The sequence below is a fragment of the Boleophthalmus pectinirostris genome, unplaced genomic scaffold (assembly GCF_026225935.1).
Source record: "Boleophthalmus pectinirostris isolate CB_2022bp ecotype Guang Dong unplaced genomic scaffold, ASM2622593v1 HiC_scaffold_6, whole genome shotgun sequence".
NCBI classification, from domain to species: domain Eukaryota; kingdom Metazoa; phylum Chordata; class Actinopteri; order Gobiiformes; family Gobiidae; genus Boleophthalmus; species Boleophthalmus pectinirostris.
Window position 1 is genome coordinate 29,940,736 of NW_026571447.1, and position 283,429 is coordinate 30,224,164.

The window sequence follows — 283,429 nt, forward strand, 5'->3', positions numbered from 1 at the left end:
TTGTGTTTTGTTTCATTCACACATGTTTATCACAAATGCTGCATATTTAGGCTGAGTTATTCTCTCAAACAGAAAATAAAACACTTTCTGATATCATGTGGTAATGCAGGAAAAGCTTCATTATGTTTTTAAACTCCATACACCTTCACTAGAATCATATGGATAATTTCAGCCCTGGAATTACCAATCTACAAAAGGTAAAAGATAGAACAGAACACTTTAAACACTAATAATAAAGTGTGAATGAAACAAAACACAACTCCAGGTATTTTTGTGATGACATTATAACATGGATTAAAGCTCAGCAAGATTTAATTTGTGTGATATAGGGCCTTTAAATGTAAATGATCATGCTCACTGTCATTTCAGGCGACCGTTGTTGAATCTGGTTTCTGGTCTGGGGCTGTATTGTGTGCTCCACTGACCTCTGGCTAAGTGGCATTTGGCTTTGACAGAGGCTGACTCTACACTCCACTTTATGAAGGCTCTTTTTTTTTTTTTTTTTACAGCGCTCTGTTTGTCCTGCCCCGCGGTGACCCCTCTGTCAGCAGCACGTCATACCCAGACAACCTCACATGACCACAGCCAAAACACACACGCACTGGAAACATGTTCAGATGGCCTTTAGTGAAATAACTCCGTTTCAGATCATTACACTGAACTGAGGAATTTGATCGTTTTAGTTCTTTTGAATGCAGCATTCATTTATTTATTTTTAGCATTATTTAGAAGCTTTTTCCTGTTATTTCTGACTTATTACAAGAAAATTTTGATGGATTTTGAATTTTCATAAAATGCCATGGATTTTTAGTCTGCGTGTCGGCTTCCTCCAGGGTGCTCTAAAAACATTTACAGTATGGTTCTCTGAAAAAGAGATTCTCAGCAGGAGTATCCTGGTTAAATAAAGGTTAAAAGAAAAAAGAAAAAATTATAAAGGCAACGTATTGAGACAAGTAGGAAAATGTAAACAAATTAAATGGGTTGGTTAAATAAATACATCTAATCTCATCTAGTGCGGCTACACTGCGACATAACTAAGTTTTGATACTGTTCTAGTCTTGGTTTAGTCCTGACGTAGACTTGGTTTGGTCTCGTTTTAGTCCTGGTTTAGTCCAGGTTTAGTTCTGGATTCAGCTCTAATTTTATGTAGTATGCAAGTATTAATGAAGTCAGGTTTGGGCCTGGTTTAGTCCTAATGTAGACTTTTGGTTTGGTCCTGTTCAAGATCTGGTTTAGTCCTGGTTTAGACCTGGTTTAGTTTTGGTTAAGTCCTGGTTTAGTCCTGGTTTAACCCTGGTCTAGTTCAGATTTCTTTCTGAGTTTAGTTCCAATTTGTATTTGGTGTCTGGTTTAGTCCTGATGTAGACTTGGTTTGTACTAGTCCTGGTTTAGTCATGGTCTAGTCCTGGTCTAGTCCTGGTTTAGTCCTGTTCTAGTCCTGGTCTGGTCCTGAATTAGTCCTGGTTTAGTCCTGGTTTAGTCCTGGTTTAACCCCGGTTTAGTTCATATTTCTTTCTGGGTTTAGTTCCAATTTGTATGTGGTGTCTGTTGTGCAAGTTTGAATGAAATCAGGTTTAGACCTATTTGTCCAGACATGGTTTGGTCCTGTACTAGTCCTGGTTTAGTCCTGGTCTAGTTTTGGTCTAGTCCTGATTTAGTACTAGTTTATTCCTGGTTTATTCCTAGTTTAAACCTGGTCTAGTTCAGATTTCTTTCGGGGTTTAGTTCAAATTTGTATGTGGTGTCCATTGTGCAAGTGTGAATGAAGTCAGGTTTAGTCCTGATTTGTCCAGACATGGTTTGATCCTGTACTAGTCCTGGTTTAGTCCTGGTTTAGTCCCTGTCTAGTCTCGGTTTAGTCCAGGTTTAGTTCTGGATTCAGCTCTAATTTTATATAGTATGCAAGTGTGAATGAAGTTAGGTTTGGGCCTGATGAAGACTTTTGGTTTGGTCCTGTTCTACTCCTGGTTTAGTCCTGATTTAGTCCTGGTTTAGTCCTGGTTTAATCCTGGTTTAAACCTGGTCTAGTTCATATTTCTGGGTTTAGTTCCAATTTGAATGTGGTGTGAATGAAGTCAGGTTTTGGCCTGATGTAGACTTGTTTTGGTCCTGTACTAGTCCTGGTTTAGTCTTGGTCTAACCCTGGTCTAGTCCTGGTTTAGTCCCTGTTAAGTCCTGCTTTTTGTATAGTGTATGCAAGTGTGAACGCTGTGAGACTTTGTGGAGAAATATGGTAGAAGCAAAATGAATCTCCCCACACACATACACTTACATACATTTCACTTTAGGCAACATCATTAGAATAATAAGGCAGGAGGAGCTTGTTAGCGGCCGCAGGTATCACTGAAATGTTGTGCTTTTGGTTTTTAATGACGCTCTTTGGTCATTGATTAGACGTAATTAAAAGTCCAACTCAATGGGGTAGTTCAATACATGGAACATAATAGTAGCAACGCCATTAAAACCTGATTTGAACAAGAGAAGCGTACTCGGAAATGCAGCGCGGTGTTATCTCACGCGGCAGCTGGACATTGCGGGCACAAATCTGTCTGAATGCCCACTGGTCCTTCTTGTAGTTTTTCTTTCAGCTGGCTGTTTATTTTAAAGCCAGAGAGAGAGTGAGGAGACATTATTGCTCTGCTGAGAAAAGCACAATCCAAATAAGTCTGTGTAAATGGTCCGCTGCCGAAACAGTGGTTTGCGAACAGGGGTCAAAGTTCACGACGGGTAGACAGTAAAATAAAGTGGAGCGTGTAATGAGCTGCTGATCAAGATGTCCACGCAGAAGGATCGCTCTCGGGCACGGTGTAATACAAGGGAAAGGCACTTAAAGGTGTAACTTTTTTTTTTGTCTCCGTGGAAATGTTTTTGCTTGTCAAGGATGTTCACACACAACCCACGCTCAGTAATAATCATGTTTTTTTTCCTAATTTATTTGGACAAATGCAAGATATTTATGGCTATACACATTTGAACCCAATGTGTATGCCTATGTGTGGGCGGGGATAGGGGGTAGGTGCAATTGACTTCGATTTTCTGAGCAATAAAGCCTCAAATGTGTAATACAGGAATACTCAAACACTGGAAGCCATTATAACATGGTTAAAAAAATCATGTATCATTTGTTCATTTGCTTTTTCAAAATAAAAACAAAAATAAGAAAATTAAATAACAACTATTTTCTTCATTATTTGTCTCCAAAACCAAAATGAAAAAAACGGATAATGGTATGTTTTTTCAGTTTTCAATTTTGTGTTTAAATGAATAATGGAAAAAACGGATAACGGACGTTTCCTTTTTCTGTGACTGGACTTTTGCGCCACATACGGACTGAACCGGGACTAAACCCAGACTAAACCCGGACTGAGTGGTGGGACGGGCCTGGAGGAGTGCCTGCGTAGACTGATGGGTGATCAGGGCCAGACCGGGACCAGACTGGGACTGAGGTCGGGACTGAGTTCAGGACTGAGCCCGGGACTGAGACAGGGACTAAGACCTGGACCAGGACCAGAACTGAGACTGGGACCAGACCAGGACTGAGACCAGGACCAGACTGGGACCAGGACCAGGACTGAGACTGGGACTGAGGCTGGGACAAGACCGGGACCAGACCCGGACCAGACTGGGACCAGACCAGGACTGAGATCAGGAATGAGACCAGGACTGAAACTGGGACCAGACCAGGACTGAGATCAGGGCAAGCCCAGGACCAGACTGGGACTGAGACAGGACCAGACCAGGACTGAGACCAGGACTGAGGACTGAGACTAGGACTGAGACTAGGACTGGTTCCGGAATCATTATCCGTTATCCATTTTTTTATTTTGGTTTTGGAGACAAATAATGAAGAAAATAGTTATTATAGTTATTTTGTTTTCTTATTTTTGGTTTTATTTTGATACACAGATTTTAAAAGCTTATTTATGTAAATTTTGTATAAAAGGCCCATATTATGCTACTTTCTTATCTATGTTATTATCTTGTTTCCTCATCAAAAACAGACCTGGAGTTGTGTTTTGCTTCATTCACACACATTCACACCCTACATATTTAGGCTGCATTTTTATCTCAGACAGAAATCACTCCACCTTGTGATGTCATGCAGCAATATAGTGCTTCACTATGTTTTTAAAGTCCATGTACCTTCATTAGAATCATTTGGATGATTTCAGCCTTGGAATTATCTCTCTGTTGAACAAAAGGTAAAAGAAGTTGTTAACATGAACACTGGCTCAGAGCATTTTGAGTTTTGGAGATTAAGGGCCAATCCCAGTTCTAATTTCTACCTCTACCCCTGAAAGTAGTAGTCTCTGCCAGATTTTACGTAAGAAGACGCAACAAGCTTTTGCCAGAAATCCAACATGCTGTCTACAGTTTGTGAACTTCTTTGGTCTCTGTGTTCGAGGTAGCAGCCATAGCAGGCATTCTGGGAAATTGCTCATACCCCTCGGTTTGGAGTGTGCCTCTGCCATAACGGCAACTGGGACACCCCTACCAATACACGTGAAAGCGCAAAACGAAGGGGTAGGGGAAAGCGGTATGACCAAAATGGGCTTACTCAAATGTGTGTGAATGAAACGAATCACAACTCCAGTTATGTTTTTCAGAAGACAACATTCGAACATGGCTTAAAACTCACAATAATTGCATGTAACATAAATAATTTAAACTAAACTGATATGTGTAAGTATCATATCTGTTCTACTGATGCTTTATGAAGTTTAATGAAGTTTATTACTGATAGCATCATAACTACAGGGACACATACGATCAAAGCATTTTACACACAAAAAGGTGCATGTTAACATTTATGGATGGATATTTCTATTGCAAAAACTAATCATTTCCGTAGTTAAAAAATAAAGTTATGCATACACAGATTCAGTTCACAAAGAGTGGTGAAGAGTGGTGAATCATTTCTTTTTTCTTTTTTTTTCATTACACTGATGTATGACCCTCGTGGCTACATTAACTCATTACTTTAGAATATTGCATAATGTCACATAATTAATTCCCAATCGAATTAAAAGCTTTAACTCTCTCTGTACATTTGGTATGTGTAAAACCAATCTGTGAATATGAGTTTGAAATGAGCAGTGGAAGAGTTTGGTTTTCCATTAGGCCGATATTCTAATTGATGTCATAGTCTGTCATAAAAGTCCATAAGGTTTTTTTTTTTTAATCATGATGTGTGTGTTCTCCAGTGGATGTGGTTCATGTATCTGCTCTTTGGGTCAGAGTCTATAGAGAATCAATACATTATCATTACGGAGAGATCAATAAGATGAATTTATTTATAATGTGATATGACAAATGAAATAAAGTGGCTCATTTGATTTTGTTCCGTTTTACTCTGCATCCCTCTCTTTCTTTCTCTCTCTCTGTCTCTCTCTCTCAAACACACACTAGCCCTCTTCCCTTTCTCTTTCTTTTTGCCCCCTCTCTATCTCTTTCTCTCCCTCCTCCCTATCTCTCGTTCTCTCTCTCTCTCTTCTCTGTCTCACCTCTCCCTGTCTCCCTCCTGCCAATCTCTCTTTTTGCCCCCCTTCCTATCTCTCTTTCCCCCTCCTCCCTGTCTCTCTCTTCCTCTTCTCTCTCTCCTCCCTATCTCGCTCTCTGCCCCCTCTCTCTCTTTTTCCCTCCTCCCTGTCTCTCTTTCTTCCCCTTCTCTCCCTCACTCTCTCTCTTCTCGCTCCTTCCTTTCTCTCTCTTCTTCTTCTTCTCTCCCTCTCTCTCTCCCTCTTCCCTGTCTCTCTCTTTCTCCCTCCTCCTTGTCTCTCTCTTCCTCTTCTCTCCCTCCCTCTCTCTCTTTCTCCCTCCTGCTTGTCTCTCTCCCTCCCTCCTTCTCTCTCTCACTCTCTTTCTCTCTCCCTCCTCCCTGTCTCTCTCTCTGTCTCGTCTTTCACTCTGTCTTTCTCCCTCTCTCCTCCCTATCTCTCTCTCTTTCTCCCTCCTCCCTATTGCTCTCTCTCTCTCCTTCCTCCCTATCTCTCTCTCTGTCTGTTCTCTCCCTCACTCTTTCTCTCTCCCTCCTCCCTATCTTTCGCTCACTCTCGCTCCTCCCTGTCTCTTTTTGCCCCCCCCCCATCTCTCACTCTCTTTCTCCCCACCTCCTCTTCCTCCTTTTCTCTCTCTCTCTCTACTTCTTTGGATCTCCTTTCCTCTAGCACCCCCTCTGTCTTTTTCTCTTCCCTTCTTCCATCTCTCCCGTCTCCTACACAATCTATACTGTTTTCTTTTTAACCCCCCCCCCCCTCTCTCTTCTTCCCTCCCTCCCTCCCTCCCTCCATCTCTCCGTCTTGCGCACACAGACACAGAGACACAGTGAAGTTGCTGACCTGTGTACACGGGGCTGGACTTGTCGAAGCAGCAGAAGTATCCCTCTTTACCATTTCTATTCACTCGCCGCCTTCTTTGTGCACACGGCAAAAAATGTACATCCACCTTTGATTAAAAACACTTTTCACACAAGACTGTTCAGAATTTAATCTGGATTTGAGATTTTTTTTTTCAGCATCTACGAGTGAATTTTATAGGACATAGAACAACGTATTTCTTGACACTTCTGACTGATGAGATAATAATTTTGATAATTTCGTTTAAAAATAAGTGAGCCAAATGGGTAATTTCATTTTTCCTATACTCCATTGGCAAAAAAAATATAATGTAGGTTGATCAAGTAAAAACGTTAATTAGTCAAAGCGCCTCAAATTAGTTAATATCCTGTTTTCAGTTCATAATCTAGATGGATGTTCCTTCTTTTACCTGACATGCCCTCCTTCCTCCCTCCTTCCCTCTTTCTCTCTCCCTAGCTCTCTCTTTCTCCTCGCTTCTCTGTCCTCATCCCTGTCCTTTTCTTCGGCAAACTTTCTCTCCCCTTCATTCCATCCCCCACTTCTCTCCTCCTCTCCCTCATTACTACTCCCCCTTTCATTCTCTCTCTGTCTCTCCCTCCCCTCCTCCCTCTGTCCTTCTATCCTATTCATTCTCTATCTCTCCCTCCCTCTCTTCCTCCCTCTTTCTCCACCCTCTCCCTCCATCCCTGCCTCTTCTCGCTTCTCTTCTCCCCTCTCTTCCTCCCTCTTTCTCCACCCTCTCCTTCCATGCCTGCCTTTTCTGTCTTGTCTTCCCCTGGCTCTCTCCCTCCCTCTCCCTCTTTCTCCACCCTCTCCCTCCATCCCTTCCTCCTCTCTCTTCTCTTCTCCCCTTTCTCTCCCTGCCTCTTTCTTCACCCTCTCCCTCCCTCCCTCCATCCCTGCCTCTTCTCTTCCCCTCCCTCTCTTCGTCTCTCTTCCCCTCCCTCTTTTTCCACCCTCTCCCTCATCCCTGCCTCTTCTCTCTTCTCTTCCCTCTCTCTCCCTCCCTCTTTTTCCACTCCCTCCTTCCATCCCTGCCTCTTCTCTTCCCACCTCTCTCCCTCCCTCTTTCTCCACCCTCTAACTGCATACCTGCCTCTTCTCTCTTCTCTTCCCCTCCCTCTTTCTCAACCCTCTCCCTCCATCCCTACCTCTTCTCTTCTCTTCCCCTCCCTCTCACAATCTCCCTCCACCTTCTTTTCCCTCCCTCTCTTACTTCTCTCTCTCCAAACCTCTTCCGCTCTCCCTCCTTCACTATTTACACACTTTTTACCTCTAACTCCAACCCCTCCTTCCCGCACTCTCTCCACCCTTTCCTCTTCTTCTCTTCTCTCCCTCCTCCCTCTACCCCTCTGTCTCCCACCCTCCCTCTGTCCTCCCTTTCTCTCCCTCTCTACCCTCTCCTCTGTCTCCCACCCTCCCTCTCTCCTCCCTTTCTCTCCCCTTCTCTCGACCCCCTCCGTCGCTTCATGGTGGGACTAATATCCCTACAGAGATCTGAGTAGAACACGTTGACCTTCACATTAAAATCTCATCAGTTCCTCCCCGTGCTCCTGTCTTCTCTTCTGCTCCACATCTGGCCCTCGTCTCTTCCACGGGCCTGTCCTCTCATCTCTGCTCTAAAAAGACTCTGCTCCACTTTCCGTGCATCAAAAAGACACTTTGCTAATGTTGAAATCATCTTTTGAGAGCTTCTTTTGGGCCAAAGAACTATATTGGTTGTGTTCAGATGCTACCGTGTCCCCAATATCCCTCTCGCTCTCATGTGGGACGGCGCTCGGTATTTCAGTGTTTCAGAATCTATAATGTGATGACGTCCTGCTCCCAGATGGGGGCAAGAGACCTATTCCTACTGATTACATCGCACTTGACCATGAACTATCCAAAAGGTAAACGCACAAATGTTGAACCTGTTCATTTTTATTCCTGATTAAATTCAAGAACACGCTGTCTTTCAGCAAAAACTTCCATTTTAACAATATTCATTTCATCTGCCTCTCACTGGATTCAATATTTTTGGCCTATAGTCTGTTCAAAAGTAATGTGAAACCCATCTGTAACTCTTATATTGTACTTTATGTTGTACTTTACGTTAAAGCTCAGTGACATTGTGGTAACAGGATTAACACAGTTTCATTTGGATAATGAGAGATGATACATGTAATTTTCACCCTTGTTTCCACAGTATTCCCAAGAGTACTGCATGTGTACTTGTGATGTACAGTCTGCATACTATAGATTTTAGTTAATTATATCAACGTGAAATTAAGTCCAATGACGGCTCCTTCATTAAGTGAGTGGTATGTTTTTACTGTTTTGTGCTATAGTCCAGTAAGGTTCATTTGGTCTTCTGATAATTTATGTTTTTAGGTTCTTTTTTTCAGACCCAGAGTTTGTTTTAATACCTGACAATATCGACTGCTCACTTGCGGTCTTCCTCAGAGTGGTCTCGTAATAGTCTGATTCATCAGACAGTTTCACTTTGTAGAAACCGTCTGACCTCGCAGTGTTAGAATTCGTTCGCTCAACAGTAGGCAGGTACTTTTTATCATTTAACCAATCGCTGCTATTTGGTAATCACGTATGTAATGTGCCGCTAACGGGGATAACTGGTATATTAAGCTTTTCCCAAATCCCGTAGGAAGAAGGGGAATAACATCTTCCCCCTTGATGCAATTCACCAAACATTCTCTTTGTTCCGGCTTTAAATCCTCGATCTCGGGAATCGTTGACAAAACTGAATATATGGCTCTTTGCTGATTGGCTGGTGCTCAAACTTGCACTTCTGGGTTTTTGCGAACTGTCTAGTGTATTTCGAGGACCTAGGTGTCTTCCTCAGAGTGGTCTCGTGATGTTGCTGTGGCATTTCCAGTCAGCTGATTTATACAGGTTTTGGTGCTGTCACTGCTCGGAGGAAGACTTCTGTGAGCAGTCAAAACTGTCAGGTATGAAAACAAAGTCTTGGTCTGAAAAAAAGAACCTAATAACATAAATTATCAGAAGACCAAATGAGCCTTATTGGACTATAGCACAGAATAGTAAAAACATACTACTCAGTTACTCAAGGAGCCGTCATTGGACTTAATTTCATGTTAATATGATGAACTAAAATCTATAATATGTAGACTGTAAAACATATTCTGTGTTGTATATTACAACAGAAATGTTAAATGTTGAACCCTTTTCCCAACCTCAGGATACATTACATAAATTAGATAAAATAATTTGCCCTTCCTCATCATAAAGCTGCTCTATGTAACTTTTCTGGTGGAGAGTCCAACACCTGATTGTCTCCTTGGAAATGTTCATATTTATCTTCACGGGAACAGGTATTTTATCAAGAAAAACTGTACTGGAATGATGATGTGAGCTAATATTGTGGAACTTTTTATGCAAAGCAGCAACATCTCCATGGAGACAAGCAGACCCTGTCCTAGTAAATGTACATCATTAACAATATTATTCTATGTTGTCATGTGGCTAATGAACTCTTTGAAACACTACACTGTCATTATGTTTTCAAAATACTCTCACAAAACGCCCCCAATTATTTGAGCTGGTGTCATTTTTACGTTATAATGAGTTTAATATTGCACCGTGTCGTGACGAATTTTAATAAGAGTCCAATCTCTCCGACACACAGTGAGGTAATAGGCACTTTACTCCTCTGACATTTGGGCGCCATGGGAACTTGTCTTTTTTATGAGTCTACTTTTACTCAAGTTGTTTTAGAGGTAGAGTCTTAAAGGTGAGGAGTTCTTCTCTTACTTTCACTCAAGTACATTACGTTTTGTGACTACTGTATAAAATTTTACTTTTCAGACACCATGTTTATACTATAGTGATATATTTTGCAGTGTAATAGTACTTCAACTTAACTTTTGGGTACATTTCTGACTGTCTGACTGTGAGTTGGACCACATGAAAATTGGGACTAATCCCTGAACAAAACCTAGACTAGACCTGGACTTAAACCAGGACTTAACAGGACCAAACCAAGTCTAGATCAGGACTAAACTGGAGCTCATAACCAGGGCGAGTGAGTACACGTCCTCACAAGTGACAAAAGCTTCAAGTTGACAATATGAGATGATTTGAACATTTGAAAATACCAGATTTTGTGTATTTTATTTTTTGTTTTTACAAATATATAAACGTCAAATTATACCTCAGATCTTACATCTAATTTCTTTATAATTCCTCTTACTTGTGCCACAGTAACGATCATTTCTGGGACCACAACTTCTTTCCTCTAGAACCTACTTTAAAGTGCCCATACGCCAAAGGTGGAACCAAGTCGTTGTTTTGCAAGTCTCAATTCTTTGACCTCAAGTCCAAGTCAAGTCCCAAGTCAAATACAGCCAAGTCCAAGTCGAGTCTCAAGTCACTGACCCATAAGTCCAAGTCAAGTCCAAGTCGTCTGCTTTGAACTTCAAGTCTTTAAACCAAAGTAACAAATATAGCTTAGATTTTTGCAATTTATGTCTATTAAGATAAATTGTACTTTAAAAATCATAGGATATTTGTATTTACAGTATTTATAGAGTATAGAAGAGTTGTAGAAATGCATTTTTTTTTTTTTTTTTTAATGTCTTGACAAGATCTTAGAGTGAATCATTACGGTCAGAATAAAAAGAATTCAGATTTTCAAGTGCTTCTCAAGTCTTCTCAAATCACAGGCTTCAAGTCCGAGCCAAGTCCCATGTCACTGACCTTCAAGTTCAAGTCGAGTCCCAAGTCCTAGTCCATTTTATCAAGTCAAGTCTCAAGTCCTAAATATAGTGATTCAAGTCTGACTCGAGTTCAAGTCATGACTCGCAAGTCCCCATCTCTGCCATATGCTATTTTCACATTTATATTATAATGATGTTTCCTTGTTAAAAACATACTCAGAGTTGTGTGTAATTCTAGTCACACATGATTACCACACAAATCCTGCATATCCTGACGTCTCCTCTCAAACAGAAAACACTTTTTGATGCCATGTAGAAATAGAAAAAGTACTCCGGTATGTTTTTAAACTCCGTACACCATTACTAGAATCATTTCAGCGCTAAAATTGCCCATCTCTATTAAACAAAAGGTAAAAGGAGCTGTTAACTTGAAAACTACTGCCTCATGACATCACAAGGTGGAACAGAGCATTTTGAGCTTTGGACAGACTAATAATAAAGATTTACTCAAATGTGTGTGAATGAAATAAAGCACAACTCTGGGTATATTTTTCATGAGGTAACAGCATTATAACACACCTAAAGGCTCACAATAGCACAATACGGGACCTTTAACACTCTGCTGTTATTTTAGTACTTTTACTTATGTATCGTCAATTTGGGGCTATTCTGTACCCATCTCTGCTCATAACCTTTAGTGCAACCTTGACGCTATCTGGCAGTGTGTAACTAAGCCTGCATTGGTCCCGTGCGGAGCTGACAGCCTGTCTATCAAACCACTGAGACGTGATGCGATCCTTATCCTCCATATTGGTCCCATAGGTCTGTAACCTCCTTCCACTTTGCTAATATCTCTATCTGCGCTCAGTGCCTCGGGTCAAAGTGTGCTCTATTGATATGGTTACTAAAATTATAGGATTTCTCTACCAGCGGAGGACTAAAAATAGCGGCTGGGACACGGACCACAGGGGACAGAAGAGGGGAGAGGAGGGGAGAGATGGAAGAGAGGAGAGATGGAAATAGTCTTTCTACCTGTACAGTTACATCATCCATCAGTGACAGGCACCATTCACTTTAACACTATGTTATAACGTTAAATCCAAAAACTACAACTCCTAGTATTCAAGATTTCTTTTTTTACTTTTCTTCATAATTCTCTGGTTATGTTTGACTTGTATGTGTATATGTTTTCAAGTTTATATCAAAACAATTTATCACTCTAGGCGAAGGTTAAAGGTAGCCAGGCTGGTGCCACCTAGTGCCTTCGCTCGATTTCATTTCTCTTCAGCAACTCGGTCATTAATCGGAATACACCAGAAGGTTTACAAGAACCCTGGATGTTGTAGAAGCGCACTGGCCAGTCAGTGAAGAGCTGTACCAACACGAGTTGCCTTTGAATTTCCTTTGTCAAATTCAAATTTAGCATTTTTTCTTGCACTTTTAATTCGCAAGTTCATCTCACAGAAACGACAATGATCATTGAGAGACATGTTCACTCTCTGCTTTGTTTGCTGTTGTGCCAGTAATTACTTGGGCACCACTGAGCATTCCGGTGCATTACATACGTCACAACCAAATAGCAGCGATTGGTTAAATTAAAAAGTACCCGCCTACTGTCGAACGAACGAATCCTAATGCTGCGAGGTAAGACGGTTTCCATGAAGTGAAACCGGCTGATGAAACAGGCAAGGTTAAAGGTGCACTAGGTAACTTTCCCGTTTGGGGTCCCTTACCTTCTTGTTTCTATTGATATGCTGTTGCTCTGCTTCGAATGTTCCACAGTATGACATTAAACAGATTTACCTTAAATTTATTCAATTACAGATGGTTTTACTGCTTAAAAATGCTAAAAAAAAAAAAATAAAAAATAAACGGGAATTCTGATTGTGAACGAGGTCGCCTTTCTATAGATCTGACCAGTAACTTGGCCTCCATGTCAATAGAAAGGTAATGCCATACTGTGAAAGATTCCAAACAAAGCAATAACATCTAGAAGAATCTAAGAAGAAGGCAGAGAAGTTACACAATGAATATTTAAGACGGAAACAGGATAGAAACAGCTGGCTAATATGGTATCTGAATCTGTAATCTGTTTTATTATTTTAACTTATTTGGAAACAAAAAGTGACTATACAATTTAAGCAATAGGTCTATAATTTTGCCTTTATAGTCAGCTCAAAAAGTAAGATTATACTGTAGATTTGCAAATAACTAAACTGTGGTGAAAGAATAACACCTAACCAGCGTGTTAAGAGAAAAAATATTGTTACGTATGACTGGATTTAAGACAACACTGCGAACGCCTGCAGCCTACACATTCAAATGAGTCCGCTGCGTTAAGTGTAGAAAAGTGCTCCGTTTTGTTCGCCGTCACAAACAAAGGCCTACGTCTACCGCACGCGAGCTGCATTATTGAGCAAACAGCTTGTAAAATGATCCGCGATGTGATGTGGTGGTCGTGCTCCCCTACACCCCACCCCTTCTCTCTCTCTCTTCTCTCTCTTTCTCCCTCCCTCTCTCCCTCTCTCTCTCTCCACCGCTCACGTCTCTTTTGAAGCCAGAGTAGCAGAAGTGATCCACCGCATTGCCAGGGACGCACTGTCAGAGCGATAGACAGCGAGGATGACCACTACTTTACTCACAGCATTTAAGTCTAAACGAGACAGATAAACAAAAAAAGAGGAGAGGAAAACGGGCGGAAGAAACGTTTTACCACTGTGAGCGTTTTGGCGCTTTTGGCACCGACGTGAGCGCACGACTCCCGGGGCAGGGTAAGTACTTCTGCTGTGGTTTGAGTTGTGCTGTGGGGTTGCGTGGCGTATTTTAAGCCACGGGAAATCTCGCTATGAATTCGTGATGAATGAAGCAGGCTACAGCGGCTCGTCTTCGCGTTGCGTTCTCGTGCGTATTAAAGCGCACGTTTACTTGGCGTCAGACCAGCACCAGCACGAGCGCAGCGTTTCTCCTGACCCTTGTGTTTATTCTCCAAAGTCCGCACGTGCACAGCAGAGGGGGTTTCCGATGCCCCCGTGAGGGCAACACACAAACCAAGCCAAACTTTTAAACGCAGTGTTAAATTCTTGTCTTTTTTGCGGTTCTTTCTCTCTCGACGTGATCCGTGGGGCTTTGCTCTCTTGGACTGTCAAGGGTGGGTAGTTATAACAGGTGTGGGCGCGTCCCTCTGTCCCGCGCGGTCACGCTGGGTACCCCCCTCACATTTTGGGGCAAAGGACCTTCCCTGTGTCAGCCCATATAGTCTTTTTTTTTTTTTTTTCTCCAGTTCTTTTGCTCCGTTCACCGCGAGCGTTCGAGGTGTCAGTCTGAGATGGTGACAGATTAGACCAAATTAAACCTTTTGTGCCCCCGTGGCTGCGCTATCTAACCAATTCAACCGCCTCATTGCTTTCTGGGTACGGGTGCCTGAAGGGGCCTGTCTCTCTGTGTTAAATGGGATCGTTATCGCAAATCACAGGAGACGGGTTCCCTGTCCGTGCAAGTCCTCAATGTGTGATGATAAATGATTCCACAAAAGTGTCTGGGAAGCACAAAAAACTGTTTACATCCGGGACGTTTCTCAGGTTGGGCGCGTGGAGGCCGAGAGGAGCTGTCCATGGTGCTGAACACGTCTGAAACCAGTTTACTGCAGTGAAGCAATACAGCCATTGATCGCTCCTCACTCCAAAGCACATGGGCCCATCACGCTGCTGCCAAACCACGAGCCGGACCTTACATCACCAATTCTCATTTACATTTCATACTGTGTTAATGTTTGCACTGTTTTGCAGTTACAAAAGTGAAAACTGAAATATGAATTAACTCATTTTCCACCGTTAACAAAGCTTCACAATCCTTTGCATAACCTACAGGAGTGGTTCTGCACCTATTTTGTCTTTTAAGTGTCAGTTTCTCGCACTTTCAGTACATTTTATATCACATATTGGTGTTTCTTTAATCATTATACATCTGAAACCTAGTATACTGCTATTTTTAACCATTGTATTTAATTAGTTTTAATGACAAAATGAACATACAGACATTATCAAGGAAGTAAAATGTAGTAAGAACATTTTATACTGAAATACTGTTTATTTTTAGTCCTATTTTGGTCATACTTTAGCTCAGGTTTAGTCCTAGTCCAGATTTTGTCCAAATTTTGATATTTGTGCAAGTGTGAAAGTCTCCTTAAAGGTCCTATATTACACAAAGTCGACTTTTGTGAGCTTTAAGCCATGTTAGAACGTTGTTACCTCCTCAAAAACAGACCTGGAGTTGTGTTTTGTTTCAGTTCCATTCATTTTTGAGAGACAAACTCAGCTTAAATATGTAGGATTTGTGTGTTAAACATGTGTGAATGAAACAAAACACAACTCCAGGTAGGTTTTTGTTGAAGAAAACATCATAACATAGATCAGAAAATAGTGTCTCTTTAATATATCACACATAACAAATCAACAAACTGAAAGGAGCAATCTGTCAACACTGCCACGTTTATTTTTACTATTTTATTTCTCATTATTCAGTGGTAATAGTTCTGTCAAATCTGAAAGTGTTTATATTTTAAGTCCAGGCAAAGCAAATGTATTTGTTGATTACAATTTGAAGAACAAGATGCATCATTATTTCTATAATTTGAACAGGGACCATGTGCAAAAATGTATTACACAAAAAATAAAAGCTTTAACTGAGCTTCTCTCTGCTGTTCCTCGAGACAGAAGATTGAAAAGAGGCGAGTTTGTCTTTATAACATGTCCGTAATGCAGTGTAGATAATAATTTGATACTTCCTGATGCTGATATGTGAACGTGAAAGGAAAAACACTTATGAAACAGCGTGTGTGAGAGCGAGCCGGGTGTAGTGCAGAGCGATGATCGTGGTGCAACAGACAGTGGTGTGGCACAAATCAACACAATGAGTTAATTATAGTAAACAGTGGAGAGTTTGGACACAGGCCCAGGGTGCACACAGCAGGGGGTGGGGCTTTTTGTTCCACAGACACATGAATGAACCCTACACAGAGGAGAAACGGAAAGAAAAGAGAGAGAGAGATATGGAAAAAGGGATAGAGGAGATTTTTTGGTTTTTAACAGATCTTTATTGTGTCCGTCAAAACATTTTGTATCGAATTCCATCCACACTTCGGGCAGTTGAAATAAAAGAAGGAGAAGTGGGTATAGGGATGGAGAGACGGAGAGGGAAAGAGACAAAGAGAAGGAGAGGGAAAGAAAGGAAGTAGAAAGAGAACGAGAGGGAGAGCTGGAGAGGGTGAGGCAGAGAGAGAAAGAAATAGAGAGAGAAAGAGAGAGGAGAGGAGACAGATGGGTAAAGAGATGGAGAGATAGAGACAGAGAGAAAGAAAGAAACAGGAGAGGGACAGAGATAAAGAAAAGGGGAAAGAGCCATAGAGAGAGGAAGAAGAGAGAGAAAGGAAGAGAGGGAGAGGGGGTAGAGAGCAAGAGATGGAAAGAAGAGAGAGAAGATAGAGAGAAAGATGGAGAGGGCAAGGTAGAGAGAGATAGGGATAGAGAGAAAGAGAGGAGAAGGAGAGATGGGTAAAGAGACAGAAATGGAGAGCGAAAGGGAGAGAAAGAGACAGAGGGGAGGCAGAGAGAAAAAGAAAAGGAGAAAGAGATAGGGAGGAAGAAGAGAGAGAAATAAAGAGAGGGAGAGGGGTGTAGAGAGCAAGAGGGGGAAAGAAGAGTGAGAGAGGAGAGAATGAGAGGGAGAGCTGGAGAGGGCAAAGCAGAGAGAGTAATAAGAGAGAAAAAGGAAGAGAGAGGAGAGGAAGAGAGAGGAGAGGGAGAAAAGGACAGAGAGAAAGAGAGAGGAGAAGGACAGATGGGTAAAGAGACAGAGAGATGGAGAGGGAAAGAAAAGAAGAGGGGAGAGAGTGAGAGGGGTGGGAGAGAGCAAAAGAGGGAAAGAAGAGAGGAGAGGGAGAGAGAGAGAATGAGAGGGAGAGCTGGGTAAAGAGATGGAGAAGGAAAGAGAGTCAGAAGACTGGGTGAGAGAAAAAGGAAAGGAGAAAGAGACAGAGAGAGAGAGAGGAAGAAGAGAGAGAAAGGAAGAGAGAAAGAGAGGGAGAGATAGAGAAGGCAAGGTAGAGAAAGAATAAAACAGAGAGGAGATGGAGAGATGGGTAAAGAGACAGAGAGGGAAAGAGAGAAAGAAAGAGACAAAGTAGAGGGAGAGAGTAAAAGAAAACGGAGAATGAGACATAGAAAGGAAGAAGAGAGAGAAAGGAAGAGAGTAAGAGGGAAGGAAGAGACAGAGAGAGAGAGAAGGGTGAGTCATCCGCACCTCTGTCATCTGTTTCTTAATCAGGGCAAAGATGAATAGAATAAAAGAGTGAGAGTCTTAAGACGAGACTTAAAACAGTTCACCGCGGGGGGCTGTTTGGAGGTTTGACCGACTCAGTTCACGGTGACCTCCTTTTTATGGACAAAAAACAGGTCTTCATGAAAAAAACAACAACAACTTAATATTCGATTAACAACGTGATTTAAAAGACCCACTTTTTTCTTTTTAAATGTAAAAATGTTGAACAGAAGCGTACAAAAACATGCATCTTTACTCTACGCACGCTTGCATCTCCGCAAATCGGACTTGGTCTTCACGAAGGCAGAAAACTCATCTATCTCCATGAAGAATGTTCCACAGTATAGTTGTAATTTTAAAGTACCAAATCCAGAAAGTGACTCAGTGTTGCTTTAATATATAGTTTACAAAAGGTTAATGTTTTTTGTTTTGTTTTTTCCACAGAGAAGTTGCTTTGATGAACTATAACAGGGGTCTTCAACCTTTTTCCTCCGATGAACTTTTACTAAACGAAAATGCCAGAGAGCCGCTCATTTTAGCAGTTGCAAGAAATTGAGACGATTATAAGAAAGATGGCGAGCTTTGGGGTACAATTACATGCCTGTAAAACACAAACCACTGTCCATTTATTAGCTCAGAAAGTTGGGCTTCAAAATATTTACAACTTTTTTTGTTATTCAGCACAATGTTATAATTCTGAAATCCCTTAGTGAGCTACTCAGAAGGAGGTGGAGAGCTACAGGTTGGAGATCCAGGACTATAGTGTGTTTGTAAAGATTATTATTATAAATCTGATCACTTTGCATATCTTTGAGCTCACGTTTTTAGTTCTGCGTTGTTGCTTTAAGTTAAAATATGGTCTACAAAAAAGGTTAATGTTTGAGAAAGTCCGGTCTCAGGTGGTTTAAAATCTTGCATAGAGAAGCTAATATATTTGTAAAGCAACATTATATTTCAGTCATTATTATAAACCAGATTTTTATTTGCATATCCTTTTGGTCACCTCCTAAGTTAAAATATGGGCTACAAAAGGTTAATGTTTGTTAGAGATCACAGAGAAAACTCGGTCTTACATGGCTTAAAAATCTTTAACTGAGAGGCTTGTAAAACATTATGTTTCAATCGTTATAAACCTGATTTTTATTTGCATTTCCTTTAGGTCAACTTCTAAATTTAGACATTGTTGCTTTAAGTTAAAATATGGGCTACAAAAGGTTAATGTTTGTTTAGAGATCACAGAGAAACAGCAGTCCCAGGTGGCTTAAACTCTTTCACTGAGAGGCAAGAGGCTAGAATATTTGTAAAGCACATTATATTTCAATCATTATAAACCTGATTTTTATTTGCATATCCTTTAGGTCACCTTCTAAAGTTACACATTGTTGCTTTAAGTTAAAATATGGGCTACAAAAAGGTTAATGTTTGTTTAAAGACACAGAGAAAGCTCAGTCCTACATGGCTTAAAATCTTTCACTGAGAGGCTAGTATTTTTGTAAAACATTATATTTCGGTCGTTATAAACCTCATTTTTATTTGCACATCCTTTAGGTGACCTCCTAAAGTTACACATTGTTGCTTTAAGTTAAAATACAGGCTACAAAAGTTTAAGAGATCACAGAAATGACTTGAACCCAGGTAGTTTTAAATCTTGCTTTGAGACACGTTATATTTCAGTCGGTATAAATCAGATTTCCTTTGGCTCACCTCTTGTCTTATCTCGTATGGTTCCAGATGAGTTCGTGCAGTAGCCGTGCCCTCACCATCCTGTCCACGGTGTTCGGGGCGTGCGGGCTGCTGCTGGTGGGCGTGGCCGTCTCCACCGACTACTGGCTCATCATGGTGGAGGGCATCATCCTGCAGCAGAACCAGAGCATGGAGGTGAAGATGGCGCTGCACTCGGGCCTGTGGAGGGTCTGCTTTGTGGCCGGTACGGAGCAGCCGAGCGCACAACCACTGTTCCACGGGTGTAAGCCTCCGGGCAGAGACAGATGTTCGCCAAGATGTACACAGAGCAGAGGTCAGGGGTCACGGAAGAGCGGAAAGTGGTTTGAAACGCTCCACAAGGAATCGTGCAAATGTAAAACTAACCTGCATAGAAAATGGACTCATAATAATTCATAAGATAGTCGGGAGAGAACTCAGAGTACCACAATGTCACAGTGTTTCTCTGTGGAAACTGATGCTGTGTCCTTAAGCAAGGCACTTCATTCACTTTAATATGAATATGTAATAGTAAAGATTGGCAGTCTCGCTTCTGTCAGTCAGTCCCAGGGCAGCTGTGGCTACAATAGGAGCTTACCACCACTGGAAAGAATGAAAAATGCACTCTAAACTGTGAGCGCCTCAAAATATAAATCCAAAGCATTATTATTATTAAAGAATTAAGGAATAACTAAAGACTGTCTCTAAAATAAATTACATTGAATCTCAACTTTACTTTCAGATCTTTAGTTTTTTTTTATTACACTACTGGTCAAAAGTTTTAGAACACCACGCTTTTTCCATTTTTTTTTACTGTTTACTGTTGACCAAAACGCATTCTAAACTTTTGATTCATGAAAGTGTCCACCTTTGGCAGATATAACAGCTGAACACACTCGTGGCTCGTTCTTTTTACAATAGAAATCAAATATTCTTCAGAAAGTTCTTCCCAAGTCTGTTGCAGAAGTTTCCATAAATGTGTGGCACTTGTAGGTTTCTTGGCTTTCACTCTTCTGTCCAGTTCATCCCAAAACCAGCTCGATGGGGTTTAAGTCTGGAGACTGTGCTGGACACTCCAGGATTTTCAAGCTTTACCATCTTGTTCTTTTTTCCTGAGGTAGTTTTGGCAGAGCTTGGACTTGTGTTTTGTTATCTTTTATCTATTTTTTAAACCTCTGGCTGTTCAGTTCTTACCTTTATACCATTTCAAGCTCCTCATTGGAATTCGGTATTGTAAAACTTTTGACTGGTAGTGTATTTTTTTTTATTTCACATTGTTCCAACATCAGCGTTTACAAAAACATGCTTGATTCTTTTTGCTATTTCTGATAAAAGTGGAATACTTGCACAATATTCTTGCGTCATGCCTCATCACACAATTGCCACTATTCACTGTAACTGTTTTTTTTTTTTTTTGTTTTTGTTTCCAAACAGGATCAGAAAACGGACGGTGTGTAGCGTCTGAATATTTCACCGAACCAGACATTGAAATCACCACAGAAAACACTGCAAATATTCTGAGTAGGTATATTTTAAAGTTTGCATTATGTAACGTTTCTGGTGGAGGACATGTTATTGCTTTGTTCAAAATATTCCACAGTGTGACTAAACTTAAACTTGTCTATTTCTTATCTCTTTATGGAGACAAGCAGGTGCAAAATCGTCCAAAACAAATGTCATATAGTAAATTTTTAATAAAGGGAGATCAAAATATCCCTTTCTCTATTTCACTGTAGGTGAAATAAACCTCTGTGTACTTGTCAGAATATAAAATGTTGACGTAAATGCCCCTTATATATTAGAAAGAGTAGTAGTAGTAGTAGTAGCAGTAGTAGCAGTAGCAGTAGTAGCAGCAGCAATAGTAGTAGCAGTATTTCTTGCTGACTTGCCCCTTTGTGCTCCTCAGAAATGGTGCGCACAGCCACTCCTTTCCCCATGGTGTCTCTGCTCTTCGTCTTCACTGCCTTTGTCATCAGTAACATCGGACACATCCGGCCACAGCGCACCATCCTGGCCTTCGTCTCCGGCATCTTCTTCATCCTCTCAGGTCACGACACTACAGTGCAACACGTTTACACCTTCAGTAACGATCACAATACACTGCAAATATGATTACTACTGAAATCTACTGGCAACTTTTCACACTTATATTTGTTATTCTAAAGCATGAACATACCTATAGTCCCTTTTTTTTTGCTTTATATATATTTACTTTTTATTCTACTTGCATGTTTTTATCCTGTGTATTGAGTATGTCTATATTTGTGAAACTATTCTTCGCACAGTGGTGAATTATTAGTAAGTTTGGTAGTTTCAATTACTTTCATTAATCATATTTTTGTTTTATTTTGCATATTTTTAAAGCTTATACAGGCCTGTTGCTTCTGTGCTGCCCAGTTCACAATTGGAGTGACCTTGCTGTTTAAATTTGTGCATTAATCTTGAATTTGACACACATTTTAACCTTGGAACAAATTAGAATGATGTATTTTAATTGCTCGATCTATAATTCATCAAGGTTTTATTATCAAGGAGCATGAGCAGAAAATTAAGCCTTCATCTCAATACATCACTGACCAATGTCAAGGCTGAATTCCTGTTTTATTTGAGTGTAGTAATTCTATGTGGGCACAGTTGCAGTTCGTGTTTGTGAACAGCAGATGGCTCTCTCCGCTTCTCTTCTCGCCTCGCCGGTGCAGCGCTGATAGTGGGGAGCTAAATTGACATTGGAGTTATAATAAAGGAGCGATCCCGTGACTCGTTTAAGAAAGTGTCTGCTCTGCGTTATGCACTCTGCGCTGTGGACAGGCTTTGACGCACCGTAGCACTGACACACGCTCAAGCGGAGTCCTCCTGGCGCTTACGTAACGCCATTATGTAACGTTTACGGCCAGTGTCGCAGCCTTTAATTTGATGAGCTGTGCTGTGGTATAATGATCCCATCTTACTAAAGCCAGCTATTGTCTAATCTTTCTTTTTGGGTTGACAGTTTAATTCAGTGTGGGCTAATTAATTATCCAGTTTAGTCTTAAGAGAAGCTGAATTAGTAAATATGGGGAAGAATTTTTGATCATTTGTCCAGATTTATGGAAAATATTAATTGTACATTTGTCAAAAAAGTAAATATTTAATACAAATACAAGTTTACACATTTTTAAATTGGTGATATATATTGAATCACTAGTTTCTTTGCTTAAATGCATGGTTTTATAGTAGCAACAGCTTATAAATATAGGAAACTTCATATCCCATGATTCATTTCAGCACAGACAGCATGAAGAAATATGTTTTTTACTTGAATTCTTAGGATTATGATGAAAATAATTCACACCAAAATCGTGTCAAGGTATTTTAAAAGCAAAAAAGTGTTTTATCTACAATTACATCAGTCTCTTCGAAATATTGCTACAAATATTGTATCATGAGATGCATATCGTGATGATATCGTGCCGTGAGATTTGGATATCTTTACATCCCTAGTAGCTATAGTTGCGATCTAATCACATTAAATTAGCTACTTATGCTCACCTTTTATTTACCTTTCTTCACGTCTTCACTGCAAAGTAGCCTATTTTATTATGAATATGTTAAGTCACTTTGGAGGAATGATTACTTCTAAGTACTAGACTTTACTTGTCATGTATTTAAAGTTAGAATTCTCACTTTTGTTATGTCCTGCTGTATATCCTTTACATCAATATTAATTTTCCACTAAAGTTTTCACACACACATACACACACATACTCAATTTTTTTTAAGTAAAAGTACAGATACGGGTGCAAATAATACTTACGTAAAAGTTAAAGTTTCATTAAAAATTTACTTAGGTAAAAGTATTAAAGTGCCCATTTAGAAATGTACTTAAAGATTTAAAAAGTAACAGTATTTCCCACAGATTTAGATTTTTCTCCTAAACTTTTTTCTTTGTATATTTGTGTTCAAACTATGTTAAAAATAAACCCCAGAGTTTTTAGCAACTTAGTAAAAAGAAATACTTACTCTCAAATGTAGTGAAGCCAACATAAAAAGTACCCACTTTCAAATCTACTTAAGTAAATGTATAGATACATAAAACTCATACTTAAAGGTGCATTCTGTAACTTTTCTGGAGGAGGGTCCATCTAATGTTTCACAGTACAGTATTAAACCTTTCTATCTTCATGGAGACCAAACCAAAAACAAGTTATAGGTCAGATCTGTGGAGAGGCAACCCTGCTCACAATCAGAATGCATGTTTTTCTAGGTATTTTTGAGCTATATAACCCCCTCTAATTTTATAAATGTAAAGTAAAGCTGGTTAATGTCAAAGTGTGGAACATTTCAGGCAGGGTAATGACATATCCATGGAAACAAGCAGGTGACGGACCCCCACCACTGCATTCAACATCACTTGACATGAATGGGAAGAAGTTTCTTATAGTAGGTTCAAGTAGGTCCAAAGCAAAAGAAAATTAAATTGTGTCAACTGGACAAAACTTTACTAAAAACACTATTATAGTTCATATGTTCAAAAATGTCAACTTCAAATTGGAAACACTGATACTGCTGAACACTGAGACTCTCACACGGTTCATTTTAGTGTAAAGACTTGACTAGCACTTCCAAAAAACATACCACTATCTCTTCTCTAAACACTTTTCTGTTTTCAATCCCATTTCTCCCCCTAACCCATGTTCTTTTTTTGACATGTTCTTGCGCTGACTCAAAGACAAATATGCTCGTGTACCTCTGCTCTTCCTCATTTATTTAAAGACCCACGTCGCGTTTGACAGGAGCATGATTTGTGCATTTCCTCATGTTTCTGACTTGGCTCTGGTGCCTTTTAACCCGCTGTGCTCCAGTGTGTAGCATTTAAATGTGCCATGGTCTATAAATACCTCCATAGGCACTGGCTACATCAGCTTTTGTTCAATATTGATTCTTTGATGTTGACCATATGTCGAAACTCATGCATTAAACATAGTGAAGACTGGATAAAGAGGTGGGACTTTAATCTTGTATGCTTTCCTTAAGGCTTTGGAGGCAATGCGGATGTATGGCCAATCATTTCATCAGGTTTAAGTGAATAGTGCAGTATTTATGTGTTCAGAGAAAGCTTTTGTGACCTTGTGTTGTTCTGGAAATGTTTCTTTGATGTGCTCCAACTGATTAAAAATCCATTACAGCCATATATTGTGAGCAAAAACCTGAGTTGGTTTAAGATGAAGCTGGCATCCACAGAGTGATATTCATTCAGCTTTCTGTTTGGATGATTAGTTTGAGTACATAAAAAACATTAAAAACTTTTGCTTTGTATAAAAATGGGAATAAATCAACAAAACTTTATAAAAAAATTATTTATAACTACCAGCTAAGAGCAAACGCAAACTGATATGCTTGCACCTTTGCACCTTTTTTGTGTTGTACGTCATTAAGGGACTGGTATGGTATGGTCTGTCTGTGTACCCCTGGTGGGTTTTGCTCAAGTTTTATTGTATATGTGCAGTAGTTAGTAGTTGATAGTAGTTTTACTTTTATCATATTGTTATATTTTATTATAATTTGCTGAGTGCACTTTGAAGGAGCAGCTCTGTATCTCATTACACTGTGTATAATGACAATAAAGGCTTTCTGTTGTACTGGTGATTCTCAGGTAGCCAGGCTGGCGCCACCTAGTGCCTCTGTTCAATTTCATTTCCCTCCAGCGACTAGGTTACGAGTCGGAATACACTAGATGATTCGCTAAAACCCTGGAAGTGCGAGTTCAGACACCAGCCAATCAGCAAAAAGCTATACATTTTGTGTTGTCAACGATTCCCGAAATCGAGGATTTAAAGTTGGAACAAAGCGAATGTTTGGTGAATTTTATCAAGGGGAAAGACGTTATTGTCCTTCATCCTACGGGATTTGGGAAAAGCTTAATATACCAGTTAGCCCCGTTAGCGGCGCATTACATACGCCCTGACCAAAAAGCAGCGACTGGTTAAATAAAAAAAACTACTCGCCTACCGTCAAGCGAATGAATTCTAACACTGCGAGGTCAGATGGTTTCTACAAAGTGAAACCAGCTGATGAATCAGGCTAGTTCTCAGAGCTCTCCTACTTAAATATATTACACCAAATTAACTTGTGAGCTTTAAACCATGTTAAAATATTGTTACCTCATCGAAAATATACATGGAGTTGTGTTTTGTTTCATTCACACGTTTGAGTAATCCTGCTTTAGTAGTCTGTCTACATTTCCAAAGCTCAAAATGCTCTATTTCATTTTTCAAGTTAATTTTACTTTTTGTTCAGTAGAGATGGGCAGTTTCAGGACTTAACTCAAATGATTCTAGTGAAGGTGTGTGGAGTTTAAAAGCACAGTGGAGCACATGACATCACAAGGTAAAATAGTTTTTTTCTGTTTGAGAGAAGAACACGTGTGAATGAAGCAAAACACAACTCCAGTTATGTCTCTGATGAGAAAACAGCATTATAAGATAGATAAAAAATGTCCAATATGCGCTCTTTCAAGGCACATTATGTAATTTTAAAGGGGGAGGGTTCACTACCTGGATGATTTCACATTATGGCTTTAAACTTATTCATCGTGCATATATGTAATTACAGATATTTTCTAAATACACCTGCATTCATTTTGTAGATCTAACTTATAACTTGGTCCATGTCCATGTAGCGTCTGCCTGTCTCCATGGAGAAAGATTAGTTTAAAACCACAACAATACTATGGAATATTTGAGACAAAATAATAATATCTTCATGAAACCAAGCAGGTGGCGTACCCTCCACACGAAAATGTACATCATGCACCTTTAATTAGCAAAATAAATGAACAAGCCCTGAAACAAGATTATATTTCTGAGCTAGATTTAGTGTGAAACCTTCGAGAATCACTGGTCTAAATGATTAATGACTTTGAATTAATTTCCTGTTCTTATCTTATAGTCAAATTAAATGAATGTTCATGCCATTATAATGAGAGTATGTGTCTTTATTAGTGTTAGCACGTGTGGAGCTGGTGATTTTAAATGATCGCCTACATTATGTCCCTGTGTGTGTGTCTTACAGGCCTGAGTCTGGTGGTGGGTCTGGTCCTGTACATCTCCAGTATAAACGATGAGGTGATGAATCGACCCCGGGAGCCAGAGCAGTTCTTCAACTACCACTATGGCTGGTCTTTCGCCTTCGCCGCGTCCTCCTTCCTGCTCAAGGAGGTCAGAATATGATTGTAGTAGTTCACTTCACAGTCTTAGGGGTTACAGAAGAACAGAAAAAGACACATTCTGACTAGGAATAAAACTTGTGGAATTTCACTTTGAGTTTTTAATTTGTATCCAATGCTGTAGCCACAAAGGTGATGGCACTGGTCTATAAATGATTAGAATGTAACAATAACCAAAATATCTTAATATTGTATCATCAAAAGTCTCACAATAGTATCACAATATATAAAATTACAAGTCTCTTTGCTTAAATTCATTGTTATGGTGCAGCAACAGCTAAAAAACAGACAGAACTACACAGACCATGATCCTTTGCTCTGTTTTAGTCCAGTCTACATGATAAAACAACTGTTATTAAGCACGTTTAAATCTTAATTTGGATTTGGATTATGACAGAAAAGTAGAATATTTTGTTCTTCCACAAAATATCGCAATAAATATCATATTGAGAGATTTGGATATCGTTACATCCCTATAAATTATCAAAATCAAAATACTGATAATACTGAAAGTGTTTTCTACAGTAAATAGCTATTTTTTTTATTGCAAAAAGTTGATTATAGGTCCTACATTACGCAAAATTGAGTTGTGAGCTTTAAGTTATGTTATAATGTTGTTACCTTGTAAAAAGCAGACCCCAAGTTGTGTTGTTTGATTCCCATTCATGTTTGAGTAACTTTTTATTATTTGTCTCTATCTCAATGCTCTGTTCCTTCTTATGATGTCATGTGTCAAGTGGTAGATTTAAAGTTAACTACAATTCCTAGACTTATATTATCCAAATGATTCTAGTGAAGGTGCATGGAGTGTGAAAACACAATGGAGCACTTCCTGTATTACCATATGATATCACAAAGTAGAACAGAGACAAGAATTTTGAGTAAATATGCAGGGTTTGTGCATTTGTGAAAGAAATATAACACAACTCCAGGTCTGTTTTGATGAGGAAACATAATAACATAGATCAGAAAACAGTGTATTTTGGGGCCTTTAAAGCGTAAACATAAGTAAGCCTGCAGAGTAATATATATGGTATAAAATTATATGCTGAATGTTTTAATTTTAAACTGTCGTTCACTCTTTTTTTGTAAAATTCTTCAGTAAACCTATCACATCTTATTGTTATTAGGATAATTTTTCATCAACTAATTGTATACTCCTTTATTGTATAATTGTGGTATCTTTGATCATTTGCGTTTCTGTCCCTCTCTGCAGTCTTGACGTAAATCTCTTGGATTATTGATGCTAGTTCTTGTTTCTTGTCACATCTGATCTCAAACCGCTTTTACTTTAAACTGTGTGTCGCGGAGCTGAGATAAATTAGGCTTAATTAAACTCAGATCGTTTCCAAGAATAACTGCCCCAACTGGTGCTGTTTCAAAAGCATAGATAGAGCAGACGCCAAGCATGTGTGAAAAAGAAGTATCTAATTTAGTTAAAATGGCTTGAATTCTGAATATCAATCTTCATTTGAGTAGTTTCTATGTACACTGCAAAAAGGCTTAGTCAAATTTAAGATATAAACACTTAAATCTATCAGAAAATGACTTAAAAGTAGTGAAATTATCTGTCCATGCAGCAAGTTATCTTAAAATAAACTACCTCTAGACTAGAATTAAGCATCTCAGAACTAGTAAGTAGATATTAAAAGTTGAAAACAAGATAAATAACCTGATATAAGTTTTGAAATCTTGGCCAGATGAGCGAAATTTGCACTGTACTCACTTTATTTATTCTTTATTCGAAGATCCTATATTACCTACAGTATATTGTGATCTGGCAATGTCAAAAACCTGAGCAGAGTTGTGTTTAATTTACACATTACAGAAATCCTTTATTAGTCTGTCTACATCTCCAAACAGTGGCAGAGTTAGCAATTTTAGGGCTCTAAGTGAACTTGAATTTGGGGCCCACACTATGATGCACAATTTTTTGTTTAGATTTTTAAATATATTTATTGTCTGTTTTTCCCCATTCTTCTTGAGACATGCACATCTCTTTTTATTTGAATTATGGTGGATTGGAAACTTGTCTTATTAGTTTGGTTGCCTACTAAATAACCAGAACTGAAAGTAGTTTTATTTTTTTGCATGTACAATAAAATTTTTGTTTACACCCATTACATATGATTATTATTACTTTTATTATGCTTATTGTTTAAAGGTAAACTACTCTCATTTGATGTCATATTGAGAGAAAATCTAATTGCTCTGAGGCTTCATCTAATCTGTTGGGGGCCCCTCCAGGTTTGGGGGCCCTAGGCAGCCACCTACTTTTGCCAAATGATAGCACCGCCTCTATTTCCAAAGCTCAAAATGCTCTGTTCCACCTTGTGTTGTCATCAAGGTGTAGTTTTCATAACAGCTACCTTTTACCTTTTATTCAGTAGAGATTGACAGTTTCAGGGCTGAAATTATCCAAATGATTCTAGTGAAGGTGTATGGAGTTTAAAAACACAGTGGAGCACTTCCTGTTTTACCATATGGCATTGCATGGTGGTATCTGTTTGAGAAATCAGCCTAAATATGCAGAATTTGTGTGTTAAACATGTGTGAATGAAACCAAATAAAACCCCAGGTATATTTTTGATGAGGAAACAACATAACATAGATCAGAATATAGTGTAAAATGGGCCCTTTAACCTTTATTTAAAATGCATTATTGTATACAGTAATGATGTCATCTTTGATCATTTGAGCTCTACTCTCCCGTCTTGGTTTATTGATGCTAGTTTCTTGTTCTTGTCTCATCTAATCTGCAACAGCTCTTACTTTAAACCTGATGTCTGTGTGTCTCAGGGGGCTGGGGTTCTGTCCGTCTACCTCTTCATGAAGCGCTACGCAGAGGAGGAGATGTACCGCCCCCACCCAGCCCTCTACCGCCCCCGCATGTCCGAGAGCAGCGACTACAGCGGCCAGTACCTGCACCCGGAGACCACCTGGCCCCCTCCCCACCCAAAGAGAGGCAGGAGCACGTCGGAAGGGTCCAGTGACATCTCCATCCAGCTCAACCAGACCCCCCCATCTGCGGGCAAAGCCAACCTGCAACAGTCCAGAGGGGGGCAGGGGTCAGCAGCCACGGGGAGTCCACCCTCTGCGTCATCTTCGGCTGGGAGTTATAACATGCCCGCTCAGTCTGGAGGCTACACGGGCACGCACACACTGCCCAGGGGCTCTCACGCCCAAGGCCAGGCTCTACCCCTGGCCGTGCCCCCCTCTCCGGTACCACCCCCGCACTACCACGCACACATCCACATGGGAGCTTCACCGTGCTAAGACTGCAGACAGAAAGAGGGACACTGGATTTCATTTTCATCTATACAGAACTGATTTGGTGAATGGGACTGCACAGAAGAAAGGAGAATTATGTGAACTTGAGTATATTTTCTGAAACCTTAAGAGTGACAGTGAAGATGAGGAGAGAGGAGGATAGAGATGGGAGAGGGAGGGTGAGTGAGAGAGGGGGAGAGAGAGAGGGGGGGGGGGGGGGGGGGGTTTGGGGTCTGCAGCAGAATACCAACATGCTGCAGTGCTGCGGGAAAACAGTGTGCACTTGGAAATGTACAAAGCAAAAAGATTAAAGTTTAATATTTCACAGTTTTCTATGACAGCAGATGTTACAGATATTTGTGCTACACTCCTCTCATTTTTATATCATATTTTCATCAACTCTATGGCTATAATGAAGATCACACAGCGGGGGGGCAGCACAAGTGAGTGGTGAAACAGTTATGCAAAATGGACAGAGAAATAGCAGAACTTATTTTTGTTGAAGCTACAGACCTGTACAGAGATGCAACACGACAGTTTGTTTCACTGCAGTAAATCATGAATGAAACTCTGCACTGTGACTGATGCTGGTCTGACACAGGCACACCCTCTGGACTCTGTGAGTGACACTCCGGACTCTGACAGCAGTCTGACGCCCTCTGCTGGCCGTGGCCCTGCACTGACCCTGCACCAGCCCCAGGCCTGAGTGAGCAGAACATTCAGTGGACTGGAGAAACTCACTGATTATGAAGCACAGAACACAATGAGCTGGGTAATGATGTATATTGAAGACAGATTTAAACAAATACAAAGAGGTTATTTTGTAAACCTTGTTATAGGACATGTAGAGAAAATCAGCTCATGAAATGCTGGACATCAACATACAGGATTTATTATACTTATAAGTATTTAGTCATTGATTTGCTATTCAATAGCTAAATAATACATAGTGCAAGATTTTATAGTGAGATTTACAAAAGACAGCGCTGCATATCATGAGTGTAACAGTGTGTATGTATATGTATGACTCTGATGAACACCACTGTGCCCCAGAGAACAGGGTAGGTTTATTATCACTGTGAGGCTGTTAAGATATGGACTACGGGGAATATGGAATATCATATTTTACATCGATGCAATGTTTAGTTTATGTAAGGTTCATATAAGACTTTAGTGAAGCAATGCTGCTTTATAAAAGAAATAACTTTGCAATTGTTTTGGCTATTTTAAGTAGTGCCTTGCTCAATGGCACCTCCACATAAGCTGAATAGATTTAAACCTATAGTTGTAAAATGACACCCTCACACCCTTAGGTTATTGTAGCATGGCTTGTGCCATCATAGAGTTAGCCTGCACTGCAGTTCCATGCCAATAGAGACACCATGAGCTTTGAGTCACACAGGGCTGTGGCTCTGCTTCAGCAGAACTGTTTTTGTACATGGTTCTTTGTACGAATGCTTCAATACAATTAAAGCTTTTAGTGCAAACCACACATGCTTCATCTCATGAGAGAGTTTATGCTGAGCTCCACACTTTTCCTGTCACTCGTATCTGTCTTCTGAGAGTAATCGTCTTCTGTTATAATGACCAGTATACTCATGACTCAGACTAGCCTCCGTGCACCTCTGTGGTTCATGTGGAGAGCTCTGCACTGCAGAGGCTCTGGTGCTTCCTCCTCAGTGTGTGCAAAAAGCCTCAGGCTGCAATTGATCACTGCTGTATGTTAGAGCATGTGAGCGGACATGTGTCAGCCACTCTGTCACTGTTTAGAGACATGGGAATGAAAAACACACTGAACATGTGGTGCATATGCTACACCAGCCTGATAATGTACATTTGTAATTCAAGCTTTGCACAAACACGATTGTGAAGATGTAGCCTTTAAACACATTTGAATAGTCTAGTCAAGGTCAGGCCATGTTAAATAACTGTGACAGTGTGAAAGTGCTAATGTTACATTAGGATGTGAGAGCTCCACATGTCATCCACACATCAATACCAGCACACAGAGCCCTGTTCTGATGGTGCAGGGATCATAATGAACATGACAGCTCAGAAACAGCTCCAACAGAGACTGCCTTTGTGGTCACAAGCCTCTTTTAAAATACCATTTATCTTTTTATGTATTAGCCTATTAGGAGCTCATTGTCCACATGTGATTTTAGCGCCTGCCTGTGTCTATAATGTATGTGTGTGTGTGTGTGTGTGTGTGTATGTCTGTGTGTGTGTGTGTGTGTGCATGTGTGTGTGTGTCTCTCTGTGTGTGTGTGTGGCAGTGAGGGCTGAGTGGATTTCTCTTTCACATCACCATTACCGCATGAAAGAGCCGTCAGTCTGCATTAGCTCTGCCTGTGTGTGTGTAAGAGGCACAGGCCCACTCTAAAGCTACTGAAGGTCATTGTCCGCTCACTTTGTGCATCTCGCCGTATGGATCCATGACATAACTTCATAAATTCACTACTGAGACATAATTGGCTGGGAGAGTCCATTATAAGCTCTATTTGCTTTGACATATTGATCAGCAAATACTACACCTGTTAGATACTTTGGTGTGCGTTTCCCAGAGGTACAAGCGTCCATCAGCAGCACAGAGGGAGGACGGTCCCAGTGGAGTAGCTCTGCATGGGGAAAAAGATGTCAATAACTGCCATAACCTGGTCAGGGCTAATAGTCTACTTACTGAGGCACAGGGGGCTGTAGTGAGCACGCTGCACACGCTCCAATAAGCACAAGCAGGCCAATATGATGGAGGAAGGGCTAACGCGTTAGCCTCGCGCTTAGGTTTGGGTCTGTGTCGGATGGGGCGTTACCTCACTGTCCTTTTTCTGGGGGTCTATGCGACAAGTTGCCTGCGTCGGGGAACGTGGAAGAATTAGAAAGAGGAGCAGATTCTCGGGCAGGCGGGAAGAAGATCGCAGGAGCCAAGGCACGGACCAATCAGCGCGCAGGGGGAGACGCATTCCCCCCAGTGCACGGCTGAGACTGGACAAACCACTGCTCAGTGACGTGTGCTCTGCTTTATGCACGTTCAAGCCTTTTCCGTCACGGTCATTTATTACCTCACAACTCCTAAGCGAGCGCCTGATACATGTTTATCCTCATTTTCTTTGCATCATTTTCCTCCACTACAGACTTGTCATTTAGAGCCTTATTTCCGTTCAGTTCCCGCGTTCCCTGGGAGAGCGACGCGCTGCAGAATAGTTGAATAATAAGCTAAGCCTTCAGGTAAGACCTGCCTTCTTCCCTCACTTTAATTACTGTGTGTCTTCTGGCTACTCCATAATCTCCTGGACCCAGTTCATTCGTTAACGTGGTTAATTGATTTGTCTCACGTTGTGTTCAACTCACACATCACCATTTAACAAATGACACATTCGGAATCTGCAGCAACACTCTGTGGCTTAGTTAGTGGACGGACCTCCATGTTTTATAAGAAAACTGCGTCTTTTTACACGGGCCTATAATTACCTTCATCCGCGTTCCATGCAGGATGAGCACAGTAATAGACTGATAATTGATTAGGATGCCTCTTGCCTCTGCATAGGAGATAATGGGGCGCTTTAACCGTGTCAGCTCGGAGTTACATGTGCGTCTTTACGCGATGATGCTCCAGTCTCTGGAGATGTGCCTTTTGATGTTAGGCGTCCATTTTCCTCCGTGGAGCTAATGTATGCAGCTGATGTGTAGCTTTCCCTCTTAATGAATGCACCAGCGTCCGCATCTCTCCCGGAGCGTCGCGCGCTCTGAGCCTCGAGTGTTTTACACTGAAGCTGTAGGTCCATGGGCTGGAGGCGTGTAATGCTTTGCTCTCATCCTCAGCACATCTGAGGCTCACGCTGGACGCGGGCCACGTCATGTCAGCGTGTGCTTTATGAAATGGCTTTTCATTTGAGCCCATTTTCTCCTCACGAGGGCCAGACCTGTGCTGCCTGTGCGCGCGCTCATCCAAACTGTCTGCGGGAAACATCTGGTGCCATATCAATCATTGATCGGAGCTCAGATCAGTTCGCTGCTCCAGGTGTAATGCTGAGGCTGAATGCTAAAGAGTGTGCAATGCAGCAGAGAGCAAAGAGAAGGGACAGCTAACAGCGTCCTAGAGGACAGGACTTCTGCTCAGATCCTCACAGGGCGGAAATGCTGATACTTTTCTTATGGCTGTGCGCACATTGATGATCTCTGATCATCTATGTCTTAAAAACTATTCTCAAAAAGGATGTGTTCTTGCCAAAGAAGCAGGAGATGAGAAATCTCTGAAGTAGGAAAACAGATTTGGAATCAGACTGTAAAATAGGCATCATGAACATTTCATGTCCCAGATTGATCCTTGACAGAGACACATGTCAGAACAACTTGACAAAACCTGAACAAAGTGATCACCAGAGTTAACAGCACCACCAATGTGATTAGAATCACAAGGTGAACAGTAAAATCCAATGAAACAACCTCTTTCCATCTATATCTAGTTAATGTATTATCTACCTAATCTTAAATCTATTACTGGACAAGTAACAGTTCTAATAATTATTTTGGATGATTACACTTTACATTACATTGTCTAACTATTTACAGAATTGCCAATATATCCCTGTAATTAAAAATTAAAATGACTATATAACTGACTGTAATAATCTTGTTATGTACTGTTGGCTCTTCTCTTTATTTGCAGAGAGCAGTGCCTCACAGGAACTGTTGACTTGATAAAAATAAATAATCAAGCTGCAAAATAAGTTGCAGTCAAATAAAAATTGCAGTTACGTGTTGATGCAGTTACTTAGTTACTAGAATGTTGATTACAAAAAATAAAATGTATTTTCTCCAAACACGTATACATGAGATTAAGGCAATACTTATATTAGTTCATAAGTGAATGCAGATGCTGTTTTAAAATGTGCACTCTGAACACAATCCTGAGAACAGAACTGCAAATCTAATGCACTAATTTAAAAAAAAATAAAAATATTGCAAGTGGACTTTTCTCTTCCTACATTCCCAACAAACACTGAAACTGAGGATTACTTTTAAAGTTGGTTGTGTAACTTCTCTAGTGGAGGGTCCGGCACCTGGAGATGGGCCTAGAATGTTCCACAGTATGGCCATAAACTTAAGAATCTCCATGGAGTCTTGCAAGCCAAATTACAGGTTAGCTTTGTGAGTTTTGAGCAATAAATAACACTTTTAGTTAAATAAATGCAAGACAGATTAGTTTAATACCAGACTGTGCACAATTTAAAACAAAGCATTAACATCTCCATGGAGACAAACAGGTTATGGACCCTCTCCAGAAAAGTTACACAGTGCACCTTTAAAAATTGACCACAAAAGTTACAGCCTGTCCCTGCACCTCTGGCTTCGTGTCTCAAATCCTACTCCTTTGGCAAATCTCATTGCCGTTCATAGCACTAAACAAAACAGGACTTAAGGATTTAGGGGAAAAAATTAAACTGCAAAGCATTGCAATAACGATTCGATTTTCAATTTATGTTTCAATAATTGGATTTTATTAAAGTTTACATTTAAAACGTGTCCAGAAGAAAAGACTGAAACATGAACCTAATACAAGAATCACATGTCAGATTGTACAGCTGCAGTGGTGAAACGTAACAAAGTAAAAGTAGTGAAGTACTGCAGTTATGCATACATATTAACATATTAAAAATCTTGGTGCAATACTTGTACTTTTTACTCTTTAAATACTTTTTTAAACAGGTACTTTAATACATTTACTTAAGGTGATTTTTTCATGTGATACTTTTACTTTTTTGCTCTTGTAAATGTACTTTTACTTAAGTAACAAAACTGATTCAGGGTACTACATTTTTATGAGATTTTGTTGGAGGAAATTATGGTGCTTCACAAACTGCTGCCTTTGCGATTTCATAATTGCGATTAAACTTCTAACGACCTAACATCACCCCATTGTCCTTTGTTGCTTCATCCCATTACAATTCATGGCGCAAAATGAAACCGGGGCTAATTTACGACAATATTGTGGCCTTTTAACCCCCATCAGTGGTCATTGGAGCTTTTATTGACAGGCAGTGGTACATGTGAAGTGTCCCCGCCCCTTCAGTCCCTCTCACTGTCTGGGCCGTGCATGTGTCTGCTACTACAGCCTCTGCTGCGCTTGGATTACTATCAAAACGCCTGGCAAGATCAGCTGTTTACTCTGGGAGATGACTCACTGCAGTCAATAGTAGTGCAATAGTAGCAGCTCATTCAGGCTGTTGTAGCTTTAATAGGAAGCTGCAATTCATTGTGTTTTAATCTAGATCCTGTCATTTGTAATCGGCAGTGATCAGCCTGGGTCATTTTAGGTTCACAGCTAATTCTCTGTCAGTGAAAGCGTGTGGTTTGAAGCAGAGTTCAGACTTTGGAGGAAGAAATTTGACTTTTTTTACTTAAATGGCAAAGTCTTGTTCGAGAAATTAATATTGAATGCAATTTGTATTTTTTATAAGACTAAATAGCAAGAAACAACCGCTTATAGTCACAGGGAGAGCATGCAAACTCCACACAGAAATACCTCACTCACCGCGGAATCGAACTTAGGACCTTGAAGTGACATGAGAACCACTCAACCAACGAGTCATTGGTTAAAATCTCAGCTAGATTTCAGCAGCTAGTATTAATTTGCACAAAACATATTTTATTTACAGGAAATACTGAAGCAAAAACTCCAGGAATGTTAAAAAAGAAACTGGATTCACAAACTCTCTCATTGTATTAATCATGAGGCTTGAAACTGTACTATGTAACTATTCAAGTGGAAGATTTGCCCCTTACTTTTCTCCAGGGAGATGGTATTGCTTTACCTGAAATGTTCCACAGTATGGCATTAAATATTTATATGCGTTTACTCAAGTACAGGTGTTATGTTATTGCTAAACACAGCTTATCTCGATGGAGGTGGACATGTTTCATACTGTGGAACATTCCAGACGATGTAAAAACATCTTTCTGTAGACATGCAGGTAGTGAAGAGCCTGATTCATCAGCTGGTTTCACTCCGTAGAAACCGTATGACCTCACAGCGTTCGCTCGACGGTAGGCGGGTACTTTTTTGATTTAACCAATCACTGCTATTTGGTCGTGACATATGTAATGCGCCACTAACTGGGCTAACTGGTATATTAAGATTTTCCCAAATCCCGTAGGAAGAAGAGCAATAACGTCTTTCCCCTTGATAAAATTCACCAAACATTCTCTTTGTTCTGGCTTTAAATCCTCGATCTTGGGAATCATTGTCAACACAGAATATATGGCTCTACACTGATTGGCTCGTGCCTGAACTCGCACTTCTGTGATTCTTGCAAACCGTCTAGAGTGTTCTGATTCCTGACCAAGTCGCTGGAGAGAAATGAAATTGAGCGGAGGCACTAGGTGGCGCCAGCCTGGCTAGGTAGCGAACCCTCCACCAGAAAAGTTCCGTAGTGTACCTTTAAATTCTGCCTGATTCATGTGTATAGGCCCAGTAATTACAGAGGCATTAACCATAAACCAGGTCAAAACATTTTCATTTTAACACAGAAAATTCCACCGTAGAATCCTGACTTGTCATCCAGCTCAATGTTAAACGCTGTGCTCTTTAGAAAAACATAAAGTGAACTCCACCTTCACCTACACGACCGGATAATGGATATATGTTTCTAAGTTGCCCGTGCTTGGGTCTGTGTTGCTTTTCTGTTGGTGTTCAGATTTAATGGTGCGACTCTTGTTTGTTTTGTTGCTTCTCTCTCTGGAAAAGCAATTCTGCCGCGATCATCACATCTGTCATGTAGCTGTATTTCAACAGATCAGCCTTTTACGGCCTCCTTCTCCACCGCAAGGCTCCTGCTCCATTACAAACACTGTAATACCAGCAGAGGCAGGAGGATTAAGAGCAGGTTTATCTCGCCATACTTTTTACTTGAGTATTAAGTATCTTTTGAAGTAACAGTATTCTTGAGCATGTACGTTTTGGCTACACTCTTCTCTCTCTAGTCTATGTGTTATTTTCACAATATTAAATGATTTAAACATTTGTGGTTCCTGTGTCGAGATAAGATAGATAAGAGTTGAGTATCTTATCTGTAAATACTCATGTTTGTTCATTATTTTAGGTTTTGTTGCTCAGATTAAGGGTGAGTGATGTTGACCAAAACATTTTTAAATTATTATTATTATCCCAGTGATTTCATGTTAACATATGATAGTATTTAAAGTACAAAACATGAATGGACTAAAATTACGTAGCCGAACTTGTAAGTACAGGAATATTACTTCATATATTTTTACAGGATTAAACTGTTTAATTTCTATCTTTACTTAGCTCTTTTACAGATACAGGAGAAAAAACTGACGTAGTACATTTACTTCAAAGTAAAAGTGTCACTAGCCAGGCTGGCTCCACCTAGTGCCTCCGCTCAATTTCATTTTTTCTCCAGCGACTAGGTCAGGAATCAGAATACACTCGAAGGTTTGCAAGAAGCCCGGAAGCTGTAGACTATGCACCGGCCAATCAGTGAAGAACTGAACCAACACGAGTTGCAATTTCATCTCGGGAGAAACGACAGTGATCGTTGATAGACATGTTCTCTCTCTGCTTTGTTTGTTGTTGTGCCGGCAATTACTTGGACACCAATGAGCGTTCTGGGGCATTACACACGTCACAGCCAATAGCAGTGATTGGTTAAATAACAAAAGTACCCACCTACTGTCAAGTGAACGAAATCTACTGCTGCAAGGTCAGACGATTTCCACAAAGTGAAACCGGCTGATGAATCAGGCTAAAGTGTCACATCAACCTAAGTGAACGTACTGATTCTTTTAAAACTGTAGCTTATTTTATAGTAATAAATTAAATGTATTTCACACAGGTTTCAAATGAGCAGGTCAAATGTAGAATTCATTTTACTACAGTTGTTTAATTTTTCTAGTCATTTTTGTTTCATGATAACGCCATTTCAGCTGGTGTCAAACCAAAAGGAAAATTATATTATTTTTAAAAGTAAAAGTAAATGTATCTGCTATAAAATGAACCTAAAGAGTACAAATACAGTAGATTTACTTTAGTACTTTCCTCCCCTGCTCTTTGGCTACTCTTGTCACCTCTGAGTGTTTATTGGGGTGGTATTTATAACTTTGTAATGTGACTCCTGTTGTCGTGAGCCTTTGTACTTGCAGTTGTTGAAGCTAGCCTTGGATTGAACTGTGTAAGTGATCTGTTCTGGTGTGTGCAGAGGCATGTAGTGTGAACATACACGGGCCTGGTGGTGTCAGCCTGGTGGTGGTCTGGTGGTGGTGGTGGTAGTCTGGTGGTGGTAGCACGTCTCTGCTCCATGCTCAGTGGACTGGATCCTCACAACATGCTACCTGTGACCACTGCACACTCACATCTGTTACAGGAGAAGCACAGAGCACACTACACATTAGATTATAACTAAGGAGATTATAATATCTAGTTTTACTGTTTGGATTATTGAGAAAGGAAACATCACAATTACTGATCATCATGACAACAAAATAGTGATATAACAATAACTCAAATATGATATTGTTTGGAAAAGTCTCGCAATAATATCAAATTGCAGTGATGCTTAAATGCATTATTCTGTTGCAGCTAAAACTACATAGAAACTACATAAATCATGATCCTTTGCTCTATTTCAGTGCAGACAGCATGAGAATAGATGATTGTTAATAATCACTTAGTTCAGACACCGAGGTAAGAAATTTAAAATTAAAGTTAAATATTACGTGAAGAAATCTACTTAAGTAACAGTATTACAGTACCCGTTTAAAAAGTGTAGTAGAATGTACTTCTTCCTCTTTTACTTTTTCTTAAGTACAGTAATTTACTTTTACTTCATTACATAGAATATCGTAATAAATATCGTCCCTTGACATTCGAAATGGTTTCATCCCTACAAAAAACAAACTGTGAAATCCTTTATTTATTTTATTCACATTGTCTCACTCATTATTCCTCAAACATGTGTGACCAGCTTTATCAGACTTTATAATGACTTATGAGGAGGATAAAACAGATTTAAGTCATTTTGTACTTTTTAAGCAAGCATTTATTGAATCAAATTGACTTGTTTTTGCTTCTAAATGTCACAAATATTATTGTCATAGTTCTTTTATATATTTTGACCTGAATAACAGAAATGTTGATTATGTATGTCATCTTGCCCATAGGGTAAAAATCTGCAGTAGTTGTTGTTGATCTAGAAGCATTCGTGTTAGTCATTTATAAAAATGCAAAAACCTGTTAATGCTTTTAATTAGGCCAGCGTTGGCACAGTACTTCTTAGATTTGAAACATATTGTGTGTGGGCTGATTTTAAGTGCTGCTTTTGCAAGATTCTCTATTGGGAAAAACAACGAAATGTAATGCAGATTTTGAAGATATAAGACACTCACTTTCAAATCTCTGTTGGATAGAAAACATAATTGCAATCCATTGGTTTTATTCTATTAAACAAAATCAATAGTCTTGTTCTGTACTCCGCAGCACTATTTAATAGTAAATGACTTTTTTCAATATTTTAGCGGATGATGAATAATGACAGTACTTAGTGGCCTATAGATCTGAACAGCCTTTGGACGTGCTCTCAGTCGCTCTGTGGTTGGCTGTTCCACTGAGTCTGTCCCGAACACATCCACAGATTTGACTTTAGAGTCACTTAGGGCGAGGTGCTGCTGTCTCAGGCCTCCTCTGCTCCGACAATAGAAAGGTTTGGTGCATTTCTACAGCTTTTATACGAGTGCACTCAGTTCTGTGGCTGTGTGTGTCACCTTTTGTACAGCTGCAAGATGAATCGAAATAGAAATCAAGCCGTTTCAATTTAGTGGCAATTATCAAAGTGCAAAGGCATGCTACTGAACAATACAGTGTCTTCTGCAAACCTCTGCAAACAAAAATGCTGTCTCCACGAGGTCCCTGTAGTTTAACCCTCTACAATAAGCTGTATGATATTAAAAAAGAAAACGTACTCGGCGCAGTCTTATACAGGCTGCTTGTGTTTAATGCAGTGGCTCAAACATTGGTCCTACTGGTCAGACTTAGACTCTGTCCTTGTCAAAATGTATGAATTGTGATCAAATGTGAATCCAGGTCGTGATCTTTGTGGTATTATTTTTTTGTTGTATCACCCCAGCCCCCTTCTTATTATTCTTGCATAGTTAAGCAAATCATATGTCAGTCTTCTCCCTCATAAAGCTCCTGGACATGTTGAAAATGTGCATTGAAATCTTCATTTTAAAACACATTTTGCAAATCTAATCACGTCAATATCCGATACATCTCTCACTATTTTGTCTTGGTGATTTTTAGGTGTGTCTGCTTTGAACACATCCATTCTTTTCCTGTTTTAATTCCTTTGAGGTCATATTTTGTTAGTGTGTCAAAGCCCACAAAGCCTGGACAGGTGCACTTTTACTCCGACTGTTTACATTTTTACACATTTATGAGCTTCTAAAAAAATCTGTTTCTGACACTATGTACACACTTAACATGTTTTTGTCCTCTCGTCTGCTCGTCTTTAGTTCAAAAATAAAACAATTGTTGGAAAACACGCTGAACAGATGGTGTACGGTTATTTTTAGAGCTATTTGAACTTGCAGTGATATCTCTTTACCCCAGAAATAATTGATGCAATGGAGAAATAAGTGGACTTATCATAGTCAAAGTATTAAAAATTTATCTTTTTTTTTGTCTCGATTACTGAATTTGTCACATTCAAAACCAATGCATCAAATGAGTAAAAATACTATTAGAGATGTCATTACTTATTGAACAAGCAGTTGATATGCAATGAATATCTAATGGGCCCAGCTGCTGCAAGAGTTCTGTCAAATCTTCTATGTAATTTAAGGTTGTGATCTTAATCCGTTTAGCTTTAATGCCTTATTTATATTTAACACATGCAAAATGCTGATAAATCCTCTCACTGTAAAAGAGTTTATTGGTTTTTATTTATTCAGTTGACTTCTTAAAGGTGCATTACGTAACTTTCTGGCGAAGGGTCCATCTATTATTGCTTTAAGGTTTATCCATAGGGAAATATGTCCTCTGCATTTGACCCATCCTTCAATGCAGTGGGTCCCACAGTGCAGCCCATCTCTAGATCTTGAGATGGCCTCGGTCAGCTTTACCTTAGCTGGAGGATTTTACTTATTGTGCATAATTTGGGTTGATAAAACAGAAGTGCCCGGAGGAAATCTATGCAGACACAGGAGGAAACATGTGAGTCAAACCTAGAACCTTCTTGCTCTGAGGCACAAGTGCTTCGCCTGATTCATTAGCCAGTCTCGCTTCGTGGAAACCCTCTGACCTCGCAGCATTAGGATTCGTTCACTCGACGGTAGACAGTGGTTTAATTTAACCAATCGCTGCTGTTTGTCGTTGTGACGTATGTAATGTGACAAATCCATTAGGCAGAAGGGCAATAACATCTTTCCCCTTGATAAAATTCACCAAACATTCTCTTTGTTCTGGCTTTAAATCCTCGATCTGGGAACTCGTTGCCAACACAGAATGTCTGTCTTCGTCTACATCCATCTCAGCCGCTTTGTTTACTGTTGTGCTGTTCCACAAAAGGGACCCAGACAGGCGCTTGAGTTTGACACATGACTTCACAGCTCTTCGCTGATTGGCCAGTGTGCGGTCTACAACTTCTGGGGTTCTTGCAAACCGTCTAGTGTATTCCGATTCCTGACCTAGTCGCTGGAGAGAAATGAAACTGAGTGAAGGCACTAGGCTTGGCTAACAAGTGCCAACCTCTCAGCCACAATGCTGTGTTTTGCCTGGAATGTTTCATCGTATGGCATTGAACTTGTCTCCACAGAGACGAGCAGGTGATGTCACTAGTCCAAGTCTTGCTATACTGTGGAACATTCGAGGCAAAGTGATAGTGATGTGCGACTATCTCCATGGAGCAGGTGGCCAGCCCTCCTCTAGAATAGTTACATACTGTGCCTTTAACCAATATTCATCTCCCTCTTCATATTTTTGTGCATTTATTTTATACTAAACTCTGCTATTTGAATGTGCTCTCCCCTTTTTTCTATTCTCACCGTCCCTGTTCCCCTCCATCTTAATTATGAGCGAAAAAAGATGAGCAATAATTAAATGGCAATTATCACTTAGTCCTCCGGGGAGGTTTTCCTCAGAGGCAGAGTTTAAGGTCATTGAAGTCAGCGCTCTTTTATAATGCCACATTGTGTGGTCTACAGATACACCAGTCCTTTTTAAACAATGTGCTGACTGTTCATGTGGCAAGGTCAGGAGACAGAAAGAGGAGAACTTACATGTTTTACTGCCAAGCATGTGTTCATAAACTGTTATTTTTCTACATCTATAATCAGAATTAGTGATTAAAAGTCCTGTATTACACAAAATTGATTCTTTAAATGTTCGAATGTTGTTGTCTCATTAAAAACACACGCAGAGTTGTGTTTAGTTTCATTCACACATAGGGATGTAACAATATCCAAATCTCTCAATACAATATTTTCACGACATACATCTCACGGTACGATATTTAAGGCTAACAAAATTGTGTATATGCTGCTTTTTCCTTTTAAAATGCCTTGACAAGGCTTAATCCAAAGAACTAAGATTTAAAAGTGTTTAGAACTGTTATTTCTTCATGTAGTTTACACCAAAATGGAGCAAAGGATCATGGTCAATGCAGTTCCCTCTGTTTTTTGAGCTATTGCTGCACCATAACTACGAATTTAAGCAATTTAAGAAACATGTGATTCGATATATTGTGATGGTCCACGATATTATTGAGAGACTGACGATTCTGGCGATCACAATATTTTGGTTACTGTTACACCCCTGTTCACACATGTTGGAGTAATTCTGCCTTATTAGATGTCACCAAAGCTCAAAATGCTCTGTTACACCTTGCAGTGGTCATTTTCAAGTCAACAGTTTCATGTACAATTCCGGGTCTGAAATAATCCAAATGAAGCTAGTGAAGGTGTGTGATTCTAGTGAGCACTTGCTGTATTACCACATGACATCACAAGGTGGAACAGAGCGTTTTCTGTTCCTAAATATGCAGAGTTTGTGTGTTAAACCTGTGTGAATGAAATAAAACACGATATTATAACATAGATCAGACAACAGTGTAATATGCGCCTTTTAATCTTGATTATGAATACAGCTCCAGAGTAGTTTGGCAGTTCACACTAGAGCTGAACGATAATATGAATTTTCTATAATTTTGACAGGCTTTTTATATTCTAGTAGCAGGATTCTACTCAAAGTTCACATTTTAATCACTCCCAGAAGTACTAACAAAAAGACTGAAATATAAACTGACCAACTAATACAAGAATTACATTTCAGAACATGTTTGTAAAGATGTCAACTTCAGGGTTATCATCTGTGCAGAATAAAGCAAGATACTTTACGTTTCAGCCTTTACATCCATTCAAAATTGTGCTTTCAAGTCGATTGCAATTAATCTGAGCTCTGATTTTAAGATTTTAATTAACACAAGAGTTTTTAGATTCTGAATGTGATGTGTTTTGGATTCACTTAAGAGGAAATGCGTTCAAACTCCCCTCCTCTGTCTACGAGCCTCACAATGCAAACAGGATGTAACCTATTTTAATCACTTGCCATATTGTCTCATCAAATATTAACAGACCTGCCTGCTCTGGGTTACAATGTGCTAAATAATTATACTCACTAAATAATATGCCACACTCAGCGGGGAGAGTCATCGCAAACACAAAGAAATCGCAATTTTGAATGTTTGCAAATAGTTGGACTTCGAAATTAATCCCAAGCAAATCGAAATCGCAGTTTGAATGGTCGTAACACTGCACTTTTTGAAGTACCATAATTTCCATCAAAAACAACAAAATAACAACAAAATCCTTTTATTCTGCATAAAAGCGGCTAACCCTGTTGTTTAGATCTGTACAAACATGTTCTGAAATGTGATTCTTATATTCATTTGTTTGATATTTCAGTCTTTTTGTCAATTCTTTAGCAGTTCCTAAGTCTTCAAATATTAACACTCTTGGATGAGTTTGGAATGCACTTTGCAAACTAAAGCTATTGCATCTAACCACAATCAAATAGCACAAATTTGAATTAGTTTTATAATTTGTTCAGCTCTTTATTGTAAGGATGTCACAATAACTGAAATATCGTGGTATCGTATCGTCAAAGTTCTCACAATAATATCGTGGACCATCACAATATATCGAATTACAAGTCTCTTCACTTAAATTAAGAGTTATGGTGCAGCAATTGTTAAAAAAAAAAAAGAAAAAAGGCAGAGGGAACTACATAGACCATGATCCTTTGCCCCATTTCAGTGTAGACTACATGAAGAAATAACAGTTCTAAGCATTTTTAAGTCTTAAGTCGTTCTTTGGATTAACTCTTGTCAAGGCATTTTAAGAGGAAAAAGTAGTATATTAACAGTTTTGTTTGTAAGCCTCCACAAAATATCGCAATAAATATCGTACCATGAGATGTATATCGTGAAAATATCGTACCGAGAGATTTGGATATTGTTACATATTGTTAATCGTGAGCCTTCCCACGATATCGCAATAAATATTGTACCGTGAGGTTCATACTGTGATGAACTCGTATCGTGAGACTTGGATATCGTTACATCCTACTGTTTATTATATATTAAAGGGCCCATATTACATTATTTTCTGATCTGTGTTATAACATTGTTTCCTCATCAAAACACACACACCCTGAGTTGTGTTTTGTTTTATTTCATTCACACGTTTAACACACAAACTCTGCATATTTAGGCTGATTTCTTCTCTCAAACTAAAAAACACTTCCACCTTGTGATGTCATGTGGTAATACTTCCTATATTACACATGCTCCACTGCGTTTTTAAGCTCCAAACACCTTCACTAGAAACATTCGGGTGATTTCAGCCCTGGAATTGCTAATCAACTGAACTATAATGCTCTGTAAAGTGTCTTTGAGTGTTCAGAAAAACTCTATATAAAACTGATGCATTATTATTATTATTATTAAAGGTAAAAGGAGCTTGAAAACTACAACTTCATGATATCGCGAGGTGAAACAGCATTTTGAACTTTGGAAATGTAGACAGAATAATAAACTACGGTTACTCAAACGTGTGAATTAAATGTTTTTGAAGAGGTTAAATGGCTTAAATCTCAAAATATAAGATGTTTAAACCTGCTAAGCATGCAGTTTAAACCTCGACCAACGTGCTTGAAATGCATGTGAGTCTTGAGGGATGAAAAATAAACAGCGTTGCCATGGCAATTAACAATTCAACACAAAATATCCTATCTCCTGAATGGTCCAAAGTCCTCAAAATGGTGCGCGTAAACAGGAAACCCATAAAGTGAATAGAAATCCTCCATTTACACTGTTCGTTCTCTTATAATCTTTTGCCACAGCTGCAGTTTACTTCTCTGTCTTTGAAAATCGTTCAATAATCAGATGAAATTAGCCGTGATGGCTCTCTTCCCCTCTCTGCTCGTATCCCTCGCCAGCCCCTCTCCTTTTCCCCTCTCGCTCAATGCCGATGATCCAGACTTTGGAATTCAATGTTGCTATGGTAACAGTGTCGGGCTGGTCCTCCCTGCCTCCCCTCCTTGCTCTCTTATTCAGTACAACTTGCAGCCTGCCCCTCTGCATCATTGGTGACATTATTATGCACAGTTAACGTTGCACATTTTCAAACGTCACATTAAACTGTGATAATGGGAAATATGTCATTGGAATTTCACCGACAGCTTTGCAATAGATTTGAGAAGATCTATTTATCCTATCGTTTTTTTACCTTGCATTTTTTATGCATTTATTCTGCAACACTGAAATTTGCCCATAGGCTCTGTACAAATATAGGTTCTCTTATCTCATCTTATCTTGTTTGAGTCTTTAAAGATTTTTGATATGAACTATTAATACAGGAATTAAATGCATTTCACATTTGTTTGAAGAATTTTAAACTGTAGAATTAGCAAGTTTATAACATAAATAATATTACATGCCTTTCAACAGATCTGACCAGTAAGTGTCACATGCTTGTCTCCCTTTGAAGATAAACAAGTTTAATGTGGAATCTGTGGGATATTACAAACTGAAAAGCAACAAAACATCAATTTATTTATTTGAATGGTACAGTGAATATTAAAGGTTCTATATTTTGTGAAAAATTGTGAACTTTAAGCCATGTTATAATGCTGTTACCTCCTCAAAAACACACAATTATTTTTTTTGTTTGTTTTTTGTTTTTGTTTACATCATGGAAGTTCTTCCAGCAATTCCAGGACTGAAATTATCCAAATTATTTTAGTGAAGGTGTATGGAATTTAAAAACATAGTGGAGCACCTGTATTATCACATGACATCACAAAATGGAACAGAGTGTTTTCTGTTTGAGAGACAAACTCAGCCTAAATATGAATGTGTGATAAGGCCGCCACACACTACAGGATTTTTTTTATCTTAAACAATTTTTAAATATGCGACAAAAAGCACACACCACAGACACAAGGATATTTTAAATCTCTGATCGCAGAAACTGCAGCTGGATATACCTGCGTACTACAAGATACACAGTTTTGCTACATCTCATCAGATGTTTTCTGTCTACAGTAAAACCACTCACTTTGTGACTCTTAAGTGTTCAAAAGATCTGATCCGGCACTGTGTGGACGCTGATGTAGGTCTATGCACTGCAAAGTAATTCACCACCAAAACGCTAAGAAGCTAGAATATATGTCCATTCATATATACAGTCTATATGTGTATCTGCAGATGTATAATCTCTGAAAATATATACATATTAATATGAACCATCTCCAACACGACAGAAGCACAGAACAGACTCACTCATTAGCCATGTGGTTTTAAGTTTCGTTTCTGTAAAACGTAAACAAAGTTGTGTGGATAGGGAAGGCTTGCGGACACAGAATCGACGTGTCTGGACACAGATTGTTTAAAATTCGGTGATATGATGATACATTTCAGTGTAAACGTAACGAAAGCCCACAGGAAGTAAGAGTCACTGTCGCAAATCTGCAGCTTCACCACAGTCCGAGCGCTGTGTGGATGTAAACAGACACACGTGAGGAACTACTCTCACCTTTTTACTTTAAAGAACTCTTTCAACTGAATTAACAGTGCTGTTTTGTGGACTGGATGTTATTATTTGTGAAGGACAAATTCTATGGATAATATGGATGAAAGGCTGCTTCACAAGAGGTGGCCTAACTGTTTTTGCTGTTTACTATTTTATTTACTTCACTGTTTATGTTGTGTCTTTGTGTTCGTCACTATGTCTGCCCTGACGCTCTGTTTTATTGACTGTTTCTGTAGTGTTGCTGATGTTTGGTGGTTACAATCTGACAGAGCAGCTCAGAGTCACACTGATACCACACACACACATGGAGACAGAAAGTCGGGTCACGTTTCTCCGAATTCGGGGAGACGCAATTTTCAGCCAAAATCGGGCAAATTCCCCTGTAGTGTGTGGCGGCCTTTAGACATGTGTGAATGAAACCAAACACAACTAGAGGTATGTTTCTGATGAGGGAACAACATTATAACACAGATCAGAAAATCGTGTAATATGGGCCCTTTGATGAACATCTACAACTATAGTGTTATTATGCCAGATTTTAGCAAAGATAAAGAAAAGCTACATAGTGCAACTTTAACTAACACAAACCATTTTTTCTGTTCTCTGTTGCAGTGTGAAGACCATGGATTCTCCTGTGGAAGTCTTGTGGTAGCAGTGAACGAGTGGCACAGTTATCCACGCCACTGCCTCCTATAAGACCAGTCGGAGAGAGCGGGAGAGAGAGAGAGAGGGTTAGCGGCAAAAAGACGAAGAGGACAAAGCGACAGAAGAGTGAACGGAAAGGAGAGGGGGAGCAGGTGAACACAGTCGATGGATGCTGTCCGGCTTGAGGGGACAGCACGTTTCTCATTGACGAGGAAAAGAAAGATTTCAAAATTGAGTCGAAGGATAGAAACTCGCCGTCAGGTAAGTTGGGACGTTTTTGGAGCCGTTTCGTTGTACAGTATGTGTCACCGGTCTAAAATAGGAGCTCGGCATGCTGGGAGAAGTTGGCGAAAACTTCACATAACAACAGATGGTCAGATAGAAAAGTAGAGAGTGGATGCAATGGGCAGAATCTAATATTTTATGTCATTATTTCTGATGGAGGGCAAGGACCATTATAACTCTATGGGCAATTCACAGTTTATGAAGAGCTCAAATGTTTATGTAGTCATTATATTTACATTATCATTTACAGATACAGATTAGTTCTACAAATTTGCAATATTAATCTTAGTGAATACAATGATTTAATCTTATTAACATTTTTACTTTATGTTTTAGAATAAATGCAAATTATTCAAGTTTGACTTTTAGTGTCGGAAAAACTTGAAAAACAGAACAACATTTTGAGCATTTTGCAGTGGTCCATAGTTATTTCATTTTATTTGGTTTTTGTCACCTTCAGAAGCCAGAGTGGAGTTTTGTCACTTCCAACTAGCATGCTAATGAGCATTTCCTGGCTTGTGGAGATAAAAACACTTTATAATTTAATGCAGACAGCACACAGCAGTCTCATTTTTACAATATATCTGTGCTACGGCATATCACATTTATTACATGAAACAAACCTGGTACATTCCCTTTAAATGCAAAATCAATAACATCTCCTCGGAGACAAGCTGGTGACGTACAATCCACTAGAAAAAAGTTGCATAGTGTCGTTTTAAAGACAGGTTTTACCATAGAATTGTGACATGCCCTCCAGCTCAGTATTAAACCACAGGCAGTTTAAGTTATTGTGATGTCATGTGACCCTGCGGAGTCGGTAAGTGCAGGAGAGGCAAGGTGCGCCCCTGTCACATCCTGTCTGCCCCGTGCCCTCATTGTAAGGCAGAAGAGGTGTCGGTTCAGGTCATGAATATGGAGCAGAGCCGGACTTGAAGCCTGACGTGTTGTGTTTGGGATCAGTTGTGTCTTGTTAGCGCCGTCTGCAGAGTCACCGCTCTCTCCTCTAAGCTCCATCAGCTCAAAGAAGCACTGCAGCTTCCCTCACTAAGGCCTAAGCTCTGGAGCACATGCACCTGTCTGATACCTCGCCGTGTTTTTAGGTCATTTCCATTTATTTGGTAAAGTCTCATATCACAGCAACTGTCGCTTCACGGGGCTTTACAAAACTTTTGATTTGGACTCTGTCTGCTGAAACCTGCATAACAAGCACTCACACCTCGCAGCAAGGTGGTTACCGGTTCGATCCCTGGGTAAATCCTCCAGCTATGGTTGTCCTGACCAAGCCTAGATAAAGTGTGGACAATATGCCTAAAAATGTCTATCAAAATTATCTATAACCTATGTGATGATTTCAATTGGGTCATGTTTTATGTACATTTATCATCTTTATGTTGTAGGTAACTAAAGCTTTCTGCATCTTGTGAGTTTCATACTTAACTGTGATTGGTTAAATCCACCTGTCACTCAGAGCATAATGGAGGTTGGCCAATAGAGTGCAAGGGAAAACGTGTATTTGAGCATTAAGCTGTAGTAAACAGAGAAGCACTCAATCACGGCATTCACCAAAATAGCAGATGTCAGATCATGTAACGATTTCCATCCTCCTATCGCCCAACCCTCAATTAAAATGTGAAAACAAAGTATGACAGTCTAAATAGACCTGTCATGATAATTACTGTATCGACTTATCATTCAGTTTATGATAGATAGATGTTTCATTTTGCTACTGCAGTTCATGGTCATTCACAATACTGTACATATAGTGTCCTGCTTTAGGGTTACTGTGTCAGTGGAATAATAGCAATCAGTATTTCGTTATGGTTTATATTTTCATCAGTAAGGTATTGTGCTTCAAAAAGTGTTATCGTGACAGGCCTAAGTCTAAACAGGTGAGTCTTTATCTGTCTCTCAGGCATGGTGTGTGAGAAGGGGATCCAGATCCTCCTCACCACCGTGGGGGCCTTCGCTGCCTTCGGCCTGATGACGGTGGCCATAGGGACGGACTACTGGCTGTACTCCCGTGCCCTCATCTGCAACACCACCGCCAACGTGTCCCAGGACGACCCACACAACAAGGACAAGAAGGACCCCGGGGCCCTCACCCACTCCGGCCTCTGGAGGATCTGCTGCCTGGAAGGTACACCGCATCACACAAGGGGTTATGGGAAATATATCGGCCTGTACTAGTGTGCATCATATCTTAGTGTAACATGCTAAAACTTTTTTTCTGTCAGAGTCATTAGTGACTAGTTTGATGGTGGAGATGGTGAAAGAGATCTCCCTCCTTTCTCTCTTTTCTGAAGCCAAATGGCAGAAGCCGCAGAAACTGGCTGTGACCATCACAGAAATACAAGCTGCTAGTTCTTATCCATTACACAGTACACAGACTGGCTGACACTCAAGTGTAAAGGGCCAAACTGTGCTGTGACTTCACTCCATTCAAACAGATGCAGCTCCAGTTTGAGGAAGCCTCTTGGCTCGGTTTAAAAAGCCTGTGCCGTCCTGGGCTTGGTCATTGTACAAAGCTAATTTGTCCTCATCTTTAAGCTTCCTGATAGCAGCAGCCAATTAGAGATAAGCTGGAGCCTTGCAGCACTGCAGTGCACCCCCACCCCTCTCTGTGTGCTTTGGCTGCATTCACTGAACACCCCGCTCTCTCCTCATAGATATTCTCTTCCTGCCTCCTTGTGCTCTCGGGGTGGGTGCACTAAAGCTGCTGGTTAGACCAGGCTTTGGGTTAGGCTCATGCGGGCCGGAGGTCTGCAGAGGCCGCACACTTGTGCAGTGATGCAGTGAGGTGTAGCACAGAGCAAACACTGGACAAACCCCTTTAAAAGATTCATGTTCCTGTGGGTGGCAGAGGATAGAGATGTCCTGCTCTCTCCTCTGCAGCTTCAGCCTGATGGGGCTCAGCTCCATGTGGCATTATTTTAGTACAAGTCATAATCTGAAACAAACATCACAGCTCATACAGTTCATGTATTTGATGTCACTAAAAATGTGCTGTTTCAAAAGTGTATTTTTCTGCTGTCTGAGTGAGCATATGTCTGATGATTTGTCGGAGCCTTGATTTGTCCCTCTGTGCTCCACCTGCTTCTTCACAGAGAAACATCTGGAAACATCTGTGTCCTCCTCATCCCATCTCATCCTTTTCATTCTCCATCAGAGCCGTCCGCCCCTCTGTCTGTCCACTCTTGTATGTATACTCGTACTGACGTTTGTGTAGGACTGCTCCGTCTATAAAGGTTATATTGGCTTCTTGGGTTCTTTTTAAAGACAATGCAGTAAAGTGTGTTGACCTTGTTGACATGTTTCGGCTGCTAGCTGCAAGCCATCTTCAGAACTGTCACCGGTGTTGGTGGTGACGTGTCGTATATCAGCTGTTGTTACTTTCTGTAGGCGTGGTCAGCCTGATGGACCTGGCAGGTCGCTCAGACTGACCACGCCTCCCGTCGCCCGGTGTTCTCTGGAGGAGGGTGTCCCAGGTGTGTGAAAGGAGGAACGTGCGCTCAAACAATGTCAGTATCCCAGCTGGGCCATAACAAAGGCAGACAACAAGTTATCAATAAAACCAACAAACCCCGGAAAAAAACACAACAATCCAACACAGGGCAGCAGGACAAAAACATAGTCACACTGCCGAACATCAGAGGCATAACCGAACCCATCCAGAGAGCCATGAAAAAACACAACATTAGCACTGTAGTAAAACCATACACAAAACTCCGTCAACAGCTCGTACACCCCAAGGACAAAATCCCACAAGAACAAAAATGCAATGTCATCTACGAAATTCAATGCAAATCATGCAATAAATCATACATAGGGGAAACAGGCCGGGCATTTCACATCCGAAAAAAGGAACACCAAAAGGAATGCGAGAAGGAAACGTCAGGGAGACTCACCAGAACACAAAAAGACAAAGCAGAACAGGAAAACCTAAAATCCGCCATATCAGACCACTGTAAAAGGAACAACCACATTATGGATCGGGACGGGGCTCGGGTCATTGGATCGGAAAACAACAAGTTCAAACGCTGGATCAAGGAGGACATTGAAATCAGAAAGCGAGGCACGGACAGCATTAACCGTGATGACGGCGCGTTCCTCCTTTCACACACCTGGGACACCCTCCTCCAGAGACACCGGGCGACGGGAGGCGTGGTCAGTCTGAGCGACCTGCCAGGTCCATCAGGCTGACCACGCCTACAGGAAGTAACAACAGCTGATATACGACACGTCACCACCAACACCGGTGACAGTTCTGAAGATGGCTTGCAGCTAGCAGCCGAAACATGTCAACAAGGTAAACACACTTTACTGCATTGTCTTTAAAAAGAACCCAAGAAGTTAAAGTATATAAGAAGACAAAATGAACATCTTTTGCTTAAGGTTATATTGGGGTTAGATTTGTAAAGATTTGTAAAGATGTATTGTAGCTTTTTTTTTTCTGACAGTGCTTGCAAATCACCCTGAGATCCAGTCCACAGTGCACTTTGTAAACCTGTCTATTTTGTATTTGAAAGAAGAATATAAATACCTCTTAAACTAGTAATCACTACAGGAATCACATGCATTTTTAAACATGTTTGTATAAACTAATGGACCAGTAGATGTTAAACACTCAAGCATAGGATCATTTAATTACAAAGGACATCACAGACTTTTTGATCTGCTAATTGCGCCCCTTAAATTTTTTGCATCTCTTTGATAACTCTTGCAGCTCTAGATTTAATTACATAAAATAATTATTATGACTTATTATTATGACTTATGACTTCTTTAAGACTTATTTTATTTCTTAAATTTTAATTAATCTTATTTTCCTTTTTACAGGGGTGAAAAGAGGAGAATGCTCTCAAATTAACCACTTCCCAGAAGATGCAGACTTTGACCACGATGGGGCCGAGTATGTCCTGCGTAAGTCACTGCCTCCTTTGTTTATTGCACTGGAAAAAAAAACAATAGTGATTTGAGACATTTTGACAAGTTACATTGTGTGCATGACATAGACTGTTTAACGTGTTTGCGTGTGTTTCTGACTGGTTTTGAAATTATTAAAACATTTTTTAAAAAGATCATGAATCAGGCAGTGGGGTAAGTGATTTTCTTACTCAACTGGCAAAACCATGGCTTGAAAAAAGATGAAATGTTTTGAAACAAGTAAAATAAAATAATTTACTTCAAACTACTTATACCTTTTCCTAGTTTGGTCCTGATTTGATCCTGGTTTAGTCCTTTTGTAGATTCCTATTCTATTCCTGGTTTAGTCCTGATATAATCCAGGTTGAGTTGCATCTTTAGGCCTAATTTTGATATGTGTGCAAGTGAGTCTAATTGCAGCCTCACGATTTATATTCTTAATTAAAGCAGACCTATTTTGCAAAATCGACTTTTCAGAGCTTTAACAATGTTAGTGTTGTTTCTCCTTCTCATTTACCCTCTCGAAGTGGTATTAGGACTGATTCGTGCATGTCTGAGCAATATTGAATCGCTTATTTTCAAGACACGTATTGCCTATCAATGTTTTCACCACCACCAGTACTTGCCCACTGCTCTCTACTGACTTTGTTGTCCATTTTTATTTTCTGAAACAGCCATACACGTAGGATTCGACAGTGTGGTAGTTATTTTGGTATGGTAAAAATGCACAACTTGCTCGTGTGGTGTGCAGTTGTGATGCCGACAGCTGCACGGCGATGATGTTTATGTCAGCTTCCACTGGGCACCATATATTCGAATGTGGAAGTATGTATTGAATATTGCGATTTTAAATGCGCAAACTATGACATAATGATCCAATGGTGTCATAAAAAATAGCTATATAGCAGACACAAGCACAATAGATCTTCTTTAAATAGATTTTATAGGTGTGCTATGTAACTCTTCTGGTCTAATATTATGAATATCGAATCTGACATGTGCTTTAAATAAAATGCATGTGTTTTTATTGCAGTCCCCAGTAACACAAATGGCAAATCTTCAGCTAGAAATGCTACAGAGTGCACCTTTGACTCATTTTTGCAGTGCAAAGTTTTGAATTGTTTCATTTTATATTTTGTGGTGTGATTCGCACGCCGACGCTGTGAGAGGGGAGTAGAGTGTCCTAGTTCATGCTTCGTGCCCTACAGTGCTTTCGCTGTGCTCTGCTCTGCCTCATGTTTGCCTGGTGAAAACATAAAGAATAGCTGTGTTCTGTTTACAGTGGAGAGGAGGCATTTTGCTGGCATTTAGGTGGCATTTCCCTGCTGTGGCCTACTACATGTCCTAGATGAGAAGACAATGTTAATGCGTATGTGCATATGTGCGTCCCATCCCCCTAAACTTGGAGACAAATGACGTCACAAGAGAAAGGATCTGTTTTATAATGTTTTATTGATCATGTTTTATTGTGTTTTTTATTTATTATTTATTATGCTGCTATTAGTGTTTTCACGATACTAAAATTTCAAGCTTGATCTTGAAATTGATATTGATATTTGTTGGGAAGGTCACTTTTAAAATGTATTCCCCTACAAATTACAGATTACATACCCCAAAATGTAGTTTGTAACGTAATCCATTAAATTGCTTAAAGTGAGTAATGCAATCTAAATACTTTGGATTACTTGATATTGTCATGCTTTTTAAAACTACACGAATGTACCAACCACATCCTGCAAATTCTTGTTTGTTCTCTTCAAATTGGCTGTTGAGCCCAAGTCTCCATGAACAGGTATTTGTTTGCTGTAGAAAAGCAAAGACTACGATATCTTAATATGTTTTGTCTGCTTAAAGACAATAAAAAGCCCAGTCTTTACTTAACTGTATTAAAAATATTATAGATAGAGAAATGATTTTTATATGAGATCACTGGTGCCTTTAATTATGTCCACCCTGCTGTTTGGTGGCATATTGTTTAGACCTAGTTTAGTCCTGATTTAGTCCTGGTTTTAGTCCTAGTTTAGTCCTGATTTAGTCCTGGTTTTAGTCCTAGTTTAGTCCTGGTTTATTCCTGGTTTTAGTCCTGATTTAGTCCTGGTTTTAGTTCTCGTTTTAGTCCTGGTTTTAGTCCTGGTTTAGCCCAAAATGTGAAAACAGGAACATACTACCATGTAATCCATTTATTTCAACAAAGTAACTGTAATCCAATTACCACTCATTGAAACAGTAACTGTAACTGAATACAGTTACTCATAATTTGTACTCTGATAACGTAATGCCGGTATATGTAATCCGTTACTCCCCAACACTGGTAATAATAATGATTCCAATAGCACCATGGTAATAAAAACACTCTTCATTTAGACAATATAATTTTCAACATTAAATCGTATATCTGTGTAATTGCCCAGTTGTAGAGATATGTTCTGTAGTGGTCCATGGCCGTATAAAAGTCGATGTGGTCTTATACTTGTTCTGATACAGCTCAAGATCGATAACTCTAATTTTAGTATTGATTAGTATCTGAACTTTGAGTCATTTGTCAACTCCTATTTTTTTAATCCATAAGAAATTTGTTAAATCTTGCCTGTCAGGAGTGAATGGACTGAAACAGAAATATCACCTTATACCCTAGTTTGATACATAACATCGTAAAATTGTCTTCTTTTTAATATTTATCAACTTAATGCAGCTTTTTGACATTTTTCTAATAACACACAATATATTCAGTTTGTGCATTGAGGACCACAACTATGATATTATCTTAAGGTTTAAAGCATGTTTACACTCCACATTGTTGTAGAATAAATAATAGTAGTCCAAGAGTTGAACAGAAGAGCCATGATGCTGGAGAAGTTTATTCACCGTTTAATGATGAGCCTGAGATATTAAGGACTGAGCTGGCAGTGAGCGTCCTAGATACAGCACCAAAATGGAAGTTCTCTAACACACATCAAAAGTGGGACTAAACCTGGACCAGACACTGACTAAAACAGGACTTGAACTGGGCCAAACCAAGTTGAAACCAGGACTAAACCAGGACTAAACCAAGACTAAACCAAGATCAAACCAGGACTAAACCAGGACCAGGACTAAATTGTCTTCCTTCTTCTTTTCCAGGCGTGGTCCGTGCCTCAAATATTTTCCCAATCCTCAGTGCGATTCTGCTGCTGATGGGCGGAGTCTGCATCGCGGCCAGTCGCTTCTACAAAAGCAAACGAAACATCATCCTGGGAGCGGGGATTCTGTTTGTAGCTGCAGGTAACTCCACTACAACAGAAGTCATACTTTAGTGTAATAATTTATGATCAACTAAACTGAAATTTTAAAAAGTTGCCACACATATTTGAGATGTGGTATTTGAACATTCTCAGGGTTCTTTGTGTCACAGCGGTCGGAACGTGCCTGTGGTCTGGAGTACTTTACATATGTAGTTTTATGTATTGTTTGTACTTGTCCCTGTTGTTTAGGCAGGTCTGGCAGTTAAAGTGCGTACATTCACTCGTCACAGGCCTTGTGTTAAACTTGTGTTTATAGGTCTGTGGCTGATGTATGACTCCTCTGTGTTTCAGGCCTGAGTAATATCATTGGTGTGATTGTGTACATCTCTGCGGCGCTGGGAGATATTTCTCCGAAGAAGGACGAGGATAAGAAGTGGCAGTACTCGTACGGCTGGTCCTTTTATTTCGGGGGACTGTCCTTTATCATGGCCGAAATGGTGGGGGTTTTAGCTGTCAACATTTACATCGAGAAAAACAAAGAGCTGCGCTGCCGCTCACGCACCGACATCTTCAAGAGCACCACCCACGCCATGCTGCGCCTGCCCAGCTATCGCTTCAGACGCCGCTCGCGCTCCTCGTCACGCTCTACAGACCCCTCCCGCTCCAGAGACCCCTCCCCTGTCGGAGGAGGAGGGAAGAATTTTGGTTTGCCACCGTCCGCTCTGTTGTCCCAGGGTCCCATCTCTGTGTCCACACTGCCAAACCCTCATTCGCGCTCACACACGGCTTTGGCCGGAGGAGACATCTCGCTCTACACGCTGTCTCGAGACCCCAAACTGGGCGGGCTGCCCCCCATGTATGGGACAGTGGACAGGGCCACACTGTACCAGCTGCACAACTGTTTCCCTAAAGATGGGGGAGGGGGTGGAGTCATGATGAGCGGCACGCTGCCCTCTCTCAAGTCACACAACCCCGCCAACTCCACCAACTCCAACGCGCCCATGCCCAACTCAGTGGGCTCGGGACCCCCGCCCTTCACAGCGTCCACAGAGCGAGGGATGGGCACACTGGACAGGCTCAAGGGAGACAGGGAGAGTAACTCCAACACACTCAACAGGAAGACCACCCCAGTGTAGACCCCCAGGACAGAGGATCATCCATGTTCACTGATCCACTGGAGTAATAACTGAGCGATAATAACAACAACAACAAACCCTCACAAGAAAACTATTTTGATATTTTAACATGCTAGAAAAGGATTTATTTTGTTAATGATCAAACGTGATGAAGCTTGGGCTACGACAAAGATGTTCACTTACCTTCTGTGCAGTTTCTCATTTACGCTACAGTCATTACTAGTGTAAATTGTTGTTGTGATTATTCTGCGCGTTATTACATGCTAACGATAATGCAAAGTTAGTAGTAAGAAAGTCTTATTTTGATGTTTCTCTTTTCGTTCATGACTTTAACTGTGAATCTCCATGCAGAGCCACTGGAGCTGTTGCGTCTTAAGCATGACTGTACACATGTGGCAGGTGCGTGCGAGCCTGAACTAGTATAATTTTAAACTATATTGCGTACTTTTCATTCATGTCAGATGTGAATATTATGTAAATTGTCTTCCAATACTGAATTTAAACAAATGCAACAATAACGCAAGCAAATGAGACTTTTTCTGAGTTAACCTTTTCTATTTGTTAGTCTAATTTCAATGTTAACAGTAGTATTGTAGCTCTAGTATGTTAAAATGTTTGTTCTTGGGCATTAACACAACTTTGGACTAAAGAAGATGCAGAGAAAACACATTTGTACAGTTAAATCAGGTAAAGGTTGCTGCCTGAAAAGAAAATATTTTTTACGGGTCATTCCCAAACAATGAGATGCAAACCATTTCAGTGGCAAAAATACATATGTGTATAGACAGACTTTGTAATAGAGCTTCTGTAAGTACATTGTCTAGCGTTGTGTTTGGGGACCACTGTTCAAATGGGAAATGGGAGATTTATGTAGCTGATCCTTGTCACACGACCAAATCCTTACCTTTTTCACTGTGCTTCCCTTATGTTGTGACTGAACTCTCTCCATTGATGAGAATGTAACTCGCCCTCCTCTGTCTTCACCGTCTACCGTCCGAAATCCCAATCGTCCGGAGTGACTGCCGACGCACAACAAAAGGAAAAAGAACAAAACAACAAGATGCTTCCAGGATTTTATTTTTCCTTTTCTTTGATTTTGGAAAAAGAATAATAATGTGACACCACTGCGCACAGAGCATTTATGTGGGCAATATACATAGTATGTAGTTAAGAATAGATCTATCTAGGCCAATGACTATGATTTATCTAAATGTGTGATAAACACTGTATTGCACGAAGTTTATAAAAAAAAAAACAATAGCAGACCACAAAGGCTGCTGTCATTCATTCCTCTTTTTTAAGTGATGAAATGTTATTGGTGAAACAAAATGTATGGTCACAAATGGTACATTATTATTATTATATGGTGTTTTTCCACCTTCAAGGCATCAAAGCGCTTTACATCAAGGAACCACTCACTCATTCACACACACATTCACAGTGTATGCAAACACTGGGGGCGAGATGTTTATGTCGAGAGCGCCAACCTCAGATCATTGGACAAACACCAGCTGAGCTACTGTCGCATTAATCGTGTCCATGTTACATTTATTTAATCACAGGTTTGTATCGCTTAAAGAACTGTGAGCAGACTCGCCTCTCCACAGATTTGGCCTTTACCGGAGCCTGATTATGTTACCTGCTTGTAACAATAGAGATAGAGATAGATATGTTTAATGACATACTTATATAACTATAAAGGGTTACTCAAAGATGTGCTGTGAATTAAACAAAACACAATTGCAGGTGTATTTTTGATGAGGTAATGATATTGTAACATGGCTAAAAACTCACAAGTTGCACTACACTTTTGTTTTTCTGGTGGGTGTGCACCTACTTGTCTCCATGTGATTGTTTTAAAGCAATAACAGAGTCAACAATGTTCCACAGTATGGCAGTATGTATCTTGCATTTATTCAGTTATAGGTGTTTTATGGCTGGAATACTGGTTAGACACAGAAAACACTCATGTTTATTGTGAGCAGGGTCGTTTCACCGCGGATCTGATCTGTAACTTGCCCTACACCTGCTTGTCTCTACTGAAAACCTAAAGGCCATATGGAATAATTTCTGCATGGAGACAAGCGGGTGGTGGAGCTCTCGTCTGAACACAGTGCCTCTTTAAATGTAAAAAAGACAAGCCACGTCAGGTTATGTTATTTGAATTAAGTAGGTAGCGGACCCTTCACCAGAAAAGTTACAGAATGTGCTTTTAAATGATACCTGTTCATAGAGCAATGGTATCTTTTTAGGACTTTTTTTACCTGGAATTTTCCACAGAGCAGCTTTAAGATTAGATCTCCCTGGAGACAAAAAGATGACTCCACCTGTTTTTTTGTTTTGTTTTGTTTTGAGGTTTTTTTGGCAATTAAAAAATGTAATCAAGAAATGCAGGATAGAGTTTAATGCCATATTGTGAAACATCTCTTTACCTGTAACTTATTTCAGTGTTATTCCTGATTAGAGTCTTGCTTCTGTGCATCCTGACAGACCAGAGAATGACTATGACCTTCAGAGATTCAGAGAGACACCCCCTGCCGGAGCAGATGGGCTGCCCTGACCGCTGCCCCTGTGACCATCTGTAATGCATAAATATTTATACTAACACTGCATTGAAAGTGAGATTCCATAAACAGTTACTAAAATTGGGGGAGCTTCTTAATGAGAGGCTGTTAAATGCCACGCGCTCTTGGGGATTAGTTATTTGAAGTGCGGCTTCCTGCTATTATCATACCTCGTGTTACTGAGGCGCAGCAGCTCTGGAGACCCCGACATCACCACGACATGCCGACAGGTCAGGACCGACACGCTGATGCTACAAGGACGTTCATAAAGGTGGGTGCCAGGGGTGTAGTGAGCGTGGTACTCGGGGTGAGATATAAAAAAATAACTAATATAAAATAGCTACAACTTAAATGTCAAACTGAAGCTATTGGCAACAGTGAAAACAAACTGCATAGACTCATGAAATATGCAATGCTGTCCTATAAAGACCTGAGACATGAGGGACCAGGACTGAACCAGGACTAAAACAGGACTAAAACGGGACTAAACCAGGGCTGAACCAGAACTGAACCAGGACTGTGTGTCTGACTGACGTAGACTGCTTGGGTGACCGCACACCCTGCTCCATGGGCTCAGGGTTCTCTCTCTCTCAAGCGCAAGATTAGTCCTGTTTTAGTCCTGATTTAGTCCTGGTTTAGACCTGGTTTAGGCCTGGTTTAGTCCTAGTTTAGTCCTGGTTTAGTCCTGGTTCAGTCTTGGTTTAGTCCAGGTTTAGTCCTGGTTTAGACCTGGTTTAGTCCTGGTTTAGTCCTGGTTCAGCTCTGGTTTAGTCCTGGTTTAATCCTGGTTCAGTCCTGGTTTAGTCCTGGTTCAGTCCTGGTTCATTTCTGGTTTAGACCTGGTTTAATCCTGGTCCAGTCCTGGTTTAATCCTGGTTCAGTCCTTATTTAGACCTGGTTTAGTTCTGGTTTAGTCCTGGTTTAATCCTGGTTCAGTCCTGGTTTGGACCTGGTTTAGTCCTAGTTTAATCCTGGTTTAGTCCTGGTTCAGTCTTGGTTTAGTCTTGGTTTAGTCCTGGTTTAGTTCTGGTTTAGACCTGTTGAAATCCTGGTTCCGTCCTGGTTTAGACCTGGTTTAGTCCTGGTTTATTTCTGGTTCACTCCTGGTTTAGACCTGGTTTAATCCTGGTTCAATCCTGGTTTAGACCTGGTTTAGATCTGGTTTAGTCATGGTTGAGTGCTGGTTTAGTACTGGTTTAGTCGTGGTTTAGTCATGGTTTAGACCTGGTTTTGTCCTCTTGGTTCAACCCTGTGTAACCAGAGGGAATAAAAGTTTTGGTTACTCAATCATCCCTTTTTAGATTCTAGTGATAAAGGAACAACTTCATTCTGTCAATTAAACGATTTGAACATTTGTGTTTTTGCAGTGCTCCTTCAGACTTTCCTTCAGGTCAAATTTCGTTTTTCTTGAGCTATTTATGAGGTAGGAAAACTGATTTTGCGCATTAGTCCAATTCATTTTTGGCCTAAATTAAATCAAATGTTACATCCAGTTAGTTTTCTCTTTTCAGACCCACATTTTCTGGCTCCTGTACCTGTCCATTGGTTTATATTCGGGGCCCGTTCTTTGCTATTAGTGGTAACACATGAGGAGGCTGACGCGGTGTTTTTGTGGGCGTGTCTCTTCTGGGAATAATCGCTCAATCGGGATTTTCTCTCGGAATTCTGCGCTGGAGCTCGTGGGCCTGGTTTGCACGCGAGGAGTGATTGTGCTTTGAAGTAGCCTATAGCGTTGGATTAATGCCAGAAATACGCACAGGTGCCTAAATATAAACGTTTTACACAAAGATAGATTTATTCAAGAGAAACCACTGCACTTACGTTGATTTTTTTAGGAAAATTTACCATCAGTTTTGTATTCGATTTGTTTTTATTTCGAGTTTGTACCAAGAGAGAAACAATAATCACATACGTACTACTACATATATCTCGAAAAAGAGTGGGAAGAAAAAAAACAAAAAAACCGTATATAAACCCAACTCTATTCATTACATAGTTTCAAAAAAATCTAAAATGATGTGGTTGCTTCTGTACATTGATGACAAAACTTAACAAATATTTACATATAGCAAAATAAATGACATACTATGCATACGAAATATAATTTTAACCCAATTTCTTTCTTTTTTCTTGTATTGTGCTGTATTATGGTCATAAAAACTACTAATAATGATAAAGAAGGCACAGAAGGTTTTTCGTTTATGTAAGGAATGTAAGGACTTTTTTTTTCTCCTTTATGGTCGTACAAACTACTAAAAATGGACAAACTATTAATAATGTTGCACAAATAAAAGTACAGAAGGTCTATATGTCTATAAGGATACAATAGACTTTTTTTTTTTCCTTTTTTTTCTAACATTTAAAGGGCCCATATTACAGTCTTATGTCATACTCTCTTGTTTCCTCATCAAAAACATACCTGGAGATGTGTTTTGTTTCATTCACACATTTTTTTTTTCTGCATATTTAGGTTGAGTTGTTTTAAACAGAAAACACTCTGTTCCACCTTGTGATGTCATGCGGTAATACAGGACGTGCTCCATTGTGTTTTACATAAACCTTCACTAGAATCATTTGGATTGCTTCAGACCTGGAATTTCTATTCGCTACTGAACAAAAAGTAAAAGGTAGGTGTTAATTTGAAGACTAGCACTTGATGACATCACAGGGTGGAACAGACAAATTATAAAGAGTTACTCAAACATGTGCTGTGAATTAAACAAACATAACTCCAGGCATATTTTGATGAGGTAATGACATTATAACTTGGCTAAAAGCTCATAAGAGTATGTTTTTTTTTTTTTTTTTTTTTTTTTTTGCATGCTACCCGGCTGAGACCTGTCCCATTCATTTGTGTCATTTATAGAGGACATTGAGGTAACCAGTCTGTCTTTTAAGTATCTTGAGATAGACTCTTAATGGGTCTAGGTTCCTCTGCCTAAATAGGGCTGGGGTATTATAGGGTACTATCATGTCCAGGATAAAAAATAAATAAATAAATAAATAAAAACTCAATAGGAGTTAGCTTGTTGCTGCACTATGATACAAAAAAAAAAAAAAAAAAAAAGAAGAAGAAGAAATTAAAAGGGAGTCTAAAAACTTTTTGAGGCAACTGTAAAAGCTTGTCAGAGATGTTGGTCAAGTTGTTTTTGTTAGGTTGTTAACTTAAAATGGATTTAACACCAAAATGTCGCCGGCATCCATTACAAAGGACATGTTACAAATTATAAATAAAAATAAAAATAACAAAATCTAAATGCTAAGGTGTTCATTTACCTCCAAATAGACAGAAAATCACAAAAAAAAATTTATATTGCGAATACCTTTTTTTTCTTTGGGCACCAGGAGGATATAGGACCTTTAAAAGTACACTACACTTTTGTTTTTTTTTCTGCTGGGTGTGCTTGTCTCCGTGTGATTGTTTTAAAGCAGTAACAGAGTCAACAATGTTCCACAGTATGGCATTAAACATATCTATCTTGCATTTATTCATTTACAGGTGTTTTATTGCTGGTTAGACACTGAAAACATCCATGTTTGTTGTGAGCAGGGTCGTTTCACCGCGGATGTGACCTGTAACTTGACCTACACCTGCTTGTCTCTACTGAGAACTTAAACACCATATGGAATAATTTCTGCATGGAGACAAGCAGGTGGTGGAGCTCCCGTCTGAACACGCTGCCTCTTTAAATAAAATAAAATAAAATAAAATAAAAGAGAAGGCATGCCAAACTGTGCTATACAAATTACATAAATCTATTGAATTAGACAGAATAGAAATCTTTCAAAATAGCCATTAATAGGGATGAAATATTAACTGCAACTACATAATTTAGCAAATGTAATGTCTTATTCTGCTGGTAACTTGTATACCTGTAGTTTACATCTATGCAGACATGTTACGAAAGGTGCTTGTATTTTTTTGTTAGTTCATATTTCAGCTTTTTGTCAATTCTTCTGGACACACTTAAAATATAAATAAATTACAAATCTACCTGCAAACACCATGTTTGTTGAAAAACTCACAATTTGATATTTTTCTCAAATCGTGCAGCCGTATTTTATATTCAAATGTGCTATAATGTATGTTGTTTTTCATAGCTTTAAAGTGGAAGAGAGTTTGAGTAGTGGACGGTCACAGTGGATGACGGAAGGCCCATCGGGGGCATAGCTGGAATTCAAGGATAGAGTTTCTCCACCTCTGCACTAAACACACCACGATGAGCTCGAGCCTAATTATAGTGTAGTGCTTTGGACATGGGGGACGGGGCGCAGTGGTCACGTAGTGGAGGGGTGAAAATGGGTGAATGTCAAATTTGAATGCAGACACAGAGACCACAAACAAGCCAGTGATTAATGTGAAAACATTTTATTATTGAGCAAAACAGAGCAGTTTTGTGACACACTACAAAACAATATCAAATGTTCACTTTCGGCATATGTACAAAGATGAGCTTACAAAGTGAGTTCATTCCCAAAGCTATACAAAATGGGATCATTCATTACTTACTTCCATTCATCAAAGAGACTCATTCGCACAATAAACATGCACTATGTACGCCACCTGCTTGTCTCCCTGCAGATGTTACTGCTTTGCCTAGAATGTTCAACAGTATGGCATTAAAACATATCCATCTTGCATTCTATTACAGGTGCTTTTATTCCAAACAAATACGTAAAAAACATCGATTCTTACTGTGGCTCAACTCTCCACAGATCTGACCTGTAACTTGGTCTGGTCGTGTCACCTGCGAGTCTCCATGGAGATGTTTACGTTGAATGTCACACTTTGGAGCATTCCAGGGCAAGCAAGACACAAGATGGTGGACCGGACTTCTACCAGAAAAGTTTCATAGTGCATCTTTAACACACAAGTAATAAATAAAACTAGCTTAGTCAAGTGGCTTATTACTTGTTAAAACTTTATAAAACATAGTATGGTGCTGCGTACATCAACATTTCAGTGAAGCAGGAGGCAACAGCTAAGAGCAGTCAGCATGCCTAGGTCTATTTCAGTCATAAAACACATAGCTCAGTGTTTAGAAAGCAGAGGCGCTCAAAGGACTGCAGGACAGTTAAAATAGTGAGCGTACCACACATCATTGTCCCCTTGTTATGAGAAGCACAACGCTTAATTTTGTACCAATGTAGAATGAAAAGGCTGGGTTCATGTGACATCACATGTTAAACGGTCTGTTTATATGTTGAGGTGAAGGACAGGTCAAAAATCTATGGCAGAATTTGCTTTTGAAATGGTTTTGTCCTGGTTTATGGTTGGTTACTATCTCTTTAATTACTGGACACATATACACTGGCATAAAGTGCAATGTCTTCTCTGTCAGTAATAATTTAAGACATTTTATTCTTCATGTAGTAGCATTATTTCATCACAAAGGTGAGATTCCTGTCAGCTGAAAGGACTTTCATCCATAAGATTAATATGGCAAGTTTGTGGAGCCAATCCCTGTCATATAATTATAAAGTTAAATATGTATGGATCATGGAAGTTTGCATATTTCTTGCAAAAACAGTAAATATCCCATAGACATATATAGACCCCTGCCTTCCATTCAGATCAGACAGTGAAAACAAACCAACTTCTCCAGAGCACCTTTGCAAAAGATATTTACATTGTCCTGAACTGGCAGTGTGTTGTCATTAGTAAACGTCAGGATAGTAAATCAGAACCCATTCAACTTACAGGACTTAAACTGACGTTTCATACAAGACATTCCTCTACTGCTACTCCATTAAGACCTATGACAGTTTTAACATGACATATTGAACACAGAATGAGAAAGTGCACAGTCACATTGCAAAAACCCATATCTAGATAAGTTCAAATTACTTATTATCTTATTTGTTCAATGTTAATTTCAATAGTTTTGAGAACTTCTGATTTATTTATGGCCATGGTTTTCAATACATACATTACAAGCTGGAAGTTTTTATTTTTTTTGCATGACAAGTTCAGAATGATATGTCTCTGTATTTTTTATACAGATGTGTATCAGTCTGGTCCCCATGCCCTGCATTGCGTCTCAAGCCCAGACAAATGTGCAATCAGATTAGTTTTTTCAGTGACGCATGTGAAAGGAGCTCCTTGGTCACCTATAATTTACAAACAAAAAAGTATCTCACCTCAGATGAACAGTTTAGTATTTCACTCATTGATTTGCAGAAATCAGCTACAGACTGACCATGTGTGTCCCTGATTGGCTAATCCACCTGTCAATCACATCTATATGAAAACAGTGAGATTCACTGGTGACCAGGTCTTTGTAAAGTATTGGACAAGTATTGGACAAGTGTGTATTCTGGATCCCAGGCGAGGTGTTTTTCACAGTAGAAATGTTTTCTGACAATTACAAATGTATTTTCTTATTTCAAGATAAATGATCTTGCAGAAATGTATTGAAACCATTGAATTTTTCTACTCCACATAAACAATTAAAATCTAAATTACTGAAATCAAGATTCATATTCTGAATTAAAGTCATTTTAAAGATATCCTATGGAACTTTTCTGGTGGGGTCACCACCTACTTGAGGAGATGGAGATGTTATTATTTTTCAAGTAATATTCCATAGTTTGGCATTAAATTTTTGTGTCTAACTGTATTACTGAGCCAAGTTACAGATCTGTGGAAAGCAGCTCCGCTCACAGTAAGAATGCATGTTTTTCAATTTTTGACATCTGTAATTGACTAGATACAAGTTAGATAAGTTTAATGCCATACTGTGAAGCATTCACAGCTGTAACCTCCACATGCAGGTGATGGATCCTCCCACCAGAAAAATGACATCACCTTTACGTAAAGTTATAGATCTATTTTTGCTGTGCATTTTCTCATTCACTTTTAGACAATACAAAATATGATACTGTTAGTCGCTAAGTTGCACCACCGTCCTTATGAGGGAAACATTTTTGCCAGGGGCTGTAGGGGAGGGAGAGGAGAATGAAGAGGATCCCCCCGAAGATGAGGATGGCTCCAGCCGACCCCACACACGCCACAGACCAGGAGAGCTTGTGGCTGGTGGGAATGGAGTGGTCACTGGCCAGTAAAGCCAAGACGGACTGGTGAAAGATCAGCACTGACAGTAGAACCAGCACCCCTGAGGAAGGAGAGGGTGGTTTTGTCATGATATCCAAACTACATTTCTGTGGTAGAATAAATGAAGTCATTTAAAGAGAGGCAGGAGGCTGGAAACAGAACATGTTTTCACCTCACAGCAAGAAGGTTCTTAGTTCAACTCCTGGACCTTTCTGTGTGGATTTGCATGTTTCTTCCTATGTCTAGGTGGGTTTTTTCTGGGTGTTCCACTTTCCCCCATCAACCCAAGATATGCACAATAGGTAAAATCCTTCAACTAAGGTAGATCTGACCAAGCCTTTCTCCCAAATTTAAATTACAGGCACATTTAAGCATATTTCTGATGCATAAATATAATCTGGTTATTGCAATTATTTAGAGAAAAGTTAAGATATTATTTTTTGTCTACATCACCAATCACTAGTTCAAGTAAAAGTAAAATGTTCATTGAAAAAAAAACAAAAAAACAACAACCTGGAAGCATGTAGTCACAGTCAAATTATCTAGTTCTTGCAAGTAAAAGACTTAAATTTAGCAGAACAATAATGGTTTTTCAAGTCTCTGTAAGCAGAATATATATATATATATATATTTTATATATACATTTTCTGTCCACTCTACCTGAGAGGATGAAGCAGAATGCAGCTGGTTTGAGGAAGAAGGACACCCCTTTGCTGAGGGACATGCCGATACAGATGGAGCCCATCACCATCATGGTCAAACTGAGCAGAGCCAGGACGGCGGCCGCCAGGTTCAGATCTGACACACACAGCACAGGATCTTAAGCTCTTATTCCCTCACTCACACACAGGCAGGGGTCTACTTTCTAAGCATATTATTCTTATACAATCCACTTTATTCTATATACAACATTATTAACAAAGCATTAATATACTATTTGATATTTTACAACAATTTTTTCCACTATACGTTTTTGTTTCAGAAGGCATCAAAACATTCTAGGTGTTATTATCATTCTTGGTTTTTATATCATAATTAGGGGTGTTCAAAAATATCGAAATATCAGTATATTGTATCATTTAATATGACGCTGCTGTATCGATATCATGGGCTGCTGTATCGATATATTGCCAAGAGTATTTTTTGGTATATTTTACCAAACTATTTAGTTACAGCGCTACAGTTTTGTTGCTTGTTTAGAGGAAGGAAACTCGTTTATGCAACACATTTGACATTTTCACTGTTTTGATGATTAAAGTCGGTGCCTTTCATATTAACTTTGCACAAGAAGTGGTTTAACAAAGACTTTTAGTATCACAGCCTTTATTTTTATTGAATCGTATCGAACTGATTTGAAATATATCGTATCAAATCGAAAGCTCACTGTATCGTATCGGCAACTTCTTGATGATACCCAGTCATAATCATAGCAGCTTGATTATTCAGTAAAACTACTATTTCTTGGTCACCACAGCTGCCCTAGGGCAAATTTGTTGAAAACATGACTGCCAATGTGCACCTAAACACTCACATGCATGTCATATTCACAAGTGGGATAAGTGTCTTGCTCAAGGACATTACAAAAATAGACGCTGATCAAAGGTGGTTATTTCCTCAGAATCAATACATCAAAACTGAGTGCTACATCATTACATGCTAAAATCTGAAAGCTATAGATGGATGGAGGATTTTTACAGTTTAGATCTGAGAATAATCGCTGGGTAATTAAAATGTGATCAAACATGATAATGCATGTTTGTTGATTCTGGAAGTTGAAGCCAGACTAACAGAGAAACAGCTGATGTTCGGGGAGCCCCCTCTGGATGCACACATGATGTCCCCATTTATCAAAGAGAGAATTATTGTTGCTCCACCACAGGGGCGGAGCAAAGGGGTAATGGGCCAGAGCGAGCACAAACCTCCCGCATGTGAGCATCATGATTACAGTGTGGTGTGATGGGAATGCACAACAGCTAGTAGAGCTCTGGGCTTTTAGTCACTAGTTTATAATTGGTCTATAGAATCTCAGTAAACCAAAATTTGTCTTAGTCGACTAACTATTTTATTTAGATTAACAGCATAAAAGGGGAAGCAAGTGAGTTATCTGAAGATTTGGCATTTAGATGTAAAAAGGCAGGTTAAATGCATGAATAAAAATGATTCACAAGTTTAATCTGCCTTTGTTTCCTAGTACTTTTTTCTGCATAAATGTTTTTACATGAGCTCTTGTGCAGGTGTAGCCTTGTGAATGCAGATTGGGTCAGAGATATAGAGGTACAAGATAGTTTTGAGAGCTTTTGCCATAAACGACGTTGACCAAATGATCAGCGGGACATGTCTGAAGTCAGCCAAGAGTATCTTCAGTTGACTACAGCCCTAACAGTTTTTTATTAGCTCACTTCTGTTTGTCGTCTTCTTAAAGATGACTGCGTTTTCTCCAGATGTGAAAAACTTGAAATAGGTGCAGTTGGATTCTAAGAAGAAAACAGATCACAAAATGAAATTAGGGCAGAGCAATATTGCGATGTTCAGACAAAGACACTTCCTATTATATTATTATTATTATATACTGTTTCATCAATGCTTGAGTTAGTGACAGATTTAACTCATACAGTGTGAATTTCCAGACCAAATACTGTATATAAAGTTCACTTGATGTGAGAAAATCGAAATCGTGATCTGGCTCCAGGAAAAACATTATATAATTTTTTTTTAAGCATGACTGGAAACTCACCTCTTCTCCCCTGGCATGGTGTATTTTTGTACTTTTCCAATGTATTTTTTGTGAAGTATTTTGGTCTGCTGAAGTTGTTTTAAATGTGCTCTATAAAAACTTGAATTGAATAGACCTGAGACCTGAGGATGGCTACTGGCTATTGTGAAGCTCCTGTGCATCTCTGCTCTCTGTCCTTCCAGGCATCACTCCTATTTATAACCCAGTGTAGAGCTTTAGCTGCAATACCCAGAGACAGGCTGCACATGCACATATGGTGCCCAGCACAGAGCGACAGCACCTCAGCAAGAGAGGCAACAAGCAGAGACGGGCAAAGAGAGAGGGGGAGACGGGGGAGACTTGGGAGCAGAAAAAGGGAGAGAGAGGGTGCGAGGGGGGGGAACGGGGAGAGAGGTGACAAAGTGGGAGTTAGAGAGGAGCGAACAGGTAGAAAGGGACAGAGAGAGGAGCAGTGAGAGGGGGGGAGGGAAAGTGAGAAGGGGGAGAGAAAAGGGAGAATGGAAAAGAGGGGCATAGAGATTGAGAAAGGGGCAGAGAGGGAGAGGGAGGAAAAGAGGAAGAGGGGAGGCAGTAGACATACTAACTGAGGAACATGAGCCAATGCACTGGTACTGATATGGCTGTAGAGTCTCATGTACGGCTATGGGACCCGTTCCAGACTAAACAGACACTTCCAGAGGTGAGTAGAAGTGTGCACTGGGCTCAGCTAATGCAGCATTCGAGCAGCCTCAGTCCCTTCTGTCCCTCATCTACCCTCTCTATATTTAGACAAAAACTGTGAAGTAGTCAGATTCCACTTGGCTTCACAAGCACTCACTGATGACTTCCCCCCACTAAATCTCATGTGGTCCAAGATGGCCTCCTGCTTCATCTCTCTCTGCAGTATGTGAACATGTGTTCATGTGTAGTGTTTCTCTCCTCATCAGGAGACGATGGTGGTGTGGGAAGAACAGGCCGACCACACTGAGCTCAGGACCAGAGCCAGTGAATATGACGAGCCTCTGTGTCCACACTGTGTGGGATGCCAGTGTGGACAGCCTGACAGAGGCGGATAGTAGCACCTCCAACTGAAGCATCCTGCACAAATGTGTGTGTGAGCACAGCAGCGAGAGCGCAGACAGCACAGACAAATTAGTGTGAAAAACAATAGTGATGCATCATTCCACATGATGTGGTCCAGACTGCACTGTGAACACATCTGTGTGTGACTGTGGCACAGGAGCTGACATCAGGCTGTGGGTAAGACTGACTCTGTGTGTTTACCTTCACTTTCTCTACTGTTTATCTGGAAAATGGGCCATAGTCTCACTGAATAGTTGTGGAGAACAGATTCATTCGCCTAAAGAACAGTTTTCACAGATGGAAGTCTCTTCACCTGTCTGTCTTCTGCTCAGCCCAGCGCAGAGGACTTAATGAAGGGAAAACTTGTGCATTAGAAACACTTGATTAAACTTCAGACGCTGTGGAGCGGACGGCGCTGCTAACACTGAGTCGTCTGACGCCACATGGCATATGTCTAAATGATGCATGATGTTATTACTACAGAACAGGATCTGAAACACATGTAGTGTTGTGGTCATTCATAGTTAATGTGGTGTTAATGCCCTGAATATGTTCCTCAGTACAATCTTTCTTTAAAGTCCACACATTATCTGTAGGATGACCTAGATACACAAGGATGCAGCTGCTGCACATCCTCTTTGTACTCCTCTATAATTCCACTTTATAATTCCACAAGTCCTTTAAATATATAAATAAAAAGCTCTGCAGTTACAGAATGCAAATAACACACAGCTGTATGCTGCAACAGTCCAGAGCATACAAAAACCTATCTTTTTTCATTCATTTCTAACTAAATAACCTTGAATAGTCGCATAGTTGCCTCATCACATTGACAGGAGACACACAGAGATAGAGGGGAGGAGGGGATCTCACCTCCGGGCAGCTCAGGGGGCCCACAGCTCGTCCTCTCAGGGTCGATGTCAGATACCCAGAGTGTGCGGATGCAGCCCTTCCACAGGCCATAATGGGCCATCTGACACGTCTGGTTCCCACTCAAAGTCTTTGGCTGGGACAGCTCCGCCCAGAACTCTGTGCCCATGCCCAGCACTGTGAGGGTCACCCCGATGATTGCCACGAAAAAGGCCAGTTTGATCTTTCCCTCCATGCTGTCACTCATCTTGTGGCTCCGCCTCTGTGTCCTGCCACCTTTCATCCCCCCCAAACCTGCCAACCCCCCCGCTGTGCCCGCCCCCGCCACCCCAATGCGCCCATCCTCGTCCTGCTGCACAAAGAAGTTGGACCACATGTCGATCTGCGATGGGCCCCGAGAAGGCCAAGGGCTAGGCACCGGAGAGACTTTGTGCTAAAACAATCAAGTCTCTAAATGTAGAGAAGAATTGAAAAGGACAGCTTATAAAGGGTAATGCTAAATTGGGTTTGTGAGCAGAGCTGACGTCTGTTTCCTGTCCAGATGCCTGAAACAGAGCAGATCAAACACAGATGAAAAGAAAGCTCGAGCTTCAAACACTTTTTTTTTATCAGAACACAACATTTACTTTCTCTGCTGTATCACTGTCTCTGCGTTTCTGCATAAGACTCAACAACATGCTCTTAACAGCACAGATAAGCCACTCTGTATTTTGTTTCCTTGAAAGGGCTTGAGATGAAGAACAACTGCCCAGGCCTGAGGGTTTGTGTGGGGTCAAGGTGACAGAGGAGCCCTATGGACTGCCCGAGACCACCCATCATGTCTGTCCCAGAGGAGCTGACAACAGGGGCAGGTACACTATCTGTGGCTTTAGATACATATCCCTTTTGATCTGAGGGGATAACGGCTCCACAAATACCTCCCTGTGATGCATTACATGTACCGACCGCCACCGGGAAACTCAGGCTCTGCTCGGCTTTTCCAGCTACAGGCACTGGCACTGTGGGCTTATGAAGTCGTTCCAGACATTTCCCAAACGCATGTGAAGGGGCTCAGTACACTGCAAAAGCTCTATATCTGGTTTTAGTCAAAATGACACACATTTTTCTTTGTGTTAAGTTTAAGAGGAAAACACATTTAGTAAAATGTGCAATAATAAGCGTAAGGTTCTTCCCATCCTGGCAAATAATTAAAACTACACATAACATACACAACCTTTATCTCCATGAAGACGTCAAAGCTTAGCCTGTAATGTTCCACAGTATGGCATTAAACGTCTTATAGTCTCTGTGAAGCCAAATGATAGAAGCCCCCAGGTCACTTCAAGTCAGATCTGTGGAGAGGCAACCCTGTATACTGTTTTTTTTGTTTTTGTTTTTTTGCATTAATGTTTATGTAATGTCTGCAATTTATGTTTTTGGCCCTTGGTACTTAGTCTTAGTCTTCTGTCTATCTATCTAATGCTGTACTGTAGAACATTTCTATGTGGGCAAGCAGGTGATGGACTCTTCACCAGTAAATTTACATAAGGCATCTTAAAATGTCAAGAGTTAAAAAGATATTATAATAATAACATTTTAACATTTTAAAACAACTAAAATAATTTAGGTTTACTGTTGAAAAAACAAAATCATATCTGAGTAATGAGAATGTGACAGAAACACAATAAAAGTAATAAAAGTAGATTTAGAAGCACTTATTTTTCAAAGTTTTCAAAAAGTTGCTCTTGAAAATGTAAGTGATTACTTCAAAAACATTTAGTACTGTTACTTAAAATAATAAACGGAAGAATCAGGTAGAAAAGTAAAAGTAAATGTTTTATAAGTTGCTCTTGTTATTGAATACTTCCTAAATCGTCAATCAAGTTACTTAAAATAATAAGAATTAGGTAAGCAAAAGTGTAATCTCTGAAAAGTCTTCTTCTTCTTCTTCCCCATAAGTAAAGAAATGTAATCTTGTCCAAACTACTCAAATTAAGATGATTATACTGAATTAATGTCACTTCATCTAATCTTGATCTTGTTTTCGCAGTGTAAGCATTGAACACCAACACGGGTTTAAATTGGAAGGGTGATAATTTAGGGCTGACCTCTGGGGCTGCAGTAATGAGCCGGGCGATATGCAGGTCACACAGTGGGGTGGGGATAAGACTGTGGTTGGTCCAGGAGGAAAAGTGGCACCAACACAAGACCCACAGCTGAGAGATCTCTTCATTCAGTTTGTGTGTGGTGACAGGACCCTCCTACACCCCCACCCAGCCCTCACCCACCCCCGAACCACGCACCCGAGTCTGTTTGTAGCTACACATGCTACCATAACAACTAGCTTCGCCATTAATTGGATTTGATTGAAACAAGATCCAATCATTTCAAAGAGTCCAACATCGGCTCCGGTGATTTGGAGGTCAGACTTTGCAGGAAGATTTTTATTTATTTTTTTGTCAATTACTGTGGCTGTTAGTTAGTTAATGTCAAGGAAATATGTATTATTTGCCATGCAGTTAGTATTTATGTACAGTCACATGCTTTCTTTGCCAGTTATACACTCTATTTTGACGACTTTGACCATTTAAAATAGAGAGGAAGAATACAATTTGCTTCAAGTTGTAATTAAACTGTTCATCTCTCATTTGCAATAATTATGATCAATCAAATACTTTACTTTTCAACCTCAAGTCTGCTTTCCAGTCTGAAATATGCCATCACATGCTTCCTACTACACATGATACTGTTTGTGTAGTTACTTCCACTAACACTCATATTGTTGCTAGATGATTTCTGCTACAACTACTAATGCTCTTGTAAACTATGAATGCACTTCAATAAGAATGCAAGGTTTCAAAAAGTAGTTCTCTGCAAAGTTTGTAGGTCTTTTTCAACTTAATTCACTACTACTGAAACTTTGCATTGCTCCTGTTAAAGAAGTTATTTGTGCAGAGATGTCCCTCCAGTGAAAATATTAAGTCCAGGATTATATAGAGTTAAAACTGGCCCATTTAGAAGACTTGGACATAATGTTTTTCTTCCAAAATGTAAAATTTGTTGAGTCTTAATAGTCATTTTACTTGAGTGCATGCAGGTCTCAATGCTCCCATCAATGCAAAAGTGCCATATCCAAAATAAAGTTGCATGTTATTAACCAATACTACATTTTCTCTTTGCCAAACAGCTGCTGGGAACTTTTACATAAAATATTTACTGCACTAGCCTGGATGGGTTTAGTACGGGAGTGCTTAATCTAGTCCTGTCAGCGCAGCATTGCACACATTAGTCATATTACACACTTTAACCAATGGATTTGAACAAACTGGTTTAGCTTAGCCAGTCCAGGACAGAGCAGAGCTATGTGCAGCCCGTGCATGTGTGCATGAGTCTGTCCCTGTAGAACTTGATCATACGCACAGTGAATTTGAACAAAACATTTGCTACTGTTTTCCTCATTGTTATAAATAGGAAAGCAAAACAAGGGACAAAACAAGCACTCGTCAATACACTTTTTAAAGCAGAGAAGATAGAACCTGACCTGGATTGGCGTACGGTGCTCAGTTCTGAAGGAAGAGACGCTTGAAACTTAATCAGAAGAAGCGCAGTGACGGGAGAGCGAGCAGGAGAGCGCACAGGGGGAGAGAGAGAGAGAGAGAGAGAGAGAGAGAGAGAGAGAGAGAGAGAGAGAGAGAGAGAGAGAGAGGGGCGTGTGGGGGGAGGGGGGAGGGTGAGAGGGGGAGGAGGGGGTGACAGGGGAGGGGGCTCGCGTCTGGTTGGTCCAAACGGCGCAGACGGAGGAGCGCGTGTGTCTCTCCGGAGCCCATATGATCGGGACGGGACGTGTTTAAAAATCTTGTATAAATCACAGGAGGGTGCTGCAGGGTGCTGCGGGGTGCTGCAGGGTGGCCCTCGCACATGACGCGACGAGCGGCCAACACTATCCCAACCATGTCTGTGTCTGTAACCCTCGCTGCTGTGGGGCTATTTTGGACAGGCACCTGTTAATGACATTAAGTAAGGCAGAAGGAGGAGCGTGTGTGTTTGTGTGTGTGTACTGTGGGAGCAGAAACTGTACACACACTAGGGCTGTCAAAGGTGTCGAAAATCAGATACTAATTGATACTAAAACTAGTATTGAAACTAGATACTAATTTCAACAAGTATTAATACTAAAAAAAGTCACATTCACAAGACAGAAGTGAACCTCTCCTGAACAGTTTTAGAAAGATCTTGAGCTGATTAATTACAAGTATATGAGCACATTTACACTGATATAAGACCCCATGGTAATGTAAAAGAAAGAACTTTTATTTAATGCTGAAAAATCACATTCTATCATCTAAAGAAAGTGTTGTTGTTTTTTTATTAACATTGTGGGATCGGAATTCAAATTGAGATCCCAATATCTATCCTATTCCTTAGTATTAAAATCGAGTTTGAGTATTGTGCCAACACTAATACACAGCCAATACATTGGGACCTGACTCAGTTATGGACACAAAAATCAGTCCTCTTGACTTAAACTTCAATCAAGATCAATACATGATTAAAAGTTCAGTAGTGACAATTTGGTTAAGGTTAAGATCGGTCTCCAGGATGTGTATGTGTGTGTGTGTGTGTGTCAGGGTTCCCACAGTCATGGAAATCCTATAAAAGTTGAAAATGTCATTTTCCAGGCCTGGAAAAGTCATGGAATTTTGTAAATTCACTGAAGGTTTTGAAAAAGTCACAGAATTTTAGTATCTCTTTCACGCAACTATGGCGTTCTGTGAAGTTATTGTTAGGCTATTATGATTATTTCTGTACGTATGCGCTTTTTGTTTAAAAGAGATGACAATAAATGCACTGACAGTATTTTGAATGTTAAAAAACTATAACCCCAAACCATAAGGTGAGTGGAAAGGGTTAACATTTCATATTTAGCCCTAAAAGTTTGATCAGTTCTACACATGTAGGTTCCGTAAAGTAATGGAAAATGCACTTTAGGTCATGCAAAAGTCATGGAAAAGTTTAGAAATTTTGTTACTGAAAAACAGTGGGAACCCTGGTGTGTGTGTGTGTGTGTGTGTGTGTACGTGTATGTGTGTGTGAGCGTGAGAGAGGGTCCAGCTTAAGCTTTGCAGACAGTAGAGAGGAAACTTGCATCAGAGGAGCTGAATGGAAACTATTACAACTGTAAATGAAAAAAAAAGTTGGACCCTGTGTTAAATGGTCTCAGTTTGCACATATCCACTTTGACGTCATGCATTATAAAAAAAAAATAACAGTTGTTTTCTTTTCCATTCACAGGCTCCATTTGGTGAACTTTTGACCATTTACTGTAATATATATCATTTGTTAATTTCTATAGCAACACTTCATCTCTCTGAAACATATGGACCGATAGTGAAGTTTGTAATAATCAAATACTGAAGTCCTCTCAAGTCATTCACAAACAATAAGTGACATTTACTGCAATTGTGCAAATATTCAAATCAAATATACAACAGTACAAGACTGGTTGGCGCAAAAAGAGTGTCTTATTATAAAGATGTAACATGAGAAGGGTCCAATACCCACTTGTCTCTATGGATATCTTTTTTCTTTACCTGGAATGTTTCACAATATGGCATTAAACTAATCTGTCTCCATGCAGTTAAGCAGGTGATGCCACCAGGCCAAGCTACAGGTCAAATCTGTGGAGAGGCAAGCCTGGTAAATGCAAGAATATATGTTTTGCAAGGTATTTTGAGCAATAAAAGTACAAGATTGGCTTTTGTGCTGCTGCAAATATTATGCTTAATGGTCCTATATTACAGAAAATGGACTCTTGTGAGCTTTTAGTCATGTTAGAAAGTTGTTTCCTCATCAGAAACATGCCTAGAGTTGTGTTTTGTTTCATTCACACATGTTTGAGTAATCCTTTATTCACTAGCAAAGACCACGCCACAACAATAGACTACAAGACTCAGGGTGGCAGCTCCGTCTCCAGTCCAAAATGGTCACCCAGCTGATTTGAACCCCCTTACCTTAAAGATGATGGCTTTGAACAGAAGGATGGACAAGAGACACGGGGTGGGAGGAAGGGGGTCGGGAGAGCTGACACAGGCGGTGACGTCGGGATGGCCGTATAAATAGGGCTTTTGGGTAACTGAAGGCGTGGTTGAGATAAGCCGTGGTTGGCTGGAGAGAAGGTTGAGACGAGGTCCAGCTCCTGAATCACAGTTAATCATATTCCCTCCACTTGTGAGTCTGTCTATATCTCCAAAACTCAAAATTCTGTGTTCTATCATTCTGTGTCTTCAAGTTAACAGCTCCTTTTACCTTTTGTTCAGTAGAGATTGCCAGTTTTAGGGCTGAAATCATCCAGACAATTCTAATAAAGGTGTATGGAGTTTATAAACACAATGGAGCACTTTCTGTATTACCATGAGACATCACAAGGTTTGACAAGGTGGTTACGTTTGAGAGAAAAACTCAGCCTAAAATGCAGAATTTGTGCACTTAAATGTGTGAATGAAATAAAACACAACTCCAGGTCTGCTTTTAATGAGGCACAACATAATAACATAGATCAGAATAGCGTAATATAGGCCCTTTATCTCAACAATTGTCTTATTCTAATGTGAACAATATAGTATTAATGTTTAATTGCATAGTGACAATTCATTGCGTTCAGTTTTATTCGCAGCAATTTAACTGTGGTGATAAAAATGATTGTGTTAATTAGGAGTATAAGCTATATCAGGTCAGGCTGCGGTAACCGGTGGGGTGGAGTGTTTCAGTGTCCCTGGGATCTCTATACTTCAGCAGTTTATGTTACATCTGAGCACAGTCCAGGGGGGAGGAGGGGGCAGGATGGGTGAAGGGGTTAGAGGGGGGAGATGTAAACTAAAAGTAAATCAGACTGGGACAGGAGAGAGGGAGGGAGGGGGTTACAGAGGAGAAAGAGTGAGAGAGGGGTGAGAGAGCGAAAATGGAGAGACCGGGCGAAGGAGAAAAAGGGTGTTGCGGCCCCAGACCTCCAGTTCTTTGACTTGTTTTGTGTGTGTTTTAATTTCTTTCTTGTCTCTGTGGATTTCTGTCGTGAGAGCCCTGGTCCCTGGTTGGTGGGGCACTTCTACACCTGGCCAATCCTGCCTCACCTCCAGCCTACGCCCCCTGTTTAAGAGTCTCCACACCTGTCAGTCTGCCATTTTGTGGGTTTCAGAGTGTCTCTTTGGTGTCAGTCACTCGTTTTCGTTTTAGTACACTGACTTTGTGTTCAGACGCTTGTTTAGTTTAGTTCTGTTTTGTTCTGTTTTGTGCCTTTTTGTTTTGTCATTCATCTCTGCTTCTGGGTTTATGTAGTTTTACTTTAGTTTTGTTGTGTCCCTCAGTTTAATGACCTGTTTTTTGGCACAAAACTGTTAATCCTGGTATTTTATTTCTTAGTTTAGGTTATTTTATGTACATATTTTAGCATGTTTTGTTAATTCATCCTTTTACATTCCTGTTAATTAAACATTACTTAATTTATACAGTTTTCCACCTTGTTTTTTTTGTTACTTGGTCTTGTTACGACCTCAGCGAGTTGGGTCGTAACAAGGGTGAAAGAGGTGAGGTGAATTAAAGGAAACTCATAGTAAGGTGTGGTCTTAAAGTCCCCATATTATTCTGTTTCCTGATCTATGGTGTCATATTGCTTCCTCATCAAAAACATAACCGAAGTCGTGTTTTGTTTCATTCACGAATGTTTTAACACACACCCTGCATTTTTAGGCTAAGTTCTTCTCTCAAACAAAAAACACACATACACCTTCACTAGAATAATTTGGATAATATCTCCTGGTAGCTATAAAAGGTAACTGTTAACTTGAAAACTACCATTTGATGACATCTTAAGGTTTAACAAAACACTTTAGAGATGTAAACAGACAAATAATAAAGGCTTACTCAAACATGTGTAAAGGAAACAAAACACAACTCTGAGTATGTTTTTGATGATTTAACAAGATTCTAACATGGTTTACTAATAATAATAATAATACGTCGGACTTATATAGCTCTTTTTTAGACACTCAAAAGACGCTTACGAACAAATAAGAAGTGACACTGTAGAAAACGGGAATCATGGAGGGAATGCCAGATTGATTAGGTGAGTTTTTAGTCATGATTTGAAGTGCTGCAATGAGTTTGAGTTCTTGATGGATTGTGTTAGTGAGAGGGTTTAAAGCTCACAAGAGTCTATATTTTATTGTAAACCTTTTTACTGTTTTTAACCTCATAGTGTGAAATCATATTCTGAATTACATCACCATAAATAAGAACAGAGCGTAGTATTAGGGGCATATATTGCAGTACCATTCTAACCTATCACACTTTCCCCCAACAGTGGATAGTTAAGTGTTTTGTAAAGTAAGATTTGCCAATAGATCAGGTCTTGAAGTGAACCTGTATAAAGAATTAATTTGCTTTAATTAATTTAACTTCTTTACATTTTCTTGCGGGGGATCTGGGAGGGCCAGAGATAGAAAGGTGAGAGAGGAGAGACAGAGAGGGGGGTGTGCGAGACTGAGATGGAGAGGGGGTAAAGAAAACGAGGGAAAGTATTTGTGAAGAGAAGCCACCTGTTGACTCTTTGACAGCGATGATAAATGAAGCCATCCGGAGAAGTGCCATTGCTGCTAAACTAAAGACACCTGTCCGTGATTTTAAATGACTTTGTGTGTAATTATGCCTCTTTTCTGAGCGGCTTCATCTGAGGAGATTGATAGGACGAGTCACCGACAGTCTCAGGCCATCAATAATGTACAGTGTGCTGATGCAAACGGGCCCACATAAGTCACCCACGCGCCTGTCACAGCTCCAGAGCGCACACGTGTTTTTATGGACAGTCCTGTGGCTCACTGTACAGGATAAAAAACAGTAGAGGGCGCTCACAAGTGACTTTTAGTATGGTCAAATAGAAGGAAAAATAGTGCAAGTCCCATTCCTGGATATGGGGCTTGAATTAAAACTAATAACAAATTTAAGAAATGATTAGCCCACTTATAATTCCTATTACCTATTACACAATTTTCTGATCTGTGTTATAATGTTCCTCATCACAAACATACCTGGAGTTTTGTTTGGTTTCATTCACACATTTTAACTCGAAAACCCATATTTTAGGCTGAGTTCTTGTCTCAAACAGAAAACACTCTGTTCCACCTTGTGATATCATGTGTTAATACAGGAAGTGCTCCACTGTGTCTTTAAACTCCATGAACCTTCACTAGAATCTTTTGGATGATTTCAGACCTGGAATTGCCGATCTCTACTGAACTAAAGGTAAAAGGAGCTGTTAACTTGAAAACTATGACCTCGCAAAGCAGAGGTGGGATCAAGTCGTTGTTTTGCGAGTCTCAACTAAGTCCCAAGTCTTTGACCTCAAATCCGAGTCAAGCCCAAATCAAATACAGAGTTACTGGACCCGTAAGTTCAAGTCAAATCCAAGTTGTCTGCTCTGAGCTTCAAGTCATTTCAAGTTTTTAGACTTTTGCAATTTATATGACTTTTAATCTAAATTGTACTTAAAAAGTCATGGTATGTTTATATATGAGTATTTATATAAGAGTTGCAGAAATGTAAATTGTTTCCTTTTTAAATGTCTTGACAGAATCTTAGAGTGACTCATTACGGTAAGAATATAAAGAATTAAGAATTAAAAATCCAGTTATTTTGTCATGTCGTCTACACTGAAATGGAAGGATCATGTTCTATGTAGTTCCCTCTGTTTTACTGCATTGTACTGTATATTACTGTAGTACATTTGAGTATAACAGTCTTTTAGTTACATCCAAAGTACCAACCAGAAGTGGGAGGGACATGATCCAGTTTGTTCCTGTAAAATTAAGCACCACATTTATCCACTGTAAAGAGGAAATAAAAATCTAGAAAAACATACAGGTATTTTTTAGTCTTTTCAAGTCATAGGGCTCAAGTCCAAGTTGAGTCCCAAGTCTTAGTCCATTTTATCAAGTCAAGTCTCAAGTCATAAAAATAGTGACTCAAGTCTGACTCGAGTCCAAGTCCCCACCTCTGTCATAAAGTGGATGAGAGCCTTTTGTGCTTTGGAGATTTTGACAAACTAATAGTCCCGGATTACTCAAACATGTGTGAATGACACAAAACACAACTCAGAGTATGTTTTTGATGAGGTGAACAACAATACAGCATGCATCTTCACTTGAATCTTTTGAATTATTTCAGCCCTGGAATTGCTGATCTCTACTGAACTAAAGGTAAAAGGGGTGTTAACTGTGACCTCACAAAGCAGAGGTGGGGTCAAGTCGTTGTTTTGGCTTAAAGATCACATGAATGAATTTTGTGTAATACAGGACCTTTAAGAAAGATGAAATAAGGTGTAACACAACCCTGATGGTTACATTTCACCTTGGCCAGGCATTTTCCAAAAAAGTCCAAACTAGACAGTATAAATTTTATTGACAGGACAGCATAGTAAACTTCTCCAATAAAGTATTTCATTATAATTAAGTTCTGTAGCATCTTTATATAACAGAACATCATTATTAGGCTCTGTTTTCCCTATAAGTCAGTAGCTTCTCAGTTTGGAGAAGGACAATGGGGCTGGCGGTGCATCAATGGCTAAAATTGGGGTTGCTAGGAGAAGAAGCTCCGTCCTAGGCTTTAAGGGTTCGTTTCGTTTAATTGCTGACTTGACTTTGAATTTGCATATACTTTACCCTGTCGACTTTATACGCACCTTGGGCTCTTCTGCTGCAGTGCACTATCTTTGTGAATGAAATCAATGCAGAGAAGGTGCCCAGAATGACAATGACCATCACCCCAGTCTGAACTCACCACTAGGGGGCATCATGCACTGCAGTATCAGCCCTTGGGAGGGTAAAAGCTCCAAACAGCCGGATCTCCTGCTGTTTCGTAATAATGGAGGCAGGGGTCTGTCACATTTAGCTGATCTAAGGCTCAGGACGACGGCTGTGGCCCTGGGGAGAGAGCCACAGGGTTAATTTGTACTGATTTCACTATTATTAAAGATGCATTGTGTAACTTACTGTATCTGGTGCTTTCTTGCTTGATTTCATGGAGATATTTGCCTGTCATGTTCCACAGATTTTACAGCTAAAAAACTTAATTTAAAAACATGCATTCTTACTCTGAAAAGGGTCCTCATAGATTATTACTGGTTAATGTTATGAAGCTAAAGCTATGGCATTGAGAAACCAAGGGTGGGCAAACTACAGCCTGGGGACCAAATGCAGCCCTTAAATTTTTTTAATTCGGCCCGCCAAACCTGAATAAATTATAATAGTAAAAGTTGTAATGCTTTGTAATGATTTTCAATTGAAATTCAAGCACGTTTTCTACATATCCCATGTTATTTTTTTTTCTCTTATGAAATAGATTACTGAAACACTCCATCCATCTGCTCCCGGTCTGGCCCTTCCGTCAAATTTTAGAACCCTTTGTGGTCCATGAGTCAAAAAGTTTGCCCACCCTTGCATTAAACACATGTAACTTCTTCATGGAAACAGGCACTCTTCACCAGACAAGTTATATAATGCACCTTTAAGTGGCATGTAGCTATAGGCCTACTTTTATTATATCATAACATTGACAAAAACAACAAATATGAGCTATACTGTTTTTGTCAAATAAAAAAGCATATTGTTTTTGCTCAACGAGTTACAGAACCAAAGCAACGCTGCTGAGCTATTACTGTCAAACAACTCCCCCTTATGGTCATAACCACTAACTGCAAAACCTCAAAATTTGCCAGTGAAATTAATTCTCAAAATACAAGAACAAGGAACAGTGAGGTATTAGTCACATGTTTATTTGGTCTTGTAAAAGAAGCGAGACGTTGCACAAGAAACAACCGGGTTCAACAGATCTTACATCTCAGATTGGTTGAGAAATTAGAAAAAAGAAAATTATAACAGCCTAATGCAGAATAAAGCACAACATATTTTGACGTCTCAGCGTGTACAAACGGGGCAAACAAAGGGGCAATCGAAATTTATGTCGTTTGAAATTTCCTCTTTAAATAACTTTAAGGCTTTAGGTATGACAACCTTTAGTACCAATCTTTTACCGTTCGATTTTCCATATTGTGGTTCTCAAATTTACACTGGGCTTAACTGCAGACACAATACTAACAACTTAATATGTTAAAAGCTTCTCAGAAATAGAAAAAAATACAGAAAAAAACAATAGGGTAATAGTAATCAATCAGAGATGCCACTAACAGTATTGAAGTAACAGTTGACATTCAAATATTCAGTCCAATTACGTTTAACATTTCAAATCCATCAGCCTGTGGACAGTAGTCTGACAAAAGCAAAGAAACAAAGAAAATTACTTAAACATAGAAAAAGCCCATGTCTTTGTGATGATGGCAAATGGATATTACAGCTACAGTATCTACATTTGAAGACCAAACAAAATGCCTTCTCCTTTTCAACATTCTCACACATTTCTGTCTCAAATAACCCCTTGTGTTTATTGTTCCCTCTTGTTGCCTCTGTCCAGTTACGGCTTCACACTAAAATACATAAAACAGACTAACTCTGTGGTGATACAAACCTGTAAGTGTGGCACCCTATCCCACCCCAAATGACATCACTGTGCCAAAGTATAAAAATTGTTGACCCCCACCCTCAATTACACACACACACTGCAAAAATCTTTGACGCTCCTGCCCCTACAACTCCAAAAACACTAATTTCGTTCCCAGAATTTCGTGTATTCACTGACTGGATTTCAGCCTTAAATTTTGTTACCAAATCGCTTAAAAGGGCTTGTTTGGAAACGGGCAGTGTGCTCCCTCCCTCCCCTCGTCTGGAGCCTCTTCTACCAGAAGTCTCGGCGGTGATATGCGTCTGGATCGCAGTATTTGGTCACCACCACCCTGTTTGCAAACTTCCTTCCCGTCAGTCCCTGCATGGCCTTCTGGGAGTCGAAAACTGAGGTGAACTCAACAAAGATCTACAAAACAAAGGGATTATTATTATAATATACACCGATCAAGACAGCAGGTAAAGAATTGGAATAATAACATTGATACTGGCATGTCAAAGTTTACAATTTTTGTGCTTAAATGCATTGTTTTGTTGCATGTGAACTACAAAGAACATAATCCTTTGCCGTTTCTGTGCAAGCCAACATTATATTACTGCTATTAAACATCTTTTTAATCCTGTTTTTTCTTTGGAATGTATATATGAGATAATTTCCTTTGGCCATGTAACAGCAAAGAGGGAAAGGTCTAGGTTTAACCCAAACTGTGGAAGATTCACAGCAATGTACCAGAAAGTTTAGCACAAAAATATATATATGACTGACTTTTTAAGAGGAAATTACATGCTAGCTTGCACTTTCACCATAAACAGCAACAACATGACACGATAATATTGTAGTTCCATCTCTAAAAGAAATGCTACAGAGGTGTTGTACCTTGCCAGTCCCAGGTACTTCCAGGCCATCCACAGGTCGAGGGATCTCGATGCTCTTGACTTGGCCGTACTTGCTGCACTCATCCCTCACGTCCTCCACGATCTCTTCATACTCCTCGTCGTCGATCAGCTCTTCAGGGGCCACCATGTTCATCAGACAGAGCACCTCCGTGGGCAGACCTCCCATCTGTGTCACCGAGCTGTTCAGGCCTGGCACCTGCAGTGTGACGGGGGTCTGGTTTATGGTGGTCTAGAGACAGGCACAAGAGCCATGATGGAATTATTAACAATACACCAACAAGAGGCGGGAAATACTAACAGTTAAATATTGATATTGTTATTTGGGATATAAATGCAAACACAATCCCTCAAACTACTCTATATTGGCATTTATCCAGATTTGTGGTTAATTCTATGGTTCAAACACTTTTAGTGCAATATGACATTGATTATCATCATCAGGATAGTTAAAAATTACTGCTTTCAGGTTCAGTGCAACTGGGTCCAAACACAAACAACAGTTCATGATTTCTACTTTTGTCCATCCACTTCAGCTGTAATTGGCTAGCCTTAGTCATGCTGAGTGAGTAACCAATCACAGTGAAACCTCAAAAGAAGCAGGTTAACTACCTCTTCTAAAAAATATATTCACCACTACACTGACAGGTTTCCCCAGTGGCACTGAAGGATTGAACAAATTTTCTTACAAGGACAATAAAGTGTACCTTAACTTAGCCTTAGATTTGTTTTCAGTGTCATCTCTTGACAAAGCACCTGTGGAAGTAAAAGCTTTTGATTTCTAGTCCATTTCACTCACCAAACTGGCATTCTTGGAGCCCACACTGGCTCTCTGCACCAAGAGCTTCTTGTCTCCTAGCTGCATGCCATTCAGCCCAGCAATGGCCTGTGGACGATTTGTACAATTCAAAGAAACACCTTTAGACACTTTGTATTCGGGAGGTACTGGAGTCATGGATGAATGGCTTTGATTTGATGGTTTGAATCCACATTTAACGGGGTTACCTGGTCATTAAGGTTGACGTCAACATATTCACAAAACGCATATCCCTTGGAAAGGCCAGTGGCACTGTCCTTCACAAGATTGAAGGCCTTTAGAGGGCCAAATGAAGTCAATAACTCCTTCACCTAGACAGAATGGGAAGAAACGAACATCTAAAAACAACACTTTTAGGGCACTTCGGGCTCGACACAAACGCCAAAAAGACGCATGAAGTTTTATTTCGGTGTATTCAATTTTATCACTGTATCCAAAGCTCAGATCATAGTTTCTTTGCTGCAGGTCCTATGATCTTCTCTACGGGAACCTACTCCTGGTTTATTGTCAGCTTTTTTGAGAATTCATTTTAACATTGCATTGACAATGTTAAACCTTTTTATATTTATTTAGTAATAGGTTTCAATGGGTTTAACATTAATCGTTTCCACCAAAGCATCCAACACTCTAGGTTGGTGTGTTTATCTGTCTGGGATAACAACAGCATTCCACCAACAAGTGAGCGCTGTGGGAAGAACATTTTCTACTTTTGAATGTGTTTTTTAGGTGATGTCTCTTATCTAATAATTGCAGATACCAAAGATGTGAGTCATACAAAAACCTGCCTCCCTAGGGCAGCTCAGTCCGCAAGATACTAGAGGCACATTTTGGCTCTGGTACCCAGGACAGTTCGCCTTGGCGCACTTATTTGTAATAGCAGAATCCATTTCCATGCTTCAGGGAAGGCTGCAGGTACAGGGGTCTGCTACATCAGCAGCTGACAACACCAAATCTTTTTATTTAGAAAATTGTACCCGATTTATATATACACTATTTTTAATCATAAGGCCGTCATCTCAGCCATTCATAAAAGGACGTTCGGTGAATTCAGGTTTGGAGCGTTATGAGACATGGGTAAAGCTAAAGTAAACCGGAAAGTACCTTGGTTTATTCAGCTTTTTCACTGTAAATGTGGCTTTTTGATGTTTTGTGTTTGCTAGAGTTTGCATTCTCTTGCACAATGTGCAGTGCAATGCTATGCGTAGCTCCTTCTTATCTTAAGTGGACCTGAAGCTGAAAAGGGCTAAACACCTTTGGAAGGTAGTACCTCACATGGGCCATATCAGACCTCTCAAACAGGCCGGTATGGTGCACTTCAAACCTCACGAACCCCTGCAAACCTAGGAAAACGCGGGTAACCCCAAACGAGACCACCCTGTACGACGCTAATGGAAACGATTTTAGGCTTTCGTTTGTTTTCCCGCGCTTTGGGTAAGTATGGATAAAGTACAGTACCACGTGCAGGTACCGACCTGGTCATCATTCAGATAATTGGGCAAACCACCAATGAAGAGCTTGTGGGCTGAGTCCGGAACCACTGTTGACACAACACCTGCCAGACCAATAATTGTGAATTTCTTTGTCATTATTAGGGTAAAACTTAAAAAACCAAAAATGAATCATTATATGATTAGTACCTGGTACATAAACACTGGGGTTTTCACTAACACCAGGCAGCGGCTGGTAGTCATGAGGACGCCGAATCTTCAGACTCTGACCTTGAAAGATGATGCCATCAAACGCCATCGCCTGCGTGGTTTCATCCACTGAACGGAACTGCAAAAATACAAAAAATAGGAAAAAATTTTGAGGAAACCATTATATAGATAAAGCAAAGATAACTTTAATTTTTTAAGTTAACTTAAGTAGAACAAAGGACAGTCTAAACATAATTAAGTGGAATCTTTGTGTTCCACAATATCAAACTCACCTCAAGAAAGGCAAAATTCTTGTCTTGGTTGATCTGTACAGCAAGGACTGGGTTTCCAGGGGCCTGGGTGAGACCACCAAGACGCATCTGGGCATTGAAGAAGTCCATCATAGACTCCTGCAAAAAGTTAAATGTTATATGCAATGAAAATAATTACGGTTGATTTTACAGATAAACTCTCATGTTTACCTCAGTGATGCCAAAAGGGATGTTGCCCACATAAAGACGCCGGGCCTGTCTTGTCATCTGGCTGCCCACGACTGGCACAGGGGTGGGGGCCACAGTCAGCCCGTCCGGAGTCATGGTCGGTAAAAGCGCAGTGGCAGGAATCTGTCCCGCAGCTGAAATAGAACAGAATTGAATGTATATTTATAATTCTAGTACACAGGAGGAATTATATGTAATACATGTATGCAGTATAATGCTGACACAGAAACACAGACTTACCCTGCATGGCTTTGTACTGCATGGGTGTAATGTGTTCAAAACCAGGAGGTGGGACATCCCAGTACTTCTTGATCTTCTTTTTCTTTTCACGATGAGGTGAGCGACTATTAGTGGGGAAAAAAATGAATAAAAAGGAAATACAAATTTATACATAATTCTACTTTAAAACTGAATGTATAAACATGATATTGTCCTTCCTAAATATGACATACCTTTTATATTTTAAATCATCTGTTTAGGTAAAATTCATACATTATGAACATTGCACAATTGTGTTTTCTGGTTGAGATTTCATTGTGCTGTAATCCGATAAAATTACTTTGTATGACGTTACAAACCCAAGTTAATTTGCTGTTATTACCTTCCAGCATTGTCCTGAGGAAAGCTGGATGGTGAGCTGAAATGACATTGGAAGGATTTCACGTTTATCTCAACAAGTAGGGGGTACTGTGCTAAAAATAATAATTTACACTCAATAATTTGTCAAGAGCTGGTCATAGCAAAGCTCTGAATGTTTGGAGCAGTATGAGACGTGCTTATTATGAAATAGTTTTGAGAAACAAACCTGCGTCTGTGTCTGCGCTCTTTGCTGTCCCCTCTGCGGTCCCGGCTGCGTCTGTCCCGGTCTCTGCTTCTCCGTTTCCGGTCTCTGCTGCGGCTGCGGGAGGAGGAACGCCGGTGGTGCCTGTTCTCTTTGTCCCGTTCAGCTGCAAAAGAAAAAGAAAAAAGAAAAAACATGTTTGAGGTATAACTATCACGGCTCATTATTGCAGTCACGTGCTGTGCAGATAGAACAGATTATCACAAACTAGTTTAGCACCGTAACAATGTAAAGGTGATGCCAGAAATCAAAACAATAATGCTCAGAAACAAGAGACACAATTTATACGGCACAATAGCTGGTAAAGATATAATGTGTGGCCCATTCATGGAACGAGCACCTCTCCGCGCGCCGCCACATAAACACAACAGAAGTAGCAGACATAACACAACACAGCCGCTACCACTGCATATGTTTCAGCGTCATAACACTGTTATAAAAACGATTGTGCACATCGCTTACCTTGTTTGTTTTCGGAGAGCTGTCTTTCAAATTCGTCAAACTCCGACATCTCGGCGGCTGCTCCGCTGGCGCTAACTAGCCTAAGCTAGCAACAAAGTGTGCACTTAAAACAGGTCCTTTCGATTTTGAAGTGGCCAAAAAGCTTCGAATATTTGACGCCTTACTTACAGTTTTAAGAAAAGCCCAAACCAGCACAGACTAGTGGGGTGGTACTTTGTTCCAGTAAAAGCGTGTTGGTGTGCAGATAAAGAAACGTGTTCGCCCCGTTAGCTGCTAACTAGCCTGTAGCAAAGTCCAGAGCAGGCCCGAGTCAAAGAGCCGCGAGCAGAGCCGCACAATGAATGAGCGCTTCTGTGCTCACATATGGATCCCCAAATCGCTGGCCGACCAACGATGCATTGAATATTGGAACCAAGAACATGCATCAATTGATGTTTAAAGGATAGAAAATAACAATAAAGAAATCGGTATGCCCGCTTTTTGCTTCGTCTCCCAGATACTCCGTGACACCGGAAGTTGAAGTCGTCTTCCGGCACAGAAAAATCTCTAAAATCATAATGGGTCTTACAAAAATCTAAATACTTTATTTAATATACATCATACAGACAAATTCAAACGCAGCATAGACCACAAAATTAAACATATTTATGTAATTTCGTTTGCGTCCACATTTGATATAAATCTGGCGCCATCTAGTGAGAATAGATCTTATTTATTTTTGTATGTATACGATATTAAGATTTATCTTCAGTTCTGTTTTTACATTTAAAGATGCACTTTGTAACTTTCTGATGGAGGTTCCATCATCTGCTTGTCTCTACAGAGAACCTCAGAAAACATAACTTTTTTGTGTGTGATTACCACTCCACAGATCTGACCTGTAAATTGTCCTAGTGGCACCATGTGCTTCTTTGTCACATTGTGGAACTGTGCAGCAAGGGTATATAATGCACCTTTAACAATGACCAACCAAAAGTGTTTAAAGTAACAGTACTTTCTAAATTGTATTTAACTCCTCTTGTAATTTACTAAATACATAAAAAATGCAATGCCCATACATTTCACAGCGTATTTTAATAATATTTCAGTCTGGAATATTGTAAAAAATAGTTTGATGAGTAAATTTCTTAATCATTTATACACAAATTGTGATGAAAGATACAATTTGTTGGAATAAGGACCAGCAACAACTTTCCACATTACAAGTAACAAACAGTACATGATTTAATGTGCAAGTAAAAATAATATACATTTTCTTCTTAATTATTTGGACAATAAGGTACAGACCACAATATACATATTTTTGCATGCTTTTTGTAATGAACATAACAATAACAACGCCACCATCAGTTCAGTTTTACTACTAAAACTACTTAAAATGTGTTTATACAAATTTAGTAGATGAAATGGTACACTTCAAGTATTACAAAGAACCTACAAATATTGCAAAGAGCTAAATCACTACGTAAGTGACAAAAATAAAACAATGATACAGCAATACAAAATATAAAAAGTTAAAATATACAGGAAGAGTAACAAAACCCTCTAATAGCACTAACCTCAGTTTCTAAACCTGTACGAGATTGGCAGGAGCAGGTTATTCTTCTTCAGGGCCTGTACTCTGCACAATGTCTCCTCGTCCAGAGCAGCATAGCAGCGCCGCGCATAGTCCAATAGCTTCTCTTTGGACGAGTCAAATTCACCCACCTCAGCCAGTTTTTCAGGGGCTACTAGTAGTAGTTCTGCTATTGGGGTAGTGGAAGCCACTGTGTTGCGGTCTACACCATGGATCTCAAAGGCCTTGGTCATATTCTTAAGCCTCTGGTAAGTAAGAAGAATCTTTTTGTAACGAAACAAGACTCCAGCAGCATCTTTCACTATAGAGAACAGAGAAACAGGGTTAAAATAGTGAAGCAGAGTTTGTGATTTGTGCTTTGCTCTTTATTCTAACCTCTCTGTCTTTCTCGTCCACTCCTCATCACTCGTCTTTTCTTCAGCTGCGGTTGGTTAAAGTTGATGTCGTCTGGGATCATGTCTTCCCCTGATATCAGCTCCTCGTCCTCCACAAATGCCTCCTGATCCAGATATTTAGAAGACTCTCCCAAAAGAGAAATGGAATCTGTTGAGACACAAAAAGATATTCTCAGTGACACATATTAAAGGCGTTTATTTGTACAAACTTCATCCACAGAAAGCTTCACCTGTAACATTATTGTGTGCACTGATGGGGGGCCTTGTATTGTTGATGTTTGCACTGCTGCCTCCAGGCGTGACAGCAGAAGTGCTTTGTCCTTGCAGTAGTGCTTGAGATTGTGAGTTGAACAGGGCGTTCATGGAGGCGAGTTGATTAGTTATTTGATTTGCAACATGATTCTTGGACCCCATTAGTGAAGCAGGACCAGGCCTCCGAGGAATAAACTGACGTGTTTGAAAATGCTGTGAGTCTGTCTTCTGTTGCTCTGTAAAGAACAAAATATAAAAAAGATGATCACAACTTAAAGTTTAAATTACACCGAATTGATTAGTTAAATAATAAAAATATAATTCTTACCCATAGGACGCTCATCATTTTTTCTTCCTCTCCAGGTATAGCGCCCGGAGTCATAGCCTACAGAGAAAAAGCATTATTAGAAAGTAATAATTTCACATTTTTACTTTTTTGCACACACCCTTTATGCCTTACCATTACTGTACTGTCTCTGGCTCTGATCTGGCTCTGTATTCTTTGTGGACGAGATGAATCGATCCAACTGGCATCGTAGGAAGTCTCTCTCCTCTTCCAAATCTTCAATACGTTTTTGCAGCCAAGAGTTTTTCTCCAGAGAGATCTGAAGCTGAGTCCGCAAGTTCGTTATTAATATGTAAGAGTTGCTGACTTGAGATGGACCAACTGAGGAAGGAGATTCTGGAAAAACAAAACACAGAAAACAATTAAAATATACTTTAAATGACTTAATTATTAATTTTTTATTCTCAATTTTAATTAGTGCTGCTTGCCTTCAAAACTCTGTTCACTGTCATTGAAAAATCCAGGTTGCTCAAAGTTACCTTCTTCGTAAGGTATGGAAAATGAGGCTTCAATTTTAGGAACTATAAACACAAAAACACAATAAAAAGATGAGTGCAAGTATTACAGAAAACGTAACTTAAAACAGACATAAAGTTGTCATTAGTATTAACCTTGCATGTTGAGTGAGTTTGGATGCTCCTTGGACGTAGATGTAGAATTATCTGTCCTGGTTCCGTTTTCCATCTCAAAGAAACAGAAAAACTCTTACAAAAGCTTGTTACTGTGTTATATTTTACTGTGGAGCCGGAGTAAGACTTCTCCTACAGTTCAGTACATCCCCAAAAAACACGGTACTAACAAAATGAGCAGTAACTCGTTAAAACACAATCGATGCATTTTGCGAAAATCATCATGACCATAAAAAAATCATAAGGTGTTAAAATAAACAAATATAACAAATTACATATTCTTTATAAAATGCATGCTTTAAGAGATCTGAAACACGTCTTATAATATCAAAAGATAACGTTGCAGGTTATTGCGTTTTGTGGCACACGTTTTGATCTCTAAAAATAACAAGTCATTTCAAAGCAGGAGAAAGCGTGTTAGCTGCGTGTGCTAGTAGCATGTGTTAGCCCGAACTGGAGCTAGCGACATTTGTTGAGAGAAAATCTAATTACGATCCCTTTCTGTAAAATGTCTCAGCTTTAACCGACTGCTTTTGTCCATAAAGCAGTTTCTCACATGATCTATAAGGTGTATACAAATCGGTACTTACCACTTTGTGTTTGTAATAACTTATCCACAGACATGTAATAAGGCGTTATTACTCTGTCATAGCTCACTTTCTCGGCTTTATCCTCTGGCCTACAAGCTAACAATAACAATTAGCGTTTTTCTACCAGCAGACACACGTCATTTCCGTGTTTATGCCAAATAAACCCCTAAACATGCACCTATAGTATTCATCTTTACATCAGAACATTTCACTGATACACGTATTGTTATAAGACAGGGCACATTAGGTTTAGTTGTACTGAAATAATCTCTCTACAACACTTATTTTTTTTAATAATAATGATCCATGCAGCTGTAGCGTTAATCGTGTCTCAAACTGTAGTACCTCTAAAATAAACAAACTTTATTGATCCACAAGGGAAATTATTTGGACACAGTTGCTCATTTATTACACTATAATATAATAACAAAGAGTAAAAAATATAAATGGTAATAATAATTGCTAAATAAGACAGGTGTCACATAAGGCATAATTCTTTTTTTTTTTTTTTTTTTTTTTTTTTTTTGTACCTATGTATGTAGATGGATACGTATGTGTATATATGTGTGTGTGTGTCTAGGTATGACGTTCAGGTATAATATGTATTGTTTGGTTGGGGGGTGGGAAGGACAAAGACAACATATTATTCTGCTTTAATAAAAAAAAAAAAGGCATAATTATATAAATTTATATGTGTAAGTCAAAATAAAATAGAAAAATAAGTAATCAAATATAAAATAATAATAATAATGATAATGCATCAGTTTTATATAGCACTTTTATGGACATTCAAAGACGCTTTACATAGCATTATCCATTCCACAGTTGCCCTGGGGCAGACTGACGGAAGCGAGGCTGCCAATCTGCGCCATCGCCCCCTCCGACCACCACCATCACTCACGCACACACCACTTTCATACTAGGCATTGAGGGTGAAGTGCCTTGCCTAAGGACACAACAACAGTCACAACTAAATCTCAGCTGTATACAAGAGGTCAAAGTGCAAGCGCAACAATGATATGATGATTGATGGTAGGACATTTAGAATAATTTTATAATTAGGCAGAAATTCATATGATGAGAACTCAAATATTGACACACTTTTGATGGTTCAGCAATGTCAATAAATATAAACACTAACAATATAATCCGTATTGTAGGGACTGAACTGAACATTAGTAGGTTACTAGAAGGTATGGGGCTGGATAATCGGATTTGAGCAACTGCAGATTGAAATTATTGTAAAGTTATTCTATATTTGTCCAGTTATTCTTCAGCACTGATGCATGTTCGGATGGGTGCACATTTATTTATTTATTTATATTTTTGTATTCATTATTATTATTATTTGTGTGTGTGTCCCATATTTATCATAACATGGTGTCTTAAACCTTCACAAAATAAATAAATAAATAGATAAATAACTAAATAATAAAAAGTCTCTTAGTAGTCTAAAAGTATGTTCTTTGGAGCAGAGTTTTGGCAAGAGACTAAACTATTGCCCAACTAATCATTTAATTTCCTGAGGACTGTGCGTGTTTCTTTAACTCTGCAGGGGCCAAGTCTAGAGTAATTGTGCAGCAACCGCCTGAGAACAATGCAGCACAGGTAAACACAGGACAGGTACACACAGGACAGGTAAAGCAGGTTCAGGTGGGACGGTATCAGGTTTCAATATCGTTATGTTTAACTGATTCAAACGCTGCACCCGCATAACAAATATTCAAGACTAATATACAAGGCTGAGAAAGACCCAACTCGCTTTGGTAAGGTGTTAATTTACTATATTTGCTTTTGTAGAGTTTATTAAAATTGCTGCTTGTTGACTTCCTGAGAACAGGTGTGGCACTTGAAACAGGACTATTCAAAGCAGTGTTCCCTACTAACCGAGTATAAACATATTTTTTGTTCTTTTTGTTATTCCTGTAGTGATGGCACCAAAAAATGATGGTTTATCCCATTGTAAGCTGGCCCTGGTATTTGCTGTGCTCACGGATTTGATTGGAGCCGTCGCTCTTCTCACCGGGGTGTTTGCTCCGCTGGAGATACAAGGACAGGACTTTGGGGATTTGATGGTGTACACGGGAGCTCTGCTGGTGCTCATGTCTCTGGCCGGGTGGGTGATCTGGTACAGCGGGAACATAGAAGGTCTCACCACGCAAAAGGAGCTGGGTGGTCCAGTAGGGGGCGCTGTGGACCGCCTCGCGCGCTCCCTAAGCCGCAGAATACGACTCCCCAGGACCCGCAGCAGCCCCACATGAGAAGAACTACAACTCCTCATCCTCATTATGAAAGAATATTAGAGTACCTCAACCTGTGGACTATTTTCCAACTAACCTAAATAATGTTCTTATTTCAGTGTCTGACTTAAATGTATAGGAACCAGAGGTAGGGACTGTCTTGAGTCAGACTTGTAAGACTTGAGTCACTATTTTTAGGACTTGAGACTTGACTTGATAAAATGGACTAAGACTTGGGACTCGACTTGGACTTGAAGGTCAGTGACTTGGGACTTGACTCGGACTTGAGGCCTGTGACATGAGAAGACTTGATAAACACTCAAATCTGAATTCTTTGTATTCTGACTGTAATGATTCACTTGATCTTGTCAAGACATTTAAGAAGGGAAAAAAATACATTTCTACAACTCTTATATACTCTATAAATGCTCATATATACATTTTATCTTAAAGTCAATAAATTGCACAAATCTAAGCTATATTTGTTACTTTGGTTTAATGACTTGAAGCTCAGAGCAGATGAGTTGGACTTGACTTGGACTTGAGGTCAAAGACTTGAGACTTACTTGAGACTTGTAAAACGATGACCTCTGATAGGGACTTTCAGGATGGGTCACATCGCCTGCCTGATTCTATGGAAATATAAAGTTAAAACCATACATTTTTTTAAAGATTCTCCTCTGATATGCCTGTTTATATAGTTATGTCATACACTGTGGAAGATTATAATTGAAGGGTCATGGTCCTCATCCAGGCCATATAAGAATCAGTTTTGTGGAAGTTCAAGTTTGAGTTAGGATACTTTGTTTTTCTAAGGTTTTCAGTGCAAAAACACAACATGCCTTTTTTAGTCTAATATTCTGGTTTAAAGTGTCTTGTTGCTATTTTAGATCTGGTAGTACCCAAGAAATGTGTCAAAAAAAACAGAAAATGCACACCAAAATTCTTGTAGAGGTGCAAATGCACGGAGTAGCAAGAAAAAAGGCATAGCACTCTCAGATGGCCGATTTTTTATTATTATTTTTTTATTTCAAGAAATTTATTGCAAGAAAAATATATGATGAAGGTGTTTTTTTGCCGAAATGTTATTTTAGAAATAAAAAAGCTTTTGAACATCGGCCATCTGAGTGTGATATGCATTTTTTCACATTTGACCCAAGAAATGTGTGACGTAATTGAATATACAGAAGCACTAGTACAAAGACACAAGTATTAAGTACAATAACTGTAAGTTTGGAAATCCATTGTTAGTATTTAAGCTGTTCTGGGCATTATCCGTAGCTGCAGTTCTCATGCAAAATATTGTAATATACAGAATTTATATTGGCCACATACATTACAACATCCTTAGTCCTGAGTGAGATGACTGTGCCCTTCCCCACCTCCTTTTGTGCTCCTTCACAAAAATAACCTCTGACATATGTAGAGATATACATTTTTATTAGCCTGTATCTGTTTTTCATTGTTGCATTTGATATATTGTAGTCACTTACAAAAATAAAAGGCTAAAGATATTCACTGACAACATTGTTTTTTTTAAAGTTGGGCTTAGAGCCAATATTAATTTAAGACCTTCTTTGCAAGAAGAATAGGACCAGTACAGAGATACATTATAAAGAATTCCTCTTTTTTTTTTACTAGAAACCAAAATCAGACATACATTAAATCAATAGCAGTTGACAACATAAATCACATACTGAGAATACTGCATGCTGGAAAAGAGCTAATAAACAAAAGTTGCACCTGCAGAAAAAAATACCTGAATAATATTTCTGATTGTCTAAATGATCCATGCCCATTCGTTTCACATTCACTGCAACATATACTCTAAAAATCATACTTGGTTTCACAAAATTCCATGATTGAAACCCTAAATAATACACTGGGTTAAAAGGACAAAATAAAATCAATTTAAATAGTGAATACTGACCAGCTCCTTGTTAATTATTCCAAAAAACACCAGATTTTCCAAAGCAAGTGCATCTTATGAGGTAAACAAATAAAATAATATTATTTTTATAAACTGTCTCATGACATGTTTTTATTGTTTAATGACGTCGTCTGGCTCAATGAAGCACCAACTCAGAAGTTCTTGCAGGTTTTGATTTTGTACGTCAGAGGTTAAAGGGCAGGGTTAGGCACTGAGGCAGAGGAAATTTGCCAGATGAACATGTGACTGCGTTCAGCCCGCAGGGGTGAGCTTTGGATCACTTCATCTGATTCCTCATTTGCATCGTCACCTAAATAAAAACAAAAAAAATCAGTAAGCTGAGACAAACAATATGACCTTACAGCTATTGTGTCTTGTATTTAGTTCGTGACTGACCGATTCTGAAGTTGATGTATCCTTCGCCTCCGCTGATAATCAGCTGAGATGGAGTAACAGTGCTGTTGTCAGGAGAGATCATCAAACAAGCTGTGGATATCAAATGAGAGCATATAAGACAAAAAGCAGGAGAGGTAGGAGTAGGGATATCGTATTGTCACAAGTCTCATAATATCGTGGGCTGTCACAATATATCGACTCACAAGTTTCTTTGCTTAAATTCATGGTTTTATAGTAGCAACAGCTTATAAACATAGGAAACTACATATCCCATTATGATGGATTATGATGGAAATAATTCACACCAAAATCTTGTCAGGGTATTTTAAAAGCAAAAAAGTGTCCTGTCTTTAATTATTAGCCTCATCAAAATATTGGAATAAATATGGTACCGTGAGATGCATATTGTGATAATATCGTACTGTGAGATTTGGATATTGTTGCATCCATAGAATATGACAATAAATGTACCAAATGACCGGTCAAGGCATTTTATAATGTCAGTCTTGTAATTATGTATAATATTGTAAAATTGTGAGCCTCCCAACCGTATTGTGAGCTTTCCCATGATATCGCAATAAATATCGTACCGTGAGGTTCATACTGTGACAATATCGTATAGTGAGACTTGAATATCGTTACACCACTATGTAGGAGAATGTCAGAAGGTTTAAAAAATACTGTAGGCATGATTCAAAGCCTTCTCATGGGACTGATGACGAATGCACATTGTTGACATTTAAACACCACCAAATAATAGTGTTACTGTAATCGAAGATATGAATAATTCTATGACTAATGGAAAGAAAAGTGTCAAAGTCTCCAGCCAGTAGGCGTTGAGTTTCAGGTTCATTGAGACAGACCATAACTAATTAAGTCATTTAAGAAATTTCACACTATTTTTAATGGTCAGAAGTACTTGAAATGGCATCAGTATCTCAGTTGGTAAAGCGTTTGTCCACTGATCAGAAGGTTGACGGTTGAATCCTGCTCTCAACATAAACATCATTGGTTGAACGGTCAAATTCACTGACCCACAGACGATGCAATTCCAGCTCCCACACATAAATGAGACACTTAACCCACCTTGCCCCTGGTGTCTGCGTACACTGGTGTATGAGTGAGTGTGTGTGAATGAGTGAGTGGTTCCTTGATGTAAAGCGCTTTGAGCCTTGAAGGTAGAAAAGCGCTGTATAAAAATGTGATCATCTATATCAGGGGTGTCAAACTGAAATTCACAGAGGGCCAAAATTACAAACTGGGACTAAGTTGTGGGCCAAACTAAATATTTATTGAAAAATTTCAACAGCATCTGCATGTCATCTCTTAAGTCTTAAACAATTAATCCAAAACAAGCATAATATAAAATAATAACAAAATTTTAAATAAATAATGTCTCTATAGCCTGTCTGTAGCTCTAATCCAGATTTGATATGATCTCGCTGGCCAAATATAATTATATCGTGGGCCAAATTTGGTCCCTGGGCCTGAGTTTGACATGTCTAATCCTTAAAGCAAGATGCTGAAACCCATAAAGAGAAAACCAGTAGGATAAGGCTTTAAATTAAAACATTATGTACAATTAATTCTAAAGATAGAAACAAATAAAATAGATGCTTACATGGAGCAGGGATGATAAACCTGACGGCTTGCCTGTGTCCATGGGAACAGAGCTGAGTCGAGGCAGTGGAGCAGTACGGAATAGAAACCGCTTCTGATGCTGGAAACGTTATTATAAAAAACAAACTTTTAGTTATTTATAATCATGTAATAGTCATGTATCTAATGACAGCAAACCTACTTATAGACAGGGGTATGGAGATTATAGCGCCACCTCCTGTTCCAATCCAGAGACGACCGCAGATGATGGACAGAGATGAGATTTGAAGAGGTGACAGTGTGAGGAAGGCTTGACCTGAGCAGAAAAACATTGTTTATTTTTTACATTTTTACATTTTGTACAATAGCAAGAACCTACATATATTGATTTATATAGTTAAATAAATGAGATTAACAATATTATTAAGGCTCACGCTTTATCCTGCATTAGGTACCTCGTTTTTGTTCTTTTGTTTTGAATTTTTGGCAGTACTTGAACTTTTGGGATGGCAGGAAGGCAAGGTAGAATAATTAACATATCAATAACTCATTATAGTTACTAAGTGATACTAAGTGTTTCATTTTGCTATTTATTTATTGCATGTTTTGCTCTGTTCACAGTATGGTTTGTTAAGAAATTAGTTGAGAAATCTTGCTAGGATTATCTTTCTTTAGGGTGATTGTGTCAACGGTATAAAACTGTTCTTAATATTAACATTTATTGGATAATTATGTAGCATTTACCACTTAATATGCTAATTACACTCTGGCAAAACTTGGACTTTGCAATAAATCACTCCTAAAAATCGGTTTCTGTGACATGTCACCTAAAAGTAAAAAAGCTATGTATAGAAAACAACATTAAAGGCACCTAGAGTTTTAAGGACCAGGGCAGAAAAGTCCACTTCCTGTAATGGTCGCCCAGTGGTCCAGTCGTAGAGTCGGAGGATTGGGTCGAGTCTGCAGGCGGTCCACACTCCGCTGCCCCCCGCACACAGGAACCGCACCTGCTGCTCACTGCGCTCTGACACGGTAAAAACATGCTGGAAGTGCAAAAAAAGTACAACAATTAAGGGGAAATTGTTACCATAAAAGTCTCTACAAAAACTAGTAACTAAAAACTAGATACACATTTGAGTATTGATATTACAGAAATCACGTGAGTATGACAATGCTGGGCCTTTCCTGAATAACTTTCAAATTAACTTGCTAATATTTGGCATTTTAAATTATTATTGTGGTATTGAAAATTGGTCAAAAAGTACAAAGTCTTTTCCTTGGTACTGAAATGGAGTTTAAAATATTATTATAGCGGCCACAACACTACAAAAAAATTTATCTTTATCAATGTTTTACCTCAGTTTTCCTGTTTTCAATGTCCACCACATGAACTTTGTTCCAGTATCCCACCCATATGCGCCCAGCTTTTGCAAGACAGCATCGAATGGGCTGCAGTGGAGTGGATCCAAGAGACATTACTGCATTAGGTGAGAGGTCCCAGCCACCTTCAAAACATCACAACAACGTTAAAATATTAGGGTATAGAAAGTGGTATGAAACTGTCATGGGAAAACAGAAAGTACTACCTGGTGTGGGTGAAAAAAAAACTAAAGTGCCATCAGCTAAACCTGCAATGACTTGATTCTGTGTAAACCTACAGGAATAGATCAATATAATAAAAGTGTCAAAAGCATTCAAGTTACAAAAGCAGCAGATATATAATGAAAATGTAATTACGTGAGTGAATGTACAGCCTCTGAAAATGAGATGGACTGTAGACAGCGCCTCCTGTTGGACGAGGCTGAGTGCACCAGAACACTGTAACAGAAAAAGACAGATACTTATTTGAGGAATGTGTCAGAAGCGTTTACTAAAAGCTTTATCAGTTGATTTTACCTTCCTTCCTGAGTTCCAATCCACACAGTTCCTGGATTGTTACCTGTCGAAAAACAATGGGAACAATGGAGCGATGTAAAAACACAATTTTTTCCTCAGAATATGTTCATGAATCAAACATTTTAACAAGTCTCCAACCTTTTTTTCCATGTGAACTACTTCAAATCAATAAAAACAACAGGTGATAGCTCTGTATGCTTTGAGGATACTTGTGTTACCAGTAAATCCAGTAACAGTTAATAGCGAGGACATTTCAATATTACTTCCCTCTTAATCCTTTGCTAATAGTGACAAATCGTTTCTGTTCAACATGTTCATAATCATAAACTACACAAAGAAAAAGTCCATAATTAATACAATCATATAACTGATGCCAAGACAGTAATCAAACTGGCATTGGCACAACAAAATCACTTATTGCTCTTGTATCTGTAATAAAAAAATAAATATAACTGTTGATTGTTTGCCACTGATTGTCATCAACATTCACTGGGGGTGTGAAGTGAACTGATAGCCTGACTCTGTTGTAAGTCCTCAAGTTAGACTTAATCTGAGCTTTATTTTAACACAATCTGACCAGAAAAACACGACGTGGTTGAAAGTACAACATGTGAGCTGATTTGAGCTGCTAAACAAGTATTTCAAAAGGTAAAATTACAGCCACAAGCGAGCATTTTCAGTTAATCACTCTCTCCTTTTTGTTGAAAATCAAACACCTAAACAGGGTCATGAAAGCTCGTATTCATCACAGGCTCCTGAAAATTAGTTCTTTCAATCCTTTTTGTATTTTTCAGACTATTTCAAAAAATGGTTTAGTTTGTTTGTGTGTATTGTAACCAACCCCAGCGTGAGATCACTGCAAAGTATTAAACTATCCAAAGAAATATGCAACATTAGACCATGAGTGACAGACAATTATTAATAAAAAAAATGAACAAAATCTATAGGAAACATAACGGAAACGGTGTATACAGTAGATTTAGCAGGAGGACTATGTTAGCACTGACCTATAGGGGGCACAGCACAGATGCAGAGGGCAGGAGATGTGGGAGGGAGTGTGAACTGGTCCAGGACTGTGTTGGGCCGGGCCGGGTCTATCACTGTGATCTCACTGTTAGAGGCCGGTCCAGATATGACCCACACGGAGCACTGATGGCACAGACAGGACCAGAGACGATGTTTTTAAAGATGAAGGACACAAAATAATAAATGACTACCCCTGGCTGAGTTAGTATTTATGTTTATGTTATTAGAGGCTTAGTACAGGTGATGTTTACTGGACATAATTACAAACTTACAGAGGCTTCTCCTGAGACTTCAGGTGGGACTGCCACTGCACAGTTTAGCTACAAAAAGAACATGTAGAAAACAGATCTTATTCAGAATGGCTACAGAAACAAACATAGGCCTAAATAGCAGAATGAACCAATAATTAGCCACAGAAGTAATTTATTCTCCCCTCTACAGCTCATATCTTATTATAGTCCAGTAAAATGGCAAAAAAAAAACCTCCACACTATTGCAAAGAAAATGTACAGACATATACTGAGCCCCAAACATTATATGTTCCAGCTTTCATATATTGAATGATAAGTCAGTATAGTAATTATCATGACAGGCCTATACCAGACCCTGCCGTCTCTTACAATCCTGAAATCTTGAAAGCAGCAGTCATCTCCAATTTAAGTGTTTATCAAATGCAGACCAAATTTCCATTCAAAAATATGAACAGTACAATATCTCTTTGTCTTTCATTATAGCTGCCTAATTCATGCAGTTGCAGAAAAGAAAGGAACAAAGTGCTCCCTTATTTTTATTTATCTTGCAAATCCCATTGACTCCCCATCAACTTTAGTTACAAATATTATTTCAAATGACCTAGTCTTAGTGATTCTTTATCTTAATTTGCAGTTTGCATATCTGTCGTTTGGTGTGTATTAAAGGTCCTATATTACATACAATTGATTCTTGTGTGCTTTAAGCCATGTTCTAACGCTGTTAAATTCTTTAAAAAATACCTGGAGCTGTGTTTTGTTATATTCACATATGTCTGAATAATCCTTTTATTATTAGTCTGTCTACATCTCTAAAGCTCAAAATGCTCTGTTCTACTGTTCTTCTGATGTCATTTAGTGATAGTTTTCAAGTTAACAGCTACCTCTTACCTTTTGTTCAGAAACCTTTTCCACTGTGTAATTAATAAAGTATTCTGTCTTATCTTCTTATCTGTCCTATCTTACTAATGTGCCTGATCAGTAAAATATAATTCTAGTAACTGTGGCCAAATCAACAACCAATGTGTCTTAATTCCCTGATAGTTTCTTTGTCTTTGTCTCATAAAAATTACTTAAACATGCACTATGTAAATTTTTGGTTGGGGGTCTGTAACCTGCTTGTTTCTATGGATGTGTAGTTGCTCTGTCTGGAATGTTCCACAGTATGACATTAAGCAGCTGTACCTTATAGTTATTAAATTACAGGTGGTTTTAGAACTCAAAAACACCTAAAAAAAACCCAGGCATTCTGACTGTGAGCAGGGTCGCCTCTCCACAGATCTGATCTGTAACTTGGTATGTTTGGTCTCCACGAATATAAAAAGGTCTAATGCGATACTGTGAAACATTCCCGGCAAAGCAATAACATCTCAAAGGAAAAGTATTTGGTGGTCCATACATCAAAAAAGTTACACAATGCACCTTTAAAGTCCAGCTAATCAGGATGCAAAATATTCCAACGCACCTTTGCAGTTGAATCCCGCTGATCAAGAAGTCTGAGCTTTACTAAAACAGGGATATCTTTGGGCTCAGGGACAGGCTCCTGTGATTCCTAAAGTTTTGAACATGTAAAAATTGATGAGTAAAAGATTGATATTTGTGCCGAAGACAAATCCAGTGTGCGAGTGGAGCACCTGAGTGTTGGCCAGAGGAACACTCCAGCCGTGAATCTGACGTTTTCCCAGTTTTCCCCAAATGTGAGAACGGATTTCTCTGTAATACTCTCTCCGCCTGACTCGAGGTGATAAAGCTTGAGATGTTGACCTAGACAGAAGGACACTTGGGTCACACAGATACATTTGCAAGTGCAAAAAATACAAACTTACAACAACAATGGCTTACTCTGCCTTGACTGGACTAGCAGCCTGGCGTGGTACAGAAGGGTAGGGGGGGTTTGCTTTAGGATACGCTGAAGATGGAGGTGGAATCAGGGGTTCCTTAGAGAGGCCAAGTAGGCGATTGAATCTAAAAAAGAAAATAAAATTACTTTCATCATTATTTTTAAATCACATGAAAATGTTTTTTTTTTAATAATAATACATTATAATAATTTTTACAATAATAATAATACAAAGGTGTCTAATTCAGAAAATAAACATACTTTTTCCAAACACTTGAGCTTTTATCACCTGTTAACCTCTCCTCTCTTGAAGCTCTAAAAAAAGAAAAAGCAGGTTTTATTCACATCACCAAAATCACAATTGAAATTACAAAAGAATATTTAAGGATACACACAAAATATTGCAGACAATTTATATACCAGTGATTTTGATCTGATATGAAATAATACTGTTGCAAATACAACAATATCAATGATACTGATACCAATGACTTTCGTATTAAAATAGATTTTACCTTGGTGTCTACAGACATTATCTTTGTCATTATCATTTGCAGATAAAATATAATGTAAAAACAAAAAAACAAAAAACCCAAAAATGTTAGTAGGTTAAAAAACACTTATTTTAACCAATATTTTTTGCATGAGAATCTAGACTTTTCGATACCTCACTCACTAGTGATACATTGATATTTTGGCATCCGCCCATCACTTATTTCACCTGACAGCTTGACTTCTCATGGTGTCCTGCAGTTCAACCAGTCGCTGCTTGTACTGATTCTTCTCCATGACAACTCGAGCCATTTCAGAACGAGAGAAGTGACGCACAGATGCCGGCACAGAGGCCTGGAGAGAAAAAACAGGTTTAGTGAGTGAGGAATTATCGGTAGTCATGGGTACTATATGCAGTGTACCAGTGTCTTACATCTGAATCTGAGGACTGAAAAGCTTCCAGGTCCACTTTGAGTCTGTAAAGAGTTCATAGTTTAGAATTGGTCAGAATTCTGTGGTAGATTATGTTTTTTATGCATTAAAAAATGCACATAACTTTGATATCTCTATGATATCTCTGTAATTACTAGGCCTATACAAACAAATCAACTGGCACACAAATAATGCCACTGACAGAATGTACTCTCTGTCAGTGACATCATTATTATTATTATTATTATTATTACCAACAGCCGAAAAGGCTTTATGTCACAAGACCAATAACAAATTTGTAGATGAAAAAATAAAAAATTACCTTTTGATCTCTTCTTCTTTTTCTTTGAGTCGATTGTCTAAACGTGCCACTGTTTCTTGAAGAGAGCTGAGTTCCAGTTGAAGAGTCGAACGGTCATCAGTCAACTCCACCACTCGAGATATTAAAGATTTACGGGCTGCATCTACAAGCTCACTGCAAACATAAATGTATTATTAGACATTATAAATAGTGAAACAAATGGTAACATTGGATAATAACTGCACCTTCATTTGTATTATAAAACATGTACAAAGATTTACTTCTTAATGAACAAATAGTTTATTAATAAGGTTTCAGGCTTAGCGAGTGCTTAATAAATATCCTAACCCTAATCTCCTAACCCTAACCCCTTAAGCAAGTAGTTTATTATGAATTCTCTTTTCATGCATCATTAAGGTTGTGACAGTGTCGTATTTAGTAAGTATAGTGTAGTAATTGTAACCAAACATGTTAATAGAATGAGGCCCACAGTATTTTTTGCTTAAAGACAACTCACTGGGTGACTTTCAGTTCCTCATATTTTGAAAGAATCTCTTCAAACTGGTCTGCACCACCTGTATACAAAGGAGCAGTATTAAACCATAGAGTATGACACATTTTAAACAACTGAAGTGATGGTGATAAAGGGAAGTTCATTTTGATGCTGCAGCCTGGCACTTGCTTGTTATAAATAATTTCTCACAAACAGGAAGCTCTCAAATTATTCATACTACCACCAATTTACTGTGTGTAGTGGACTATGTAGCAAAATGAAATGGGTTCAACCTTTAAATTTGAGCAGTGTTCAGTATATTTGGGGTGGGAAAGTCGATGAATGATATATCAGACATTGAGTGAATATGAACTGCTAAATTATGTGCATTAGAGTTTCGCAACATACTTAGAAGATAGAAATCTAAACTACTACTACTAAGGTTAGCAGGCTTTAAACATAATAAGACCAAATATTTAGTTGATAGCAGAACTGTCTAAAAACAAGTAGAACAAAAATTTACAATACAAAAGATAATTGTAGTATTGTTATAAACATATAGAAGTAACTAATATTTAATCTGAACTAGTGTTTTGTGATTAGTAGGCAATAAGTGACATTTATACTAAAAATTGATTAGATAAAATGCTTCAAACATGAACTGCTTGTGCTACTATAGTTAAGTATAAACCTGTGGGAGTCACTGGGTACAATTACATGGTCAGTAAAAATCTAGACTAGAATAATCAGATAACCTAATAATCAAATCTTTGGTGTGTGTTTACACGCACTAAAGAAATTTAATAATAAAAAACGCCTGGTGACATGTGTAATTTAATCAACAATTAATTTACAAATAACTCTCTGAACTTTTTTCCCACCTTTTTTCTAATTTTCCTTGTCAAAACTCCCATCAGATATAACTGGCTGTGGTTACGACTGCACTTTTTAAATTCTAAGACTATTAAAATGGCTTGTAAAAAGCAGAATCATCCAGTGTTTTTCATGTAATTTAAGCAATCTAAAATGTCCACAAATCAAATAATCAGATGTTTAGTGTGTGTGTATACATATCCAACATAAAATGCATTTATCTTATTGCATTCTTATTGTTTTTGTTTGGTCACCTCTGACACTCGCTCCTTGGTCCACACTCTCCAGATAGTCGCGGCTCAGCTCAGACAGCTCAGAGAAGACAGAGTCAGTGTTTCGCAGCTCAAACTCCAGCTCTTCGTCCTCAGACTCCTCCTCCTCCTCCTCGTCTTCCTCCTTTGTCTCTCTGCTTGATTCCTGCTGCTCTTTGGGATCACTCTCTTCTTCATTCTCTTGCTCTTTCCTGATCTCATCTTCCATACTGGTTTCAAATGTATCGCCTGGTTGTTCTTCAAGACTGACGGGGATGCTGATCCTGATGATGATGGGGAAAGCAAAACAGAAAAATGTTATGGTAAACTTGTACCAATCTTCTACACTGCAAAATAGCCTATCTTGTAGGATGAAACTAAAATTACTTGTCACTTTTAATCATTTATCTATTTATTTATTTATTTATTTGGTGGAATAGGTTTTATTTAATTAATTTAGCAGAAAATCTAGGTATGGATTTTTGGTCTGTTTATCTATTCTTATATATATATATATATATATTTTCAATTATAATATTATTGTCAACATATATTTATTTATTTTTTTATTTCTGAGTTTCCCTTCTAACATATTACTCAGCTGGTACATAACTTTTGTTTAAAATGAATAAAATGTAAAAGTCCTCCAATAACTAAATATTTCAGTTCAAAACAACACTTAACTTGAAATATTCCTTTCTGCAGTGTAATTATCCACATTTAAATATAACTTTATTAGATTACGTTACCTGGACCGCCCGCCTCCCTGTAAATGTGCCAGCTCAGGGGTGGAGGTGATGATGTCATTGATGAACTGGTCTTGGTTTGCGTCAGGTTTCACTGTGGACTTTGCAGGGCTCTGTTCCTCTTTGGGCTTTACCTGCTCCAACATCGGAGGACCGGAGTTTGAATGGGGCCGTCGAACAAGCTGCTGAAAGACATACAGAGATCAAGTAAATATCACCTTGAAAAATCAAACAATATAAATGTAGTAGTAGTGTAGTAATTCCATTGATTATTTTTGGTTAAATCAACAATTATGTGAACCCTGTGAGGTAAATGCTGTTGTTATTTGGGCTAAACTAAAACAAACTGAATTGAAAAAACATGCTTGACTAAAATATTTAAATATACTCTTTATTTATTAAGTTATTAAATAGTTACCTTATCATTGTGATTAGACTCTGAGAGGGGATTGAAGAATGTTTTCTCAGGATTCTTTGGGTGTACATGATTCCTAAAAAGAGGGAACATTTTTAAATATAGATAATAATGTAGTACTGTGTAATTGAAAATATCAATAACATTAAAAACCTTAAAGGAGACTCTCTTTCTGATTCTTTCCTCCTGTCCAGCATTTCTCGGTATGTGCAAGTCAGCTGAAGATAGAAAGAACATTAACTTGCCAAATTCACAACATCTTTCGGCTAAAGAATGTTTTTTAATGGTGTCTGACCTTGGTGTGTGAGTGCCGTAGTGTGCTTAATTCTCTACTGAGATGTGTCTTTTGTTCTTCCAAAGCTACCACTGCGAGAAACAAATGTAACTTCATGATAACATTTGTCACGTCAATATAAATGCATCATTGTTAGAGCAGCAATCACAGATAATTACTGTAAAGCAACCTTTGGACCTTCTTCGAGGTAGTTTAGATTTTAGTCATGGTTTTATGTTTTTAGATACAGTTTTAATTTGCTAGCACCATAATGTCAAACCATGTGATTTTTTCGAGGTGAAAATGCTACTGTGGAATGTTATAAAGAAAAGAACAACATGTACATGGAGACAAAAAGGAGGAGGCGTTCTTCAAGGCCAATAAGAGCCTGGTTTGGTTTGTGGAGATGCAAGCCTGCTCAGAGTAAGGATGATTCTATGTTCTAATCTATCAGTGCAATAAAAATATGTTAAATAAAAAAAAAAAAAAAACATGCTTTTATTTCAGTCTCTTTTTTGGAGTAAAAAGTTACATGGTGCAGTTTTAAAGTTTCAGAGTCACTGGTCCTGATCCATCCAATCAAAATAACCAATTCAGGCTGTACTTTAGTTCCAGTATTAAGTTACTCACACTGATCAGCTTGCTCTCGCGCCTTGCTCTCCAACTGCTTCTCTCTCCTCTCGCGCTCCTTCTCTCTCATCCTCATGGCTCTGCGCTCTTGTTCCATTTGGTCGTCCAGCTCCAGATATCTCTAAAGAAGAAATCATGTTGTTTTATGTTTGCATATTGTTCATTTAAAGTAGCTGTACTAAATTCTCCATGTACTTCATCAAAATTAGTCATGCTACAGGACAGATATATTGTAAAAGCAGCTCTTGAGGTAAAAATGAGATGAGTGGATGCTGAGACCAATTTACTGTGATGTCAAAACTCCGCTCTGGTCTCTGAAAGTTGTGAAAAGTCCTTATAAACTCATGGTGAATAATTACGACACTTGGAATGCTTAAGGTAAGTGATGAAACACTTTAGACCACTTCAGACGTTATAAAATGAACTACTTCTGTTTTTAACCTTTAAATCACAGGAACTGAATGCCTAATCCTTACCTCTTGGCTCTCTTTGCGTAGTGTTTTCTCAGTTTGATATCTCTCGAGTAGGTCCTCCTTTTCAGCCTTTTCCCGATTGGCCTCTTCCTCTCGGTCTCTGAGCTGTGATTTGCAGTTGGCCAAACCCTCCAGGACCCAAACAAAAATGGGCACGAGGGACTCCACCACACTTTCTCCATGGAGCTCAATCACCGTCTTTACAATAAAAATAAAAAAAAATAAAACAGAAATAGCTTAAAATGTTAGACTAATCTACAGGTTGTCTCATTCTACAGTATGAGAATGACCCCTTCCTAATACAGCATACTTTACGCAATCTTTTTATTTTAATTGCCAAATGGAAAAATATTAATGTTAAAGCTGATATTAGTACAAGGCTAATTTTCAAATTATTTTGCACACAGCCTTTTAATCCATTCCTTTAAGTAGAAATTGCTGAACATCATAGAAAAATGTTATTGAATAAATCCGCCATCTTTGTTGCAAGCAGGTACCAACATAGAAACATTAGCCACAAAGATTGGACAAAGTTAAGTACAGCATTTGTTCGAATACTACTGATGAATCCATCTACTACACTGTAGTGTCAGAATACGTTTAAATGCAAAATTCCAGTAATTTGCATATTAAAATTCTAACCTGGTTTTATCTCCAAGATGCGACTCAATCATTGTTATCTCAATCCAAGTTTTCAGAGTGATAAAGAATTAGCTCTGTTGCCATAGCAATTAACAATTCAAAGCAAAATGTTGTATCGTTTGAAAGGTGAAAAGTCACTTTTAACAGAGGAAGCTGAACCCCACATATACAGAACTGCACTTTCCAGCCTACAGAATATTGTGTTGGCATAACAAATTCACAAATAGCTGCAAATGGCAACAAAGTGATGTTTTACCTGCAGTTCTGCATAGAGCTTCCCAGCCTCCTCACTGACGATGTTGGGGTCCAGTTCCACCTCTCCAGACCCACAAAGGACCCTCTCATTATACTCCATCATCTTAGCTTTGAAGAAATATTATTAGTTTGCTTGTACCAGCTTATCCTGTGCAAAGAGGTGTATTTCCAACTAATAAAGCATGTTTGTAGTTATTTTCTGTTGCCTCCGACTTGCAGCCTTGAGTCTTCTTGCATGTATTATCTCATGCAATGCTTTACAGTCCATCCTGTTAAGAGATAAGAAAGAAAATAAGAAAAAAGCACTTGTATTTTCACTTGTATTATTTATGATACAATAGTCTTTATAAAATGTGTGATATACAGAAATACAATTAAATACATAATTTTTCCACATCTGTCACACTAGTTTGCCTTTGTCCAGCAATAATCTGCTAATTGGTCATGTGGCTTTTATTATCTGAGACTATACAGTTTGTGTTAAAAGTTGAGCCAAGTAGTTAAGCTTTAGGCACAGCAATTGCAGAATTATTTACTTATTATATCAGATATTCTAATGATAAGATGATTTAATGGTAACTAGGAATAGTAAAACAACTTTATTTAATGTAAAAGTTAAAGAACCCTGTGTTATCTTAAGGTGTAGAAAGCAACAAGTGAGCAAATCTGACGCTCTTTAACCGCAGTAACTATAATATTCAACCTGTTAAACCGCAAACACTGTAAAACTGGACACAATCGCTTTGACAGCCTGCATAAATAAGTAAAGCTAGCGTTAAATGACTCCTTGAACGTCTAGATAAAAAACTAACCTTTTAAGCACTGACTTAAATGTCCGTGTGATCCGTTAAACGCCATTAAACTCACCTAAATGATTTCCACTTTTGTTGAGTTGCTGTACCGATGAGATTTCTTTATTTTCGCTTTAAAAAAGAACATTTCATTTCCACATAAACGACTTGCTGGAAGAGGGCTGGCTCCACTCGGCTCTGGTTTTGATGGACACAGAAAAGGACCAATCAAAGGCCTTGGGTGACGCTTCCAGCCAATCGGAGCTAAGTGTGGGCGGGACATTAGCAGTTTGTTTTCGGAAGTAGAAAAAAAACTTTGCTGAAACTTGAACAGGGACACGTGACCGGGAGACAGTCAGGTGATCTGTCAGATACCTGTTGAAATGCCTGACATACCTGCGGATAACACTTGACCATAGAGTGTACTTGATCCAGCTGATTTGTACATTTTTCAGTATAACTCCTATAAGTGCTGACTTTGTTCTACTGACTGTATGTTTTGTTGCAAATAAGTTGAGCTGAGTGACAATCATGCAATGCAACAGGTGCTTGTATTTGTATTTGCATTTATTTATTAAAGGGACAATGCATATTAAAAGACAAGATAATACAAGAGACAAACATGTACTTGTTATTAGGCAGGATTGTAGCCGAAGTTAATTTCCATCCTGGTCTAAGGTGGTTTTCAAAATAAAAAACTGGGACATCCCTGCTTTGCGGTGGCTGGTAATAATAAAATTGCGTAATTAAGGAAAACTGTTCTTCACTCGGCCCATTCATGACTAACATGTGTCAGTATAGTCACATTTTCTTGTGTTTCTGTGTTTTGGACAATTTGTGCCTTTCTTTACTGTTATAAATTGGTCAAAATAGGGACACCTGGGACATTTCTTGTATAAAACTGAGACAAATCAATGATTTTGGATAAATCTGCTGGGACAGTGGACAGAGGGCTCAAAAGTGGGACTGTCCCGGGTAAATAGGGATGTCCGGTCACCCTAATCCTTAGTCCCCTGCTGGACCAAGACCAGCCACATCACCCGCATAATTCATAAAACATAACAAAAGTCTACAGTACCCACTCCCACAGACATCCCTCACTTATACACTATAAAACACATTCATCTACAGGTCAGACATATACTCTCACTACTTACACAACATCTATTTACAGGTCTATATACAAATATGATTGCAGTCCCCGGCTCATGTGCAAAAGGTGCTGTTTAAGTTCAGCTGTGTGGACAGATCTGATTGCTGTGATAGCTGAGATTTAAGTTGATCAGAGAGGAGAGAGTGTAGGCAGCTCACGTAAAGTCACTGAGATGTGGTGGTGTTCCAGGTTTGAGAGGCATGGACAAAGAATACAGCCAGTCTAAAGGCACTTTACCTTGATGGTATTATACAATCACCTCTGGAGCTTGCTCCTGTTGATATGTTTGGATTTTTTTTTAAACAAATTTTTGTAGTGGAACAGGGTCAGTTTGAGTGGGTTTATAAAATGTAAAATGTGTCGGTGGATATTTTATGCATGACATTGTGGGGATGATGATGTCCCTAATATCCTGCCCGTGTGTGCATTCGGCACATATCATATCTTTAATTTGACAGTGTTTACTATTCAATTTCTCACCAGCAGAGGGAGACATACCATGAGCCATGTAGTAGTATTCCACCTCTTGGCCTTCCAACAATTTATGCTCGTTACCCTCATAAAAAAGTACAAACGTGATGATGAATGTGCAGACACTGATCTCTCAATGGCAAAAAGAATCAGTCAACCTCTGGTATATATGCATTTCTTGGTGTATTAAGAGTAAAAGTATTTTTTGGACAGCAATCCATCATCAAGTGAGTGATAAAAGTTATTGCTAATTAACTAAATGACTAGCTAGCGACAATATATTAACAAAATCTCTGTGCACTAGCAAAACAAGGCATTTATTAGGATTAATCACTGAGTTAGGGGAAGATTGAAAGTGAATTTAATCAGGAAAAATGTCAAGACGCAAGGTTTTGTGCTAAAATGCAAGACATTTTATTAGAGTCTTACAATAGTTTCGTTTTTAATCAGTCACGATCTAGTTAGAGGGTGAAATACTTTGATTAATGCCAAGAAACATGTTTGTTTACTTGACTCAATCTTGCATTTATTGATTACTGGTGGGTTGATGGTTAAAAAAGTGTTGACACTCCATAGATCTGGCTTGTAACTTGGCCTGATGGCATCTGTTTGTGTGCTCTGAGATAGATACTTCTAATGCAATACTGCAAAGCAATAACATCTCCATGGAGACTAGTAGGTAGCTTGAAAAGTTACATTGTACCTTTAAATATTGCTCACGTTCAAAATTATATAAATTATAGAAAACAAAACATTTCTAAACCGTAACCTTCTTTGTAACAATCCCACTCTCGTCCACCAGCACTTCTTTCCCTTCTCTTTGTTGACATTCCATTCGTTCTCTGTGTTTTTTCAGGAGATAAAACACCACCACACTTCCCACTGTGACGGAGCTGAGAGCCAGGATCACCAGTCCCAGTGCGAGCAGGTGAGACATCCCATCCATGTTGTGGCTTGTCTGATCCCAAACCCCCACAGCGATGCAACTGAAGCTGATGAGGGTCCCCCAAAATCCAAACGCCAACATGCAAGAGCCGCAGGACAGCTCCACCCCTCCAGTCACCACGGTGATGCCTGCCACCGAGACCACACCCTCAGGTAGAGTCACAGTTTCTGCTTTGGGGTTGTAGGTGACAGTCGAGGAGGGAGGATCAGCCTCCAAATAGGCAGGGTTTAGGATCTCCATTAAAACTTATGAGTTGTTATGGATTTTGGTGTTAAGATGTTAAAAGGCTACAGCACCCTCTAGAAAATAAAAAAATATATATATTTAAACATTTAATGAGAACTATACTCTTGTAGAAAAAAAATATATAAATACAGATATCATGCAAACATATAGCACTAGTGAATTGAATATTTTATTGTCTTTGAATCTAAAAGTGTTGTAATATTACTAAAACATGCACAACAGTTGTTTTCATAATCACTTTATTAAAGCCACAGTATGTAACATTTGGGCAAAAAATCTTTTTTTTTTTTCATTATCAATGTTTTTGCACTGAAAAACAGACAAATCAGTTCTTACACAGAGCGGCTCTTGTTTCCATGGGAATGTTGTTCCTTTGGCTATAATATTCCACAGTATGGCATAAAGCTTATCTATCTCCATGGAGAATATTCCGAAATATGGTCTTAACTTTATATTTCCATGTTGGTTTTTCACCTCTGGAAAGTTACATACTATCACTTTAAGGATTATGGTACTATCATGAACACAATAAATATTAACTTTTTACGTTTTATTTTACTAAAAGCAATATTGTGCCATAATATGACTCATGCTATGGATCTGCGTGTTGTTGTAAAATTGATTCCCAGATGTGTGAATTTCTAGAATGTTTTTACCAACTCTTCAGTCTTCACACACACACATTTTACACACAATTTATGATGCTTATTGTTCTCTCAATAGAACATACGACATGCCCAATAAATACTAAAATAAACCAAAAGCTGACATGTGGTGAAAACACAATCCAATACTCTGTCCAAACTCGCAAAACACAGACTTTGTTTTCTGAAGTTGACAATTTGTTTGAACCAGGCTGCTTATTTCTTTATTAAGTTTTCTTTTTAAAATCACAAACTTTATCTGGGAAGTCACATACTTAACATTTTTGTTTATACACACGCTTTATAGATAAGATCCTTAACTTGGTCAGACTGAAGTATCACAAAATGCTCAAATTGTGTTTAGTTACACCACAAATACTAATTAATCAATACACTAACTGTGAAGAAAAAAAAACCCCCAAAAAACCCCCATAAATAACACATGTAACAGAATTGAAAATAATCACTTACCAATACTGTGGAGTGAGGGGCTCTGTTTGTAAAATTGTTTGAGTCCTACAGTACTAAATATTTGCTGTCCCAGTCCTCTGCTTCTCTGTGTTTGAGTGAAGACTGTGCAGTTTTGGGACAATGGGCGTAGATATGGGAGCCCATGCACTGCTGCCATCAGATACGACATGGTTTAGGCCTTCCAAGATGGAAGCCACAATTGTCAAGATTCTGACCAGGGTTTGTTTGTTCCTCTCCTTCCTTGTGTTAAGAAGGATGCTCTCATCTGTCATTAACAACCATTATGAGCCATTACCAGATATTTATCTAAGAACTACTCCCATCCTGTTTGGCTCCCCTTTTCAATGTAAAACACAAACATTACCAGTTTAGGCCTTGTTTTGGTTAAGATTGTGTTTTTCATTCCTCAGATTCTTTCTTGAGTATTTCTTAAGCATTTTGACACTCAAAATGGCTGCAAGATTAATTGCAAATAAACAGAAACAGCAAATGTAGGATGTTGTGTAGTTAATCTGGACTAAACACATGCAAAAAGACCTTTTAGATATTTCGAAATTGTGCACTGTGATATGAGCTGATTCAGTCACAATAATGCAAAAACAAGAAACCTTTTACAACAGCACAAATTAATTTAATAATATATTTTTAATTGTTGTTACATTGTTGTTACATAATCTCTGCCTTTGACCTGTTGAGTGGAGCAGTGAGATCTCTTTCGGTGCTTAAGCGGAAGTATCAAGCAGGTGTAGTTTACCTTTAGATCCAGCCAAATGAGACGCTGCCAGCAAGTGAATAGATAAACAGTAGTTTAGACGTGTTGACTAAACAAAGATTTAACATTCTACTAGAACGGAGTGCTTTTGTAAAGGATCTAATAGCAGTTTTCTGACACGTTAGAGGATTTGATTTGGGATATTTGTTTAAAATTCTGTTTCTGTACTTTGTAACTTTTCTGGTGGAGAGTCTTGACACCTGCTTTTCTACATGGAGATGTTATTGCTTTGCTTAAAATAGAAACAAGTAGGTGACGTTATATATTTCTTTTATTTAGCAAAACTCCCCAAATTAAAAAAAACAACAAAAAACGATAAGTCATACTTAAAATCATTCTAGGTAAACACAGACTGTCTATGAGGCAAACCAATAACATCTGCATGGAGACATTTCAGAACATTTGTAGAGGTCTGAACAGGGTTAGTTTTATACAGAAAGACCCCATGGAGACAATAGACTTTGTTGTTTTGTAGAGAGAAGATTTTAAATAAATGATGCCTTGCAGTAGGACTGTAACAATGAATCGAATTGTAATTGAGATTTAGTCATCTCTAATTGTCAGTGTTATTCTGGTGTAATTTTAATCAAGAGCTAATCAAGAGACCAATCCTGCCAGTAAAAGCATGTGTTTTGGAGACTTAGAGGAAGAAATATGATTATTATAGTAAAACAGAAAGTTAAACGGAACGTGTTAGAAGTTAGTATTGTTTAGGTTTTGTTCGGGCAAGTAATTTTATAAGACAAAATAAAGTCAAAAGTCTAAAACTGAGATTGTTCAATATGGATAAAAAGAAACACAATTTATTTTTTGGCATATTTTTCAGCTCTATACTTTGCTATGGTTTGCCAATTGCACTAACATAACATTAAAGCCATGTGGTAGCCCAATTTCTCTCCCACAATCCGTAATAACTAACAGTCCAAATTGTCCTAGGATAGCCTCCTAAGATCCAGTTGACTCTTCTGCCTGTCTCTAGTGTCCTGAAAACCTAAGTCTGAGAGGGTATAGGTCAGATGTCAGGGATTGTGTAGGTGGAGGGTAATTCTATTGGATGTGGGAGTCACAGGTGGGTAATTGGATGTTGAAGTGGGTGGGACAGGCTGGGCTGGACTAATCCGATGAACGAGGACGGGAGATGTTTATGGAGGTATAGAAGAAAAACACATGATGAAAACATAATCCTCAAACATGTGTAAGATACACAACTGTACTTTCACATGTACTTCATCCAATAATACCTATAATGCTCTTGTTTTTCAAGGCATTTGGCAAACACGCCATATTGACATATTTTACTCTAGTACATTTTGTAGTGATTCAAATCAACAATTAACAATTCAAAAACAAATAACTATATCTTTTAAATTACGAAAGTTCTACAAATGGCACCTGAAACTGAAAGAGGAAACCGATTGAGTAGAGTTGGTAAGGACAGTGCACTGTAACTTTTCTGGTGTAGGGGCTGTCTTTGCTTGGAATGCTAGAACTTATCTCCAGGCCAAGTTACAGGTCAGATCTGTGGATCAGCAGGCCCACTCACAGTCAGAATACAAGACAGTGTTTTGTTGACATCTGTAATTGAACAAATGTGAGATAAATATGTTTAATGACACTCTGTAGACCACTTAATGCAAATTAATACATCTCCATGGAGCAGGTGAAGGCCGTCCTCTCAAAGTTACATAGTGGACCTTTAAGTAGCATCATGTTGTTGTATGTAAACCAATTGTATTCAGACTAATAATGAGCTTAATACAAGGTTGAGAGAGGGGATAGGTGGGTACGTTTGTAGGTCGCTTTGGGTGGGTCGACAAGCCTGAGCAGGTGGTGGTCTAAAATTAGCAGTCGCTGGTCACTAAACCTATTGGAAGGCCGCTACTGCCTAACGCACTGCTGGGGTCAAGTGAGGAAATAGACATATCAAATTAGTTATGTTGATGATGTTGTGGCCATTGGTCACATGGTCAAATTGTCAATCGTATTCTTGCACTGTTATACTTGCAATGCATTAAGGTCAAAGCAATATTTAAAAAAATACAGTAAATAAGATTATTAATAATTAAATAGAGCAGTGGGACTCAAACGTTTCACATGAAGTACCACCTAAGATAATAATAATGCTTTCTGAGTACCTACAGTGAGCTATGATTATGGTAGTTCTAAATAATGATAGATCTCAAGACTGACAAAACCATGAATAGATTTCTAAATAACAGAAGCTTTCTGCGGTAGTCATCTGTTTTTACATGTTTTAATTAAAACAGATTGCTACTGCTTTCATCCATTTTCAATTGATGGTTCTGATTTGAGGCAGTAGGATTTATACTAAATAAGAAGAAAGAAAGAAATACTCCAATGACCCAATGTAACACCAGTGAAAGCCTGTACCACAGTTTTAGAAACACTGACATAGACTTACATTGGAGACAAATCCTAAAACTACCTGAAATTGATTATATAAGTGTGTCCTTGCTCTTCACTACATTGTATGGTGAATGTAAATGTACAGTATACAGGGGTCTGATTGGTAAAATTGTCTAGGTGAATATTTAAGTCAAAGCTCAGCCACCTTAAATCCCGTATTAACAGAATTAACCCCGTTGTTGATGGTTGGTTGGGCAGCTTATACTTACTGTCTTGTCTTGTTGAGGAAGACACTTGATGCACAGCCATTTTCAGCCTACATATTGCACAGGTAAGTTACCACTACAACTGAATCCACATTTTTGAGACCTGTAAAGCAAATTTATGTGTGTTGAAGTCTAAATAGAATCTTTTCTTCTTTTATTTTGTATGTAGGATTACAAGATTATAATTGCAAGGTACAAAGTGACAAACAGGATCTCGTGGCTAAGGAGGGCCAAATTACAGGAAGAAAACCTCAAGTGGGCAAATCCTTGAGTTTTGCTGGAACTAATACAAATCTCATTGAGAAATATAAATAAACAACAATGGGAAATAGCACAAGTAGCGCACTATCAAAGGAGATCCTGGAGGACTTGAAGCTCACCACCAAATTCACTGAAAATGAAATCTGCCAGTGGTACGAAAACTTCCAGAAGCAATGTCCGTCAGGCCGCATTACGCCGGAAGAGTTTGAACAAATCTACTCACGTTTTTTCCCTGAGAGCGACGCCAAAAGCTATGCCCGGCACGTTTTCCGTTCTTTCGACACCAACGATGATGGAACCTTGGATTTCAAAGAGTACATCATCGCTTTGCACATGACCTCCACCGGGAAGACCACGCGCAAACTGGAGTGGGCCTTCTCTCTGTTCGATGTAGACAAAAATGGATACATCAACAAGACTGAAGTCACGGAAATCTGCCAGGTAAATACATAAAGTAGAGAAAATTATTGCAAATATGCTTTTCTGACTTTTAATTCACTGATAAGATACATACATTTCTTCTATTTTCTTAATCATGTTGTGTTGGGGTCAAAAACTAATCTCGACTTCCAGTTTCCTCTTAGGCTGCTTCATATTTTTGTATTTGTTTGGTCCTGGTTTGAACCCAGTCTAATTCTGATACAGATTTGGTTTGATCCTTGGTTCTAGTACTGGTTTAGGCCTGATCTAGTTCAGGTTTAGTTCCAGGTTTAGTCTCAGTTTAGTTTTGACGTAATGTTAGTGTGAATGCATCCTCAGTGTCTTTTTGTGAGATTCTCCAAGACAGAAGGATTGAAAAGGCCTTATTGTTTGTAGTTAAGTAAATTAAGTAAATTAAGCTAAGTCTGTAGTGCTTTTCCTTGCCAAGAGTACAAATTCGCCAACAGTTTGAGAGACAAACGAGTATTACATATGAGAACAGACATGTCTTTTCCTATTCCAGGCTACTCGGGTCCAGCCTGCTAATAAAGTGTACTTAATATCCTGGTTTAATCCTAACTCTAATTTGTTAGGATTAATTAAATGTATGTTTCTCCTTACTCAAACTCTTGTACCAACCTTTAATTTCTTCTGTTTAAGGCAAATGATATAGAATTGTAAGAGGTTTAGACAGATCAGCAGAGAATCCAGCTGGCATTGTAATAGGATTTGATTCCTCGCCAACTGGCTTAAGTCCATATGCGCCATGTTTACGACAACACCATAAAATAGCTACATTTTGAGAGGAAGTATGTTTAAAAGTAGAAAGTGTAAACATCTAAACAATAATTCTACAACAAATACAATATACTTGAAAGTGATATAATATGAAAAGATTAATTAAAGCTTTGAAAATAGAACAATAATCCTGTTTTAGCCATTTATCCGGATGTGTATTTAACTTCCACATAAACCACATCAAAACTAGGACTAAACCAAGACTAGAAGAGGACCAAACAGATCTTGACTGGGCGTTAAAATCAGGACCCAACCAAAACTGATGTGAACTGGGCCTAAAATGAATTAACTTTAAATGTATTGTCTATCATAGAGAAATTTGTCTTCATTTCACCATCGCTTGACCCAACAGTTCTAAGACTTTGGAACAACTGTGGAACTATGCACATAATTAGTTTTATTTTGTATTTTATCATTATTTGTTTACTTTTATTCCTAACAGAGCCATTGCACACACCAGTATATAGTTTATTTCAATCCAGCTCCTAATGTGAGCAGAATCCTGACCCCAACAGGGCCAGAGGAGAGGCTGGGATCTGGGTGTTTGGCCCGGAGCCTGAGTCTTGGCTGTAATCCATGTTAATCTAGGTGACTTAAATGTGCCTCTAAAGTGGGATGCACTTTAACCTGAAATGCTCAGTCATTTACACTTACTGTGAATCCTTCTCCCGTATACACATGCATACACATTATTTATTTTATACAGTTACATTCAAAAAGCTGTAACCTGTTGCTTTGGTGTGAATATTTATTAATAATTACATATTGTAGGATAATTTCAGTACTTGTAATTAATAAAATCAAGTTAAGCAAAGATAAACAAAAGGTGTGATCACATTTATATACACACCACATCAAAACTGAGACTAAGCCAAGAACTAAACCTTTACACCAGGACTAAACCAGGACTAGACTAGACTAAAGACTAGAAAAGTCTAGAAAACTGGCTCTATATGAGGACTAAAGCAAGATCAAACCAGGTCTGAACCAGGGCCAAACTAGGACACCCTAAAATACATACTAATAATATAATATTTCTGATTACTTGATGATTAAGACCACTGTGGCTGTATGTAAATGAATGATATTGTATATAATGTTGACTTATGTTGTGCTCAATCCCATCACAGGCCATCTTTAAGCTTATCCCGAAGGAAGAGCAGAGTAAGCTACCCGAGGATGAGAACACACCAGAAAAGAGGGCTAACAAGCTCTGGGCTTTCTTTGAAAAGAAGGACAATGGTAAGAAGAGGGTAGGGCTGGGAAATGATCCTAGTTTTAGTCAAGATCAAGAGTCAGGCATTTGTAATTGTCATAGATTTTTAATTGAGAGGTCCACAGCTTTTACTGACAGAGGATTCTCTGTCAGTAAAAGCATGTGGTGTGATGAAGAATTCAGACTTACAAGGCAGAAATTTGACTGTTTTTTGTGTAAAATGGCAGTGACTAAAACTCTGTATGGTTTAGTTTCAAGAAATTAATATTGAAAGTAATTTCAATTTGTTTCATAAGACAAAATTTTAATCGCAGTTATAACATAGCTGTATAAGTGAGTCACATATTAGAGTTGTGTTCAGGTGACATACTTCTACCATTAGTTTAACATTCATCTGAAGGGAAATCAGCTGGCATCTCTGGGCATTACTCCTTTCCAAAAACAGGTTATCTCCCATAAAGTTATACAGAACCTGCCTGAAAATATGAATATTATGTTCAATTGTCTGCTAGTCTGGTTATGAAATTGCACTTGAATGTGTGTAGGTCTTTCCCTGTAGGCAGATTCAGAATCTTTTGAATCATGAAAAGTCCTCAAAATGTTTCCTACAACAGGAATTGGAAGCACATTAATAGTGTAAAGTAAACTGTTATATTATTTTAGTCAGAAATGTCTAAATGGGTTAAACGATTCCACCTTCTGCTTTTCTGCCAGGAGAAATGATTGCTTTGCAGAATGTTCCAGAGTATTTGCAGTGTACTTGTACTGTATATCCACGTGCTTCTGACAGATTGCTTTGTTCTTGTTTTCTTCTGATTTATATTAAATGAAGATAAGTGAAATGTAAGCCACTGGTGGTACCTCTGCAGCATCTGTTGGTCCATCCTGTAGATTAATATGTTAGTATCAGATCTGAGGCTTAGCAACAATACAATACCACCCGGTGTTCACTATCTGTTATGTCACGCAGGCTTTGCAGTTCTTTACAATGTTCTGCATAGGAGGACCTTAGGTGACTTGGATTGCATGTTTGAGTATAATACAGGCAGATAAGACAGGATATCTTAGTATTATTAAGTCTTACACATCCTTCTTTAAGACTATAGGGTATGCGTTGTGTTCAAGTTTTAGAATTTGATGATAGAGGGCAGGGGCCTATGAATCTCTACGGGAGACTCACTGTTTTTGGAAGTAATATCCTAAAACATTATTATTTAATAGGTATTTGCTTCACAAACTAGCCATATTAATCATATGACTTTAAGTATATTCAACTGATAACATCTTTTTGGTTGAATAATGGTGCCACTTTCTAAAGCTATTGTGGAGAAAAAAATCACATTTGTTTATTCATACAGAGAAATGATTAAAATTTGTGGAAATTTTCGTTTCATGTGGATAGGCCCAGTAATTACAGAGATATTAACCATAAACCAGGTCAACAAATCTGCAATCTGGCAATTAAACAGCATATTTATAGAACAGAATTACAATATAATTACGGCCTTTTATTACTATCTGTTGTTGTCTATATGTTGTGGAAACCCCCCAGTAAAAATGTTCCATGCTGTGCTTTTTTCCAGAGCGTCTGGCTGAAGGAGAGTTCATCAAAGGAGTAATTGAAAATGAAAATGCGATGCGTCTCATCCACTACGAACCAGTCAAAGAATAGAAGACTTTCTGCTATGGATTTTTTTCCCTTGTTTCCCTCAGCCCACTTCATGTAAATAAACCCTCAATTTCATGTCCTTTTTCAACAATTGTACTGAGTTTGTTAAATATTTGAAATAGAGGCCTAGTTCATGAGTCAAAAAAGGTGATAATGAATAATAATTTGATACAAAAACATTATACAGAATTGTGTTACTGGCATTTATAGGCAAAATTACAAAATATAATTTGTAAATAATTGTTGCAGTGTTTTCTGGTCATGCAATGGTGTCTGTTGTTTAGCTTGGTACTGGTTTTTAATACTATTGAAAGTAATACTATCTTAGTGAATGCAAATACCTCATTATAATTATTGATAATTAAAACGGTTCTATTTGTTCTGTAATTTCACCACTGCTGAGAAATGTAACAAACTTAAATAAAGCCTTTCTTTCAATTAAAATGCATCTTGTCTTTTGAAATTCTTACTGATCTGCTCTTAAAAGTGTGCTGTGTAACTTTTATGTTGATTTTGTCTCCCTGGAGGTGTTAAAGATTTGCCTTGAAGCTTCACAGTATGATTTTAAATCATTAAATCTGTTAAATTCAGTGTTTTTATTGCCAAAAAGAAATAAACATTCTTACTGTGAGTGGGATCTCCTCTGCAGTGACATGGCCTGATTGCTTCACCTGCTTGTCCTTATGGACATAGATACGTTTAATGCCATTCTCTGGAACAGTCATGGCAAATTAATAACATCTCCAAGGAGACAAGTAGATGGCAGGTCTTCACCAGAAAAGCTACATGGTGCACAGTTACTTTAAGTTCTGTTTAGTCAGAACTGAAATAATCACTAATAGAAAATCACAAAAGCTTTAAGTGTTACTTACTTACTTACGATTGCATCCAGCTCCAGATGCAGTGGAGGGTCATGGAGACCACAATGACATTCCTCTGTATGCAAATTACAGAGTGCCATTATTCTGAACTTAGCAAGAAAACATCACATTAAACACTAAGAAAAAAAAGTCAATGTCTTAGGAACAAAAAGATGCCACCTCTTTTAAGGGAAATGAATAACAGGTGTACTAGTGGCAACAATGAGACAACCCCTAAAACAGGACTGGTTTTGCATGTGGAGATCATTTCAATTTTCTCACTTTTGGTCTATTTAGGCAGGTTTTCCAATAGTGTTGTTTTGGCTAGAGTGATTATCACTACTGGGAGTTTGAGACCATTCCTTAACCCTACAGAAATTGCACAGATTATCCAACTTCTCCAGGATGACACATCCGGATGTGCTGTTGCAGGGAGATTTAATGTGTCTCCCAGCACAATCTCCAGAACATGGAGGAGATTTCAGGAGACAGGCAGTTACTCTAGAAGATCTGGACCAGGCCATAGAAGGTCCTCAACCCATCACCAGGACCCATATCTGCTCCTTTGTGCAAGGAGGAACAGGTTGAGTACTGCCTATGCCCTACAGAATGAGCTCCAGCAGGACACTGGTGTGAATGCCTCTACCCAAACATTCAGAATCAGACGTCATGAGGATGGCTTGAGGACACCACGTTCTGTAGTGGGCCTGGTGCTCACCATCCAGCACCATGGAGCTCCACTGGTATTTGCTAAACAACACCAGAATTGACTGGTGCCCTGTGCATTTCACATATGAGAGCAGGTTCAACCTGAGCATCTATGAGAGAGTTTGGAGAAGACAACGAGAATGCTCTGCTGTCTGCAACCTCTTTCAGCATGAGCGGTTTGCTGGTGGGTCAGTGATGGTCTGGAGAGGCATCTCCATGGAGGGATGCACAGACTTTTATCTGCAAGAAAACAGCAGTCAGACTGCCATTAGGTATGAAATCCTTGAACCCACTGTCAGACGCAATGCTGGTGCAGTAAGTCCTGGGTTCCTCCTGATGTACGACAATACCTGGCCTCATGTGGCAAGAGTACTGGAGAACCTGGAGATTTGAATTTGAATGCTCCTCATGATCACCTGACTTAAACCCAACAGAACACCATTGGGACATTATGTTTTGGTCCATCAGACGCCGGCAGGTTACTCCAGGAACTCAGTGATGCCTTTACACAGATCTCATTAGGAGCATGTCACAACATTGTCAAACATGTTTACAAGCATGTGGGGGGCACACAAGATATTGAGAAGCATTTTGAGTCACAGAAATTAAATTTTGTCAAAATGGACTAACCTGCCATATCATTATTTACTTTGATTTTCATGGTGTCTATAAAATTTATTAATTAATCATTGCATTTATATAGCGCCTTTCAAGATACCCAAAGCACTTTACAGTTCATTATTCATTCACTCCACACTCAATGGTGGTAAGCTACTCCTGTAGCCACAGCTGCCCTGGAGCAGACTGATGGAAGCAAGGCTGCCAAACTGCACCATAGGCCCCTCCGACCACTGCCATCATTCACGCACACACCACTTTCATACTAGGCAATGTGGGTGAAGTGTCTTGCCTAAGGACACAATGACAGTTTTTGCCACTGACGCCCCACTGTGACACCTGGAATTCCCAGCGGTCTCCCATTCAAGTACTACCCAGGCCCGGCTCTGCTGAGCTTCTGAGATCTGACGGGATCAGGCTTTGACAAGCCGGTATGGCCACACATTAAGCCATCTGTATACTGACAATGCTATTTCCATTAAAAGAGGTAGCATCCTTTTGTTCGTAAGACCCTGCCCTGTCCATATTTGTATAGATACCCATCATATTTTTCACATTGAGATCTGATTTGTTTTCAATTGTTTCCTTACTTTTTTGAGCAGTGTATGTAAACTGCATTTGTTGCTTTTCCTAAATTTGTATTTTATTTTTTTTTACAACCTTTGGTTTTGGCCGCTCACCCTCTGCCCCTCGGTATCCCCTTCATCTTCACCCAGTCTACGTCTTCTTCAGTCCAACTCAGGATTACACATAATCTTCTGTTCGACATCAGCGTGCAGACTTTTCAAATCTCTGTAATCTTACCATCTCCATGACTCTGGAGCATGTGCACTGTGCGTTTATTGTACACTTTCAGACATACAAAGTGTCTATGGAAGTCATGCAAACACGGTATTGTGTGACATCTGTGACATGACAAAGACAATGTGCTCTAACGGCAACACAGAAATGAAGATTGTTTTTAAAAAATCCTGCAATATACAGTATAATTTTGCATTCAATGTTAAATAAATAGCACAAAGTTGCAATTTTTTTAGTTTAAAATCACGATCATCATCATTTAGTGTTAGAATACTATGATATACTATTACTGACAAATGCACAGGTTTTGGCCTGCTTGTGGCTAATATTTGTAATTATTTGACCTATCTGTTTGTTGTATTTGTAGTACCCTGAGAGTTGAAGTGAAAAAGACATGATACTGGAGTTCTAACGCAGGAAAACTTAACTGAATTTCCTTCGGGATCAATAAAATATTTATTTATCTATCTAGGATAAGTTTAGTAGCCGTCAGTACAGGACCCAGCACTCGGTGAGATAAACCCTCAAGACACCGTGATAGTCTTGGCCATTCCCTTCTAGTGCAAGAAATGGAATTTCTCTTAGCACTGTCTATATGAAATAAAAACCATGTCTTCTTTTCCAATTAATTGTGACGTATCTCCATTGAAATTAGCTTTCCAAAATATCCAGAAATACTCAAAATGGTGTCTATACATTCACTGTTACAAAACAGGATCATACTTGTATATGTTCCACTTCTCCACCACGAGGCACTGAGAAATACCCAGATAACACATGTACTTCATGTCCAGTCTCTGTGGTACATGCATAGGCTTTACATTTGATACTGAAATATTTTGAGGACCAGTTTGTTGCGAACATTCATTTAAAACCGTAAAAAGTTTGCATTAGTCCAGCAGCAGAGTCTTCATATTAGTTATTATATTATTAACAGGGAGAGTCAATTCGCTCCATTGCACCTTCCATTTCGTCCATCTCTCTCTCACAGTCCTCACAGCCTTCAGGTCCACATCCTCCCACTAAGACCAGCGTAGGGACATCACCATTTTCCACTCCCACCGCATTCCCATTGGGCGCCCAGGCCACGTCCATCATCCCATCCGGGCACTGTAAGAGGCCACTGACAGAGTAGAGCCCGCCCCCTGGCACCACTTCGTCGTAGGCCGGGGCACGCGCTGCAGATCGGGCCTCCTCCAAGCGAAGTCTCTGTCGGCGGCGCATTTCGATGATGGTTTTGGTGTAGGAGTTCAGAGTGACCACAGCCGCGCCCATGCAGCAGCTGAAGGACACCCAGGCCAGGCTGTAACAAGAGGACAGGGAGGTGTGGATGGAGGACAATGCATGATACTGAGGAATAGGGCTGCTCAATTTGAATGGAAAAAATCTGTGATGATTCAAATCATGTAATTGTGCAGCCCTGTACTGGGTAAAACTGTATTAGTCACCTACGCAAAGGACCAGCCGTAGTCCCAAGACTGAGGTCTCCAGTCTTTAGGTCCCACAATGACGGTCATCTGAAACACTGTGGTGTACATCATATGAGCCACCATCCCCAGGAGACCTGCAGAGCACCACATAAGAAGGAGCCATCTGAATATCACAATAGTTACTTTAAGAGGCACTTTGTAACTGTTCTGGTGAGAGGTAATGCCACCTGTTGGTTTCCATGGAGAAATTGTTGCTTTACTCTGGCATATTCCACTAGCCTGAGTCATTAGTCGGTTTCACTTCGTGGAAACCGTCTGACCTCGCAGCATTAGGATTTGTTCGCTCGACTGTAGGCGGGTACTTTTTTATTTAACCAATCGCTGCTATTTGGTTGTGACGTTTGTAATGCGCTGCTAACGGGGCTAACTGGTATATTAAGCTTTTCCCAAATCCCGTAGGAAGAAGGGCAATAACGTCTTTCCCCTTGATAATATTCACCAAACATTCTGTTTGTTCTGGCTTTAAATCCTCGATCTCTGGAATCGTTGCCAACACAGACTGTATGGCTCTTCGCTGATTGACTGGTGCCCAGACTTGCACTTCCAGGGTATTTCCGGTGTCTAGTGTATTGCTAACCTGGTCGCTGGAGAGAAATGAAATTGAGAAGAGGCACTGGGTGGCACCGGCCTAGCTAATATTCCACAGTATGGCATTAGACTTACTTTAAACAATACTCAAACTTAATTCTTACTGAGTGGAATTGCTTTTCCACAAATATAACCTGTAAATTGTTGGTGGCGTCACCTGCTTATCTCTTTTGTGATAGCTAAATTAAATGCCATACTGTGGAACATTCCAGGTAAAGCCGATGCAGTCCCTCATTTGGCTTGGTGAAGTACTGTAATAAGATATCCATAAAGACAAGCTGGTGGCATACTTCACATCAGAAAGGTTACATACTGAACCTTTAAAATATTGACATTTCCATTAGCTCACCTGACAACACTGTACAAATTGCAGCAAATGCATTTATTTTGAGTGAGTGCATTTCTTTATGAGAGCACAGGACTTCCAGCCACATCAGTAAGAAACCCATTCCCAAAAGGCCGATGTAGGTGAACTCCGAGACCACAGACAGCCACAGCACACCTGAACCAAACCACAAACATGTGTTATAATAATAATACCAGTTTTATATATAGTGCTTTTCCAGACACCCAAAGCCACTTTACAATTTCATACATTATTCAGGGTTAGGCCTGGTTTGGATGAGAGATCACTGGGAATATCAGGGCCCACAGTGGGGCAACAGTGGCTCTAATGCAAACTGTCTTTGTGCCCTAAGGCAAGACACTTCACTCACAATGCAATATTATTATGAGCGTGTCTCACCTTGTGTATCTCCGGGAGTTAAATCTATAAAACTGCGACATTTTTCTCCTGTCAACAAAAAACACATAATTAATTCATTTCAGTTATTTGTTTAATATTTTTTTGTATAAATACTACTCTTCTTAGCTCTAAATAGCATAAAGAAAGACTTAATTCATAATGAAATAATGAAATAATTATTATAGTAATTAAATATGTTGTATTAAAAAATCAGAACTATTGCTCATTTTAATAGTTTAATAATATTTAATACTGTTCATTTTAAACATATCACAGTGGTCCAAAGTTATTCCTTAAGCATTCCAAGCATCCTAATTATTGACCACAAGGAATATAAGCACTTTCAGAGATCAGAGCAGCACATGCTAACGCGCACTTCCTGATTATTAAACAATAAACCACTTAATAATTAAATGCAAACTGCACACAACAGACTTATTTTTTAACCTCTAAAGCTGCTTATGTCTGTACTGGAGCAAGATCAATTTTGCTCAAATACATGGTAAAAAATTGGGTACTTTAAATAGTTTCTAATCCTTAATTATTCTTAATTAAGTAGTAATAAACAATTTGTCCATTACGAATTAAGTCTTCCTTCATGCTTTGAGGCTAATTAAGGTGTATTTATTATAAAGTGCAACCCAGTCATCTTGTAGTAACTGTTTATGTCCTCACCATCATTGAGTTTCTCGCAGCTCTCCCAGAAGCCCGTGTGGAAGTATCTGAAGGCGTACTTGTCCTCTCCAGTCTCCCAGATGTAGCTCACGGCGTTGGCCAGCTGCCTCTGCTTGATCCGGGCCAGCTCCTCCTTCCGGGCCGGGGACAGGGTGCGGTTGTAGGGGTTCTGGGTTGGACTCTCTGTGTGGTAAAAAACACAAAATAATCTTAACATGCCTCTCGTAAGATATAAGAATGAATTTACTCAGCGGCTCATTCATATTATTCATTAGGACACTGAAGCACTTGATAAAACCCTTTGCAACTATTTAAAGGCTTGTACTGTATAAGCAGCTCTAGAGGTCTAAATACGTTTTTTTTGTTTTGTTTTGTTTTTTTAACATTTTTAAAACCGTAAAAATCAAGTTCAGCATCTTTAACCTGTGTTGTTGTGATTCAGATGATATTTCATCCTATTCATGGGTTTCAGAATGATAAAACATGATGAGCGTTGCCATAGCGAATAACAATTCATAACAAAATATTATATCTTTGCAAATATGCATGTAATCAATATGAAATGGTCTTTTTAATCAGCACATTGTAGAATCTGAGCAGAATTGTGCATAGGCTGGAGCTGCCCTCACCTCCTGCTCTAATCCCAAACCTTAATTGAGTTCACAATTTGGGAAAGGTACGAGCAAAAAGAGATTAAAGAGTTGTTACACTTGGGACATTGAGTTTTTATGACCCAAAAATCAGATCATCCCAGAGATTATTACTTTTTTTTTTGTTATTTGGCATTATAAAACAAGGCCAAAATCCATCACCTTTGGGTGTTCCATTGTATTTTATTAATTTAACTTTGTAGATCAGAGTCAGGTCAGAGCAAGTTGTCTTTTACAAAAACAATCTGGTAGTTCGGCCACAGTGGAGATGATTTTTTTTAGAGTGCATTCACACCAGCACCAAAATTAGAAATTAAAACTGAACTGTGAATATAGCTAAATCTCACTGAGGATTAGACCAGGACCAGAACAGAACCAAACCACAGTCTACATCAAGACTAAACTGGGCTCCATTTTCAATTTACAATTACAATTTTAATGCAATTACAGGAGACAAAACAATGCACAAACTACCACTGTAACAGAAGCATGGGTGGGTTTAAGTCTTGAAAAATTTGCAGTGAGTCCGACTGAGAAAAGGGAAGTGTCACCAGGACAAAACTAAGACTAATTCTGGACTAAACAAGGTCTGAAACAGGTTTCAAACTACCTACACCCCAACATGTAGGTAATTATATCTAGTAAGAAAATGTGAAGACACTTGCATATAGCACATCAAAACTGCCTAAACTATTAATTTAGAGTGTCCAGTTTAGTATTGGTTAAGTCCTGTTCTAGCCCAGATTTAGTTCCAGGTTTAGTCAGTTTAGTCTTAATTTTTGTGTTGTGCAAATGTGAATATACACTAAATATGGCCTACACCAGGATGAGACCAGGACCAAACCAGGACTAAATTTGGACTTAACCGGGACTAAACTCGAACCAAATGTGAAGGTTTGTGAACCTGTAGTGTAAGGCTCGCTGTTGTTCTGTCCACAGTTCTTCATCTTGACGGGCGACAGGCACAGAGGCTTCACCACTTTATGGGTCCCCTCGCACCAGTAGGACGTGCACAGAGCGAGGATGGACAAAGCCAGAGCCAGAGAGGTCAGGGTGAGGGAGAGGAGGGAGCGGGCACGCCGAGACATACGCTCCAACATGGCCAACACACAGGTGAGCAGAGAAGCCACAAATGTACTAATACTACTACTATATATAAGAACTGTATTACTGTCTGTTATGCACTAGTGTATGCTGTTCCTTTTGTATAATTTTATTTAAATAATAGTTATTGTTGATGTCAAATAACAGTATTGTTTAAAATATTACACAAGAAGAAGTAAAATGTAGTGGCCTGAATAATTACATATAATTTAACCATTTTGTATGTAACATTTGGCATTTTGAAACGACTGACCATAAAAACATGAAAAACATTTTTTATATCTGAGTGATGATGACAAAAACACAAATTTTCATGTAGTTAACATAAAGCATTTTTCACTTATTGACTTACTAAAAGTGGCAAATACTTCATGAAGTAAGAATACAAGTAAAAGTATGTAATAACAATAGTCTTAGAAGTACTTATTTTTCAAAGGTTTCAAAAAGTTGCTCTTGAAAATGTGATTACTTCAAAAGTCTTTACTTCAGTAAGAATATAATAAAAGGAAGAATCAGGTAGTATTTTTTTTTGTACTCTTGCAAGTACAAAATCTTTTAGAAGTTGCTCTTGTGGCTGAATACTTCCTAAATTTTTCTCAGGTTACTTAAAATAATAAGAATTAGGTGAGCAAAAATATAGTCTCTGAAAAGTCTTCTAGAAGAACAATTGGATGTCCAATTTGGATATAATTACTCTAGAAAAGTTTATGTTGGCTACCCACCTCTCGCAGCACAAAAACAAGGCCCAGGGGCAAGACAAGAGGGAATAGGTCAAAACTACATGGAGGAGAGAGGAGCAGAGCCACAGATAAAGACAAAAGTATGAGACAGATGTTTCGGGAGGGTTTAGGACCAGATGAGCTACCAGGTTTAAATGAATCGCAGGGGCTATATATGATGTAACAGCAGATAAAACAGTGGGCAAAATTATACTGTCAAGTCAGATTAATTAAAGCAAGAGCGGAGGAAGAGCAGGAGGAAGAGCAGGAGGATAGAGACATTGGGGCACTGCAAAACAGACAGATGGGGGTAAAAAAGTGAACAAGAGCGGATTTAGGCTGAAACCGAGTTGTGCCAAGGGGAAATAGTGGGATTGGAGGGGACTTGTGGTCCGTTGGCCACACAGCTGTAGTGTATGATCTTGTTACTGGACTTTAAATGATGCTGCAATGAATCTAATGTAGGCAAAGGTTTGGAAGAATTTTGAATAAATTTATGAAAAGATCATGAAATATAACGCACCAGTACTAAACATTTTACTTTTTAAATCAAGCTTGCATACTTATTTTATATAAGAAATTTTATTTAAATACAAAAGAACGGTTTAATAGGTCATTTAACATAAGCCTCTTTAGGTTTACGTTTTGCCTCTCCCTAAGATACCTATTTTGTTATGTATTTTAAGAAATGTATTAATAGGAATCAACCAAACTAATGATTAATCTGCATATACTTGCTTGACATATTCAAACAGTAAAACAGTAAAATAATCACTTTTTCTTTTTAAATTTTGCTTATGTTAAAAGTGAAAACACAAAATACTGTGTTATACTATCCACATGTTGACACTAGTATTTTAATAGGACATAAATCTTCTAAGCATTTAAACCTGATCATGCTGCTCATTGTAAACCAGGCAGGCGGGTTTTAATTATCTGGGGTAACGCTGATATTGCTTTTTGATGAAATGATGGCTAAAGCGCATATATAAATGAAAATCTTCTGTGGTAATCCTAGTCACTGTGCTATAATCTGTTTATGTTAGGTGTGTTCTAGTGTGAATTCCTGCAGCTGTCTGTCCATGCTCTCTCAGTGACCACCGCCTCTGCAACACAAAAGCATTAAACACATCACTTTCTCATACAGTGTATAAAATATTACTTGGTTTTAAATGCCCTCACAACATGCTATGAGCTAATAATTTTTAATACAGATGAGGGACATCTGAAATTAATGTTGTTAAAATGCTGATTTTTGTATTACAGTGAGTTCTTGGGTGTAGTCACTAAGAGAAATTATTAGGTTTAACATTTGTGCATTTACCTTTTAGATATTTCATGGCAAAGTACTGCATTATCACAAGGGAAAACTGGATCTTGCTCCCCCATCTGGGTGTCTGACATCATTACATTATAAAATCTGAAACTCGCAAATTGCTACCTATACTATTGGGCTCAGTTAAAGGTAAACTATGGAACGTTTCTTCTGGCAGGTCCACTATTTTCTTATTCCTGTGGAGGATGTTAATGCCTTGCCTGGGGTGTTTCATAGTATGGCATTAAACTTATCTATCTCCATGGAGACAAATAGGCGACAACATCAGACCAAGTTGCCGGGCAGATCTGTAGAAAGACACACAGTAACTCACAGCAGTAATGCATGTCTTTGAGGAATAAAAACATGTGCAATTTAATACATTTAAAATAGATATGTTTAATGCCATACTGAGGAACATTCCAGGGAAACCGATCACATCTCCATGTAGACAAGCAGGTAACAGAGCCTATGGCAGAAATATAGTGTAGTGGGTTTTATATGACATAACAGTAAATGGAAGGAGGTGTAATTATTCCCCATATGCATATTTATTTGTATTTGTACATATATATTTAATTTTGGGCAAGTAGAGATTTACATTCTCATACAATGGAACATATAACATAAGTGAAATCATAATAAAAATGAAAATAATAACATTTTCAGTCCCTCTGCTTTTTACTTTTGGCATTAGAGAAACTGCACTTCACTTCAAATCCAAGTCCTGCCTACATTTGTTCAACATTACATGTTCAAGGTCAATAACACAGTATAGGGGTGAGCAATATATAAAAATATATAATTTTTAAAATGTCCTTATGACTGTATAAATTCCAAAATGTACCAAAATATCTGATATAGTTGTTAGGTGATTTCTTTGCTAGTTTGTCTGATTTTATTTTATTTTATTTTTAAATTAGAGATGATAATTTTTATATCTCCAAAAATGTATTTATTTACTTATTTGTGTGTTACAGATTTGGAGATATGTGGATTTTGCTTTAATTATGAAAATAATAGCCAATCAATGGGGGAAACTACCCGTGTCCCCATAATTTTAAGTATTTAACAGGGTAAAACAAACAAACAAACAAACAAACAAACAAAAAACATGCTTAAATAAAAACTAGGTGCAAATTGTTTACATGCATTTACAAAAGATTACTAAGAAAATAATAAAACTGATGTGAAAGTAATATCAGCAAGACATAGTGAATATTAGGAAGTAACATTCACTTACCATGTTTATGCTCTGTCAAAATTACTGAAGAAAATAAGAATTCTAAAAGCAGTCCATAAAGTACAGCATTCCTACTCAACCACTCTTGATTGGAAAAAGAAAAATCACTAATTCCTTAAATATTTTAGCTCCTCATTGCGCGGTCCTCTGTGTGGTTGGTTGAGCATCAGTGACCTCTGCCTCTGGAGATGCACTTTAAGTTCAAGAGTCGCGAGAGGAGTGGACCCAGCAGCTTCACGCAGCAAACTACCAACCGCCAATACTCTCTTTCTCTCTTTTCTGTCTTCCTTAGGTCGCTAACCCACCCTGAACACTGTAATCCCTCTAAATCCATCTGCATTGCCCCCCCGCTTCTCATGCCAGGCAGTTTTCATGCATAGTTCATACACACTAAAAGCAGAAGTGGTATAGCACTCACACTTACAGTATACTTTTACTCCTGTTTGCGTAATATTTGACAGTGTAACTTACTTGAGTACACATTTTGGTTACGCTTCCCATTTTGAGTAAGTCTACATGTGAAAAACATTTGTGTTTCTTGCACCGCTCCTTCAGATATTTAGTTTTTCGTATGCAGTCTATATCTTTTGAACACACCAGACTTGTGCATTATTTAATATTTTATGCTTCCAGTTACATCAACTTCAAATTACAACGCAGATGTTACATACAGACAGTGATTTGCTCTGTACTTATAGTTGAGTAATATTATTTCAGGGCAATGGTAATCTTATTTAGCACATTTTTTTATTACTTCACCCACTTCTGAGTAAAAATATATGAGGTTTAACACAGTGCCGTAAAGCACTGACTCTTAACGTGTGGTGCGTAGGCTTATTCTGGTGCTACTCAAAGTCTACAGCAGTTTCAGACTCTGTTTTAATTACATGTAATTTCTCTCAAGCTTCGGTCCTGCATTTTGTGGAAGAAATTGTGAAAAAAGGTCAAATCAAAATGTCAATCTTTTCACTTCAAAAAACAATGCAAAAATCAGTTTAAAATAATTTATTTACATAAATCTATATACATAAAAATGTCACGAGGGCTTGTCAAAAACAAATTATAAAGACACAGTGTTATTTAAGAAAAAAGGAAAATTTATAAATAAGAAAATTGCTATCCCCAGGCCTGAGATTTACAATAGTGTAGAACGAGCTTCCCATCACTGCCAAAACACTGCAAGAGAAAGAAATTGTAAGATGAGGAAAGCAGAATATCACACATGTCAAATACAATCAACACACACACACAAATAAAAGGTTTTTTTTATTTAATTCAGTATCTATCTATCTATCTATCTATCTATCTATCCATCTATCAATCAAGTATCAAAAGAAAAAAGACAATTTGTTACATGATAAATATTAGACCAATAATACTACTCACATCAAAAAGGACTCCTACTTCCTGATCCGGCGATGGTGCAAATGATTGGTTAACATAAATCAACTGAAAAACAAAAACAATAGAGTTAAGATTTAATTTACATTATTAATTAGTAAAATTACCTGCTAAAGATTCAAAGGGCCATTAGTTTATGGTTAACATCCCTGGAATTACTAAACTGTCCCATTCATTCATACAACCAAGATCTTCTAATTTTAGAATGTGAACGCAACCCAGTCATTTCCCAATAACGATTACGTGAAAAAATTGTCTTACCAGCTGTTCATTGGCATCGAACTTGAGGAAACGGGCAATAAACTGTGAAAGAGATTGCACTGTCCTTCCTCTGTCCACAGACCATTTCTTTGTTTTCATTATTGGAGTGTCTCCTACGGCTTTCAACAGGACGTCAACTGTGGCAAGAACAGAGACAGGTTAAATTAAAAAGTGGATTATAAATGCACATCCTATTCACTTCTTTCACCTAGTTAGTCCCAAAACAGCTAAATTAGGACTAAACTGGATGTACACCAGATGTAAACTACAAGACCCCATTTTTCAGGACTGAATCAAACGTCAAATTACATAAAATAAGTAAATATTAAACTAAAATCTGAAAAAGCACTACCTTTTTTCCAATCATTTCCATAAGTGATAATGTTTTGGAAAATTAAACAACAATAAAATATACAGTGGGCGAAAATGATTACACTAGATCTGTACATATTAGTCTTTTAGGTGCATTGCTTTATTCCAACATTACTCCAACACGGAAATATAAAATATATAAACAATGTTGGATAAAATTGTGTTAGCATTAGCATTAGCCGGGTTTGACAGCATAGGCGGGACTTAAGTTGTAATATCAAACGCTGATTGGTTAAACAGAATCAGAACAGTATTTTGACTGGCTTAAGTCATTGTCAATCATCTCATTCCCGGAAGTGCCTCGAAATCACATTTAAAAACAACTGTGACGAATCGCTATTAAACATGACGCGGTTGAATTGAAACACATGTACGCACTTTTTTTCTTCTCATCGTTGGTCGCAGCGTCGTTAGCAGCTGGTTGTGCTTCGTCTTTTGGTGTTTCTGGTGGAGATTCCGCATTGTCAGACATCTTCAGGTGACTACGTTGGGGTGAATAATAAACCCACCCACTGTAGCCTTCCAACCAGCACAGCCATTCTCCTATTGGTCCAACAACCCTTCAATCTAAAAATACTGTAATCTCATTGGCTGTGGGCATTGTCGTGGGCAGTGTTTGTTACGGAGTTTGTGAGCCCTGTGTCCTTTTAGCTACACTTCGTATTTTTGGTAAGTTTCATTTTGATTTCTGTGATTTCACTATCGCAGACATATAGTATCCTGTCATTTTTATCACTAAGGATTGAGTTTTTGTCGTATTTTGTTCACTTGCATGCATTTTTAAATAATTAAGAAGTGTATTCATTTGCCTTTTAGATAATATTCAACTTAAATGAACTGATCCGGTTGGCACCTGCTTTTTATCTCTCCAAACAAGACAGCACCAGTGAGTTACGCGTGTCTGTGTTCATGCATTATATTTAGTGTATTTGGCTGACATTTTCTAAAGCTTAATTTAATTTCAAGAAGCACCGTTTTGCGCATAACTTTTTTTGTGTTTTCTTTTGCAGTGGCTACAATTGGTAGACTCTCCACTAAAGATTCAGTGCTCTTCCTTTGTGACATGCAAGAGAAGTTCAGACCAAACATTTTTCAATTTACCAACATTGTCAGTAACGCTGCCAGGTTGCTCCAGGTTGGTGATATTAACAGTCACGTTTGCACTGCCTGAACTCTTTTATGGTGCTTTGGTTAATCTTTAATAATCTCCACGTAGGCCAGTCGGGTATTGGGTATCCCTCCTATTCTGACAGAGCAGTACCCTAAAGGGCTGGGACCCACAGTACCTGAACTTGGAGCGGGGGAATTGACCGCTCATGCCAAGACATCTTTCACCATGATGATCGCAGAAGTGGAGAAGCAGCTGCAGGAACTGGGGAACCCCAAACAGGCCATCCTCTGTGGAATAGAGACTCACGCTTGTATCGCGGTAATTTACAAATAAACACTTTGTTAAATAGCTTTCTTACTATGTTGTGATTATCAGATGGGTGAAACAGGTTGAGTGGGTTGTGTATTTTTTTTGCAACAACCACTGGACCATTGACCTTGCTCTTCAGATTTTAGTCAATATTTAATTATATAATATTTTATCTCTGACTTTATTTTACTATGCATAGCTCCTATTATGATTACTCATGTTTGCACAACAACTCATGTTTGCCAAATTTTGTGAATTTTGGCAACAACAATAATAATGTATATTGACTGCCTTATATTAGTGCACAGCGTATGACCTGCTTGAAAAGGGGATGGAGGTTCACATTGTAGCAGATGCAGTCTCATCCAGAAGGTTTGTGTGTTTAGATGCATTTTCATAATGTGATGAGCTAATACTGTGTTTTTTTATGTTGTAACTAATAATGTTTTCTTCTACAGCCAAACAGATAGACTTTTTGCCCTCTCTCGTCTGAAGCAGAGCGGGGCTTTCCTCACCACGACAGAGGCCGTTCTGCTGCAGCTTGTTCAAGATGCAAAACACCCAAATTTTAAAGAGGTATAAAACCTGTTGTAAAATACTCTATACTCCTCTTACAGGATGTAGAGAGTCTGCCACTTGTCTCCAGAAACGTGTCTTTACTTTGCAAGTTCTATAATATGACATTAAACTTATCTCCATGGACACATACAGGTGACAGCACAAAACTTAGTGAATGCCATGTATTATTTTTAAGAATATAAACACCTGTAATTGAATAAATGCAAGGTAGACAGCCAAGTCAGATGGTGAAACCTTCAAGGAAAAGCAGTCTCCATAGATAAAAGCAGGTGACTGACCCTCTACCAGAAAAGTTATAAAGTGAATACATTTGCACAAACACCACATAAAAACTGAGAGCACACTAGTGGCACTAAAAAAAATAAATAAAATTTATAAACTATCACCGACCCCAGGAAGAATAGTAGCTGTTTTTCAGTAGCTAATAGGGATCTAAATAAAAACAAACTAACTAACTAACCCTAACCTCTAAACCAGGACTAAAACAGGGCCAAACCATGTCTAAATTAGGACTAACCTTCTTTTGGACCAAACCAGGTTCAGTGCATCATTTAAGTAGCACAATGGTCTTAACTGTGTTTGTTTATTGACATAAATATTTTTTCTTTTGTCAGATCCAGAAGCTGATGGCTCATCCCTCTCCTGACACAGGCCTCCTCACTTTCTTTCAGTGGTCTTTAGAAAGTTCATTTTTACTGTAATTAAAAGTAATGAATAAGTGCTTTAATAAATCACAGCTGCTACTTTAACCGTTGGTCTTGTTTTGACTGTATGAGTTTGAAATGGATAATAATTGTTCCTTTCTGTTCTGGTATTGTATAGACTTGTTGTAAGTACTCCATAGTTCTTGGAGAAACCCCATGAGGCGGGAGCAAAGGGTGATGTCACTGGAGGGGAGGAGTGTGTGATGTAATTCTGTATAGGCCGAAAGGGAGGGGAAGGAGAGAGGGAGAGAAAAAGGAAGCAGTTCGATAGGATTTTGTGTTTATTTTTCCAAAGTTATTCAAACATTTTCAAAACTATGGCATGAATGGGATATCTTAGAGCGAAGGAGAGGTTTTAAGAAGCAGGCCAAACACGGCCGTGTGTACTGGTGTGCACAACTAATGACAACATCAAATATTAATACTTTTCAGGCCTGTAGCCTCGACTGACAACTGAGAGGTAAGCAAACGACTTTCCAACCTTTGAAATACAAAATACAGTTCATTTTTGCTCTTAATTTGTTATACTGTATTGATTTTAATGCATGATAATGACAGTTTTGCTTCTATTTTTATGGGCTATACTGTACTATTGGCTCAAAGTTCAGGAGCAGTGACTTTCACTACTACGTTTCACTGTATAGGAATTCCTTTCAATGCACTTAATTTGAGTTTATAATTAACTTTATAATTAACTTTGCCTCTCTTTGGTCTAGATCCTTGGCTGAACCCATATACAATGTCATCAGAATTGGACTCTAGTCTCACCAGCATAGACTGGTTGCCCCAACTGGGAATCAGTAGCCTGCGCTCGGGGAAGGAGAGAGGAGGAGGAGTTGGTGAAGTGAAGAAGAGAGAGAAAGGGCGGGAGGGGAGAGACTTCATACCTCCTGTACCCGATCCTACTCACTCAAACTCCAAAGGGAAACCTCCACATAGTTATGCCACACTTATTGCCATGGCGATTGCCGCAGCCCCCGAGAGGAAGCTGAGTCTGAACGACATCTACACCTGGATCAGTGACACTTTTCCATATTACAACCGAGCAGGACGTGGATGGAAAGTAAGTGTGCACAACACGTGGCTTAGTTTCGTTGATACATAGATCACATCAAAACTAGGAACTAACCTGGACTAGTCAAAACTAACCCAGGTCTAACCCAGGTCTAAACCAGGTCTAAACCAGGTCTAAACCAGGTCTACCATCAGTACTACACTGGGCTCTAACCAGGTTCCAGTGAGGACAAATGTTAATGATTTTTTTTGTTTTGTTTAATGATTACTTCACTACAGTCAATATGTACTCTTTCTAAAAGCATAGATATTTTATTGGTAGGGTAACATTTGTTTTCATGCTTCTTTTCAAAGACACACTTTTAGGCATGTGGTTTTGCTTCAGATTTTGCTTTGCAGACCAAACACTCATATTCTGAACATTAATAATGATCCCTTTTTATTATCAAATAGTGAAATAATTTAAATCAGAATTATACAACCATTTTTACTTAAATAAAAGTGAACTTATGATATAATTTGACACAAAAGCATACAGAAATTTCCAAAGTAATCCTAGGAATAAAGAACGTATCTTAAGGTGAGATGCAAGACATTTCAAGACAGTAAATTAAAATCACATTCAGCGTTTGTCGCTTCAAAATAATTGGTTTAATAAAACAATTCTGAAAATAACTTACTTACTTGGTTACTTGGATGATAGTTTCCTTTGGTTTACCTTTAGTGTTGTGTTCACAGAACTCCATCCGCCATAATCTGTCTCTTAACAAATGCTTCAGGAAAGTTCCTCGGCCACAGAACGACCCTGGAAAGGTACAAGAAAGATCCACAAAAATAAAGCAAATTTTGGAAATAATAGAAAAATAATCATAAATTGTGCCTTAAACAGGGCTCGTACTGGACCATGGATGGACCAGCAGAGATGTCACAGATGAGAGCTCCTAAACGACCTTATCCTGCAGCAGAAGAAGAGGAGGTCTGGTCACATGTTATCACACGTTAACGCAATACAATTTAAAAAAAACTAATTATGATTTTTGTGAAATTTCTTTACAATTAGATTTGCAATTTATGTACAAAAAGTCAGATTCTGTTCACAGTGCAGCCTCTGCGGTTTTATAATCGCACCTAAAATATTGTGCAGCCCAATTACACATTTTACACATTCATTACACAGTTACACATTGTTAATACAGAATGTAGTTACTTATTTTAAAACCATTTAATATGACCTGTTACAGACTGCAGATAACCAATCGGACCATGGACTGTCCCCAAGTCCTCATCAAACCTCATACATGGACCACCACCTTCCCAACACTCCACTGAGCGCAATTCAGCAACAGTCTCCCCGATCGGACACTCTGTCTCCTCCTCCATGCAAGGTAAGACTGAGTACCGTAGCCACATGCATTTATTTAAAGGTGCACTATGTCGCCTAATGTCGCCTTTCTGCTCCGGTTCATGGAGATGTTAGAGCTTTGCAGGGAATGTTCCACAGTATGGCATTTAACTTATCCAACAAGGATGTTCTTGCCCAAAGCCAATTCCCCCACATTGCCTATGAATTTGTTGTGTGAGTGACTGATGGTGGCCAGAGGGGCTGATGGTGCAGATTGACAACCTCACTTCCATCAGTCTGCCCCAGGGCAGCTGTGGCCACAATAGTTACCACCACCGAATATGGAGTAAATGAATTATACACTGTAAAGCATATTTTGAGTGTTCAAAAAAGCGCTATACAAATCAAATGGATTGTTATCTCCTTGGAGAAAGCAGGTGACACCATCAGACCAATGCATCAGTGCAATACTCGTACCAGATATCTGCACTTACAGTGAAAAGTTTGGTGGATCAGATATCAGCCGGTCTTGGTCTATAAATAGTCTCAAGATATTAAACTTGTATTTTTCCAAAGTTGTTCTGTGTAGTTACAAAACACATTTGGATCATTTTTGTACCTAATGGTGTTTATGTCTAAAGAAGATAAATATTATTATATTTTCAGTCTCTAACTTAGAATCAGTTGATATCACGCACTGGCTAAAGTATCGACATTGGTATTGGATGAGATGTTTTTCAAGAGATTTCTGAGCACCTGTAATTAAATAAATGCAAGATAGAACACATTTTATGTCATACTGTGGAACATTCCAGGTATGGCAGTAACATAAATCCCCTTTAAATCAAAATATATTAATGAAATATTTAAGACAACTCTTGCATAATATTACATAAAAGATTTCTATATTGTAAATTGTTTTTATTTTTATTTTTTTTTTTAGCAACCATCGCCCTACATGAGCAGTTCTATTTCAAACGTCACTGTCTCACATCCATCCGTCTCTACTGTGTCCAGTTTTTCTCAGATCCACCTTTCTTCTCCTGTAACTTCTTTTTCCCCTTCTCATCAAACTGCCCCAAACTTCTCCATGACTCCTCTTCAAAACTGTACTGTGGCTCCTGCTCTTTCTACCATCTCTTTTTCTGAACATTCAGTCCCTGTTTCCATCCCCTCTTTCTCTCAGACTGCACCCACCCACCCCGCTGCATCTGTGGCACCCCCTGTGGTGGTGTCTTCAGCTGCGGGGGGTTCATCTACAGTCAGTTTGAACCCCACTGATGTTCCATTGCGTTTTACCTTCGATGAGTTGAACCTCCCGGACTTATACGCATCTTTCAAATCGTTGGTCAAGACGATGAGAGACAGGGGGGGCTCACAATGTAAGTACTTTAATGTTTTATACATTTAATACACTACAGATTCCATTTCTGATTTTCTTTATTTGGGTTGGTCTTGGTTTAGTTTTTTTAAGGTCCTATATTACACACATTTGATTCTTGTGAGCTTTACACCTTGTTGTTACCTCATCAAAAACATATCTGGAGTTGTGTTTTGTTTCATTCACACATGTTGAAGTTATCTGCTATTATTAATCCGTTATAATTAGTCTGTCTACACTACACATGTCAAACTCAGGCCCAGGGGCCAAATTTTGGCCCGCAGTATAATTATCTTTGGCCCGCGAGATCATATCAAATATGTACCTGACCCGCTGGCTACAGAGACATTATTTATTTAACATTTTGTTATTTTTTTATATTATGCTTGTTCTGGATTCAATGTTTAAGCAAAACTATTATTAAACATTTATTTTAATAAGAAGGTTTAACATAACATATCTCGAAAGAAGAGAAAACAAGCAGATGTTGTTGACATTTTTCAATAAATATTTAGTTTTGCCCTCTACGGCCCAGTTTTTTAATTTTAGCCCTCTATGAATTTGAGTTTGACACCCCTGGTTTACACATTTTACCTTTTGTTCAGTTGAGATTAGCACATCCTGGAGTTGAAATTATCTAAATGGTTCTAGTGAAGGTGTATGGAATTAAAAAACACAGTGGAGCTCTTTCTGTAATACCACATGACATCACAAGGTGGAAGAGGGTGTTTTCCATTTGAGAGAGGAACTCAACACAAATGTTTGTGCATTAAACGTGTGAATAAAACATAGAAAATAGTGTAGTATGATATTAAAATATCACAATAATATCAGTATAGCAACAGATAACATAGTTATCTAATATTGCATCTTTTTCTCATATCGCGCAGCCCTAATTGTAATTATATTGATGTCACAATAGCTAATTTTTGTGAGATATTATGATTTCAACTTTTACAATTATTGACACCACATAAGTGAAATGATTACACTTTTCTTCTCCTACTGTCTAATACATACAACTTCAGAATCATAGTGCATCTTTAACTTTAGACTATGTAACTTTTTGGTGGAAGGTGTAGAAGTTACTCTGCTTTGAATGTGCCGCAGTTTGGCACTATACTTATCTGTTTAGCATTTTTGTTGTAAGTGCTTTAGGTGTTCAAATCATCATCAATGAAAATCATTCATAGTTACTTGCTTGTGACTTGGCCTGGTAGACCAGCCGTCTACAAGATAAACTTAATACCATTTTGTGAAACATTTTGTCAAAGCATTAATTAAATGAACACTTAAAGCCCCGCCATGTATGAATCAGCCAAAAACAGACTGAAATAAAGCCATTCAGTTCACTTTGGATGGACTGCAACAGCAATGGTAACTTGTGTCACTATCCCTCTCATCTAACAAACTCTTTACATTCTTTACATTTGCAGCAGATTTTGTGCCCCCGGGCAATGATACGACTCCGCTCCACACTCCGACCCTGCCCCTGTCTCCTCACCCTGTCCCACTGCAGACTGCTCCCACAGGGACCCGGGGCCCTGCGCAAACAGCGCCACCTTCTGAGGGCCGCACACAGTGTAGTAAGTTTAGCCTTATTTTGCAGATTACACACCAGTAGTAATCAAAATATCAAATCAAAATCACAAGTACCAAATTGCATAGGTTGCAGTTATATGGTTAGTAAAATGTAGTGCCACACAATGTACTGCAATCAAATCAAAACGACCACAAGTACCAAATGGCAGAGGTAGCAGTGATTTAGGTAATAAAGTCCTTTGTCCAAGTTTAGCAGTTTATAATTCAGTGAAATTCATGACTTTGTTTACAATGTGTACACTCTGAACAGAATCCTACTTTTAAAAGTTACTGTATATTGCATCTAATTGCATTTTTTTTTTTTTATAGAGAGATTATAAGAGAAACACACTAAAGTTTGACTAAGTCTCACTGTCCCATCTGTTCCAGCAGCAGTGCCCGCAGACTGGTTTAGTAACACTGATTCTCTGAAGGAGAGTTTTCGTATTGCCAGCAGCCTGGACTGGGCCAACATAGACCTCACCGGTCATCCAGGTTTGTCCAATTCAATGCACACTTTTTACATCATTAGATATTCTCAACTGTAAGTACAAAATGGATTGTGGCCTGAAATGTGTATTTTGTTTTTAGACTTGCTGGAGAGTATGCGGCAGGCGGAGCTTTGTGATTGGGCGCTGGACCCCACTCTCTTCACTTCTCTTTGTGACTCTTTAAACCGCTTCTTCACTCAAAAAGGAATGATCAACAGTGGGAGTAACTCTCCTCTGGCGCTGGGTTCAAATGCCTCTCAAGGGCCAACATTTCCCACTCATCCAACCCCCACCTTAGCCAGTCTCACCCACCCCTCTCCCCTCCCCTTCTCCCCTATGGCCCCCAACGGAGCTCAGCCACCCAGGAAGCCCGTGCACCTGCAGCCTCAGCAGAGACCCCAGTTCATAACTCCTGCAAACACAAATCGTACGTTCACATATTCTTGTTAATTTCAGACTGACTTTTGTTTAAGACATGCTTTTGCTTTGTATTACAGCTGGAGTCCAGCCTCAGCCTGTCGGCCCAAGGCCGCGGCCGCCTCTGAAGGGTCTCCATAGCAACAGTGAGGAGATCCAGGATGACTTTGACTGGGACTCACTGATTCTTTGACCCTCTGACCCTGTACTGCCTTTCTGTTCTTGCTCCTCAGCTTCTGAGTTCATGCTTGGGGTGGATGTTCTCAACTGAAGCTGCATTTCACGCTACTGCTGTAGCTACACTTCTTTTTTAAAGTAATTTTAAAGTTACTTCTTTAGCAAATTTGCTTTTGGAATTTGAGTTTGAATTTTTCATGTAAAGTTTTAATGTACACCAACATTACAAAGTACAAAAGCATTAAACCAGTCAAACATATCTTGTGTTTTTTATTTCATAAATTTCTTTTGATTTTTTTTTTTTTTCCATTTTACGTTTTTAAATGTGAATGTTCACAGTCAACACCACAAAAAATTCAACCTTACTCAATAAAAGATTTTCATGTTGATATAAAATAACAAATTTGTCTAAATTAAAAGATCAGCATGGAGCATGTTAAGTCCCTGTTTCTTTTTCTTCCATTCATTGAATAATCTGAAGGAGCTTCATTGGCTCTTCCTGTTACAGGAGATGAAACACAAGGACAGTGGAGACGCCTGAAGCCAGGGCCTAAATGAAATTAGACTAAACCGATGCTTTTGATTAAAGAAAATGGACGATTGGCAGAGAAATGTATGACCCTTATAATACCTCATAATAAATCTCATTTCAATACAAGTGACATTTAAAATAATGGATGTTTTCTCCTCCACTGCAGAAATCAGACACAAAATGAAGACAGATATTGATACATATACACAGAAACAGGCCTTAGCACAGAGCATACTTGCACACTAACAAATGAGCATTCTTTTTTCCATTCATTCAAAGCACACATTCAAAATCCTCAGTCATTTTGTCTTCAGAATCAGACCCGGGATTTCAGGGCTTTCTTTAGTTTATACAATAATCAGGACACAAAAGCATTTGATTTGAATGGCATCACTTGTTAGATTTTCTTCTTGTTCGTTTTTCCCAAAATGGAAAATAAATTACATTTAACATTAAATTAAAAGTGAATTTTATGAAACCATGTGACCATGTTATGCCTATAATGTGTTGAGTCCATAGTATCCGTCTGGCCTGCACTCGGATCAGTGCTCGTCTGTCTCCAGAGGAAGAGTAAGTGCAACAGTTTGTGTTCAGTTTGTTAGTGGCTTTGTCCTCTTCCTCATGTCCCTAAGTGCAGAAATAACGGACAGAATCTGCTGATATCCTTCGCTCTCACAGGCTTACCTTCATAGCGTACTGGACTGAAAAAACTAATTATACAGAAATTAAAACTAAATAAATATTATTTCTCAGTGAAAAATAACAAATAGTGAAATGAAAGGAACAAAATAAATTTGTCTTGAAATTAAATGCTTTTAAAGAAAACTGAAATGACAAAATGTTTCCATTGAAACATAAAGATGAAATTTTTTGGACACATTGTGAGATAGGGACACTAGGGGGCAGCAGGTGTGACAGAGAGGTTCAGGTGAAAGTGGTGACACATCCTCAAAGAAGAAAAGGATTGGTGCTGGCTCCTGCTGTTCCTCCGCCGCCCACAGCCCCTCCTCCGCCCATTACTCCCCCCGCTGCGGGCCCTCCCAAAATCAGCTGTGGCGCCGCTCCAGGGCCGAGCAGACCCGAGCCAGGGGGCGCCATCGGAGACAGGCTGCTGTAAGGCATCCCCAGAGGGCTGGCCTGCATCATGCCCAGCCCCATGCCCGGAGCACCCATTCCCATGGGCCCCATGCCCAGGCCAGGCTGCACCATGCCCAGCATGGGGTTAGGAGGCACAGGGCTGGTGCGGAGCGCGCTCAGGCCGATGGTGGAGGGCTGTGGGGAGATGGAGGTCATTGACGGGGCAACGCCAAAAGGGTTTGAGGAGGCAGGCGTAGGAGACACCCCCCGACTGGAAATGGTACTGCCCGGAGTAACGGCCATCCCAGGAGCCGGAGAGGAGCCTGGAAATGAAGAAGACACAAGAGTAAGGCTTAACTTTTTTATAAAGAATTTTTAAAGGTCAAGCTGTTATTTCACAAACTGCACCTGTGTTCTGGAGGAAGGGGTTGTGTGCTGAGGAGGAGGAGATGGAAGGAGGCGGCGGCTGCTTAGGTTTGGGTTTAGACGACACAAGTGAATCTAGATCCACCAGAGCAGCGTTGGGCCCCAAAAAGGACTCTGGAGTTTTCCGAACAGGAAGTGAAGATCCCAGAGACGAAAGGTCAAATGGCACTGGTGAACCTGTGCTGTCACAGGCAGCTGCTGAGGAGCCCCGCCGCTCAGGATCCCCTGAAGAATATACAGCTTTAAATATATTTAAAATATATGAATATAATAGAGTTAAATACACAAGGTTAAATGGAAAACTAATGAACTACAATACAAAGATCTAATGTGGAACATCTCTTCTTCATGAGTCTAGACCCTGGGAAGAGGAGCACTGGGTGGATGATCATGGAGCGTGTGGATATACCTGTGCCATTAGTGTGTTGGGCAGTGCCACTCCAGAGGTCAGAGGTCACAGGGTCAGAGGTAGGGACAGGCCCGTCTCTTGCCCAGGGGTCTACGGGCCCCCCGGAGGAGGAGGTGCTGGGTGGCACCGAGGGGCCCCATGGGTCAGCACTGGGGGTAGTCACAGCTACAGGGAGGGGGAGACGCAGGGGAGGGTTAACACAACACGTTACAGGTACAATGAATAAAAGGAGGAGTGACCAGGAGGCTTGGGTGGGTTCAACAGTGCTGCTCTCTGTTGTCTCTTAAGTCAGAATTATTCTGAATGAAAAACCTTAAGAGGCAAAAGAGAGGCCATAGAGAAGTTCACTGTCAGACACAAAGACCTGTTTGACCCACAGAGTCCTGGGCAGAAACAAGAGGTTCAAATGTTTGGGTTCAGACACACAAGGAAAGTGACCTGAGCATGCTTTTGTCAACACAAACTGAATGTTTGTGAATGGATGAACTGAATTACACATGTTGTGAAAATGAAACTACAGCGAAGATGATTTTAATGCCTTAATTCGCAGCAGGACAGACTTCTCCTCTTCCCCCAAACACACAGCCCCTGTCAAGCGAACTTACCTGAACCTCCCCACGGGTCCACATTGTTCACTCTGTTGGATGCCTCTCCCCATGGGTCAGGAGGGGGCGCTGCGGCGGGGGCTCCTCCGCCCCAAGGGTCTGTGTTTGTGGGGGAGGTGGGAGAGGCCACAGCCCATGGGTCTGGGGCAGGTGCACCCCAAGGGTTGGAGGCGGCCGGGGGGCAGAGTGATGGGGGAGGGGAGGGACCGGCAGAGCCCACAGGAGCAGCAGCAGCAGCTCCCCACGGGTCCACAGCACTCAGCTCCATCAGCGCACTCTGCACATGAGAACACAGAAGAGGCTCATTTAAGGATATGATGTTTTGTGAGTGATTCTGGTTTCTGCCATGGGACACGTACATCTTCACTCTTGGGCTTTTCCCTCTTGCTCTCTTCAATGGCCATCTGCAGTCTCAGGTCATCTCCTCTGCGCAGACGCTCCTCCTGCCAATCACACGCACCATAAACAAGAACGACCTAACAGGAAACATGTTTCAAGGAATTTCAATCAGAGGATAAACTGTGAACACATCTAATGATCAGTGATAAATTGTATAGAGCAAAGAAAATCTCTTTCATTTTAGTTATGACTAAACCTGGTAATACAACAGACGGAAATACAAACACTGAGTTAGATTCAAACTAAAACTAATACTGCTCGGTCACACACACTGGAATAACACGTCATTTAACACACAGACAAAGAGGAAAAGACAATGAATCATTCAGTTTGACTTAAAACATGCCACTTAAGAGGACACAGAGGGTAAAATACCATTGTGGTTCATTGTAAATATTTGTCATGCAGACTTTGAACTTGTGATTGATTGATTAATGAGAAGAAAATGTTTTTGTTTCCGGGATTCACTTTTGTAACAGTAAATTTGATCTTGATGAAAAAAGACATGACAAATACGGGCTTCTTGATTGTTTTAGAGCTCAAATTGAAGAGACAGGCCTTGGGCACCCCGTCTGCCCCTGACCTGTTGGTGCATCTCTTCGCTGAGGGACATTGCATATCGGAGCTCTGCGTCCTCCAGAGGGTCCGCGCTTGTCTGAGGGAGTTCAGGGTTAAATAACATTAGGTGAAGATAGACTTTTATAAACCCTTCTGGTTTTTGCACATTGAATGCCTTCATTTTAAAGTCTGGTTGAAAGAGGAGCAGGAAGTGAAGATATTCGTTTTTAACCATTTAAACCATTTGCCTGCACCGTCTACAAACATCAAAATTCTTGTTATTATTTTGCAGCCTATTAAATCTAATGAGAGGGTGTTTGTATCAGTATCAGGCAGAGCACAGCAATTTTTAACACTTTTTGGAAAGGTCTGCGCTGGCCTGGACTGTTTTTATTCCCATCTTTTCCACAGAACCTTTGTTGTCACCAAGGCAATTTTACCTCCTCCTCTACTGCCTGTGATGCTGCAAGGTTCCCATTTTAGGTCCCATTTTTTTCTTTATTTATGTTTTTATACGCTCAAATAACATGTATTTCCATTGTTATGCTGGCAACACACAAATATACCTCCTACTGAGACCAAACAGCCCTGGACGTCTGCTGCGTTGGAGAGATTCAATGATGTGAACAGCTGGAGTTCCAAATCTGAAATAATCCTAATTACCCCCCCGAAATCAATCACCCATTTTTTTAAAAGTCCCTCTGCCATCTTTACTCAAATTTCACCACCACCATAACTAGAAACCTCAATGTCACTTTCAAACATGTGAACAGTGTTTGCTTCTCTTGTGAAGCATCAAAATGGCCCAAACATCATTTAAATTCTTATCCCTGTTTATAGTCTTCTCAGTAATCGTCTTTGTTTACCTGCTCTGCTTCTTCTTTACTCATGGCCAAAGCCAACTGCAGCTGTAGGTCCTCCTCCCCAGAGCTTTGGGGCCAGGCCTGTTCTGGATCTGCCCCTCCAGAGTGGGACCCCAACGACAGACTGCCTCCTACACCGGGCGCTGATGGAGCTGAAGAGGCTGGAGCACAAAGAAAGGAAAGTTAACATGACCAAGTTCACTTATGTTATCTTAAAAATGTTGTTACTTTGCTGTGTTTAATACATTCAGTAGAGACCATGGCTCCTAATTTGAATTGATTATTTGAATTTCAGACAAATTATAGGAAGACATTCACAGTTCTAATGCATGTTTTCAAAGTATTTGTTTAGCAATTTAAAAACCTATTATTGAATAATGCAAATTCAATTTTAATGCTATACTGTGCCGTTTTTAAAGGTGAACTATGTAACTATTCTGGCTGGGCTTCAGTCACTGGTATGTCTTAAAAAAGATGTGGTTGCTTTGCCAACATGTTTCACAGTATGGAATTGATCTTATCCATCTTGTATTCAATTTGCAGATGTTTTTATTACTCGAAACTGCCTTAAAAATATTATCACTGAGACATTTTTACAGAGACAAGCAGGTAGCAGAAACTTCACCAGAAATGTTTTACAGTGCATCTTTAAAGTAGAGTGGAGAAAATAATAATTGCCACCATAGAGTCCTGTATGGTTGGGACTGTGTGGGTTATATGTCCGTACCACTCGAGGTTTGTGCCATCTTTTCTTTGGTTTTGAGGGCATGGATTCGCTCTTCTCTTAGTCGCTCTTCATCTTTCAAAAGTGTCACTAGCTGTTTAGCCTTTTCTCTCACGTTTACCCCCTGAAAAAAAAAAGGAAAATAGTACATTATAAGTGAATGTATAAGCATTATGATAGTTCCTAAGTACCAACAGATCTAAATCATGATTTTATCAGGTCTAAAATAGAAACTAAAATGGTCTAAAATGAGACTAAACCATGGATTAGATAATTCAAAACCCAAAGAAGGACAAAACAAATACTCTAACTGCAAAGGAGCTCTGCTTATTGCCGTTTACACTGATATACTTTAGTTTAAAGCACTGCCCTCTGCCTGTCATACAGAGCACAACACATACACATTATTCCAAGTTAATCTACATACAATAAAACCAAAACCTGAGTAACCCAAATTAGTTTGAAAAGCCTAAATAGTGCATAATATAGGACCTTTCAATTAAGACCATACATTCTTTGGTTGTTTAATGTATTTACACACTGGGTCAGAGTGTCCTTGGCTGAGTGAGCCCCTGACTGTTTGCATTCCAGAGCGGATGACTTTTTTTTTCTATAGATTCTGCAGTGGGGTCTAATACCTCTGTCTATGTAGTGAAAGTCTTAGAGGGTCTGCACTCCATGAGGAAAAACCCTCTAAAGAAGGGATAAACCAGGACTAAACCAGGACTAAACCAGGACTAAACCAGGACTAAACCAGGACTAAACCAGGACTAAACCAGAAACTATCAGAACATCTGTTATCTTTCCATCTACATCTATGAACTGAAAACTGAAAACTCCCTCTAAAGAAGGCTAAACCAGGACTAAATGAGGAGAAAAACAAGAGTAAATCAGGACTAAAGTCTGTTACTGTTACTTGACATCTCTATGTACTGAAAGTCTGCACTCCAACTAAAAAAAAGAATTGAACCAGGGCCAAACCAGGGCTAAACCAGAGCCAAACCAGGGCCAAACCAGGGCCAAACCAGAGCTACAGTCAGTTAATTCATCCTTTCTGTCATTTTCACGTCTGTGTAGTGAAAGTCTTTGAGGGTCTGCACTCTACGACTAAACTAAAAGGACTGAACCATGAGTAAACCAGGATTTAAGTCTGTTACCTGGTCCTTGCCGTCTCTGTCTATGTACTGAAAGTCTTTGAGGGTCTGCACTGCGTAGATGTTTTCTCGACACTGTTGTGCGACACGTTCTGAACCTGTCTTGATGAGGTACTCCATGAGGGTCATCGCCTGGAGAAACAAAACAACCAGTGACTAATAATGCAAAAGCCTGTAGCGTCAGCTGTTTCCTGTCTGACACTCGCTTTGAGAAACCCACACTGTTCAAAACATCAGAAGCATTGCACCAACTTAGATGCAAATCAAAACTGTAATTCAAATTTATGACATGTGAAGTGACACAGATAAATGCTTTTAATCCACATGAAGTAGTGTTGTGTTTACTATGGCTGATGCAACAACATATTAGCATTTCAGCTTTGCATTAAAGCTCCAGATCTCTGGTCAAATCCAATGCTTTTAATGCCATTTAAAGCATTTTTTTTTGGTTTCAACATCAACATGCATGAGGATTAAACAGCAGGGGGCTGTCAGTTACAGTTTTAATACACCGATCTATCTGTGTGTCGCATTTGGTTTTGGGCCAAGAATCTAAACTCAACAACACAATAACACAACACTACCTAATTTAGCATTTACACCTTTTGTTGTCTGTTATTTTTCCCTGTATCTCTCTTTTGTCTCTTAAATTTGCTATGAATAAAGTGGATTCAGATTTGGCCCCTCTCACCTTGTAGACGTGTCTCCAGTTCTTGCCGTGGTCATTGAGTCTCTTCCACACCATACTCATGATCTCAGAGAAGGCCACTACATTGTACGTCAGATCTGCAATCTCCGACATCAGAGAGCTGCTCGGGCCCCATGGATCATTCGACGTGGCCTCTCGAACCTGAGGAGCAGCACAAAGAAGGAATAAATTAATTACTTTTACTAGCCTCGTCAGTATTAGGACTGTCACAATAAAGACTAGATCGACTCAATACGTTTTGGGGATCAATCGTGGGTACTCTTTCTTTGTACTATTGGAAAAGTCTTGGTTATTTTTCAGTACTACAGTGAGAATTGAACTGTAGAAGGCTGAATTATTAACTTCTATGACTCATTAAAAATACAAACTAATTACTTACGTGTTGCAATCAGCCATTTATTTTTTGCAGCTCATATTTTTTAACAATATTAATATTAATATTGTTATTGTATACTGTTCATTTAGAATCTGTAAATATGTAAAGATTATAGCCAAAGTAATATCCATCTCCAGGTTGATGCCAAACAGTCTAAAGGACAAGGAAAACTCTACGCCACTGAGATAACAACCCTAAATCAGGATTAATCCAATACACCCTAAATCAATCATATTACAAATAAAACAGCAATAAATAGCCAGGACAATGAAGGTCACTTTACTTCTATGACTCATAAATACAAATTAAATGTTTCAACAGCTCAAATATTATCGGACAACAGAAAAAATGACATTTTAAAACTATTTCAAAATGTATTAACAATTGGAGAAAAGAGCAGATAAAGGACTTCTTCCTAATTTAATCAATACAGACTGATATTTAGACAACAAAATGTCAGTTTCAACATTAAATACTAGTAATTTATTTTATATTACCGTCTGGTCATATATCTGTATAATCCCGCAGTTGTTGAGGTATGTTTATGATCCATGGGCGTTCACTAGTCTATGTGGCTTTTATACTTCTGATACAGCTCAAGATCAGTCTAAAACTATTCAGGAAAGATTCACTTCTGTCCTGTGAATCTGACTTTTTTAGTATCAATACCTGCTGAAATGAATACTGCGTTTTGTTTATTTAGTTTTATCGATAAGTATCTGATTTTCGATACTTTTGACAACCCTGTCCCAAATAAACTAATTAAAAGATATGTTTAGACAGAATAATTTTGAACTATAATTAATATTTGTTAGACTCTGATCCATGTTGCTTTACAAATCAAATTAGTAGAAAAAATTGGAGCCACAACAGAAACAGATAATATGATTAGATTGTCTCAAACGTTATCAGATGACAAAGGTCTGAGGAAAAGGCTGATAAAGAGAATTAGATTATTACGGATTATACTTGGCAATACTGTAAGGGTGTTTAAACCAGGACTAAACCAAGACTAAACCAGGACTAAACCAGGACTAAACCAAGACTAAACCAAGACTAAACCAAGACTAAACCAAGACTAAACCAGGACTAAACCAGGACTAAACCAAGACTACACCAGGACTAAACCAGGACTACACCAGGACTACACCAGGACTACACCAGGACAAGAACAAGACTAAACCAAGACTAAACCAAGACTAAACCAAGACTAAACCAAGACTAAACCAAGACTAAACCAGGACAAGAACAGGATAAGAACAAGAACTAAACCAGGACTAAACCAGGACAAGAACAGGATAAGAACAAGAACTACGCCAGGACTACGCCAGGACTACGCCAGGACTACGCCAGGACTACGCCAGGACTACGCCAGGCCAAGAACCGGAATAAATCAGGACTAAACCAGAACTAAGCCAGAACTAAAACAGGACTAAACCAAGACTAAACCAAGACTAAACCAAGACTAAACCAGGACAAGAACAGGATAAGAACCAGAATAAATCAGGGCTAAATTAGAACTAAACCAGAACTAAACCAGGACAAGAACAGGATAAGAACTAGAATAAACTAGAACTAAACCAGGACTAAAACAGAACAAAAACAGGGCTAAAACTACCAGGCTGAGAAGGACTAAACCAGAACCAAACCAAAATTAAACTTAAACAGAAAAAAAAAACAGAACTAAATAACTGGATTTAGTCCGGAAATACAATATGATACATCAAAACTAAGGATGTTGTGTTCACACCACATTAAAATGGAGACTAAACTGGGACTAAACCAGGAGTAAAGTAGGGCCAAACAAAGTCTACATCAGAACTAAACAGCACTCAAGAGGGAACACATCCTAAATTAAAGGTGACACGACACCTTTAGATTAAAACATTAAAAACATGTCATCACAAATTAAAGTGCTAGTTTTAACCAGTACAACATGAATGAAAAAAATAAAATAACCTTGATTTCTGCCTCTGAATAGTTGTGGACGATGTTCTTTACTTGTCGCCGTAGCGATGAGGTCGACATGGCAACCGTCTGACCGAGGAATCCTTTTGCAATCTAAACAAGAGAAGAGTTAGAAAAGATTTAGGAGTATTAAACATAACACTCAAACGTGACATAAAAAGTAAAACACAAATGTGTTTTTTAAATAATTAGTGTTTTTATAATTCAACATTTTTGGTTCTGATTAATTAAAACATTATTCCTTATGTAGATGTGTCTATAATAAAGACATTACAGGTTGAATGTTCATCCGTTACCAAGGTGACGGACTGCACACATTAGCAAATACTGACAAAAAAGTTTTAAAAATCAAGACAAAAATACAAAATGAATGTAAACAGCACATTTTCAGGAACCTGTGATCCATATAAGCATTCATGGTCCTGTTTAGGTGTTTGAATTTCAAGAAAAAACACAGAGTGAGGGTGACTAACTGGAAAACTGTAGGCTAATGCTGCTCGAAACTGTAATTTTATGAGTAAGAGATTTGTACAAGTGCACGAATCATCTCACCTGTTGTGGTTCCAGTTTCAGCTATGTCAGTTCTTCATGGTCAAATTGTGTTAAAATAAAGATCAGATTTGAATCTAATTTGAGTAAGAGAGTTTCAGACAGAGTAGTGCTTTCTTTTAGCTTCACACCCCCAGGGAACGCTAATGACAACTGCAAAATATCAGCTGACTTTCTCCACTGTGAAATGAGTTCAGTTCCATCTTAGTAATCAGCAAGGAAGGAAAGAAAAGTGAACTTGAGTACAATAAGTAGAGTTGAAAAATTATGAAAAAAGATCTAATTATAATCTCTGACAAATATTATTATTAAATTTGAGATTTTTAAGAGTGACATTGGGAGAACATCGAATATGAACTGCAAAACTAATCAAAAAATCACATACAATTGAGACATGTTTGTAGATAGATCTAAAGTAGTTACAGCTTTAAAGGGCCCATATTACACTATCTTGTGATTTATGATATAATCTTTTTTCCTTATCACAAACTTGGAGGTGTGTTATGTTTCATTCACACATATAAACACACAAAACCCGCACATTTAGGGCTTGTTCTCTAAAATAGTTCCTCATAATGATGCAGTAATACTGTAAGGAATCCCCTGTTTTCAGCCCTGAAATTGTCAATCTCTACTGAACAAAAGTTAAAAGATATCTGTTAACTTGAAAACTGCCTGAACATTTTGAGCTTTGAGGATGCAGTTAGTTACTCAAACATGTGTGAATGAAACAAAACAAAACAAAAAAGTATACTTCTAAGGAGGCAACAACATGTCTCAAAAGAATCCAGTTCATGTAAAGTGTTTTTTATTAACATAATAAACTACTAAACTACTAACAGTTTAAAATGTTAGAGACATTAATCATTATAATTTGAATACTATGAATTTGTACTGTACTTTTATAAAATTGATCTAGACGATAACAATAAAGATACGTTTTTTCTGAACATTCTGGTGAAACAATGGCAATTATCACGATTATACAAAATGCCCCAAAAACAATTATTGTCAAACCTTTTTAATCACGATAAGCAACATTACTGCTTATTGTGCCATCCCTAATCGTGACATCCTTACGTGGCAGAGAGGAGGAAAGTGTCTTATGCACCTGTTACACAACGACTGAGCAGAAGAAGGTTGTGTCCTCTCGGTGTCTCTCAGTTCCTTTTAAAGCACTCATTTATGGACTGGTCGTCTGCTCACGGTGCCCACTTCTTCCTGTGGCAACATCGAGTCCCCAAAACCTCGAGCACAAAATGATAAAAAACTGCACAGAGAAAGAGAATGAAAGATTATGGATAAGTGGACAGAGTAAGCACTGAGTAGAAATCACATGAGCCAGTAATGACTGAACTGCAATGCCAAGTGATTAATATAGACACTGAGTATTTATATTATATTCATTATTTTAATTTTCCGCTGGTTGAGACAGAGATCCGATCATTTCTAAACTTCAATCAGCTTGGGTGTATTTAAATTTAAATTATTAAAAGTGTCTCTTCTTGTACGTTCATTAAATTACTGTGTTTTCTTAATAATAAGATCAGAGTGAGAAAAAAAAAATCTTGATTCATTAAATTTTTATTGTCCTATTTGAGGTACACCTTTTATTTTTTTTCTGTTAAATAGGATAGATCAGCAGTATGCGTTGCCCATGTTTATGTTGAGGAAAATATATGAAAGCTATTTTTAGACAAAATAAAACTGAATCAGAAATGGTGATCAATCTCTAACAGGAGAAAAAAATTTAATTAATTTCTTTGGCAAAATGCCCCAGCTAGAGATAATAACACCCATAATGACATAGACAGCTACATGGTAATGTTATGGGTGACTGAGATAGAATAACACGTTGCACAATTGGGCACCAGGCAAAGGCAATCATTGCAAAAGTCAGTTTAGAAGTCGATGAGCTCTATGCCAAAGTTCATGCAGCCATGATGATAAGAAAGGCACAACATGTAACCTGCATCTTCTAATGATCAGAGAAGAGAAACTTGTTTGCATAACATTGCTCCTGCCATATAACTTATGTCCAAGTTTACGCAGGGACTGGCTTTTGGTTACTCTTCCCACCAAAAGTGGAAACCCCACAGTTACCAAATATTTACTGATAATTAATAAATGGTTCGAACAACTGAGTACAAAGACAACTCAGATATGTTTCAGTATCATTTCGCACTGATAATTTCACTAATGAACCAATTGCTGCAAGATTTTTAATACGTTCAGGTCAGTTAGGTACATAAATGGTGCATATATTGTTTTTATGTATAAATACACCCATAATAAACAGAACAGGGAAACTGCATTTTTAAACAAGCTAAATGTAAACAAAAGAATATTATAACTCAAATATTAAATAAACAGGACATTCCCATTGTTTGATTACATTGTTATAGTCATTTATGTGGTTTGTGATAGTCCAACCAAAATGGTTACAAAATACTGCCTAGCCTTACATCGTTAAACCTAAACCTCCACCCAGTTCAAGCCGATAACAAACCACACACGGAGCAGACAACCATGAGAGATCACACCCAGAAATGCCATAGAGGTTTCAAAGTCAAAAAGACTAGACCAGTAGACCAGACCACTACTTATCGTAGGGACTTTTTCTTTGTACTAGAATGAAACTTGTCATTTCCTTGAAGTACAACAAGATTTCAGCTGCAGTAGATGAGCTATAAATAACTTGTATCTCATTATAGATACATCGAACCGATTCATTCTGGTAGTTACTAATTGCAGCTCATAGTTTTATTAATATTGTAATAGACCTACATTTAGAATAATATTTTTGGGAGAGATTCTTTTAGTGCTTCAATATTATCATTTCACATCTACTTTTTTTTTTTTTTCAGTAAACACTAACAAAATGTGTTATTGTGCCAGGCCTAGTTTACATCAGATGCCAAATTATGAAGCAGCAGGACTAAATCAAGTCTTTACTGCAAAGCAAGCAAACCAGATATAAACTTAAGACATAAGTCAAAAGTTTTAGATAATTTCAGGTCTAACCCAAAGGAAAAAAAAACAGGTCCAAAAGGGGATTAAACCAGGTCTAAAATTGGTATCAAGCAGATGGATTTCAATAGTTCAAAATCTGTGTACGGCCATGTCTGGTCACACCTCACTAAATGACAGCCACAGTAGCCTTGGCCAACAGCAGTGAACGATAGCGCAATGCAAGGATAAACTAACTTACACAGAGGAGAATAAACGTGCAATTAAAAGTTTGTCAAAGCCTAATTTACAATATAACACAAAAATAAGTAAACACGACCAAATAATCATGTAAAGACTAAGTACATCTGCTTGTCAACTCTGCTAGTCCTTCTCGCCACCACCATCCACACCTAGGCTACACATTTTGCTAAGTTAGCACTAAGGAAATCATGCAAAATAAAAAATAAAAAGTATGTGATCGACCACATCGGGTAGCATATTTGTTGAAACCAAAAGCGACACTGATTACCAAATTAATACAGCTCTACTTGGTGATTTATAAGAAATAATTCACTAACTTGTAGCTTCAGGAGCAGGTTAGCTTTGCATTAGCTCGCTACTGCTATTTCGCAAATACCAGAGGCGCTGCGCGACGGAACACGCTTTCAGAAACGCTGGGACTAACTCATAACAATGCGAAATGTACTTTCTAAAATAACAAGCAACTGGGTCAAACTTACGGATAAACAGATCTCTAAATAAATCCAAATGAAGTTGTCACTGACCCTCTGTAGCTTGTGCCGAGGAGATGGCCGAATTTCCGCTTCCGTTCCCAGCACAGGAAAGACCGCACCCCCTGCACTTGTTTTGCTGCGACCAGGAGGAGATGGGCCACATGCGTTTGGGGACAGGACCCATGCAGCTAATAAAAGTCCTATATTACGCAAAAATAATCCCAAGTGAGTTTTAAGCCATGGTAGAATAGTGTTACCTCTTCCAAAACAAACCTGGAGTTGTGTTTTGTTTCATTCACACATGTCTGAGTGACACTTTATTATAAGTCTGTCTACATCTCCAAACCTTAAAATGCTCTGTTCCACATTGTGATGTTATGAAGTGGTAGTTTTCATAGACTTTTTTATCTTTTTTCTTTACAGATTATTCCAATCTAATATCATAGTTGCACTGTGTTCCTATGATCTGTTTTTCAATTTTATTTTGACTTGTACATACACATTAATATAATTATGCACTATTTGACACCGGTCTCTATCTTTTTGCCACTTATTTAGAATTTATTATTACCATTTATATTTTTTACTATTTGTTATTATATTATATTGTGATGAGTGAGCTACTGTGTCCAAATAATTTCCCTTGTGGATCAATAATGTTTGTCTAAGTCTAATTCCAGAGCTGAAATCATCCAAATTATTTTAGTGAAGGTCTGTGGAGTTTAAAAACACAGTGGGGTATTTCCTGTGGCCTATCACATGACATCACAAGGTGGAACAGTGTTTTCAGTTTAACAGAAGAAATATGCAGGGCTTGTATATTGTATATAAACATGTGAATTAAACAAAACACAACTTGGGTATGTTTTGTATGTGGAAACATTATAACATAGATCAGAAAATAGAGTAAAATGGTCTCTTTAAAAGGATATAGGATCTGTCAACCGGGCTAATTCATCCAGAAGAACACAGGGTACAGCTCCATGTTCATCATTCCATCATAATGGTAAACATAATACTCAAAAGTTAATGATGCGCCATGTAACTTTTCTGGTTAACTAGCAATAAACACCTCACACTGTAGGATAATTGAATAACATAATTGACTAGTTGAATACATAAGTTAGTACTGTGGAACATTCTCTGACAAAATATCTCCATGGAGAAAATCAGGAAGCACATCCCCCAATCTGATTTTTATCGCAGATCCCCCACGAGAAAAGTTACATAGTGCACCTTTAACATCCATAAAAGGTTTACTCCCCAGTTGTGGCACCAAAATTTTGGATTCACACTGCTGTTGATTTACTTTTAATTAGATTGTCTTACAACTAGCCTGGTTCTTAAATTAAATGGGTCTATTCACTGTCAGAAAGTCAAAATGTTTTTTTGTTTGTTTGTTAGTTTTTTTTAACCCCTGGTGTGTTACTCTATCTGTGTAATAATTATTCATGTTTTTCAGATTCCTGGGGATTTTTACCCTTTCAAACAACAGACTATTTTAAAGATTCAACCCGCTCTTCAATTGAGTAGCTTTTTTTTTTTTTAATCTATTATTCAAATCCACATGTAGCTGTGCAGCACTCCTTATCCATTTTGTTTTTGATATAGTGTTTAGGGTTTAATTATGAATTTCTATGGGGTTGTGCCATAGTGTTCTCAAATACTAATGTTACTGCTCATTTTGCCCACAGAGAGGCGCCCCTGGTCTGAGCTGAAGTGGTCCTAGCCCAGTGCAGCTCATGGTAAGCCCCTCAGATCAGGACAGAGTGACAGCTGGTATCCATGTGTTGTGTCCATGTGTTGTATCGATGTGTTGTGTGTGTAGACGTGAGTCCCCTCTCTCCTTCACCTCATCCTTTTATCTCCATCTTGTCCAGTGGGAACATACAAAGGAAATCTAACACAGACTTTGTGACACTGCTTTGGAAAATCTAATCTCTAAAAACGCAGGTGATTAACCAGCCATGAAAGTCTATTTTAGAAGGTGCTGCTTATGTCACAGTTAATCTTCATACTTTTTATGATCATTGCTTTGCCTCCATTAAAACATGCCAGTCAAGAGGCCTAACTGATCGACTAACATGCACATATGCAAACACACTGGTAGTATGCAAACACCCACTGTGTTTGCATACTGTCTTCATATAGTAAATTCAAAACCTGTAGTGACCGCTGCATTCAGATTAAAGGGCCCGTATCATGCTATTTTCTGCTCTATGTTATGATGTTGGTTCATCATCGAAAAGGTACCCATTGTTTTGTTTTATTTTGTTTTGTTTTGTTCACACATGTTTAACCACACCCTGCATATTTAAAATGAGTTCTTCTCTCAAACACAGAACACTCTGTTCCTCTTTGTGATGTCATGTGTTAATACAGAAAGTGCTCCACCATGTTTTTAAACCCTATACACCTTCAATAGAATCATTTGGAAAATTTCAGCTGTGGAATTGCCAATCTCTCCTGAACTAAAGGTGTGTAGCAACTTGAAAACTACCACTACTTGAGCATTTTGAGCTGTGGAGATGTGGATAGACTAATAATAAAGGGTTACTCAAAGATGTGTGAGACAAAACACAACTCCAGGTATGTTATTTAGGAGGTAACAACATTAGGTAAGTTTAAGCTCAAAAGAGTCAATTTTGTGTAATATAGGGCTTTTAATATAATGAATGCATACTGTAAAAAAATCAATACATAGTGATACTTAATTAGCTGGTCAGCATCGATATCTCAAGATGATGTATCAATATGTCACCGTGAGCATTTTTTCAACATTTAACAAAAGGTGGCAGCTCTTCAAGTTGGTAGTTTATTTAGAGAAAGAATGAAATAGTGTTATGATACTACACTTTCAAACTCGATTTTGATGCTAAGGAATAGACTCAGTACTCAACACCAAAAAACACTTTAGACAGCAGAATGGAATTTTAACATAAAATCATAGTACTTTCTTTTATATTACCATGTGGCCTCATATCTGTGTAATCCCTCAGTGGTCCAGGTCAGTTTCATAGTGGTCCATGGGTGTATACTACAGTAATGTATGTGCTCTTATACTTGTTCTGATACAATCAAAATCATTCGAAAGATATTTAGAAAAAGTTCTTTTCTGTCCTGTGAATGACACTTTGTTTAGAGTCAATACCTGCTCAGCTGAGTCAGTTGCTCAATTGACTACTGATTAGTATATGATGTTTGATACCTTGACAACCCTAGTATGATACAGTATGGGTATAGTCAATGTTTTGATTATTAAACATTTACTATCAAGAAAAACCTACATTTCTATTGGACTTTAATGAAGTGTAACTAAATAGGCAGATTATGCAAGTGCCCGCATGTCCCGCTGTCATCGGTGCATGTTCGATGTCTCTAAATGCAGACAACATGGATCCAACTGTGCAGAGATTGTCTGTGAGCTTTGTACACATAGTGACATGGCATAGTGTGCGTTTTCATGCATTGAGTGTCGTTCCTCTAGGGACTAGAGGAAGCTGCTTGTGTTGTGGATGTGAGAGCAGGTTGTCACAGCAGAGTCCCCCTGTGGAGCTGTACAAACACGCGGGTCCGCGGGTCACGTCTGGACTCAGGCTCAGCACAGAAACTTGAGTGGGCTGGATGTTGCGATAGCAGCCAGTGTTTGTGTTATGTAACTCACAAAGATCAAGTCAATAATAGAGCCTGTACTCAGGACTCGAGACCAGAGAAAGTGCTCGACGTGCAAAGTGAAGTTTAGATAGTGCGGATAAAAGTGTGTGCCAATATCACAATCATTTTTCCCTCATATTGATCTATCTTGATTATTGATTAAAAAATAAATAAATAAATAAATAAATATGACTTTTTCCCTCTCAAATAACATTACAGTCACAAGCTAGAAGCCTAGTCACCAACAGTTTTTTTTCACTAAGGTACTCTTTTTGTTGAAAATTATATACCTAAACAGGACCATGAATGCTCGTGTTGAATACAGGCTCTTGAAAATGTGTTTAAATCCATTTTGTATTGTTTTCTTAGGTTTCTTTAATAACGTTTTGGTGTTTATTAGATGTGCCATTAGACCAATAGAGATACAGGAGCAAAGTTTCAATACAATTCATGAAAGAAGATGAGGAAAACCATTTAAATAAATAAGCAGTGCAATTACTTAAAATAGTGCAATCCACATGCTTTTACTGACAAAGGATTGGCTGTAGACCTCACTTAAAAATGACTGCATCTCATTGATTAATTGCACTGTATTATAATTATTACTGTATTTATTTATTTATTTATATGTTGTATTTATTTATTTATAAGTTGCCTATATATTTTTAAGAGGGTCCTTTTGGAAAGAATCTGCTCTGTAAAAACTGTTTCCGCTGCTACATGTCTGTCTATAAAAAGAGTCTATAAAATCCTAGAACCAGATCAAGGCAGAAGCTCTTAAAAACATTCTAACCAGGCTCGTTAAAACATGTGATGATCATGGCCCATAATTAACCAAGTAATCAAGTATTATGTCATACAATAATAATGCCTGGTAAAATTATCTATAGTCTGGTAAAATCAGTTTTAATATCTCTATTCAGACATTCACTAGTGAAGGGTGAACACTTTCTTGACCACTGCAAATTGGAGAAGGCCAGTGAAGATACAGCAGTAGTAACAATATATATACAGTATATATATATGTATATTTGATTTAGCAATAGTAATTGGCATTAGTAGTAGGAGGAGGAGGAGGAGGAGGAGGCAAGGCAAGGCAAGTTTATTTGTATAGCACAATTCATACACCAAGTAATTCAAAGTGCTTTACAGAATAAGAAATACATTCCAATCACAATACAAACAAATCAAAAAATAAATAATCATCATAAAATTAAAAAGAGAGAGACATAAATGAGAGAGAGAAAAGTGCAGAGTGAAAACCTTTCAATCATTCACAGTTAGACAGAACTGTTTTGAGCCTGGATTTAAACATTAGTTGTAGTAGTAGTAGTAGCATTAGTAGCAGCAGTAGAGTAGTAGTAGCAGTAGTAGTAGTAGTAGTAGTAGTAGTAGGAGTAGTAGGAGTAGTAGCAATAGTAGTAGAAGGAGGAGGAGGAAGAGTAGCAGCAGTAGCAGAAGCAGCAGTGGTAGAAATGGTGGTGGTAGTAGTAGAAGTAAAAGTAGGAGTAGAAAGTAGAAGTAGTAGTAGGAGGAGGAGGAGCAGCAGCAGCACAGCAGCAGTAGTAGTAGCAGTAGTGGTTGTAGTAGAGTAGTAGCAGTAGTAATAGTAGGAGAAGTAGTAGTAGTAGGAGGAGTAGCAGTAGTAGTAGTAGTAGTAGTAGTAGTAGTAGTAGTAGTAGGAGGAGTAGTAGTAGTAGTAGTAGAAGTGGTAGCAGCAGTAGTAGTAGTGGTAGGTGCAATAGTTGAGTAGCAGTATTAGTAGTAGTAGTAGTAGGAGTAGTAGTTGTCTTTGTAGTGGTAGTTGGAGTTAGAGCAGTAGTAGTAGCAGTAGTAGTAATAATAATAGTAGTAGTAGTAGTAATAGTCGTAATAAGAGTAGTAAGTAGTAGTAGTAAAATTAGTAATAGTAGGAGTAGTAGTAGTAGTAGTAGTAGTAGTAGTATTGGTGGTGGTGGTGGTAGCAGCAGTAGTAGTAGCGGTAGGTGCAATAGTTGAGTAGTAGTATTAGTAGTAGTAGTGGTCGTTGTAGTGGTAGTTGGAGTTAGAGCAGTAGTAGTAGTAGTAGTAGCAGTAGTAGTAGTAGTAATAGTAGTAGTAGTATTAGTAGTAGTAGTAGTAGTAGTAGTAACATTCTTTTTCTGTGTGGTATGTTTAACTGTCCCCTGTAATCCCATTAAGATTCAGGGATCAGGATTATTACTTGTTGGCCGATTCCAGTCATTCCAGCATACCGTCGATTAGAAGAGGAATTTTAGACACTGGGAGGCAGGAATTTGATACACGGAGGTGGAGTAGTGTGATTGACAACTGTGGAGTGACCTGACACAGTAATACGACTCAAACGAATGACAGATTGAAAACGTAAGGACATTATCAGAGCGCGGGAGAGAGGTTTAACATGCCAGTGGAGGGGTGCGCGCATATCTGCCTGCGGCGCACACAAACGCAGACGCACTGATCTGGCATCGAGTTAGGAAAAGAGAGAGAGGGAGTGATGGTCAGAGAGAAAAAGAGAACAGGGGGAGAGAGAGAGCGTGAGAAAGAGTTATAGAGAGAGAAGGAGAGAGAGAGGAGGGACAAGAGAGAGAGGAGAGACCGATAGTAAGGTAGGGAAAGTGAAAGAAGAGAGAGAAAGAGAGACAGAGAGCAGAAGGGAAAGAGGGAGGAAAGAGACAGAGAGAGGGGAGAGCAAGAAAGAGAGTGAAAGAAGAGAGAGAAAGAGAGAGATGAAAGGAAAGAGGGAAGAGAGAGACAGAGAGAGGGGAGTCAGAGAAAGAGAGAGATGGAGAGAGTGATAGTGGGCGAGTTGGAGTGAAAGAAGAGACAGAAAGAGAGACAGAGAGATGAAGGGATAGAAGGAGGAGAGAGACAGAGAGAAGGGAGTGCAAGAAAGAGAGAGTGATAGTGAGCAAGGAGGGGTAAAAGAAGAGAGAGAAAGATGGAGGGAAAGGGGGCGGAGAGAGATGGGGAGAGGGGAGAGAGAGAAAGAGAGAGATGGAGAGAGTGATACTGGGCAACGGGGAGTGAAAGAAGAAACAGAAAGAGAGACAGAGAGATGAAGGGATAGAAGGAGGAGAGTGACAGAGGAGGGGAGGGGAGAGCGAGAAAGAGAGTGATGGAGAGAGTGATAGTAAGAAAGGGGGAGTGAAAGAAGAGAAAGATGAAGGGAAAGAGGGAGGAGAGAGACAGAGAAGGGGGAGAGCTGAGAAAGAGAGAGATGGAGAGAGTGATAGTAAGATAGGGGAAGTGAAAGAAGAGAGAGAAAGGTGAAGAGAAAGAGGGCAGAGAGAGACAAAGAGAAAGGTGAGAGAGGAGAGCAAGAAAGAGAGATGGAGAGAGTGATAGTAAAAGAGGGGGATTGAAAGAAGAGACAAAAAGAGAGACAGAAAGATGAAGGGAAAGAGAGAGGAGAGAGACAGAGAGAGGAGAAAGAGAGAGATGGAGAGAGTGATAGTAAAAGAGGGGGATTGAAAGAAGAGACAAAAAGAGAGACAGAGAGATGAAGAGAAAGAGAGAGATGGAGAGACTGATAGTAAGAGAGGTGAGTGAAAGAAGAGAGAAAGAGTGAGAGAGAGAAAGATGAAGGGAAAGGGGGAGGAGAGAGACATAGAGAGGGGAGAGAGAGAAAGAGAGACAGTGAGATGAAGGGAAAGAGGGAGAGGAAAGAGACAGAGAGAGAGGGGGAGAGAAAGAAGAGAAGGACAGAGAGAGAGGGGGAGCGAGAAAGAGTTATAGTGAGAGAGTGATGGTGAGAGAGAGACAAAAGGACAGAGGGAAAGCGAGGGGACAGAGAGACGGAGTGAAAGATGAGAGAGACGGGGGGGACTGAGTAAGAGAGAGAGGGAGAGAGAAAAGAGAAGGAAAGAAAGTGGACAGAGAGATGGGGTGAAAGATGAGACAGAGAGATGAAGGGAAAGAGGGACAAGAGAGAGAGGAGAGTGAGAAAGAGGACAGAGAGGGAGGGGGAGCGAGAAAGAGCTGTAGTGAGAGAGAGACAGGGAGAGAGGGAGAGGGAAAGAGAGGGCACAGAGAGAGACGGAGTGAAAGACGAGAGAGAGAGGGAGAGTGGTCAGGGTTAGTCTCAGGGGAGAGCCACTCACAACTGAATAACTAGGCCTACAGTAAACATATCTAAGTTGATTCACAGCTGCTCCGCTGCTGCATGGGACCAGACGGTGTCACACAGCGCACAGCAAGACACTTTTACTACCACAACTTTCTTTACATGCAAAGAATCTGAACATGGCAGTAAGTATTTTATTTTACTACAAATCTGTCATTACTTTGCATATTTCTAGAGTTGAAGGATTTATTTGGAGAAATATTGAATTGCAACTTTTCAAAGCAGTTTTGCAAAAATCTTAATGTGAAGTTTCTGTTTAAGTATTAGGATTTACAATTTAAACTCAAGCATGAACATTCACATTTGAGAGAAAAGTAAAATATGAACTAAAGACAAGAATCACATGCATTTCAGAAATTGTTTGCAGAGGTCTAAACTACAGGGTGGTTTTATGCATAATAAGATGGGATATTTTATTGTTGCAGAGTAATTGTGCTATTTTATAACTGCTTTTGAGATTTCCTTTTTTTTGCTTGGATTGCAATTTGCTTTACAATCTATTAATATGCATACAAAATCTGCAGATTAACTATTGCAGGGCATGACTTGACAGTTTTTTCCCACCTTCATGCATTTTGGAGGTGTTCAGTGACTTCTGAATGCTACTGTAATTCTGCACTTTGCAAAGCCTAACCTTGAGTATCATATTTAGTGCTAATACTTTAAATGTGATAATTATTTTAGCCCCTGCTTAAACCATGCACAGATATTTTCATCACTTATTTCTTTGCCAGTGACTATTATCTAATGGGAGTTTATTCATAAGCACCTCAAGTGTCAAACACATTGCTGGTAAGGATGGTCTGGGGATTAAAAGTTGAAATTAATTTTACTCTAACACAAATATAAATCAGGGGGATTAGGTATAAAATGTATATCAAGATACCATGCAATTGCAATTCAATTTTAGGCTCTGTAACTCATCATATCCCATGTCATGTAGCACTGTTTTAATATGTGCAGAGCCTCCACACACTAGAGGCATGGATGCAAAAGTGTGCTTTGTAAAATCATATCTAACCTCATAAATATGTTGATATATACTGCAGTCTGACAGTTTTACTTCCTGTGAACTGCATACAAACACTGGATTTTAATATATGTATTTGTCAGAGTTAATGCACGTAAAACTGACTGAAAAAGACTGAAAATGATTAAAAAGAAGGAAATATGTTTTGTGCAAGCTTTAATAGTTGCTAAAAGTTTGTATTAATTTGTACTTAACTCACTTACGTTACTTGTTTGTAAATTGCATACCACATAAAGTACAATTGTATAGTAATTACACCTTAATTAGCCTCCATAAATCATGATCAAGTCTTAATTCTTTATGAACAAATAGTTTTTAAGAATGATGCACATTTAATGATGAGAGTAGGGTTGTAAAATATTTGTTCTTTCTGAAGCCGATGTTTTACTAAATCTAATTAAAGTGCGATTAAGTGTTCCCTTGCACAATTGCTCATAAGTTTCCACTGCAGATTAGATGGAGGTGAACTTGTGCTGAATACCACAGGTCTCATTGTGATGTAATGACCTTATTGGATCATCATTAAACCTGGCTGTATCTTAAACCCTCTTATGCAACACTGCACGCATAGCCCTCATGTAAAAATATATCTTGCAGCGATCGTATCTTTTGTGTTAAGCTATAGTACAGGCCCCATCCGTGTTGACAGCCCTCCTAATTTTCAGGGATCTTCTTCAAAGACACTGGTTGCACATATGATGAAACCGTCTGAGTGACAGTGACAAATGGGAGGAGATAAGACAATGTGCTAATGCTCCACCATCAGAACTGCCTCAGAGCAGGTTTCATATACGCATATTTATGGATCAATAGTAAGTTAAACCAAAGTTTGTGTCCATGGAGATGTTAGAGCTTTGGCTGGACTGTTCCACACTGCATTAAACTTAGTTACGAGTCAGATCTGTAGAGACCGCATGTCTTTCCATGTATGTTTGAGTAATAGAAACACAAGAAATTGAATAAATGGATCAGTCAGTTTAATTTGATACTGTGGCACATTCCAGATAAAGCAATAACATCTCAAAGCAGACAAGCAGGTGTGGAGCTGTCATCAGAAAAGTTACAAAAGAAAATACAGAAGAAAGTTACAGAAGAAAGTACTAATACTCTTTATTTTGGGGGAAGGAGTAGATTTAAAGACAAAATGTGTTCGCAGTTGAAGCATACATCAGCTTCGGTTGTGCAGGTGTTTGAATTTGAATTTGAATTAGAATTTAATTGTTTGGAGGATAAGCCCCTTGAGATGTGTCATCATCTCGTTTTCAAGGGGTCCTCAGTATTAACCATGACAAAAATCTCTGCAGTTTGATCAGTTCAATTACAGACTCCAACATTTTATAGGAATTCTATCATTAAAAACAATTTCAGACACCTCAAGCTTTGAATTGTTACTGAAAGTTTGACTACGCAGTTATAATTTGTGTGAATGAAAAGGTCAGTCTTCTTTAATCGCAAGTTTTTTATGTTAAATCTTTAATTGATGATCATCTTTTGTCATGGAATTCTAATCATAATGCCTAAACAGTTATTGTTATAAACAGTACTGCATTCATTATTTAAGTGGTTAAACAGTGGTCCTAAAACTTTTCACACCAAGTATCACCTAAAATATGTATGCCTAAATTCAGGCTAAACACGGTTTGCAAAATTTATATATTTTCTTGAAATATTGTGCAGCCCTAGACTAAACTATGTATAAGGGAATTCAATAATGATTAACCCAAAGTGGACAAAAAATACATATAGATTTGTCTCTAATCATAACAAATACTGAAATTACAGATAGACCCGCATACCACAGTTTGAGAAACACTGTCTTAGAAGAATCAAGACTTAATAAAACAGGTATAAAGTGAGACTAAACCACAGATAAGCTTGTTTTATATGATGATTAACCTAAAGAGAACAAAAATGTATAGATTTGTCTGTAATGATAACAAATATTGAAATTACAGATAGGCCTGCATAAGACATTTTGAGAAACACTGGCTTAGAAGAATCAAGACATAAACCAGGTCTAAAATGAGACTAAACCATGAATAAGGTAGTTCTTCGAGGCACCCCATGCACCACAGTTTGAAAAACATTGCTTAAAAGAACAACACCTTCCCTGACAGTATTTAAGGCAACAGGTGTCCTCCAAATGTAGCTCAGATCCTGGCTCCATCCAGTGCGGTTATCATTTACATCAGCGCGCTCTCCATTTGGCCGCTCTGCCCCACTCATCATGTGCACCCATAACACAGTGACACCTCTCATCAATAAGCTCTTTGTCCTCAGGTTACCGAAACCCAGAACCTGTCAGAGAACCACCGAAATATTTCAGATGGCACTATTTTCATGGCACGCACAAATACTGGTATCAGGTGAATGTTTGATTAAGTATCAGTTGCAGGTAGGGATGGGAAGTTCCCCTCTTTAATGGGGTCAAGGAGCAAGAATTGGGGATCTGTTCATTTAAAAGAGAAATACAAAAGACTAGAAAACTTTTAGGAAGCTAATCACCAGCCTAGGAAAAAGGCTAAAATTGGATTAAAACAGACTAGTACTATGTAAAATATTTGAACTGAAGATGGTTTAGTGCTAGCCTGATTCATCAGCCGGTTTCACTTCGTAGAAACCGTCTGACCTCAGTGTTAGAATTCGTTCGCTCGATGGTAGGCTGGTACTTTTTTTCATTTAACCAATCACTGCTATTTGGTCGTGACATATGCATTGTGTGGCTAACAAGGCTAACAGGTATATAAAGGTTTTCCCAAATCCTGTAGGAAGAAGGGCAATAACGTCTTTCCCCTTGATAAAATTCACCAAACATTCTCTTTGTTCCGGCTTTAAATCCTCTATCTCGGGAATCGTTGACAACACATAATATATGGCCCTTCGATGATTTGCTGCCCGAAGTTGCACTTCCAGGGTTTTTGGGAACTGTTTAGTGTATTCCAATTCTTGATCTAGTCACCTGAGAGAAATTAAATTGAGCGGAGGCACTAGGTGGCGCCACCCTGGCTAGTTTAATGCATCATCATCATTAGTTTTTTTATCTGGAATACTTACGCAATACTGTTCTGTCATTGGACAAAACACTTCACCCACCCTACCCATGTGTGGTCTTGGTGTATTATTGATTGATGGTGGTCGACAGCCGCACTTCTGGTCAGCCACAAAGCAGCTGGAGTTTATCAGTAATTGAACAATAAAAATCTAAAGGGCATTTTAATAATAATTTACGGAGACTGTCTGTTTTGTTTAGAAGAATGAGCACAGCAGTGGCATTGTTTTTGACTGATTGTGTGATTTGCCTCACAGGTGGCTGCAGCCCAGGAGTTGGATGAGCTCTGCTACCTCTCAGCTCAGTCCTTACCCAGTCTGAAGGTGTCTGAACACTTCCATGTGATCAAAAAGCTCGGAGAAGGCTCCTACGGCAAAGTGATGCTGGCAGTGCACAAGAAAAGAGGTCAGTGCACAGTGCAAGTTTATCATTTATCAAGTGCATTAAAGGTAACAAGCTTTATTATACCAGTTGTACTACTAAATTATGTGTATCATGTGGATTCTTAACCATGAGAAGCTAAGCCGTGTTGGGCCTGGTTAGAAGTGGGACAGGAGACTCTTGGGAATACCAGATATAGTAGTGGCTTGGCAGTGACTATAGTGCATACTGTTGTTGTGTCCTTGGGCAAGACACTCCAGCCACCTTGCCTCATTATCTGTGTACAGAAAGAACAAAAGACTGAAAGTGAATTCAGAAGAATAATTACAATCTAGCATGTATACTGTTCATTAACATGCACTGTTCCAACCAAAAAAATAACCAAGAAATGTATATATATTGGACACAGACACAGGGAGAAATCAACCCAAAACCTGCAGGTACAATCCCCACGAGTAGATAATCCTGACCAAGCCTAGTGATCATGGTAGTGGGTCCCCAGGCTCACACTGCTTTGAAGGATGGGTTAAATGTAGAAGAGAAATTACAATACAAAGTGCATCTTAACCTTAAAGCCTGCACCTACTTTCTATGCAGTATAACTTTTCGTAACATTTCATTGATCAAAGCTAAACTAAAATTCAAGAATGATTCCAATTACTTTCCACGAAAACTGTCCCTAAGCCATGAGTGCCTGAAAACATGTTTTATATTTATAGACTTGTCATTAGCCTAAACATTATGTCTATATCCTAGGTGTAAAAATGTGCAATATTCAGGCTTCATATTTCTGGCAGATTTTGTCTGTGTGTTAGAAGGAGCAGCCGTATAAAGTGAAGACAGCAGGGTCTTTTAAGAGTGTTCACTTAACCTTTTGCACTTGTGCAGCTCTAATGAAGCGTTGGGGGGATTTAGTTGCCTCGGGGCTGTAACGTAGTAGGTCCAGAGGGGAAGTTATATTTGTTCACAGTGTCAATGATTGAATAGCTCTGACATATTTCCATGAGTTACATAACCATGTATACATTAAATGAAAGCTTAAAAACAGGTATTTTCACTGATAAAATATTACAAAATCATTTCTTGCTTTGAAATGTATGTAGTCTGTGCTCTTATGCTTTAATCATATTTTTTATTGAGCCAAAAGCAGTTTACAGCTTAAATTGCACAAAATCAGTAGAGCTCAATATGTTTTTGTGTGTAAAATATGAAAATAAATAACATAGAACAGAAAACAAACATACTAACAGGTGTGGAGGTACATATATCTGAAATGAATGAAGGAGTTGTTTCTCACATAGACACAGAAAACAGAAATCAATAGACAACACAAATATTTTATTCTCCCCAAATGTAAAGTATAGGCAAGGTCCTGTAGGCAAGGCAAGTTTATTTGTATAGCACAGTTCGTTCACAAAGTAATTCAAAGTGCTTTACAGATTCAGAAAGACATTAAAAACACAATATAAACAAATCAAAACATAAATAATCATCATAAAAGTAACATTAAGATAGAAGAGAGAAGAGTGCAGAATAAACTTACACAAACTTTACTGATCCACAAGGGAAATTACTTGGACACAGTAGCTCACACATCAGAATATATTACAATAACAAAGAGTAAAAATAAAAATGGTAATAAACTTCTAAATAAGTAGCAATAAAATAGCAAGAGACTGATGTCAATAAGACATAAATGATATAAATGTATATACAGTAAGTAAAAACAAATACAGTATATCACAGTTATATACAAGAGGTCGTAAGGAAAGTGCACAGATGATATGATGATTGACAGAAACACAGGCTTATCTGTTATATAAAGGTGTTGTACATCTGTATGGAGTATGAGATAAATGTAGACCTGTATCTCTCACTGTTTGAGCAGAGCTGTAGGAGCCGTTGGAGTAAATATCCATAGCCAAATTTTAGAGATTAGCACTGCTCTTATGTTATGTAAAAAGTTACTAATTCAACCTGGGTTGCTAGTGCCTAAACCTCCAGATATAGTACACAGATATATTTTTCTCAGTATATGGACAGACTCATGTGAAAGCTCAGAACCTGCAGAATTCACTCAGAGGCTGCACTAGCACTGATTCATGATAGGCTGGGGTTTCGATTGTATCTGGGGATAGAGATATGTCATGTTTATGAAATTTAGAATACAAATCTTGCATACAGATTCTTTAAATGAGACATACTTAAAATTCAACTCTTATCTTTCTACCATATCATATCTCATTGTATTCTGGTCGATTTAAGCAATTTAAGACTTTGATCCACAATTGAAATGATTTTGGACACACTATCTCACACATTACAATAAATATAATAACAAAGAGCAAAAATATAAATATAATAAGTGTCAAATAAGGCATAATTATACAAATGTATATGTAAAAGTAACAAATAAAATATGGAAATATAGTAATACAAAATATATCTGTGTATATAATAGAGGTCATAAGGAGAAGCAGTGGTTGACATGACATAAGGTTATCTATTACATAAGAGTGAGTTGATGTAAGGTTGTATGGAGTATGATATGAATGTCCTGATCTGCCTCACTGGAAAAATAAAATAAAATAGAAATCAGACACTAGGGGATACCATTTTTGCTCATTAGCCAGTTTGAAAAGGCAAACTGTGAATTATATGTGGGTAGTGGGTACACAAATAAATACTGGCTTTGCCTCAAAAAAATATTGGCTACATTTTCAACATCAGATGTGTGAAAAGCTGATACTAGAATGATATATCCTTCCCTTCTTCTTCTTCTCAGGATCCCCAATGGCTCTTAAGTTCTTTCCTCAAGAGACCACTACACTGGCATCTTTTCTGCGCGAGTACAACCTGTCCCTGTCTTACTGCACCCACCCGTCCCTCACCCGGGCGCTGGGCATCTTCTTCTCCACCACAGACTACTACGTGTTTGCTCAACAGGCCGGGCTCTACGGTGACCTCTACAGTGTCATCGTGTCAGAGGTCAGTATGTGTGAGGGGGCCGCTAACATCTTCATTTACACTCACTACATGTACTGTGACCTTTCATTTGTATTTATAGAGTTGTTGCTTTGCCTAAAATATTCCACAGTTCTCTCAAGTTTTTGTTCTCTCAAAATAAAAACACTCTGTTCCACCTTGTGATGTCATGTGGTAATACAAGAAGAGCTCTTCTGTGTTTCTAAACTACATAGACCATCACTAAAGTCATTTGGATGATCTCAGACCTGGAACTGTCAATCTCTACTGAGCTAAAGGTAAAAGGCAACTGCAAACTACTGCAAAATGAAATCACAAGGTGGAACAGAGCATTTTGAGCTTTGGAGATGTAGACAGACTAATATTTGAGGGTTACTCAAACATGTGTGAATTAAATAAAACATAACTTTATGTTTGGACACTCAGAATAGCTAAACAAATATCTTGAAACCAGTTAAAATATCCGTCAAAAGGTCAAATTAATAGCAACTACAATTAAAAAAGAAAGAAATATAAATATTCTGAATTCAGTGCATTTTAATTCATTTTTGTCGATAATTAGAGAGATGATTCGATTTTTCAAGACATGGTGTGTAATTGTCATCAGCTGGTTTCACTTCGTGGAAACCGTCTGACCTCGCAGCATTAGGATTTGTTTGTTTGACGGTAGGCGAGTCCTTTTTTTATTTAACGGCAAATCCCGTAGAAAGAAGGGCAATAACGTCTTTCCCATTGAAAAAATTCACAAAACATTCTCTTTGTTCCGGTTTGAAATCCTCGATCTCGGGAATTGTTGCCAACACAGAATGTATGGCCTCATCTACATCCATCTCGACCGCTTTCTTTACTGTTGTGATGTACCACAAAAGGGACCCAGACAGGCACTTGAGTTTGACGTCATGGCTGCACAGCTTTTCGCTGATTGACCAGTGCGCGGTCTACAACTTCCGGGGTTGTTGCAAACCATGTAGTGTGTGACGTGTCCTCTCTAGTGTGATGTCATGATTTACAACCAGAAAGTAAAATTGGAAACCTAAAAAAATTGCTAAATCAGGAAAAACTGCATTTCAGCTCAATCTTAGATGCAACAATCTTAGTCAAATCAGTAGTCTAACCTTTCATAGGCACTTTAAAGGTTGGTAGTACAAATCCGTTGACTGGCTTGGCATTCAGTTGTTGTGTCTTCGTATGCATGATTTATTTATACAGATATGTTGGTATGTATGTCTGAATGTGATGTGTGGTGGTGATCTGAGAGGCAGAGGCCCGAGGTGCAAAATAACTGCCATGTTTTTGTTACTCTGTCCCAGGGCAGCAGGGCAGTGGCTGAGGAGTGAATGTTCAGTATAAGGGACTCTTGAGACTACCAAAGCAACTATAGGAAGCTATTTCAATTTGAACACTTATTTTCTAGTGTGGTTGTTTATCTTTTTTTTTTAGTAATCTCAAGATATTTTGGCAATCCAACAGAAATCGGCTAAATACTTAAAATCAGTATCAGCTGTATGTGTAAAATTATAAACAAAAATACAGAAATATTTTTTTTTTTTTTTACTTAATCATGATATAGCCATTTTTATAAATCATATACTATAATATATAACATTTATAATATAACATTTTTGCTAAACTTCAAAACAGCATTCACAGTGATTTGAATTATTTTAATAATATAATAATGGCTTGGATTTTATATAGTGCTTTTCATGACACAGCACTTTTCATTGCATCATTTATTCACTCCACACATGAAAGCCACTCCTGTAGTCCACAACTGCCCTGGGGAAGACTGCACCATCAGCCCCTTCCACCCCCACCAATCACTCACAAATCAAATTCTATATTTATCAGGCACTTTTACTTGTACGTGACTATCATTTTGCTGTACCAGTAACTTTTACTTTCAACGCGTCCTCCACTGTGCTGCTGCTAAGTCCAGTGGAATATACTGTATCAGCTGATAAGACTGTGCCCTCTCATGTTGAAGTGGAGCTGCCAGTAACTTAAAAGCTGTGCGATAAGCCGCCCTTTTCCCACCGCAGCGAGTGGAGAGAATGTGGGTTAGAGCAGGGACTTCCAGATCAGCTGTTTCTGACGCAGAACATCAGAGCAGATTTACGGGGCTTACACTGGTGTCCTGGTAATTAGCTTCCAGTGTCACTTAAATGAGCCAAACATATCTGACATGTGTCTGTTTTCATGATGATGCACATTTATCCTGGCTCAAAGGCTGCACAAGTTTAGCTCTGACGGGTTTAATAGTCAACAAAGTTCTCTGTGCTAATGAATTGCAGATGTTGTTGCCAATTCAAGAAATAGAAATGTGCATTTCAATCTATAAAGGAACCACAAGGTCAGTGAGGCTTCTATGGAAAAAGTAATTACTATTAATCGCAATTTTTCTGACAAATACGATGAATATGGTTTGTGTTTTTAGTGTACTTTCTAAACTCATCCTGGTGCAATAACGTTTGAGAGAAGATATAAATAAATATGGACAGCCAAACTAACAAATCAATGTCATACTTAACAAAACACATTTGTTGAGGTCTAATCTGCTGATTTAACTCGTTTTAGACATAATAAGACATTGTGGAGACAGGACATAGTATTGCTGTTTCCAGAAAACAGCCCTTTATTGAACAACATTACCCATTTCTGTTGAATATCAAACCCCTAAACTGGACCATGAAAACCCGTATTGATCACAGGCTCCTGAAAATCTGTTTAAATCCATCATGTATTTCTTTTTGAGTTTTCAGACAATCTAAGAACGTATTTAGCTGTGTTTGCAAATGTGTGCATTGCAAAAGAAAGATTCAATTCTGTCAACTGGACAAAAGTTTTAGTTTTGCATGTTTTGGATGAACTACGAAACATCTTCACTCCAGAACTTTTGTCCAGCAGACAGACTTGAATCTTTCTTATCCTATGGATCCTACCTGGAAGACTGAAGGAGTACACACATAAATGCCAACACCCCCCAATATCTTATCGCTGTAAAATACAAATCCCCGCAGCCTTATATATAATCCTACATATTGTGATTAGATTGCAATGAATCTATTTGCTCTAATAATCTAATATGTAAAGTTTTTGTTCTGGTTCACTTTTTATGGCATATTTTGTTGAATATATAAACATGTTTTTGCAGGTTGGTTTGGCGGAGGAGCGTATTCAGGGGGTCATGGCCCAGCTGAGCGGAGCAGTCACTCACCTCCACTCCCTCGGCTTCGTCCACCGCGACATTAAACCTGAAAACATCTTCCTCTGCGACAGCTCATGCAAATGGGTTAAACTAGGTGACTTTGGCCTGGCACGGGCTGTGGGATCCACTGTCCGGGCAGTGTGGTACGAATCCCCGTTCTGCACCCCTGAAGTGGAACCAGCTAAGGAGGCGGAGAAGGAGTTTGAGCGGAGGAAAGCAGAAGGCACGGAAGATGAGATGGAAGACATATGGATCACGGTTGAACCCAGTATTGATAGCTGGGCTTTGGGTGTGCTGACCTACTGCCTGCTAACTGGTTGTTTCCCTTGGGAGGAAAGCACACTTGACGACCGTGGTTATAAAAGATACAAGCAGTGGTTTGAGATGGAGAAAGAGAGAGCTCATGACAAAACAGACTGCTACAAAACCATGGAGCAACATTACAAGAATAACCCACCCCCCTCACAGTTCAGAGGTATCAGTCCTCTCGCTATGGCCCTGTTTAAAGAGCTGCTAACCCCAGACCCCAAAGAGCGCAGTAATCCGGAGGAGATCCTGAGCTACCTGGGCGGTCCCTGGCTCCGAGACAGTGAGAGGGAACAGAGAAGGAGGGCAGAGGAGGCACAGAAAGAGGCGCAGAAGATCAGAGACACTGCGGGTTTGAAGGAGGAGCTGCTCAGGGAGGGCAAAGGAGAGAGATAAATCTATACTGCACTTGTATAAGCTCTTATGTACTGTACACTAAAAAAGGACTTGTTATTGGGAACACTACTGTACAGCCAAAGTGATAAGAGGTTTTGGTTTGGATGAGTAAAATTATCTGCCAATTTAATTGATGTTTTTTCTGATTCTAAAGTGTGATGATATCATACTCCCAGATGGGCAAAGAGCTAGTACAATATATGGATTATATTGTATTTTGTCATGAGATATCCAAAAGGTAAATGCACAAATGTTGAATCTGATTATTTCTAGAGGTAGATAAATGCATATATTTGGACTTTTTACCATATTGGCCTTAAATCTCCAGCACAGGCCGATATTTTGCTGCCTAAAAATACACACAAAGCTTCATTTAAACACTTTAATAAGAAGAGAAAACAACACCAAATATGACTGCACAGTTCCCTTATGGCAGTAGTGTCAAACTCAAATTCACACAGGGCCAAAATTAAAAACTGGGACTAAGTCGCGGGAAAACTAAGATATGTAAAGTTAAATCTTTTCTTATTAAAATAAATGTTTAATAATAGTTTTGCTTAAACATTGAATCCAGAACAAGCATAATATAAAATAATAACACATTTTTTAATAAATAATCTCTAATATAATAATAATAATAATAGTCTCTATAGCCTATCTGTAGTCGGCAGGCCAGCACTAATACATATTTGATATGATCTCGCTGGCCAAATATAATTATATCACAGGAGTTTGACACATCTTCCTTATGGTTTTTGTGAATAAAAAAGGGCTGTAGGTAAGTTTGTAGTCAATTTTAATTGCATAATAAGAAAATAATTAACATTGGCTCTGCATATTGGCTCAAAAAATATCAGCAGAGCTTATTAAAAACGATATCACTCGATCTCTAATCATTTCTATAACTGACTATATATATATATATCATTTAAGCAAATGCTAGAGCTCCCAATGCCATAGTTATTATTCTAACAAGTGTAACAAGATTTATCTGTAATTTTGTTGGAAGATAATTTTACTTGCCAAGTGAAATCTACTCCGGTTAAGTTTTTCTTATATCAAATAATAATTTACTTACCTGAACATTACTTTAAGCGGTGCATTTAGCCCATATTGGCAAATTTACTTTCTAATTTACAGCTAAGCTAATTCAGTCCGAAATCACATCACATTGAAAATACTTTGAAATAATATCCAGAATTTTAGTATTAAGTATTTTAAATTATGTTTGATATAATGTTTTTGTAGTGTAAATGTTTGTATGATTTTGGTGCATAATTTAGGCTGACTTGTTCATAAGGTGCTGCTGTATATTCATGTTTTTATAAGCCTTGTTTATATTGTATTGTATGTATATAAATCCATGTATGTGTGCAAGTGGTTTATTAAAAAGATTGTTAATATTCATAGTGTGAAGTAACTATTAAATACTTCAAATGTCTGTGTAATCGAAACACCCTTTATCAAAATGTTATCCATGCCTTTAAATACAGTTATAGTGAGTGGTTATAGGCGGATCGGAGAGGCATTAAAACTCTATGGTGTCAAAGCAGATCTCATTTCACTGTCGCTGCTGCCACTGCAAGATCTGCTGCACCGCAGTATGGCCCCAATGCAACTCAGTACATCCAAGCAACCACAAAGGCCGCGCACGCTAGCTTTAATTATAAGACTGTATCTTTCTGATCTGTTTATAACTTTGTATTTTAAGCAAACTTTCTGGTTAAGCGTCCGCCACCTGCTTATTTCCAAGGACGTGTTATTGCTTTGCATGGAAAGTTCTTCATGGAAACCAATAGTCGCTACCAGACTAAGTTACAGGTCAGATCTGTGGAGAGGTGGCCCAGCTTGCATTTCAGTTCATATTATTGAGTACAAACAAGTGAGATCAGTTTAATGCTATCCTGTGGAAAATTCTGAGAAAGCAATAACATCTCCATGGAGACAAGCAGGTAACAAACCCCCCACCAGAAAAGTTACATAGTGCACCTTTTAACTTATTTCAACCTGCTTGATTTTTTTCACCTTGTTAGTTAGAATAAAGAAGTGGACTAAGGGAGTGTGATGTCGCCCATAGCGCCTGCTCCAGTCAAATGAAGCTCACAAAGCCAGCAGTTACGTCCTGAATAGGCTCTATTCACGCTTACGTCACAAACCACAAAGATGTTTGGAAACTTCTGGTGTAGTTCCTGACACTGGGCTCACCGAATGATTGTGATCAAATCCACTGAAAAAAATGTCATAGGAGTAAAATGAAGGCTGCATATGTATGTGCTGTTTGGAATCATCTTGAATTTGGCGCCTCATTTCTTCTAATCGCATGTACCCAGTGCACTCAGACTTGTGTGTCAGTGGGAAAATTATGTAAACTAGGGCTGGGTATCATTAAGAAATTGACGATACGATACAGACCTCGATACATAGACCACGATACGATACATATCTCGATACATTCCACTTTCAATTCAGTACGATATATTTCAAATCAATTCGATACCGTTTAATAGAAAATAATGGCTAAATCGTGGCTGTGATACTAAAAGTCTTTGTTAAACCACCTCTTGTGCAAAGTTAGCAGGAAACAGCCATGTTAGTCATCAAAACCGTGAAAATGTCAAATGTGTTGCATGAACAAGTTTACTTTGTCTAAACAAGCAACAAAACTGTAGCACTGTAACAATATAATGTAGTAAAATATACCAAACAAAATATTCTTGGCGATATATCGATACAGCACCCCACAATATCGATACTGTATCATCACATTAAACGATACGATATATCGATATTTCAATATTTTTGCACACCCCTAATGTAAACTGAGATATGGTTGTAATTGTTGATTAGCAAACATAACGGAACGCTACAATGACATGGAGATGAAGAAAACTGGGCCTTTTTCACTTTTTTCCTAGATTTTGTCAGACTACCTCAAACAGAGCACGCCATAAGTTGTCATTGCATGTTTCCACGTCTTCCTGGTTTGTGACGTAAGTGTGAATAGAGCTGATTTGTTGCTGAGTTCTAGATTACGAATAGAAATTGATTTATGGACAAAATAGCAAAATAAAAACATTAGGATCACACAGAGAGGGTTAATACAAACATTTTAAGACCAAAATGACCAAAATGAGGCTCACTGCAGCAGTTACAGAGAGAGGGGTGATGTTTTTCAATGTAAAGTGCGTCGGAGCCAGAGTCCCTGGAGTCTGAAACGCCCCCATGCTCACTTCCTATTTGGAACATTGCGGCTAGCAGGTTATCTATGTTCGTTTATATTTACAGTCTATGGTTACTACAAAATAGTTCTGTAATTGTCAAACAAGCACAAGTACACATGTTGAGGGACCTATAAAAGTACCAAAGGGAAACTCCGGTGAAGCGACAGGTGCAGCATTTCAGAGGAAGGAGATCTAAAAGGGGAATGAACAATTCATCCAGCGCTAGATGTGTTTGACTTCATCTCAATCGGCCTAATCCCTTTAATACAGCCTTATGACATTTACTTCAACACGCATACAGTGGCTCTGAGTGAGAGTCCCACAAAAGAGTCCAGAGGCTATATATGGCTTTGATTTATGCCAGCGCTGAACTGAAACAAAAGCGCAAAGGACATATTTCACTTCTAAACGAGACAATTACCCTACATCTGTCAGACACGTTTAGACGGCTGCAGGATATTTTTGGTTCAGTTTGTTTTTAGATTCTGAAATGTGCCATCACAACATCTAGTAAACTAATTTGTGCATTGCTCAGTCATGGTTTTATTTTTATTTACTCAATATTTTACCATAAAAGTAAATGATCTTGATCAAGTATGAGAGCACATTGACTAGTGGACGTTAGTTACAGTTCAGATCTGTGGAGAGGCGAGCCCACTCACAGTAAAAATTTGTTTTTTTGTTTTTTTTAACCAATAAAAATGGAATAAGGACAAGACAGATACACTGATATAGATATATATAAAACATTATTATTATTAAATGTTCAGTGTGTGACTTTCTAGATGGAAATGGAAAGAAAGTTAAAATTATACTTAGGAATGGACTCCATGGAGATAGATTTTATGTCATATTGTGGAGCTGACAGCTAATTGGAGGTGAATTAAATACAATCAATCAATTAAAATACAGTCCCACTTAATTGTATGCTTTTAACTTTATGTTTTAATAATATTTAACTTGTTTATGTTGTTGTTTGGCAACCTTGAGCATCCAGAAATGCACCTAATAAATAAAATGTATTATTATTATTTATTATTAGAATAGCACATTATTATAGCCGTCAGGTTTGTGGAGATGCAAGCGCCACTCCAAGTAAGGACTGGACTTTTTAAAGAAAGATGCACCATATAACTTTTCTAGTGGAGCGTCTGCCATGGTGCTTTGCCCACAATGTTACTATGACGTAGGTTGACCGTGAGCGGGTTGGGGTTCAGTGAGTAAGGTTAAAAAATCCAGACAAAGACGTGAAGCAGTGGTCCACAATTTACTTTTTTTGTTTTCAATCAGTAGGTGGAAGGCAGCAGTTTCCTCTCCAGCAGCAGAACCCAGAAGGATGTATAGAGACGCCTTTTATCTGGTCTGACTGATTGGATAAAACCACAACAGCTAAAACAGGGATGGTAAAATAATTATTATCTTAAAATCTTGACCTAATACTCTATAAAATAAACCCAAAACCAAATAACAATTAAAACCCCAACTATATACATAAAAACTCTAAAACCATACACCAGTGAAACTTTAAAACCCATAAACCAATAAAACACCAAACCTACTAACCCTGTACAATATTAATACACTTGGTCCTGCCTAAAACCTTAAAAGGGGGAGCTCGTTGCCTGGGGGACTCTTTTGGGACTTGGACAGAAGATAAAATAAAACCACACCATTCATTAAAACACCATAAAATACACTACCACACACATCAACACTTAAAACATTTCAAAACAGATATATTGCACCATATTTATATTGCCCTAACTCAGTTTAAAAAGGTAATTGGTTCATTCTGTCTCCTTTTCCTCCAGGGACCAGCAGCTTTCAATTAAAGTGCAGTACGACATTAAATTTATAAAGCAACAGGCAAAATTTGCAACATGTTCTCATTTGCAACAAGCAGTAAAGCGCTGTTGTGGCTTCAGCTGCCTTGGGGTCGAGACGTGGACGTGAGGCTGCCAATCTGCGCCATTGTTCCCTCTGAGCACCAGTATCGCTCACACACACATACACCACATTCATACTAGGCAAGGTGGGTGAAGTGTCTTGCCAAAGGACACAATGACAGCTTGCACTAGAGCCACTGCTGACCCACTGTGCCACCTGATATTCCTGGCAGTCTCCCATCCCAGTAGTAACCAGTTCCAAGAGCTTTTAGCGTCAGAGATGGGGCACTGACGGGTATGGGCACATGTTTTGCACTATTACATTAGTATATATTGCACAAGGATAATTGCGACAGGCCTAGTTGTCATTTGAAATATAGCAGATAGTGTAACCATAAACCTAAACAGAACATGATCCGGAATACAAGTAATGCAAGTCTCGTTCTGAGCAGAGTGAGTCTTTTACAAGTTTAATCTGGAGAAGCTCCCACTCAGTAGCAAGCTGCTAATGTGCAGTGTGCCCATGTGTCCCTGTCACTGGCTCTGTGCTAACCTGCGCTAAGGGCCACTCTAGATGTGTTTATAAATAGCAGCCAGAGCCATCTATTTACACTGTGCGCCCATCATCACCTCCCTCTGGCTCTCTCTGTGCACAGCCTGTCCACTCGCCCCTGCTTTCTCTGGGACCATCCCTGCATTAGCCTTCTGAACTCTGACCCTCCCTAATGCAGCTCTTATCGTTGCCTCTCATTTGACTAGAGTGGACATGTTCGATTTATCTATCCAATCACGCGTGGTGGTGGATAGATAAAGTGCTAAACATTCCTGCATCACATTAAAAACAGTCCAACTTTGATTCTTGGGCCATTTCTTGTGAGGAGTCTGCATGTTCTTCTTGTGTTTAGGTTTTCACTCCTGTTTTCCCATTAACTTCAAAACATACTGGCAGAGGACACATTTCAAAAGTATGCATGCATCCTGAATTTCAGACTTCCGGTCATCGTGCAATGCATACTAGGAAGGGTCCTCCAAAAAAGTGAGCATCAAATTGCCATGTTTGATTTCCCAGTGCGATGCGTCTATTGTCAAAGCCTTTTCAAGTCTTTTGAACCATATCGTTTTTCTTACTGGTTCTGATGTTGTCATATTTTAGTTATGGGATTTGGACATTGTAAATGTGTGGTTGTTGGATGTCTTAACACTGGGAAATGGGCTTTGGAAGTTTGCGGACTCCATAACTGCAAAAGGGGATGCTCACTTTTTCGAGTGATGACCAGAAGTCCGAAATTCAGAATGCATGTTTTGTCACTCCCCACTGTACACCATGCACCTGGTCAGAACGACATGCTTTAACAAAACTTTACAAAAACAAGTGGATCTGGAGATGTATCCTGTCTCCTCGATTTCAGCGGCACGCCCCTTGGACATTGACAGGTGGATTAACCAATCAGAGAGACGCATGCTGCATTTGAGTCAAAAACAAGCAGGGTGCTTTACACATAAAAGGGGAAAAAACAACATAAAGCAATGAGATACAGTGCAGATTTGTGCAGAATCAACAATTGAAGCACCAAACTATTTCTTATCACGGGTAAAAGAAGTAAATGTTTTGTTCTGAATGGTACAAACATTTTCAAAAAGAGATGTCTTCCACATTTGAGAGACACGTGCTACTAATTAGTGGCTGTGGTTGGATCGTCTCAAGTTTGGACGGAGAATTTTCACCCTCTATGGTCCGGTTCCAGACCCTTCTAGATTCAGAATGTAGAAGGGACTGGCAAACAGATTGGCCCAACGGCACTGGTGGGTCAAAAGCAGAGGACAAATTTCAAAAGTATTGTCTCTCCCCGCTGTAAACACTGGTAAATGATAGCTTGTGTTAGAGTTATATTAAAACATTTGTTTGTGAGAGTTGTGCTAGGAAACAAAGCGCTGGAGTTCTTGGGTGTGGAGTGGATGTGACAAATGGAAAACACATGTTTGAGCCACAGAGACAGAGGAGCAGAGGTGCAAATCTGAGTGTTCATCATGATGAAGAGGAGCTTAGAGTAAAAGAGGACACTCTGGAAACTACGGGAAACTACTGCTACAGCAAAGCTCTTTATGCATATGACAGGGTTTATAATTTTCTACTTTGCTCTTAATTTAGTGGTGTAATACAATTTCACACCTCTTAAGTAGCAGTTTGTAAAGAAAAGTTCAAAAATATGTTAAAAATGACAGAAAGTAAAGAGTTCTAAAATATAACATTGATGACATCGAACTACGAGAGACAGAATTTCTTCCATCCAAATGTTAGGCACAATTAAAATGCATTTTTCAACCCTTAAAACTCTGATTCAACAATAAAGATATATGGTATAATAATAACTCCAGTGTACATTAAAGGTGTTTTGGCCTGTTCCTAGAAGTGATGTAATGACTTAAAATCAGGAAGTAAAATTCTAAACCTAAAACATGTCCAGACTGTTGTGCAATGTGACATGTCTACATGTGTACTAAACATACACCACAAATCTTCCACACAACTGCAGTGACAAACTTTTCATCATGCTGGGGGTGTTCCACATATATCTCTATTGATGGAATGTGCAGCACTTATCATGGTGACACAATGCACACATTAGCAAACAAAGACAAAAAAGTTTAAAGAATTGTTTGGAAACTCAAGAAAAACACACAAGATGGATTTAACCAATGAATTTTCAGGAGCTTGAGATAAATGTGAGCGTTCATGGACATATTTGATTTTTGTTTTGATATTTTTGTTTGCAAGAACCCGGAAGTTGTAGACTACGCACCAGCCAATCAGCGAAGAGTTGTGAAGCCATGATGTCAAATTCAAGCAAATGTCTGTGTCCCTTTTCTGGCACAACACAACAGTAAACAAAGCGGTCGAGATAAATGTAGACGTAGACAGACATTCTGTGTTGGCAACGATTCCCGAGATCGAGGATTTAAAGCCGGAACAAAGAGAATGTTTTGTGAATTTTATCAAGGGGAAAGACGTTATTGCCCTTCTTCTTACAGGATTTGGTGCATTACATACGTCACAACCAAATAGCAGTGATTGGTTCAATAAAAAAGTACCCGCCTACCATCGAGCGAATTAATCCTAATGCTGAGAGGTCAGTTTCCACGAAGTGAAACTGGCTGACAAATCAGACTAGAGGGCCAAACCTTTCAACTGAACAACTGTAATTTTAAGTGTGAGACTTTTTTAAACACACAATTCATCTCACTTGTAGTTCCAACCAAGCTCAGATTAGGTCTAACTTGAGTAACAGAGCTTGTAACAGAGTATTGCTTTCAGTTACACCCTCGGGGAATGTTGATGGCATGACTACCAATAAACAACGCAGGATTTGGGACTGTAAATCTTTTTAAACACATGTGAAGTACAGTAAATCAAAAGTACCAGTGAGTGTCCTGCTGAGTGTTAACAAAGCTTTAATTCAGATCTTTAATTCAGCCTTTAGGCGCAAACCTCGGACCTGGCTTGACCCCAGAGAGCTCCGGTGTTCTGACCCGGGTCAAGTTGAGCTTGCGCAGTGGTCACTTCAGCACTGGTCAGCCCATCTGATAAATGAGGAGATCAATATGTGGAAAAAGAGATTAGACGTAACAGATATTGGACCAGTACATGACAAAATAAGCGGCATGCTGTGAGGAGAGATCAGCATAAGCAGAGCTGGAGCCGATATTAGAGACAGATTAATGACAAAACCAGAGCAATTCACAAGATCATATGACTTGGACACGATAACTTATCCACAGGTCAAGCAGGCCTAAAATTGATTCTACAGACTAGTATTTCCCCATCACCTGGGCGTTCATTCACTTACAGAATCTGCACACGTCATTGCTGAAATACCAAAAATGTGACAGAAGCCGATGGTTTTTTATTGCATTCGTCAAGTTACAGTGGCTTTTTTGACCACTTAACACCTGTAATTGAATAAACACAAGACAGATCCATTTAATGTCACAGTGTGGAACATTTCACACAAAGCAATAATATCTCCATTAAGCACGTGGCAGCCCATGTGGTGCAATCTGTGTCATCATATTTCATTAAAGGTGCATTATGTAACTTTTCTGGTGGAGGGTATGCCATCTTCTTGTTTCTAAGGCTGTGCAATTAATTGTATTTTGATCATGATTTTGATTTGTGTGTCAAACGATCTCCAAACTCATATAATTGAGTTGAAATGATAAAGCTTAACAAAGTTTATTTTGGGATATTGTTTTTATATAAATAAGTATATTTATTTCATTTTTTAAATATAGAGGTTGTAGAACAGCTGGATATATAGTTTATTACCTCCGCCAAGGAGGTTATGTTTTTGCCGGCGTTTGTCTGTTTGTTTGTTTGTTTGTTTGTTTGTTTGTTGTCTGTTAGCAACATAACTCAAAAAGTTATGGACCGATTTTGATGAAATGTTCAGGATTTGTTGGAAATGTGAAAAGGAAGAACTGATTTCATTTTGGGGGTGATCTGGAAGAAATCCTGGATTCTGGATCACTTTGAAATTTTAGTTAACATTGTGGTAAATGGGGCCAAAAATTTTGTTTCTCAATATCTCGGTTAATTATTGACCAAACCCCATGAAATTTGACTCAGGGATGGACAATGGGATCCTCTTTCATATTCCAAAGGCTGATCCAGATCTGATCCAGAAGACTGATGTTATCGCAATTTACATAAAAAATGGGGGTAGTCCTTGGCGGAGGTCCGCGCTCTGTGAGTTCTTTTCTAGTTTTGGATACTTTTATGATTTTCTGTGCCTTATTTCTTGTTCTAACTATATTTTATTCATTTTATGTTTTATGTACATAGTTGTAGCCTATATTTATTTTCAATTAGAATGTTTTTTGTAAATTATCAATAACAAAGTGTTTTTTTGAGAGAGAAATGCTGAATAAATCCATCATGTAACTAAAAAATAATCGTCTGAATAATCGTGATTTCAATATTGACCAAAAATAATCCTGATATAGATTTTTTCCATAATCAAGCAGCTCTAATCTATGGTTATGTCATTGCTCTGTTTACAATGTCCCACAGTATGACATTAAATAGCTCTGCCATATATTTACTACATTTTATAGTTTTATAACTCAAAAATACGTAGAAAAACAGGCATTTTGACTGTGAGCAAGGTCGCCTCTCCACAGATTTGACCTGTAACTTGGTCTGGTTTGGTCTCCATGAAGACAGAAAGACCATCCATCAGAAAGGTTACACAGTGCACCATAAACTTATAGATCTCATAAATTTTACTTGAGCAATAATAAGAGTAACTACTTTTAACAACTACTTGAGGAATATTATATGTAATTCTGTTATATTCTAAATCTTGAATAAACTTTTGGTTACTTTTTCTCCTCTGATTGTGACGTATTTGAACCCTATTTTATCATTTCTGTGCATGGGAAGTCACTTAAATGCACTGAGCAGGAGAGTCTATTTAATGCTGTCATATGAGAGGTTGGCTGTCTGTTTTACATGACTCAAATAAAGAATAAAAATAAATCAGAGGCTTGTAAAACTGAGACGGTCGTAAAAATCAGTTGGACACAAATGCAGGGTCAATGAGAGGGCAGTAGAGGATATGAAGAGGCATGCATCTGCATAACTTTGCACCAATAAACAAGTGGAGAGATTATCATGTGTTTACTATCTGGTATGTTTGCCATAACTATTTGTGACAACTTCGATCCACCATTACACTAAACCTGCTAATAGTGCTCTGTCCTTGTATAACTTTGTTTTTTATTAAGTGTGATGCACTTTTCCAGACTTTTGACAGGGAACTTTAGCCTTTAGCCAGATACACTGTGTCACTTTTCATGTGGTGCACTGTGTACATTTTCTGGTGGGGGGTCTGTCAAACGCTTTTCTCCATGAAGATGTTATTTCTTTGTCTGGAATGTTTCTCAGTATGGCATTAAACTTCAAAGTAGGCCAAGTTACAGGTCAGATCTGTGGAGAGGTAACCTCGCTCACAGTCAAAAGGCCTGTTTTTCTAGGTATTTTTGAACTATAAAACCACCTGTAATTGAAAAAATGTAATTTGGAGTTGTTTATGTCATACTGTGGAACATTCCAGGCAGAGCAGTGACATATCCATAGAAATAAGTAGGTGACAGACCCCCAACCAAAAAGTTACACAGTGCACCTTTAAATTGGCAATAGCATTAAACTATATCTTTGATTAAATATTTTAATTGTTACTGTGAGCTGACTCACTTCTCACAGATCAGATTTGTAACCTGGACTTGGTGGAAACAACTGCTTGTCTTCATGAAGATAGACACGTTTAATGCCATACTGTGGGACATTCAAGGCTGAGCAATAACATCTCCAAGACAAGTGGTGCTCAGGTATTAGAGCAGTCACTTTATATAAAGTCATAAGTCCTCCACAAACCTCTCTAAGAAACTTGTAAAACATGTACATATAAGGCCTACAAATCAATCATTAAAAAATAATAATAATAATGCTGACTATTGAGTAGTATTTGACAATGCAACAGTGCTCTGAGTCACTCTGTTTAACTTTTCTCACTGTGAGTAAGCCTAATAAAATCTTGTTATAAAAAATGTTGGTGATATTAACCTGGATTTGTGTTTTGTTTAATTCACACATGTCTGAGAAATTCTTTATTATTACTCTGTCCACATCTCAAAGTAGAGATTGGAAACCCTTGGGCTGAAATAATCCAAATGATTCTAGTGAAGGTGTAAGGAGTTTAAAAACACAGTAGAGCACATGACACCACAAGGTTGGAAGAGTGTTTTCAGTTTGAGAAAAAACTCTAACCATGTAGGGTTTGTGTGTTAAACATGCGTGAAAGAATTTAAACACAACTCCAGGTCTGTAGAGTTTGTGATGAGGAAACAACATAGATCTGAAAATAGTGAAATAACAACACAATAGAACAAGAATATTGGCTGTATCGCTTGGCTGTTCACCTCGTCTCTTTTGCTTACACGGCTCCCATCAGTCAAGCTGTCAGCAGACTCACCCAGATGACCTTGTTAGGGCCCCGCGCACGCGCCCCCGCCGCACTGCGTTTAGCCTCGATCTGTCAGGAGAGTGATGGGTGTCTCTTCCACCTCCGCATGCCCAGGCCCACCCTAAGGTGAGAGCCAGAGAGAGTTTGGTGTATCCCTGACTCCAAAACTATGCGTGGCAATATTTATATGAGCCAAGAACATGCTGGCTGACTGCTGAAGCGTCAGGTTTCCCTTTACATCAAGCGGCCACTGGAGGGCGACGAGAGGAGAGCATCTGCTGTGGCCTTGCCCTAGAAAGTGTTGGTCAGGTTTCATGCTGTAATAGCCACAGTTAAAAAGTCTTTAACTTTTTACTCACTGTGGCTTGTCTCTTTCAAAATTTAGCCTGCTACAAGTCAGCTGGGGGTTTGACTATCCACATTTTCAGACATCCATCAATAAAATCCTGTATCAGAGCCGTTTCAGTTTTAGGTTTTCTCTTTGATAGACCTGTATTATGCTGGTATTGTGTCATATCTGTAGCCTAAAATGCACTTCTGGTTCTGGCATGAATGAAGATGGATTCTGTGTTTGGGTGTTTGGACAAATTGAACAAAAAAATTGCAACAAGTGATGGTTGGGAAGATCACACATAAAATTCAATGTAGGCTGACCACTTCAAATTGTAGAAATAGAAGTTGTAGTTGTTGAATGGTGGGACACTGAGGACGAACTCGGGAAATTTAAGATCATAAAAAATATCAGCAATTAAACAGCTGTGGTTTTGAGTTTGTATCAATCATAGCGCACAGATTGGACTAGTAATAGGAGCTTACATATTAGGCTATATTACAACTCTGAAAGCCAAAAGGCCTTGTCGAGGACGCGAGAGAAATGCAGGCCTATGTAAATGCCATTTTTTATTATTCATGTGGCATCGATAAGAAAGTGGTACATTCTCGCCTGAAGAAGTAGTGTGGGACAGGAGTCCCACGTGCTGTTCATATTTTTGATAAAAGTATTGAACTCTCAGGGTCCCGAGTGTGACAAGACAAACCAGATTAACTCATGATAATTTTGTATCATTGCAGTTTTTATTGTTATGTTATATTTTTTCACTTGATTTCTAGGTCTGAACGCGCCTGTGTATTTTCTGAATTTATTTGTGCAGTGCGTCCTCTGGTGTAGAGGAAATGTATTACAATTAGCATTTTGGACTCACGTTTAACTAGAAACAGTTAAACAAACAAGGGAATCAGTTTGGAAAAGTATCAATTCAGCATATTTAATTATATTCATAAATCATCGACAGCGCCATCTTGTGGCAGCAGAGTACAATAAGTACAGTAAATACAGTAGTAAGTACAGTGACAGTTTACTCATTTAATATTTTATTATACTCCCCCTCAGAGATCCAAAGAGCAGCTCCATCCTGTAGTGCTGAGACACTGGGAGCTGCAGGAGTCCAAACAGGAATATGTCCTGGCAGAGACGCTCCTGGACATTATCAACACTGTTCAGTCTGATTTTGGATTTTTGGCCAGAGCGCCCCCTTCAGATGTCAGCAGAAGCAGAGCGCAGAGCCGTGGGTCCCTGCCTGAGTGACACCTTCAGAGCAGTGTTGAACACCACACACCACACCTCTGCTCCTCTCTTTAAACTTTTGAGTGCAGAAGTGTGCGCCAACGTCAACTTCAGGCTGAGCTGTGGCCAAACACAGCCAGACCAGGCCATACTGCACATTGCCAGAACTTAGAAATCTCAGAAACACTGCCTTGAGGGAGAGCTGTCAAAAGCTACAGTGCAGTCCACTGACCAATGAACAAAAGTTGTCCCTTGTGGGGCACCAAAATGCCAGAGGAGAGTGAGCACTCAGATGCAGCACCTCTACTCTTTTTCAGGACCTGATTGTCACTGACACAGAGGAGGACATTTATGAGCGGCTGACCAAGGACATGAGCCAGGAGCACAACCAGGAGTTTAGGAGACAGCTCACATGTTCTGTCTCTGACAGCATGAAGTCTCCCAATTGATGCTGCACACAGTCCAATGAGATGGTCAGCTCTACCATCCAGTCCTTCATGGACAACATCTCCAAATGGATACGCCTTTGGCAGCAGCCACAGCAGGACGACTCAGTCAAGACTAGCCTTAGGCAGATACGCAAACTGGCCCAGGTTTCTGAAGACCAGGAGAACTGCAGTGAGTGTCGACAAGAGCCTGAGACTGCTCCAAACCCAGATAGATCTACTACCTTTCCCTCAAAGATGAACTCTGAACCTGAGGAGCAGAATATACCCCCAGTACACGCCCCACAGGAGGTGTTCTGGTGAGACCATGTGTGCTGGAGCTCCTCACTGCAGGTGTCCTCCTGGGTGTTGGGCACAACAGACCAGTGTGACACAGACGAGTTCTCCAAGCTGCTCCTGCAGAAAGATGCACTATGTAACCATGTCTCCATGGTGATGTTCTTGCTTTGTCTGGAATTCTCCACAGTATGGCATTAAACTAATCAATCTTGTTTTTATTCAGTTACACATATTTTTATTGCAAGGAAATTACTTGAAAACATGCATTCTTACTGTGAGTGGAACCTCCTCCACAGATTAACATATGCTTAATGCTACACTGTGGAACATTCTGAGCAGAGCAAAGAAAAGTTGCATATTGCACTTTTAATCTTAGCTTTTCAGTAAAACAATTTGAAAAAATCTGATGTGTGGTATTGTGTTACGAAGAGGGAAAAAAAAACGGATGGGATGGAGAGAGATGGAGGAGGAGCGGAGGAAATGGAAGGAGGAGAGAGAGGTGAAGACAAAGGACTCATGAAAGAAAAGCAGTGGACAACAGCACAAACTGTAAGTATAAATTACAACTAAAACTACTCTCTTCTCCATCTCATCACTGCTAAGGCACAATAGAAAACAATTTAAATGTGAAGTTAAAGCATGCATTGTTGACTGCAAAAGTGAATATCTAACATGGGTTAAAATTACTTGAAAATATTGATCTGAAAAAGTGTATTAGGTTAGATAAAAACAAGTTTATTTTTGAGATTATTTAGTCCAATACATTTTAAACAATATGAATCTTGTTTTTATACAGTGAAATGTGCAGACAACATTGCTGTCTAAATCAAATTAGTAGAAACATGCACTGACAATCCTCCTGGGGGAAAACACAATGCTTAGGAATTAAATCTCTCTATGTTTTTTGTTATCTTTTTTGGTCTGGCTAACTTTTCACCCTGGTTTGTTATAATCAGCATGGAAAAGAAAGGTTTTTAATAAGTTGCATGAATAGAAATCAGCAGAACAATGGGCAAAACACAGGAGAGACACAGGAGGGTGGAGACTGTTTAAATAAGACACCAAAACACATTCTTTAGTGGGAACTCATGTCTTGGACGCAGAAGTTACAATGACATATTATGGGTGGAATGATATGGACTCAGAAGAAAACAAGTTAAAAGATACACGACCAGGCAAAAGTTTGGACACACCTTTTTCCCCTTTATTTTCATTGCAGATTCTCACGGAGCATCAAAACTATCAAACTAACGAACACTTTATGGAATATAGTAAACAAAAAATTGCCTCAGAATCACAGAAAACTTTCAGATTTTAGATTTTGAAAAATAGTCATCCTTTGATCTGTTCTCATTTGTACCTTTGGCATTTCTTGACCATGACAAGGCACAATTGTGAAGTGAAAACTATGACGAATTTGAATTAAAAAAATATTTTGTTTGCATTATGTAACTTTTGTACTTTGCTACATCTTCTATATATCTTGCTTCATATATTTGATATCTTTGGTATGTATCTAAAAATGTAGAAAGTAATACAAAGAAGAAAAAAAACTTTAAATGAGAAGGTGTGTCCAAATTTTTCATTGGTAGTGTATATATTGTTCTTTAACTCATCATTTTACAGTCAAATTGATTTTAAAAATGTGATGAATTACACGTTTACTTTTCTTTTTTTCTTTTTTTTAATAATGATAGGGTTGTTTTTTTTTATGTCAGATGCCCTTCCTGTCTATAAGCATGTACTGTATTTGTTAACAAGAGTGGTCTATACTGATATATTTTCAGTGTATTATTTAATATAATGATCATATTATGCACCAGGGATGTAACAATAATTGAAATATTGTGATATCGTACTGTCAAAAGTCTCACAATAATACCATGGACTGTCACAATATATCGAATTAAAAGTTCCTTTGCTTAAATTCATGGTTTTATAGTAGCAACAGCTTATAAACATCGGAAACTCCATATCCCATGATTCATTTCAGTGCAGACAACATGAAGAAATATGTTTTTTACTTGAATTCTTGGGATTATGATGGAAATAATTCACACCAAAATCTTGTTAAGGTATTTTAAACGCAAAAAAGTGTTCCATCTACAATTATACTAGCCTCTTCAAAATATTGCAATAAATATCGTACCGTGGGATTTGGATATCGTTATATCCCTACCATGCACAGATCACATGAAGTAAATCAAAGCACTATGAAACTTTTTGAGGACTGATCTTTGTGGGCACGCTTTGTCAGTGCCTGATCTCATCTGATTTCTGATGCTAAACAGAGTCCAGTGTGGTTAGTACATCGATGGGAGACCAGTTAGAATACCAGGTGCAGTGGCGGAGTCAGCAATTTGAGGGCCCTAGGCGAATTTGAGTTTGGGGGCCTCTCTATAATGCACCATTTTTCTGTTCTGTCTGTTTTTCCATTGTTCTTGAGACATGCACATCTATATTTATTTGAATTATAGTGCACTGGAAACTTGTCTTATTAGTTAGGTCGCCTACTAAATTACCAGAGCTGAAAGTAGTTTTATTTTTTACTAGTACAATTATATTTTTGTTTACATCCACTACATATGATTAGGATTATTTTTCTTATGATTATTGCTTAAAAGTAAACTACTCTCATTTTATGTTATATTGAGAGAAATTCTAATTGCTCTGAGGCCTCGTCCATTAGTGGCGTTGAGGGCAATTGGTTGGGGGCCCCTCCAAGTTTGGGGGCGCCTACTTTTACTTAATGGTCGTGCTGCCTCTGACCATGTGCAACAGTGGGAAGTGGCTTTAATGCAAACTGTTACTGTGTCCTTAAGCAAGACACTTCACGCACTTTGCCTAGAATAAGTGGAGAGTGTGAGACAGATTTGCAGCCTTATTTTCATCATTCTAAACCAGGGGGACTGTGCCAACAATATTAGTTTACCACCACTAAGGACAGAAGTTTCAATCTGTATCATATTCATACATATAGAACATGAATACATAAAAAAGAAAAACATGTTGGCAAATTGTTTTAACTTTTGACTTCTGCAAAGTTATGAGCAAAGTTGAAAACTCAGGGATTTTTATAAGCGGTGCAATTAATGAAAAGGCAAAGAGTGTGTAAACATGAGGAGAGGATATTGAACAGTTCCTCTCTGTGACTCTCTTCCTCTCTAGACTTCCTCTGGCTCATAAACCTTTGCCCCTCACAAGTCGCGGGAATGGGCGCGCTTCCAGTGGTCCTGCTGCTCTGCGGTTTCCACGGTAACCCCATCCAAACACAAATCATCGGGTTTAATTACGCTCCAGTTGCCGTCTGAATGTTTGTTTTTTAATGTCGTGAACTGCTTTTCCTTTTACATGTGCTTATTGCTCACCAGTGTTCACAGCTGGGGCCCAGAGCGGTAAGACTCCCCCTCCCTCTCACTCTGTCTTTCCTCATGACTCGTATTTTAACATGGCAAAGGCATTAGTTTAACTCACTTCAGCACACAATATTGCTTTGATAAGGCTGGCGAACAGGATGCATGATTAAAGGAACTCTTATGTAGCACTTAAAGCTTTAATAAAGATCCTACGACCACAACTCAATCCGGGTTACCCATGCCTTAACTTTTTATTGATTTTAACAACACAAAAATAATAATTGGTGGTTTTGAGAGTCTACAATGTGAGATAATGAAAAGCCAGATTTCCCTTGTACTTGTGATGAAATATCCAAAAGGTAAATTCACAAATATTGAACCTGGTATTTTAATTGTTGACCAAACCCAAGAACTCACTGTATTACAACATAATTTAGCATTTTAACAATATAAATTTTAGCTGCCCCATCTGTATTAAATAATGTTGTTCCTATAAAATGCTGTGATGTTATCTGAAACACCACAACAGACTAAAAAAAAATAAATAATACAAATAAAATTAAAGGTGCATTGTAACTTTTCTGGTAGAGGGTTGTTTTTTTTTTTTTTTTCCTGAAGATGTTATTGCTTTGTCTGGAATGTCACACAGTATGGCATTTTATTCTTCTATCTTCATTGAGACCAAACCAGATCAAGTTACAGGTCAGATCTGTGGGGAGGCAACATCACTCATAATCAAAATGCTTGTTTTTCTAGGTATTTTTAAGCAGTAAAACCAATTGCAGTTGGATAGATTTAAACATAGAGCTGTTTAATGTCATATTGCGGAACATTTCAGTCAGAGCAGTGGCATATCAATAGAAACACGATGGTGACAGACCCCCAATTAAAAAGTTACATAGTGTACCTTAAAAAAAAAAAAAAAAAAAAAAGAAAACATAAAAATAAACTCACATACCCCAATCCCTCTCTCCACTCAAAATCTATCTCGCCAAAATGTCTTAACCTGCATATGATCCATACCATTTTTTTCTCTATAGACAGGCCTGCCTCATATTAAAGCTCAGAACCTCCAGAATTCACTCCCTGAACTGCAGACGCTGCACTAGCACTGATTCATGATTGACTGCAGGCTCTGGGTTTAGGTAGTGACCATTCAGATCAGAGAGAATCTTTTTAAAACATCTGGTTTTCAGAAACTACATACAGTTCCTTCAATTACAAAATGAACATTCAAAGTTTAACCTGTTTTTTGTTTGACACACAGCACCTACACCTGCTGGAGCTTTATCTTCAGGTAAGTCATGTCTGAACAAAGCGGTTTCATTGTATTCCAAGTATTGATTCTTATCACAGGTCAGTAGAGTAAAGACAATTGCCTATAGTTTTTTGTGGGGTTAAGTTTATAATGTTACAGTTTCACCTCCTGTTTGGACATGGGCAGCAGATATGACAATGTTATGATTAGACCAATAAAAATAAACAATAAAAAAGACAAAAAAACAGCCACTTTATTTTGTTAAATTATGGTTTAAATCACCGGAAAAAATTTTTTGTTTGTCAGTTGTCCTTGGATTTTGAATGGAATTTTCCATGTTGATGGCACAGGAATTTGCTACTTTCTGTATTTTTGTACTTTTCGTTCTTTCTAAAAAAAAAAAAAAAAAAAAAAAGAATCCCACAAACTCGCACCATGACAAATATTTACCACAAGTACCATTCCACCACAAGAAATTATTCGAAAAATGTGAAAATCTGTTTTAAAGAATGTGCATCATCAGTACAAGTAAAGTTTAAATTATATTGCACAAGTAGGATACAAATAAACCATTTGTTACACAGAATAACTATAATAAAACATATAATAAAGAGACTAGTACAAATAACTCATTGCTTTGAACCTTTCCATATTTATTTCTTCTTCTCTGTGTGTGCAGAGTGCAGGGAGGAAATGTATCCCTGCAGCAGAATGTACTCTGTCCATCGGCCGATGAAGAAATGCATCGGAGGCTTTTGTCTCTACAGGTAACGCACCGTTTGACTGAACAGGTAACACACAGTTTGACTGAACAGGTAACACAATATTTGACTGAACAGGTAATACAACATACAAGATACTAATGAACATGCAACAAAACTAAACTAGACTAAAACAGCACGATCTATCTTGTGTTAAAACAAAGCTCAGATTAAAGTATAAGTTGAGTAACAGAGCTTGAAACAGAGCAGTGTTTCCAGTTAGCGTTACATCCTCAGGGCATGTGGGTGACTTCGGCTGTGAAGTATCATCAAACTGTATCTTCCATGTTGCAGAATTTGATGATGTGATAGATTCAGATGGAGCGCAGGGAAAGGTGTAAAACTGTGAGAGATTTTCAGTTTTTGTGTGAAATATCCAAACTTATGATCACAAACGTTGAACCTTATCATTACTTGATTGGCCACACAAACATACCATAGCTAGCTTGAACTTTTGTTTATTGGTGCTGATATAGAAGAACTTAGTGGTTTTGTTTCATGTGAATTTGTCTCTGCAATTTCAGAGATATTAACCATAAACCAGGTCAATAAATCTGCAATCTGACAATCAAACAGCAAATTCCACCACTGATTTCTGGCCTGTCAGTTTTAAACTAAACCATATTCAAGAATATTATGATGTCAACATGAACCCATTTAGGGCATCATTAGGGTATCATTAAGAAGTTAACGATACAATACATACCTTGATACATAGGCCACGATTGATTGATTGATTGATTGATTTGTTTATTATGAGTTTGTGCCAAGAGAGAAACAATAATCAGAAAAGCACATTTCTCGAAAAGGAGTGGGAAGAAGAAAAACTTATATTAACCCACCCCTCTTCTATGATACGATACATATCTCGATACAGTGCACTTTCGATTCAATACAATTAGATATGAAATATTTCCAATCATTTCTAAATCTTGGCTGTGGTGCTTAAAGTCTTTGTTAAACTATTCTTGTGCAAAGTTCATATAAAACACAAACATTTTAATCATCAAAACAGTAAAAATGTCAAATGTGTCACATAAACGAGTTTCCTTCCTCTGAACAAGCAACAAAACTGAAGCTTTAACCAAATAATGTAGTAAAATATATTAAAAAAAGACTCTTGGCGATATATCAATACAGCAGCACACGATATCAGTACTGTACTTTATCATCACTTTAAACAGTATGATATATCTTTTTTGTTTCTTCACACCACTAAACCTGGCGTCGGTAGTGTTGTGTTTTAGTTTTTGTATTTCCTTGAGTGAAGCAAAAAAGAGGGAGCCACTGTCTGTGTGAATGTTCATGTATGTTAGTATATTGTTTTATCTCCACAGCCTCCAGCGCATGTACGTGATCAACAATGAGATCTGCACGAGGACCGTGTGCCCACAGGACGAGTACTTGAAAGGTCAGGCCCTCTCTGCAGTAGCTCTATTGTATCATACTGTGTAAAATAAAAAAAAATAAAAAAAAAAGTGTTGGATTCTGTCAGATGTTTCTTATCTGATACACTGATAAAAAAAAAAAATATTCCAGATAGAATTCAACCTTCTATTGCTATGTAGTGCAGTGATCATAGTTATACTTTATATATATACTTTTATAAATTTTAAACTTGATTTAGATATTAAGGAAGAGGCTCAGTACCTGATGCAGAATTTAGTACCACAGTGAACACCATGATCATAAAAATATAACAATTTAGACTTGATTAAACAGAAATTTAATACATTTTGGCAATTTTAATATTTATTTTCAATTATTTTCAATTATGAATCTCTATGGCAATGGTCAAAATTTTTTCCTTCCTGCAGCTGAACTGTGCAGGGAGCGGTCCGGGTGGCCCAGACGCATCGAGAGGTCGTCCAATCAGAGGAGGCGTTGTCGCAGTCGTCGTGGCAACCCTGACACCTGGGCAAACAAGGTCTAACGGAGCCTCGAGTCGGGCCATAAAATATAATGTGTATAAGTCTATAAAACCCCGTCTTCACACCCCAGGCGTTCCTCTCATATAACACACGCTGTCACTTTTGATTTAATCTGTGTTTATCGATTTCACTTAATTGTCTGTGAACATCACGGAGAGCTGGTTTCATATCTACACAGCTGACAAAGATGGTTTATGATCAGAGATGGGTGCTACTCAGTTACATTTACTCAAGCACACTTTGTACTTACTCATATCATACTTTTACTCCTACTTGAGTTACATATTTCACAGTGCAACAGTACTCTTACTTGAATAAAAGTTACAACCCAGCTGTTTTTCTTTAAAGGTGCATTGTGTAACCTGCTGTGTAAAATGCTTTTCTCCATGGACATGTTATTTCTTTGTCTGAAATGTTTCACAGTATGATATTAAATGTTTTTATCTTCATGGAGACAAAACCAGAGCAAGTTACAGCGCAGATCTGTGGAGAGGCGACCCAGCTCACAGTCAGAATGTCTGTTTGTCTAGGTCAGGGGTCTCCAAACTTTTTCCTTGGTGAGCTACTTTTACAAAATGAAAATGCCAAAGAGTTCCTCATTTTAGTGGTCACATAAAACTGAGTAAATCTAAAAGCCACGGCGTTAGATGGAGTACAGTTATACATTTATTTAGTGGACAAATTTAGTCATGAAAATTATACATTTATGATGGCAATAGCCTTTTAATCAATCCAATTTTAATTATTCAGCATATAATTCTGAAATCTCTTGGCGAGCTCCTAGAAAGGGGGTGGAGAGCTACTGGGATCTCCCGAACTACAGGTTGGAGTCCAGGTCCAGGTATTTCTGAGCAGTAACTGAATAAATGTAAAGTAGAGCTGTTTAATGTCATACTGTGGAACATTCCAGGCAGAGCAGTGACATATCCATAGAAACAAGCAAGCGACGAATCCCCAACCAAAAAGTTACATAGTGTACCTTTAAGTTACTTACTTGAGTAGTAGTTTCTGCACATTTTTTTTTACAGTTACTTGAGTAATTTCCTGAACCATTCCTTTGTACTTTTACTTGAGTAATTTTGTACAAGTGCAAGTTTTGGCAACACAGCTGCTCTGGTCATCATTTTACACAAGATTTATAGAAAGTGTTAAAGGACCACTATGTAACTTTTCTGGTGTGATACCTGCTTGTCTCCATGAAGCTGTTATTGCTTTGCCAAAAAATGATCTAGCTTATCTGTCTCCATGGTGACAAGGTGACTGGTCAAGTGATATCCGTTTTAAAGCCTTACTGTGGAACATTCCAGGCCAAGAAATAACATCACCATGGAGACAAACAGGTGGCAGAAAGTTAAGCTACACACAGAATATATCATGTTACTGTACTTTTGTATGGAATAAAATGCTCAGTTAATCATAAATGTGTTTGGTGTTGCTGTTGTGTGTTGTTTAAACTGAAAGCGTGACTTTTACCTTGTGGAAGAAATGAAAAAGGAAAAAAAAGAGTTTAGTAGTTTTACTTTGTATATTCAGTTCCATTTACAATATGATTTACAAACAGTTATAATCTGAACATCTGGACAAGAAACAAACACTGACAGTAACTTTCTTAGCAGCAGTTAATCTACCCATAATCATTGCACATCTGTCGCAACGTTTCAAATCAGTTTCACAAAACCACAACCATTCTGAACACGTAATCACAACTGAATACTTCATCACAAACAGAAATGCACTGGTCGCACACCTCACATCTGAACATGATTTTTACATTTAGACTTTACAGAGTTTGTACAGAGCAGCTCATATTTAGAGCCCATGCTGTCAGTAGCTGAAAATCACTGATGATGTGTTGTTGTAAGATACTGAAAGATTCAAATCAAATCACAATTTTCAAAGCACAAGGTTACAATTTTGTTTTTATAAGAATTTTGTACACTTAACGGTTCACTATATCATTTTTCTAGTCATGGGCGTGCCACCTGCTTGCCTCCAAGGAGTGGAAAGTTTCATAGTACGGCATTCAACTTGTAGCTTGATTTGAGGTGTTAGGATTCGTTTGCTGGACAGTAGGCAGGTAGTTTTTTATTTAACCAATCGCTATTTGTTCGTGACGTATGTAATGCGCCGCTAACAGGGCTATCTGGTATATTAAGCTTTTCCCAAATCTCATTGGAAGAAGGGCAATAGCGTCTTTCCCCTTGATAAAATTCACCAAACATTCTCTTTGTTCCAGCTTTAAGTCCTCGGGAATCGTTGCGAACACAGAATGTATGGCTCTTCACTGATTGGCTGGTGACCGGACTCGCACTTCCAGGGTTCTTGCAAACCATCTAGTGTATTCCAATTCCTGACCTAGTTGCTGGAGAGAAATGAAATTGAGTGGAGGCACTAGGTGGCCCCAGCCTGGCTATTCAACTTGTGTATATCCATGGAGAAAAGCAGGTGACACCATAAGGCTGTGGAGAGGAGAGTTGAATTGTATTGCCATATCGCCCAAATGTGGTGTGCAACAGAATCCAGAGTCTTTTCTATTAACAGCTTCTTTGTGAAACTTATGGTTTTATTCCATGTCTGTCTTCATTTACTCTATGCATATGTGAACTTGATACTGAGGTCTTTTGATTTTGTTTGTGCTCATGTCTGTGACTAGATTTTGAGCTTTAAGGGCCACTGTACAAGCCTGAGTCCAGTTTTTGCATAATGAGTTCTTATGGTCGTGACTAATGATGCGACTTTTATGAATGACTTGGCTCTTTTGAATGGTTCTTTAACACTTTATTTAGGATTTCATAATTTCAAAGAGTAAACACACTCCTGCTCACCGTTTGAACTATTTTAAACAGATCTGTGCCTTGGTCATTTCTCTTTGTGATTAGTTTGTTGTTAAAATTTGTCCTCACATTGGCTTTTGTCACATAATTAAATATAAAAAAGCCATTCTGAAAGACTTTTTGTCATGAACAGTTCCAAAAGATTCTGATTCCACAAAGGAGCCGAAAGTCCCATTAGTAGTCGTGATCTTAGTGACTCATGGAGCCACAGTTTTATGCCTGTGTTGGGCTCAGATCACACGTTTCACACGTTGGGCTCAGATCACACGTTTTACACATCACCAGAGACTAAGATATATGGTCCATACTTTCTGTCACACCACATCCAGCTGTGAGGAATACTTTCAGGTTCCAAAGCCTAATTATTATCATATTATTCTTCCCATGTATTTTGTCTTCCCCTGGTACTGATATGATGTATGAGCAGCTCTTGTGATAAAATATGTCTGCTGTTCCTGGTCTCTGAGAGTTGCGAGAAGCACTTATAAACTCATTGCAGTGAATAATCTGAATGCTTGGAATGCATAAGGTAAGTGTGAAATTTTGGCCCACCGTTTTAAAATAAACTATTTCTGATTTTTACCTTTTTAAGACCCTAAACATCAGGTACAGTGCCTTTAATCTAACAGCATTTACAGCATTTACAGTGATAGATTTGCTTTTATCAATAGGGCTGCACAGGAATGTAATAATGTCACAATAATGGCTAAAGCAATAATCAATATAGCAAGAAAGGGTCTTTGAGTGTCTAAAAAAGTGCTATATAAGTTCAATGTATTATTAAAATGTAAATACCGCAACAAAATTACATCGAAGTTCAGTTACTTAAGTGAAATCAAACATTTTCATATTTTTAGTTATTCTTAGTTTAGTCTTTAGTCTCTGTTTTTATTTTGACACTTTTCACAAATAATTTTAGGTGAGTAGCAGTAATTTAAGTAATACATTATAATACTGCATTATTGCTATTGCTTTACCAAACATAGCTACTGAATATTGCATCTTTTTAATCGTGCAGCCCTATTTATTTTATACACTACTGTATTTCTAAACTAATCCTACAAGTTCCCATGAGTGCCCACTAGAGGGTGGTAGAGTGCACCATCAGCTTCATGTTAAGCCAGTGCATAGTCAAGCCTCCTGATAAAAAAACAAAAGAACTGCAGCAGTATCTACCTTGTGTTGTATATTCTGTATAATCTCTCTGTACATAAATCAATTTATTTATCACACACATTGTATATTACAGTAAGTTTAGATTGTGTTGTCAAAGGGAAAGGGTTTATTAAAGGTTCACTATGTAATTATTTGGTGTAGGGTCTGCAATTTGCTTGTTTCTGCGTAAATGTTTTCGCTTTGCATTGAAATTTATGTTACACAATATGGCATTAAACTTGTCTAACTTCATGGAGACAAGAACGTGGCACAGGAAATTACAGGTCAGTTCTGTGGAGATACTACTCCCAGCACAGATGCATGTTTTTCATTGTCATCAGTTTTTAAAGAAAACTCCCGCACACTGACTAACTCTTGATTTTTCTTTTATTGGTACGACGTTTCAGTCCCTCAGACCTTCCTCAGGTATTGAGGGACCAAGGAAGATCTGATTCTTTAAAAACGGCTAAGTGCCTCTTCTCCAACGCACCTGTCGCCCAGTCAGGTGTGCAGAGTCTACACAGAATCAATTTCATTTTCAGTAATAAACACATCTGTATCTGAATATATGAATGCTAGTTGAGGTTAATGCCATGCTGTGGGATACTCCAGGCAAAACAAGAACATCTTCATAGAGACCAGCAGGCTGGCAGACCCTCCACCAGAAAAAAAATCATTGTGGACCTTTAAATGAAGCTACATGGGTTAAAACAACAAGGTCAACATTTTGTAGACAAAACAGGGGCTTTCTGACAGCTCAGCAGACGCCTGGGGTAATTAGTGTCAAGTCGACTGAATGCAGAGGGGCAGGACAGCACAGAGCAATGCACATTTGTAGTATCGCGTGTTACCCTGCTTGGCAGAGAAACTCAGGACCCCGAAATGGGGGAAACCATGTTGCATAAGGAAATTCCCAAAAAGAAAAGGGAAAACAGAAAGACTTCCTCACTTGGGAGGTGCAGAGTCAAAATCTCCCCACAGATCTGCAGACGCCGTAGAGGTGGTGTTCGACGGAGCGAATGAATTTGAACTGTTTGAATCTAGATCCAGTAAACAGCCTGATGAGGGAAAAGATTTGTTATTACTTGGTAGACTTAGAATAGCTCAGATGCACAATATAATAGTGTAAAAACGCTTGTAAAAAAGGTATCACACTGACTAGAGTCAAAATGTAATTACAATGAGATATTTAAAGTTAGAAGATTATTAAAATGACATTCTGATCTGATTACTTCCATCTGAATATTGTGGTTTAGATTTAAATATTATTAAAGGTTCACAAATCAGATAATACTCAGATTTTGGTGTGAATGTAACCATAGCCACATTGTGTAAATACTGCACAACCAAATTAAAAACTAAAATTAACATTAAATACAGTCTTTCCATATTGGCTCTTTGTGGCATGATAAAGGTTGTAAAAATGTACCTGTCTCACTTCCTCCTGTGATTGGCTGTGTGTTGTGATTGGTGTTTCTGGAAGATGGGGGCGGGGCAAGTTTTCCTCCAGGTGGGGGTGGGAGCAGCCCCAGACCACCAGAGCTCTGAGGGCGAGATCGCTCTTTCTTTTTTGATTGCTGAAATGATGAATACAAAGCATTAAAAGCCCGGAAAAATATACTTATAATACCAAAGAAATTAAGACCTCACTTTCTTTGAGCTCAAGTCATTATTTTGATTTTATCTTAATTACACTAAGTACCTTTTCATTTCCTTTAAAGCAACATTATCTGATTTTCAAAATGCAAAAGGAGGAACTAGGAAGTAGGTATTTAAATCTATCCAGACATTTCCTACCTCACACAAACCCATGGCACTTATCTAGTATTCAAATGCTTGAATTTTTGGGCACATTAACTTTAGAATAGCTTTTTAAAGACTATAATTAGATTCAAACAGCACATTTTTGTCTCAAAGTTCCACATTTACAATATACTCAGTTCGGAAAAAACAAAATCGACTCATTTACAAGAATAAAGTTGGGTACTACACTTTCAAGCAGTCACTTCAAATTATAAGCTTCTTCTCAAAGTTCACACGTCACTTCAATAGCTAAATTCACCTGTCACTCACTCATGACAAAAGCTGACTGAGGAGGAGTGGGTGGAAAAGGATGACATGTATTCTCATTAAAAGATCCACCCATAGCCTGGTTTTGCCAACTATTAAGTGAGAAATAATTACCCCAATATTTAGAGTAATTGTCTGGCCTTCTTTAAATCCCAAATCTAGTTTAGGAGTTGTATCTGGAGCTTGTGCTTGCTTTGTCAGTTCGATGTCTTGTTTGACCCACCTGCAAAAAGAAGAAATGTTAATATGAATCTAAAAATAAACTTAAAATATCAAAATTAGGACAGCTTTTGAGACACCCACTTAAAATGGTCCTGAAGAGCGACGTTGAAGTCAAATGCATCACCTCTGTCTCCAAAACCAACGCCTATGAATGCACTACGGCCTGGGGAATAGAATTTTTTTTTTTTAAAGAAAGGGGAAAAAATGGCAAAATAAACACATAATATTCACAAACATTAGCATTAGTAATTCTGACCGTTTTCATCTTGGATACGAAGCACAAAGTAGCGGCTAGAGTCACTGACTGTTTCCACAGCGATGCCTGGATATTCATCTATTGGTGCCTGTGCAAATAACTCTCCTGGAAAGAAGAAAATAATAATTTAGATGTAGAGAATACATGGTTCAATACATTTTGTCTCTACTCTGCACTTAGGTCTAAGGAAAGCAAAAAGTCGAGAAAGTTAGTCTCTGGATTTGACCTATTTTTCAATGCTGCTGGGGTAACCTGTCAGGAGCAGAGGGAGTCACAACACAGCACCCAGAGCTCATCCCCAGATTTTAAGAGTCTTTGTCAGTGTTAAGTCTGTGCTGTATTGAGGGCTCTCACTGCCCCCAGTCCTACATCATTGGTGATAATACTCCCTACAACAGAAGTATAGCCAAGACTGGACTGGACAACACAATCAGAGTGTCTTGAGGGTTCATATCTCTGGGTTTTATACTGATGGTAAATAAACTTTTCCTGCATTTGAACTCCAGCATCATGTCCCTTCTTTAAACTCTCAGGCTACTGCAGTTTATTGTGCAAGAGTCAGGATTACCTTAGCTGAAGGAATTTACTTATTGTGCATATTTTGGGTGCCCAGAGGAAACCCACCCTGACATGAGGAGAAACAAGCAAACTCCACAAACAAAGACCTGGGCAGCCTGGGAGAACCAGAACCTGGCGAAACTACTAGCCACTCAGCCCCACTACACCACAAAAATATCATAGCACCCTAAAAGGTCCTGTCTAGTAAAGTGACAGGGGTAAAAATGAATTTAAAAATGAATAATGATATTAGTTTTAAGAAACATTAAATATGCATTTGATTTCACAGCTTATGATTTACTATTTCATATAAAATACTTAAACTGTGTATCACGCACCTATGATAGAAAACAATATATGTTTATTCCGCTGATCTATAACGTGTCTAAAAAGACAAATTGCACCTAAATGTGTCAAAACAACCCTGTCGCGACTTCTTCACCTTGGAACAGATGAGTAAGAGCGAGAGGCCGGAGCAGGAGACTACACACACCGCACCACAGATAAACAGTGGTCAGATGAGTCCTCCGTCTGAGCCGCTCTTACCAGAGATTTTGTCTTCCAGTTTGACATAGGCCACTTTCCCCCTGGCTGTCACACGCATACGCCCCTGCCAGTCCGGGGCATCCAGCTTCCAGTCTGCAGCCCTGGTACAAAGCACAGATGGAGAGAGACAGTGAGCTGAAGGCCAAGAACAGGAAGATAGTTATGGGGTGCACTAGTTTGTGTTATGCATTATATAACAGACAGATACCAGATGCATGTCTGAATGGCTGATATCTAAATAAGTTTCTACAAATGATGGATGAATGTGATTTTGAATGATGAGGCGCATGTACAGTGTGTGTATGAGCCTTGATGAAGGATAAGAAGGGCTAAAGGGCATGGGTAAGAACGCAGGAGCTTATGTGTATGTGTGTATGTTGATTTTAGAATAGCATTTGAATGATGTGACCCTGTAATATCTTTTTAATTTATTTGAGGTCAGTTCGTCTATAAACATTTAATCTGCATTTCCAACATTTACACCAAACTGCACAAGGACTACAGGTGTAATTTAGCTTTCATGCTAAAACCTGGGACCAGCATCTTTCCTATGAGACTTGCCTTGGTTACTGTATTATTGTAGCCAGGCTAGCGCCACCTAGTGCCTCCACTCAATTTCATTTCTCTCCAGCGACTAGGTCAGGAATTGGAATACACTAGACGGTTCGCAAAAACCCCGGAAGTGCAAGTTCAGGCACCAACCAATCAATGAAGAGCCATACATTCAGTGTTGTTAACGATTCCCGAGATCAAGGATTTAAAGCCAGAACAAAGAGAATGTTTGGTGAATTTCATCAAGGGGAAAGACGTTATTGTCCTTCTTCCTACGGGATTTGGGAAAAGCTTAATATACCAGTTAGCCCCGTTAGCGGCACATTACATACATGACTACCAAATAGCAGTGATTGGTTAAATGATAAAAAGTACACGCCTACTGTCGAGCGAACAAATTCTAACACTTTCTACTAACAGTTTCTACGAAGTGAAACCGGCTGATGAATCAGACTAGCATTATTGTGCATTGTCTCTGTACAAATAGTTCAGTAAGTAAATAGTAAATAGTATGAAAGTGATGTGTGGGTGAGTGATGGTGGTGATTGGAGGGGCCGATGGCGCAGATTGGCAGCCTCGCTTCTGTCAGTCTGTCCCAGGGCAGCAGTGGTTACAATAGTAGTTTACCACCACCGGGTATGAAGTGAATGAATAATGCTCTGTAAAGTGTCTGAGTGTCCAAAAAGGCACTATATAAAAATGATGCATTATTATTATTATTACATAAAAGCATACTATACGATACTAGACGGGGTGGACAATATTGACCAAATTAAGATGAGATAAAATTAACTTTATTGTCCCCAAGAGACAGTTTGTTGGCGACTCCAGTACTGTACACAACTGCACAACACATTCTGCTTACAGAATACATACACAAATAAATGAAAAGATTGACTGCCATAGTCCCAGTCAGTCTCTCCTTTTGATTCACTTTGATTTGTAGTTAATAATTTAAAAACAAATCTTGATATTTAGCCAGCAATGAACAAATGAGAATGAATCGTGACCAAGATGTATCACTGATTCCCACTGAGGCTTCAATGGACCTTTATTACATAACCAATCCTCCTCTTGATAGTGGCTTATATGGTCAGCAGTGAGTGGTTAGCCAAATGGGTGTCCTGGGAGTCATATTGTTGAGGTCATATCCACTCTGTTGGTGGGTCAGTAAACATGTTTGAGCTAATGAGTGTCAAATAGCTGTTTAAGTCAATAATAAATCAGCTTATATGCACAATGACACATGCCTCTGGTTTATTTAGTAATCTCAAGCGGTTTCTGTGTTAAAACATCAATAAATTATCACTTAAAATTAAGTTAAACAAACCAAGAATTGCTAGCTGACACCATTATATCATCGTATTTGCTGCAATGTGTCCTTTGAGGATGGTAAACATTGTAAGGTGCAGGCTCCATCTGCAGTATAATACGCTTCCCTGCTCCTTACTTGTTAATTAACGCGTAGATTTAAGCTTTTATGACACATTTGCATGACCTTGTAAATGCACTACGTAAACACAGCTCACAAACTACGGTCTTTACGCACAGCCACGTTACCAGGACTGGACACCGGAGCTGCTGGAGGTCGCACACCCGCGCGGAAGTACGGGGATGGAGACCGGGGGATGCGAGCTGGTGCAGCGGGGGATGCAGCACTCACCTGACCGCCCGGTTGGATGCTCGCGGTGGGATCCGGTAGACGTTCACTTCAGGTTTGACACAGAGCACAGACTCGTACTCAGACTGACCCTCGGACGCCATCTTGACTGTCTTCGGCTGTGGATAAACGAGCGGTGAGGTATTTGCGCGGATGAGCAGTGGATAACGTGACCGTACGAGCCGCTGTTACGCACGGTGTTTTCTGATGACATACGAGTTTACACTACAATATTAAAAGTTGCAGCAATAATGATGGAAAAGCGGTTAAATGTAGCCTTAAATACCCTAGTTTTATGTATATTTTTATATTTATTTACATTTACAATTATAAAAATACCAAAAAGAATATATAGTCTATCAAATTTTGACATATATAGCCATTATACCCCATTTTCTATGTAAATATTATAGATTAAATGAAAATATGTAACAATTTTCAAACCTCAGATAGTCAAAAACATTGACATAATAATCAGCCCTATATAATAAGATTGAGATTTGAGTAGTTTATACAAAAGGTTTTATATTGAGTAAGATTTTCTGCACCAGACAAGCAGTGTATGAAATCAGTGTTTATTTGTGTAAGGTATGTACTGAATAATGCTACAAAAGTGACTTAAATTGGACTGAATAACTAGTATTAGTTCGCTGTTATAGCTTTTCTCAGGTTTCTCATTCTCAGGTGAAGAGTTGGGACTAAGTTGAGCTGAAAACATAATCCAGAAATTGTAGTGGTCTGGTTTTATGTCACAACAGCCCAAGAAGTCTGAAGGCGTCTCTTAAATCCTCAGTCTCGCACGGCTGTAACAGTAGAAGGATCACATTGTCACCTACAGAGTCTTATAACAATAATGATATCTCTAATTTATCACTCATGAAGATGCTTACTTGAAGGATGCGGGTCAGTTTCCTGGTCAGACGTACCGAGTTTTGGTGAAGACCTTCCCAGGCCTTGAAGCCCGTCTGGTTTCGAGCCACAAATGTTTGCCAGCAGTAAAAGTAGTCTGTGAAACAATGATTTTAAAGATATTATCAAACATTAGAATAGCATATTAGGTGAAGTCTTCTCTAGTCCACTGTGTTCACACTCATTTTGGTTTAGTCCTGGTCTTGTCCTATTTTAGCCTTCTAATTTTGTCCTAATGTAGTCCTGGTTTTGTCCAGATGGTCCTGATCTAGTCCTGGTTTAGTTCAAATGCAGTCTTCAACATGCACTACGTAAATTGAGTTGTGAAGATCCTCTACTAGTACTCAATGGAGATATTGTTGTTCCACAGTATGGACACACTATTTAACTTTTTTTTTCAGTTACACATGTTTTTATTGTTCAAAAATACATTGAAAAACATGTGGGGGTGTCCTTCACCTCCACAGATCTGACCTGTAATTTGGCCTGGTGGCATTACCTGCTTGTCTCCAAGGAGATGCATTTACTGCCATATTGTGGAATATTCCAATCTGGACAAAGCAATGACATCTTCATGGAGACAAGGTGGTAACTGTTCCACCACCAGGAAAGTTGCATAGTGGATTTTTAATCATGTTATTGTACCTTTATATTTCATGACTGTTATCTGCACTCCAGCCCTCTTCAGCATCCTCAGACCTTCTCGCTCTCTACTCTCCTCCAGGTCACAGAAGTAAAGCCGTGAGACGAAGATCCTGAGACGCAGGTTTGGAGTTTTTGTGAGGAACTGTGAGAGTTTGATGGAGCAGTTGACACAAGGAGACCAAGAGCAGAACCAGGTGATGGAGTAACTGAGTCTTTTGCTCTCCTCAGAATCTCCTAGGCCCCAAAGACCAGGGCACAGCGCACTCAGGTAACGCAGGAACAGGATCTGAATGAATGGCACAGATTAGAGGAGGACATTTGACTGTTGCAGTTTCTGTAGTTTGAAGTTATGCAAAAAGTGCAAAATTATTGTTGTATAAAAAGAAGTTGTAGGTGATATGCACTTTTGTGGTTTAAGGTGTACTACGTAACTTTTCTATTTTTAGGTTTGTCAGCTGCATGGAGATGTTTCTTGGAATGTTCCACAGCATTAAACAAATCAATCTTGCTCTTCAATAACGTCATAACGTCCTATCTAAGGTCCTATCTTAAACAAAATTGACTATTTTGAGTTTTAGGCCGTGTTAGAACATTGGAACCTCATCAAAAACAGACCTGGAGTTGTGTCTTTTTTTTTTCAGTCATTCAATCCCCATTCAAACTCAAAATGCTCTAATCCACCTTGTGATGTCATGAAGCGCTACTTTTCATGTTAACAGCTATGTTTTATGTTTAGTGCAGTAGAAATAGGCAATTCCAGGGCCGAAATTATTCTAGTGGTGTGTGGAGTTAAAAACACAGTGGAGCACTTCCTGTATTACCACATGACATCAGAAGGTGGAACAGAGTATTTTCCATTTGAGAGAATAACAGCCTAAATATGCAGGGTCTGAGTGTTGAATGAAACAAAACACAACTCCGGGCATGTTTTTAACGAGGAAACAACATTATAACATAGATTGGAAAATAGCGTAATCTGAGCCCTTTAAAATATACCTTGAATACATATTACTGTGAAAAGAGCTCTCTCCGCAGATCTGACCTGTACCTTGGCCTGATGGTGTCACCTGTGTGTCTTCATCAAGATGGATATGTTAAATGCCATACAATGGAACATCCCAGGCAAAGCAATACCAATTCCACGGAGACAAGCTCATGTTACACAGTGCACCTTAAATTAATAGTGTGCAGTATTTGAAGTTCTACCACAACACTGACAGCACATTTAGCACATTTCTGATGGATTACAAAAGTGTTATCTTATTATAATTTTCATGCAATACCAAAAAATATAAAGAAATTCATTATTGTCAATACCGCACCAATAATAATAATAATAATATCTTGTATGATTATTGCAGTTTGTAATTGGAAAACATCTCAAAGTGGTTAAAATCAACTCATGTTTTTAATTCAGTGATCTGAGCAGAGTTTCATACAGACCTCCACGTGGCAGCCATTGCGGTTACGAAGGTGTCCAAAGTCAAAGGACAGAGAGTCTGGCCCCACTCGTCTCTTTATTACAAAGCACAGGTACGTCTCGTGTCGACCCTTCGCCCAGCGCAAGTTCTTATAATGGTAAATAAACTTTTTCTTTGGTAATAGTACACTGGAACAAACACACACATTAGATGATTAGATATTCTGGTTTTGGTTGATTAATTGGCAACTCTAGATTTTATTTATTAAATGGATTCATTCAATCAAGACAAAAACATGAAACAAAAGACAGTGTTATTATTAAGCAAAATTGACTCCTGTGAGCTTAAGCCATGTTATAATGTTGTTACCTCATCAAAATAATATCAGGAGTTGTGTTTTGTTTCATTCACACATTGAGTTAAGTTGAGTAAGAATTTATTATTAGTCTGTCTACATCTCCAAAGCTCAAACTACTGTGTTCCACCTTGTGATGTCATGAAGTAGTAGTAGTTTTCAAGTTAACACCTCCTGTTACCTTTAGTTGAGAAGAGATTTGAAATTCTAGGGCTGAAATCATCCAAATTATTTTAATGAAGGTGTATGGAGTTTAAAAACACAGTGGAGCTCTTCTTGTATTACCACATGAAAGAAAAACTCAAGCCTAAGTATGCAGGGGTTTGTGTTAAACATATGAATGAAACAAAACACAACTCTAGGTCTGCATATGATAAGCAAACAACATTATAACATAGATTTATTTATTTACTTGTTTGTTTATTTATTTCATTCACATAGTATAAAAAGACACCGACAGTGTCACAACATCAAACATACAAGAAATGAATGAAAAGGAGCACAAAGAAGAGTAATTTCATGTTATCTACCCCCCTTTCCCTTTTCCAGACAATACATCAACACCGATGGTTATTCTAGATCTACTATAGATGAGAAAATAGGGTAATATGGGCCCTTTAAAGATGCACTGTGTAACTTTTCTGATGAACTGTCTGCCATCTGCTTATCTAGCTTTTATTGATTCACTTATTGTCAAAAAATTCAATGAAAAAACATGCATTCATGCCTGGAGGTGCCCAATGCGCGTCTGCACGGAGATAGATAGGTTTAAAGCCATACTACGGAACATTCAAAAGTAATGGCATCACTATAGAAGCAAGCAGGTAGCAGATCCTCCACCCAACACCAAGTGAAACTGTGCAACTTTAGGTATTGTATAACTGTATTGTATAAGTTTACAATAGAGTTAATTACTTATTATTAAAGGGACAGTTCCTCTTTAAAAGAACAAACGTGTACGTGAAATATGCAGGACGGGCATTTAACACTTTTAAAATTTAAATCACAATCAGGTCAGTGAGCTCAATATGTAGACACACTTTTTTATGAAGCAGCAAGCAGCTCTAATTTTATCTATTATGTTATTTTTAACTCAGTTGCATCAGTCAGTGTTAATAGTGAGAACTTTTACTATGCATTTCTCACTTTCAGAAGCTGCACTGAAACTATTGTACAGTGGTTTACTTGACCTACTACATGTAAAACCACTATTGAAATCAGTTACACCTTAATGCATGAAAATAAACTTCATAAGCATTGAATAAATTAATATAAATTGTTTAAAATCTGAATTAAAGTGTTGTGCAATGAAACGAATCTGTTGTACTCACCTGTCTAGTTTGGTAATCATTTTGAAAGCAGCGCCGCGGTCTTGTGTTGATTGTCAGGGATAAATGGAGGTAAAAATGAGAAAGAGTGAAAGTATGCGATGAGGGGGAACTGAAAACATATAGCTCACCTCTAAACATAAACATCCGCCTTTAAACAAAGACAACATCTGGTTGGACAAGACAAATTCAAAAGTTGTACTGTCATAAATGAGACAAATGAACCATGCAGCCCCGCTCACATGAATTTCCTATTTTTAGTGTTCAATGTAAACAGTAAGTCTTATTTTTGTAGGATATACTCTATTTCTATGCATGAAATGAGAAACAAATGCAATATTCCATAACTACTGTAACCTACTTTTGTGATATATCTTTATTAGACTTTTGATATATTTTTGGAAATTAAAACAGAGGAAATGTATCAGATAAAAAGTTAAAGGTACACTATGTAACTTTTCTGGTGTAAGGTCTGCTACCTGCTTGTCTCCACAGACATGTTATTACTTTGTTTGGAATGTTCCACAGTATGGCATTAATCATATTCATCTTAAAAAAAAACAAGCAGGTGCCATCAGCAGGCCAAGTTATAAGTCAGGTCTAAGGAGAGGCGACCCAACTCACAGTGGGAATTTACATATATTTTTGAGCAATGAAACATGTGTAATTGAATAAATGATGGTTTAATGCTACACTATGGAACTTTCCAGAAAAAGCAATACCATTTTAATGCAGACAAGTAGGTGATGGACCCGCCACCAGAAATGGGAAGCAGTATAACTATTTCATTTAGATTAATTAAAGAAAAAAAATCATCAAGCTCTGACTTTTTAAAACATCACAACACAAAATAAAAAAAATAAATGTGATTGAGAAATCCAGAACCGCATTTTTTTATAATTTAGTTTCTGGCAAAATACTTTTTATTCCTGCCAATTTTGCAATATCTATAACTGTGGTTGCCAAATATTTGGTTGTTTTGAAAATACAGGCAAAGTGGAGCCAAAGCACCTCCACACATAGTAGTGTGAATGCCACTTTTTGTGTGTCTCAACTTTTCCACCTGGTAAACTCCCTGCATCCTCTGGCCCCAAATTAGCTGGAACCGAAAGCATTACGAATCCTTCAAGGTCCTGACACCTATTTTGTCTCTCATTTGGGTTTTCCCTCTCTGCTGTTTGTAATGGGCCACCGGCGTTCAGCGTCTCTGCCAGACCAGGGTCCAGACTCTGTAGGAACTTGCCTTTGACCACTTTACGCCAATTTATTCATTCATTACTACAGTATTATTACTACTCAGTGACTTGTGTACTGAAAGACACTGTACTACTGTTGTTTCTGGCCACTACTTTATGTTTATTTACATAAAACAAACAATACTTTGTAATTTTATCATAATGTAAATCTGTGCACTATTTGTTTGTCCAATTAACTACCAGCAACTTCACAAGTCAGGTCACAACACAAGTACTGGTAGTAGTTTCACTAAATACTTTCACTCTTACTTGAGTATTTTTGGGTGAGTGCTTTTTCCTGCTATTTTAGTAGTGAGTGATATCATTTTAAAGTAATTTCTTTCTTGAATCTGCTGTTTTTGCTATTCCCTTCTCTGAGGATATAGCCTACTTTTACCTTGCTCTGTTCTGAGGTCTGTTTTGGTCCAGTGGCACAGCAGCAGGGCCCTCCGTTCCCATGATTCCCCTCACCCTCTCGTGCACTCTGCGGTTTGGGGAATTCACCGTTTCCCAGGACGGCTGTTTTTGGAGCTCCTCTGTGATGCATGTGTGTGTGTGCCCTCTGAAGGAGCACGTCATTAACACAGTCTATAGGTTATACATCATCTGGAACTAATTTCTCTAATTTATCCTTTGATTATGTGGTGCCCCAGCCTTTAGACTGTTTCATATGTGTGTGTCTGCATGCACGGAGCACCCTCCCCTCGTATTACATTACTCCGACAGTGCACAAACTTAATGTCTCTGCACATTTCTTCTTATGTGTCTCCTCCACTTCAGGATTGATGCCAAAGTCTATGTAACCACTTCCCACCCAACTCTTTGGTCTGACCACAGCTGACCAAGGTCATCGCTCTGCTTTACATGAGCTCCTCTGTGCTGTCAGTGTGGTGCAGAGGTCCAGCAGGGCCAGACACGGCTGTGCATTTACCCCGAGCTCAGGGGCACAAACCGGGTGTAAGAAACGCCAAGTCATACTTTCCGAAACCCACCCGCCCACGCCCTGCGCAGTGCTCGTATACACACTCACATGCACACATACACACTCACATACACACTCACCATACCGTGCAGACGCACATAACCACAGTCACAAACAGACTGTTTCCAGTGTGTGAACTCACATCTGTTTCCTGACAACAATAATAGGCTCAGATCAAACAGGCATCAGGTGTGACCTGACATTCACCAAGTGTCAGACTAACACCAGCATTTCTATAGTCCTGTAGTGCACGTGCACACTATTGTTTTTATAGTTGTCTTTGATTCATTCTAATTAAATAAAAGCAGTCACATTGAGGTAAAGTCTTACTGTACATCCTGTAGGGTTCTTCTAAACCACAGAGACACTAAGGTGAGGTGGAGGTGTGAGCAGATGTGAGAGAGGTCTGTGAACCTGCACAGGGCTTCTCTAAACTCACTTAATTCTACAAACCACAGTTTCACATCGACACCACATCTTAGATTTTAGATATAATGCACTAGTTATTCAAGTTACATCTGCTGACAAAGCAAAAACAGCAAACACTTTATTCCTTTCTTCAGTTTTAAAAAAGACACTCATTTACAGTACATCTCCAAACACTTTTGTCTCAGGACAGAAATATATGCAGCTATGGCACATTTTCAAAGTAATCACAAAGCGTTTGGCTTAGGGTAAACAGGTTTTACAGAAAGATTTAAGCATATGAATGAAAAAGTTCAAATACTTAAAGAATAATAAATATTGCAAAAACAAAACCACCATAAATATAATAAATAGAAATAAATAAATAATTAACTTAAACATCCTTGAAACTAACTCCTTCATGGGTCCCAGCTTCCTGTTACATGTGACATTTCGAGGGCCATTCAAAAGATAAAATTGTATGAAATTGTTAACTGTTATGGCAATACTCCAACTTTTCCATTATTCTGAAACCCATGGACTTCACTCTTCTCACAGGTCTTTATAGAACACCTTTGTGAGCGGGTATCCCATGAAACCTCTTTCTGGACTTTCTAATTCTACTTCTTTGTCATCGTCCTCCTCTTCGGAATCTCCCAGAATCCGAAAACCCAACTTCCTAAAGAACACCTCTCCCACTTTGGAAGGATATGGGACATGTGCGTAAACTCTGTGAGCTCCAGCATCTCTCTCTTTCTGCTGCAGACTCTGGACCAGCAGTCGACCCAAACCTTCTCGTCTGTACCAGGAGCTGACCACCACTCTGCAGATTCTCCTGATCCCGGGTCTCCTCTCACTCTCTCTGAAGATGCAGCCCTGAATCTCTCCATCGCACTCAGCCACCCACACCTGCCCTGCCGCCTCCGCTCGCTCTGGGCTGATCGTCTCTGTCGAACTGCTCTTCTCTTTGGCTCCTAATCTACGTCTGGGCTGGGAAAAAAAAAAAAAAAAAAAAGATTATTATTAGGTTGATTTTGTTTCCAAAGGTACAACTCAACAGTGTCACTTATATTGTGCTTTCCTTCAATCCAATGGGCATTCAGAGAGCTTTACATTAAGGACTAACCCAGGGGTGGGTAATCATTTTGGAGGGCCAGGACAAAATGCTTAACTCAATTCTGCATTAATATTAATTTTTAAAAAAAGCAGCAAATAGCATTGTATTGACAAGCTGGTAAGACTGGTAAGACTTTATGTTATGACTAAGCGGTGAAAAGGTGAGGCTGCCTTACAAAAATGTCATTAAAGAAAACACCTCCAAAATAAAAGCAATGCAGATTTAGTCCATGCACAAGGTAAAATTATAAAATATGTTTATTTTGTAATTCCAAATGATCTTAAATGGGCTGTCCTATGCACAGGTCTGCACTAACCCTTTCAAACATACACGTTATAAAATAGTGTATGCAATCACATCTTTTTTTTTTTTTACATTTTATGTGAAAGGTCCATCAAAAATAAAATGTAGTTTTACCTTTACCCTTTTTTTATACTATGCTTTTTAAGATAAGTTTATTGTATCATGTATTTTGTAACAATTGCTGTGCAGTGATTAAGGATGTGCAAAAATATCGATATATCGTATTTAATGTGATGACACAGTATCAATATTGGGGACTGCTGTATCGATATATCACCAAGAATATATTTTGGTATACTTTACTAAATTATTTTCTTACAGCGCAACAGTTTTGTTGTTTGTGTAGAGGAAGGAAACTTGTTTATGCAACACATTTGACATTTTCACTGTCTTGATTATTAAAATGTTTGTGTTTCATATGAACTTAGCACAAGAAGTGGTTTCACAAAGACTTTTAGTATCACAGCCACGATTTAGCCTTTATTTTTTATTGAACCATATTTCTTTAAGGGATGCCTCCTCCCTGAGTAAATTTTACTGGATAGTATTATAGGAAAGATCTGAAACAAGGACACCCTGAGATACAAAGAGAGCATGGACTCCACACGAGGGCCACCCAGCTTGGAACATTAACAAAAGTTAATACGGTTAAGATAACATGTGTGCCTATTCAGCAGGAAGTGAGGTCCCAAATCTAAATAATCACAAAAATACTGACCTTTCTTGTTGTAGGCGTCTTTCCACTGATTCGACAGTACGGGTTTGGCAGAGTTTCCTCCTGTGAGTCTCTGTAGGCACTGCCAACATAGTCCCAGGACGGCCGACTGCTGCCCAGAACCCCGACTGACCGCGGCATGGTGATCTTTAGAAAGACAATGAGCAGGAAGACTGGGATAGCAAGAGCCAAGATGAACGAGTGAACCAGACAACGTAAGATGGAGGAGAAAACAGCCAGAATAAACAGGCAGAGCGGTCGTGTCAGAATATGTAGAATCAGACGGTTTTCATTTCCCTCACAGCCCTCCTGTAAACACAGATTCACAATGAATTAATGTAGGGCAGGGAGTTACGCCAAAAAATGAAGATCACAATTTTCTTAGGGCCAGAGAATGATTTCAAATGTATCACAATTCATGTTTTCCTTGTACCTTTTACACATTTTTAAGAGGTAACTAAACCCATCTACTGTTTCTGAAAGTTAACTCTGCACTGTGATTGGTTATATCCACCTGGCACTCGCTCAGAGCATGATGGAGACTGACCAACAGGAGGAGGAGGTGTTGTAAAGTGTCTGTTTTTGACAATATATATGCTACTGGCCAAAAGTTTTAGAAAGGTTTTTAGAACACCGCGCTTTTTCCACTTTTTCCAGTTCATCCCAAACCAGCTCAATGGGGGTTTTAAGTCTGGAGACTGTGCTGGACACTCCATATTTTCAAGCTTTACCATTTTGTTCTTGTTTCCTGAGGTAGTTTTGGCAGAGCTTGAACTTGTGTTTTGTTATCTTTTATCTTTTTTTTTTTTTTTTTTTTTTTTTTTTCAATGTCTGGCTGTTCAGTACTTACATTTGTACCATTTCAGTCTCTTCATTGGACTTGCACGACATGAACTGCAATAAATAACTGGAAAAATTAGTGTGTTCTAAAACTTTTGACTGGTTTCGTACCTGTATTAGACAAAAAAGCATGGAATTACGATATGGTGATTTTGCCAAAATAGCATATCATCACAGGAATGAGATCATGATTTGTTTTGTATCTCCATATTACTCTGCCCTAGATTAAAGGTTGTATAGAGGATTTTCCAAGGAATGAGAAATCCAGCGACTGTCGTTTTTCAAATGTTGCGCATGCGTGAATTGTTTGGTAGACATGCAAATTAGAATACTAAGTATGTTCTAAATATAAAAACTACTAAAATGTTATAAAGCAAACTGATCAAAATAAAAATTAAACTCACTTTAGTCTATTAAAGTGATACATATATATATATATTTTTTTTTACAATTCTTTTACTTAATAGTTGAACCTCAATCAAAAAATGTAAGCATGTTTTAGTAAATGTTTTTGATGGGTTGCCAACTTGCTATGTCATTATCGCCCTACAATAGATATTTTAGTTCCAAAATGAAACAACCTACAGTGCCATAACATAGGTTGTGTTCACATCTGGTTTTATTCTGTCGTGTGTGAACGCAGACGTCATTTACCTTAAGTTAACTCACCTTGATAAGGGCTTTGACCATCTCGATATCTTCCTCCTTCATCCTCCTCATCACCACCTGATCCAACTCCAGTCGAACCATTTTGTTTGTTGAGGTTTGACGACCAAAGAATTTATGGGCTCATCGTAAACACTCTCCCCAAACTGTGGAAAATCTGGAGACAAGAATCTAGTGTTATATCATGAATTCAAGAATAAGTCTAGACATAAATCGTTCTACAGTTACAGTTTAATGACAACTGTGTACCTGTTGGTTTAATACATGATGGTAATTTAACTTAATATGAGTATCCACAACATAGTTGTTTGTACACTTAACTGTACCACATTTGGACACACTGTGCTCTTTGTTAAAGGACAGATTTTTAGTAATAATGTGGACTGATGAGGGTGATGTTCTGGAGTGAATGAAATGAATGATGACTTTGATAAGGATGATGTTTTTAAGAAGCTGAGAGAACTGGGTGTGAATGAGGATACAGAATTGTTATGATGCTCCAGACATTATAAAGACATTCTCTTTGTATGTTTGATTTTACAAACTATAACATCAACCTGCCCAGGGACTATAGGTGGAAATTAGCACTGGCGCTATAACCTGGTACAATGCATCTCTCCTGTTAAGGTTAATCATCTCATTAAATAAATAAACTAAACTAAACTAATATACTGTCCCTGTTAAACACAATAAATTAATAAATGTCTGTATAAACCCTAAGTCTTCTTGGTAGGATAAGTAGCAAAAGAAAAACTCAATTCTGTCAACTGGACAAAAGGGAAAATTGATAAATAAAACACAAATCTTAAACTTCTGCCTTCTACAGACACTTTTAACATCTGAATGGCCCACAAGCTTAAATCTGTGAAATGCGTCAGACCTTGCGATAGAAATGGAGTCCTAAATATAAGACAGTAATGTATTTAAATAGTATATAGTCCAGTTTAGTCCTGTCCCAGATACACTGACCAAACCGTGGGGAAGCGTGTCATTTAATCCTTGGGGGTTGTGTCAACACGCTGTGCGCTATGGCTACATGTTTTAGCACAGTGCCTATTATTCCGCAAATACGCACCTTTTCAAAGCGCCTCTTGTGAATCCATCGTCTTGAACATTTGATTGAATAAATACAGCCCGTTATAGCGCAAATAGGGCACGCAATTCCGCAGGGGAGCGCAGTCTTTTGCAGCTCGGTCTCTGTCGCTGTCTGCTGCACGTTTACGCAATTTACGTAATCAGCACGCGCGCCTACGTAAAGCGCCGAGAATGCGGGAGATACGCACAAACTGCACCTCCGCAAAATAAATAAAATAAAATAAAAATAAACTATTCTATTCAGGTAACCCAATAATATACCAATAATATAATTTTAAAATAACTTTTACTTTTAGTTCGGTCTTTTCCACGTTGGTTTTCTTCTTTTGCATAATTTCCTCGTCAATCGACTTTTCTTCTCTTACTTGAGTTGAGTGGCCCTCTATGGTTTTTTTATTTATTTATTTTTATTTTATTGGCATTATTTATTTATTATATTCTCTGTTTTTTTTTTTTTTTTTTTTTTTTAAATCTTATTTTATTTTACTTGTGTTATTTTTTTTAAGATTAATTATATGTGAGGGTTTATTCTTACTGTGTATTTGTGCAGGACTTTGGAAACCGTTTATGAAATGTACTATATAAATAAACTGGATTGGACTGAAACCTTTTACAGGTATGAACAATTAGTCAGAAATCACATTTTGGCAATCTGATAATGTCAGAAGTAAGATGATTGGATCTTTTGTGTGCAAACATAGCCAGTGTCAGTGTGATTACAAACTAAATCATGATCAAACCTAAAAAAACACGCACCAGGGACTAAGAGTGGAAATTTGTTCTAGTGCTACAACCTGGCACAATGCATCTCTCCTGTTCAGGTTAATGTCTAATGTGCACTGTCCCGGTCTCATGAATAAACTAAATAAATGAATCATAAATCATAAACACATGTGTATTTGTTAGCACTGTATTATTCAGAATCATCAGTATTAATATTTTACATTAACATAGCCTATAACCATGATACAAAGTGTACACTTATTCACAAAAATCAATAATAAACAACCTGCCAATGACAGAATAATTTATAGTAATATATTAATTTTCCTATTACAAAGTCCATGTACAGCCTATGTAAATGTATAACATTTCTATGGTGGCCCATGGCATTTCAACACACAGTCTAATATGATGCATGTTCTTCAGGAGGCCACACACACTGACTAAAGTGCTAAACACAGACCTGGTTCACATGCAGAGTCAGACTGGTCTATTTTGGGTCTTCTAACATCTGTTTTCCTTCATTAACCGTAGACTCTAGTTCCTTTGTATCCATTTTTATATTCTCACATTGGATTTCGTTGTTTGTGATTTTCCCACCTCCTACCGATTCTAGTCTATTTTCCATGCCACTTGTATTCACCTCAATTATAACAATCTCATCTCCTCCTTCTAGCCGAAATATGCCTTCCATTGCTCTTTCATGCTGGTTAACTGTGTGACCCGTAGCCTCACTATCTCCCGCGTCTCTTTCAATCAGTGCTATCATCTGCATCCCCTCTTCTTGCTCTTGTCCTATCTTTGCATCCCCTTCCAGTTCAAACACCACCTCTTGTCTGTCTAGCGATCCCAAATCTTGGTTTGATGTGCAAGTTAGTTTCAAGCTATTACTGGCTTGCTCTTGGTGGAACTGAGCTTCATTTGCTGTTGTGTTCTGGTCCTCAGAGTGAAAATGCAGAACGTATTCTCTTTCGTTTCCTTCAGCTTGCTTATCGCTGCTTTTTTCATCACTCCAGTTTTGCAAAAGCGACATTATTCTACCTTTATCGCCTTTCTTGTCGTCTAAATCTTGATCTGTATTGAATTGCAACAAAAGAGATTTACCTTGTTTACCAATGTCTTCACCTATAGATTGGCCTGACGCTTCCCCCTCGAACTGTAACATGTACGACGCCCCGCCTCCTCCCACGTTCATTGCATCCTTTGTTAAACCTTCATTGTCAAAACATAAAACAAATTCTTTACTTGATACCTGCTCTTGAACTGTCATTTCTGAATTGGTTGGAATAGGTGTTGAAATCGGTGAAATTGTTTTCGTTTCTGTGGACAGCCTCAAGCTCTCTACAGATATCGGTACTTGGGCTGGAATTTCGTTAGGTACTGAGGTTGGAGAAGGCAGTGACGGCTCTGTAGTGATGTTAGTTGCAGTTTTATTTAAAGAATTGTCGGATGAAAAACTCGCAGCTTGTTCTCTCTTCTGTTCTGCAGTTTTGCTTTTACGCCCACGTTTATTCCTAGCAGTCCTCGTGCTTTTTCCCAATATAGGTTTAGAGAATATTGAATTAGGTGGCAGTGTGTGCGTTGGTGCCATTACAGTTTCTTTTGCATTGCTTTTGCTTTTTGTGAGAATGAACTGTTGCGGTGGTTGTAACTGATTCTGAAATTGCGGTATTTGGTTTACAACAGGCTGCAGAGTTTGAATTGTCTGTAGCATTGGCAGGGCTTGCGATTCGGACGCTGTCGGGACAAGAATCAAGTTCGACTGACCGCCATTATTAGAGGGACACTGCAAAAGGAGGTAGTTCTGTGGAGGAGGGGGCGGAGGGGGAGGAGGGGTAGGTGTTGGAGTCGAAAGAGGAATAAGCTGGAGACCATTGACTGTCTGAATCATGAAATAGTTCTGAGACGAATTTGGGGGAATATTCAAGGCTGGTTGCGACACAATCAAACTCCCATTGTTTGCTGAAGTTTCCAAGGTGATAGGGTTAAGAAGGGTTGTGGTTGTGGTAACCCCACCCACGTTAGCTTTCACCGCCACTCCGTCCTTAGCTCCTCCACTGGGTGCAGTGGGGGTATTGGTGTGGGTTCGGATGTGGCGCTGCAGGTAGGATTGCATGACAAACTCTTTGGAACAGTAGGGGCATTTGAAGTCCTTCTGGGTGGAGTGAGTGCGGAGGTGCAGCTGGAGGTTGGATGAGTGAGTGAAGCTTTTGTTGCAGGTCGTGCACTGATAGGGGCGCTCTCCGGAGTGGGTACGCTCATGCTGAGAAGGGAAGAGAAAGAGGAGAGGAGAGACGGAGGGTCGGGTAAAGAGAGGAAGAGGGGAGGAATAAAGGGAGAGATAGAGGGGGAGAGAAGGAAAGACTACATTAAATTCATACAACAGCAATTCTCACACATTTCTGTGACAGATTCAGTCTTTTCAATTATTGTCTCTCAACTATTTGAGTAGAAATGTCACTTGGGGTTGTGGCTGCAACACACATGCTGAGCAATTCGCTGGCCTCAGCACTGTGATAGTGAATCCTGTTCCAACTGTTTGCCTCAAACAAAGCCACAGTGGGTTTCAAAACATCATGAAACATTACGAATCAAATGTTTCTCATGATTTTTTTTTTCTAAAGTTGTGCTACCCGCCCTTCACTTTCACATTTGTCCTGTGCTATAAAGGTTACGGGAAAGAAAAAGACGTATGGGCTATGTTTATCATATTTATCTTATTTAAAAGGCCTGTACCTGATTTTGACCCCATGTATTTGAGCAAAATTACTTTTGAAACAGTACAGATACATTGTTTAAGCAGTCTGTATCTAGTAATTAAATGCTTTCTTTTCTGCCAATCTGGAAATGCGCGGCAAGCATGCTAGTTGTTGTTAGCATGACCATAACAGCAAAAATCCACTCTGGCCTCTGAAAGTTGTGAACAGTGCTTAGAAACTCATCACGGTGAATAATTAGGATGCTCAGAATGCAAATGGTAAGTGAGGAGTAACTTTGGACCCCTGCAAACTCTTTAAAATTAACTAGTTAAAAATCAAGTATATCGCCTTTAATATTTAAGCAGATTGGTAATATAGTGACTTTTTGTTATACCAATTTATTGCATGTATGGTCTAGTACCTGGTAAACACTGCACAGCGTTGTAAGATGAACACAAACCCACCTGTTTGAGATTTGACGTTTGGGAGAATGACTTGGAGCAGATGGGACATGTATGTGGCCTCAGACCTGAGTGCATCTGACTGTGCCTGCGCAGACAGCTGGTGTTTTTGAAGGACTTTCCACACTCCTTACACACGTAGGGCCGCTCTCCTGTGTGCTGCCTCAGGTGGTACTGATAGTGTGAGCTCCATTTGAACGTGAGAGGACAATGGGGACACTGGAACGCCCGGACTCCTGTGTGTACCTAAGGGGGATGAAGACAGGATAAATTACAGGCATTTCGCTTAAGGGCAGGGTTTATGCTTAATTATCTTTATTTTTAAAAAATCAAATACCAATAAATTAAATGTTGATAGACAGGGCCGTGATTTTATTTTTGAGTTAACCGCATAATCGAAAATGTGACAAATCTAAAAGCTACTGGCACTGCTTCTATATAAATGCAATTCTTAATTGCAGTCCCAAATTTAAGATCCATAACGTAACCACAATCAAATTCTTAACCAATTTACATTTACAATTGCAGTTTTAAATGTGCAGACTGAAACTCTCATGAATATAAAGAAGAGGGAACCACTTGTGGCTTAAACTTAGTTATTTTTAAAGTTCACAAGACAAGACCATTCCCTAATTTTTACTTTATTTGTAGCTATAATACCTGTTGTAAATATTATAGTTTTACATACTGACCAAGAATCAGTTTGTGAAGAAAATTTGAAAAATATGTTGAAAATGACAGGACATTCCACATACTATAGTTGTATTATTGTTGTTGTTCAGCACTTCCGTAAGCTTTAGCTGTTTTAAATGTGCTTTATAAATAAACTTTGATTGATCTGATATTTAAGATCACACCAGGGAGAATTCTAAAATCTAGAAATCCAAAAGTTAGGCACAATTTATACTTATTTGTCAAAAAATAATCTCTGTGTACATTAGAGAAGTTTTCTACTATGGTTGCAAGGTAATAGTTTTGGAATTCCCAAGTGTGATGTCATGATTTCCAACCAGGAAATAAAGTCTGAATCCTAAAAAATGTCCAAACTAGGAAAGAACTGTTTTAGTAAAATGTGTAGCCCAACCTGTCAGAGACACTTTAAGAGTCTTTATGATATGGTTACTTTGTTTTTACTCATGTATAATTTAGACCGTTTATAGACTATAGATGTGTGTGACAAGTCCTTACCCTCTGGTGGATGGAGAGCAGAGAGGAACGTTTGAAGCTCTTGCCACACTGCAGCGGTAGGGTCGTTCTCCTGTGTGATCTCTCATGTGGTACTTCAGACCAGAGGAGCCTTTAAAGGCCTTTCCACACTCTGAGCAGCGGTACGGCCTCTCTACACCACCGCAAACACACAGGAAATCATGATTCATCAGTGTTAAATAGAAATACTCTTAGAAAGTCATAGTAAGGCAATACAGTTATTAAAAAGTGTATGTGGTACACTGTTATTATTCCAAATTAATGAAAAAATAAATAAATAAATAAAAGGGCAATTGTTTTCGCAAAAAGTAATTAATAAATGATTCCAACAGTTTCATATAATTGTGATTTAGAGTTACGTAATTGTAATCGCTTTTAAACAGCCACTTTGAATGAGTGCTATGCTAACAAAACGTTAATTTTTGACGATATATTGTTTCACTATCAAGGTAAGGTTAGGGTTGGGATTAGGTTTACGGACAGGTATTTTGTTTATGGTTAGGACTTTGGAACAGTTTAATAACCGGGTCTTGGCGGAACTGTGTTGGGAAAAACTCACAAAATCCTTGTTTGCATAATGTTGTCATCACTACTATCTATTTATTTAGCTGTATAAGACAACTTGGATATTGTAAACGTTACTTTGTTTGCATCTACTTTATGGTCTTCAAATGATGTCCTGGATACCATTTAAAGGGTCCATATTATGGAAAATTGACTCTTATGAGCTTTAATGTCATAATGTTGTTACCTCATCGTAAAGATACCTAGTGTTTTTTGTTTCATTCTCACGTTTGAGTAACACTACACCTCCAAAGCTCTACAAGGTCTGTTCCACCTTATGACGTCATGAAGCAGTAGTTTTATCAGCTACCTTGTAACCTCAGTTCAGCAGAGATTGGCAATTAGATGTCTTAAATTATCCAAATGATTCTAGTGAAGGTGTACGGAGTTTAAAAACACAATTGAGCACTTCCTGTATTACTGCATGACATCACAAGGTGGAACTGAGTGTTTTCTGTATGAGAAACTCCTAAATATGCAGGATTTGTGTGTTAAATGTGTTAATGTCACAAAACACAACTCTAGGTGTTTTTGATGAGTAAACAACATTATAACAGATCAGAAAACAGTAGGGATGTAACGATATCCAAATCTCACGATTCGATATTATCACGATGTACATCTCACGGTACGATATTCATTGCAGTATTTTGAAGAGGCTAATATAATTGTAGATGAGACACTTTTTTTGCTTTCAAAATACCTTGACAAAATTTTGGTGTGACTTATTACCGTCATAATCCCAAGAATTCAAGTAAAAATATATATTTCTCTGTGTTGTTTGCACTGAAATTAATCATGGGATATGTAGTTCCCTATAAGCTGTTGAAACTATAAAACCATGCATTTAAGCAAAGGAACTTGTGATTCGATATTATTGTGAGACTTTTGCCGATACGAGATTTCAGTTATTGTTACATCTCTAGAAAACAGTGTAATATAGGCCTTCTATATTACACTGTGAAGCGCTATTTTATATCTATATTAAATTGGTTTACCTCCAGCCACTGTGCTTTTGCCCCCTGCCTTCTTCAGTGACTTGAGTGGCTTGGATTGCTGTTCTTGCTCTTCACCGACAGTAATGATATCAACACAGATTTCCCTTTGTCCCTCCTGCTGTTTGTCAGTTTGACCAGGAGACGAGGGAAGGGGCAGGGACAGGGACAGTGAAGGGGGACACACGATTTCAGCCTCTGCTTCGGCTAAAAGTCTCTGCTCCGGGGTGTGGGAGTGCTGGTGGGTAAGGAGGGAGGAGAGGAGGGGGAAGGAGCGGTCACAGGCTGAGCAGCTGAACTGACAACGGGACTGTGATGTCAATGTGTGCATCTGAAACACAAGATAATATGTGGAAATTAGAGTGGTCAATCAGGGTTTGGGTGATACCGTAAACAAAATAGATGCAAATATGTAATACTGATATACTTGACAAAATACTTAAAGATGGGGTATTACACTAAATCCACTTTTTTTTTTAAACTTTCTACCATGTTCTAACATTCCCTCATCAAAACACGTCTGAAGTGGTTTTCTGAATCATTCGTGCATGTTTGAGCGATCTTGTGGTCTTTCACGGGCCCTATTCAAACCCTCCTTACGGTTAGCCCTCCCCTTACAGAACAGCAAGACCAGCAAGAGGTAAAATGGTGATCTAGATATGTTACGCGTTAGCAATTAATATAGAAATGTAATACCCCATCTATAAAGTTGGCATTTAGAATAGCTGAACTAACTTGTTTCAGGCTATTTAAGTTATAGAAGAAGTTAGACATTCCCCTCGTGTCCTTTCTCTGTCATTGTTTGTGTTTTTAGTATCAGCAGAGCCTCCACATTCAACACTGGTTAAGCTGCTCCGCTGAAAGCAATAGCAACAGCTGCAATCTATCTGTCTCTCCTCGTAACTGAGAGGATCAGCTGTGGTGCTCTTATTTGCAATGATATTGTAATATTTCAATTTACATATTGCCTCCAAAGCAAGATATTATCATGAGCTATATGATGATGATGGCCCAGCTTTATGATAAACATACAACGTATGCTTTCTTTATACCTGGTTTGATCCCAGTTTTGGTTTAGTCCTAGTCTAGTCCTAGCCTGATTCATCAGCTGGTTTCACTTTGTGGAAACCTTCTGACCTCGCAGCATTAGGATTCGTTCGCTTGACGGTAAGCGGGTACTTTTTTTATTTAACCAATCGCTGCTATTTGGTCGTGACATATGTAATGCACCAGAACGCTCAGTGATGTCCAAGTAATTACCGGCACAACAGCAAAGAAAGCAGAGAGTGAAAATCCTTGATCTCGGGAATTGTTGAGAACACAGAATGTATGGCTTCGTCTACATCCATCTCTACCGCTTTGTTTACTGTTATGCTGTACCACAAAAGAGACCAAGATAGGCGCTGCGTTAGATGTCATGGCTTCACAGCTGTTCGCTGATTGGCCGGTGCGCGGTCTACAACTTCCGGAGTTCTTGGAAACTGTCTAGTGTATTCCGATTCCTGACCTAGTCGCTGGAGAGAAATAAAATTGAGTGGGGACACTAGGTGGCATCAGTCTGGCTAGTCTAGTCCAGGATTAATTCAGAATTTTGTCCAAATTTTGCTTTGGTCTATGTGCAAGTGTGAATGCACTCAGGGATAGGTCCTGTTTTAGTCCACGTTTAGTTCTAGTCTAGGTTTAGTTTCGGATTATGTCCCATTTTAGTTACTTCTGATATTACTCATGTATACTTAGTAGTTTTGCATTGCGTTTTATGGCGCAAAACTAAAGATTTTTTTTTTTACAGTTCACAGTTCACTTCAATGTGATTTGTTATATCCACCTGTCACTCACTCATGCCTGATCAATAGGAGGAGAGTGTGGGGAAAATGTCACTAAAATAGCAGATCATTCCAGGGATCACATCACAATAAAGTTCTATGTTATATTATGTGGTGTACATAGCTGTGTCAATGTTGGCGTTGCAGTGGTAAACTTCTCACCAGGGAGACATGTCTGTTGAGGCCTCCACTGGTTTTGAAGCTCTTATTGCAGTAGCCACATGACAGCCCTGCCCATGTGGTTCTGGGCTCCGGCTGCACCGTCTCTGAGCTCTGAGTCACCGCTGTCAGGCTCTGCAGAAGGTCGAACTGGGTCTGGGTGGCTCCCACATTCTTGGGACAAACAAAGTAATGCACATAAACAAAGGAGAGTAGTATTTATATTCTTGTGTGAATTATTTTATATGCATGATGACATATAACTATATATAACAAATCCCAAAACGTAGTGAATAAAAACATTTCCATAGCACTGTCGGCCTCCCCCATGCCTGTACTTACACTGTTGTTGCTGTCTGTAGTCTCCGTTAGCCCGAGCAGCACTTCTGCAGTTTGTCCGTTTTCAGAGACTGTAGTTGTCTCCACCACTTCTTCAAAGTCTGCAAGCAGGTGCCCGGCCCCCATCAGCCCCTCGCCCACCTCCATACTCCCCGCCGGGCCAGTCTCCACTACGGGTGCAGGCTCTGGGGTCATGTGGATGGACTGATGCTCCTCCAGCTCAGTCCTGGTGCCAAAGGTCTGGCTGCAGCTGCCACAGCTGTACAGCAGCACACTAGCCCCAGTGTCTGTGCTCAGGTGGACCTCTGTCCCTATGGGCCTGGACGAGCGGCCGTCTGCCCCAGACGTGGTGAGGGTGAGCTGGGGCAGAAGCCCAGGGGTCTGGCTGCTGGAGCCAGTGGACAAAAACACCTCCTCCATCCCCACAGCAACTCCTTCTGCTCCTTCTTGGCTCACAAAGCCAACCATATCCGTCAACATGGAGGATGTCACCTCCTCTGGACCTACCACTATCTCAACTACACTATTGCCCTTTTGTGCATCTGGTCGCTTTGTGTCCTTTGCTGCATTACTGGAGTTTGAATGGGAGTTTTTATGCAGTGCGAGGTTGGATGAGTGGGTGAAGCTTCGCCCACACTCACCGCAGACGTAGGGACGCTCTCCGGTGTGGATCCTCATGTGCTGCCTGAGGTTTGTGGACTGAGTGAAGGACTTGTTACAAACAGAGCAGGTGTACGGCTTCAACCCCAGGTGCACGTTCTTATGCCTACGTAGACTGCTGGAGTTTTTAAAGGCCTTGGGGCAGGAGTCACAGGGATAGGGGCACTCGCCTGTGTGCTGGCGCAGGTGATATTGGTAGTGAGAGCTCCATTTGAAGGTCAGGGGACAGTAAGGGCATAGGAAGGTCCGCACTCCAGTATGGACACTCTGGTGGACCTGAAATATTCACAGATGTTAGAATTAAATGAAAACAAAGATATGGTTTAGTAACAAACAATTGTTTACCTGCAACAGAGAGGAACGTTTGAAAGCTTTTCCACAGTCCTGACATTTGTATGGCTTCTCACCTGAATGGGATCTAAAAAAAAAAAAAAAAAAAAAAAAAGACAAATATTTTAAATTGTTTACATTTCTATTCTTTCCCTTAGTTTCATAACAATACTACACTGGCACAAGCTTTTTCCATTGGTATAGTTACAGAGGTTGGTGGTTTAGTTTGATGCCTATGCATATTATTGTTGTGTCCTTGGGCAAGTCATTTCACTAGGGCCCGTGAAGCATCATCTCTGAGTGGAAAAAGTGGGCGCGACTGTGTACAAACAGTCTAGTGCTCTGCATCTGAGCAGGCTGCAGTCCCTCTGGAGATGCATGTTTGTAAGGACTGTAGTGTGTGATTGATTGTCAGCGTTTGGCGGTACAAATTGGTTGCCATGCTTCAATCTGTGACTATAGATCAAGCTTCCCTCCATGATGAAGTATGGAATGAATACGGCATGAACTTTGAGCATCTACAAAAGTGCTCAATAATAACAGTTGAAGCCAAAAGTATCATACCAATGTATTGTTCATCTTATTCTTTATACAACTATGCGGGAGGAAATTGGACACTAAAGTGACTCTACAGTTTTCTTCTGTGTCAGTGGGAAAAGCTGCTATTCAAGGGTTTCAGCTTTCCAATTGTAGATGCAATTTGAGGACTTGACCATTCAAAAGATAAAATATTAAGTTGGATAACTGCTACCTTTGATGATAGAGCAGAGCAGAGGAGCCCTTAAAGGCTTTGGGGCAGAGGTTGCAGCGGTAGGGTCGCTCGTTGTTATGACTTCGCTGGTGATGCGTGAGTCTGGATGACCACCGGAAACTCTTGCCACAGTCCAAGCACTGAAACGGGTGCTCTGCCTGCTCCGTTTGCACTGCCCCCCCTGACGCTGAAGAGGGTGCTACGTCAAGAACCACCTCTCCGCCACTCTCCACACCTGTTTTGTCTTCATCCACCAGGTCTCCTCTCTCCCTCTCGTCCTCCCCCTCTTCCCCTGAACCAAGGAGGGATGGGAACGGGGACTGGGGTGGCAAGAGGTCAGTTTGAACCACTAGTGCCACTGAGTTTGCCATTTTTAAGAACTCAGGCTGTGGCAGAGAGACTAATTTTTGGTTATGTTATTCCAGTGTTACTATTCATTCATCCAATTCCACCACTTTCAATAGACTCCTTTGTGTTTGCCATGTGGGACTCCTCCAGGCGACTTGGGAAAGGCCTGAAATAAAACAAACAAAGTCAAAATGTAATTACTTTGAATCTAGATTTTGTTGCAAGCATTCATTTACATGTAGACTTATAAATTTGCCTTCTCAATTAATTTCAGCTCAAGTTTATCCTGGGATGAACTGTCAAATTTTGAAAACATGCACAACAAGCACTTCTGACCAAGCCTGGCTCAAGATCTAGAGATGGGTCCCTGGGTTCAACTTTGCAAATGCCCACAGTTCCTGACAGATTGTTCCAGAGCTATTGAAGGACAGATTTTTCCAATAACACATATTTTACAGCTGAAAATTACGAGTTTTAGTGTCTTACCTCCATAGATCTGACTTGTAACTTGACCTGTGGAGTCACTAATTTCTAATTTCCATGGAGATAAATCAGTTTAATAACATACTGTGGGGCAGGCCAGGTAAAGGAGTCCCTGGAGACAAGTTAGTTGCAACCTCCACCAGAAAAAGTTGTATCTTTAATGTGCACTGCATGTTATTACCATCTTTGTTTTGCAATATTTTAGAGTAAGTCCCTCTACGGACCTAGTGTTTTGTGCCCATAATGAAGTTTTAACAAATGAAAAACTAGGTGAAACGTATAATATAACTTTAAATGTCCCTCCCTCCTTCCAGTCCTGTGCGCTCTGCTCGCCCTCCTCCCTGCTCCTCTCCCTCTCCTGGCTGTCATTCCCTCTGTGACCATCCCCGCAGTGCAGCAGTAGGCACCACAAACAAACCCATATCTCACATTTTCACAGCATTTCGTGGCGCTCAATCTAACCCCATAACATAAAAGAAGTACATCCAAAAATGGCACAAGTTTTACGCACAGTATAAACAATTCAGTGGCCTGTATTTCAAAGCTAATCGCGACCCATCGAGCAAATAATCGCTGCTAAAACTGCCAGTAAGAATGCAGTTTGCGCACAGAGCCAGCACTTACCGAGCATGTTTAACTTATCTTACACCCATAGCGGTCCTCATTAGAAATTGGACAGGGTTCCGCAGTGCTAATCCACACAACCTTAACAATAAACACAGCGCAAACTAACCAGCAGTCCTCCGCCCGACACCGCCTCCCAAGAACAGCGCCGCGGATTGGCTGTCGTCTGTAGTTAAAGCTTTACAATGATTGGATAGAAAAGTCCATGGCTAGATTGACATTTTATAGTTTTCATCTCCAGAGAGCACAAATATTTAGTACTTATGCTATAAAATAACACATACTTATAATAAAAGTATATAGACCTGTTATTTCATTAGGACAAAAGCAGACTCTTGAATTTCCTGTACTTATAGAAACCATTAGCACATTGGTTTTGAAACTTTACAGACAAAGACGTTTAACATCTAATAAAATATTTAGCCTTGTGAGTACCACACACAAGACTAAACCATGTCTAAAAATAGGACTATAGCATATGTAGGTCTACCACAATTTGAGAAGCACAGCATTAATAAAACATTCCACATTGCTTGAGCACATTCATTTATTTCATTTCAGCAAGGCACATTTCACATTAAGGCCAATCAGTGTGTGGAAGAGGCATTTGATGTTACAATAATAATTTAAACAGGATGGTAGTAAATAAGAATAAAAACTGTATAAAAGTACAAAAGGACAGGAGACTCGCTCCACTGCAGTCAAAATAAATAGCTCCACCAAAGTTCTCAAATAAATAGCAATACTGTAACAAATACTTGGAAAGAATAATCAAAATTATAGTGATAAGAATTCTACAAGATATTGTAGAAAATAACATACTACACAAAGCACTGAATGCAATTTCAATTTTACACTCATGTACATATATGTACAGAACAGTGTCACAATACATAGTATTTTAAGGCTTTGGGTGTACTTAATATTTATCATAAAAATACTTTTTCTACCCCAAAGCACAGGTTAAAAATCAGCCAAAGGCCAATCTCAACAAGTTTGTGCAAAGAATCCAGGTCCATCAGTGCTCAACATCTGGCCACATCATGCAACCTACCACAAAGTTCAGTATTCACTTCTTCATGATGCAGCTCAGTCATAAAATACATTTCAAAATGCATCATCAGGTTATTAAAAATATGGCACAGGGAAAACTAAATAAAATATACATTTTTTATCTTAAAATAGAAATAAAGGAGCTGGGAATTTGCAACAACTACTGGAAAAAAGTAAATTTTTAGAAATGTAATTAACAAGAAAGTAAAGATGTCAACAATATTGTGGGTAACCAAATTCACGTTAATCCAGAAATAAGAGAAACACGATACAATAATATGCAATAAATAACATTAAATAAATTAGATTAAAACATTAAATAAATAAATAAATATATAAATAATATCCCCAAGGCCTCCAGGAACAAGTCTGTGATTAAACTGGCAGTTCGGGTGCGTTTGAGTCTGACTTGGTAGCACAGTGTAGCACATCCATTCGACATTCTTCAATATACAGTACAATTTGGGCCAGTCCTGAGTCCCGTTAGCTGCATTAACTCATTGTGCTATGGACGAGTGGAGGAGGAGTCATCATTGGGACTGTGTGGTATTGGCAGAGAGTTTTGGTTTTAAACTGATAAAGGCTCTGTACGCCCAGTCACAAAACAGTTTAAAGTGTTGGAGCAGCTCGTGGGTGGACTGCAACACGTCAAAATGATACGGCAGGTGAGGGGGGAGAGACGGGGTCGCCGGGGTCAGCCTTGGTGCCTCAACTTTCTGCATCTGTTGTACAAACAAAACAAAACAAAAAACTCATAAATATCACACCACCTTGAGAATCCCCTATCTCATTCGATGTTGGCGGCTAAGCAAGTTTAGGTTAGTTAAACGGGAGACCGCAGGCGTCAGAGTGGGGCATAATGTCCTTGGACAAGACACTTCACACACCTTGCCTAGTATGTGGTGTGTGAATGAGTGATTTGTGGTAATTGGAGGGGCGGATACCTCAGATTGACCACTTTACTTCAGTCTGTCAATACAATAACTACAATACAAACTTACCACCGAGTGTGTAGAGTGAATGAATGATGCGAGGAATAAGAATATACATTTTAAGAACATGTTTGTAGACTAAACCACAGACGTAGCAGGTTTTCTACCCAGTAAAATCTCATGAAAATATGATGAGACTATAATATTACCTAAAAAGTTTAAGGTTTTGCTTTTTTTGCCATTCAAATTATGATTTTGATTTGATAGAAATATGTCGAGTGCACAGGTATAACAGAAAATTGCATGTTTTCTATGATAAATGCACATTGCAGACTATTGGAGGGCCCCTTTCGTGCATTAAACACCTACGCTTTACTCATCCAATTGCCCCTGATCTCCAGCGACTAAGAAAAGCACATTGTAAACATTTCACACAGACTGACCTGTCTATGCAGCAGGTTCATGAGAGATTTCATTTCCCTGATCATCTCCATGAGTTTGGGCAGTGCAGGGTGGTGGTGCTTCTTAGACACTCTGTTGAGCCACTCAAAATGGTGCTCGTACAGCTTCAGGTCGGCGTGCAGCTGAGTGAGGGTTGGCCTTAGCTGGAGACAACAGAAAAGTTTAATATGAGGGAACAGCATTTACAGATAGAAGACAAAAGAACCAGACCTAAAGGTGAACCATATAACTATATTCTGGTGGAGCTTGTCTCTATGGAGGTGCTGCATGGTACATTAAATTTAACTAACTCTATTGAGATAAACAATCGTACTAGGCAGTTACAGGTCAAATCTGTGGAGAGGGGACCCCACTCACAGTAAAAATTCATGTTTTCAAGTTATTTTTCTAGCAACAAAAACATGTATGATTGAATAAAAACAGATAGACAAAGCAATAACATCACCATGAAGCCCCGCAGGTGACAGAAAAGTGCACCTTTCATTTTAACAGACTTAATGGGGGAAACTAATGTGCAATTAATAACATTTTAATTGAGATCAAGATTCTGTTATTTGTAATTGTCAGGCTTTTTAGTTGAAAGGCCAATCCTCTGTCAGTAAAAGCATGTAATTTGAAGCTGAGCAATTTTGTTAAAAGGCCCTAAAAATAAGGTGATATTGTTGTTGTTTTTTTTGTCATATTTTTCAGCCCTAATAAAGGATCTGAGCTTTTTAAAGTGAATTACCTCCAGGTTGGTGAAGTCGTTGGCTGATCTGTTGCTCATTTCGGGCAGAGACCTGAACCGGTGCGGCTCCACCACTGAGTCAAAGGCGTGCTCCCTCTGAAAGAAAACAAGACCATGGGTTACACGGTGTAGCCAATGCACAAAGTATGAGACCAGTCAAGACAGAATACGGACAAGGGGAGTCAAACCAAACACTCAGATACTAATTGATAATATGATTTCAAAACTAGTCCTCAACAAGAAACAATACTAAAGAAACTGCATCAATGGGACCTTTTTCTTATTGTGGACATTGTTTAGTCCTGATTTAATCCTGGTTCACTGCCAAATTTGATGTGATGCATGTGAATGTGTGAACGCACCCATAGTCTGGTTTTGATCTATTTCAGAAGTAGTATACAACATGGTAATATAAAAGAAAGTACTACTATTTTGGGTTGAAATTTAAATTTTAACTATTGAACATTTGTCATTCAGTGTTGTGACTATCCATGTGTTTCAGAATTATGAGAAATTAGGATTGTTGCCATAGCTATTAACACTTTAAAACAAAATAATATCTCTTTTGAATGTGAAAAAGTACTCCAAAAGTTGCATAAAACAGGAAGCTGAAACCCAGTAGTATTCCTGTGTGCTCTTCAAGTATCAGACAGCCACAGTGAAAGGTTAAAGTTCATTCAAAGCATACAGTAAAAGACAGAGTTTATAGAGACAGTAGCTTTGAGTGAGGGCAGAGTGGTTCAAAGGGGTGAGTGTGAGTTCAGCCACATTCTAGCCTCCAAACGTCAACAATAAGCACAAATGAGCTGAAGCCACAGGGTGTTTTCTACTGAGGATAACAACATGTGCAGTGACCAAATCTGCAGTGGGACAGACAACGCAGGACTGGGGAAACTCCAGGGTCACCGCTATAAAAAGATGAGATGACGCAGTGCTGCAGCCTGGGTAGAGAGGAGCTGTGAACTGACGGCTCTAGTCTGTATCTCTTTTCACGAGGGTTGTCAAAAGTATCGAAAATCAGATACTAATTGATATTAAAACTAGTGTCAGAACTAGATACGCGTTTGAACAGGTGTTGATGCTAAAAAAGTCACGTTCACGGGGCAGAAATGAACCTTTCCTGAATAGTTTTAGAACTATCTTGAACTGTATCAGAACAAGTTTAAGACCAAATAAACTCTACCTGGATGACTGAGGGATTACACAGATATAAGACCACGTATTTAATGTTTAAAATCTCATTCAATTGTCTAAAGAAAGGGTGTTTTTTTATTATTATTATCATTGTGATATCAGAATCAGCATTTTATTTTGTATTGAGTCTATCCTTTAGTATCAAAATCAAGTCTGAAATGTTAGTATCGTGATAACACTACTTTGTACTCCTTTATGTTATCTCATGCGATTACAGTGTTATGTTAAGTTATTACATTGCTCAACAAAGCCTCTAAGCAAACTATCTCCCAGCATAAATGTTTAAATATGGATTTGTCATCTTGTTTTTCACTAACTTACGCCTGTATTTTTGCTTTGTAAGGTTTAATTTATTTTAAGATGAATAAAAAAGCTGTCAAGTGAGGACTGAGAGCTGCTGTAGTGCTCATAGCTGCCAGCAGAGGGCGGTACATGTTATGGTGGAAAGTTCAAAAACTCCACCACAACACAATAGCGTCATTGCTGTACCATCTGAGCCCTGTTACGTTGATGAGTGAGTGAGATGGTGAGATAAACTTGTTTGTGTAAATATACTGAGATAGCTTAACCTGTTTATAATGTTGTTTTCGTGGCCACCTCCAGCTGTTTTTGTTGGGAGTGACTTGTGCGATGAATGAGCCACATTGTGTGTTTTGTCTTACTCATGTTTTGGTCTGTTTTGTCTCCGCTGCTTTTGTCCCTTCCATCCTTTTCCTCACCTCATTACACCCATGTTACTTTGGTGCAGCAGAAAAGCACTGAGGCTGTCTGTGCCTGTGATCTCTCCATCTCTTGTGGTTTTAACATTTTTCTCGGCCTGTAATTCAGCCCCTCATACTCCCTTTATTGCTCTCACCATCGTAGATCATGACCTCACTCCCTCCTCCTGAATGCAAATGGTGAAATGTGATAAACGCTTTTGATTTTTATCTAGTCACTTTGCTGTGGCGACCAAAAGAAAACACTAAACACTGCACCTGCACAACCCACCCACAGCCTTATAACAGACTGCAGTGTGTTACAAAAATTACGGTTCTCAAATGTACGTGCCCAGATACTGTTAATTTAATATAAACTGAAAAATGTACACACAAAAATACATCTTTCTATAAATTCCAAACTATCCTATATTAGTAAAATGATAAAAACTAACAAAAATATCACCTTGTATAAACCATGTTGACGGTTGTTTGTTTCTGTACCGAAATAAATTCCATTCTCTTATCTCAAGTTCGTTATCTACGGCCTAGACTAAAGAGTGAATGGGATTATCTAAGATTGTATCACCTGGACAGAACGCTTGTCAAGATTTACATAATGCAAAAATAGAGCCCTGATCAGTCAAGTGTGACTAAAGATCCAGAGATTTTACCTATAACAACTGTTCTTTCACACAGACTCTAGTGTAGGATCATTGGCCTCCATGTTGTCATTGTTGTTATAACAGTCAGAGAAAGTTTGTTTGGCAAGTAGGGTTGTCAAAGTATTGAAAAATCTGATTCTAAAACTATTTTAGGAACTAGATACAGGTATTGATATTAAAAAATGAACTGCTTTAGAATGATCTTGAGCTGTATCGGAGCAAGTCAAGAGCTCATGGAACCCTATGAAACCTACCTGGATGAATGAAGAATTACACAGATATAAGGCCACATGGTAATATAAAAGAAAGTGCTATGATTCAGTGTTGAAAACCACATTCTATTGTGTAAAGAAATAGTGTTTTTTGCAATGACTGTGGTTTCAGAATAGGTATTAAGTATCAAATCTACTCCATAGTATCAAAATCGAGTTTTAAATTGTAGTATCCTGACAATACTACTTCCCACAGACTGGAGTATGGCATAACTCCCCATGTTTCTCCATTATAAGTGAAAGTTTTATGATAAGTCTAAACTCATGTCTGGAAATGTCTAATTTTTCCACCGTCATCCTTTGCTTCCCTGACTCGCCTGTTACACCACTGGTCACGTGAGCAGACAGACCATGAGGCTGCTGCTGCTGCTGAGTCAGACACCTGGTTTAAAAGTGAGATCACTCGTTCAAAGCTGCTTAAAAGTCTGAAGCGAATGTGCGTAATTGCGCTCAACTGGTTTCATCACCACCGTGTGATGTGTACAGTTACCCTCGGGTGAAAGAAATGCAGTCAGAGCTCCAGGTCGCGTATATGGCCCCTGGCGCAATGATAGCATCCCCTTACACCACCCACACACACATACACACACACAAACACACACACACACACACACGCATCTCCAATGTTTTAAAGCCCAATTAACCCATTAACCACTCAGCCAATCACGGCGCGCCACTGCTGAAAACCACGACGCTGTTTTCACTTACCAGCAATTCTTGGGTGAGTTTCATGAGGTTTTTGGTCTGGTTCGAGAGTTTATCCATTTCGCTCGGTCTGCGCTGGGGGACAGGGGACGTGGACGTGAAGACGGGCAGGTGGGCCAATAGCAGCGATAAGAGCAGCGAAGAGGAGGAGTCCAGGAGCACTGCGTAAAACAAAACGGAAGCAATTAGAGCACAGGCGCTGTCATCTCGCTATAATGATAATGACCTCAGCTCCAGGGAAAGATATTGCACCACAATATAAACAATGGCCCCAGACTTGGCACAGCGCCCCCTACGCGCCTCAGTGTCAGAGTCGTGTTTTCACAGGCTGGTTGCAAATCATTAAAAACATTAAAAGGGGCTTTGGCACAGAATATCACCATAGTTACTTAACCAAAAGCAAGGCAATGAATGCAGCTTATTGTCACACCTGCAACTGGATAGGTACGTGAGTCCGTGGTATAAATTATATAGAGACAGCCAAGTCAAGTCTCAAACAGTGCGCTTATTCATTCTTCTCCTTTCAAGTTCAAATACAAGGTAGCTAAGTATTAAAAGGGACCCAGAGCGGTGATGAAATGATGAATGCTTGATAATTACAGGTGAACCACAAGAATTACAGCCAAAATAACACTGCGGCATTTCCTACGTCTTTGAAACTGAGAAGTCATTCAAAAGTTACGCAAAGTCTGTGAACTCTTTGCACCGGTTCAAATATTAAAGCAAAAGTTCAAAACAACAGGATTTCGTGGCTGAACATGCATGCGTAAAAAGACTTACATTTCATATTGATCGGCTCCCAAGTTACAGCCAATCCACGCGGACAAATAAATAACAGATTAATTGAACAAAAAAAGAGCTCCGGAAATTGTCACGTGCTCCGGTGTCTTCTTCGTGTGGAATAAAGTTATCAGGACCAGTGAGGATGGCGAGATGTTGATGCGTGGTGAATTATGATCGCAAGGATGAAAAACAGGTACAAAAATGAAAAATCAAAGTAGTAAAAGTTAGTTTCTGAAGTTAAGTTAGAGCCCCTGTAATCTGTTTTTATAAGTGTTATAAGTTTGGAGAGACGTGCCACAGCGATACGGAGACAGGGATGCGAGTTCCAATTTTTGCGCGCTGTGAAGTGTTTAGGCTTGTTTAAAACTTCCTTTATAAAGACCTCGGGCCCATGACACATCGGCAGTGAGTCACTTCATTCATAAAAACACACATACACAGACACACGCGCGCTCTCTCCTGCCCTCCTACTTTCCTTCTCTCCTCCCTGCTCCCTGTCTCCCCTTTGCGAAACTTAGAAAAAATGTTCCGTTGTTTTCTTTTTTCTTTTTTTCACTGCTCTATCACTTTCTCTTGTCCTGTCCATGCTGCTATCTCTGCCACTTCCTCTGACCGGGAAGCAGCGTCTACCTGCGGCCAATCAGCGCAATCTTTCAGCTCTTTCTATCTCTCCATCTCTCCATCTCTTTCACTCGCTACTGTCACTTCAAAACACTTCGTTGTTTTACGCGTATCAAAGCATCGTGTAACCTTGGATATGTTTTGTTTTTGGTTCAATAACTTAAATTATTTTTTTAATTTCTAATAAAATACTATTATACATTACAAGATGTTTCCCAAACTGTGGTAAGAGTACGACTAGTGGTACGCTGGCTCCTTCTGGTGGTGCTCTGTTTTTATTAGTGTCATTGAATGTCTTCTTTTGGTCCTTGTTTAGAACTACTTTGGGCATTTTTCAGTGCCATTTGAGAGACGCTTTAGTCCTTGTTTAGACCTGGTTTAGTCGTTGTTTAGACCTGGTTTATCCCTTGTTTAGACCTGGTTTAGTCCTTGTTTGGACCTGGTTTAGTCCTTGTTTAGACCTGCTTTAGTCCTGGTTTAGACCTGGTTTAGTCCTTGTTTAGACCTGGTTTTATCCTTATTTAGACCTGGTTCAGTCCTGGTTTAGTCCTTGTTTAGACCTGGTTTAGTCCTTGTTTAGACCTGGTTTTATCCTTATTTAGACCTGGTTCAGTCCTGGTTTAGTCCTTGTTTAGGCCTGCTTTAGTCCTGGTTTAGACCTGGTTTAGTCCTTGTTTAGACCTGGTTTTATCCTTATTTAGACCTGGTTCAGTCCTGGTTTAGTCCTTGTTTAGACCTGCTTTAGTCCTTGTTTAGACCTGGCTTTATCCTTATTTAGACCTGGTTCAGTCCTGGTTTAGTCCTTGTTTAGACCTGCTTTAGCCCTTGTTTAGACCTGCTTTAGTCCTTGTTTAGACCCGCTTTAGTCCTTGTTTAGACCTAGTTTTATCCTTGTTTAGACCTGGTTTTATCCTTGTTTAGACCTAGTTCAGTACTGGTTTAGTCCTGGTTTAGACCTGGATTAATCCTTGTTTAGACCTGGTTTAGTTCTTGTTTAGACCTGGTTTAGTCCTGGTTTAGTCCTTGTTTTAGACCTGGTTTAGCTTGTTTAGACTTGTTTTAGTTCGTTTTTAGACCTGGTTTAACTATGCAGAAAGTCAAATGTCAAATATAATTACAAGTCAAGCATGTCACCAGTCATTTTTCACTGGTTTTGGTTCAGAGCTTGGCTTAGAAATCATTGTATTAGTAGTGTACTGAAGCAGGTAGCCTAATTGCAGTATAGTTTTCATAATTACGCTGTTGCCATGCTGTTTCATTTCTATTATCATGCTATTACTCAGCTGTGAAGTGCTACCAATTTGTTTTACGATGCGTTCACACTTGTCCTGGTTTAGTCCTGATGTACACTTGGTTTGGTCCTGTTCTAGTCTAGGGTTAGTCCCAATTTTGGTGTGTTGTCTGCAACTCTTAGTAAATTTATGAATGATATTTCTCTTCTTCAGAACCTCTTTTGAGACAGCGGCCTGGTGTTTCCACTGCCCCCCCACTCTCTCTCCCTCTCTCCCACCTCCCTCCGTTTTTTCTCTTCCTTCTCCAGGGTGAAGGAAAGAGTGAGGAGTGCGATCGGAGCACGGAGAGGTGTTGTCCAGACCAGAAGGGGCCTCTGAAAGTGTTGCATAGAAACAGTCAGTAGACACACACGCATACACACGCATATATACACCGTACACACCACATTAACCATGAGTGTCCTTAGGGGGCTGGTCGTCAAGGTACAGGGGGACACACGTGCCAAACACTCACAGATGTAGCTCATATTGAGGTATTTGAAAAGCTCTCCTATACAAGATCCATGTCAAATTGGTTTCTATTTTATATTTATGCACACAACTGGAATATAATTTGGAAAACTTTCTGGAAAATGGCTTTCTACCTGCTTGTCTTGCTGTTGAGATGTTTCTGCTTTGACAGGAATGGCCCACAGACTATAACCTTACTTATCTCCACGGAGACAAGCAGGTAACACCACCAGATCAGACCGAGTTATGGGTCAGATCTGTGGCGAGGCGATCCCACTCACAGAAAGAATATCTGTTATCTCTGAGCTAAAAAAAACAGCAGCAATGTATAAATAAGTTTAGCGTCCCACTGTGAAAACATTATAGGTCAGACAATAACAGCGCCATGGAGACAAGCAGGTGACAGACCCACTTACAGAAAAGTTACGCAATGCATCTGTGTCCCTTTTTCCTGTATCACCTACTGGTTGGTAGTTAAAAATGCACTGTGTAATTTTTCTGGTGGGGGTCCACTATTTATATGTTTCCATAAAATGTTGTATGTTACACCGTGGGGCATTAAACTTATCTGTCTTTTATTTATTTAAGTACAGGCGTTTTTATGGCCCATAAAATGCATTCTACGTGTGGGTGTGTGTGGGTGTGAGGGAGGGAGGAGGTTGTCTTTCCATAGATCTGATCTGTAACTCACTATCTGCTTGTCCGTATAGATAAACAATGGCATTTCCATGGAGACAAGGAGGTAGCAGAAAAGTTACATAGTGCACCATTAATGAAAATGTTTTATATATCCATGATAGTCTATAATAGCGCCGGGTATCATTCAGAAGTTGCCGATACGATACATACCTCGATACGTAGGCCACGATATGATACATACCTCGATACGTAGGCCACAGTACAATACATACATTGATACATAGGCCATGATACAATACATATCTCGATACGTAGGCTACGATACGATACATATCTCGATACGTAGGCTACAATACAATACATACATTGATACATAGGCCATGATAAGATACGTATCTCGATACAATGAGCTTACGATTTGATATGATATATTTCAAATCAATTCGATACTGTTCAGTAGAAAATAAAAGTTAAAGCATAGTTATTATACTGCAGTCAGGCTGGCGCCACCTAGTGCCTTCGCTCAATTTCTTTTCTCTCCAGCGACAAGGTCAGGAATCAGAATGCATTAGATGTTTCACAAAAAACCCGAAAATGCGAGTTTGGGCACCAGCCAATCAGCGAAGAGCCATACATTCTGTGTTGGCAACGATTCTTGAGACTGAGGATTTAAAGCCGGAATAAAGAGAATGTTTGGTGAATTTCATCAAGGGGAAAGACATTATTGCCCCTCTTCCTACGGGATTTGGGAAAAGCTTAATATACTATTTATCTATGTTAGAAGCGCAGTACATACATCATGACCAAATAGCAGCGACTGGTTAAATGATAAAAACTAATTCTAACACAGTGAGTTCAGACAGTTCTTACGAAGGGAAACCAGCTGATGAATCAAGCTAGTAAAACAGCAATTCTTAGTTTATCCACCTCTTGTGCAAAGTTCTTATGAAACACGCACATTTTAATCATCAAAACTGACAGTGAAAATGTCAAACGTAAACAAATTTCATTCCTCTACACAAGCAACGAAACTGTAGCTCAGTAACAAAATTATTTTGTAAAATATACCAAAAAATGCTCTTGGCGATATATTGATACAGCAACCTACGATATCGATACTGTATCATCACATTAAACGATACGATATATCGATATTTCATTGTATTTGCACACCCCCGGTCCATAACCATTTTGTTTATTTATTGTTTTATTTTAAGTATTCAAATTACAAAGTTTATTTAAAGCTGATTTAAAACTATTTTGGATAAATGACCTTAAATACTGTCAGGTGTCATAAACCAGTATAATCTCTGTAGCAGTTCCAAGCCCAGACAAACAGGGAAACCTATTAAAACCTATGTTAAATCAATAGCTATGCAGATCCCTGGATGCCAAGAGTCAGAACATTTTTGGCAGCGCGATAGGAAAATGGGAAAGAGCGCAGCAGCAGCACTGGAGAATGCTTCCTTACATACAGAAAATCTTTATTGAGTTACATGACATTTACAAGAGCTTGTGTTTCTTCTTTTCCTACGGGGTCACCACCAGATCAAATCAAGTCCCCCCAAAGCCCCCGTGTTTACCCAGGCAGGGACCAGGAAAACACTGGCACAGGGTGTACAACTGCCAGGACAGAGCGAGGAGAAAATGAAGACTGCACAGGACTAAACCAGGACTAATCAGGACAAAACCAGGACATAACCAGGACTTAACCAGGACTTAACCAGGTTTAAACCAGGACTAAACCTGGACAAACTATGACAAAACTAGGTCTTAACCAGGTGTAAACCAGGACTAAACCAGAACTAAAACAGGAGTAATCCAGGACTAGACCAGGAGTCAACAGGTCTAAACCATGACTAAACCAGGACTCATCCAGGACTCAATCAAGACTAACCAGGACTAAACTTGGACTAATAAGGACTAACCAGGACATAACCAGGATTTAACCAGATCAAAACCAGTTCTAAACCAGGACTAAACCAGAAATAAACTGGACTAAACCATGACTAAACCAGGACTCATCCAGGATTCAACCTAGACTAACCAGGACCTGGACTAATCAGGACAAAACCAGGACTAACCAGGACATAATTAGGACTAAACCAGGAGTAAACCAGGACTAACAAGGACTAAAATAGGGTTAACCCAGGACTAAACTTGGTCTAAATCAGGATTAAACCAGGACTAACCAGAACTAAACCAGGACTAACCAGGTATAAAACCAGACTAAAACTAAAACAGGTTTAAACTAGTACCAGAATAGGTTTATGGGACTATGGGAAGATGAAACCATAACTAAACCAGGACCAACGAAGGACTAAAAAGAAGATTAAACCAGGATTAAAGACAGAACTACACCAGAATTAGATTAAACATAAAACCTATAACTAAAAACAGGTCTTAACTAGTAATATACCAGTTTAATGGGACTACGAGAGGATGAAATTCTAAAAATGTGTGAATGAAAACCTGATTAAATCAGGACTAAACCAAGTGTAAGACTGCATTAACCATGCCTAAACAACTAAACTGGATAAAACCACTCTAGAAGTGAAACAGGTCTGAACTAGCAATAAGCCTAAGAAGATTCTTATGAGACTAAGAATGTGTTCACACTTGGTCTTGGCTTGAGCCCAGTTTTGTCCTGGACCAAACCAGGACTAACTGGACAAAACCTGATCAAACTTATTCTGGACCAGACCAGGTTAAAGTTGGACTAAATCAAGTTTTAACTAAGGGTTCATCACATTAACAACTGTGATTAAACTGGGACAAAAAAAAAGAATTAAACCTGGACTAGACCAAGACTAAACCAGGACCAAACTAAGTCCATAACTGGACTCTAACCAGGATGCACTACTCCAGGACTAAACCAGGTCTAAACTAATGGGTTCATCACGCCAAAATTGGGACTAAACTGGGACCAAGACTAAACCAGGACTAGACCAGGACCAAATCAAGTCTCTGTTGGGAATAAAGGACCCTCATCAGAATCAGTTTTATTGCCACGAACTCAGTGTGAGACTAAACTGCTCCAGACCTAAACCAGCTCTAAACTAACAGCAAAACTGGGACTAAACTTTTACAAAACCCCCAAAACTAGACTGGAACTGAACAAGACCAGGCTTAAACAGGACTAAACCAGGACCAAACCAAGTCTACATCAGGGCAAAACTGGGCTCAAAGCAGAACCATCATCAGAATCACTTTTATTGCCATTTGCAGTGTGAGATTATACTGTTCCAGGACTAAATCAGCTCTAAACTAACATCAAAATTGGGACTAAACTTTTACAAAACTCCAAAACTAGACTGGAACTGAACTAAATCAGGTCTAAACCAGGACCTAACCAAGTCTACATCAGGGCTAAACTGGGCTCAAGCATCAGAATGGCACTTTTATTGCCATTTACAGTGTGAGACTAAACTGCTCCAGGTCTAAACCAGGTCTAAACTAAAATAACACTGCTCCCGAAAAAGGCTGGCACACCGGTGTACAACTTCCTATGGCTCAATCGTGTTTATTTGGTGGAAATGCCCCACACTTTCAATTTGTCTCCTCCACACTTTAGTCATCGCGTCCAGCCTGGGTCCACTACAACACGATTTGTCATACTATCTATTATGTCTCACACTTAGGCTGCGGGGAATGCCTGGAAAAGGTCCGTCAGGTGCAGTTAAGCATAGCCCTACTGTTGCAAAGGGCAAAAATGAGTTTCCAGTAGTCGAGGCAGAGCTAATGCATCATAGTATATCTCATTGTAGTCATAGGCTCTCCAAGACGCACAAGGCAAACCAAGGAAAAGGAAGAAAGCGCTTTTGGAGACTGACTTTGAGATTAGGAGACCCTTTTCAGACGCACACTCATGCTGCGGTTAGAAATAATTAGTGGTGGGCCCTTCGACTCAGAATATAGACAGGGTTGCCAGAGCTGTGGTGACAGGGCTTCACTGCCAAACAAACCAACAGCAGCCAGTGCCCGCAGTGCCCGGTGAGGAGAGGGAGTGGGCGGCTGTTGTCACAAAGGGTCATGCTCCCATAAGTTTGTTTGGCGGAATGATTTTGGAAAGATAATTAGGTCTTTTGATTTTCTTATTTATCTTGATGAATATTTACATTGCTGTTAGATTTGAGCTGTATGGTTTAATAGAAAAACAACCCAAAAATTTTACTCAGCTAAGGTTGATTTCAAATAATATTACTCAAGTACAAATACAAAGAAATTACTCAAGTAAGTCCAAGAAATTACTCAAGTAAGTGTTAAAAGTATTTGAGGTTCTCAAGTAAGAGTAACTGTAAGAGCAGACATGACAGATTATAATTTGTAGTTAATGAAATAAGAAGTACAAAACATTAAACACTGCACAGAATTTGTTATTTTCAAAGGATAGACACAAAAATGAAAAAAAAAAAAAAAATTATGAATGAGAGGTACAAGAAACACAAACATTCAAATCATTTCATTTTGTCAACATAAAGCTTTTGTCACTTGTGGTTTTGTGGTCTCATAACTGGACAACTAACCACCACTTTTACTCAGGGAAAGTACTGTTAGACTGTAAAATGTATTACAAAGGAAGAACAATTTTATTAAAAAGTTATTCAAATAAATGTAATTCAGAAACTGTAGCTAAACACTACCCATCTTTGTTGTAATCGGTTCAAAATCACATTGTAAACACAAAGTCGCCGGCTTTTCAGAACATGTTTGTAGAGGTTTGAACCACAGGAAGGAAATTACTAACCAGACTGATGCCTCTTAGTGCCTCCTCTCAGTTTCATTTCTCTCTAGTGACTAGGTCATGAATCGGAATACACTAGACGATTCGCAAGAACCCCGGAATTTGTAGACCATGCACAGGCCAATTAGCGAACAGCTGAACCAACCCAAGTTGCGATAACAGACTGCCTACGCTATCCTCCTTTGGACAAGTTAACCTCGCAGAAATAACAATGATCATTCACAGATATGTTCACTCTGTTTGTTTCCTGTTGTGCCGGCAATTGCACCACTGAGCATACTCAGGTATTACATACGACACGATCAAATAGCCGCAATTAGTTAAATAAAAAAAGTACCCGCCTACTGTTGAGCGAACTAATCCTAATGCTGTGAGGTCAGATGGTTTCCACAAAGTAAAACCGGCTGATCAATCAATCTAGGAAATTACACTAACAGTGAAAAGCTTGGACTCACCATCAAATCCTCAAATGAGCCACCATTTGCTTTTTCCAAAAATATTTAGTAGAGTTATTTAACCTATATCTTAGTTCATATATTTGATGTCTTCTGATTGTACATAAAAATGCTGAAAGTAGTAAACGTATTGAAACATTGAATGAGAAGGTGTGTCCAGACTTTTGACTTGCAGTGTATATATGACTTCAATAATTGTCTTGACTTTTTACAAATTACTTATTACAACCATTTGCATTTTTATTCACTTGCGATTTTTATTTGGCAGCTCTCCTGTGTTGTTGTAGCTCCCCTGATGGAGGGAGGGAGGGAGCAGAGGCAGTAGGAGGAGCGCAGAGAGATGATTGTGGTTGTATGTTGGGAGATATTGACACACAGCTCTTTTTAAATGGCCACATCAAAGCTGCGTTTGAAGGCACAGCTGGGAGAGAAGAAAAGAAGGAGTCAAGTTAGTCACTCTCCCTCTCGCGCTGGTTTGGGCTCTGTCTGATGATGATGGGGGCTCTTGGGTGGTACTGGGCCCTCCACCAGCGCTGGCCGCCCATAGGGGAGCTTGGCTTTGGCTTTGTTGTGCTGCTACGGGTGCCTGTTTGTTTCAAAATAAATGTTACCATGGTTGTATGCACGAAGTCTCAGGGGGTGGGCGTAGTATGTTTATTGTGTAATGTAAGGACTAGAGCAGGGCCAAACCAAGAATAAAGCAGGATTAAACCACAAATAACCAGGTATAAATTCTAACTAGAACAAAACCAAGTCCAAACTAGCAATGATCTAAGATGTGGCTCAAAGAAGGACTCACCAGAACTAACCATGTAATAACCAAGACTAAACCAAATCTAAACTTGGACTGGTTCAAACAAACCAGAGTTCAACTCCCAGGCTAAATTAAGACTCTAACCAGGTAAAAACCCAGACTAAACCATAGGCTACTAAATCAGGACTAAACTAGGGGTAACCAGGTATGGAATGAAACTAGTCTAGGACTAAAAAAGGACTAAACAGGACTAACCAGGCAAAAACCCAATCTCACGATACAAAACAAGATCTAAATCAACTCTGAACAAGTACTAAAGAAGGACTAAACAGGCCTACTAACAGACCTATAACAAGGACGAAGTCTAAACAGGGCTAAACCAGGTTTACACCCAGATTAAACTAGGACTAAACTCAGTCTAAATTAGGACTAGACTAAGTAAACCCAGATAAAACAGGACTAAGCTGGACTAAACAAGGACTCCCCCAAAGACTAAACTCAGGCTAAACCAGGACTAAACTCAGTCTAAACCAGGACTAAATTCAGACTAAACCAGGACTAAACTCAGTCTAAACCAGGACTAAACTCAGCCTAAACTAGGACTAAACTCAATCTAAACTAGGACAACACAAGGTAAACCCAGATGAAACAGGACTAAGCAGGATTAAACCAGGTCTAAACTCAGACCTGAACCAGAACTTAACCTCACAATGTATACAAACATCATTATAGCCTTTACAAATGGAACGCATGGCCCTGAGTGTGACCTGTGTCCCTGTGTGTTGTTGTGTATTGTTGTGTGTTGTGTGTGTTGTGTGTATTGTTGTGTGTTGTGTGTGTTGTTGTGTGTTGTTGTGTATAGTTGTGTATTGTTGTGTGTTGTGTGTGTTGTTGTGTGTGTTGTTGTTGTGTGTGTGTGTGTGTTGTGTGTGTTGTTGTGTATTATTGTGTATTGTTGTGTGTTGTGTGTGTTGTGTGTGTTGTTGTGTGTTGTTGTGTATAGTTGTGTATTGTTGTGTGTTGTGTGTGTTGTTGTGTGTTGTTGTGTGTTGTTGTGTGTTGTTGTGTATTGTGTGTGTGTGTGTGTGTGTTGTTGTGTGTGTGTGTGTGTTGTGTGTGTATTGTTGTGTGTATTGTTGTGTGTTGTGTGTGTTGTTGTGTGTGTGTGTGTTGTGTTGTGTATTGTGTGTTGTGTGTGTGTGTGTGTTGTTGTGTGTTGTTGTGTGTATTGTTGTGTGTTGTGTGTGTTGTTGTGTGTGTTGTTGTGTATTGTTGTGTGTTGTGTGTGTTGTTGTGTGTTGTTGTGTGTTATTGTATGTTGTTGTGTGAGAGCTGAGGGTTGCTGCTGTTGGAAAAGGGGGAATCCAGGATTTGTGTGTAATTATGGCCGTGCGGTGGTACAGTCGTGTCTGTACTGTGCATGGGCATTGCTTTGTGTGTGTGTGTGTGTATTTGTGTGTGTGTTTGTGTGCGTGTGGCCTTCATATGCTACCCATTACATCACCAAACTGTGTAAAGCGCCACCATCGGAGGAGAGGCTCAAGTGAGACGAACTGAGACATCACACGAGCGGGCAAACCTGTGACGAGGGCTACACTGTAAAAAATAGTTTAAATAAGAAATTAAAAACAACTAACAACGATGCATCAGAATTAGTTAAAGGTTCACTATGTAACTTTTCTGGGGGCAATGTCTCCATGGCGATGTTACTGCTTTGCCTGAAATGCTCCTAGTATGTCATTGTATTTATCTCTCTCCACAGAGACTATAGCAGGTGATCCTGTCAGGTCAGTTCTGTGGAGATGTGACCAGCCTGTTCGTATTTGTAGCAGTATAATGAATGATAGAGGTTTATTGCCATATTCTCATCTCCATGGAGACGAGCAGACAGGATTTGGTTACATTTTTCTACATTACATTAAACTTCTACCTAAACCAGCCTTCCTCAAACTATGAGACAGGTACCGTGGGGTCATCTGCAGTCCTGGATATTTAGAGATACTGTATATTTATTCTGTTTTTGTCTTTATTGTGTTGGCAGTGGTATTGTTCTGGCATGGTCCTTGGGTAGTTGGGTGGTCAAATGTCTTCTTAGAGCGATTAATGAACAAGATTTATCTAAGCTTGAAAAAAATGAACTTTGTTGAATTTTTTTTCCATCCATCCACCCATCCAGTTTTTTACGCTTATCTGGGTTCGGATGGAGGAATTCCCAGACTTCCTCCACCCCAGACACTTCCTCCAGCTCCTCCAGGGGTACCCCAAGGCCTTTCCAGGTCAACTGAGAGACATAGTCCCTCCGGCGTGTCCTGGGTCTTCCCCAGGGCCTTCTACTGGTGGGACATGCCCGGAACACCTCCTGAGGAAGGCGCCCAGGAGGCACCTAGAAAAAATGCCTGAGCCAACTCAGCTGGCTCCTCTCGATGTGGAGGAGCAGCGGCTCTACTCCAAGCTTCTCCCGTCTGACCGAGCTCCTCACCCTATCTCTAAGGGATCGCCCAGCCACCCTGCGGAGGAAACTCATTTTGGCTGCTTGTAGCCACGGTGGCTTGTCCATTCGGTTATTACCCAGAGTTCATGACCACAGGTGAGGGGAGGAACGTAGACAGGGGTAAATTGAGAATTTTGCCTTTCGGCTGAACTCCTTCGTCACCACAACTGTCAAATACAGCGACCGCATCACTGCAGACGCTGCACCGATCCACCTGTCAATCTCATGCTCCATCAAGGGGAGGATCACTCCTAGTATTTTGTTAGTAACTGTAATTTAATTATATGTATTTCTACAGTAAACTGTTACATACTAAGTCACTTAAAATTGCAATCCAATTATAGTGAGTATTTGTAACTCAGTGACACCCAGCACTGATCACTTGTAACTTTTTAGCCAAAAACATTCTTATTATAATTTTTTTTTTTTTTTCTGTTCAGTTTATTGCACTGTATTGACTTTGTGCTGGACTCCCTGGTGTCTCTCGCGTGCAGCTCCTCATGCACTCACACTGTTACACATTCACACTGTTACACATTTGCCAAATCACTCGAATGCATCACTGGACTTTTTCTTTTTTTCTTCACCTTTTGGCAAATTCCACACTGTTGCTCAATTCAGGAAAAAGTGTGCCCGGATTCTAAATTTGTCTTGTGTACAGTAGGAGTGTAGCTGCAAATTATTTCAAAATTGTTGGGTAAAAAACTACCTACGTTCTTCAGTAGTTCAGATTGTTTTAGTCACAGTGGCAGTGCTTGTGTACTTGTACTTTTCCAGTTTACTCAGAGTTAGTAATAGTTTTTGGAGTTGCTCAGGTCAGTTGTCTTAAATCGGATTAGTCAAAAATTAAGTGTTGTGAATCATAATGTGTAAAAAGTTTGTGTAATTTGTAGTTTTGTATGTCAGATGCACTATCAAGAACATCTTCTTATCTATTTCTTTTTATAGAAATGCAAAATTGTAATATCAAGTAAAGCTTTTAAAATTAAAGCCTAATTTTAAAAGGGTGCTTAAACAGAGCAGAAATTGTTTCCTCATCACAACCAGACCTGGAGTTGTGTTTTGTTTCATTCATTCATGTTTAACACACAAACCCTGCATATTTAGACTGAGTTATCTCAAACTGAAAACACTCTGTTCCACCTTGTGATGTCATGTAGTAATACAGGTCCGCTGCGTTTTTAAACACACACCTGACCTTACATAAACACCTTCACTAGAATCATTTGGATGATTTCAGTGCTGGAATTGTCAATCTCTACTGAATAAAAGGTCAAAGGAGCTGTTAACTTGGAACAGAGCATTTTGAGTTTAGGAGATGTAGACAGACTAATAACAAAGAATTACTCAAACACGTGTGAATGAAACAAAACACAACTCCAGGTCTGTTTTTGAGGAGGTAACAACATTATAACATGGCTTAAAGCTCACAAAAGTCAATTATGTGTAATGTCAAACCATAAAACATTCCAGTCCAAGCAATAACATCTCAAGTAGATCGCGGACTCTCCACTAGAAATATTGCGCAGTGCATCTTTAAGAGTTTTTCCTCATACATTTTTACAGCTTCTCATAAATTTTTACGTCCGTGTTGCTTTCATTGAGAGTGTGACGTGATGCAAAGGGTTAATCCTTGTGCTTTCCTCACAGCGTCATCAGTAAACACAGAAATTACTGTGACGCAGCGTTGTAGTTCAATGGCAAAACTCCTCATGAGAAAAGAGATAGTACGAGCATGAATTGTGTGTGCAGTCCCTCATTTCCTTTGGGGATTCCTGCAGAGCCTGGAGAAACAAATAGTGAGATTACGCTCAGAGGAGAGGGGCTGACGGGCGCACTCTGCCTCACTTACGGTTAATATTTACTCTGCTATACTAGACCCATGTTTCCTTATGACCATTTGCTCTCTGTCTCATTCACTGTTTCCCGGCGAGTGTTGTCATGCTACTGCTAAAGGCTGCAGGCTCGTCGATTCATCCGTCAGCGATGTCGTGGGAGTTGGGATGCATTCACACATCCACGTAGACCACATCAAAACTAGGTCTACTGGGACTTAACCTGAAATTTAACCTGGACTAGACCATGATTAAACTAGAACTAAACAAGTGTGAACCTTGGATAAATTTTTCATTGTGATTATGAAAATTTATATGTACTGCAGAAAGGTTTAATATGTTTAATATGTGGGAGTGAATGAGCGTATTCTATTCTGCATACAAAGATAAAGATAGCATAAAGAAGTATAAGTACAGTATAAAGAAGTGGCCTAAGCGAATGAGATATCACCCATAGCCTTCAGCTCCACTCAAATGAACCTATCACTGCTAGCGGTTACATGGGCGATTTTGAAACCAAGCTCCATATTAGGATAAAAGTAAAAAGACCAAATAGTGAAATAAAAACACCAAGATCGTGTAGAGCGGGTTTATATGAACATTTTCAGACCAAAATGACGAGGCTCACAGCAACAGTTACAGAGAGGGGCTGCAATATTCCAGTGTAAGTCAATGAGAGCCAGGGTTAATAGGAGCCGGATAGGCAGGCTGGCGCTACCTAGTGCCTCTGCTCAATTTCATTTCTCTCCAGTGACTAGGTCAGGAATCGGAATACACTAGACGGTTTGCAAGAACCCCAGAAGTTGTAAACAAAGCAGTCGAGATGGATGTAGACGAAGGCATACATTTTGTGTTAGTAACGAGTAGTAAGAGATCGAGGATTAAAGCTAGAACAGAAGAAGGGCAATAATTCCAACGACTGGCAACGATCGAGGATCTCTGGAATCGTTGCCAACACAGAATGTGTGTCTCTTTGCTGATTGGCCAGTGCCCGAACTCACACTTCTGGGATTTTTGCGAACCGTGAAATGTATTCCGATTCCTGACCTAGTCGCTGGAGAGAAGTGAAATTGAATGGATTCACTAGGTGGCGCCAGCCTGGTTACAAGACTATAGCATAGATTATGAACAACCATATTGGAAATCCATCAGAAATAGGGATGTAATGATATCTAAATCTCACAATACGATATTTTGACGATATATACATCTCATGATCCAGTTTTTATTGAGATATTTTGTGGAGGCTAAAATACTTTGGCAAGGCTTAATCCAAAGAACTAAGATTTAAAAGTGCTTAGAACTGTTATTTTTTTAATGTAGTTTTAACGAAAACGGAGCAAAGGATCATGGTCGATGTAGTTCCTTCTGTTTTTTTTAGCTATTGCTGCACCATAATAATGAACTTAAGCAAATAAACTTGTAATTCAATATATTGTGATGATCCACGATATTATTGAGAGACTTTTGACTATACGATACCACGATATTTTGGTTATTGTTACACCCCTAATTAGAAATGTCTTGTCAACATCTTGTAAATGTTGTGGTTCAAGTTCTTTATGGAAAATCTGACTTGCAATAAACTTAATATTCAAATTTTTCATAACTTTAAACCAGTCCCATACCCACACATAATATTTTGTCACAGGGTCGGGTCGCCAAACTTTATGCACCTCCTAAATGTGTGTTTAATAGAACAGCGATTTAACCTCTTCTCTCCCCCTCCTCTCCTCTGTCTGCCTTTCATCCCTGCTGCCTGCCCTCTGCACAGATCACGAGCCAAGTCAGTGAACGAAACCTGCAATAATGATTCTGGTTAATGCCCCCTTTTAATGAGCTAATAAAAAAACCAAAGCAACAGATGCACAACAGCCCTATCTGTGGAGTGGGAAAACAAGGGCTAGTAATGGACAATTTGTAAATGAGTGGACCAGCTAAAAGAGCCTGAGTGGACCATAAATGAAAGAAGGTTGGAGCTTGAGTTTAGGTCGTATATCTGTTTAAATGAAGAGTACTTAAACTAACGAGAAGAGCCATGAACGTCACTTTACAGCCCCATGCGCACTGCCCCCTCCTGTGTGTCACCAGGTCACTCCAAAGCCCCTTCACAGTCACAAATCTTCTCTTACTCTGTGACGTACATGGGCAAGAAACAAGGGAGGTGCCAGGAGTTTATTTAGAAAGTGGGGTTTTCGAAAAGCTAAACTCAGCAGCGATCGCCCATCCCCCGATCCTGGAAGCAAATTTGTCATTCATTTTTCCTGTAGACAAGAACATTAATATAAAAGGTGTGAAAGTTTGCTCAGGCGTAGTCATCATCAATCACGGCGTAATTTACGATGTGGTTATTGATCACGTCAGACTAGGGGAGACATCTGTTAAAAAGTTCACCACAATTTACACCCAACAAAAAAAAATTTCTGATATTTTAAACATTATTTCAACAAAATAAAGGTATGTTCTTAAGTTTTTGTCAGATAATGGATGGATGGTAACAATTATGGAATTCTCTAGGGTGATGTCCTGATTTCCAACCAGGAAGGAAAATTTGAAACCTAAAAAATTGCTATATTTAAAAAAAACATTTTTAGTCTTAGTTTTTTAAAATCTTAAATATAATGATTTCATATGTGATTTAGTAAAATGAGTACTCAAACTTGCTGTGACCTGCCCTTTACTTTACTGTTCAAAAGATGTAATATATTTATTTTAAAATTTTAATTGGCAATGGCAGTGGTTCTAAAAATGTCATCACTCTGAAATCCTTGTATAGACTTGTTAGAATGTAATTACATCACATGGGCCCAAGAGAAAATCTGAAATTTTCAGTCTTTGTGCATGTGCTTAGTCAAACCTAATAAACCTAAAATACAATGTACAGCGTGACTGTACACTGTTCTTTCCAGTTAAATGAAAGTGTCATTCATTTTCATTTAACTGGAAGTGTCAACTTCCAATGAAATGAAGAACTTATAAAACTTACTTTTAACAGACAAAATTATTCCCTCTAGTCACGTAGGCCACTGTCTTCTTTACCTTTGTCAGCTGCAAAAATTACTCTAAATTACTTGAATTGCAATTATTAAAGAGCTGATATTACACTATTTTCTGATTTATGTTATAATGTTGTTTCCTCGTCACAAACGTGGAGTTCTGTTTTATTCACATATTGTACATATTCAGTTCTTCTCTCAGACAGAAAACACTCTGTTCCACCTTGTTCCCCCTCACCTGTCATGTGATAACACAGGAAATGCTCCACTGTGTTTTTAAACTCCACACACCTTCATTAGAATCATTTGGACAATTTCAGCTCTGGAATTTCCATTCTACTGAACAAAAGGTAAAAGGAGCTGTTAACTTGTAAACTACTACTTCACGACATCACAAGGTGGAACAGAGCATTTTGAGCTTTGGACATGTAGACAGACTAATAATAAAGGGTTACTGAAACATGTGTAAATGAAACAAAACACACCTGTGGTTATGTTTTTTTCATGAAGAACCAATATTATGACATGACCCAAAGCTCTCAAGGGTAAATTCTGCGTATTATAGGACCTTTTACTACAATTTCGATAGAGCAAAGAGACTAGCCCAACTTGCCTCATGTTGGAAATTTACTAGTATAACTCAGATTTTCCCATTTTGCAAATTTTAACTTTCTCTCTTCCAAGCTCTCCTATGGGGAATGGATGCTGTAATCTGATTCACTGGGGGCTAGTAACACGCTAGGAATAAGACTGTGGGAATCACTATTGGTTGTGATGTAACAGATGTGATGCAAATTTCATGGGGTTAACAAATGTCAGAAAACAAAAACAAACAAACAAAAAAAAACAACACTAAAATAAAAAAAAATTTGAGTTTTTGCAGTGATCCAAAAGTGATTCTTCACTTTCCAAATGTATTCTGAGCATCGTAATTATTCACCATGATGTGTTTATAAGTGCTTTTCACAGCTCTCAGAGGCTACCACCACTTCTAACAACAACTAGCATGCTAATGACGCACCAGCATTACTTACTAAAAAAAACACTTTATAATTAGATGCAGAATTTCACTGTATTACAAAAAACAAAACAAAAAAAAACCCTTTAAAATATAGATAAATATTTGTGTGTTTCATGATCTTGTGTTGAGGACTTTTCACTATTAAAAATGTATAATATTTGAGTTTAAGTAGTTAATTGCTATGGAAACAGTCCTAGAAGATTTAGATTTTTTATTGAGGGTAAGATTGATTTAACTTGCACGATGTTAGATGATCCTCTATTGTGCAAATATGTGCTGTTTTAGGGTTTTGGCACCAGTCGAGGAGCCAGTGCAGTGAGCGTGAGCATTCTTCTCAGAGCAGGAGCGTTGCCCACGGAGACAAGCTGAGACAGAGCAGTGAGTTACTCCTCAGTCCACAGACACGACTCGTCTCTGCGCCAGTCACTCCACTCTCTCCCTCTCTGTCTCTCTGTCTATCTCTATATTTTGTTATTCTTCGGAAGCCCAGAGATGCTGACAAACTCCAGGGGAAATGGGAGAGGGGAAAGTGGTTTTGAGTGAAAGCGGGGGTCAAAAATCAGAGAGAGAGAAAGAGAGAAAGAAAAAGAGGGATGGGGGAGAGAGAGAAGAGGGAAAAACAGGGAGAGAAAGTGGGAGAGAGAAACAAATGGGGAAAAGAGAGAGAAGGAGAGCGACTCAGGTAAGGAAAAAGAAGAGAGAAAGAAGGAGGGAAGAGAGGAAAGAAGAGTAAGAGAGGAGAGGTGCAAGAGAAAGAAAAAAGGAAAGCAAAAGAGGAAAAAAAAGAGCATGAGATAGGGAGAGAGTGCATAAGAGAGGGAGAGAAGGAAGAGAGAGCTGGTTAGAGAAAGACACAGAGAGAAACAGGAGAGAAGATGAGAGAGGGAGCAACAGAAAGGGAGGGAGACAGATAGAGAGAATACGAGAGAATACGAATTAGAGAAAGAGAGAGGGAGCGAGAGCATGAAATAGTGAGCAGGAGAAGAGAGAGAAAGAGCGAAGAAGGAGGTGGCGGGAGAGAGAGCTGGTTGGAGAAAGACACAGTGAGAAAGAGAAGAGAGAATGAGAGAGCGCAAGAGAATGTATGGGAGACAGATTAGAGAGAATTAGAGAGATAATTAGAGAAAGAGAGAGGGAGTGAGAGCATGAGAGGGAGAAGAGAGAGAAAGAGTGAAGATGAAGAAGGAGGTGGAGGGAGAGAGCTGGTTGGAGAAAGACACAGTGAGAAAGAGAAGAGAGAATGAGAGAGCGCAAGAGAATGTATGGGAGACAGATTAGAGAGAATTAGAGAGATAATTAGAGAAAGAGAGAGGGAGTGAGAGCATGAGAGGGAGAAGAGAGAGAAAGAGTGAAGATGAAGAAGGAGGTGGAGGGAGAGAGCTGGTTGGAGAAAGACACAGAGAGAAAGCGGAGAGAGGATGAGAGCGAGAGAGCAAAAGAAAGGTAGGGAAACAGATAGAGAGAATACGAGGGAGAACGAGAGCGTGCGCTAGTGAGAGGGAGAGAGAGAGAGAGACCATGAGATAGTGTGCAGGAGAAGAGAGAGAGAAAGAGTGAAGAAGAAGGATGTGGAGGGAGAGAGAGTTGGTTAGAGAAAGACACAGAGAGAAACAGGAGAGGGGAGAGCAAAAGAAGGGGAGGGAGATAGATTAGAGAGAATTAGAGAAAGAGAGAGGGGTAGGGAAGAAGAGTAAGAGTGGAGAGGTGCAAGAGAAAGAGAAAAAGCGAAAGAGGAAAAAAAGAGGGAGCATGAGATAGGGAGAGAGCATAAAAGAGGGAAAGAAGGAAGAGAGAGCTTTTTAGAAAAAGACACAGAGAGTGGGAGAAAGTGGAGAGAGGATGAGAGAGAGAGCAAAAGAAAGGAGGGAGACAGATAGCGAGAATACGAGAGCGAATTAGAGAAAGAGAGAGGGAGCGAGACCATGCGATAGTGAGTGGGAGAAGAGAGAGGGAGAAGAGAGAGAGAAAAGAGAGAACGACACAGAGACATAGAGAAAGAGGAGAGAGAATGAGAGAGACACAAGAGAATGGGAGGGAGACAGATTAAAGAGAATTAGAGAGCGAATTAGAGGGGGAGCGAGAGCATGTGATAGTGAGAGGAAGAAGAGAGAGAGAGAAAAAGAGAGGGGGGGAATAAGAGAGGAAAGGTGCAAGAGAGAGAGCATGAGATAGTGAGAGAGAGACAGAATAAGAGAGAAGGAAGAGAGAGCCGGTTAGCGAAAGACAGAGAGAAAGAAGAGAGGGGATGAGAGAGCACAAGAGAAAGGGAGAGAGAGAATTACAGAAAGAGAGAGGGAGCGAGAGTATGCGATAGTGAGAGGGAGAAGAGAGAGAGAAAGAGTAATGAAAAAGGAGGTGGAGGGAGAGAGCTGGTTGGAGAAAGACACAGAGAGAAGAGAGGATGAGAGAGCACAAGAGAAAGAGAGGGAGACAGACTAGAGAGAATTAGAGAAAGAGAGATGAGGAGGGAAGAAGAGTAAGAGAGGAGAGGTGCAAGAGAAAGACAAAAAGCAAAAGAGGAAAAAAGAGAGAGCATGAGATAAAGCGAGAGCATAAGAGAGGGTAAGAAGCAAGAGAGAGCTGGTTAGAGAAAGAAAGAGTGAAGATGAAGAAGGAGGTGGAGGGAGAGCGGCTGGTTAGAGAAAGAAACAGAGAGAGAGAGGAGAGAGGATGAGAGAGAACAAGAGATAGGGAGAGAGAATTAGAGAAAGAGAGAGGGGGAGGGATGAAGAGTAAGAGAGGAGAGGTGCAAGAGAAAGAGAAAAAGAAAGCAAAAGAGGAAAAAAGAGAGAGAGCTTAAGAGAGGGAAAGAAGGAAGAGAAAGACGCAGAGAGAAAGAGGAGAGAAGATGATAGAGAGAGCAAAAGAAAGGGAGGGAGACATAGAGAAAACAAGGGAGAATTAGAGAAAGAGAGAGGGAGCGAGAGCTTGAGATAATGACTGGGAGAAGAGAGAGACCATGAGATAGTGTGCGGGAGAAGAGAAAGAGATGAAGAAGGAGGTGGAGGGAGAGAGAGCTGGTTAGGGAAAGACAGAAAGAAAGAGGAGAGAGGATGAGAGAGCACAAGAGAAAGGGAGGAGGAAGACAGAGAGAATACGAGAGAGAATTAGAGAAAGAGAGGGGCACGAGAGCATGAAATTGTGAGCAGGAGAAGAGAGATAAAGAGCGAAGGAGAAGGAGGTGGAGGGAGAGAGAGCTGATTAGAGAAAGACACAGAGAGAAAGAGAAGAGAGGATGAGAGAGCACTAGAGAAAGGGAGGGAGACAGATTAGAGAGAATAAAAGAGATAATTAGAGAAAGAGAGAGGGAGCATGTTTTAGTGAGAGGGAGAAGAGAGAGAGAGAAAGAGTAATGAAAAAGGAGGTGGAGGGAGAGAGAGCTGGTTGGAGAAAGACACAGAGAGAAAGAGGAAGAGAGAGCGAAAGAGAATGCGAGAATTAGAGAAAGAGAGAGGAAGCGAGAGCATACAATAGTGAGAGGAAGAAGAGAGAGAGAGAGTGAAGAAGAAGGAAGTGGAAGGAGAGAAAGCTGGTTAGAGAAAGACACAGAGAAAAGGAGAGAGGATGAGAGAGCACTAGAGAAAGTGAGGGAGACAGATTAGAGAGAATTAGAGAGATAATGAGAGAAAGAGAGAGAGAGCAAGTGCATGTGATAGTGAGAGGGAGAAAGAGTAATGAAAAAGGAGGTGGAGGGAGAGAGAGCTGGTTAGAGAAAGACAGAAAGAAAGAGGAGAGGGGATGAGAGAGCAGGAGAAAGAGAGAATACAAGAATTAGAGAAAGAGAGAGGAAGCGAGAGCATACAATAGTGAGAGGAAGAAGAGAGAGTGAGTGAAGAAGAAGGTGGAAGGAGAGAAAGCTGGTTAGAGAAAGACACAGAGAAAAGGAGAGAGGATGAGAGAGCACGAGAGAAAGAAAGGGAGACAGAATTAGATAGATAATTAGAGAAAGAGAGGGGAGTGAGAGCATGTGATAGTGAGAGGGAGAAGAGAGGGAGAAAGAATGGAGAAGGTGGTTAGAGAAAGACAGAGAGAAAGAGGAGAGAGGATGAGAGAAAGAGAGGATACGAGAGAAAATTAGAGAGAGGGAGCGAGAAGAAGGGGGCACGAGGGACAGTAGAGAGGGAGATAGACAGCTATGTGAGGTCGGGACAGAGGGGTAAACAGACAAAAGGATGTGGAACGACGTGTGACGCTGCCGCCTGCCCCTCTGACTGACCCGGGCATGGCAGGGGGGCGGGGCCTAATATACAACCACACGCACAAAGGCCAAGACACACACTTATGCTTACGTCTGTTAGCTACTTCACCACTGCCATTTAAAACCATTTATAACCTCCTCAACCCTTCAGCCTGACTTACCCGGGTCACTTCTCCGAGCCGTGACGCACTTTAGGCCCTTCATTTCTGGCCATTCATTAAATTAAGTCTGATTACACAGTGACAATCATAAATCAGGCGAGCGCAACAATAACAGCAGATAACACAACTCCTTATTGATTCTATGGCCGTAACGCGTTCACTTCCTTTGCGTCAAACATACTCCGCGTAAACGTCGTCATAGATGAGAGCAAACATGGTAAAGGAAATTTCATATCCGTAAGTCGTCAGTGTTTATGTTTTGGGCTGATTGAGGAGTTTTGCATAAGAAGACACAGAGTAATAAGGTTTATCTACACGTGTTCTGGTATAAAGCGACATTTGAAGCGTGATATATTGAGAAGTATTGCGATAAACGATATTGAAACTATTTTGTGTCAATGATTATCACAGTAAACCATTTTAAAGTCGCTCTGTTTAACTTACAGGTGTCAAACATAAGGCCTGGGGGCCAGATCCGGCCCTCCAAGACCTTTAATGTGGCCCTTGGGTGATTTTCTACTAAAATATTTTAATTATATTTTCTATTAAAATATTGTTAATTTTCTGTGGTGTTTATCAGAGCAGCGTCTCCAGCGTCTCTGTAATGTCTCTGTCATAATATTATAATATTATAATAAGAAAGAGTTCATCAATTAAAAATTATTTCTGTAATAGATTTGCATTTCTCTGCACAAATATTTGAACTTATTGTTATTTTTGGGGTTTATCTAACATGAGTTTTCTGATCTGGCCCCTTTGGGATCAAAGTAGGTTGGATACGGCCCCCGGACCAAAATGAGTTTGACACCCCTGGTTTAACTTTTAGGTGTTTTTACTGCAACGGGCTTGCATCTCCACAAACCTGACTCGTATTTGACCTGTACCTGATTCTTCCTGTCTTCAAAAACATGAAAAACAAAAAACAAAAACTGGTCACCTTATGCATTCTGAGCATCCTAATTATTATTAACCACAGTGATTTTACAATCAGTATAATATAAACAGTCAAAGATTACAGTTTTGCCATCATGGTTACAACAACTAGCATGCTAACTGTGCACTTTCTGATTCTCTGACAATAAAATGATCAGATGATTATTATCAGATGCAGACAATACACTGTGGACTTTGACCTGAAGCGCTGTCTGCACAATATGCTGAACCTGTAGAAGAGCAAGACAAATTTTACTCAAAAACATGAGAAAAAATTGGTTATATCCAAGTATCCAAGCCCCGGGGCCTAAAAATGGACAGCATCTCCAGATTAGCCAAGCCCAGCGAGGTACATAAGTGCTTTGTGTTGCATTTTTGCATGAAAACTGCTATATAAATAAAGTTTGTTGTTGTTGTTGTACATCCGGTGGATCCCTGCCCACTGAACATGCATAGTAGTGCTCTTTTCTCCCACGGGCACATGTGAATGCACAAGAGCATGCATAAGGAGCACTTTCTTGTGCATCACGTGATCGCTTTGACCAATCGGAGTAAGAGGAGCTAGAGCGGAGCTGGTGTTAACAATTAAAAACCTGTTTTTAAGACACCTGAACAACTCTGAGCTGAGAAAATGTTTAAAATTTCCACAAAATCTGATATTTTTTTAAGTTGTAGGTGCCCCGTCAGCCGAACACGAGCAGTTTGTGATTACATTTCACTCTGTGGGAAAAATCCTTTCTAGGCAGGAGGGATTTTTTCGCCGAAATACCAGTGAGTGGCCACTGTGCCAACTCAAGACAGCTACAAGCAGTAATACCCTATCCAGTTATTTTAGTAGATCCATGGTTATAGTTCATAGACTTCATACAGACATGGACTAAGAGAGTATAACGTCAACCACAGAGTTCATCTCCAGTCAAATGAAGCTGAAGCAGTTACACTGGCGAATTTGGAGCCAAGGTAAATATTAGGAATATGATTTGATTTACAGAAAAAATTGCAAAATAAAAACACCAAGCTTATCAGTTTAATACGAACATTTGGATCATCATCATGGAGCTGGAAGTGTGCCCATTGTCATTTCCTATTTTGCACCCGGCAGCTAGCATTTTACCTAGTATGGTATAGTCACTTACAATGTTACATTTCAGACCAGTCAAGTGTTTATGCTTCACTAATGTTTTGTTCTTGTTGTGAACCTCTTATCTCGAAAATAGGAAGGTGACAAAACCGACTTACATTTTCAGTTTCCTTCTGAATACAAAAACATGTATATTGTTGTTTACGTCGCAGATCCTGAGTGTGCATTCATGTGGGCCTGTTTTTCACTGAAGGTCAGTGAGTAAGGGAAATGACATGGAAGTTATTCTAATCTCTTGTGTTTTGGCCTTCGCGCGTATGTTTGCTTTGACCTCTTGGCTGCTCCCAATTAGCCTCAAAGTGCTAAGTCGGCACTCATTTGAATACTTTGCATTTCACACGTTGCTTCTCTTACCAACAACAGCGTGACTCAGGAACTTACTACAGAACACTATCCAAAAAAGTTTCTATTTTTGGCACGCAGTTCAGAGTTACCAGTCCTCCTTTGGGTCTTTTTATGTCCTCCCCTCCCCTTTCTCCCCGGCTCCTCGTCTCACCATCAATCAGTGTTTGATCATGTAATAATGTTTTTCTGTCTTGTATTTCAAACACCCTTGCATCTGGCAGGACCCTCTGAACAACCAGGAAGTATGCTTGGAATGTAAAGAATGACCCCGGCCACGATAAGAAGGAAATTCCCCGGCACGGATCGGACTGAAAGCTGTAGAAACAACAGGCGAGCTGACAATCACCAGGGAGAGCTGAAAAGGATGACGACAGAGGAGGGCAGGAGGTGAGGCAGAGAAAGCATGGGGGACCATGTTAGCTTTTTGAGACAATAAACACGCAGACAAGGGCTACTGCTAGGAAGCCACAAACAGTGACGGAGGCAGAGGGGTGACATGTGAAATAAAAGGCCAAGAGGGGAATGGGTTGGGAGTGCTGGTAAGAGATACGCAGGGGTGGGTGGTGCAGGCTCAGTGTAAAATATAACGTGAAATATATTTAAGTGCAAGAGTCTGCGTAACTCTTTGGTCTATTCACTGTTTTGGGAAGAAATATCAAAATCCTCTATGTTGAATCAGGTTGTGTGAAATGCAAACAGAACATGGGGATGGGTTGGGAGTGCCGCTAAGAGATACATAGGGGTGGGTGTATAGCTCGGTGCAGACCCGTTTTATATAACAATTTCAGATGGATTGCAAGAGTCTGTATAAGTCTATGGGGAATTCAGTGTTTTTGGAAGAAATGCCTTCCATATTTATTCTGTCCAACTAAATATTATTGCTGGAGTGATTAATTCCAAACTTTTGATATTATTTGAAAGGTGCACCACGTAAATTTTCTGATTGCCACCCGCCATCTCCATGGAGACCGATAAATTTGAAGCCATATCATACCACACCCATACCATATCGACTTTATTTATAAATCATGTTAAAAACTTTACAGCTGGCCAAAGTGCTGTACAAAAAGGACGAGGACAGTCACAGTACAACACAATACACAATACAAACACAATATAACTACTTAAAACATAGAAAACAATAAGATAGTCCACAACAAGAAATGTACACTTGTTAAAAGCGAGTGAAAAAGGTGCGTTCTTGGAGTGATTTAAAAACCCTAATGGCAACTGGTTCCAGAGCCTTGGAGGAGCAACCAAAAAAGCACAGCCCCCACGAAGTCTTTGCGTTTATTTGTTTGGACGGTGAGCTAGAGCTGGTTTGCTGACCAGAGGGTGCGAGAGGGGGCGTAAGGGTGGATCAAGTCAGCGAGGCAGGAGGGCGCTAAGCGTGAAAACACTTAAAAGTAAATAAAATAATTTTAAAATTGACTGTAAAACACACTGGGGTCAGTGGAGAGAGGCTAAAATAGGTGAGACGCTCTAGTGTTTCTGGGTTCCTGTTAAAAGTCGAGCCGCTGAGTTTTGGACTCATTGCAAATGGCAAAGTGCATTTTGGCTGACACCAATATAAAGTTGATTACGATAGTCCAATGTAGTTGTCACAAATGCAGGCATAACAGTTTCAAAGGGTTCTGTTGGCAAAATAGGCTTAATTTTGGCTTAGCTGGTAAAAACTAGATTTTACAACAGCACTAATTTGCTGATCAAATTTTAGATCATGGCCCATTTTGACACCTAAGTTTGAAACAACTCTTCATGAAGACAAGCATGTGCCATAAAAGTTACATAGGGCATTTCAAGTTATTCCACTTTTGTTCATTCATTCTCTGAGAAAAAATCAGACTTGTTGACATGTAAAATCCTCACAACCTAGCAACCCATAACAGAGTAATGTTATCATGACACTAACATTTCAAACTGTATTTCAACATTATCGAATAGACTCGATACTTAATACTGATTCTGATACCACAATGCTAATTAAAAAAAACCCTCTTTTACACATTTACACTGCAAAAACTAAAGTCTAGCAAAGTTAAAATAACTTGAAATAAGAAAGTTTTATCATGATTTGAGTCAATTTCACTTGACAAGTAAAATGATCTGCCAATGGAACAAGACTTTTCATACTTAAAATATGAAAATACATCTTGCTACACAACAACTTTTTTCCACTTGTAATGTTGCTTGAATGAAGAAACACACACTTATTCCATTGGTGGGTAATTGCACTTGTCAAGTTGAATCTATTCAAATAAAGTAAAATGTTCTTAATTTGGGTCATTTTCATTTAGCTAGATATTGTTTTTGCAGTGTATACAATCAAATGACATTTTCAACATTAAATTATAGTACTTTCTTTTTAATTGACATGTTATATCTATGTAAACCCTCAGTCATTCAGATATATGCCACATTTATCCATAGACGTATATTAGTCTATGTGTTCTTAAACAGTGTTGGGAAGGTTACTTTTAAAATGTATTCCCCTACAGATTACAGATTACATACACCAAAATGTAGTTTTTAACGTAATCCATTAAATTACTTAAAGTGAGTAACGTAATCTGAATACTTTGGATTACTTGATTTGCTGTAGAGAAGCAAATACTCGGATATCTTCACAAAGATGTTTTGTCTGATAAAAGAAAATAAATGAAAAGCCCAGACTTTACTGAACCAAATTAAAAATATTATCGATAGAAGACGAGGAAACACGGTCCATGCAGCATGGTTTAGTCCTGTTAAATCCTGTTTTAGTCCTGTTTTAGACCTGGTTTAGATCTAGTTTAGACCTGGTTTAGACCTGGTTTTAGTCCTGGTTTAGATCTGGTTTAGACCTGGTTTTAGCTGTGGTTTAGACCTGGTTTAGACCTGGTTTTAATCCGGGTTTAGATCTGGTTTAGACCTGGTTTTAGCCGTGATTTAGATCTAGTTTAAACCTGGTTTTAGTCATGGTTTAAATTTAGATTAGACCTGGTTTTAGTCCTGGTTTAGATCTAGTTTAGACCTGGTTTTAGCCCTGGTTTAGATCTGGTTTAGACCTGGTTTTAGCCCTGGTTTAGCCCTGGTTTAGACCTGGTTTAGACCTGGTTTTAGTCCTGGTTTAAATCTAGATTAGACCTGGTTTTAGTCCCGGTTTAGATCTAGTTTAGACCTGGTTTTAGTCCTGGTTTAGACCTGGGTTCAGTTCTGGCTCAATCCTGGTTTAGTCCTGGTTTAGTGTCCGGCAATGAGAGGAATTACCAAAAAAACAAAACAAAAACAAAAACAGGGGATATAGCCCAAAATGTGAAAACTCACTGAAACAGTAATTGTAACCGAATACAGTTACTCATAATTTACACTCTGATTACGTAACTCTGGTACATGTAATCTGTTACTCCCCAACACTGCTCTTAAACTTTTAAAATTGATTAGTATGTGATTCTTGATACTTTTGACAACACTATAACAGAGTAACTCTTAACTCAACTTTTAAACACTCAAAATCTAATGTAGCTAAAAAGTTATTCTAATGTTAAGTATCAAATATCTGCACTAAGATAAATTCATAAAAATAACAGAACAGCTGCTGAGCCCTCTGTGGATGTGGGGCCCTCTGCATGTGCACAGTTTACAGTTTAAATCCGGCTCTGGAGATACAGCTGGAGTGTCATGGAGTAAATGAGTCTTGATGGAGTGATGCTGATGGTAAACAGACTGTATATGAGGGTGTTGCTGGGGACAACGTGAGACAGGAACAAGATAGAGACATGACACCGGAAAGGCAGTCCCCTTTAATCAAACTCCCATGGACCAGACTGCACTCTAAAAAGGATCATAGAGTATAGATTTGTTATAACTTTAAAGGGCTCATATTACGCTGTTTTTTTTCTTTATGTTTTAATGTTGTTTCCGCATCAAGAACATACATGGAGCACTGTTTTGTTTCTTTGACACATGTTTAACGCGCAAATCCTGCATAATTAGGAGAGTGTTTACTGTATGTTCGTCTCTCAAACAGAAAACACGCTGTTCAGGAAGTGCTCCACTGTGTTTTTAAACTCCACACACCTTCACTAGAATCATTTGGATAAATTTTGATCTGGAATTACCTGTCTCTACTACACAAAAAGACAAACTAATAATAAAGCGTTACTCAAACATGTGTGAATGAAACAAAATACAACTCAGGGTATGTTTTTGACAAGATAACAATATTATAACATGGCTTAAAATATAAAATATATAGGAGCTTTAACTTGACAATTGCCCTTTTTAAGTAAATTAAAGATAAAAGAGGTATATTTTTCCTTAGCCTGATTCATCAGCCGGTTTCACTTTGTAGAAACCTTCTGACCTGTTAGCATTAGGATTCATTCGGTTGACAGGAGGAGGGTACTTTTTTAATTTAACCAATGGCTGCTATTTGGTCATGACGTATGTAATGCACCAAATCCCGTAGAAAGAAGGGCAATAACGTTTTTTTCCCCTTGATAAAATTCACCAAGCATTCTCTTTGTTCCATCTTTAAATACTCGATCTTGGGAATCGTTGCCAACACAGAATGTATGTCTTCATCTACATCCATCTCGACCACTTTGTTTACTATTGTGCTGTTCCACAAAAGGGACCCTGACAGGCACTTGAGTTTGACGTCATGACTTCACAGCTCTTCGCTGATTGGTCGGTGCTCGGTTTACAACTTCTGGGGCTCTTACAAACCGTCTAGTGTTTTCTGATTCCTGACCTAGTCGTTGGAGAGAAATTAAATTGAGTGGAGGCACAAAGTGGCACCAGCCTGAAAAATTTTTCACTGTTTATATCCCCAGAGATGAAGTGAGCATTAAGTTATTTTATATTGATTTTTACATGTGTAAAAGTGCCTATTAACCAATCAGAACGCAGAATGAGCCCATTATTTGCATTGTAGGACATACACAGTTCTACCACAAAGTAAAACCATTGCATCCAATCTTAGCCTTTATTATTTCTCCAAGTGACTAAAGCTGTTGGATATTGGAATTCTCATATTGGCTTCTTAAAGGTGCATTATGTAACTTTTCCGTGGAAGGTCCATCAAACACTTCTCAATGGAGATGTTATTGCTTTGTCTGGAATGTTTCACAATATGATATTAAGGTTACGTTTACACAGAAATGAATCACTGTATCACCATATCACTGTATCAGAAATTATTTGCTTCCAGACACGTCATTTCTGTGTCCGCAATCAAAGCCTTTCCCGTCACATCGTCACAACGTCACGACGTCACATGGGCGGTAAAAACAAGGAAGTGAAGCACCGTCTCTGAAGTTGCAGCAGCTGATTTCGAGCTGAGGAAGATGGCAAGCATGAAACCAGTCTTTTCGTGGGCTGACAACGAGGTTCAGTTGTTTGTTTAAACTGTTTTCCGCAATAGCATCACATGGCCGTCACATGTCACAAACCTAGGGAATCAGGAAGGTGCAAGTCACAATGACATGGTCCAATAAGGACGGCAACCAGAGCTCCTACGTCAGCGTTTTCACATCAACGTTTCCAGATCATTCCGGTTCTGGCACCGTTTTCCATCAGACTGGTGTGGACAAACACTGCATCCGCAACGAAAAAGACTCAAATACATACTAGTGTTGCAACCCTTTCTATCTTCATGTAGATCAAACCAGACCAAGTTACAAGTCAGATCTGTGGAGAGGCGACCCTGGTCACATTCATTTTGGAGCTATAAAACCACCTGGAATTTATAAATGTAAAGTAGAGCTGTTTAATGTCATATTGTGGAACATTCCAGGCAGAGTAATAACGTTTCCATTGAGGGACCCCTAACCAAAAAGCTACATGGTGCTCCTTTATATATAAATAAATCTAACAAGATATCAGACTCTTGTGAATTGTTCTAGGACAAATTCCAAATGAAAAAGTAATCATATGATCTGATGTCTCCTCAGTATGCGGCAGATGTGAGAAATCCAGTCAGACAGCGTTGGACGAGGACCAAGTGGAAACAACAGTCTGTGACTCTCCCAGACAGTTGTTTCACATCAAAGTGCAAGAAATGACTAAGTGGGCGGGGCTAACAGGTGATTCTGAAACATGTTCTTCACTCATGGTGCAAAATTGATTACAAGCCCTTTAAAATGCTACTCTACACAATCAAATCAAAACTACACAATACAATTCAATTCAAGTCATTTTTACATATGTAGATTTATTTTTTTTTAGACTTAGACAAACTTTATTGATCCACAAAGGAAATTATTTGGACAGAGCAGCTCACGCATCACAATATATTATAATAAAGAGTGAAAAAACTGTAACACTTTAGATTAGGGACCACATTTTAATAGTTAGTTAATAATAAAATGCATAATAAGTGCTTAATTACATCTTTATCATTTATAACGTACTTTCAATGCATTTTTCTCTAAGGCTATATTTTGCGAGTACTAACCCATTAACTAGTTTCTTCAGTTAATTTTAATTTTAAGCATTAATAAGTGTTTGATTAATATCAACTAATAGCTAAGTAACAGCTAATTAGAGTACCAATTACGAATTAATTAGAAATAAATAAATAATATAATAAAATAAATTAATTAATTAAAATAAATAAACTGAAATAATAAAATATAATAAAATAAAATAATAAAATAATAATAATAAATGCAAAAATGATAGCAAGAGACAGGTGTCAAATAGACAAATAAGTAATAAAATATAAAATCTCAGCTGTATACAAGAGATAAAATATAAAATCTCAGCTATACAAGAGTGTTTTGAATTTTTTGCAGTGCAGATAGTAAGAGGGTGTTGCCGGGGACGAGTGTGACCCATTGATAGGAAATAGACACAGGAAAGGCAAACCCCTTTAATCACTCTCTTATTGGACCAGTGTGTTAGCTAAGGCTGCGTATCCATGGTGACTCATAGGACCTGGCACTGCACATGTGAACGGCCCTTTAAGCTCAGGTCAATCACTTTCACTGCCAAACACCAATCCAGATTAGCCGGCACCGCTCACACTGTACACTACAAAATGAATTTGTTAAAAGTGCATTGGGTGACTTTTCTGTTGGAAGGTCCAGTAAATGTTTTTCTCCATGGAGATGTTATTGCTTTGTTGTTGAAATGTTTCACAGTATGGCATTAAACATTTTTATCTTCATGGAGACCAAACCTGATCAATTTACAGGTCAGATCATGTCCTGTATAGATAAACAGACCTACAAAACGCTCTAGCTGCTGCGCTCCAATTAGGAAGTTCGCATGGCGGCTCTTCCAGCTCCTACTGATCCTGGCTCCTTTTGATTTACATTGGAATATTTATTGCTCTCCTCTCTGTATCTGCTGCTGTGCTGCTGCTGTGAGCCTCGTCATTTTGGGCTTAACCCGCTCTACATGATCCTGGCGCTTGTTTTCGCTGTTTTGTCCATCAAAAAAAAACAAAAAAAAACCCTATCCATAATGTAGAGCATGGCTTCAATAGGCTCTATTCACCTTACATCACAAACCAGGAAGACGCTTGGAAAGCTGCGATGACAACTTCTGGCCGGCTCTGTTTGCGGTTGTAAGTCTGACAAAAACTAGATTTTTTTTTTTTAATGGCCTGCTTTTCTTCATGTCCATGTCATTGTAGAGTTCTGTTATGTTCAGCTAATCAACAATTACAACCATACCTCAACTGTCGGTCGGCATGCACAGTGTTGGTAACTACACCAAAAGTTGTAATCGCATCTTTCCAAACGTCTTCCTGGTTTTTGACATAAGCGTGAATAAAGTCTATTTTGCTCTTGTAACCGCTTCATTTGAGTGGAGCTGAATGCTGTGGGTGACGTCACACTCGCTTAGTCCACTAGGTCAGATCTGTGGAGAGGCAACCCCGATCACACTCAGAATGCCTGTTTTTCTAGGTATTTTTGAGGAATGAAACCACCTGTAATTGAATAAATGTAAGGTAGAGCTGTTTAGCGTCCTTATTGTGGAGCATTCTAAGGAAAGCAAAGACATATCCATAGAAGTAAGAAGGTGACAGACCTCAAACCAAAAAGTTACACAGTGCACTTTAAAATGTACATTAGATCTTTGTCAGTTATTGTTTTTTTTTTTGTGTTCTTTTCTTGTTTGGATTTTATTGAGGAGAAGAGCAGGGAGAGACATTTAGAGACATATTGTGCACCCAGTGTCATGTGAGATGTGCTGAGGAGAAAACATAATCAGTTTGTTTCACTCTCTCTCTCTAAAATTATTTAGTTAATAGCTTATGTCTTGAAGGTCCTATATTACGCTAAATTGACACTTGTGAGCTTTAAGCCGTGTTAGAATGTTGTTATTTCCTCAAAAACACACCTGGAATTCAGTTTTGTGTTATTTCCCTTATGGATCAATAAAGTTTGTCTGTATATTATTAGTCTTTCTACATTTCCAAAGCTCAAAATTCAATGTCAGGAAGCTATAGTTTTCAAGTTAACAGCTACCATTTATCTTTTTCTTTCTGCAAATCTGCATTGGCAATTCTAGGACTTGTCAAAATGCTTCTAGTGGAGGTGTATGGAGTTTAAAAACACAGTGGAGCAGTGTGTTTTCTCTGTTTCAGAGAAGAACTCAGCCTCAATCTTCAGGGTTTTGGTGTTAAACATGTGTGAATGAAACAAAACAGAACTCTGGGTATGTTTTTGACGCGAAAATAACATTATAACATGAATCAGAAAACAGTGTAATATAGACCCTTTAATATAAACAACACACACTTAGACTTATGTGGAATTACCTCTTTTTTGCAGTGCGCTGTTCAAATGACATCACCTCTAACAGGCTTTACTTTGGCTTCTGGTGCCAATTCTGAGCTGCTGGGTGGTAATTGTTTGGAGCTGCTAAATCGTACCGTAAGGGATTGGATTACCTGCAGTACCTACGACTACTACAGAAATACCCCGTTTCCTGCCTCCCCCATCACCTCATGTCGTCACAGCCATTACATCAGAGAGAGTAAGTAAGCGTATAACTCACAAAGTATTACAAGAAAAAGCATCAAAACTGAACACTCGCTGAAAAAATGCATTTCTAACATGGCTAAAACGACTTGAAATTGGATTGACAAGTTAAATTTTAATTGATCTACTTCATTCAATCTGTTTTGTGTTGTTTCCGATTGTCTGGTCAATCCATAATGATATCTGTCTGTATTTTTAATGTAGATTTATATCAGTCTAGTCCCCACGCCCTCTGTCACATCTCAAGCCCGGCCAAACGTGATCGTGTAATCAGATTATCTTATTTCAGTGACGCATGTGAAATGAAGGAGCTCATTGGTCCCCTATAATTTACAAATAAAATCAACTTTATCTCCCCTCAGATTAACAGAGTTTACTGCTTGGATCATTAATTCTGCAGAAATCCGCAATGTTTTTCTGACCCTTTCTTTTTTCTAATTCTGGCGACCCATGAATAACCCCATCAGTTAATCCACCTGTTAATCACAACCAAATGAGGAGATTTGCTGATGACCATAGTCACGTCTTAGTAAAGATGTGTGTGTGTTTTCTGGATCCCAGGCAAGGTTTCAAGATAATTTGGCTTGAAATAGAAAATAAATCAGCAATTTCTTAACTCAATTCTTAACAATAAGTTTGTGTAATGTAAAAGGAAAAGTCCTGGAACAATCAAAAACATTTAGAATTGATTAAATAAGTAAATTTTAATTGAAAAACTTCTGTAATTTTCCTAATATTGTAAGTTCAAACTGTTTTGTCTTAAAAATTATGTGTGGACGTTCATTATAAATCATTCTGATGTATTTATTAATTGAACTTTCCATTTTTCAGAGTTGTTTCTGGTTTGTTTCATCATATAACTTTTGACTACAAGTCTAACTATATTTACCAGTGTTTTAAGGGCATTTTTGGTGACCCTAGTTGCAGATTTATTTCAAGTGAATTATCCTGGAGCCAAACAGAAGTGTCATGAAACAAGTTCAGTCATACACATAAATCCAGTTGATTTAGGCTACGTTTATATGATGAGAGGCTGATCAGAAGAGGCAAAAGTGGCATCGCGTCTTCACTTTTTATTCTGCATTTAGACGAGCATTTTCAGGAGGAAATCTGCGTGTATACGGTGACGCAAAAGTGTGTGGAATTCGATTAAATGAAAGGCACTTCCAATAAAATATTTTGTTGTTTTTACCCGCAAGCGTTCTCGTGTAAACAGGCCCTTAAAAGTGGGAGTAAACACCTAAACTCCAGCAAAACCACATTTCAAAGAGAGCGGCTGTACCTGTGCAGTACCTGGAAGACCGCGTGAGGGGGGAGGAGGGGCGGGGTCTGGGGGTATAAGGAAGTGTAAGTGGCCTATCAGGTAAGTTATCCACATTTATTTCAAACTCCACTTCTGCAGCCAGGTCTTACGTGTAATCAGGAATATCTGTAATTAAAAAGTCCTCAGTGATGTCACATAGTACTTGAAATTGCAGTGGTCACAGAAGGCAGAGCGCACTAAATTTTTGACTATATTTTTTGATCGGAAAGCTGCAAAGTTATCTAGTTTGCCGGACTAGGAAAAGTACATGACACTATTAAAACATCATATACACATTTTCATAGGAAAAAGTTTTTTGGTGTTTTGTTTAGTTTGACTCAAAATACTCAAACTGTTTTTTAAAATTAAGATTCAAAGGTCCTATATTACAAATTTGACTCTTGTGAGCTTTAAGCCATGCTAGAATGTTGTTACTTTGTCAAAAACATACCTTGAGTTGTGTTTTCTTTCATACATGTTTGAGTAATCCTTTACCTCCTTTATGGGTCTGCCCATATGTCAAAAACTCAAAATGGTCTGTTCCACCTTGTGATGTCATGCATTCATTTTCAATTTAACAGCTCCTTTTACCCTATAGTTGAGTAGAAATTGGAAATTCCAGGGCTGAAATCATCCAAATGATTCTAGTGAAGATGTATGGATTTTAAAAACTCAGTGGAGCACTTCCTGTATTACCATATGACATCACAAGGTGGAAGAGAGTGCTTTCTGTTTGAGAGAAGAAGTCACCCTAAATATGCAGGATTTGTGTGTTAAACGTATGAATGAAACAAAACACAACTCCAACTATGTTTGTGATGAGGAAACAACATTATACCTTACATTAAAACAGCGTAATATGGGCTCTTTAAAATTCATTTTATTTTTAACTCTTTTTTACAGTATATTTGATGATTGGTATTGTTGGTAAGTGCATTTTTACCAGACACTGACACATTTTTGCCCCGTTCTGTTGTCCTCCTTTTTCCTGTGGAGGAGGGCAGGATGTGTTTACAGTGCAGTTCTGCGGATGCCTCTGTATTCAGGTCCTTGGGGCAGATAAGAGAGTGAGAGGGCGTTTGATGCAGATCTAGTTTCTGTTTATGACCCATAGTGAAGTGCCCTTGCCTCTGCCTGTGCTGTGGGTCTGGCCCCAGTCCAGTTTCTCTGTTCTCATCATAAATAACCAAGAATCAAGACGGAAATGAAATTGTAGCCATTAAAACTCCCTGCAGTCTTATCCTCAAATGTAACTCATTCCTTTGGTGTTGCAATCTCAGAATAAACCAGTGCCAATCAGTAAAGTAATATTCAAGGTAGGGCTCGAGAATTCGGGAGAAATATCTCTTTGGATTTTTTTGACCATTGCAATTGGGATTAGATTTAAAGGTACACCATGTAACTTTTATGCAATACCTTTTTGTCTCCATGGAGTTATTGTTATTGCTTTGCTTGGAATGTTTCATAGTATTAAACTTACCTATTCCCATGGAAACAAGCAGGAGATGCCGCTAAACAGCTACATGATACAAGGATCCAGTGCATTTCTGAACATGTTTGTACTAGTATATAGAAGTATAAACTACACGGTTATATTTTGTTGTTACAGTGCAGAGGACCATAGGTAATTTAATTAATGGCTTTCATGTTTGCTTATTGTGAAACACCTAAAATTGCTATTTCACTTTGATTGTGATTGAACTTGCAGCCCAAGATGAGGCCCCGTTCATAGTGCAGACTCAGGTGGAGATGCCTGGGCAGAACAGTGTGAAGAACTTGACTTTGCTGTGGTTGTACCGGATCTTCTACTGTTTATATCCCTTTGATAACAAATAGTTCTTTTAAGGAGCCTTCTGTGTGCTTACATTGGCTTTTTGACCCTGCAGAAAAGGCTGAGCTCAGACAGATGAGGGTGTGTGAGTCTGAGGTGAGACAAAAAGAGGGGACTCTGTTTTCAAAGCAACCTGAAGTCTGTTGGACTGACAGGCGAGGTGGAGCCGGGGCAGAGGGAGGGGAGTGTGTGCTTGTGTTTGTGTGTATGTTTTCCATCACCACTGGACATATACAGTATATGAGCATGTAGGCTTATATATAGTGTCTGCAGGGCTGTCCCTGTGCAGTTTGACAGGGTTCACTCTGGGAGCAGGCCTCGGGGAAGACCCCTAAACACCACAGACCCTCCGGAGCAGAGCTTTTCAGGTCTGCTCCCTTCACCTCCATGTCTCAGCTCTGTGGATGGCAGGAACCCAAAGAGTATCCCTGACACTAATATGGAAAAAAGCCTGTTTGGAGCGAATATAGGGGCAAATATTATTCTTCCTGAGCGTAACCACGGCGAGCACCTCTGACCTGGCAGTGAAAGTGCTGAAACAAAAAGCCCAAAGACTTTTTCTGCTCCATCAAAGAGAGCTACATTAAATAAACAGGGCCATCAGATTACCAGGCTGAGCGCGGCGCGCCGGCCGCCCTGCTCCATGTGCTCTGGGGGAGTTAAGTGTGGGGTCCGCTCAGTCAACACCATGACGCAAAATGGAACAAGCTTCTGACAGAAGCCCTGCGCTGTGGAATAAGGCCCCTGCCCACAGCCCCAAGCCCCCTGGACAGAGGGAAACATATCAGGCTATATTAGACTCCGGAGGAAAAGGTGAACTACAACATTAGGCACAGGAACCATTAGTTCTGACTTTGAATCACTGGACCTGTTCCAACATGCACCCTGTCTGTGTGTGTGTGCTGTGTGTAAAATGTAAAAACATATAACCAATAATATTTTATTACTGATGTTTATTATGAAGCCTCTGGTTCTGAGCACATAGGGCAGGGGGCGCTGCAGCAGTTGACAGGAGTTTAGCTGCATGTCCCTCAGAGCTGACCTCACAGGGCTCCTTTATACCTGTGTGTGTTTGTGTGTGTATTTGTGTGCGTTTTACATTTAGAATGACGTAACCAGGGGAAACAGACCTGCCTCTTGAGAAAGCCGTGGAGAGGTTTCTCTAGCCTTTAGCTCACCTCACTGAGGCTGAGCTGTCTCCCCACAGCCTTCTCTGCACACTGTGTCTGTGTGTGTCTGTGTATATGTATGTGTGTGCGTGTATGTGCGTGTGTGTGTGCGTGTGTTTGTCTGTGTGCGGCTCTGGGCATTCCTCTGACCTTTCCTCTGGACTGTGGCTCACTCCTGCCGCCTTCCTGCCCCGGAGACTGCACCACCAGCACCAGCTCTGTGGACTCTCCACTGTCAGCTCAGAAATAATGATTTCAGATTTTCATAAACTCACTCTTCATCCTGAGGCCATGAATGAAACAGTATCTGGAAAACCTGATGACACGATATTTCAGCTGATTCATGAAACCAAAGAGAAATGTTATAATAAAATAATTTACAATATGTCCTGAGTAAAAAGATCTTAACTTTTCAAAAGCAGAAGAATCAAGTTAAACATTCTATGTAATGGTGTAACAGTGGTTCAGGTCGGGGGTTCAACTTTGTGTCAAGCCCAGTGGGTTTATACTGTCCTTGGACAAGACACCAATCTAGCATGTGGTGTGTGAAGAGTGTTAGTCTGAGAGGCTGTTGGGTGCAGATTGGCAGCCATGTCTTTGTCTGTCAACTCCAGGGCAGCAGCTGAAAGAACAATGTAATGTCCACAGCCACCACTATGACCAGTTCAGATTAAAGATGCACTTTCTAACTTTTGTGGTGGAGTCCTCTCCTGGCTCTCTCCATGGGTATGCTGTTGCTTATTATTTATTGTCTGGAATATTCCACAGTATGCCAGTAAACTTACAATTATACATTTATTCAATACAGTACATTGGAAAACATGCATGAGGATATTTTATTGCGAGCCTCTTCACAGATCTGACTTGTATCTTGGCCTGGTGTCATCATCACCTGCTTCTCTTGGTGAAATCTGTACTGTAAAACATACCAGGCACAGCCATCTCCATGGATATAAGCAGGTGACTAGAAAACATATATAATTTTATCATCTTTATATACAGTAGATGTTTTTTGCAGTGTGTGTTATCTCTGTATTTTTCCCGTTGTGACGTAGAAGCTGGATCCCCTGTGCAGCCCCGGGGCCCTCACAGGTAAAGTGGTCCCAGATCACAGATAGACACTGAGCAGCTTGTAACAGTTAAGTGAAGTCTGAGAGCCGTGAGCGCTTTTTGCCTCTGAAAACGACTCCAACAATGAGCTCTATCACTGTGGTCTCTACATTACAGCTCTGCCCGCTCCTGTTCTGCTTTTCTTTTCATCCCTCGCTCCTCTCCTCCTCTGACTCAGCTGTTTTTGTAGGAAACTCCGTCGCTTTGAAGAGAGGAGAATCTTTCATTACTCAACAGCGGGAGAGGCAGAGATGATAGGGGGAAGAGAAGAAGTGGCCCATTGTCCTGCACTCTCCTTCGGCTTCGGTGGTAATTGTGTCGGGTAATTACAGAGAGGCAGAGGCAGGTGTGGAGCGCGCACCTGGGGACACGAAGACGGTGAGCGCCGGCGCTGGAACACGGAGAAAGTGTTCGTATCTGTATCAGTATCAGTGAATCATGGGAGTCGGTCTTTATTTTTCCAACACCAATGAAGCTAAAGAGGTTGCTGTAAAACTGAAAAAATGGAAAAGTAAAGTTATTATAATAAAAACATTTCATACAATTCATATTTAATTGTATGTAAAGTATTATTATATTTACCTTTCATACATTTTTCAGTACAACTCAAAATTATTCAGTACTTTCAAGATAAGACTACAAATATCTTTAAACATTGCTATAGAAAAAAAGGATATGTTATTAAATTGATAGATCATTTTTCTATGCAAGTCTATATTATTTTTTTATTTTAACATACCTAGATTTTGACACAACTTTACAAAGATGAGTGGATCTATCTTCCTGATTTCAGTGGATGTGATCGACAGGCGGGTTAACCAATCAGAGAGACGGATGCGCTGTTAGAGTCAAAAACAATGGCTGTTTAAGCGTGAAAAATAGAAACACAACAACAAGAACATAAAGGACTGAAAAACAACATGGATTTTCTCATAATCAACTACCAAAGCACCAAACTATTACTTACCTCGAGTAAAATAAGTTATACATTTCAGGCTCTATGGTCGATTCTAGTAGCCTTTCACTTCGTAGAAATTGTCTGACCTCGCAGTGTTAGAATTCGTTCGCTTGACGGTAGACGGGTACTTTTTTCTTTTAAACAATTGCTGCTATTTGGTTGTGGCGTATGTAATGTGTCACTAACGGGGCTAACTGGTATATTAAGCTTTTCCCAAATCCCATTGGAAGAAGGGCAATAACATCTTTCTCCTTGATAAAATTCACCAAACATTCTCTTTGTTCCGGCTTTAAATCCTCGATCTCTGGAATCGTTGACAACACTGAATATATGGCTTTTCGCTGATTGGCTGGTGCCTGAACTTGCACTTCCGGAGTTTTTGCGAACCATTTAGTGTATTTTGATTCCTGACCTAGTTGCTGAAGAGAAATGAAACTGAGCGGAGGCAATAGGTGGCGCCAGCCTGGCTACGATTCCAGGTGCTTCTGGATTTGAACAGAATGCTGGTCAGGCTGTTTACAAGACATAATGCAATAAATCTAGCTTTGATGAGGCTAACCATGTAAAACCAAAGGCCTTATGACCCCCTTAAACTACTCACGTTTTGGTCTTGACCCACTAGTTTTTACTCACTCTAATATTCTTTTTTACAAAGCATGTGTCATTGACGGAGCCCCCCATAGAGCTGCTCGTGTGTCACTAGCTTAGTAAAGTCCTCAGACACTGGTCACTGTCTGAATGACAACAACATGAACCTACACAGTCTGGGCCCCATCTGCTTTAAATTATACTGCATCTGTATGGCTTTACTGGAAATACAATAACATCTCACTCTCACTCATTCACCACAATGAATTCATAATGAGACTGATTACAATCACTTAATTGATAAATCTGACCGCTTGGTTCATCTTCCAGTGAATCACAGGCTATAAATAGATTTCTTATTGCATGTTTGGGGTCTCATGTTACGCTATGTTATGTAGTCTGCAGACAAGTGTGATGATGTAAGAAGGGTTTAACATGAGATCTATTTTTTTTAGCTGTTACCGTAAAAGAATTCAACTGGGAAACTGACCGGAAGAAAGGAAGCCATTTGGCCAGAGTCCAGATGAGATCTTTGAGTTTGGAGACGTCACAGAGCTTCTGAAAACAAAGGTGGAGCTCAGTTGTTTAATAAAAGTGTCTGGCTACTGAGACACTGGTCTGACTGTATCACCTGTTGACCTACTGCTGGCTACTATCCATGGGGTTTTGTAAGATGAGAAAGTAGGATTGTTGTCATCACAGAAATTATACCTCTTGAATGGGAAAAAGGTCAAAATGTTGCTCATAAAAGGAAAATGGAATCCATGAATACTACAATATGAATATATATATATAT

General features: G+C 39.0%; 20 protein-coding genes and 1 pseudogene across 35 annotated transcripts; 8 read left to right on the forward strand and 13 right to left on the reverse strand.

The window, feature by feature from the left end:
• The first annotated feature begins 19,075 nt into the window (after positions 1-19,075).
• Positions 19,076-29,525, forward strand: cacng7b (calcium channel, voltage-dependent, gamma subunit 7b). Of its 2 annotated transcripts, XM_055164110.1 has the most exons (6): positions 19,076-19,271; positions 20,480-20,566; positions 20,952-21,092; positions 26,096-26,241; positions 29,049-29,271; positions 29,458-29,525. In XM_055164110.1, exons 1-6 carry the CDS (start codon positions 19,076-19,078, stop codon positions 29,523-29,525), a joined length of 861 nt encoding a protein of 286 aa, XP_055020085.1. The 2 variants fall into 2 exon arrangements, with proteins under 2 accessions (XP_055020085.1, XP_020783741.1); XM_020928082.2 differs by having other exon boundaries at positions 29,049-29,525.
• Positions 29,526-50,468: 20,943 nt separating this feature from the next.
• cacng8b (calcium channel, voltage-dependent, gamma subunit 8b) lies at positions 50,469-57,837 on the forward strand. The gene is made up of 4 exons (XM_020928039.1): positions 50,469-50,694; positions 53,394-53,477; positions 56,601-56,741; positions 57,053-57,837. Exons 1-4 carry the CDS (start codon positions 50,472-50,474, stop codon positions 57,835-57,837), a joined length of 1,233 nt encoding a protein of 410 aa, XP_020783698.1. The 5' UTR covers positions 50,469-50,471.
• Positions 57,838-67,292: 9,455 nt separating this feature from the next.
• cacng6b (calcium channel, voltage-dependent, gamma subunit 6b) lies at positions 67,293-72,497 on the reverse strand. Its single transcript, XM_020928110.2, has 4 exons — positions 72,125-72,497; positions 69,855-69,929; positions 68,116-68,253; positions 67,293-67,516 (listed from the first exon to the last, which is right to left on the reverse strand). Exons 1-4 carry the CDS (start codon positions 72,495-72,497, stop codon positions 67,293-67,295), a joined length of 810 nt encoding a protein of 269 aa, XP_020783769.2.
• Positions 72,498-83,905: 11,408 nt separating this feature from the next.
• On the reverse strand, positions 83,906-90,338 carry u2af2a (U2 small nuclear RNA auxiliary factor 2a). Of its 6 annotated transcripts, none has more exons than XM_055163693.1 (13): positions 89,983-90,338; positions 89,815-89,894; positions 89,317-89,458; positions 89,113-89,148; positions 88,752-88,855; positions 88,494-88,645; positions 88,305-88,421; positions 88,010-88,150; positions 87,847-87,933; positions 86,563-86,685; positions 86,357-86,443; positions 85,541-85,789; positions 83,906-85,072 (listed from the first exon to the last, which is right to left on the reverse strand). In XM_055163693.1, exons 2-13 carry the CDS (start codon positions 89,861-89,863, stop codon positions 84,938-84,940), a joined length of 1,422 nt encoding a protein of 473 aa, XP_055019668.1. In that variant the 5' UTR covers positions 89,864-89,894; positions 89,983-90,338; the 3' UTR covers positions 83,906-84,937. The 6 variants fall into 6 exon arrangements, with proteins under 6 accessions (XP_055019668.1, XP_055019667.1, XP_020783582.1 ...); XM_055163692.1 differs by having other exon boundaries at positions 89,815-89,899; XM_020927923.2 differs by having other exon boundaries at positions 87,847-87,926; positions 88,012-88,150; positions 89,815-90,338.
• Positions 90,339-90,869: 531 nt separating this feature from the next.
• Positions 90,870-93,738, reverse strand: ccdc106a (coiled-coil domain containing 106a). Its single transcript, XM_020928047.2, has 8 exons — positions 93,603-93,738; positions 92,995-93,067; positions 92,812-92,904; positions 92,498-92,719; positions 92,366-92,422; positions 92,016-92,273; positions 91,766-91,933; positions 90,870-91,691 (listed from the first exon to the last, which is right to left on the reverse strand). Exons 2-8 carry the CDS (start codon positions 93,065-93,067, stop codon positions 91,375-91,377), a joined length of 1,188 nt encoding a protein of 395 aa, XP_020783706.1. The 5' UTR covers positions 93,603-93,738; the 3' UTR covers positions 90,870-91,374.
• A 1,554-nt stretch (positions 93,739-95,292) lies between these two features.
• On the forward strand, positions 95,293-96,207 carry LOC110163146 (transmembrane protein 238-like). Its single transcript, XM_020928081.2, has 2 exons — positions 95,293-95,368; positions 95,532-96,207. Exon 2 carries the CDS (start codon positions 95,534-95,536, stop codon positions 95,861-95,863), a length of 330 nt encoding a protein of 109 aa, XP_020783740.1. The 5' UTR covers positions 95,293-95,368; positions 95,532-95,533; the 3' UTR covers positions 95,864-96,207.
• Positions 96,208-97,265: 1,058 nt separating this feature from the next.
• Positions 97,266-112,047, reverse strand: si:dkey-17m8.1 (C-Jun-amino-terminal kinase-interacting protein 4). Of its 2 annotated transcripts, none has more exons than XM_055164019.1 (28): positions 111,922-112,047; positions 111,056-111,323; positions 110,161-110,355; positions 109,685-109,805; positions 109,076-109,146; positions 108,934-108,998; positions 108,784-108,856; positions 108,369-108,547; positions 107,623-107,903; positions 106,520-106,577; positions 106,024-106,176; positions 105,703-105,745; positions 105,499-105,623; positions 105,039-105,092; positions 104,780-104,902; positions 104,572-104,701; positions 104,403-104,489; positions 102,962-103,009; positions 102,671-102,812; positions 101,664-101,706; positions 101,505-101,585; positions 101,354-101,421; positions 101,124-101,272; positions 100,639-100,810; positions 99,970-100,083; positions 99,790-99,888; positions 98,169-98,258; positions 97,266-98,082 (listed from the first exon to the last, which is right to left on the reverse strand). In XM_055164019.1, exons 2-28 carry the CDS (start codon positions 111,155-111,157, stop codon positions 97,964-97,966), a joined length of 2,985 nt encoding a protein of 994 aa, XP_055019994.1. In that variant the 5' UTR covers positions 111,158-111,323; positions 111,922-112,047; the 3' UTR covers positions 97,266-97,963. The 2 variants fall into 2 exon arrangements, with proteins under 2 accessions (XP_055019994.1, XP_055019993.1); XM_055164018.1 differs by having other exon boundaries at positions 108,369-108,550.
• Positions 112,048-119,502: 7,455 nt separating this feature from the next.
• On the forward strand, positions 119,503-123,548 carry rcvrn2 (recoverin 2). Its single transcript, XM_020928040.1, has 3 exons — positions 119,503-119,883; positions 121,791-121,902; positions 123,460-123,548. The coding sequence occupies exons 1-3, from the start codon at positions 119,503-119,505 to the stop codon at positions 123,546-123,548; spliced, it is 582 nt and encodes a 193-aa protein (XP_020783699.1).
• Positions 123,549-126,058: 2,510 nt separating this feature from the next.
• On the reverse strand, positions 126,059-126,176 carry LOC129411961 (5S ribosomal RNA; annotated as a pseudogene).
• Positions 126,177-127,462: 1,286 nt separating this feature from the next.
• On the reverse strand, positions 127,463-131,780 carry si:ch211-149k23.9 (germ cell-specific gene 1-like protein). Its single transcript, XM_020928077.1, has 6 exons — positions 131,585-131,780; positions 130,031-130,213; positions 129,356-129,403; positions 128,960-129,112; positions 127,985-128,096; positions 127,463-127,835 (listed from the first exon to the last, which is right to left on the reverse strand). Exons 1-6 carry the CDS (start codon positions 131,778-131,780, stop codon positions 127,463-127,465), a joined length of 1,065 nt encoding a protein of 354 aa, XP_020783736.1.
• Positions 131,781-136,051: 4,271 nt separating this feature from the next.
• On the reverse strand, positions 136,052-137,631 carry atg12 (ATG12 autophagy related 12 homolog (S. cerevisiae)). The gene is made up of 4 exons (XM_020928074.2): positions 137,474-137,631; positions 136,724-136,860; positions 136,448-136,510; positions 136,052-136,237 (listed from the first exon to the last, which is right to left on the reverse strand). Exons 1-4 carry the CDS (start codon positions 137,565-137,567, stop codon positions 136,178-136,180), a joined length of 354 nt encoding a protein of 117 aa, XP_020783733.1. The 5' UTR covers positions 137,568-137,631; the 3' UTR covers positions 136,052-136,177.
• On the forward strand, positions 137,631-139,843 carry isoc2 (isochorismatase domain containing 2). Its single transcript, XM_020928023.2, has 7 exons — positions 137,631-137,764; positions 137,912-137,981; positions 138,106-138,230; positions 138,312-138,524; positions 138,817-138,887; positions 138,974-139,091; positions 139,709-139,843. Coding segments are annotated over exons 2-7 (615 nt in total). The 5' UTR covers positions 137,631-137,764; positions 137,912-137,980; the 3' UTR covers positions 139,796-139,843.
• Positions 139,844-139,977: 134 nt separating this feature from the next.
• Positions 139,978-146,460, forward strand: foxj2 (forkhead box J2). Of its 2 annotated transcripts, none has more exons than XM_020927997.2 (10): positions 139,978-140,258; positions 140,515-140,861; positions 141,551-141,625; positions 141,702-141,788; positions 142,054-142,197; positions 143,098-143,536; positions 144,972-145,121; positions 145,507-145,611; positions 145,708-146,034; positions 146,105-146,460. In XM_020927997.2, the coding sequence occupies exons 2-10, from the start codon at positions 140,538-140,540 to the stop codon at positions 146,215-146,217; spliced, it is 1,764 nt and encodes a 587-aa protein (XP_020783656.1). In that variant the 5' UTR covers positions 139,978-140,258; positions 140,515-140,537; the 3' UTR covers positions 146,218-146,460. The 2 variants fall into 2 exon arrangements, with proteins under 2 accessions (XP_020783656.1, XP_020783657.1); XM_020927998.2 differs by having other exon boundaries at positions 139,983-140,258; positions 145,510-145,611.
• Positions 146,459-160,382, reverse strand: epn1a (epsin 1a). 6 transcript variants are annotated; one of them, XM_055163344.1, is made up of 13 exons: positions 160,288-160,382; positions 157,662-157,820; positions 155,993-156,094; positions 153,640-153,798; positions 152,952-153,080; positions 151,798-151,918; positions 151,074-151,231; positions 150,233-150,304; positions 149,610-149,726; positions 149,251-149,527; positions 148,646-148,810; positions 148,219-148,461; positions 146,459-148,133 (listed from the first exon to the last, which is right to left on the reverse strand). In XM_055163344.1, exons 3-13 carry the CDS (start codon positions 156,059-156,061, stop codon positions 147,682-147,684), a joined length of 1,962 nt encoding a protein of 653 aa, XP_055019319.1. In that variant the 5' UTR covers positions 156,062-156,094; positions 157,662-157,820; positions 160,288-160,382; the 3' UTR covers positions 146,459-147,681. The 6 variants fall into 6 exon arrangements, with proteins under 6 accessions (XP_055019319.1, XP_055019318.1, XP_055019317.1 ...); XM_055163343.1 differs by having other exon boundaries at positions 160,243-160,336; XM_055163342.1 differs by lacking the exon at positions 160,288-160,382 and adding an exon at positions 160,081-160,201.
• A 791-nt stretch (positions 160,383-161,173) lies between these two features.
• sbk3 (SH3 domain binding kinase family, member 3) lies at positions 161,174-179,415 on the forward strand. Its single transcript, XM_055164162.1, has 5 exons — positions 161,174-161,242; positions 161,931-161,981; positions 172,353-172,500; positions 175,262-175,464; positions 178,616-179,415. The coding sequence occupies exons 2-5, from the start codon at positions 161,979-161,981 to the stop codon at positions 179,369-179,371; spliced, it is 1,110 nt and encodes a 369-aa protein (XP_055020137.1). The 5' UTR covers positions 161,174-161,242; positions 161,931-161,978; the 3' UTR covers positions 179,372-179,415.
• A 14,870-nt stretch (positions 179,416-194,285) lies between these two features.
• mfap5 (microfibril associated protein 5) lies at positions 194,286-202,516 on the forward strand. 2 transcript variants are annotated; one of them, XM_020928075.2, is made up of 7 exons: positions 194,286-194,338; positions 196,958-197,044; positions 197,161-197,184; positions 198,413-198,442; positions 199,083-199,170; positions 200,502-200,575; positions 200,982-202,516. In XM_020928075.2, the coding sequence occupies exons 2-7, from the start codon at positions 197,002-197,004 to the stop codon at positions 201,095-201,097; spliced, it is 375 nt and encodes a 124-aa protein (XP_020783734.1). In that variant the 5' UTR covers positions 194,286-194,338; positions 196,958-197,001; the 3' UTR covers positions 201,098-202,516. The 2 variants fall into 2 exon arrangements, with proteins under 2 accessions (XP_020783734.1, XP_055019211.1); XM_055163236.1 differs by lacking the exons at positions 194,286-194,338; positions 196,958-197,044; positions 197,161-197,184; positions 198,413-198,442 and having other exon boundaries at positions 198,468-199,170.
• Positions 202,517-205,102: 2,586 nt separating this feature from the next.
• Positions 205,103-211,086, reverse strand: LOC110163135 (adaptin ear-binding coat-associated protein 1-like). Its single transcript, XM_020928069.2, has 7 exons — positions 210,952-211,086; positions 208,737-208,837; positions 207,633-207,737; positions 207,458-207,539; positions 207,269-207,377; positions 206,514-206,661; positions 205,103-206,142 (listed from the first exon to the last, which is right to left on the reverse strand). The coding sequence occupies exons 1-7, from the start codon at positions 211,050-211,052 to the stop codon at positions 206,030-206,032; spliced, it is 759 nt and encodes a 252-aa protein (XP_020783728.1). The 5' UTR covers positions 211,053-211,086; the 3' UTR covers positions 205,103-206,029.
• Positions 211,087-211,535: 449 nt separating this feature from the next.
• aicda (activation-induced cytidine deaminase) lies at positions 211,536-215,806 on the reverse strand. Of its 2 annotated transcripts, XM_020928114.2 has the most exons (5): positions 215,610-215,731; positions 213,946-214,111; positions 212,503-212,788; positions 211,839-211,954; positions 211,536-211,751 (listed from the first exon to the last, which is right to left on the reverse strand). In XM_020928114.2, the coding sequence occupies exons 1-5, from the start codon at positions 215,627-215,629 to the stop codon at positions 211,698-211,700; spliced, it is 642 nt and encodes a 213-aa protein (XP_020783773.1). In that variant the 5' UTR covers positions 215,630-215,731; the 3' UTR covers positions 211,536-211,697. The 2 variants fall into 2 exon arrangements, with proteins under 2 accessions (XP_020783773.1, XP_055019985.1); XM_055164010.1 differs by lacking the exon at positions 213,946-214,111 and having other exon boundaries at positions 215,610-215,806.
• Positions 215,807-218,345: 2,539 nt separating this feature from the next.
• Positions 218,346-223,095, reverse strand: nat14 (N-acetyltransferase 14 (GCN5-related, putative)). Its single transcript, XM_020928136.2, has 4 exons — positions 222,945-223,095; positions 221,873-222,026; positions 220,367-220,672; positions 218,346-219,218 (listed from the first exon to the last, which is right to left on the reverse strand). The coding sequence occupies exons 2-4, from the start codon at positions 221,951-221,953 to the stop codon at positions 218,781-218,783; spliced, it is 825 nt and encodes a 274-aa protein (XP_020783795.1). The 5' UTR covers positions 221,954-222,026; positions 222,945-223,095; the 3' UTR covers positions 218,346-218,780.
• A 763-nt stretch (positions 223,096-223,858) lies between these two features.
• znf628 (zinc finger protein 628) lies at positions 223,859-235,268 on the reverse strand. The gene is given in 10 exon segments (XM_020928115.2): positions 223,859-225,950; positions 226,851-227,093; positions 228,036-228,085; positions 228,088-228,186; positions 229,616-229,943; positions 231,598-231,768; positions 231,937-232,869; positions 232,939-233,011; positions 233,675-234,188; positions 235,130-235,268. Coding segments are annotated over 9 exon segments (4,041 nt in total). The 5' UTR covers positions 234,046-234,188; positions 235,130-235,268; the 3' UTR covers positions 223,859-224,177.
• A 404-nt stretch (positions 235,269-235,672) lies between these two features.
• Positions 235,673-242,955, reverse strand: il11a (interleukin 11a). Its single transcript, XM_020928033.2, has 5 exons — positions 242,618-242,955; positions 241,841-241,998; positions 238,304-238,399; positions 237,558-237,719; positions 235,673-236,904 (listed from the first exon to the last, which is right to left on the reverse strand). The coding sequence occupies exons 1-5, from the start codon at positions 242,622-242,624 to the stop codon at positions 236,713-236,715; spliced, it is 615 nt and encodes a 204-aa protein (XP_020783692.1). The 5' UTR covers positions 242,625-242,955; the 3' UTR covers positions 235,673-236,712.
• Positions 242,956-283,429: the final 40,474 nt, after the last annotated feature.

Coding starts and splice junctions, on each gene's coding strand:
- si:ch211-149k23.9 (XM_020928077.1), bottom strand. CDS start 131,780: ATGTTGGAGCGTATGTCTCGGCGTGCCCGCTCCCTCCTCTCCCTCACC. Junction 128,097..128,959: donor AATTTGTACAGTGTTGTCAG/GTGAGCTAATGG, acceptor GGTGCTCTGCAG/GTCTCCTGGGGATGGTGGCT. Junction 127,836..127,984: donor GACTACGGCTGGTCCTTTGC/GTAGGTGACTAA, acceptor CTCTTGTTACAG/CCTGGCCTGGGTGTCCTTCA.
- LOC110163135 (XM_020928069.2), bottom strand. CDS start 211,052: ATGGCGTCCGAGGGTCAGTCTGAGTACGAGTCTGTGCTCTGTGTCAAA. Junction 208,838..210,951: donor GCATCCAACCGGGCGGTCAG/GTGAGTGCTGCA, acceptor GCTTTGTACCAG/GGCTGCAGACTGGAAGCTGG. Junction 207,378..207,457: donor GCTCTTCAGGACCATTTTAA/GTGGGTGTCTCA, acceptor TTCTTTTTGCAG/GTGGGTCAAACAAGACATCG.
- il11a (XM_020928033.2), bottom strand. Junction 237,720..238,303: donor ACGACTTCACCAACCTGGAG/GTAATTCACTTT, acceptor TGTTGTCTCCAG/CTAAGGCCAACCCTCACTCA. Junction 236,905..237,557: donor TGAACCTGCTGCATAGACAG/GTCAGTCTGTGT, acceptor TTTGTACAACAG/ATGCAGAAAGTTGAGGCACC.
- u2af2a (XM_055163693.1), bottom strand. CDS start 89,863: ATGTCGGAGTTTGACGAATTTGAAAGACAGCTCTCCGAAAACAAACAA. Junction 88,151..88,304: donor AGAATTTTGCCTTTCTTGAG/GTGAGTTTGATA, acceptor GTATTTTTGCAG/TTCCGTTCAGTGGATGAAAC. Junction 85,790..86,356: donor GCTCCAAGAATGCCAGTTTG/GTGAGTGAAATG, acceptor GCCTGTCTCTAG/ACCACCATAAACCAGACCCC.
- ccdc106a (XM_020928047.2), bottom strand. CDS start 93,067: ATGGAAAACGGAACCAGGACAGATAATTCTACATCTACGTCCAAGGAG. Junction 92,720..92,811: donor CAGTGAACAGAGTTTTGAAG/GCAAGCAGCACT, acceptor TTGTTTTTCCAG/AATCTCCTTCCTCAGTTGGT. Junction 92,423..92,497: donor CCAGAGACAGTACAGTAATG/GTAAGGCATAAA, acceptor TTTTCTCTGTAG/GCTATGACTCCGGGCGCTAT.
- rcvrn2 (XM_020928040.1), top strand. CDS start 119,503: ATGGGAAATAGCACAAGTAGCGCACTATCAAAGGAGATCCTGGAGGAC. Junction 119,884..121,790: donor AAGTCACGGAAATCTGCCAG/GTAAATACATAA, acceptor ATCCCATCACAG/GCCATCTTTAAGCTTATCCC. Junction 121,903..123,459: donor CTTTGAAAAGAAGGACAATG/GTAAGAAGAGGG, acceptor GCTTTTTTCCAG/AGCGTCTGGCTGAAGGAGAG.
- foxj2 (XM_020927997.2), top strand. CDS start 140,538: ATGTCATCAGAATTGGACTCTAGTCTCACCAGCATAGACTGGTTGCCC. Junction 141,789..142,053: donor CTGCAGCAGAAGAAGAGGAG/GTCTGGTCACAT, acceptor GACCTGTTACAG/ACTGCAGATAACCAATCGGA. Junction 146,035..146,104: donor AACTCCTGCAAACACAAATC/GTACGTTCACAT, acceptor TTTGTATTACAG/CTGGAGTCCAGCCTCAGCCT.
- epn1a (XM_055163344.1), bottom strand. CDS start 156,061: ATGTCGACCTCATCGCTACGGCGACAAGTAAAGAACATCGTCCACAAC. Junction 149,528..149,609: donor AAAAGCCCAAGAGTGAAGAT/GTACGTGTCCCA, acceptor TCTCATGTGCAG/AGTGCGCTGATGGAGCTGAG. Junction 148,462..148,645: donor CCAACACACTAATGGCACAG/GTATATCCACAC, acceptor TATATTCTTCAG/GGGATCCTGAGCGGCGGGGC.
- aicda (XM_020928114.2), bottom strand. CDS start 215,629: ATGATTACCAAACTAGACAG. Junction 211,955..212,502: donor AACAGTCATGAAATATAAAG/GTACAATAACAT, acceptor ATTGTTTCACAG/ACTACTTTTACTGCTGGCAA. Junction 211,752..211,838: donor AACTGACCCGCATCCTTCAA/GTAAGCATCTTC, acceptor CTACTGTTACAG/CCGTGCGAGACTGAGGATTT.
- cacng6b (XM_020928110.2), bottom strand. CDS start 72,497: ATGTGGTCCAACTTCTTTGTGCAGCAGGACGAGGATGGGCGCATTGGG. Junction 69,930..72,124: donor GCCCCCTGAGCTGCCCGGAG/GTGAGATCCCCT, acceptor TTTTCTTCTTAG/AATCCAACTGCACCTATTTC. Junction 68,254..69,854: donor TAAGAAGACGACAAACAGAA/GTGAGCTAATAA, acceptor TGTGTGTGTCAG/ATCTGAACCTGGCGGCCGCC.
- atg12 (XM_020928074.2), bottom strand. CDS start 137,567: ATGTCTGACAATGCGGAATCTCCACCAGAAACACCAAAAGACGAAGCA. Junction 136,861..137,473: donor CAACGATGAGAAGAAAAAAA/GTGCGTACATGT, acceptor TTCTTGCCACAG/TTGACGTCCTGTTGAAAGCC. Junction 136,511..136,723: donor TCGATGCCAATGAACAGCTG/GTAAGACAATTT, acceptor TTTGTTTTTCAG/TTGATTTATGTTAACCAATC.
- LOC110163146 (XM_020928081.2), top strand. CDS start 95,534: ATGGCACCAAAAAATGATGGTTTATCCCATTGTAAGCTGGCCCTGGTA.
- cacng8b (XM_020928039.1), top strand. CDS start 50,472: ATGGTGTGTGAGAAGGGGATCCAGATCCTCCTCACCACCGTGGGGGCC. Junction 50,695..53,393: donor GAGGATCTGCTGCCTGGAAG/GTACACCGCATC, acceptor TCCTTTTTACAG/GGGTGAAAAGAGGAGAATGC. Junction 53,478..56,600: donor TGGGGCCGAGTATGTCCTGC/GTAAGTCACTGC, acceptor CTTCTTTTCCAG/GCGTGGTCCGTGCCTCAAAT.
- mfap5 (XM_055163236.1), top strand. CDS start 198,839: ATGACAAATATTTACCACAAGTACCATTCCACCACAAGAAATTATTCG. Junction 199,171..200,501: donor GGAGGCTTTTGTCTCTACAG/GTAACGCACCGT, acceptor TTATCTCCACAG/CCTCCAGCGCATGTACGTGA. Junction 200,576..200,981: donor ACAGGACGAGTACTTGAAAG/GTCAGGCCCTCT, acceptor TCCTTCCTGCAG/CTGAACTGTGCAGGGAGCGG.
- cacng7b (XM_020928082.2), top strand. CDS start 19,076: ATGAGTTCGTGCAGTAGCCGTGCCCTCACCATCCTGTCCACGGTGTTC. Junction 21,093..26,095: donor CATCTTCTTCATCCTCTCAG/GTCACGACACTA, acceptor TGTGTCTTACAG/GCCTGAGTCTGGTGGTGGGT. Junction 26,242..29,048: donor CCTCCTTCCTGCTCAAGGAG/GTCAGAATATGA, acceptor TGTGTGTCTCAG/GGGGCTGGGGTTCTGTCCGT.
- isoc2 (XM_020928023.2), top strand. Junction 138,525..138,816: donor AGACTCACGCTTGTATCGCG/GTAATTTACAAA, acceptor GCCTTATATTAG/TGCACAGCGTATGACCTGCT. Junction 139,092..139,708: donor AACACCCAAATTTTAAAGAG/GTATAAAACCTG, acceptor TTCTTTTGTCAG/ATCCAGAAGCTGATGGCTCA.
- sbk3 (XM_055164162.1), top strand. Junction 172,501..175,261: donor GGCAGTGCACAAGAAAAGAG/GTCAGTGCACAG, acceptor TCTTCTTCTCAG/GATCCCCAATGGCTCTTAAG. Junction 175,465..178,615: donor ACAGTGTCATCGTGTCAGAG/GTCAGTATGTGT, acceptor ATGTTTTTGCAG/GTTGGTTTGGCGGAGGAGCG.
- nat14 (XM_020928136.2), bottom strand. CDS start 221,953: ATGGTTCGACTGGAGTTGGATCAGGTGGTGATGAGGAGGATGAAGGAG. Junction 220,673..221,872: donor TGGTCAAAGCCCTTATCAAG/GTGAGTTAACTT, acceptor CTGTGTTTACAG/GAGGGCTGTGAGGGAAATGA. Junction 219,219..220,366: donor AGACGCCTACAACAAGAAAG/GTCAGTATTTTT, acceptor TTTTTTTCCCAG/CCCAGACGTAGATTAGGAGC.
- si:dkey-17m8.1 (XM_055164018.1), bottom strand. CDS start 111,157: ATGATGGAGTATAATGAGAGGGTCCTTTGTGGGTCTGGAGAGGTGGAA. Junction 105,093..105,498: donor ATGAGAAGTCAAGCTGTCAG/GTGAAATAAGTG, acceptor TTCTTTTTTTAG/AGCTTCAAGAGAGGAGAGGT. Junction 99,889..99,969: donor CTCCATACCCCTGTCTATAA/GTAGGTTTGCTG, acceptor TAACGTTTCCAG/CATCAGAAGCGGTTTCTATT.